We start from the raw sequence: 263,166 nt of genomic DNA on the forward strand, positions 1-263,166 counted from the left end.
ATCTGCAGTATTTTGCTTTAGAGTTAAGTCTCTGCTGTCCAGGAAATAAAGATAAACCAGAAGGCAGCGATCACCTTAAACAAGATGCCAAAACAAGTGCTTGAGATTTTTTTCTACCGTTAATTACACGGCAATCAGTAACTAGCAAACCCATCGTCTGGGAATCTAGACCCAAAGCATATGGATCCAACCACAGCCCAGATACCACATCAACCACATCAATAGACTCGGCGTTTGGTTGGTATGTTTAATCTTGTTCTTCAGGAATGGACCTTTCGCTATTGCAGATCGACAGTACTAGGATGAAACTGTATGTAAACATTTCCTGTGGAGAGAGGCAATGCATTGGTGTCATCGAGCCACACAGATTTGAAGAATATCACACGGGATTGCCCTGGGCAGAGACTAAATAGCTGATTGTTTACAAACTCTCACTCTCCAGATAGTTCACCTAATTGGATTCCTGAGAAATAAATCCTTCTGCAACATTGCAGAAACGGTCTCTCATCTTGGATGACCCATCAATTTCTTGTAAATTTCCTGTATCCAATTCCCCTTTTTATTCCCCTCCCAAAACTCGTCCCCAAAATCTGATCAGAGATGGTAGCATCATCTGATGATTCCATTCTGACCAGGCAAAACATGGCTGTACACTCATCAAGCAAAACATGGCCCCATACTGGATCTGGGTGCTGGATCACAGCTCTCCCCCACACGCAGTTGCTGTTGAAGCTGAGAGGTAAGGCACAACTCAACTCTACTCAAGAGTGTCCATTTGATGCTTTGACTCACGAGAGGGATATCTTGTTAGCAAAGATTTTACTCATCCTTAACAACGAGGAAAGCCTTCAGTCTCAAAGCTAACAATGGCGAGTGGAAAAGCCTTGGCCCTGAATTTCCTGGGGTTGCAGAGGGTGTAGGTCCCATTTCTGCCCAAATGGGTGGGGCCTAGATCCAGGGGGCAAGTCAGGCAGAGTTCTTCCCCTTATGCCTCCGATAGGCCTTAGCGAAACCCATGCCAATTGAGACCTGGCATGAGGCCCTTTGAGGCCTTCTGAATGTCCCGAATCTTTAGCAGAATAAAGTCATCAATCCTGGGAGGGATCCATTACTTGCTCTCGGCTTTCAAAAACACATTTTTTTCTTCTCCCATTTGGGCCTTGGGAGGACTCTGCTCTTCCTTAGAAGGCTGGATCAGGTACCTGCAGCCCACCCCAGATATCTAAATGATCCCATCTCCAGGATTTGGTATGGGGTCTCCAGCCTTGGGGTGAGGGAGGGCGAGCAGGAGGTCTGCTCTGTCACACTTATGTCGGTGGGGTAGGGCCCAGGAATTTCCTGGCTCTTGTCTTTTGGTTCCAGGGTAACTCATTGGGTTATTATTTTGCTCTATTTGAAATCCTTTCTTACATCAATGTCTTTCATTCGGTTCACTAACAGTTAATTCCAACTGCAACTTATCAAAGTCTTTTTGGATGAAACATTTTGGAAGAGCGCCTGATTGTATCTGGGTTTGTGGAATAGTAAACCTGTTATTTGTCCAACTAGTAGTTGACTGGCACATCTAAATTAATTATCTTTATATGATCTCAAGTTCTTTGCTTTGAAACCTGCAACACGTCCCAGTACCCCGCAGAAGTAAGCTTCTAACCCGAGTGACTGATACTTTATTATGTTTTACACTCAGATAACGCAGTCCTAAGACCACCTGCAAGAGTTTCCCTCCACCCAAAAAATTGATACTTTCTGAGCTTTGTTTGTCTCAAGAAATGATGGATTGATGTTTTACCCATCACTCTATTCTTCCTGTCCATGGAGGAAATATTATTCTGCTGATGTTGCTGGATCATTGGATTTCTACGTACGAAGGACCAAGGATATTTACTGGTCTGGACAATTATTTAAGAAGCAATGGCACGATGGAAATGAATGTGTATTCATGTTATAGTTCGGCTGGAATCCCCAGTAACTGCTTGTTCTATGGGCTCCATGGTTACCTCAGGGGTCAATGTGTAAAGGGTTTCTCTAAACTGTTTTAAGCAAGCTACAGAGTAACCTGCTTGCATTTACTAAACATTGCTGTTTACATCTGTCAATGGAACATGACAAGCACTTCAACATGGCTCATAAAATTTCTTTTCTATCTGCCTCGGTATCATTTGATTGTGGAGTTTGAACAAATTGTTCACCCGATGCAGGTAAAGCTCCTCCTTATTCCTCTGACTGGATGCTTTGGGCACAATCACTTTTAACACAAGTAATTGTCTTTTTATCTTTTTGCTCTAATCTGCTGTTCAAGCCGTTAAAGAGCTGGGAGGTAATTAACAGTAGGGGTTAGGCCCAGTGCAGGTCAGGAGAGGTCACATGGCTCACGAGGCCACTGTGAGGTGAATTGTCCTTCAAGGGCTGTGTCTCACTAAATTTACTCATTTGTATGTGAACTACATTCAAAGATGTGGAGATGATGGTGTCAAAGGTGGATACACTAACCTTTCTTTTCCCCCCAATCCAGGAGGCTTAATGATGTAGACAAGATACAATGGCTTGTTAATGACTTTATTTACACCTACACAGGAATGTCTGCTGTTACTCCAGCCCCAGAATGGCACATGGAGGGTAGTGCGGGTAATGTCATTTAGTCTGTGTTGACCTTTAATCTAACAGGAAGTGCCGATGGTGTCTAATTTGGCATGACTCCTAGTCCTAGCTGCCTATAATCCTGTTTGTAACATTTGTTTGTTAAATGATGCACTGATGCCTGAGGGGAGGGTGAAGATATATATTTCCTGAAACACAATGAATTTCTGGCAGATACTCTACAGCATGCCTCGGTACTGGACAGTTGTTGATTGATTGACAAAAATGTCAAATGTTGCCAAACGACTGGCCCGATATAGAGAGCTTCGACAGATATTTAGTGTGAATTCGGTTTTTAATACACCTTTGCTGTTTGGAGCAGCAATTTAGAGGGTACTTTTATTTTTGAGGATTTTAGTTTTGTCTGGGGCTGCCAGCTCTGGTTGGACGGACTCTTGGAGGATTCACCACATGACCTCACCACCCCCCCACCCCAAATCAGCCAAACCACCTTTTTTCCCATCTCCAATATTTTTATAAATAAAAAACTGAAATGAAAGAAAGACACACATGATTTTTCTCCTGGGTTACTCCCAGCAGTATCCAGGAGATTAAACATTAATCCCGGAGTTGGCTGGCACATCTAAATTGATGATTTTTATATGATCTCAGGTTCCTTGCTTTGGGGGTTGGCAATCCTAGTTTTGTCCCTGTTTTTTTTTCTCCCCTGTTGGGTTGATTGGAATCACACATCTTCCTTCAGATGGGAAGACGGGTCAGACTGGGTCATGACGTTTGTCATCGATGCTATCATTGGATTGCCGTAAAGACAATTTGAAAGCAGTGGGCCAGATGTCTTCCCTCACTCACTCCCAACATGGACTGTCTTGGGACTGGCCGTTGAGTATAAGCCCAGGACTCTATCTCAACCACCTCAGCTATCAGATCATCCTGAAGGGAAGTGCTATCAATGGTTTGCTGTATAAATGATCACAGAAAGATTTAAAAGTAATCTCACTAATGGCCTGAATAGGCACTCCGATGGCTGCTGCTCGATGTATGAGGAAATAGTTAGTGTTGTAATTTGAAAATGGATTGTGTAAAGAAATAGCAATGAAGTAACCAAGTAAAAGTGGTGGATAATAATAGTTGGAATTGATTTGGACTTGAGGGGAAACTCAGAGCCCAAATCAATCGTGTAGTGCATCATTTAGCTATAATCTAAATCTGATCATACACTAACATTTCCATATAGTGCCTTTAAACCATCCATTGGAATAAAACCCAGTGCAATGTGATACCCCATGAAGTGCTGAGGGAGAAGGAAGAGAAGCGTCTTTTCCTGTTAAAGATGAAATGTTTCGGTGACTTAATCATCCACCACACAAACCCTATCAGCTGAAGGTACAAGCCATATATGGTATAAGGATTGAAACTCCGACTCCTTGATCACATCTGGAGCAAGTGCTTATCGGCACTGCCTATAATTGGGGAAATTTAATTATGATGCAAATAAGGATTACACCTTCAACTGAAACTCTGATTAATGGCCTTTAGCCCTTGTTTGGTCTTCATAAGGACACAAGCTATCCATACTGGCAATACTTACACAAATATAGTTCAAGGCACTATATGAAAGAATTCACCAATTGCTTTAACAAAATTAACCCTTTCACCCACGGATAGTAGTTGGTGTTATTCCTGGATTGCAAATTCTGTTAAAGGGTTACCAGAATTAATCATTCAACCAAACATCCATTGATAACTAGAGTCGAATTTTGTAAGGAATTAATTGTTTTAATGAAAGCAAGGTTGATTATTTGTTTAAATAAGTGATGGGTGAGATTGTTAAATTTTAAATATGTGTTTGAGTTGGTATGAAAATTATTTGAAGTGTTCTATTAGCAAGTAGACCATTCTTCTGCTTTATCGGAGAATAGATTGCAATCCTTTCTCGTATTTGATCCTTTTCCAGTCCCAGAATGGAGCTAATAGGCTAATTGTTGAAAACGTCGTGCATAGAATGAGAGTTGCATCAAGAGTAATGGACCGAACCGGGGAGTAATTGCAAGTGTGCAATTAGATTGAAGGGTTCAGTTGATACACGCAGCAAGGATAAAGAGTCTGCGGTTATTAAAAGAACCCCGACAGTAAACTACAACCTTGACCTCAGTGTTTGATGTCTGTTATTTTGATAACCCACACAGTTTCCATTTGATGTGAGGGTTTTAGTCTGATTTGTATCTACTTTGGTGCCAGCAATGGCTGTCAGCATGGATCCAGTCCCATAGAACAGTCCTTGCCCTCAATACATAGGGCTCAATTTCAGGGGGCAATTGTGGGGGGCTCTGAAAATCACAGAAATCCCAGTCGGGTTCGGAAGCCGGCTCCAACCCGCCGACTTCCGAGTTTCCCAGGGACCCAAAATCGGAAGTCCCGCCAGCAATTAAAGCCAGCGGGATGACAGTTAAAGAGCCAAATGTACCTCATTGAGGTATTTAAGGCACTTTACCTGTAACTTACCTGGGCGGCTTGCTCACGGCTTCTGATTCACGCCAGACACGAAGGGCCAGATCAGGGAAAAAGAAACTAAATAAATTACATAAAACACCACAGAAGGAAGTTAAAACACAAAATGCACCTACCTTTGCACCCTGCTCCGATGTCCGATGCCTCCCTCTCCAATCTCCCCCTCGTCACCCCCCCCCCTCCGATGTCCTCCCGATCTTCACCTCTGCCCCCCCGATGACCCCCTCATCACCCCCAATCTCTTCTCCTCTCCCCTCCTGATCTTCTCCTTTCCCCCCTCACCAATCTTCCCCTCTCCACCCCCCCCCTCCCCCGGTCTTCCAGTCCAGCGCCGGATGACATCTTGCTCTCTCTCTTTCTCTTCCCCCCCCCCCCCCCCCATCTTGCGTTGCAGCTCCTGTCGGCAACCAGCCTGTCAATCAGGTTTGTTTGGTTCATGCGGGTTTGCCGCGCGCACCTTCACCCCCCACCCCGGCTGCCAACCCGCCACCATTGTAAAATCGACCCCATACAGTCTCACAGCGGATGGAGTCCTTCTGCTGTCATTGTTGCTGGTTGGTCATTATTTATATATATTTATATTATCATCTGATAACCGGGCTTCTTTTCTAAGAGGAATTGTTTTGCAACCTGTTAAATTAGAAAGTAAGGAACGAAAGGACTTGCATTTACAGAGAACATTTCACACCCTCAGGATGTCCCAAAGCGCTTTACAGCCAATGAAGTACTTTTCAAGTATAGTCACTGTTGTAATGTCAGTAAACGTGGCAGTCAATTTGTGCACAGCAAGATCCCACAAACAGCAATGTGATAATGACCTGATAACCTGCTTTTTAGTGATGTTGGTTAAGGGATAAATATTGGCCCAGGACATCGGGGAGAACTCCCCTGCTCTTTTTTGAATAGTCCCATCGTTTTTGTTTACGTCCACCTGATTGGACAGACAGGGCCTCGGTCTAACGTCTCATCCGAAAGACGGCACTTCTGACAGTGCGGCACTCCCTCAGTTCTGCATTGAAGTGTCAGCCTGCATTCTGCTGTGTGGAACTCGAACCCATGACCTTCTGACCTTTGGGGTTGATTTTAGCACCCGCAATTGGGTGCGTTCCTGGCGGGGGGGGCCACGAAAATCGGCGATTCCCGGGGCGGGTCAGGAGCCCGGCTCCAACCCGCCCACTTGCGGGTTTCCCACAGACGCGCTGACATGCGCGCGCAGCCCCCGCATGTGGGACTCCCGCAGGCAATTAAAGCTGGCGGGGTGCCACTTAAGGTATTTATTTTGGTATTTCAGGTCGTTTACAGACCTGATTAAGGAGATATTTTGGGAGGGGTGGGATTTTGCAAACAAATGGGACTGTTTCCCGTACTGGGGGAAACACTCCCAGTTGAAATGGACGTGTTGCAGCCATCAGCCTGTGGCAGCTGCAAAGGTCCATTTGACAGGTGGGGGGTGGAGAGACTCTCACTCATTGCAAGAGGCCACTCTGTCACTTTGGACAAAGTTTGGCCTCCACCACCCTCCTCCTAACAATAAAATTCACCAACTTGCACACTTACCCCGGGGTCCAGACACATGTACCTACCTTGCGGACCCCCTCAGATGTACATCTTCCAGATGGGGGCCGCCGTAGCTGCAGTCATGACCTCCTCGGAGGGCGAACAGCCTCGCCATCCACGCCGTCCACCTCTGACACGTGGAGCTCCACAACAGAGTGCTGTGACACATCCACCTGCACAGCAGGAGGGAGGGCAACCACAGAGAGAGATGCGTCGCAGAGGGCACTACCCTCGCCACAGGGTCCACAGACCGAGGCTCAGCTTCCTGGACCTCTCTGAGCAGCAGTGCACACGGAGGCTCAGAGTCACTCGACATGTAGTCGTGGACATCTGCAGCCTCCTTCATGCCGAGCTGCTCCCGGCTGGCCCGAGCACCATCTTCTTACCTGTCGCTGTCAAAGTCACCACTGCCCTCAACAACTTCTCCTCCGCATTCTTCCAGGGTGCCACCGGGGACATCGCCGATGTCTCTCAGTCGTCTGCACAAAAGAGTCCTGCAAATACACCTACACCCACTCTGCAGTGACACAATGGGTGGCATCAGTTGTGGGTCTTCATTGTGATCCTCAGGAAAGGGCATTATTGCACAAACCAGACAAGATTCGCAAAGACATGGCAGTAGTGGTGCCAATATAATATGTGATGTGAGTTGGTCAGAAATTAAATATAAGTAAAAACCATGACAAACCCTCAAACACCCTTGTGCATCCCCTTCATGCTCACAACACGTTTGCCTTACGCTGCCTACTGCACATATGTGATGCATGCCCTGTGGCTGCAGCACAGGTAGTGGCAGGTTGAGTGAGGCTGACTGTGAAAGAGATGCACGAGAGGGTGAGTACGAGATAGAGCCATGAGATTGTATGAGGATTGGGTTGAGTGGTAGTGGTGGGATGAGTACTGGCGAGGTGAGTAAGTGCAGGTACGATGAGGATGAGGTTTGAGTGGGTGTGAGGGGTGATGTGACAGAGTAGTATTGGCAGTGCAGAAGGAGATGTGGGGTGGGGGCGGTGATGTGGCAGACGGAGTGTAGGGGAATGAGTAAGTGTACTCACTTTGGCTGACCTGCTGAGGTCATTGAAGCGCCTCCTGCACTGTGTGCAGGTGGGCGATATGTTGGTGCTGCAGGTGACCCCCTCTGCCACCTCGAGCCAGGTCTTCCAGGTGGCAGAGGCGGGCCGCTTCCTCCCGCCCGCCGGGTGGAAGATCTCTGTCCTCCCCCTCCTCCTCACCCCATCCAGTAAGAGCTGGAGTGAGGCATCATTAAACCTGGGAGCAGCCTTCCCCCTGGGCTGCTCCATGCTGTAATTTTTCCTATTTGTTGCAGCATCAGTCAGTGGAGGACTGCCCCTTTAAATAGAGCTCCTCCAGCTGACAGATCTTACTGCGCATGCGCAGCCCGCCCGACGCGCAGCTCAGCAACGGGGAACCTGGAACAAGAAGTAAGTGGATCCAATCAGCCTGCGATTGCGTTCGGGGCAGACTGGTTTCACCGGGCGCGTTACCCACCGCCCTGGTAATATCGGGCCCTTTGTGTCCCATGATTAGGGTCGTTATTAACTCTCCATTCGAGGTGGGCTGGGTGGAGGGGGGTCGGTCGGAGGGAAGTTCCTGGCCACAGAGGTCTGAGCATGAGGCCCGGGACCATTTAACCGTCTCCCGCCCAAAACTGACAGGAGTGACGTCAGGGCCGGCAGGTGGGGACAGGAATCGGGTCAGGAGTCCGAGTACTCTGGGGACCCAAGGGAATAGGCATGAAGTTGGTGCTGGGGAGGGGGGCTTCCCAAGGATGCCGGCACTTGGAGTGGGGGGGGGGGCGAGGCCGGGGTCAGGGAGAGGGGGGCGAGGCCGGGGTCGGGGAGAGGGGGGGGGCGAGGCCGGGGTCGGGGAGAAGTGGGGGGCGAGGCCGGGGTCGGGGAGAAGGGGGGTCGAGGCCGGGGTCGGGGAGAAGGGGGGGGGGGCGAGGCCGGGGTCGGGGAGAAGGGGGGCGAGGTCGGGGAGAGGGGGGCGAGGCCGGGGTCGGGGAGAGGGGGGGCGAGGTCGGGGAGAGGGGGGCGAGGCCGGGGTCGGGGAGAGGGGGGCGAGGCCGGGGTCGGGGAGAGGGGGGCGAGGCCGGGGTCGGGGACAGAGGGGCGAGGCCAGGCTGGGGAAGCCCTAGGACTACTTGGGGGGCCCAGAGCGGCACTCCATTGTTTCATCGGCTTTGCTTATCTATTGAAACTGGTGCAGGGAATCTCAGAGCTGCAGGAATTTCATCAGTCGATCAAAACAAATTAAAGTTTTGATGTTAGGTCACGGCTGACGAATGTACAATGGGTGAGAGGTGAATGTTCATTTTATTTGCATGATTTTGTTATCGGCCTGTTACTGAAGTGTGGAAATGATTGCAAGGATCACTCTGTACTGGTGATCGTGTTGATAAGTCTGCACGTTGACCATTTGTGAACTGCAGCACATCTGGATTATTACAGCAGCTGCAGTGGATGTTTGCATTCTTCACATTTCAGCTGATGAAATAAAATAGTTTGGCAGGAATATCGTAACAAGGGATGCATCTCCTGGGAATAAAATCTAGATCTAGGTCAAAAGTTCAATTTCCCCGAAGAAAAGTTGAATTTCGGATCTTGTCAGGAAGAAAATAAATTGTATTAAAAGTGACAGAGTAAATGTTGGGACTAAAGCTGTGATCTCATTACTGATCCTAAAAGTGCTTCACTGTAGAGTTGCATCTCCTTATATGAAGCACCAAAGCTGATCACCCATTGGTGAGATACAACCCTAATGACGAGAGTTATGTTGACAGCTCTCAAAGTAATAACACAATACAGTAAAAAAATGAGGTTTCAACCCCGGCTTGTTTGAATTAACATGTTGCAAAAGAACGTAAAGATAAAACACGATGGAGAGGGAGGACACATTGTATCATAGTGGAGGCCATTCAGCCCATCGTGCCTGTGCCGGCTCTTTGAAGCAGCTATCCAATTAGTCCCACTCCCCTGCTCTTTCCCCATAGCCCTGTAAATTTCTTCCCTTCAAGTATTTATCCAATTCTCTTTTGAAAGTTACTATTTTTCTGCTTCCACCACCCTTTCAGGCAGTGCATTCCAGACCATTACAACTTGCTGTGTTTAAAAAAAATGTTTCCTCATGTCGTCTCTGGCTCTTTTGCCGATCACCTTAAATCGGTGTCCTCTGGTTACCGACCCTTCTGCCACTGGAAACGATTCCTCCTTATTTATCCTGTCAAAACTGTTCATGATTTTGAACACCTCTATCAAATCTCCCCTTAACCTTCTCTGTTCTAGGGAGTATAACCCCAGCTTCTCCAGTCTCTCCACATAGTCTTTCATCCCTGGCACCATTCTAGTAAATCTCCTCTGCACCCTCTCTAAGGCCTTGACATCTTTCCTAAAGTGTGGAGCCCAGAATTGAACACAATACTCCAACTGAGGCCTAACCAGTGATTTATAAAGGTTTAGCATAACCTCCTTACTTTTGTACTCTATGCCTTTATTAATAAATGTAAGGAATCTTACAACACCAGGTTATACTCCAACAGTTTTATTTGAAAATCACAAGCTTTCGGAGGCTTCCTCCTTCGTCAGGTGAGTGAGTTCCTCACCTGACGAGGGAGGAAAGCTCCGAAAGCTTGTGATTTTCAAATAAAACTGTTGGACTATAACCTGGTGTTGTAAGATTCCTTACATTTGTCCACCCCAGTCCATCATCGGCATCTCCACATCATGTTTATTAATAAAGCCCAGGATCTCATATGCTTTTTTAAATAGCCTTCTCAACTTGTCCTGCCACCTTCAAAGATTTGTATACATACACCTCCAGGTACCCCCTTTAAAATTGTACCATTTAGTTTAGATTGCCTCTATTCATTCTTCCTACCAAAATCCAACATTTCACACTTCTCTGCGTTAAATTTCATCTGCCGTGTGTCCCGAGTTTTGTGTCACCTGCAAACTTTGAAATTATTCCCTGTATACCCAAGTCCAGGTCATTAATATATATCAAATATATATAATGTAAGGATTAACCAGCAGTAATGAATTGAGTATTCAGCACTCATAAGGGGGTTTTAGTAGCATTATTTTTGTGAGCCAGAATGTATTATAGCGAGGGTTAGATCAGGTGGATTGCAAAGAATGTTGTAGCTTCTAATCTAACAGTTATTTGTCAAAGTTCTACCCGTGGCTGATTGAGAAATAAATCACTAAGTGAAAACCTGCATTGTATAAAGTGAGGCACTCTGTTACTGAGGCTTGATAGGTATGTAATTTTTAAATATTATTTCTTTGTACAGATTCTCCTGTGCAGTATGGAGCTTTCTTCCACAACGGAGGATACATCGTGTTACCGAAACAAATGTTCCCGAGGAGGTGAGCATGATGAGTGAGCGGGAAACCCGCACTCGATTCAGGTACCCGTGGGTTTCCAGTAATCAGCCAGGTATATTAAGGCCACTCACTGACAGCCAAACACGGCCAGTGATCCCAGCCGTAACAAAGAGTGAACGTTCAACCCTAGAATGTCTGGGGTGGGGCTTAAATTGAATTTTGGCCTTAAGGGATATCAATGGCGTCACTTTCCCTTTTTCGTAGATTTAAACCCTTCAGGGCTCATAAATCTGTGGGACTTTGACTTTGATCTCTGGCCAGGATTAGCTCAAAGACAACTGATCCCATCAGACTTTCTGGGGTCGGGGCAGGTTCTGTCATTGAAATAAATCTGACAGCCACCTACACCCCTAGGGGGCACATCATTGCCCTCTCTCCCCCTCCAGTCTGGGCAGGATGATCACTCCATGCGAATTGTAGGGGGGGTGGGTGAGTGTTGGACAAACCCCCCTCCCAAAATTAATAATCTTCAGATACCCCGGTGACCCCCCCACCCCCCCCCCTTATTCAGAATGTTCCCTTTCCTTCGAGGGGCCAGCCCATGACCCAGGATTGATCCCCATCAATGGGCCGCATTTGCGCCCTGTCAGAGGTCAGTCTGCCTCCTTTGACTGTCCCACCAGGCTGGGGATGAGAAACCCCCTCCCCCGGGCCGCACCCCTTTGCAGTGAGTAACCTTGTTTGGGTGGTGGAGGTTCCCCGAAAACTAGCGGAGAGGGCCTGGACTGGGCGTACCAGGTTCGGTCCTAACCCCCAGGCCTCCTGGCGCACTCCGGCTGACCCTACAGGAGCAGCGCCCCCCCAGAATGACCACGGATAATATGTGCCCTTTGAACCAGAGGCTTTCCTTCCCCATTGGGTGTGTTGGGAAGGTACTGCGACTATCAGGAGGAATTTAATTTCTTTCCATTTAAAAGTCCTGTGGTTGACTTTTTACAGTTCTCCAACTGCTCCTGAAACCATTGAAATGGAAGTTCGCACAACATCGCCCGATGGGCTCCTGCTCTGGCAGGGAGTGGTAAGTGTCTCAGATACATCCTTACAAATTGATGTGAACATCTGGAATTCTCGTTCCGTTCAAAATCATTGAAATTCTGCACTATGAGGGGAAATGATCCCCTCGGTCCATTCTGTGTAACTAAAGCACAAATGTGTTCTTTATATATTTTTTTTTTTAATTCATGGTTTTGTTACGCTCAGCACACAGAGGAAATCTTCCGCCATAGTGTCTGTGATGCAAGTGTCATTCTGTCTTAATACCCGTTTTAAACGAGAACCCTTCCAGACAGAGAATTCCACTTTAAGTAACATAAACACCAACCGATGGAGAACAGGTGGATGTAAAAGATCCCATGGCCACTATTTTGAAGAAGAGCAGGGGAGTTTTCCCGATGTCCAGGCCAATATTTATCCCTCAACCAACATCACTAATAACAGATTATCTGGTCATGTATCTCATTGCTGTTTGTGGGATCTTGCTGTGCGCAAATTGGCTGCTGCGTTTCCTACATTACAACAGAAAGAAAAGCTCGCAGCAGTGTCCAGAAGATTAATCTTGAATTCCTGGAGAGTCCAGGATAATCTGGGAGGATTGGCAACCCTAGCGTCCAATAAAGTGATTAAGGCTCAATGTAGAGGGAGAATATTTGGCTTTATATTAACACACAGAGAATTCGCAAACTGGTTATCTATAGCAGCATGTTCTCACTGGAAAAGAGAAGGTTGAGAGGTGATATGATTGCTGTTTTAAGGATCCTGAAGGGACCAGGTAATGTAGACCATGAGAAATTGTTTCACCTTATCCAGAACAGTAGAACCAGAGGACACGGCCTGCACTTGAAAGGGGAGGGGGGGTAAATTCAAAGTGAATCTGCGGAAACAATATTTCAGTGAACGAGTGGTCAACCTATGGAACAGGCTCTCTAGGGAGACGATCAAAGCAGTTAGTGTTGGTTCATTCAAATGCAAATTAAATCGATTTTATTTCAGAAAATATCATTTGGGGATATAGTATATGAGTAATTCGAGACATAACATGTGGTGAGTGTAACATGTTTGGGAGGAACAGATGACTTTGGACCTATGGCTCCCAAAGCTCTCCACCACTGGAGGCTTTCCTCGCCTCATGTCTGGGTCTGTTGTAGACTCATGACATGGAATTTAGAGCACAGAAACTGGCCATTCGGCCCAACAGGTCTCTGCCGGTGTTTATGCTCCACATGAGCCTCCTCCCACCCTGCTTCATCTAACCCTATCAGCATATCCTTCTATTCTTCTCTCCTTCATGTACTGATCTAGCTTCCCCTTAAATGCATCTATGCTAATCGCCTCAACTACTCCATATGGTAGCATGTTCCACATTCTAACCACTCTAATTGATAGAGATTGATTACTATGGTTAGTCAACAACTCCATTATCACTGTATCGTGCGACCACCAGGATGGTAGAACGCGAGCTAGACGGACCTTGGTCTTTTCTCGACTAGCACTTCCTATGTTCCGATGTAGCAGCAGCCATTCTCTGATTGTTTAGATCCACCTCCGTCTGAATGATTTGCTTGACTGAACTTTGCTTGATTATCCACAGGTCCCAAGTTTACTAGAACTGTTAGGGTTCCCGTTGAATGGGGAAACGTCCCAACCAGAAGCTAGCACAGCATCTGCCCTTCACAGAGAGCCCGTTTCAGACGGCTGTGGGTAAACTCTCCAGGAACATTGTGCCACCTCAGCACCATAAAGTTTAAATGCCCTCCTTCCATGCCGATCTGATCTAGCCCTGATGGCAGTCACAATATTCATAACACTGGATGCAAGACTCTACATGAGACCACTGGTTTCAGAACCTTCTTTCAAAATGGTCCCCCAGATACTCTACTGTCCCAGAATTCTACGGTCACACAAAACCTTAAGAAACAAATGCCCTATTCTGGTGCAGATTTAGTGGTTTTATTCTGGTTTATCTGCATTTTAACGGACAAATTTACAATGTAGTAAACAGTGAGGAGCACAGTAACAGACTGGTGAAATGGGCAGACACATGGCAGATGAAATTTAATGCAGAGAAGTGTGAAGTGATACATTTTGGTTGGAAGAATGAGGAGAGGCAATATAAACGAAATGGTACAATTTTAAAGAGGATGCAGGAACAGAGAGACCTGGGGGTGCACATACACAAATCTTTGCAAGTGGCAGGACAAGTTGAGAAGGTTGTTAAAAAGGCATACGGGATTTTTGGCTTTATAAATGGAGGCATAGAGTATAAAAGCAAGGAAGTTATGCTAAACCTTTATAAAACACTGGTTAGGTCTCAGCTGGAGTATTGTGGCCAGTTCTGGGCATCACACTTTAGGAATGATGTCAAGGCCTTAGTGAGGGTGCAGAGGAGATTTACGAGAATGGTACCAGGGATGAAAGACATCAATTATGTGGAGAGACTGGAGAATCTGGTGGTGTTCTCCTTCGAACAGAGAAGATTAAGGGGAGATTTGATAGAGGTGTTCAAAATCATGAAGGGTTTTGATAGAGTAAATAAGGAGAAACTGTTTCCAGTGGCAGAAGGATCGGTAACCAAAGGACACAGATTTAAGGTAATTGGCAAAAGATCCATAGGCAACAAGAGGAAAAAAATAATTCATGCAGTGAGTTGTTATGATCAGGAATGCACTGCCTGAAAGGGCGGTAGAATCAGATTCAATAATAACTTTCAAAAGGGAATTGGATAAATACTTGAATTGGAAAAATTTGCAGGTCTATAAGGAAAGAGCAGGGGAGTAAGACTAATTGGATCGCTTTTTCAAAGAGCGGCACAGGCATGATGGGCTGAATGGCCTCCCGTGCTGTATCATTCTATGATTCTATATGATTTAGCAACACTGATGTGATGACATTACATAAGAAATAGGAGCAGGAGTAGGCCACACGGCCCCTCGAGTGTTCTCCGCCATTCAATAAAACCATGGCTGATCTTCTACCTCAACTCCACTCTCCCACCCGATCCCCATATCCCTTGATTCCCCTAGAGTCCAAAAATCTATCGATCTCAGTCTTGAATATACTCAACGACTGAGCATTCACAGCACTCTGAGGTAGAGAATTCCAAATATTCATGACCCTCTGAGTGTAGAAATTCCTCCTCATCTCAGTCCTAAATGTCCGACCCCTTATCCTGAGACTGTGTCTCTAGTTCTGGACTCTCCAGCCAGAGGAAACACCCTCTCAGCATCTACACTGTCAAGCCCTCTTAGAATCTTGTATGTTTCAATGAGATCACCTCTCATTCTTCTAAACTCCAGAGAGTATAGGCCCATTCTACTCAACTTTTCCTCATAGGACAACCCTCTTATCCCAGGAATCTAGTGAACCTTCGTTGCACCCCCTCTAAGGCAAGTACATCCTTCCTTAGGTGAAGAGACCAAAACTTTTCACAGTACTCCAGGTGTGGTCTCACTAAAGCCCTGTACAGTTCCTTACTCTTGTACTCCAACCCCCTTGCAATGAAGGCCAACATACCATTTGCCTTCCTAATTGCTTGCTGTACCTGCATGTTAACTTTCTGTGTTTCGTGTACAAGGACCCCCAAATCCCTCTGAACACTGCATTATTAGTCATGTTATTGCGCTGTTTACAAACCTTCAGTCACTTCACCAGGATGACGATATCCTTTAAGGGGATCTCACTTTCATCGCATCACTTGTGGGTTTAGCATTAATCTTTGGTATTTAGGGCTGTAATTGACAGTTCTGCCACTAGGTGGTGCATGGTGTCCCTTTAGTCCCAGTTAAAATTATAGCTGGAAATCTCGGGGGGCAATTCCTGCCTGTTGATTTAAACCGACAGGCAGGTCCAACTTAGCCACAAACAAATGCAGGAATTTCACCCTATCTGCACCCAAACCAGCAGTGCCACCTTGTAATGATGATGTGGAGATGCCGGTGATGGACTGGGGTTGAACATTACCTTGTAATGACTGAGCGAATATCGTTCAGCTCCTCATTATAAATGAATGTTCCATCTTGCAACAGCGGGGAGAAGCTCTGCGTGCAGTGACCTTGTGGAATTTTTGATCGTGTATGTGGTGGCAGACTCCATCTTTAGCCCACATTGTATATGAATCCTCTTCCTCAGACAGATCTTCCTAACTCCTCCTGGCTGCGCACAGACATACACGTACACTGATTGTATTCTGTGCCTTTACAGTTTCAGATATTGTAGTTCTTTTGACCTCTTTGGAGTGAGCCTTGGCTAAGTGCCCCTCTGAGTCTGAAGTATGGGTTCGAGCCCCAATCCAGGCAGTCCCGGTGAGCGGAGATGAGAACTCCGGTCTCTGAATACTGGGTTGACTACCAGTGGGATTCTCGCATCCGATGGGAGTGGAGTGCGATCCCTCCCATCACAGTCCGCTGCTTCTCCCGGTCAGGGATTGTGAGTCAGTCCAGTATTCAGAATGGACTGGGTTCTGCTGGGATATTAAGGCCTTTTAAAGGACTGATCTGCTTCAATTCTCCCCATTGAGGGGACTACCTCTCTGAAAAGAAAATGATCAAGCAGTCAATCCCTGTTGATGGTTAAATGTTTTAGGATATATTTAGTCCAGTTGTTTTGGGCTTGAATTGAAGACAGGATCCAGGAATGCCTTATGCCCATCAATGGACTGACCAGGCCTAATTTCCTGAAATAAAGCAGGACCATTATGTTTCTTTTAATGTATCAGTGGCTGAAAAATCAATCCATATTTCTCTCTGCTGATCTTTGAGAGAATTTATAATCCTGATCTGAAGAAGAAGAATTGTGTTTCGAGGAGGGAGAGAGGAGACACAGCTTTAAGTATTTCTAAATTATAAAGAGTATTATAGAATCATAGAATCATAGAAGTTTACAACATGGAAACAGGCCCTTCGGCCCAACATGTCCATGTCGCCCAGTTTATACCACTAAGCTAGTCCCAATTGCCTGCACTTGGCCCATATCCCTCTATACCCATCTTACCCACGTAACTGTCCAAATGCTTTTTAAAAGACAAAATTGTACCCGCCTCTACTGCCTCTGGCAGCTCGTTCCAGACACTCACCACCCTTTGAGTGAAAAAATTGCCCCTCTGGACCCTTTTGTATCTCTCCCCTCTCACCTTAAATCTATGCCCCCTCATTATAGACTCCCCTACCTTTGGGAAAAGATTTTGACTATCTACCTTATCTATGCCCCTCATTATTTTATAGACTTCTATAAGATCACCCCTAAACCTCCTACTCTGCAGGGAAAAAAGTCTCAGTCTATCCAACCTCTCCCTATAAGTCAAACCATCAAGTCCCGGTAGCATCCTAGTAAATCTTTTCTGCACTCTTTCTAGTTTAATAATATCCTTTCTATAATAGGGTGACCAGAACTGTACACAGTATTCCAAGTGTGGCCTAACTAATGTCTTGTACAACTTCAACAAGACATCCCAACTCCTGTATTCAATGTTCTGTCCAATGAAACCAAGCATGCTGAATGCCTTCTTCACCACCCTATCCACCTGTGACTCCACTTTCAAGGAGCTATGAACCTGTACTCCTAGATCTCTTTGTTCTGTAACTCTCCCCAACGCCCTACCATTAACGGAGTAGGTCCTGGCCCAATTCGATCTACCAAAATGCATCACCTCACATTTATCTATTTTATATATGGATTTATTTAAGTATGTAATGATTACCCAGGGCTACTGCAGACACAGGCACACTATCAGACACACACACGAACATAAAATGATCAAAATAATTCATTTTAGACTGAATCGTGACTGGGGTCGATAATCAAAGAGCTTTCATTTTTTTAAAAATCATTTCAAAACCTCTCAGGTGATGGGAGGAGAGTAGGATTGGTTTGCTTGAAGAACGAGATCATCATGGGAGGCCAACCAAACATACCTTGTGGTCATGTGTTCTTAACCCACACTATGGACCCGAATAAGGTTGGGCTTGGCTTTGATGTCTACCATGATTACATAGAATGCTAACACTCACAATCCAGACTCACACTTGAGCAAGATCGATGAGCATGGGAGCTGAAGACTGTCCATGGAACCAGGCCCCAGCGTGAGCTCTCACTGAGCAGAGGAGAAAATTGGGACACATCTGTTCTTACAGGCCTTCCTCCTAATCTTTGCTCTAGAGCAGAAAGAAACAGATGTGCAACGTACTGGCGCAGTTGCTTTCTGAAATGTATGTTTTGACATATATACTCTGCTGTTTGGGTACTTCACTTTCCACAGATTAGACTTACACACACACACACACACGCACACGCACACGCACCGCAACCAAACTCACCTCAACATGACATTCAAGCACCAAAGTCATCGTATAAAATCTTGGCAACCATTTTGTCCTGCCCACATTCTATTACAAATCACAAGAGGGGCTTTATACTGTGTGCTTCACTGACCTCCTGTGGCAATTTATTCCATCACTCTATTAATCTTTTGGATCAAAAAATCTGCTCCATCTGGCATTTCTCCACAGTCTTAACTTCTATATTTTTTAAATTTAAATGGAAAAGTTAAATCCAGAATATTGAAATTAAATTAAATAGCGAGAGTAAGACAAAGGGATACAGGTGCAAATTAGTTAACGGTGCACTTAAGAAAGAAAGACTTGCATTTATATAGTGCCTTTCACGATCTCAGGACGTCCCAAAGCGCTTTACAGCCAATGAAGTACTTTTGAAGTGTAGTCACTGTTGTAATGTAGGGAAACACAGCAGACAATTTGTGCACAGCAAGATCCCACAAACAGCAATGTGATAATGACCAGGTAATGTTTTTTTTTAGTGGTGTTGATCAAGGGGTGAATATGGGCAAAATCCCTTCCTCTTCTTCAAAATAGTACCATGGGACCTTTTCACATCTGCCTGAGAGGCAGACAGGATCTCGGTCTAACATCTTATTCAAAAGGTGATATCTGCAACAGTGCAGCGCTCCCTCGGTGCCGCCCCTCCGACGGCGCAGCGCCCCCCCTCGGGGCCACCCCTCCGACGGCGCAGCGCCCCCCCCTCAGTGCCAGCCCTCCGACGGTGGTGTTGATCCTAGTGATCGACTCCAACAAAACTTAGCAGAACAGTCATGGTGAAAATACCATTCTATAAATAACAACAACAAAGAACAAATATTTACACATATTGGGGTGTAACGTGTTCTCCCCTAGAACAAAATGTGCTGCTCCCCCGCCACACACAAAAATGAAATACTAGTTGATCTCCCATGACATTGCACACGGCGAGTCGAAATCAAGTGTAGTCTTCAGGTGAAGCAGGATAACTGGACCAGGGTATGTTTATATAATTCAGTTCCCATTCAAACATCATACATCCTGTTTTTATTTTTATGTAATATTTTTATATTATACAGAGGCACTGGTGAAGGTGCAAAAAAGATTTACAAGGTTAATACCAGAACTGAGAGGTTATACCTAACAGGAAAGATTGAACAGGCTGGGGCTCTTTTCTGAAGAAAAGAGAAGACTGAGGGATGACCTGATAGAGGTCTTTAAAATTGGGTTTGATCGGATAGACACGGAAAGATGTTTCCACTTGTGGGGGAGTCCAAAACTAGGGATCATAAATATAAGATAGTCACTAATAAATCTAATAAGAAATTCAGGAGAAACTTCTTTACCCAGAGAGTGGTTAGAATGTGGAACTTGCTACCACAGGGAGTGTTTGAGGCGAATAGCATAGATGCATTTAAGGGGAAGCTCGATAAGCACATGAGAGAGAAAGGAATAGAAGGATATGCTGATAGAGTTAGGTGAAGTAGGGTGGGAGGAGGCTCGTGTGGAGCACAAACACCGGCATAGACCAGTTGGGCCGAACGGCCTGTTTCTGTGCTGTAAATTCTATGTAATACTTTGAATTAATATTATTATTTATAGTTAATTTGCCAAATTTTGGGAAGTAGAGTTGGTTGGAGCATAGGAGTTTCTCTGCAGTACAGGCTGAGGAGCTGGGAGGCACAAAACTAAGCCACTTCAGTGCCACTACTGGTGGGAGGGTATAATTACAATGTGACAAGTTTACATAGCAGTTGCCATTATAAATGTCAATGTAGGAATTTATAATAGAAAAAGGTGACAGAAAAGTGTGATCAAACTGTGACAACAAAAAGCATGAGCAGATATGTGAATTTTAATATAGATTTTTAGAAAATCAAATAGAGCCCAAGTTATAATCTAATCTCAGGGCTTAAACGTTTTCAAACTGCTCGAACTGTTGTTGTTTGACATTATCTGAATCCTCGTCACCGATCACAGCCTCTGGTATTTGTATTCTCTACATACACATCGGTGCTCAATAGGGGTCCCCTATTGCACGAGGAGAAGAAGGTTTGTTATTAGTGAGGGGAATAACAGATTTCTGAGTCCTGATGAAAAGTCTCACCTCAAACGTTAAGCTCTCTTTCTCTTTCACCTGCTGACTAACCCGCTGGGTAATTCCAGCTCGCTCGTTACTTTTCTTTTTTCAGTAACAGATTTTCTTGTGTTTGTAGAAACACGGGGAGAACGGAAAAGGAAAAGACTACGTTGCTCTCGGTCTACAAAATGGCCACGTACTCTTCAGGTAAGACGCGCCAGGTGTGATATTCGTGGGTGGGAAAAACTCATTCGTTCCTCCAGTGCCCAGAAAGCTCCTCCATTCTTGTTTTCATGTAACATTAGGACCATAATATAATTGTGCGAAGTACAGGTACTAATATATTCTCTGTTCTTCCTCTGTACCTGAAATAATCTGACCCGCTGCCGCTCCGGGCTGCCCTCTGCAATCGCGACGCCCCGCCACGGATTTACCTTGTCGGTTGTCAGATATTGAACGTGGCAAGCTGCACAGGACACCCGTTTGAGGAATTTTAGGCGGGCAGCTCGCCTGTTTATTTAAATGAGGCCCGGGCCTCAAAATGGGTCCACCTCTTCACTGCCAGAACCCGTGGGCTGCCGGAATGTTCCGCCAGTGGGCCACCCAAAAGTTAAATCCAACCCTAGGGACTTCTAGCAGGAAGGACTAGAACCATGGCCAATTTCCCCCTTTCTCATCTGGGATTCTGAGGTCGATAATAAGACTACAGCCATCTACCAAACTGAGATCAATGACCTCAGCATGGACTGGGGATTGACCTGGTCTGTATAGCTCAGAGACCCACTGTATAAACCCACTGAGGCATCAGGAGAACCCTTCTGTCCCATTCAAACTATTGAGTCTTGAATCTTTTCACTTCAAAGAAAAAGTTCAACATGCTCATGATGCCATACATAATTCAGGCAGTACAGGGTCAGTTTTAGAAAGAAAGAACTTGCAATTTTGAAGTGCCTTTCATGACCTCAGAGTATCCCAGAGTGCTTTACAGCCAATTAAGTACTTTTGAAGTGTAGTCACTGTTGTAGTGTCAGAAACGTGGCAGCCAATTTTGCACACAGCAAGGTCCCACAGCAATGAGATACATGACCAGATAATCTGCTTTAGGTGTTGATTGAGGGATAAATATTGGCCAGGACACCGGGGAGAACTCCCCTGCTATTCTTCGAATAGTGCCGTGGGGGCAGACAGGGCCTCAGTTTAACGTCTCATCTGAAAGACGGCATTTCCATGTCAAGTGATCAACATATGGAATAGACTCCTAGCTAGAGCAGTTCAGGTGATAACCCCAGAGTCATTTCAGAACCAATTGGAGGCTGCAATGGAGAGAACTGTAGGATATTTCTGGATGAATGAACTAAGATTGGGGGAATGGCCGCCTTCATCTGTAGTTATCTCTTAATCAAATGAGCCCATCTAAGATAATGGGTTGATCCCTCAATTAGAATAATGGAAAGATGAACTTGGGTAAGTGCTTTAGCATCTGTACAATGACATCATCGACAGTAACGTCTACCCTGTTCTGCTGTTGCATTATGGCCGATAATGATACGTTTTTGTGTTCTTATTTTCATTTGATCTGTGATCAAAATCATTTATAGAAACAGCTGTAATTGATGACAAAAGGTGTCATCACTCTGATCTGTAAATCAATGTAGTAAAATATCGGACAAAACACCTAACCAATGACAACATCCCTTTCGTGAAATTATGTTGTATTCCCTTGAGGTTAGATGGTTGAGAGGTGATTAATCGAGGTTTTTAAAATGATAAAGGGATTCGATAGAGAAACTATTTCCTCTGATGGAGAAATCAAGAACAAGGAGACATAATCTTCAAATTAGAGCCAGGCCATTTATGTGGGAAATCAGGAAGTACTTTTTCACACAATGGGTAGTGGAAATCTGGAACTCTGTCCCCCAAAAGGCTGTTGTTTTCTGGAACAATTGAAGCTTTCAAGACTGAGATCGATAGATTTTTGTTAGGTAAGGGCATCAAGAGACATGGAGCAAAGGCGGGAAATTGGAGTTGAGATACAGATCTGCCGTGATTGAAAAGAATGGCAGAAAAGGCTCGAGGGGCTGAATGGCCTGTTCCTGTTCCTATACATGTACAGCTATTCACAACATGCCTCAGAATTGTGACAAGGCAACGACAGATTCTTCTCTAACTCTTTCTTGATACAATCCTTTGCACATTTTATTTTTGTTCCTGCAGTTACCAGTTGGGAAGTGGTGAGGCCAATATCCTGTCAGATGATCCAATCAATGATGGAGAATGGCATAAAATAATTGCTGTGCGGTAAGTACATAGAAACCACTTCTATTAATAAGTTTAATATGTCCAATCAACAATATTTTATGCAGTGTATTAAGCAGCGCCCAAGTACTACTTAGGAGCATGCTGAGGACATGAAAGGCGCTATATAAATATAGCGTCTATAGATCCTATATAAAGGCTATAATAAAAATAGATCTTTCTATTTATATAGCGCCTTTCACCTCAGGAAGCTCTGAAGTATTCCACATCCAAAGAAGTAGTTCTGAAGTGTAGTCATTGTTGTTATGTAGACAAATATGGCAGCCAATTTGCAAAAAGCAAAGTCTCGCAAGCAGCAGCTCAGATAATTTACCAGTTTTAGTGGTGTTCGATGAGGGCACAACATGAGGAGAACTCCCCTGCTCTTCGAGTAGTGCCGTACGATCCTTTACGTCCACCTGAACAGGGCAGGCGGAGCTCAGGTTAGAAAATTGGGTACAGCCCGCCCTTCACGCTATGTGTACCTAGGATTCGGGTCAGAACAAGCCCATTTTTGCTAAGATTGGAAAATTGGGCCCAATAAACATGAATGCTGGAAATCACAAATAAAAGTGGGAGCAAGTTAGAAATTCCCAACAGGCCGATCTGCACCTGAAAGGGGAAGGTTAATGTTTCAGGTATGATGTTCATTCAGAACTCTCTCACTATTGTCCTACTTGTAATCTGAGCAATAAGTCTTTGAACTTTGTAGCAGTCATGCATATGTAGCCTATTTCAGAGTAAGGCTAAATGTTTGTCATGGTTCTAAAGCTTGATCTGGGTATTAGGGAAGTTGGTGTCCATACTGAATCAAAGACACTATTGGCCTTTTTTCTCCCGCAGAGAAGGGAAATCGGGCTATATCCAACTGGATGGTGACGAGATTGTGAGGGGAGAGTCCAAAGGAGACAAAGTCATGGTGAACACAAGCGGCAGTGTCTATCTGGGTGAGTCTGGAATTTCATTGGGCAGTCATCATCTGCACAGCTAATTTTATTTCAAAACATGAAATTGTGACTGGATCAGCAATGACTTCTGGTAGCTTCTTCATTGGAAATTGTTTCCCTTGTCCCATCAGTAGGTGTATTATAGACAGAAAGAGAAAGATAAAACTTGCATTTATATAGAGCTTTTCATGGCCTGAGGACGTCCCAAAGCACTTTACAGCCAATGAATTAATTTATTAAAAATGTGGTCACTGTTGTAGTTTAGGGAAATGCGGCAGCCCATTTGCACTCAGCATTGAGATAATCACCAGATGATCTGTTTTAGTGATATTAGTTGAGGGATGAATGTTGGCCAGGATACCAGGAGGACACCCCTGCTCTTCTTCAAATAATGCCATGGGACCTTTTACATCCACCTAAGAGGTCAGGGTTTGACGTCTCATCCGAAAGACGGTCCCTCTGACAGTGCAATACTGCACTGACGAGTCAGCCCAGAATATGTGCTCTTGTTCCTCGAGTGGGGCTTGAACCCACAACCTTCCAACTCACAGGCGCGAGTGCTACTAACTGAGCCAAGGGCTGACACTTCAACGCTCATTAGGATTAATCACTAATAAGAGGAGTCTACATTGTTGGTCCTTATGTATTGACTACTGTGAGTTATTGAATGACTTTATTGATCTACTTTAACCACAGGAGTAGAAATTCTGCTTGTGCACTCTTGGCATGCTGTGGGACCATATGATATAAAATTGAACCCTCCCATCCCACACGAAGGAGCCGCACAGCAGATCCTTTACCCCATTTTTCCGCCATGATTTAACATTTTCTTTTTGTCTTCAGGTGGTGCTCCAGACATGAAACTCTTTACAGGGGGAAAGTTCACCTCGGGAATTACTGGCTGCATCAGGAAAGTGGTCCTTGTAAATAAAAGACCGGAACAACATCAGGTTCAGCCTGTCGACCTGCGGGTTCACGCAGAGGGAGGGGTAAACGCCCGAGAGTGTCCATCATAGATATTCTGATTCACTGAAGGCAAAGTAGAGACTTCTGGGAAAAGGTGCTTTGCTGCTATTAAATTGGATTGTTTTGTGTTCGTTAATGCAGTCCTCTTTAACCAAAAAAAAAATCATCACAATGTCATCCAATTGTATTCTGTTGAATGAAGGGTTTCGGCAACTCGGATTGGTTTATTTTGTACCTACAACAGCCATACAAGAACACCAGCATTATCCTTTGAGGCTGAAGATCCTATGGATTTAGATTTCTCTAGCACTGAAGTTTGGAATGTTAGTGAACAAGAATAGCTAGGAATCACCCTGCTACCTTTGCCTCTGGGTTCTAGTACTGTGTTTTAAGGATCTCTGGCCTGGTTGGTCTCTACTTGAAATGATCTAGGCCCGGCTCAGACATCACTTGTTTAGAAAAAAAAAAGGTTCACAAGCTGCGTACCTGAAGGTTTAGTACTGAAGTATCGGAGGGCTGGCCACGGTGGGAGTTCTATAATTGTACAAAATATACAGAGATCTGAATTGGTACCAGTGAAGAAAAATAACAAGGGCTTCTAACAGTTATACTTCTGTCTACCTGACTGGCAGCCATTTTCTGTGCATGTTTACTGCTGGTTTACCAATTGTTCAACAAACACTGAAGTCCAGGGCTATGCTTAAACCTGACTCTTGGATGTACGGCCTGTGTAGTGGTATAAAAATATCACCTCTTAAAATGCTACAAAGGTGCAGAGGGCTCCTGGCTTCACACTCACAAGGATGGCCTTTGGGTTCTTAAGATACAACATTTGTGAAGGGTTAAGATCCTAGGGGAAGCTAGGCAGAAATCAGTACTATCACAACACATTAAGGGAAAGAAAAATAAATCACTAAAGGTTGTTCTGAAAGATCACTTTCCTAGTGGCCTCATGGTTATGGTAGTGGACTAGCAATCCAGAGGTTGTGAGTTCAAATCCCACCAGGGCAAGTTGGGAAGTTGAATTTATTAAATCCAGTTATTTGTGGCTGGCACCAGGTACAATAACCATAAAAGCTGCCGGATTGTCGTAAAACCCAAATGGTTCACTAATGTCCTTCAGGGAAGGGAATCTAGCACTCCTACTCAGTCTGGCCTACATGTGACTTCAGTCCCACACTATATGGTAGACTCTTACTGCCCTCAGGGCAACTAGAGATGGGTAATAAATGCTGGCCTTGCCAGCGATGCCCACATCCCGAGAATTGATTTTTTTGACTCAAAGACTTTCTGTTCAAGATAGTTGTGCCTTGAAATCAAGGAGTTCAGCAAATACCAAAGTTTAAATCAATGAACCATTAAAGGGATATTGTCTTCAGAAGAAGTATTTAGCTACCTTTTCAGTTGTTTACACACATGCATCAAAATTACATCACATTGTGAAAGGTATGACACGAAGCTATACTGACAGTGTCCCTCCCAAATACAAAAAGGTTACTGATGTTTCCATGAAGACAATGCCTCTTTGACAGAAGTCTTGCTCGTAACTTAATGTATGGATAGTTTTTAATATTAGTTCCTTTTATGGTGAAAATAGGATCTTTCGAGGGGGGAAGAAATTGACCGTAACGAAAATTAATCTTGTGAATATTTTTCTTTTTCCGTTGCTGTGTTGACCTATTGGTGTAAAGAGGGTTAATCCATCTCGAGGTGAAATTGCTTCCAGCTGTCGGAAGTGCTGTCCCCACCATTTGCTTTAAGGATTTGAGTGTTGCTGTTTATTAAACAGGGTAAAAGTCGAGGGGGTTTCGTTAGATTTGGTGATCAGGATTTGTATCCAATCTTCTGACTGGAGTGCTACCTTCAAACTATTGGTTACACGCTGCCCTGCATGTGGCATGGTGCTTAACTGAAATACTAAGGGAGCAGGCGCACAGTAAACAAACGGGTGAGAAGGGAATGAAGAAGTCAGTAAGACAAACACGTTGGCCTCTGCTACCAATGATGTCATCCCCACTCCTGTCCTGAAGCTGTAAATGCAGGTGCAAGTATATGTCCACACTTAGTGTTTAATGAAGGGCTGATATTTTATTTTGAAACTTAAAAAACTATTTGCAGTTCCAGTTCTTCCGAGTGTGATTCAGAATTGATTGAATAATTGACTATAGCCACCTTGTGAACCTTTTGGGAAAAATTTTTGCTGGACATATATCTAACACAAATACTTTTATTTAAAACAAAATCAGAGCACCCTTGCGTAGTTAATGCTTTATTAGAACTACTGACATCTCTCTCCGAGCATAGCCAGGGCAATCACACACAAAGCATATGTTAGTAATCTTAATAATTAACTCTTCATTTGATTATATGTACAACATCCTTGAACGTTATTGTAATATTTGATCATTTTCTGTGTTTTTTTTTGTTTAACCAAAGACATTTTCTTCAGTCAGTTGCAGTATTAATGAAACCTGATTCCTCAATTAGTGAGTCAGCATTTCAGCCTCCAATCCAGCAGTACATTACTATTAAACAGAGCAGGTTTGAGACATGCCTTAGATTTTTATTGTGTGTGTGTGTGTGTGTAAAGCCATAAAAAAATTACCAATGTTACTCTTATTTTGATGAATGGAATAATTTATAATGGCTTCATTTTTCTTCACACCATTCTTTGTTAGTGAGATGCTCAACATTAGAAAGTTGTAGTAATTAATTTACATTCTGATTTAGAAAGATATATGAAAAATGCCACTCTTATATACTTCATTTTCAATTAAGCATTAGTGCTGCGGACTACTAGAATAATTAGGAAACTAGATTCCCTCCCACGTTTTCTTTGAAATGCATCCTGGTGGTGATTGAATTCTACAAACTGTCTAGGATACAAGTTCTATACTTTTTTTCTAGTCAAGATGGTGGGGTGGTGGGTGGGATGGGGTTGGAGAAAGAGGGGGCAGAAGAATTGTTTTTTTAAAAAAAATACGTACCTGGGTCAAAGTCTTGCTTCAGAGATGAGTGGAAGGCTGAGATGAGAGGCAGTTACAGGTCTGCACATTGAACTGGCTGGTTCCAGAATGAAGACAGTATGATAATACGCAGCTGTTGGTCACAGTGCTTTCCTACGGTTCCATCACTGAGAAGGAGCCAGAGCATCCCAGTAATCTCCACACATTGTTACACGGATGTTCAGACTGCGTCCTCCAAACATTTTTATGCATTTTGTTTTAGCCATATTTTATTAATTTGATTTCCTAGTGCCAATGTGGTCAAATAAACAGAGTGAAGCAATTGGACAGCTGATTTGGGCTATGATGAGCAGCCTGTCTGTGATACAATAGAGTAGAGTGTCCTATACATGTGTTGAGAAATATTGAAATATCTCATTTACTTTCTGTGCCATTTCCACACTTGGTCCCTGTTGTATCTGATGCAATGACTTTGTATATTATACTGCAGCTGATATCCATGTAAAGTTGTAGGTGGACTTACTGCAATCATGAGACAATCCCTTGTGTGGTGGATGCAGTAAGTCTGTATAACTGTACATTGATGAAGGTAAAATGATCGAGTAGATATGGAATTGGGAACATTTGCTGCCAGTGGCCGCCCCTTCCCCAGCCCACCCAACAAACCATTCACCCGCGTATCTATTGAGAACTTCTAACAGTCCTACTAGCTGGGACATCCACATTCTGTGTGTTGTACTAAAACCCACTAAAGATTTCTGAAGGATATACAGTATTTTTATGTAAAAAAATCTTTTTTCTGATATTAACTTTTTACACAAAGAATGAAGGCCTTGCAGTGTAGATTGTTATACAAAACATGTCCATTTAGGGGTGAATCAGTGACTTGGGCAATGGCGAGTAAGGATATGACTGAATTATTAAGAGAAATATCTGGACGCTAATCGTTTTTTATATTTTCAATCTTCACCGAATTAAGCTCCGCGGTTCAAGATTTTTCAAACTTCAATCTGTGTGAATTTTAATAAATGGTAATCGTAGGGACATTGAAACCCCACCATCATATGGTAGTCCAATTGCAACATATATTTAAAACTTCATGGTTCATCTGAGGTAGGGACTATTGCACAGTCGTTGAGGGCAATCAATGGCACTTACTCAGAGGCCTGGATTCAAATCTATTCTTTAGCTCCATCCCCCTGGACACACAACATTCTCTGACTGAGAGGGATGCTTAAAAACCATCCCTTTTGTGTTGCTAGAAAGTGTCGGAAAGCATGTGGGTTGATTTGCCTTTCCATTTTCTGCTCTCTGCTGGAGGAAGCATTGTGATAACGGCCGTTGAGTTTAAGAGCTCAGGATGTGGGGCCACCTCATGTCCCACAGTTAAAAGGGACTTGGACACACAACCGAGTGAATGCTGGCACTACATTGAATGAGAGTCTTCCTGCTTTAAGCTTCATGCACTAAACACTGTAGGCCACTTAATGTAGAAATAACCTAGGAGTATAGTTAAGAGATTATTCAAAGGGAGTTTCTTGAAAATAGACTTATTAAAATTTGACACATTTAAATATACAGTATTTGTATATACCAGTAAAAAAAGCTGTACTAACATCCATCCCATAGTAACTCGCTCTGCAGGCCCAATTGGTCTCTCATCAGTTCCAAAAATGTTATTTGACATATTTCTTTCTCTATCATTTTCTCATGATCTCTCTCCAACCCGAACCTGCCCTGTGTCTTTGCTTCATCTTCCCTCTTTGCCTACCTCAATCCTTGTGATCATCTGCCGATTGTGCAGCTCACCAACACGTACGCTGGTGTCGTGGTTGTGGCATCACAGCAGCTGCTGGAGTTCCAACGTCACAGCCCAAAACTCTGTACAAATACGGCGAGCTTCGAGAATCAAAAATCACGACTGTCATCCAAACTTAATGCCAACATGTTACTTTGCGTTGTCCAGTATTTACACCCACCTCATCTACTTGGAGTGCTACACTTATAGATGGTGTTAAAGATGGGCAGCTCAGAAGCGAATGCTTTCGGGCCTCACTAAAGAAATCTCATTTAACTTTGTTCACCCAGGGCAAGTTCTGAGTTTCCTGATATTAGGTTTGGACAGGGAAATAATAGAACTTCATCCTTTTAAAAAGGGTTAATCATCTTTTACATTAAATGAGGTAAATCGATCCTTCCCATGGTTCTGTTCTGTTCAAGATGCCAACAGTGCGAGCAATTTTCCAGATCGTGCAAACAATCTTTAAACACAGGCACTGGATCATGAGAATTGTAGCCTTTAGCAATGGTGTCTCTCAATTTGGCCATGAGACTTGCTTCTCTCCTCTGCAAAATCCTGAGAGGCAGTTTCTCTTCTATTTTTTTGTCTCTTTATTGACATAAATTTGGTTTTTATGATGTACCTGTCACACCGTTAGATACAAGGCTCGTTCAGTCTTTATCCAGTTACTGCCCAAGTCACCTCCATTATTTTTGGACCATCACATACAAAACTCCTACCTCAGTCACTGTGACGACAGAACACAGAGTCTGTACAAGGTGCTAACGGACACAACTGGTCTTCACCTGGTGGCATTTAGTCCCAGGTGTCCCAAATTAGCATGTCTCAGTTACTTGTCAGTTTAAAACGGTTCAGAAATCATCACCTGCAGGGGATTTATATAAACCAAAGACCCTTGAAAGTGCTCATTGTGAGTGGAATTGGTTTGCTTTGGAGAAGGAATGAAAAAATATGATTGAGAAAACTTTGGCAGCCACAGAAAATGGTCATAAGCTATTTCATTTTTATACAGCATGGCATTTTTCTATTAAGTGAGGGAAAATGTAACAGCCATATAGCATAACACATCTGTACACAGGGAGATGTAACAGTCTGGGTGGCATGGCCTGGTGAGAAAATGTAACTGAAAATAGAATTCCAGTGGATATTGTGTTGTTTACCAAATCAGAACTGTTTTAAGATTTTTTTAAAAATAGTCCTGGCAACTATATATCAAAAATGCCACTTGTTTGGTGCTTAAGCAGGTTCCTTGGGATTTCCAAATGAACCTACTGTTGCTGTCTGTGTTCAATGCATTTTATTTAAACAATAAAAGCTTTTTAATTCACTGGAGCTGGTATTCTGTCATGTATGTTGATATTTTTAGTACATAGAATGTTATATGATGGGAACAGCCCATTACAGCCTACAGAAAGACCTGGATAACATCCTGACTTGGGCTGACAAGTGGCAGGTAATGACCATCTTGAACAAGAGAAAGCCCAGTCATCTCCCTCTGATCTTTAACAGGACCACCATCGTCGAATACCCCACCACCAACATCTTGGGAGTCAAAAGTGACCAGAAACTTATCTGGACCAGCCATATCAATGCTGGTGCTTCTTTTCCCAGAGAGTAGTGAGCCTCTGGTTTACATTGACGGCTGGTGTGGTGGGTGCTGACTCTCTGCCTTCAAGAGGGAGCTGGACCGATTCCTGACTGGGGCAGAGATCACATCACATAGAAGGTCAGTGTGATCTCCTGGACTGGTTTCGATCACCTGAGGGGGTCAGAGAGGCATTTTACAGAGAATTTTTTTCCCTTTTTGGCCCTGGGTTTATTCTGTTTTTTTGCCTCTTCCAGGAGATTACATGCTGCAGGGGGTGGGTGTGAGGGGCAGGTGGGAGGGGGGAGGGGAGGGGGTCAGGGGAGGGAAGAAGTGTTTCGCCATGATGGTCCAGCCATCGTGGTGTGGGACAGGCTTGATGGATTTTTCCTGCCCGTCAATTTCGTATGTTCGTGTGAAGAGAGAGGCAGAGGCAGAGGCATTAAATTTGAAAGTCTCTTAAATTCAATTTGAAAACACCTTCTTAACGTCTCATAATGAGGTAAATTGCTCCCATAAGTACCCGCCCGCCTGCACTAATAATGGAGCCGCCTACAGTGAGTAGATTCCTCACAAGTCTCCGTTAAACCCAGGTTGTGGTCGCGCTGGAAAAATCTATTATTTTAACTGCCCATCTGCCCCCAACCCACCCATTCTTGGGGGTTAAAATCCCCCCCCCAATGTGCTCACTTTGCACCGTCTCACTCAATTTCAACCCCACAGTATATAACTGGAATATATTCAGTAGGGTTTCAAACTTCTGAAAAATCATAGAGGAACTCACCTCTCGATCATTTGTGAATTTTATAAAATGATCCAATTAGTGGAAACACTAAGTATCATGCTGTTGTGTAACTTCTTGTGCTCATTTCTTAGAAGTTGCTCAGAGTACAAGGCTTAAATAACAAGTTTCACTTAAAAGTATTATCTCCAGCAGGGTATAAACTATCTTCCATTATCCCAAATACACACACTGTATAGTTAGGGAGTCCCAGTAAAACTGTCCACAAAAACTGCAAATGGAATTTTCCATTCATGACAAATAATACAATTTGGAATATGCATAAAGGACAGTAGTACAAGTTCCATAATTATATATTTCAGGTAAAGACTGAAATATCTTGAAGTTCAATTCCACAAACATTTCAACTAACATCAAAATCAGAAAATGCAGGGGGTTTGGATAATATGCATAAATCATGTGTCTAACACTGAAATTATTATATTCATAATGCATTTGAACCTCGTTACCTTCTGATAAACCACGTTGCTTTAAACAATGAGAAAAAACATCTTAGCATGTTTAAGCATGCTGTGTCTTCCAGTGATGGGGACAGCTGGTGGAGCAATTATTACAGCAGTACAGGCCAATTATATAGACACATAGGAGGAAAAATTCGATAAGGCCCATTTTGAGCTGCCTGCTACTTTCCATGATATCTTCGTGCAGCCAGCGCAACCGTGCTGAGAGGCTGCACAGAGAATGAGGAAGCTGGAAATGGGGCGTGCTCAGCGCACGTCAACAGCAGCCGGCACCTCTTAAAGGTGGAGGTGCACATTTTAAATGGGAGAGGCATAGTCCACTCGGAAGAGGGAAAGATGGCCGGAAGGATGACAGGACTGGTGCAAGAGAGGGCCCCACATTTCTCTGATGATGCACTGGAAGCCCTGGAAGAGGTGGATTCAATGCATGTGGTCGCACACCAGCTGCACGTTGAGGGAGTTGAAGCCCTTTTGGTTAACAAAGGTGGCCAAGTTCATATGCGGGTCACGCAGGGCAATATGTGTGCAGTCAATGGCACCCTGTTACCATGGGGAAGCCAGCAATGTGAATGAACCCCCTTGCTCGCTCGTTCTGATTGCCTCTGTTGAGAGGGAAGGTGATGAACCTGTTCCTCATCTGGTACAGTGCGTCTGTGACCTCCCTTATGCAGCAGTGCACTGCATACTGCGAGATGTTGCACATGTCGCCAGCAGAGGCCGGAAATGATCCTGAGCCGTAGAAATTCAGCACCACGGTGACCTTCACAGCCACAGGCAATGCTGTCCTCGCCCTGCTCTCTGAGGCTGCAGTGTGGCCGCACCAGTTGACAGATCTCTGTCACGGCTTCCTTGGTGAACCTCAGGCATCGGATGCAATCATCCTCGGTCATGTTGAGGTAAGAGAATTAGTCCCGGAAAGCCCTCATTGGATATGGACTCCTGCTCAGTGCCCGGTGCCTCCTCGTCCTCCCTCTCCTCGCAGCTTGACCTGCTGTGCGTGCCCTCTCTGCATGCTCCCAGTCGTGCTCAATGTGCAGCGGGAGCCCTAGCAGTCCAGCCATGGTTTCCAGAATGTTGTTCAACCATGGTTGTAACTTTCCGACCCATAAGGCAGTACCTGCCAAACCATTCTCAAATGTAGTCTGGGAACTCTCAGTAAGTATAGGGAGCTTCAAAAAACACTTCCTATTCCACCAGCAGCCAGAAGCAATAATCCAGCAACTCGCCTGCAACACCTGCATGGTCCCTTTAAATAGATGGGGGTCCTCCAGGCATTCTAAGACAGGTTTGGGTGTGCGTGGTTAAGACTGTGCATTGAGTTTAGCGTTAAGGTCCAAAATGGTGTCTCTCACTTTAAATCAGCGTTGCACCTTGTATGCATTTTCTCCCTACTTTTCATGCTGCTGGCGTTCGGTATTTGCGCATGCGCTAATACCTATACCAAGATGGGGTCCGACACCCAGCTCTACCTCACCACCACCTCTCTCGACCGCCTCTGATTTCTCAGGCTGCTTGTTCGACATCCGGCATTCCATGAGCAGAAATTTCCTCCAATTAAATAATGGGAAGACCAAAGCCATTGTCTTTGGTCCCCGCCACAAACTCCATTCCCTAGTCACCGACTCCACCCTTCTCCCCGGCCACTGTCTGAGGCTGAACCAGACCGTTCACAACCTTGTCGTCCTATTTGATCCTGAGCTGAGCTTCCAACCTCATATCCTCTCCATCACCAAGTTTGTAACATCGCCTGTCTCCGTCCTGCCTCAGCTCATCTGCTGCTGAAACCCTCACCCATGCTTTTGTTACTTTTATACTCGATTATTCCAATGCTCTCCTGGCTAGACTCCCACCTTTAACCCACCTTGAGCTCATCCAAAACTCTGCTGCCCGTATCCTAACTCGCACTGAGTCCCATTCACCATCATCCCTGTGCTCGGTGACCTACATTGTTTCCCGGTCTGACAATGCCTCAATTTTAAAATTCTGATGCTTGTTTTCAAATCCCTCCATGTTCTCGCCCCTCCCTATCTCTGTAACCTTCTCCAGCCCTACAACCCTCCGAGATCTCCGCACTCCTCCAATTCTGGCCTTTTGCGCATCCCCGATTTTCTCCATTCCACCACTGACGGCCATGCCTTCAGCTGCCTAGGCCCTAAGCTGTAGAATTTCCTCCCTAATCCCCTTTACCTCTCTCTCCTCCTTTAAGACACTCCTTAAACCCTACCTCTTTGACTAAGTTTTTGGTCACCTGTCCTAATATCTCCTTATGTGGCTCAGTGACAATTTTTGGCTGATAACACTCCTGTAAAACTCCTTGGGATGTTTTACTGCATTAAAGGCACTATATGAATGCAAGTTGTTCTTGTTGACTATTATCCATGGAGTCCCTGTCTTTGACATGCCCCTTTACCCCTAGTGATAACCATTTAAACCTGTACATTATTCATCTCATATAGAAATGTCTCCCACTATTAATCTACTGTTGGATATGCCATTTTGTCCAACTAATTAATCTGGGCATTTTTCTCCCAGTGAAATTATCTAACTTTCAGTCCAATACCTTTATCCTCTTTTTATTTGGCTATTTCCGTGGCTCAGTGGTAGCACTCTAGTCTCTGAGTCAGAGGTCGTGGGTTCAAGTCCCATTTCACTGGCCTGAGCTCAAAATCTAGGCTGACACTTATGTGCAGTACTGAAGGAGTGCTGCACTGTCGGAGGTGCCGTCTTTCGGATGAAACATTAAACCGTTTGCCCTCTCAGGTGGACGTAAAAAATCCCACGGCCTTATTTCGAAGAAGAGCAGGCAAGTTCCCCCCGCTGTCCTGGCCAATTTCTGTCCCTCAACCAACCCCTAAAAAAACAGATTATCTCATCATTATCACATTACTGTTTGTGGGACCTTGTGTGCAAATTGGCTGCCACATTTCCCACATTACAACAGTGACTACACTTCAAAAAGCACTTCAATGGCTGTAAACCACTTTGGGACATGCTGAAGAATGAAAGACGCTATATAAATACAAGTCTTTCTTTCCCCCTCCCCTGCCCCCTCCACCCTCACCTCCAACAAAAAGTGCGAGGAGCTCATGGACTTCTTTGTCACTAAGATTGAGACCATCGTTCAGCTGCCTCTGCCACTTCCCTCCCTTCCCCTAGCCCACCTAGCCAAACTTCCCCTAAGGCTCCCCCCGAAACTCACATCTTTCTCTAGTTTCTCTCCTATCTCACCTCATGCCCTCTCCGAGCTCACCTTGACCATGAGACCCACCTCCTGCTCCCTCGAACCTATTCCCACCAAACTGCTGACCACCCAACTTCCCTTCCTGGCTCCCACGTTAGCTGATATTGTAAGCGGTCCCCTCTCCTCAGATATGTGGGGTTCAAAATCCCTTTAATAAAAGACATTTGGAGGAAAGGGTTAACTATACCCCTTTTAAACAAAGACATTTGAAAACCTGCAAACAAAGCAATGTGTTCTCGCAAATCCTGTTTTTGCCTCACTGACGCTGACGGCATTGGAAAAGTATGAGTTTGGGGATCGAAGACATTGTACTGCGGATCGATATCTAGATTATTAAATACATAAACCAGATGGATAATATTGAGCCTAAAATGTTGTCAGGCTTTCAAAACACATCGGCTTTTGGAAGCACAAGCTTTTCAACACAGCAGGGGGTAATGTAAGAAAAGGCAACAAGGACATACATCAAAGGCTTCAGATCCGGAAGGCAATAATAGGTGTGAAAAAAGCAGGGGCCTCTCATTCCTATCTGGTAATCTGTTCAAAAGAACTGGGATTTGTAAAACATCAAGTAGTATTGCACCCAGCATATGGTCAAATGGTATAAGGAATGGATTTGAAACCACTGAAGCAATCAAAATTGGAGATGGAAGGACCATTATGAATGTCTGGGCGTAGAAATGTAAGGGGCTATCTCTACATGAAACCCATAAACAGAGACAGTAAAGGGGCCTTTAACAACCCATCGTTCGAGCACATGGTTTTATCTACATCAAAGGGTCTCCAGTCACATGATCAGAGCCTAAACAGTCAATCATTGAAGTATGTTAATGATTGAGATATTGCCACAGGGAACGATTGGACAAAAAGAATGACTTGCCCCAATCCTACATCCTGTTGATAAAAAAACATTTAAAAAGAAGACTTTGGGAGAAGAACAGCCTCTTCACCACCCGGCAGTCACAAGGAACGCACACTGCATTTGAACATCACGCAAGAAGAAGAAGAGGACCTCGAGTACTGAAGAGCTGATCAATCTTCAGGCCCGATGAGCAAAAGCCTTGGTTTAAAGGTTGTGTATGTATTAATGATTTGCCTGATGTGTATGAATTGTTAAGTGATTACATAATAATAACATTGCGAATTATTAAGTGTATAACGGGATTTTATAAACAAAAGTCATTTGAATGGTTCGATTTTGCTTCATGAATGTTCGTATGAATGATAAAATCATTAAATAATTATTTTTGATTAACGAAACTACCGTGAGTGAGGGTGACTTTCTTTGCTTGACTATTCGTCCAATGTCCAAGAATCACACAAAATAAGGAATTCTCAACAGGTACTGTCCCCCTCCCCTTCAAATCTGCCGTCATCATATCCCCTCCTCAAAAAACCACTCATGACCCTATGTTCTTGCAAACTACGCCCCATCTCCAACCTCCCTTTACTCTCCAAAGTCCTTGAACGTGTTGTCGCCTCCCAAATCCGTGCCCATCTTTCCCGCAACTCCATGTTTGAATCCCTCCATTCAGGTTTCTGCCCCTGCCACAGTACTGGAAAGGCCCTTATCAAAGTCACAAATGACATCCTATGTGACTGTGACAATGGTAAACTCACCCTCCTCATCCTTCTCGACCTGTCTGCAGCCTTTGACAGGGTTGACCACACTATCCTCCTCCAACGTCTCTCCTCTGTCGTCCAGCTGGGTGGGACTGCGCTCGCCTGGTTCCATTTTTATCTATCCAGTCGTAGCCACAGAATCACCTGCAATGGCTTCTCTTCCTGCTCCCGCACAATTACCTCTGGAGTCCCCCAAGGATCTGTCCTTCGCCCCCTCCCATTTCTCATCCACATGCTGCCCCTTGACGACATCATCCGAAAACATGTCAGATTCCATATGTACGCTGACGACACCCAGCTCTACCTCACAACCACCTCCCTCGACCCTTTCACTCTCTCTCCTTTGCCACATTGCTTGTCCGAAACAAAAATTTCCTCCAACTAAAGATCGAAGCCATTGTCTTCGGTTCCCGCTGCAAACTCCATTCCCTAACCACCGACTCCATCCCTCTCCCTGGCCACTGTTTGAGGCTGAACCAGACTGTTTGCAACATCGGCGTCCTATTTGACTCTGAGATGAACTTCCGACCACATATCCGCTCCATCACCAAGACCGCCTACTTCCACCTCCGTAACATCGCAAATCTCCGCCCCTGCCTCAGCTCATCTGCTGCTGAAACCCTCACCTTTATACTCAACTATTCCAAAGCTCTCTTGGATGGCCTCCCATCTTCCACCTTCCATAGACTTGAGCTCATTCAAAATTCTGCTGCCCGTATCCTAACTCGCACCAAGTCCCGTTCTCCCATCACCCCTGTGCTCACTAACCTACATTGGCTCCCAGTCCAGGAATGCCTTGATTTTAAAATTCTAATCCTTGTTTTCAAATTCCTCCGTGGCCTCACCCCTCCCTATCTCTGTAACCTCCTCCAGCCCTACAACCCTCCAAGATCTCTGCGCTCCTCCAATTCTGGCCTCTTGCACCTCCCCAATTTTAATTGCTCCATCATTAGGAATAAGGCAGGAAATTATAGGCCAGTTAGTTTTACCTCAGTTGTGGAGTCCATAATATGGGATGAAATTAATGAACACTGAGATAGGCATGGGTTAATCAGGGACAGCTGGCATGGATTTGCAAAGGTCTGGTCAAGGTTGACTAATTCAATTGATTTTATTTAAATTTATGCCCTCTAGTTACCAATTCATTGACCAATTGGAATAGATTTTCCCTTTACTTTATCAAAACCACTCATTGATTCTTCTTACTTTTCTCTGTTCTAGTGGAAACAGCCCCAGTTTCTCTAGTCTCTCCTCATAATTAAAGCCTCTCAGCCCTGGTACCATCTTATTGAATCTCTCCTGGACCCCCTCCATGACCTTTAACTTTCTAAATTAGAGTGGCGAAACTAGACACAATACAGAGACTTTCTGCTACTGCGCTCCCCAGCGCAAAGTTTTCTGCAGATGAAAATGAATGGGGATTCTAGGAGCAGGAAATCCCAGTCATTGTTCTAACTGCGGCCGAGCCGTTGATTTGTACAGCATCACCTCTTTGCTTTTGTATTAAGTGCCCCCATTTAAAAAACCAAGGAGCCCATAAACTTTGTTACAGCTTTATTAACTTGCTCTCCCATTCCTAAAGATTTATGCATCTAAACCCCTACAATTCTCTGCTTCTCTTTAAAGTTTTACCATTTAGGGTATATTTTTTCCTTATTCTACCACCCAAAATTTACCAACTCACATTCCTCTACATTTTTGCTCTGTTTTCTGTGCTGTACCTAACTTCCAATCCATGTTACCATATTCCCTTTAATAGCATGCACCTTAATTTTAACAACAAGCCTCACATATGGTACTTTATCAAATGCCTTTTGAAAATCCATTTACGCAACACCCACTGTATGTCCTTTATCAATGCACTCTGTTACTTCCTCAAAGAACTCTCTTAAATTTTTGGATATACCTTGTACTTTACAAATCTGTGCTGGCTGTCCTTAATTAACCCATATCTTTCTAAGTGGCTGACTCACCTTGTGTTATTCTAATGCAGCCAGTTACAAAATAGCATTAGTAGAGTTGATACAATAGTTCACTCTGGTGGCTGGAGACTCCTGCCTGGGATTGAGGGACCAAAATGTGAGGAAGAAAAATATATATTTTTTGAAGTTAACAGAAAATAATTTATGGAGATACATTTTTTGCTATATTCATTATCAGGGTGTGGGCATCACTAGTAAGGCCAGCATTCATTGCCTAATTGCCCTGAGAAGGTGGCAGTGGGCCTTCTTCTTGAACCACTGATAGTGGTTTCATACAACTGGGTGGCTTGCTAGGCCACTTCAGAGGACGATTAATAGTCAACTATATTGATGTGGGACTGCAGTCACCTATAGCTCAGACCAGGTAAGGATGGCAGGCTTCCTTCCCTAAAGGACATTAGTGAACCAGTTGGGTTTTTACGACAATCCGACAGCTTCATGGTCACTTTTGCTGATGCCAGCTTTTTATTTCCAAACTGAATTTGAATTCTCAATCTGCCATGATGGGGTTTATTATTATTAGTTCAGGCCTCTGGATTATTAGTCCAGTAACTTAACCACTACACTGCACTACTGTACCCAAGGGTAATGCAGGATTTAAAAATAAATACTGCCTTCAGAAAGTTACAAAGTACTCTCTAAAGGTTTAAAGGTATTTTGTCTATGGGGTGACTGGAATGTAAATGCTCACTACAACTATTGAAGTCAGCTCCAGGATCTCAATTTCACGATCGATGTCTTTATCCAAGGGGCTTTGTTAGATGAGTGCGTGTCCGCATTCTTCCTCTTCACTCCCTGATTGTCAGGGAGTGCCCAGTCGTCATTTGTGCATTTGAATGCTGACTGACTTTCAAAGCACTAAGTCATGTAATTTGTTGTCCCAAGTACAGGGAACTCCTGCTTAATCGGATAGGGCAGGGCTACAGGACACATTTATTAAGAAATGCGATGTTTGAACGAGTTACTAAATATTAAAAGATTACTTTCCCTTACCTCAGCCCTTTGAACAAATCTAAAACTGGACCTAACTTTGAATAAGGATAACGCATTAAGTAAAATTTTTATTCCCAAGGCTAAGAAAGAATTCAGAAATTCAAAGCGGAACAGTTTGTAGTCAGTATCACCGTATTCAGTGCTCTGTTACACCACTTCTTTGTGTTCCTTTTCAAAATAAATTTCTTTCCTTCCTTGGTTCCTCCTGGATCACACACGTCATTCCTCCTTCCCAGCAGAGCTTGTGTGAAACCTGCCCCCGACCTCAACCAGTCATAAAAGTCCTTCTCCCCTTTGCTTTCTCCTTCTGTGAGCAACCACAACCTCTTCAGAACCTGCTTACCCATACCCGAGATCGAGGCTTCACTCCATGGGGAATAGCAGCCATGAGTCTACATCCTACCCCTCTGTTGCACAGCTCGTCCCCTCTCCACTCCCAACTGTGGATTAGTCTGTTAGGAATCATATAGTCATTTACACGCGGTAAAATAGTCAATTGGGTAAGGAACAAGTGGCATTGGCACTATACCCTGGTACAAGTCTACATCATCCAACAAGGAGGGGGAAAGGATAGTGAAAAGCTAATGTAGTTATGAGGAAATGTTGGTTCCACTGAGCTTGAACTTTTTTATATAGCACTTTCCACAATCTCAGGGTGTCACAAGCACTTCACAGCCAATCAAATACTTCATTGAAGTGTAGTCACTGCTGTAAAGTAGGCAATCATAGCAGCCAATTTGTGCACAGCAAAGTCCCACAAACATTAATGAGATAAATGATCAGATAATCTGTTTTACTGATGTTGGTTGAGGGATAAATATTGGCCAGGACACTGGAAGAACTTCCCTGCACTTCTTCGAAATAGTACCCTAGGATGTATTGTATAATAAGAATAAAACCGGACGGACCACCCAGCATCGGACCACTAGGCATCGGACACGACAAAGGCAAACCAAGCCCAGTCGACCCTGCAAATTCCTCCTCACTAACATCTGGGGACTTGTGCCAAAATTGGGAGAGCTGTCCCACAAGCTAGTCAAGCAACAGCCTGACACAACCATACTCACAGAATCATACCTTTCAGCCAACGTCCCAGACTCTTCCATTACCATCCCTGGGTATGTCCTGTCCCACCGGCAGGACAGACACACCAGAAGTGGCGGTACAGTGATATACAGTCAGGAGGGAGTGGCCCTGGGAGCCCTCAACATTGACTCTGGATCTCATGAAATCTCATGACATCAGGTCAAACCTGGGCAAGGAAACCTCCTGCTGATTACCACCTACCGCCCTCCCTCAGCTGATGAATCAGTCCTCCTCCATGTTGAACACCACTTGGAGGAAGCACTGAAGGTAGCAAGGGCACAGAATGTACTCTGGGTAAGGGACTTCAATGTCCATCACCAAGAGTGGCTCAGTAGCACCACTACTAACCGAGCTGGCCGAGTCCTGAAAGACATAGCTGCCAGACTGGGCCTGCGGTAGGTGGTGAGTGAACCAACACGAGGGAAAAACCTACTTGACCTTGTCCTCACCAATCAACCTGTCGCAGATGCATCTGTCCATGACGGTATTGGTAGGAGTGACGACCGCACAGTCCTTGTGGAGGCGAAGTCCCATCTTCACACTGAGGACACCATTCAAAGTGTTGTGTGTCACTACCACCATGCTAAATGGGATAGATTCAGAACAGTAGGGTTGAGCACTGAAGTGAATTGAGAACCTGAAGACTTGAATTGGTAAATTCAATGAATGGCCGTTCCATCCGAGCATCAGTACAGAAACTTCTGCACAATGGGTATGGTGTGCCATTTGCCGGTAGGTGCCTGTGGCCATGTGGTTGGTGATGGGCCGGCAGCCAAAGCTGTCATAATGGCAATTTTATTTCACATTTGATGGTCTTGGACAAGAGGGTGGAGATCTGACCTGCGTTTAGTGCTGCTCTGATTCTGTTCCAGTCTACTAATGAGTGAATGTCTATATCAGCGTTGCTTCTGTTAGTCTGGATAGCTTAGGGGAGGGGGGAGAGAAACTACATATTCTCCCTGCCAGTTCTGTGGTCATTATGTATCCATGTTCCTTGATAGTATGGTGGGGGAGTGATGTGTCCATGTTCTGTGGGAGATCAGCATAACCAGTTTACAGTCACGAAGAAAAGACCTTAGTTTTCCAATACATTAAAAGGGCTTTGAAGTTGAAACCTTGAAAAGTCTGAATGTTCAATCCCTAGAGAGAAGTTACTTTTCTGTCATTTTAATGTTTTCTTTGTTTGAATTATTTGCTTATCAAGACCAGGGATGTCAGTGCTGAGGAATGGGACACTTTCCATTTTGTGTAGCCAGTGTTAGCGTCAAGCACTCCCAGATCAGGTACAGCACAGTGTGATGCAAAGTAAAGCTTCCTCTTCTCTGCCTTAACAACGTGCCTCAGTCCCAACTGCAGAAGAACACTTCTGCTGCGCCAATGTGACATTTTTCAGAGTTGTAAGAAAGAAAGACTTTCACTTATATCGTGCCTTTCACAAGCTCAGGACATCCCAAAGCACTTTACAGCCAATGAAGTACTTTTGAAGTGTAGTCACTGCTGTGATGTGGGAAACGTGGCAGCCACTTTGCGCACAGCAAGGTCCCACAAACAGCAACGAGACAATGACCAAATCATCTGTTTTAGGTGTTGGTTCAGGGATAAATGTTGGCCACTACACCGGGGGGATCTCCCCTGCTCTTCTTCTAAATAGTGTCACGGGATCTTTTACATCCACCTGAGAGGGCAGGCGGGGCTTCGATTTAATGTCTCATCCAAAAGACGGCACCTCTGATAGTGCCTCAGCACTGAACTGGAAGTGTCAGTCTAGATTTTGTGCTCAAGCCTCTGGAGTGGAGCACAATACAGGATGCACCACATGAAAGCTGAATGTCCATGCAATATAAGAAGGAAGAGATTAGTGAAAGTAAACATGGATCCCTTAGAGGCAGAGACAGGAGAAATTACAATAGGGAATAAGGAAATGGCAGAGACGTTAAACAAATATTTTGTATCTTTCTTCATAGTAGGAGACACAAAAAACATTGGAAATAGTGGGGAACCAAGGGTCTAATGAGATTGAGGAACTTAAAGTAATTAAGATTAATAAAGAAAAAGTACTGGAGAAATTAATGGGACTAAAAGCCAACAAATCCCCTGAACCTGATGACCTACATCCTAGGGTTCTAAAAGAGGTGGCTGCAGAGATAGTGGATGCATTGGTTTTGATCTTCCAGAATTCCCTAGATCCTAGAACGGTCCCCGTGGATTGGAAGGTAGCAAATGTATCCCCACTATTCAAGAAAGGAGGGAGAGAGAAAGCAGGGAACTATAGGCCAGTTAGCCTGACATCAGTAGTAGGGAAAATGCTGGAATCTATTATTAGGGACGTAGTAACAGGACACTTAGAAAATCATAATATGATTATGCAGAGTCAACATGGCTTTATAAGAACATAAGAACATAAGAAATTGGAGCAGGAGTAGGCCAATCGGCCCCTCGAGCCTGCTCCGCCATTCAATAAGATCATGGCTGATCTGATCCCAACCACAAATCTAAAGAACACAAGAAGTCGGAGCAGGACCCGGCCACATAGCCCCTGGGCCCTCTCCGCCACCCACAGGGCATTGACCGATCCGAACTCAGCTTCATGTCCAATTTCCTGCCCGCTCCCCATAACCCCTAATTCCCTTTACTTCTAGGAAACTGTCTATTTCTGTTTTAAATTTATCTAATGATGTAGCTTCCACAGCTTCCTGGGGCAGCAAATTCCACAGACCTACCACCCTCTGAGTGAAGAAGTTTCTCCTCATCTCAGTTTTGAAAGAGCTGCCCCTTATTCTAAGATTATGCCCCCTAGTTCTAGTTTCACCCATCTTTGGGAACATCCTTACTGCATCCACCCGATCAAGACCCTTCACAATCTTATATGTTTCAATAAGATGTTTGAAAGGGAAATCGTGATTGACAAATTTATTCGAGTTTTTTGAGGGTGTAACTAACAGAGTAGATAAAGGGGAACCAGTGAATATTTGGATTTTCAAAAGGCATTTTATAAGGTGCCACATAAGAGGTTGTTACACTAGATTAGGGCTCATGGGATTGGGGGTGATACATTAGAATGGATTGAGGATTGGTTAACAGACAGAAAACAGAGAGTTGGAATAAACGGATCATTTTCAGGTTGGCAGGTTGTAACTAGTGGGGTGCTGCAAGGATCAGTGCTTGGGCCTCAGCTGTTTATAATCTATCTCAATGATTTGGATGAAGGGACCGAGTGTAATGTATTCAAGTTTGTTGACGATGCAAAGCTAGGCGGGAAAGTAAGCTGTGAGGAGGACACAAAGAGGCTACAAAGGGATGTAGACAGGTTAAGTGAGTGGGTGAGAAGGTGGCAGATGGAGTACAATGTGGGGAAATGTGAAATTATCCACTTTGGTAGGAAGAATAGAAAAGCAGAATATTTTTTAAGAGGTGAGAGACTACGAAATATTGATATTTATTCAGAGGGATTTGGGTGTCCTTTTACCTGAATCACAGAAAGTTAACATGCAGGTACCGCAAGCAATTAGGAAGGCAAATAGTATTAGTCTTTATTGCAAAGGAGTTGGAGTATAAGAGTAAGGAGGTCCTGCTGCAATTGTACAGGACTCTGATGAGACCACAGCTGGAATACTGGAATTCAGTCGCAATACTTAAGAAGGTTATAACCAACTTCACTCGCAAAAACCATGTGCCACCTTAACTCAATCCAGTGTTTCCACAACTAACCAGTTGTCTCCAGGCAGATTTTTTTGAGGGGGGGGTGGGGGTGAGCCACTCTTGTCAAACACAAACAGGCTTTGTGACCTGTTTAAATATCTGCCTCGTTTTTAATTTTGCAAACAGTTATTTGAATTAACAAAGTACGAGTAATTGTTTTGAGGTGTCAGCATGGAATTTTCAAATCATTGAGTTTTAGCTGGAGCTCTCTCAGGCTGAAACTCCCGACCAGTTTCAGTAAAGTAAATGAGTCTTACAGTTAATGAGAAAAGGGACAAAGAATCACAATGTAAGAAGATTGACTCAGTTGTGAACTATTATTTTCTGCTATATTTAAAGCCTCAATAATGTACAACAACAACTTGCATTTATATAGCGCCTTTAACGTAGTAAATTTGGCCCAAGGTGCTTCGCAGAAGCGATTATCAAACAAAATTTGACACCGAGCCACATAAGGAGATATTAGGACAGGTGACCAAAAGCTTGGTCAAAGAGGTAGGTTTTAAGGAGTGTCTTAAAGGAGGAGAGAGAGCTGGAGAGGTTTAGGGACGGAATTCCAGAGCTTAGGGCCCAGGCAGCTGAAGGCACGGCCGCCAATGGTGGAGCGATTAAAATTGGGGATGCGCAAGGGGCAAGAACTGGAGGAGCGCAGAGATCTCGGAGGATTGTAGGGCTGGAGGAGGTTAAAATAGAGATAGGGAGGGGGCGAGGCCATGGAGGGATTTGAAAACAAGGATGAGAATTTTAAAATTTCGGCGTTCCTGGACCAGGAGCCAATGTAGGTCAGCGTGCAAAGGGGTGATAGGTGAAACAACATCGAAATTCACCTATGACACTAAGTTAGGGGCAAATTGTGACAAGGTTTATGACAAATATAAGCTGGTAGGATGTGTAGATATGTGAGTGTTGATGCTGCCTCAGAATCTCAAGGGTCCTGGAAGAAGATTTGGAAAACGTTCTATGATTTAAGGATATGTATGTAAGGATATGAACTGTATGCATATGTGACAGCTGAAGGTACACCAATCATATGCCTCAAATATCACTCAGGAGCCCACCTCCTAGAGGGGACAGTGTGTAACTACTGCAACCCTCGAGTAGCTGAAGATGGCAGCTAGCTTTTAAACATTTAAAATTTAGCATCCTGACCAAGTGAAATCAATCGCCCTGTGATCAATGCACTTGGTTTTCTGGCTATTTAAAGTTTGAATTCTCTCCCCCACAACATAATGGCATTCCTAACACCCAGTGCTTAATGAAGGAAAATATGTCAGATGATGTATTTCCTTCATTAACATCTGATTTGACTACACCAGCCCAAATAAGGGAGTTGTGGTCGGCATCTGCCATCCCTTATGGAAGAAAATCCCGGAAGTGGCAGAGCCAGCAGGGAATCAGCAGAATGCTTAAGACATAAGTAACTCTGTTTTTTCTCCCCAACGCCTCTTATTATTTGCATTATAATTTTTTTTTCACTGCTGTATCTCCCACAATAGATTTTTCAGTGTTTGATTCAGTTGTTTGTTCTCCCCTCCCCAAAACATTCTTCTTTCTCAGTTGTTTACATGAATACAAAAGATTTTTTTCCCCTTCCTTCTCACGGTGGATTTCTGGTTCTTGCGGGAGTTTTTGTTGGTTTGGCACAGGGACAGGAAGATTTCCCTCCCATTGAGACTTGAACAGATATCTTCTTCTCTGCCGCACCACCAGATTACAAGTGGCTGACCTCAGCATCAAAGTACCTCACCAATATCCCTCCCCCACAACCATTCACCTCCCTCCATAACACAGGCAAACCCTACTCCCAAGCAACACCTTCAGCTCAGACATTTTACTTAATGGCTTAAACTATATAAAACACTGAAAAGCATTAAATCTTTTGGCTTTTGATGTTTTTATTCTGTCGCTCGCACCTCACAGTTATTTGTAATTTTTCTGTCTGGTTGTCCTGCTACACTGATTGTCACAGTGCTCTCTGGCTATCATAGTTCTATCGTAGAGCAAGGTGGAAATGACAACTCCTTTAATGCATCTGCTCACATAATGGAGCCATAATCCCACCTCCCCCCCACCTTCCCCAGAGCAGTTGAAGGATCCTTTTTCTCCCCAGTTGTTATGTAATGCAGGTCGTGGTGCACACTAGGTGTGGTAGTGCCAGAGGAGCAGGGTGAAAGCTACAACTCCTAGGATGAATCATGAACACACACTATTAGTCGACAGCAGCACCCAAGGTCCAAATGTAATTTTCAACCCTAGGACTGAAACAGAACACAAACCCAAGGTCCAAGACCAAAGGCAGGCCTGTACAGCAAGAAACAAACTTCTGCTAAAATTAAACAGTTAATTTCAATGGGGAAATTTGGCACTTGTTTCAGAATTTTGTACACCTTTACGACTTTATGTTATAAATATTGGGCCAAAAAAAGTCAGTGATTATACGAAGATTGGATCCACTAACACCCTCCAGCACTGACCCCACAGATGCAGGGTTCGTGAGAGGGCACCTGACTTGATGGGGCTGACACACCTTGGACGTCTACCACACTGCTAGAAAGTCCAGCAACCTGCTGGCTCTCCAGGGGGTGGTGTCCACCTCAACTCCCTCAAAGAAACCTCTTCACTGCTTCCTTCAACCTCCTTCCCTCCAATCTCCTTCACTGGCCTGGATCTCACCGCCACAGGGGCCCATTTGCAGCCTTCTAGTGGCCGCTGTGTCACACCTGACTCGACGCACCAGGCTCCAGATATACACCGGGTCCCATATGGAGCGGAGAAGCGGGAACTCCCAGCATGGGAAGTCCCAACCTCTGGCCTCAGCCCCTCCACATCAGTGGCCTTGTAAGAGATGGACAGAACATCTGCCCCTTTCGAGGGTGAGCAGGAAATCTCAGTGCAGGTCGGTAAATGGTATGTTCAAGTCCGGCCTATTTTCGAGCCGTTTCACTGAACTCCCGCAGAGTTCACGGGGTGCGAGTCTATCGGGACGGTCAAGGAAATTCCATCCCATTGTTTTTAGCTGCACCCATGAACCTGAGTGAAGAAGGTGCCTGAAATTAGTGCAATGAAACTTTTTGAGTGACTTCTTGGTTCTGCTCCTCCTCCTTGTATTGTTTTATTGGTAGCTATTTGCTAATTCTTGATTGGTAGTTTTTGTACATGGTTATTACATGTTCATTGGTAGATTCCTGATCGAGGCAATCAGCAGTTTAGTTAACAAGGATTTGTTGATTTTGTAGCAATATGATATTTGAGCCAATCAGAAGGAAATGTGACATACATTTCGCACATATGACACCTTGGTATGAAACAGACACATGATAGGCACAAGACGTTTGGTGATATAAATATCAGTGTTTCTCACCAGTTTATTCATTATCCTATTTTGCATCATGAGAAAAACACACCCTTGATTCCAACACAGTGGGATTGGAAGAAATGTAGGATGGTGGATTTGTAGTTTTAAAGGAACAAAAGAGAAAAGTTCAGAGGAGCATTTATCATAGTAGTATCAGCAAAATAAAGTCAGGAAAGATTGCAATGGAGGGAGGGATTAGAGTCTAGAGGTAAGAGAGAGATTGGCAATCAGATGGCCAGTCTTTTCCTTTATCATCTGATTGAGTGCTGGAGACATGCTGGAAGAACCAGCCCAGATATGGAAATGGTATTCAAGTTTTGGAAGGACATGAGCTTTACAGAGAGTTAAGTTGCTGAGGGGGAAAGAAGTTTTTGATATGAAAGAGGAAACCAAGCTTCTTGAAGTTAGTTTTGACAATGTAAATGTGGGAGTTCCATTTGAGGTCAAAGGAGATAGTGTGGTCTATATATCAATATATGAGTAATTTGAGACATGACATGTGGTAAGTGTAGAATGCTTGGGAGGAAAACAGTGATTTTGAACCTATGGTTCCCAAAGCTTGTACCAGTGGGGTTTTCCCCATTTCATTTCTGGGTCTGTTGTAGACTAATTGATAGAGATTGATTGCTATGATAATTCAACATCTCCATTATCGTTGTATCATGCGACTACCAGGATAGTAGAAGGAGAACATAGAAAATAGGTGCAGGAGTAGGCCATTCGGCCCTTCGAGCCTGCTCCGCCATTCAATATGATCATGGCTGATCCTCTATCTCAACACCATATTCCCGCTCTCTCCCCATACCCCTTGATGCCTTTTGTGTCTAGAAATCTATCCAGCTCCATCTTAAATATATTCAGTGACTTGGCCTCCACAGCCTTCTGTGGTAGAGAATTCCACAGGTTCACCACCCTCTGAGTGAAGAAATTTCTCCTCATCTCAGTCCTAAATGTCCCACCTCATATCCTGAGACTGTGACCCCTCGTTCTGGACCCCCCAGCCAGGGGAAACAGCCTCCCTGCATCCAGTCTGTCTAGCCCTGTCAGAATTTTATATGTTTCAATGAGATCCCCTCACATTCTTCTAAACTCGAGTGAATACAGGCCGAGTCGACCCAATCTCTCCTCATACGACAGTCCTGCCATCCCAGGAATCAGTCTGGTGAACCTTCGCTGCACTCCCTCTATGGCAAGGTCATCCTTATTTAGGTAAGGAGATCAAAACTGCACACAATACTCCAGGTGTGGTCTCACCAAGGCCCTGTATAACTGCAGTAAGACATCCTTGCTCCTATACTCAAATCCTTTTGCAATAAAGGCCAACATACCATTTGCCTTCCTAACTGCTTGCTGCACCTGCATGTTTTCTTTCAGTGACTGGTGTACAAGGTCACCCAGGTCCCTTTGTACATCAACATTCCCCAATCTCTTACCATTTAAATAATACTCTGCCTTTCTGTTTTTCCTTCCAAAGTGGATAACTTCACATTTATCCACATTATACTGCACCTGCCATGTATTTGCCCACTCGCTCAACTTGTCTAAATCGCCTTGAAGCCTCTTTGCATCCTCCTCACAACTCATGATCTCACCTAGTTTTGTGTCATCAGCAAACTTGGAAATATTACATTTGGTTCCCTCATCCAAATCATTGATATATATTGTGAATAGCTGGGGCCCAAGCACTGATCCCTGCGGTACCCCACTAGTCACCGCCTGCCACCCCGAAAAAGACTCATTTATTCCTACTCTCTGTTTCCTGTCTCTTAACCAATTTTCAATCCATGCCAGTATATTACCCCCAATCCCATATGCTTTAATTTTGCACACTAACCTCTTATTTGGGACTTTATCAAAGGCCTTCTGAAAATCCAAATAAACCACATTCACTGGTTCTCCCTACATCCTCAAAAAACTCCAGTAGGTTTGTCAAACATGATTTCCCTTTCATAAATCCATGTTGACTTTGTCTAATCCTGTTGATATTTTCTAAATGCCCTGTTATCACATCCTTTATGATAGACTCGAGCATTTTCCCTACTACTGATGTTCGGCTAACTGGTCTGTAGTTCCCTGTTTTCTCTCTCCCTCATTTTTTAAATAGAGGGGTTACATTTGCCACCCTCCAATCTGCAGGAACTGTTCCATAATCTATAGAATTTTGGAAGATGACAACTAATGCATCCACTATTTCCATGGCTACCTCTTTTAGTACTCTGGGATGCAGATTATCAGGCCCTGGGGATTTATCGGCTTTCAGTCCCATTAATTTCTCCAGCACTATTTTTTTTACTAATACTAATTTCCTTTAATTCCTCCTTCTCACTAGACCCTTGGTTCCCTAGCATTTCTGGGAAGTTATTTGTGTCCTCTTCCGTGAAGGCAGAACCAAAGTATTTGTTTAATTGCTCTGCCATTTCCCTGTTCCCCATTATAAATTCTCCCATTTCTGACTGTAAGGGACCTACATTTGTCTTCACTAATCTTTTTCTTTTTACATACTTGTGGAAGCTTTTACAGTCCACTTTTATGTTCCTTGCAAGTTTACTCTCATACTCTATTTTTCCCCTCTTAATCAATCTCTTGGTCCTTTTTTGCTGAATTCTAAACTGCTCCCAATCCTCAGGCTTGCTATTTTTTTCTGGCAACTTTATATGACTCCTCTTTGGATCTAATACTATCCTTAATTTCTTTTGTTAGCCATGGTTGGGCCGTTTTTCCTTTTGTGTTTTTGCGCCAGAAAGGAATGTATAACGATTGCAATTCATGCATTCATTCCTTAAATGTTAACCATTGCCTATCCACCATCATGCCTTTTAATGAAGCTTCCCAATCTATCATAGCCAACTCTATGAACTAGATGGACCATGATCTTTTCTCATCCAGCAATTCCTATGTTCCTATTTATGATAGTTCCTAAATGCACCAATCAGGGCGCTGCCTTTTTCCACTATCAGGCCCATGGACTTCAAAAAGTCAAAACCCAACAATTGAAGAGAATGCAACAAGGAAAACGAGGCATCAGTAAGCGAGGCTTCATGAACTCAACATGGCTCACAGGCCATAGTTTGGAGACACCAGCTCTGAATTACAAATGTGAATGAGCTTAGTTGTTAACTGAAGTTGTATCAAAGTTCATTGCACCTATGACAGGCCATTCAAATTAAAACAGGAAAATGGGTCCCACTAACTATCAACATTGACTTATACAGGTGGGAAACAACAGAAACGGAGGTTTTTCTATGTCTTATTGAAAATACTCAGCGAGTATTCTCTCCACCGATGCTGACTGACCTGCTGGATTTCCCCAGACTTTTCTGTTGTTCTGAGATTTCCAGTACTTCACTTTTTACTCACCAACTAGTTTGTTCAAAGTTGAAATCGAAACAACAACACCTGAAACGTCTTAAAGTGCTTGTGTTGCGGCAAAAATGTAATAAAATATCTAAAGTTAGTAGAACCCCAGAGAATTGCGGGGGTGGAGTGTATCGGTCACCTACATCAAGTGAGAAAGCAGAAAGGATTGAGTTCGACAAACTAAGGACTCGCTCTGAGGGAGTTACAGTTGTTCTTTCTCATGGATTACGAACCAGTGCAACTTCTGACAACACTGTTGGATTTATGTTTTTTTAATAGTTCACACACTGCACAGTCAGCTATTACAATTACAGACATTAAATTGCAGTCACTACAATAATGAATATTAAAGCACACGCAAATGTTTTCATTCCTTAATCAGTTGCTTTTTTAGTTTTTCTAATTTTAATCTGTGCATTTTGTTTATACACTCAGTTCCTTTCATTATATTTATTGCAGTAATTTTAGAAAAAAGCACACAAATCAAACGCCCTTGGCATGAAATGTACTGTTTCAAATTAGAACCCTAAATTATATGGAACATATAATCTCTACAGTAGGAACTCATTTTTCAGGAGATGTTTTGCCTGCAATGAATATAGGTTGATTGCATTTTAAAAAGTATTGCATTGGCACAGAGATATTTCTCATGCACATTTGTGGCCTATTTACACAGAAATATATAGAGGTTATAACATGGAAACAGGCCATACGGCCCAACCAGTCCATGTTGGTGTTTACCTTTCACGTGGGCAATTAGTCCTAACCATATTTACCCCCCTGTTCCCACGTCCCTTCAACCCCTTTTCCTTCATCCACCATCCAGTCTAATCTTCAATGTTGACATAGTTTCTGCTTCAACCATTAACCCTGGAAGTGAATTCAACAACCTCACCTCTCTCTGTGTGAAGAAGTTTCTCCTGCCCTCTGTTCTAAATCCCTTACATTTAATCTTGAATCCATGGGCCCTTGTTCTAGACCCCTCAACTACTGGAAACAGTCTATTTCTATCTACCCTGATATAATCCATTCCTGAACCAATTATCAACACCAATTGCATTTATTTATTAAAACAAAATTAGCAATTTCCTGTTGCACAATTTCTTATGCACTTTAAATATAATGGAATATTTCCTGATGAGTAAACAATTACAATGTATTTTCTTTAACTTAGTAGGTTCCTGAAATTAATAGGAGTTAGCCATTGAACATTTGTGGTTAACAGGAGTAAGCAAAATGGTGGTAGAGGGGAAAATACTATTTTATTCACTTACAAAAAATATGCAGTTGTTATATATTCACTTAAAAGGTTTTAACTTGCTCTAAGTGCACTGCTCTTACATTAAAGGAACCGATTCCTACTTCCACCTCCGTGCCTCAGCTCGTCTGCTGCTGAAACCCTCATCTATGCCTTTGTTACCTCCAGACTTGACTATTCCAATGCTCTCCTGGCCGGCCTCCCATCTTCCAACCTTCATAAACTTGAGCTCATCCAAAATTCTGCTGCCCATATCCTAACTCACACCAAGTCCCGTTCTCCCATCACCTCTGTGCTCCCTGACCTACATTGGCTCCCGGTCCGGGAACACCTCAATTTTAAAATTCTCATCCTTGTTTTCAAATCCCTTCATGGCCTCATCCCTTCCTATCTCTGTAATCTCCTCCAGCCCTACAACCCTCCGAGATCTCTGCACTTCTCCAATTCTTGCCTCTTGTTGTGCATTCCCAATTTTAATCACTCCACCATTGGCGGCTGTGCCTTCAGCTGCCTAGGCCTTAAGCTCTGGAATTCCCTCCCTAAACCTCTCCGCCTCTCTACCTCTCTCTCCCCCTTTAAGGTGCTCCTTAAAACCTACCTCTTTGACCAAGCTTTTGGTTACCTGTCTTAATACCTCATGTGGCTCGGTATCAAATTTTCTTTCATAATGCTCCTGTGAAGCGCCTTGGGACGTTTTACTACGTTACAGGCGCTATATAAATGCAAGTTGTTGTTGTTGTTGATTCACTGACCCCATCTGACAAAACATTGGGATGACTGCCTCCTAGACAGTGACCTGCTGACCTCACCCAAATTAGTGAGGTCGGCTAATGAACATAACGGGCCGGAAATTGCTTTGAGCGACGATCGGACATCGCCCGCCGCTCGTAATAAACTTTTTGCTGGCTTCTGGGCGCCAACTTTCTTTCCAACTGCAAGAAGTGCAGCGATCGTTCCTGGGCTTCCCTGAGCTGCGAGAGGAGGAAAGGATCGCTACGTCCCCTCCACCAATCAGCTTGAAGCAAGCCCATGCTGCGAGAACCAGGAAGTGAAGCTCATTCACAAACCGTGCAAACTAACAACAGGAAGTGTCAGGTAAGATTAGTAAATGTACTATAAAATCAGATATAGAAAGTGAAATAAAGAGAGGGTAAGATTAAAAGATTGAGATAAAAGAGACAGAAAGAAAAAGTAAAAAAATAAAAATTATAAATTTTTAAACAATATTTTTTTAAATGTCCACAAACTATTAAAATTGGGAGTAATCATACTCCACATTTTTGAAAGTTAACTTTCAGTGCCAGAGAAGTTGTTTCGCAGTCATTAATATTTACCACGCCGTTAAAGTTAGTTTAGGCCTGATATAACTCAGCGTCCTTTTTTCTGGCGAGATTAGTTAGTTTCCAGCTGCGCAGGAGAGCAAGTTGGCGCTGGTCCATTGATTCCAGCCTGCGATATCTCTTTAATGTGAAGCTGTCAGATCAGCAGGGTATCAGGAAGAGCAAGTTCCAGATTTCCGCGTTTGACTGCGCATGTACGCTCACTGGAACTTGCTCTTCGATTTGCCCTGAAATAACAGTGAGCCCTGTTAGCCTCGCCATTATTTCTTGAGCAATTTCCGGGCCATTTAGAATCAGCTCCCTGTGTATTTTTCACAAGTACAGGCAGTGCCAGGGAAGGATGTGCAGAGAGTGGCAATGCTTTAAGAGAACAGTTTAGGCTGCAGCAAATCTGCAAAGGCTAGAAATGGAATGTGGGGCGGAACCGCCCCCTTTGATAAAGACATGTTGGATATTCTCCTTGAGGAGGTGCAGCAGAGCAGGGTAGCCATACCTGGGACGCAGGGAAGTCTTCCTCTGCACCTCAATGTGCAGTGAGAGCGGCAAGAGGTGGCTCGTAAAGTAATGTCATCTCCTGAATCCATAGATCGTGGGAGAAAATGAGAAGAAAAAGTTCTCTGGCCTGAGGAAGATCGTCAAGGTAGGCTGGCCAGAATTTGATCCTAGCCTGGCAACAGGAAACAAACAGGATTGGGCTGGATGTTGGTTTTACATCCTCCCGGATTTTACTCTCCATTGAAGGCAGTCCTTTGAGAATGCTCAGAGCACCCTTCATGGTATGTCCAGCAATGCCTGAGGGATTCAGAATCAGAAACATGGAGCAAATGGCAACTTCGTAGACATCTGCCAGGGAACGACCAAAGCACAGATTCTGTATCTCTCACAGATGCCGAGACTGCAGCTAATGAGGGCTGGGACTTAAAGGAGGCTCTCAGTTCAGGATTGGACAGGTTAGAGGATCGGATTGAGGGAGTTTTGATAAAGCAGACAACTATGCGTAGCCCCGATTTTAACTCCCGGTCGGGAGTCGTGTGGGTAGGGGGCCGAGATGGTGGTGGGGAAATCATCTGGCCCGCCTCATCTTTAACTCTTGGCCCTCATCTTCAATGGCTTCCCCACGCAAGCTCTGGTTAAAATTACAGCCAGGCCCCAGTGATGTCATAAGAGACTGATCTGCATATTTAAAGAAGGATCCCGCTGCCTTCCGACTGGCGACCCCCTCAGCTGCTCGGGGGAAGGCAGCGGAATCAGTGTGGGTAAGTTGCACTGGCCATTTTAACCACCTGCCCGCCCAGTCTCCATCAGGCGGTCAGTGTTAAAATCGGCCCTATGATTTCGGTGACCTTATCAGGGCTATAAAGCAGGATTCCCACCCCCTTGATCTGCCCAGACAACAGAATCTCTGCCTGAGAATTTCAATTGTATATTCCACCAGGATTCGGGTGGAACATGAGCTTCATTATCTGCGTTTTGTGTTTGCTCATGGGTTTCTCATAAGCGTCATTAGCCAGGGCTCCAGTGGATACCCTTGACTCACTGGAGTGTCGTGATTTGGGCATCTTAGAGCACTCTTTATTATTATTCATTCTTGGGATGTGGGCATTGCTGGCAAGGCCAGCATTTATTGTCCATCCCTAGTTGCCTTGAGAAGGTGGTAGTGAGCCGCCATTTTGAACCGCAGCAGTCCGTGTGGGGAAGGTCCCACAATGCTGTTGGGTAGGGAGTTCCAGGATTTTGACCCAGTGAGGATGAAGGAACGGCGATATATTTCCAAGTCAGGATGGTGTGTGACTTGGAGGGGAACGTGCAGGTGGTGTTGTTCCCATGCACCTGCTGCTCGTATCCTTCTAGGTAGTGGAGGTTGTGGGTTTGGAAGGTACTGTCGAAGGAATCTCGGTGACTGTATCTACAGTCGAGGGTGGAGGGAGTGGATGTTTAAGGTGGAGAATGGGTTGCCGATCAGTGGGCTGCTTTGTCCTGGATGGTGTCGAGCTTCTTGAATGTTGTTGCAGCTGCACTCATTCAGGCAAGTGGAGAATATTCATCACACTCCTGATTTGCACTTTGTAGATGGTGGAAAGGCTTTGGGGAGTCAGGAAGTAGGCCACTCACTGCAGAATACCCAACCTCTGACCTGCTCTTGTAGCCACAGTATTTACGTGGCTGCTCCAGTTGAGTTTCTGGTCAATGGTGACCCCCAGGATGTTGATGGTGGGGGATTCGGCGATGGTAATGCCGTTGAATGTCAAGGGGAGGTGGTTAGACTCTCTCTTGTTGGAGATGGTCATTGCCTGGCACTTGTCTGGCGCGAATGTTACTTGCCACTTATCAGCCCAAGCCTGGACGTTGTACAGATCTTGCTGCACGCGGGCACGGACTGCTTCATTATCTGAGTGGTTGAGAATGGAGCTGAACAATGTGCAATCATCAGTGAACGACCCTCTTCTGACCTTATGATGGAGGGAAGGTTATTGATGAAGCAGCTGAAGATGGTTGGGCCCAGGACGCTGTCCTGCCCTGCACCGATGTCCTGGGGCTGAGATGATTGGCTGAAAACCACAACTATCTTCCTTTGTGCTAGGTATGACTCAAGTCACTGGAGAGATTTCCCCCTGATTCCCATTGACTTCAATTTTACTAGGGCTGCTTGGTGCCACACTCGGTCAAATGCTGCCTTGATATCAAGCGCAGTCAGTCTCACCTCACCTCTGAAATTCAGCTCTTTTGTCCATGTTTGGATCAAGGCTGTAATGAGGTCTGGAGCTGAGCGGTCCTGGTGGAAACCAAACCGAGCATCGGTGAGCAGGTTATTGGTGAGTAAGTGCCGCTTGATAGCACTGTCGACGACACCTTCCATCACTTTGCTGATGATTGAGAGTAGACTGACGGGGCGGTAATTGGCAGAGTTAGATTTGTCCTGCTTTTTGCGGACAGGACATACCTGGGCACACTTTTCCACATTGTCAGGCAGATACCAATGTTGTAACTGTGCTGGAACAGCTTGGCTAAAGGTAGGGCTAGTTCTGAAATGCCTGATTGCACTTGTGGACTGTACCATCACAGAATCAGCCCTTAAAGGAGAGTCTAATTATTCTCCGTTTTTTGTGCGACCACAGGAACTCAAAGCTCTATTGGAAGTGGGTCCATAATGGAGCAGCCAATTAGAATGCATGTACAATAATGCTCCTGACTCACTCTGTCAATAGGCACATAATCCCTATGAGGAATGCGCAGTGGGTCAGTCTAGCTGAGGAATGAATGAATTTGAGCACTAATGGAAAAGGGAAGAAGATTGCTGAACACTGGCCTCGAAGATATGACGGCCGAGCAGGAGCAGCTCCGAGGACATTCACAGCCTCAGAGTGTCCCACAGGAGTGGGAAGTGATTGTCCGAGCGATAAATGCAATGGGGTAGAGAATGCACAATTGTTTTCACATAAACCTGGCAGAATTTAGGTGATGGGGGTTAGTTGAATATGGGGTGAGACGCAGACATATTAGAATCCCACCCTTCTTGCACTGGACAGAAAAGCCCACCAGAGAGGGGTGGGGGTTGGCAGCTGCTTCTTGTACCTGCACCCCCTCCTTCCCCTACATAGCAAAAGCAGTTTTGGGGGGGGGGTCTGGAAATGCACCTGAGAAACCCCAGGATTCCTGCTAAGTCGGTCCATGATTGGCCCAGCGGTACCTACGTCTGCTAAGATCAGATGTAGATTCCCTTCTGGGCTGAATATGGGCCACGAAGGTGCAGAGGCAAACAGCGGCAAATAGCATTGGAACCAGAGCCTAACCAGAGCTCCAACTTAAAAATGTCCTTCAACAGGTGCCACCATGCCAGGACTGGTGCCACCATGAAGATCATGGAGATAATTGAGTGATCTCCAGGCACGCCACTGATTGGAAGCTTGGGGGAGGGGAACTATTGTGTTACAGCAGGATTTAAAGGCGCAGTAACTTAAAGAGCAATCACCCAAATAAGTGGTGTGAGGCCAAAGCAGCAATAATGTAGGGGCACCGATGCAGCTGTAGAAGTGCTGATAGATGAAGGCTGCCACAGTGACTAGCATTTCAGGGAGAAGGCTCGTCACCACCTTCTCAGGGCAATTGTTTTAATATATTCCTTCAAAGGATGTGGATGTCGCTGCCCATCCTTAGTTGCCCTGAGAAGCAGCCGACACAACTGAGTGGCTTGTTAGGCCACTTCAGAGGGCAGTTAAGATAACATAGGAACATAGGAACAGGAGTAGGCCATTTAGCCCCTCGAGCCTGTTCTGCCAAGTTTCAACCATGTTGGTGCGGGACTGAAGTCATGTAGGTCAGACCGGGTAAGGGCGGCAGGTTACCTTCCTTAAAGGGCATTAGTGAACCAGTTGGGTTTTTACAACAATCCAATAGTTTCATGGTCACTTTTACTGATATCAGCTTTTTATTTATTTAGTGGGCTTTCCAATATCACCCACATCCTGAGAATAAATTTTTTAAAAGGCAGAAGAATGAGGAGAAGTGTGACTTGGCGGCAGTGAGTCCCAACACCGACACCCATGCCCGGCAGCTCAGTGCAAGAAAATATTTAATGACCTTACCAGGTCAGGCAAGATAAGCCAGCTACACTTCCAAAGAGTTCACTGTACTGAGCATGTCTACTACATACAAGGACCTCCCCTCTGGCTGTCATTGTACTTGAAATGACTGCCATCAATGTCCAAGACACAAAGTGCCCTTTACACTCCTAGCCTTCACCCAGAAGTGTTGCAACACTCTCAGCCTTCCGTTCAATCAGCCCACTAATAGCTTCACACGGAATCTACTTGTTTCTTACATGCACCCATCATCTCCCCGTTATTGGCTGCATACTGACACCCAGGTCATGGTAACTGAAGGTAATTCTTACCTTTTGCTTTCTTTCAAAGTGAAGACAGCCATTAACAGCAGAGCTAGAACTACAACATATGGTTCAGCTGCAAATCTCCACCCACCCACAAACCAGGAGGTGGAAGCTCTTCAAACCATGAGGAAGGAGACAATAGAGGGCATCAGAGATGGAGAAATAGGAAGCCAGGTGCCAGCTGCAGGTTTCTGATGATACCTGCTTCCTTTTCGTTTCATCCCACATTTCCTGTCAGCGTGCTATGTCATGAAACCCTCCTGTGGGAGTAAATTGAGAACAATGTTCCTCAGCAACCCATCCCAATGCTTCATCCTTTCCTTCTTTTGATGTACCAAGTCACCGAAATGACGCAGGACCAGGCTGCCCAAGACATGAGACGAGGGCCACTTCAGTCCCACAAGGCTCCTATTAGCCAGCCACCAGACACACCCCAGCCACTCAGATAGTACCTTGTAGACACACAAGGCTAATGCCTCACACACTGACACCGAGGAAGTATGGTGGTAAGAAGCACTGAGCACACACTCAGTATGGATTATGGTTGCACCAAGGTTGTTGTATATATCAACAGTGTTCTTGGAACAGTTTGGAAGTTGCTTTGAAAGAAAGAAAGACTTGCATTTATACAGTGCCTCTCACGGCCCTAGATCATCCCAAAGCGCTTTACAACTAATGAAGTACTTTTGAAGTGTAGTCACTGTTGTAATCTGGAAACGTGACAGCCAATCTGCACACAGCAAGATCACACAAACAGCAATGCAATAATGACCAGATAATCTGTTTTAGTGATGTTGGTTGAGGGATAAATATTGGCCAGGACACCGGAGAGAACTCCCTTGCTCTTCTTCGAATAGTGCCATGGGATCTTTTACAGCTACCTGAAAGGGCAGACAGGGCCACGATTTAACTTCTCATCTGAAAGACGGATCAGGTGTGATGAATGGGAACTGATATACACAAAGAAGGGGCTATAGATGATGATATATGGGAGTAGGAAGGGAGAAGATGTGCACAGGGCTGTTACTGTCTTAACCAGGTGTGGTGGTCAAGAGAAGGTATCAGTGTGGTATGAATGAGTCTTTCAGCCAGCAACAGATTCTCCTCCATATTCTGCTCCTCTTCCTGATCCTCTTGTTGCCCATGGGGGCCTTCATCCTGTGGAGTCTTCTTGAGGCGACCTCTTGTAGAAGACCACGATCATTGAGTTATGAATTGCAGCGTGCTCCTAGATTGATCTGGGTACCTGAAGTACACCTGCAACGTGCCCAATGATGACATTGGACCGTGTTATAGGGGCCATCCTGGGAAACCACTCAGACTGTCATTGGCCAGGGCTTTGATTTTCTAGGAGCCACTGAGAAACTTCCTTTCAGGGTCAGAAGATGGTGGTACTGAGGACTGCCTTCAAATGAAGCAGCTCCCAGGAAGCAGGTATTCATTTGCATCATGGTGTGCAGCCAATCACAAATGAGCTGCACACTGAGACCGTAGAATCCTTTCCTGTTTAGGCATTGAGCAAGGGAGTGTGTATGGCCACCTGGGACAAGCAATGACTGAGTTGGAGGTTGGCTGCAGGTCCACTTGCAGCACGCGGCATCGTTCAATGACGGCTTCCTTTGGAAAGCAAAGCCTCTGCAGGCAGTAGGTAAATGCATGTAGGACCGCCCCTGCCTGGTAGGAGGGGTGCCCGTGGCTGGGTGCCATGTGCAGCTCCGGTGCAGCCTCACCAGCCTGGCATCCCGCTGTTGCTCTTCCTCCCCTTCTTGCAAAGAAACAAAGATAGAAAGGAATTCCCAATAGGAAAGGCGTAGTGTCCTGAGGGGAATGGCAGTTCCTCAGCAAATGGCACAAAGGGAGATGGGAAAATAGTCGTCAGCTCAAAACAACGGAAATTAGGAAATTGGCTGTAAAATAAGCTTTTAACTACGGACATTGACAGTGGTTTATTGCAGTATTACACTTGCCTTGAAGGACCCGGTTGCAATTCAGAATTAGGTTGGAATTAACTCACTTACAAATGGCTAACCACCTCTCACAGGGACAAAGGAAATCTGTTTCTGCACATTTTCAAATGAAAAAACAAGTCTAGGGCAAATTAATACAATCTCATACTGTTTAGGCCACATGAAAGTAGTCTGAATACCTATAGTCTTTCCTTCCTGAAGAACAGGGAATCCATGGAATTAGTCAAACAAATATAGTGGCTCATATTGTAAGCATTAAATTAGTCCAAAGGCAGTTCCAACCCAATCCAGACATGTAGGAACGTAGCAATTAATATCGGGCTGGAGTATTACATAACTCTGGTCAGGCTATTAATAATATACACTTAGAGGGAGGGGGAAGTAACCTAGGCAATGGATATTACACCGGTACAGGGACTGTGATTTGCGGAGTGACTTTGGCCAGGCGACCGCTGTCTGTCCGACGACAGCTGTGGGTGCAGAGCTGACAGGCCGCGCAGAAGGAATTACAGCATGGGAGGAACCTGCAGACACTGAGTCTCCAAACCAACCAGCCCGGCGACCAGCAACACCAGAACAGCAGGACAACCCCAGCGATGACTCCCAGCACGATGTAGAGTGCGAGCAGCGAAACGTACGACTTGTTGTCTGAGAGGAAGAGAGAAAATCAGGTGTCATGTCAACGATCTGGCAGATTTAACGAGCAATTCTTTTATTTTTAATCAACTAAGAAACAAATTTGACTTTTGCTTTGTTGGCTGAGAGGCCTGCGAATTTGGGTTCGGGGCTGAACTCCAGCAATAACCCTGCTGGGGTTCATGAGGTCAGTGGGAGGGCTTCTCATTAGCATGGGGCTGGGAGGGGTTGGGGCACAAGCATGTTGTGTGCCCGCAGGAGCCTGCCCCACGATGCTGGAAATACTGGCCTTGTTCCGCCCTTGGGGGTGTAGCCCAGCCCCCACCTCAGTACTGGTCCGATCAGCCCGCTGAGCATGGGGGGGCCGATCTGGCTACATTCCAGACAAAAATAACTTGCAGCTCTTAAGGGGGGGTCCGAGCCACTTGCTTAGCCGGGACTCCACCGGTGGGACTCACATGTTCCTTGTGGAGGCCGGGATGCTCACCTCAATGGCCGCCACTGCAACACTGGGTTCAGGAATGGGAACTCCCACCTTAGGGTGTCCCTGCCGCTGGCCCCAATCCTGACCCATCATTCGAGGTGTGGATGGAGGAGAGTGGGGGTGGGTGGAGGAGGGCGGGAGTATGTGGAGGAGAGCGGGAGTACATGGAGGAGAGCGGGGGTACATGGAGGAGAGCGGGGGTACATGGAGGAGAGGGCGGGAGTACATGGAGGAGAGCGGGAGTACATGGAGGAGAGCGGGGGTACGTGGAGGAGAGGGCGGGAGTACATGGAAGAGGGGGAGTACATGGAAGAGGGCGGGAGTACATGGAGGAGAGCGGGAGTACGCGGAGGAGAGTGGGAGTACATGGAAGAGGGCGGGAGTACATGGAGGAGGGCGGGAGTACATGGAAGAGGATGGGAGTACATGGAGGAGGGCGGGAGTACATGGAAGAGGGCGGGAGTACATGGAAGAGGATGGGAGTACATGGAGGAGGGCGGGAGTACATGGAAGAGGGCGGGAGTACATGGAAGAGGGCGGGAGTACATGGAAGAGGATGGGAGTACATGGAGGAGGGCGGGAGTACATGGAAGAGGGCGGGAGTACATGGAGGAGGGCGGGAGTACATGGAAGAGGGCGGGAGTACATGGAAGAGGGCGGGAGTACATGGAAGAGGGCGGGAGTACATGGAAGAGGATGGGAGTACACGGAAGAGGACAGGAGTACACGGAAGAGGACGGGAGTACACGGAGGAGAGTGGGAGTACATGGAGGAAAGCAGGAGTACATGGAGGAGAGGGGGAGCAGTGAGACAGCACATCAGTTGTAGGGTATGAAAAGCTTATAAAGTATCTTGCAATATTGGCAAGTAACAGTATGAACATAAATTATGAAAGTTTGAAATGAAACAACTGAAATTCATCTGGCTAAAAGCACTATTGAAAAGTAACCTGAGATAGAGGCTGGAATTCCCCTCCCGGGCGCTGGCAGTGAAGGTGCCAGAATAGAGGGAGTGGAAAACCAGAGTCAGAGGCTTTGGCTCCGATTTTCAAATGAAATTGCGGGTGTGTTGGGGGCGGGAAGGCTGCGAAATTCGGGAAAATCCCGAGCAGGTGAGGAAGCCGGCCCCAACCTGTTGATTTCCGGGTTTCCCACAGATGTGTCTGTGTGAGCGTGCTTCCCGAGTACAGAAGTCCCGCCGGCAATTAAAGCTGGCGGAAGATAGTTAAAGAACCAAATGTACCTCATTGAGGTACTTAAGGTACTTTATTTCTGACATAGCAGATGGTTAAAACGATTTTAAACTTACCTGGTGAAACCGGGCCGGATCAAGCAACAATAAAGTAAATGAATTAAATAACAAACCATTGCACAAAGTTAAAAAACAAAATAAACCTACCTTTCCACTGTTGTCACCTGCACCCCCCCTGCTCCGATGTTCGATGTCCCCCTCTCTAATGTCCCTCTCTCCCCCCAATGTCTCCCTCTCCGGTGTCCTTCTCAGCCCCCGATGTCTCTCTCTCTCCAATCTCCCCCTCTCAGCCCCCGATCTCCCCCTCTCCCCTCCCCGATCTCCCCCTCTCCCCTCCCCGATCTCCCCCTCTCCCCTCCCCGATCTTCCCCCCCTCCCCCCAATCTTCAGTGCCCTCCAATCTCTGCTCCAGTGCCGGAAGACGTCTCTCTCTCTTTCTCTCTCTTTCTCTCCCCCGCCCCCCCCCTTCCCTCGGTGTTGCAGCTCCTGTTGGCAGCCTGCCTATCAATCAGGCTGGCTTCTGGGCTCCCGGAAACAACTTTAATCACCATCAATTACATCACGATCGTGTCGGAAAAGGTAAGTATTTTTATTTCGGGTTTGCCACGCACACCTTCACCCCCCCACCCCCACCCCCACCCCTCCCCTCTGCTGCCAACCTGCCACCATTTCAAAATTGAGCCCTTTGTGTCTGATTTGTGCTCACCCTGGGTTTTCCACTGGGGGAGCAGGAGGCTTGTGCAGGAGGCAGCAGGTCAGTTAGCGAGTTGTAGGGGATGCACATGGTGAAGCACAGAGAATTAAGGAGGAGAGTCACGTGCAGGCAGGATTGGGTGAACTGCACCTTGCTGGCCAAAGGTCAGCTCGAGGGCTCCAGCAGCTGCTGAGCTCTTGGATTCGGACCTCACAGGTCCTACCTACAGATGCAGTTTGGTGGCACAGCATCAGCAGTTCATGTAGTCATTTGAGAGTTTGGCCAGCAGCCCGTCCAGTTTAGCGATGTCTACAGAGCAGACCACAAACCTGCACATGTGCAGTGCTGCCTGACCAAACTGCAGCCCACCCCGGAGATCATGGTCACTCCAGTACCCTCTGCGGTGGAGCGCCCCCTGGTTGAGGTCGTAACTGGGTTGCCTATGCCATTCCAGCCCCTCCAATCATCAGGGTTATTTACCTCAGAGTCAGGATGAGTAAGGATGACATTTCCAATTGCAGGGCTGCCCGAGATCATCGAAGGCAGCTGGTGGAACCCTTATGGCTTGATCCATGATCATTCACCAGAAGCATGACCACAAAGTGATATGAACTTTGGTTCTACAATTCTAAAATTGTCAGTACATGGGCTGTGTGGGGGGCACCATTACTACATGCCCAGTTTAAGTGAAGACACATTAATGGTTGATGGAGCCAACAGGAAGGGCCCAGGCAGATTCAACTCACGTCATCCCTGTCCTCATAATGATTACACTAAGAGGAGCCCAGAGATATCCAAGGGTCGGTCAAGATAGCCAGGTCTCCCGTGCTACAGAGTTATGGCAGGAGACTGTCAGAACACCCAAGGAACTTCAGGGACATTATCTTTATTGCTACAATGTCAAACACCTCACTTACATAATAAATACTTAGACTCCATCATCTTTTCTGTAAAATTCAACAAAAATTATGCTGCATGATTTATACCACGTGCCGGTGTTGATGCGTTACATTGGTATGATTGTACTTCTTGTTAGAAATGGCCAGCTTCCACTCACCAAATCTCTCTGACGGATTGGCTGAGATCATGAACTCACCATGCAAGAAATCAAGGGCATCAACTGATTGCCGTGTTTCCGTATATAATGAGGTGCACTACCACACCGCCCTTTTTGCAAGTAATTTTTCTTAGTTTGTTCCTTTATAAATAAAGGCCCTGAAATTCCTCGGAGCTCTGCTAGTCTCCTGCTTTAACGCCAGTGGGAGACCAAGGGAACCCTCATGGAAATGGCAGAGACCTGATTACGTCGAATCTACGACATTTCTGGGAGTTTCCAGGTTACCTTGTAAGGGGCGGAACTTCAATCCACCTTTTGCAAGGCCATGACAGGCCAGGGATCGGGACATCGTAGGCTGGGAGTTCTTGGTTCTGGCTCTGGAAGGGGACCCAGTGTAGTAGTGGCAGTTAGTACCTCCAGTAACAGGAGGAGTACAGGCCTCCACAAAAGCCCATGTTGACCCCACCAGGGGCATCTACGCCTGGCAATCAGCCTCGACCCCCAAAGAGGAAACAATCTTTTTTTAAATATTTAATGGATGGGCCCCATTGATGGGGGCCAATTGGAGCAGTGTCGGGATTGGGTGCGGGGCCTGGGCAAACCCCCCCCATGGGCACACGGCCACGTTTCCCGGCACATAGAGTCATAGAGTTATACAGCACGGATAGAGGCCCTTCGGCCCAACGTGTCCGCGCCGGCCATCAAGCCCTGTCTACTCTAATCCCATATTCCAGCATTTGGTCCGTAGCCTTGTATAGAGTAGGTGGGTACAAATGAGGTGTCGTCCCACTGACAGTGCAATCTCTGGGCAGGGGTCAGTGCCAGAGGACAACATCGGGCACGATGCCGATATATCTGGCGGGATTGGAGCCCATGGAATTTTAGGGCCACATGCTTTAATGAGCTCTTCCAACTTGTACTAAAAATAAGGGGAAAAATTATTATGCTATAATTTAAACAAAGCACCTGTGACAGAGTTTGGGTAAGGAACGCTGTTTGGTAGCAGGTGATGATGCCTATTTGGTGTTTGGCAAAGAGTAGTGAGGTTGACAGGAGGCGACAGTGAATTGTTAGGCTCCAAGGTGCTTGTGCTGCCTTCATCGAGAGTTGCTGAGTTGGAGAAATTATCTGCAAAACAAGAAGATTATAATCAAAAGCAAAATACTGCGGATGCTGGAAATCTGAAATAAAAACAGAAAACGCTGGAGAAGCTGAGTAGGTCAGGCAGCATCTGTGGAGAATGAAACAGGGTTAACGTTTCAGGTCGATGACCTTTCGTCAGAACAGTCTTCAATCTGAAACATTAACTCTGTTTCTTTCTCCACAGACACTGCCTGAGCTTCTCCAGCATTTTCTGTTTTTATTATATAAGATAATAATGGGTGTTGACGACAAGTTAAAATAAACAGCTATGTAATTAAAACTCTTAACACCTGGAATTATGGTCACAGAGGTGTCACACCTCCACAGCTGTACACATCCACTGCAAAATATCGTGATTGGTAACTTAGACAAGTACTTATTTGAACCAATCAAATATCTTATTGGCTAATTGTAAATGACTTAAAATGTACCAATGAGGAATAAGTAACCAGCAGACAATCGTGCAATCAAATCTCCCAACTTTTTTCAAAGCTACCATCCATGGCCCAGCAAGTGCCACAAAACTGACCAATCAAATTGCTCAAAAAACTGTTGCCTTGACTCCCTTTCAGTGACCCTGTTGCTTTTTAAGCTTCTGAATATAATTTGAATAATTAAATTTAATACATAATAAACATATTAAAAAAATAAAAGAAAACAGGGATAAATAGTCTTTGTGATAATGAGGACATGGGGTCAGAGGCTCAGCTCAGAGTTGAATAGGACATTGAAGTTGTGAACACCCTGGTTCAGCCTGAGATAGTGACCAGAGAGGGTAAATGAGTCAATGGAGAGGGGATGGATTTTGTGGTGTGGGCCAAAGACGATGATATCAGTCTTCCCAACTGGAGGAAATTGTAGCTTATCTAAGTAATCTAGAGGATGTCGCCAATGACCAGCATGTGGATGAGGGAGTCAAGGACAGAGGGACGGTGCGGGGCCGGGGAGAGAAGCAATTGCTGGAGGTGCTCTGACTACGATTAGATAGGCAAGGATGTAACCATGCAATAGTCCCACTGAGCTGGACAACGGAGGAGAGGGTGACCTGGTCAGCCATGTCAAAGGCTGCAGAGAGGTGAAAGAGGACAAAGGGGGATAGTGCACCATGGACACAGTTACAGAGGATGTCATTCAAGACTTTGTTTAGGGCTGTTTCAATACTGTGGGAAGGGCAGAAACTTGATTGGAGAGATTCGAACAAGGACTTGCAGGAGAGATGGGCACAGATCTGGGAGACAACAACATATTCAAGGACTTTGGAGTACAAAAGGAGGTTGCAGATGGGATGGAAGTTTATATGGACAGATGGGTCAAAGGCAAGTTTTTGAGGGGGGGAGGGTGATGACTGCAGTTTTGAAAGGAAGAGGGAACAGTACCTGAGGAGTGGGGACCGTTTACAATATCAGTTAGCATGGGCGCCAGGAGGGAATTTTGATGGTCAGCAGTTTAATGAGAATGAGGTCAAGTGAGCAAGAGGTGGGTCTCATGGACAAGATGAGTTTGAAGATGGCGTGTGGAAAATGGGACTGAAACCAGGGAGAGATGGGGATTCAGAACTAGGTAATGGGACAGCCTGGAGTGAGAGGTGAGGGTGGTGGGGCAGGAGAGAGGAGGTTTAAGGAGACAGGTGGCAGAGAAGAAAATAAGCTGGGGGCTATAGTTGCTGCTCAGGATGATCCTGGAGTAGTGGAGAGTATTGTCAGAGGAGAATGAGGCCCAGTATAGCTTGAAATGGCCCAGCCAGATCAGGCAGTGGTGGAGGGGTTAGACATTGTGTCCAATGACAGGATCCCAGATCAAGTAGATTGCTTTGACCTGGATGGCACCCAATCAGTATTCAACCAATGAGTATTCTTGAATTGAGCCTTGTAGACGGTGGAGAGACTTTGAGGGGTCAAGAGGTGAGCCACTCATCACAGAGTATATGCTCCAGTGACACTGCATTGAACCAATAATACAACTAGTAGGTTGCCATGACGGTTCTCATATTATGTAATATGTTACCCTGTTGCAAAGGGGATTAAAAAGCTTGAGAGAAACGTACTTGGCGGCAGTGTTTTTCAGCCGGTTCCTGGAAAATTTGAGTCAATTAGGATTTTTATGACAGACATTTGCACATAGGACAAACACACTTGATGCGACACTATTTATTAATGATTATTCATGGATCTCCCATGATACTGTGCACAGGACATCAAAGAGAGAAGAAAGAACTTGTGCCTTTCATGACCTCAGGACATCCCAAATTGCTTTACAGCCAGTGAAGTAGTTTTGAAGTGTAGACACAAGGTGTAATATAGGAAACACGGCAGCCAATTTGCGAACAGCAAGGTCCCACAAACAGCGACGAGATAATGGCCAGATATTCTGTTTTAGTGATGTTGGCTGAAGGATAAATATTGGCCAGGACACCGAGGAGAACACCCCTGCTCTTCTTCGAAATAGTGCCATAGGACCTTATACATCCACCTGAGAGGGCAGACAGGGCCTCGGTTTAACGTCTCATCCAAAAGACGGCACCTCGGACAGTGTAGAGTTCCCTCAGTACTGCACTAAAATGTCACCCTGAATTATGTGCTCAAGTCTCTGCCGTGGGACTTGACCCACAACTTTCTGACCCAATATTATATATTATATGTTAATGTATATGTTAATGATTTAGACTTAAAAGTAGGGGGCATGATTAAGATGTTTGCAGATGATACAAAAATTGGCCGGGTGGTTAATAGTGAGGAGGAAAGCTGTAGACTGGAGGAAAATATCAATGGACTGGTCAGGTGGGCAGAAAAGTGGCAAATGGAATTCAATCCGGAGATGTGTGAGGTAATGCATTTGGGGAGGTCAGACAAGGCAAGGGAGTACACAATAAATGGGAGGATACTGAGAGAGGGACCTTGGAGTGCATGTCCACTGATCCCTGAATGTAGCAGGACAGGTAGACAAGATGGTTAGGAAGGCATATGGAATTCTTTCCTTTATTAGCCAAGGCATAGAATATAAGAGCAGGGAGGTTATGCTAGAACTGTATAAAACACTAGTTAGGCCACAGCTTGAGTACTGCGTACAGTTCTGGTCACCGCATTACAGGAAAGATGTGATTGCACTAGAGAGGGTACAGAGGAGATTTACGAAGATGTGGCCAGGACTGGAGAATTTTAGCTATAAGGAAAGGCTGGGGTTGTTTTCTTTGGAAACAGAGGAGGCTGAGGGGTGATTTAATTGAGATATATAAAATTATGAGGGGCCTAGGTAGAGTGGACAGGAAGGACATATTTCCCTTAGCAGAGAGGTCAATAACCAGGAGACACAGATTTAAAGTAATTGGTAGAAGGATTAGAAGGGAGTTAAGGAAAAAAATTTTCATCCATGGGGTGGTGGGGGTCTGGAACTCACTACCTTAAAGGGTGATAGAGGCAGAAACCCTCATCACATTTGAAAAGTACTTGGATATGCACTTGAAGTGCCGTAACCTACAGGGCTACGGACCAAGTGCTGGAAAGTGGGATTAGGCTGGGTAGCTCTATTTCGAGCAGCACAGACACGATGGGCTGAATGGCCTCTTTCTGTGCTGTTATGTTTCTATGTTTCCAAAGGCAAGAGTGCTACCACAGAGTCAAGACTGACTCCTTCAGGGGGTGCACTGGTTTAGGATCTGCTCCGCATACTACTTATAAAACAGTATGATTACATCATGGGTTGATAGAATAATCATCTGCAATCTCATTCTAAATATAATATGCTACTTTTAAACATAAAAAATATGCACACACATTGTCCACCAGCAAGCATTTTATATACATCGATAAATCTTTCACCAGCCCATCCCTCTCTTTCTTTAACCTTATATGGGAGTGACCAGCACCGTTGTACCCCACAGAATATCTAAGGCAGACCCTACCTTTGCAATGAAGACATTAAGGAAACAAAGGATGGTTGGGTAGTTAAGGCAGTGGGGGCCCAAGGAAAATGGGAGACATGGAAAACCTGGGGATCAGGTTTGAAATTAAAACACGTTTGAGGTCGAAACAGACAAGATGAATTTGACAAACAAAAAGCAGAAATTTTCTTCCTCAAAAACAAACTAATAACCTCCCCCAGAAAAGAGCTACTGGACACACTATTAAGCGTCCACACTCCTAAACATCTTTACGTACACAACAAGCATTGTCGGAGTTGGAGGAACATAGAGTTCTTGGAGGGTAATACTAAACAGCTTTTTTTAATAATTCATTCTTGGGATATGGGCGTTGCAAGCAAGACCAGCATTTTTTGGCCATCCCTAGTTGCCCTAGCTAAAATGAAGTAAATTAAAGTCAAAATACAATACAATTAAAAAGTAAAATCTCAGTACTTGCCACAATCACCCCTACTGAGGCTAATCTCTAGACTCAAACTCCACAGGGTCTCTCACTGCAAGACTGAACATTAACTGATCAATACTTTTCCTTTTTTGTTTTCATTCCCATTTCAGGCACTCAGGTAATTTTCCAAGTTTGTTTTCCCAGTGGGGCCCCTTGCTCACTGGAAGCACTTATTGAAAATTCGGGCAATTTCCATCTATTAATGGAAACTTGAGGGCGTTTGTGATATAAACTGTCAATGGGCGAGGCTCCCTGCCAGGATTGGAAACTCAGGAAATTCCTCACTTACAAGTCAGCATTAAACACTCCCAGCTCAAATATTATACAGTCAAATGAAGAGTCTTCTACCCCAACAATGCTCCTTGGGCCCAACCTCAGAAGAGCTTAAGTATGCACATTTCTATTCGCCACACCAGCCATCCTGAGCTGCTCAGAGTGAGAGTGTGCCAGACGAGTACGTTTGTACTGTGGGCCCAATCCAACTAGGAACTGGGTAAAGAAGCCACAGACTAATTTAATATATGACTCTTGCAGCCAACAGACAGACGACACCTTTATTCCGTCAATCCAGGTCAATGTTAACCCAGTGCACCATTTGCTCCCACACTTATTTCCAAAATTATAGCAAGAGCAGATTGCATGGAGTTAAGTAGGGACTGTTTGTGAATCCTGAAGTATTATAGATTCAATTCCAATTTATGCCACTGTGTGATTTCTGTTCAAGGCAAATTGGCTGGTCTTACCTTGGCATTTTGCTGGAAGAAGGCTAGACTCATCACTGCCATCTCCACAGTTATCAATACTTTCTGAATCACAGACCAGACTCATGGGAATGCATTTTCCATTTTGACATTGAAAGTATGGCTCCTCACTGCACTCTGAAGAGTTGAAACCTGTGATTAAGTATTCGAAAGCTTCAGATACTCTATTTCCAATGCAAAGCTATTAGAGTGAGCATATCGTTTTTAGTACCAATCATTTCTCCGTGACATTGCCCAAGATAAGTTGATGAATATACCTTTCTTTACATACAAGATGGTGACGCAGTTGGGAGAGAGACTTCAGAAACTCATTCCACAGCACCATCTACTGGCCAGTGCCCACAACCACATTATTACAGGCAACTGTTTCCTTACAGAGTTTTCATTCTAAATGTTTACATAGGCAGTTTCAATGTTAAGTGTTTACATAAAGGTGTGACCAAAAATCACAACAGAAAGTTACATAGAATTACATAGAATGTACAGCACAGAAACAGGCCATTCGGCCCAATTGGTCCATGCCAGTGTTTATGCTCCACACAAGCCTCCTCCCTCCCTACTTCATCTATTCCTATCAGCATAACATTCTACTCCTTTCTCCCTCATGTGTTTATCTAGCTTCCCCTTAAATGCATCTGTGCTAGTCACCTGAACTATTCCTTGTGGTACGAGTTCCACATTATAAGCACTCTCTGGGTAATGAAGTTTCCCCTGTTGATTTTATGAGTGACTATCTTTTATTTATGGCCTCTAGTTTTGGTCTCCTCCACAAGTGAAAACATCTTCTCTATGACTTCCCTATCAATCCCTTTAATATTCTTAATCATAATCAGGTCAGCCTTCTCTTTTCTAGAGAAAAGAGCCCCAGCCTGTTCAATCTTTCCTGGTAGGTATAACCTCTCAGTTCTGGTATCATACTTGTAAATCTTTTTTGCAACTTCTCCAGTGTCTTTATATCCTTTTTATAATATGGAGACCAGAACTGTTCACAGTACTCCAAGTGTGGTCTAACCAAGGTTCTATACAAATTAAACATAACGTCTCTGCTTTTCAATTCTATCCCTCTAGAAATGAACCCCAGTGCTTTGTTTGCTTTTTTTATGGCCTTCTTAACCTGTGTCACTACTTTTAATGATTTGTGAATTTGTACCCCTAGACCCATTTGCTCTTCTACCCCATTTAGACTCTTATTTTCAAAGGAATATGTGGCCTCCTTATTTTTCCTACCAAAATGCACCACCTCACACTTATCTATATTGAAATTCATTTGCCAATCACAACAACAACAACAAAAACAACAACAGCAGCAGCAACAAACAACAACAACATTTATATCACGCCTTTAACGTAGTGAAACATCCCAAGATGCTTCACAGGAGCGATTATCAAACAAAATTTGACACAAACCACATAAGGAGATATTAGGGCAGGTGGCCAAAAGCTCGGTCAAAGAGGTAGGTTTTAAAGAGCGTCTTAAAGGAGAAAAGAGAGGTAGAGAGGCATCCAATACGCATCACATAATACACATCCATCCAATACGCATCACATAATACACATCCATCCAATACGCATCACATAATACACATCCATTCAATACACATCACATAATACACATCCATCCAATACACATCCATCAGATACACATCTACCCAATACACATCCACCCAATACGCATTCACCCAATACGCATCCACCCAATACGCATCCACTCACCGTTAGGTCAGTGCATACGATACAGCAACTTCTGGCGACCGCATACACGCAGTCAAACGCAGAAATCCGGAAGTTGCTCTTCCATGAGATCAACATCTCATTGGCTGGCTCCCCGTTCAGATGAATGAAACGGCGTAAAGTTCCTGCACAGCCCTGATGGATACGAACTAATCTCGCCCAGAAAAGGTACGTCAAGTTATTTAAGTCTAACAGTGTGGTAAGTCTTAATGACTGTCAAACAACCTGTCTGGCACTGAAAATTAACTTTTACAAGTGTGGAGTCTCATTCCTTCAGATTTTAATTGTTGTTGGGCATTTAAAAAAAAAATTTTTTTGAGTTTTCTTTCTCTCTTTTAATTCAATATTTCTTACCCTCTTTTTAATTCACTTTCTGTACCTGATCTAACATTGAATTCTAACTTACACTTCCTGGTGCTGACTCCTCGTTGATCATCAGATGCTTTAATTTGATTGCATAAGGGGATAGACAGTTGCTCGCCCTGTTCATACAGGTCCCAGTTGCCCTGTAGAGGGGGCCGTGCCAGATTCAGCCCCAATGAGAGGAACTTGTCATGAAAAAAAACCAAGAAAAGTTTATAGGCAAGTTCAAGTCTAATGAGCAGCGGGCACCGTTCGTCCACCGCTCAGAGCAAAATCCAGCCCATCATAACAATGAATGGAAGAACTTTCTGACTCTTCAGATGCTGTAAGTTTTCTTGTATTTAATTAATTAATTATTTGTTCATTTTAAAAAATATTTTATTAATTGTTAATTATTTATTTGATCTTGCACATTATTTAATTAGTTATTATTCATGCATTTGTATTTATTTAATGAATGATCTACCTCTCTGATTCTTTAAATGCTGTAAGGTTTTTTTGTATTTATTTATAAATAAGAACCATCACAGCCATTTTCAATACCATGCAGTATTTATAAAATGAAACATAATATTTAAGCTTGACAACAGTCAGTTAGCTCAGTTGTTTGTAGTGGCTATGGTATTGGATTAGGAACTAAGACATTGAGCGTTCAAATCCCACAGTGTTAAATTGTGGAATTGAATTCAGTAAGTCTGGTCATTTCTGTTATTTGACTTGAGAAATGACCATGCAAGTTGTCAGGTTGTTGTAAAATCCCAACTGGTTCACTGATGTCCTTCAGGGGAGAAATCTGTGTTGTCTGGTTCTTAATGCCCTCTGAAACCTCCCAATAGACAAATGCTTAGCATATTTATGACATCCCTCTGTCTGCTATTTTTAGCAGAGGTTTATTTTAAATGGGTTAATGCTCCATTAAAATAACAGACTGAGAGATGTCATTAGAATGCGTTAAGTGTTCATCAGCTGATATTGCCAACAGTGATGGCTATGCTTGGCAGACTACTCAAAGTTTTTTTTGTGTGCAGAATGTTAGAGCTGGGAAATGAAGCACCCAGCAAGCAGTGTCAGCATTAAGAACTCCTGGTCTATAAATTCGGCTGCGCAGCGTCCGTTTTTCGGGTGCTAACTGGCCTATGAAGCCCCCAAGATGGCGAGCAAGAAGTGCGCACACATTTCCGGCTGGAACTGCACTGCCTACCATATTGGGAAAGGAGTTTGGAACAGGAGCGTACGCCGGTGACATTGAAAGTCAAGTATAATTTATGTAAATTACGATCCTGCGCTTTTTGCAGGCCACATTGGCGATTTTGATCACCCCAGTCCTTCACTCGTCACATGCCGAGTTCGCACTGCAAAACATGGTGCTAACCGGCAGGAAGGTCCCCCGTACTTACCTGAATCTGGAGCCGGGAGGTTGCTCCTCCCAACCCCACATTAAGAGATTAAGGGCCACCCCCCCTCCACCCGGCCACCGATCTCCACCTCGGCCCTCAGCCCAATCACCCCCACCCCTTGGCTCGGGGCCCGATTGACCCCTCCCCCGGCTCGGGGCCCGATCGACCCCTCTCCCCCTGGCTCGGGGCCCGATCGACCCCTCCCCCCCCCGGCTCGGGGCCCGATCGACCCCTCCCCCCGGCTCGGGGTCTGATCGACCCCACCCCCCCACCCCCGGCTCAGGGCCCGATCGACCCCTCCCCCCGGCTCGGGGCCCAATCGACCCCTCCCCCCCGGCTCGGGACCTGATCGACCCCTCCCCCCCGGCTCAGGGCCCGATAGCCCCTCCAACCCCTTGTTCGGGGCCCGACCGCCCACTCTTCCTCACTTACCTGAGGGTCGGAGCAATGCCAGCAATGGCCCGATCTTCACTGATGAAGCGCAACTCGCCAGCTTATTTGAAATGAGCCCCAATATCGAGAGTGCCTCGGGCCTCACTGTTCAGGCACAGGGATTGTATCCTGCACCCCTGTGTGCCCAAAATTGCCAGCGTCCACATTTCTACCCCTGAGCTAGATGTGAAATAGAGCTCCCTCTGTTCTGCCCAACAATGAGCCTCGGCACCAATCTCAGAGAGTTCCCCCTATTTCTCTATTTGTCACCTCAGCCACCTTGAGTTAGGTCTATCTGAGAGACATTGCTAATTAATGCTAAACTACAGGCAATTTTGTGCTGTAGGCCAATTCCCACTAAAAAATGGATTGAGACTGCCTAACTCATTTCACATTGGACCCCTCACAGCCAGCAGACAGAGGAGATTGTTCATCCCATCAGTCTGATGAACCCAGGCCCCAGAGATGAAGGGTGTCAATTTAACCTTAGCCGCCAGGCGGAAACTCTTTTGAGTGCAAGGGAGAGTAAAATCAGCCATGTGCAAAACTGGCAGATGTTTCCTGACTGGCAGGTTAGATTAAAATTACCCCTGAAAAGGTCAATGTCTGACCCAATGCATCATAAATTCTCGCCAGTAATTTTTAAGTTGGTGGAAATTTCTTGCCCTCCCTAGTAATTGTTTAACTTGGTGCTTTTTAGCTCTTAGTAGGTATATCTGTCACAGTGTTAAACCTGTATCAGAAAATGGAGGTGTATAAAATCTTCCTAAAAGTACTATCAGCACAAAGAGTGCAATTTTCTGCTTGTCAGTAATTGAACTGTAAATGTACTGACACTGCAAAGACTGGATTCCATCAAGCAGTTTCACATCCATGAATCTCAGTGTAAAATTAAGCTGGTTCTAATTTGGGTCAGACAGACATGATTAATCTATACATTAGGCATTCATCTTAAAACTGAAAGTGAAACTAAAAGTGAAATTTGTTTTAGGAGCTCCTAAGTATTCCTGAATCGTGAGGTTCTGCATTAGAATCATAGAATCATAGAAGTTTACAACACGGAAACAGGCCCTTCGGCCCAACATGTCCATGTCGCCCAGTTTATACCACTAAGCTAGTCCCAATTGCCTGCACTTGGCCCATATCCCTCTATACCCATCTTACCCATGTAACTGTCCAAATGCTTTTTAAAAGACAAAATTGTACCCGCCTCTACTACTGCCTCTGGCAGCTCGTTCCAGACACTCACCACCCTTTGAGTGAAAAAATTGCCCCTCTGGACCCTTTTGTATCTCTCTCCTCTCACCTTAAATCTATGCCCCCTCGTTATAGACTCCCCTACCTTTGGGAAAAGATTTTGACTATCGACCTTATCTATGCCCCTCATTATTTTATAGACTTCTATAAGATCACCCCTAAACCTCCGACTCTCCAGGGAAAAAAGTCTCAGTCTATCCAACCTCTCCCTATAAGTCAAACCATCCAGTCCCGGTAGCATCCTAGTAAATCTTTTCTGCACTCTTTCTAGATTATCACCTTTGAGGTTCTGCTTATTAATTTAGACCCTAGCTTCTCAAATTGTCTCAACAGAACCCCATTCTTAGTTCTACCTATGTCGTTGGTTCCTACGTGGACCCTTCACCTCATGGTCCAAGTTCTTTTCCAGCCGCAAGGAGATGTCCTTAACTCTGGTATCGGGCAGGCAACATAGTCTTCAGGACTCTTGGTCGCGGCTGCAGAGAACAGTGTCTATCCCCCTGACTATACTATCCCCCATCACTTCCCGATTCCTTTTTACTCCCCCCCCCCCCCCCCACTTGAATGGCTACCTTTACCATGTGCTGTGGTCAGTTTGCCCATCCTCCCCGCAGTCTTTGCTCTCACCCATACATGTAGCATATATCTTGTGCCTGTTGGACAATGTCAAGGGCTGAGGCTCCTCCATCACTAGATCCTGGGTACTCATATTTGCCTGACTCGCAGTCACAACCTTCTGTCCCTGATCACTAAACGAATCTAAACGTCTCCATATTATAAAAAGGATACAGAGGTGCAAAAAATATTTACAAGAACTGAGAACCTATCAGTAAATCTGTTTATAACCAACATCCTACACAAAACATTCCACAGCCAGCATAACAATTATTATGACTTGCTCATTTGGTGCACTTGTAAAACTTTGTGGTAAAATTCAGCATTATCTTTACAAGAAGGACATATTGCAGGGTAAAGGAAGATCAGCAGATCTGAGACCAATATTACTTTACACACCTTCTCAACTATTTTTGTTATTTTATAAGCCCCCATATGATGGACGACTGCCATGATCCTAGTAACATTTTACAGCCATTATCTATCTGGGTCATTCCCTGGTCACAGGTCATTTTGCTACAATACCTCTCCTGCTAAGACTAGAGAGTAAATCTACCAATCCTGCACTCCAACAGTGAGCAACGCTTGAAGAACATGCGCGTCTGAGAATCGATATTATGATGTTGTAAACCTAATCTCCGACCTGTGCTCTCTTTGAGTTAGCTGGGAGTGGGGGATTGGTGAATTTGCCAATATAACTCCAAGTTGAGCTGGTTTAATTCAGTGTTGCAGAATCTTCTCCACTTCAGGAGATACTTTTATCAGTATGGCTAAAAAAAAAGTGCTCTGGTACAGGAAAGTGATGGAAGTCCCAACTTTTAACTCTCTATAAAGCCCATGTTTATCCAAGACTTGAATCCTACTCCCATATCTGGAGAGACTCTTCTACAATTTATCCTCTGGTAAGTGATCGTTCTTTTGCCTTTAGCCTTGAATCTGTCTCCACTACAAACTTTTTTGTCACTTTTTTATCTTACTGATATGACTATGGACAGTCTCCTCTAAACATTCCTCTCTTGGGCCTCCCCCAACAATGCAGCACAGTGTGGATGCATAACAACAACAACAACTTTCACTTAATTAGCGCCTTTATTGTAGCAAAATGTCGCAAAGCGCCGATCCATACAAGGAGATATTAGGACAGGTAACCAACAGTTTGGTCAAAGAGGTAGGTTTTAAGGAGCATCTTAAAGGAGGAGAGAGAGATAGAGAGGTGGAGAGGTTTAGGAAGGGAATTCCGGAGCTTAGGGCCTAGGCAGCTGAAGGCATGGCCGCCAATGATGGAGTGAAGAAAATCGGGGATGCGCAGGACGCCATAATTGGAGGAGCACAGAGTTCTCGGAGGGTTATAGGGCTGGGGGAGGGGAGAGGCCATGGGGGGGATTTGAAAACAATTTTAAAATCAAGGCGTTGCCAGACCGGGAGCCAATGTAGGTCAGCGAGCACAGGGTTGATGGGTGAACGAAACTTGGTGCAAGTTAGGATATAGGCAGCAGAGTTTTGGATGAGCTCAAGTTTACAGAGGGTGCAAGATGGGAGGCCAGCCAGGAAACAATCGGAGCAAGTCGAGTCCAGCGGTATCAGAGGCATGGATGAGGGTTTCAGTAACGGATGCGCTGAGGCAGGGGCAGAGACGGACAATGTCATGAAGGTGGAAGTAGGCGGTCTTGGTGATGAAGCAGATATGGAGTCAGCAGCCCATCTCAGGGTCAAATAGGATGCCAAGGTTGTGAACGGTCTGGTTCAGCCTCAGACAGTGGCCAGGGAGAGGGATGGAGTCAGTGGGTGGGGACAGAGTTTGTGATGTGGACCGAAGACAATGTCTTCAGTCTTCCCAATATTTAATTGGAGAAAATTTCTGCTCATCATATTGGATGTCAGACAAGCAGCTTAACAAATCAGAGGCAGTGGAAGGGTCAAGGGAGGTGGTGGTGAGGTAGATCTGGGTGGCGTCAGCGTACATGTGAAACGTGACATTGCGTTTTTGGATGATGTCACGGGGGGGGGGGGCAGCAGCATGTAGATGATAAACAGGATGGGGCCAAGGATAGATCCTTGGGGGACTCTAGAGGTAACGGTGCAGGAGTGGGAAGAGAAGCCATTGCAGGTGATTCTCTGGCTATGGCTGAATAGATAAGAATGGAACCAGGCGAGTGCAGTCCCACCCAGCTAACGACGGGGGGGGGGGGGGGGGAGAGGCGTTGGAGGAGGATGGTGTAGTCAACCATGTCAAAAGCTGCAGACAGGTCGAGAAGGATGGGGAGGGATAGTTTACCATGGTTACAGTCACATAGGGTGTCATTTGTGACTTTGATAAGGGCCGTTTCAGTACTGTGGCAGGGGTAGAAACCTGATTGGAGAGGTTTAAACATGGCATTGTGGGGAAGTTGGGTACGGATTTTGGAGGTGACACCACATTCAAAGGCTTTGGAGAGTAAAGGGAGGTTGGAGATGGGGCGTAGTTTGCAAGGACAGAGGGGTTAAGGGTGGGTTTTTTGAGGAGGGGTTGATGACGGCAGATTTGAAGGGGAGGGGGACAGTACCTGAGGAAAAGGAAACTTTAACAGTATCAGCTAACATGGGGGCCAGGAAGGGAAGTTGGGTGGTCAGTAGTTTGGTGGTAATAGGGTTGAGGGGGCAGGATGTGGGTCTCATGGACAAAACGAGCTCGGAGAGGGCACGAGGGAAGATAAGAAAGAAACTAGAGAAAGATGCGAGTTCAGGACTAGAGCAGAGGGGAACTTTAGGTGAAGTTTGGCTTGTTGGGCTAGGGGAAGGGAGGGAAGCAACAGAGGCAGCTGGATGGATGGTCTCAATCTTAGTGACAAAGAAGTCCATGAGCTCCTCGCACTTGTTGTTGGAGGTGAGGGTGGAGGGGGCAGGGGAGAGGGGTTTAAGAAAACGGTTTGTAGTGGAGAAGGGAAGCCGGGGGTTATCTTTGCATTCCAGGATGATTCTGGAATAGTGAGCAGTTTTGGCAAAGAAGAGCAGGACCCAATAGTGCTTTATGTGCCAGATCTGGAGATCAATGGCTGGACCAGTTTTCTGCCATAAGCGTTCAAGTCTGTATCCCTTGGACTTAAGGGAGCGGAGATGGAGGCCATAAAAGAGAGAATGACCAGGGTGGGAGTTAGTAATAGTTTTAATGCCCAATTTTCCTTTCCAATTATATATTTCCTTTCCTGTTATATACCCCACCCAATTTGTAAATGATGCGTGTGTATAAAGGGCAGCCAATCTGCCACCATCCGTTTTGCAACCCCACCAAAGGTAAACTTTTCCCCCATAGTCTCAGTAACTGAAAGAATGTGGAAACTAATCAGACATTGGAAGTGGGAGCTGAGGAAATGTGTGCTGAGTTGGCAAAACTACAAAATGTGATAAATGATAGTTATAAGATGTATGGGGGGCTAGAAATTAAAGAATGTACAGTCTTCAAACACTAGAACTGAGGACATCAGAGACATGCACTATGCAACTTTCCTGGAAATCACGATGTAGCAGCAGGCACCTCCTTCAAACACCACAGCCGCATGTTAAGGGATTTAAAAGGAGATTAGACTCAATTTGAGTCTCTTTGTTGCCTGTGAACCTGACCAGAAAAAAGATTTCAATCCCAAACTGCAGTAAAAGGCCAGATTCTTTCTGTGTACACAGGTAGAATTAGATTGGAAGGGCATTGAGAGGTGCTGAGCCTGAGAATTTGTAAAAGTGGCTGTTAGGTGTCTCCCAATCAGGATTAAAAAAAAGTGCTGAACTCTGTCAAGCCCTGTCCACCCAGGCTCCAATGAGTTCTATAACCGAGGGTATAGTGCAGGTTAAATGAAGGTGTACAACATATACCCATTAAATTTTATCCCTTTCCCCTGCCATATTCATTTCAGCCTTGTACCATAGCTGCTGGAGGAAGTTACTGGGGGCAATTTTGACTTTGGACGATAGTGTAAAATGAGCGATATTGGATCAGACACCTGTTATATTCTCTCACGATTTTCATTTCCATCGAGCTCAATGGAATCAAAAGTTGGGTGGGGTGTATAACAGGAGGCCAATCCGATATCACCCAAAAATCAAAATTACTCCCATTGAGTCCAACTTACAGTGTAAGGCACCTGAATAAACAAGCACAGAGGATCCCAACTCATCCCTGGCCTTATGTCTGTATTTCTAATAATGTTCAATCAGGCCACTCATAGTTGGCCTCAGTAATTCCTTTAATACAGTCCACATGTTGATGACATCAGCACTTATATGAAATTAATAAAATGGACAGAACAAGCACACAAAAGATGTTATTAAAGGTGTTTTTTTAAAGGTGGTCCTGATAATAGCATAATATAAGGTGCCATCTCAACCCAATCATAATTTGAAATATGACCTTATTTTCTTTATCCAATTAACAAAAAGTGTCTCCTACCTGGTCTGAAGGATGTGAAATCTCCAACAAAGTCCACTCTGGGTTGTAGACCTCTGGTTACCAGTCTGAGAGAGAGATAGTTCCCAGTTGATAAAATTGGTCTGGGGATACTCTTCCCACATAAAAGGGAGCCAATAGGTGGTGAATTCCTGTCCTTCCCATCATAAAATTGTACATACGATCCATCATTGCACGTGTCAGTCATCTCCTCCCCTAGTGGCTGCACACCAGCTCCTTGCCCAGGTCTAGTGGCATTTAGTAGGAACAGAGGCCCTGTCACGTTGCGCTGCAGTAGTTGAGTTGCGGTGGTGGGCTGGAGGATAGAAGACTCTCTCAGCAGACTGTATACCAAGAAGAATCTAAACTGGAACTTAACTTTGTCCTTAGGTGATGTGGCCTGCATTGTAAACCCACAGTCCGCCCCGACTGTGACAAAATAGTACTTTTGAGATTCTTGGTGGGAGTTGATAATTATGCCATCAGCCCTGATGGTCTGTCCACAGAAATCCACCAGACTGACTTGGAGCAATAGAAAATACAGTTGTATTATTTATTGTATGAACTGGCTACTCAACATTTGAGCAAATCTGATGAGACAAAATTCTCTTTGAAAACATTTTATCCAGGTACATTTGACTCTTTCCATCCATCTACGATTAGCAGTGTAAAGCTAATGTAATGTGAGATAATGATATTTTATATGGTTTGTTTTTTTATTGAGCAAGTCATAAGAAATGTAAATGATGTAAGAGTTTATGGTATATCAGGAAGGGTGGTTTTTCTTCCTGAATTAAAACGTTGCACTTGTATGATGTTAGTTTAGGTACTGAGTTAATTTGCTTTGATCTGACCCATGTAATAGTTGTTATGGAACTGACATACAGTCTGTCCTGAGGCACAAAATTGGGAAATGATTTTATATCCCAGCACTGTGGTCCCTTACGTGATATTTGGTCCTTGTGAATATTTTAAATTATTGACCATTATGTAATCTCCCTTTATACATAATCATTCAACATTAACAAAGCGAAAACGCAAAAACAGAAAAATAAAGAGAAAAGTGGATTGTGATTGTAAGGAAATGGACGTCTGAGAACACTTTGGAATTCTCATAAATTATATAAATTTATAAGAGTCACTTTTATTGAAATTGCTATAAATTGAAGTTATTTTCTTTAACAATGAAAGCAATCTGCTGTAACTTGTATTCTATGGGGCATACAGTAGTAAAGTAATAAAATGGGACCTTTACTAGCGTCCTTTGGAGATCCTAATGAAAGAGTTGGCTGGGCTTAGATCTATCATTGTCCTCTCCCTCACACCACACAACCCAAGGAAGACATGAAGAACACAGAGATTTATTGTGCTTCTCAGCATTTATTAGTGGGGTTTCCAGGGGCTGAGGGAAGCCTGGTTAGGACATTCAGAAGAATGTTTAAAACTGATTTGATTTGTTCGTCCCGCAAGTCCATTGTTAGCGGTTTCTCTGAGCTGTTTGCATGGGACTTTGATAATTGCGATCCTGAAATAGTTATTTAAACAACGCCTTTGATACTAGCTGCCTTTATTTACCACACTAATTATGCCACATCCTCCATACAGCGTAGTCCGTGGGGGGCAAGTGCACGTGAATAATAAGGAGTGTACCGAAGTAAAAATTCTATAAGGTAGCAAACGGTCATGTGAAAAAGTTTGCTCCAAAGACCTCAGCTCCAATACCCTTACTCCAGATACGAGATAAACTAAGGCGGTAGTTATACTGCACTATCAGTCTGAAACTGGTCGCTGCAGGCAGTGATTTCTGGACGGTAGCACGGGGAGTTATACTGCAGACAGCCTATCGCTGCACATCCATATTCCCGGTGCCTGGAGAGAGCTCTGGGCATTCATGTAGCCACGCATTGATAGAGCCCCACTCACCGTCGGCAAATGTTTAAATGGTTTGAGAGTGGGGCTTTGAGCCCTCGCACTCTCAGAACACCGAGACTGACTTGGTTTCAGTCTATAAAGATCCCAAAGGATCCCTGGAGCCTATTTTGACACTGTACCGGAGCTATACCCAGTCCAGCATGCTGCTGCTCTCCAGAGGCAGATAGGGACCTGACAACTTATGTTCCACAAAAATGAAGAGTGAATTGGAAAGTGATAGTATAACTGCAGTCCAAGAACCCCCGCAGACCAGGTGGTGATAGTGGGGGAGATAAGATAGGGAAATATTTGGAATTTTTCATTCTGGTTGTGTACAACCCAGGAAGAAGTTTATACACTTTCTAATTCAGTAATCTACCCGCCTTTTATTATACACCAAAACAAAGTATATTGCACAAAATATACCTGAACGGCGTGTCAATCGGATCAAGGGGAGCATTTTTTAAACAAAATTTAACAACAGATCTTTGTAAAGACAATTGTTTCCAGTTACGTAAAGGGCGTGATGTATTTCAGATCAGGGACAAGGCGAAAAGAATGAGAGCAGTGAGAAAGAAGCAAATCTAGAAAAAAAGTGGGGCAAAGCCAGACGTTATATAAGTGATGGAAACGGGACTGGAATACGACATTAACGGATATTCCAACAAGATTAACACAAACAGATCCATCAAAGCGAACGTTGAAAGTGAAGAAAACAGGCAAGAAATGCAGGAGCGGAAATTCTTTCAACGGGTGAGATCTGGAATTACTGCATTACATAAAAAACTCAAACTAGTTCAGGAGGACAGGGAGGGACTTACCTGTTTGCATGGAATCCACACGCAACATGTTCAACAGAAGGAACAGAAAGGACTGCAGAAATCTTCTCAGGTCCCTCTCCATCTTCTCGCTCCTTTTAACGATTCTTCAATTTTCCTGCACTCCGAAGGGACGCAGGGAATGTTTTACTGGGTTTTCTAGCGCCTGTGTCTCTCTGCGATTACACAACTGCCCCGTTCAACCAACACACTCACCATTTCTTGGACAAACATTCAGAGAAAGCGGTTGCTGCTGTTAGTCCACGCAGGTCTAGATTGCTTTTTGGAGGGAAGTGATGGTGGGGGATCCCAACGGAGAAAGATGCTTGATGTACAAAGAGTCGGCAGTCTTTCTTTGTCCATTTTATTCCCCAATGTGTGGTTTGGGGGAAACCATGGAAACAATGCGAGTTTAATTGAGCAGGGAGACACCACGATGCAGTCCAGACAATGACACATCTTTCTCCCAATGTTATCTGCGTGACAATGCTGTGCTTTATAAATTGTAGAACTAACAGTTCAACCCATAGAGTGTTCACTGCATTGGGCAGTTCGAGCCTGGTGTCCGTACCCCCTTTATACTTTACTGGGCTCTGAGATAAACATTAATGACTTTAAGTTCCAACTCATTAAAAAAAATCTAGCGCCTTCACTCAACGAAAGAAGCTCGAGATCATTAACCTGCACACATTGAATTATTTGTTCTATAGTCATAAAAATTAGTGAAACCCAACATTCAAAAACCAGAAACACGAACGAACAATATTTACCTTTACTAATTATACAAACTTATATCAGCAGCTAACATTCAGAAATGTTTTACGAAGAATTCTATCAGGGGTTTTATGATGATGATGATTATTATTATTAATTATTTTTAACTGAAGTTAGAGAATCGAACTGCCTACAGCAGATTTATCCCAAACTTCTTGTTATTTGTACTCTTAAAGCGAGCACATAAACTTTCTCAACTGTTGCAAGGCTCTGACTTGTACTGGCCGTAAAAGTTTTTTTTACTGTAAACACTTTCTAGGGCGCTGCTGTTGTTTTAAATGCAGCAAAACCTTAAATATAAACGTGCTACTGTCTATTTTTTTTCTATTTCATGAGATGGATACATATACAGATTTCAAATCGACAATTAACCTCCGTTATATTTTCCATTTTATGAAAAGATGATAAAAACTTATGATCCAACATTTGGTATTCTTAAGGAATTAAATTGATCAACAGTTGATAGTTACACTGCTGCCCCTATCCTAGCTCTTATGTTCTTAACTCACTGTGCTCGCTGACCTACATTGGCTCCCGGTCTGGGGACGCCTGGATTTTAAAATTCTCATCCTCGTTGTCAAATCCCTCCACGGCCTCACCTCTCCCTATCTCTGTAACCTTCTCCAGCCCCTATAATCCTCCGCGATCTCTGTGCTCCTCCATTTCTTGCCTCTTGTGCATCCCCGATTTTAATTGCTCCACCAATGACAGCCATGCCTTCAGCTGCCTAGTCCCTACCTTCTGGAATTCACTCCCTAAATCTCTCCATCTCTCTCTTTTAGATGCTCCTTAAAACCTACTTCTTTGACCACCTGTCTAACTATCCCCTTATGTGGCTCAGTGTCAAATTTTGTTTGATAATCGCTCTTGTGAAGCACCTTGGGACATTTTACTGCATTAAAGGCGCTGTATAAATGCAAGTTGTTGTTACATTTGACGCTACATAGAGTAACTGCTACACACATTTTAATGACAATAGTTTATGTAGATGGCAAAATCCAGCCACAAGGATATAATTAATCGTCTCTCTCTAAATTTCTCTCCTCATTTGAAGGAGTGACTCATACTTTCTTTGCTTTTGTTGGTAGACTATTTAACTATGGGGGCCATCGCAGTTCAGCCCAATCCTGTCCTCATTAGCTACGGAATCACTAGATAGTGCTCAGGAGGAAAGCCCTATCTAATTTTTCCTTCCTAACTCAGGGAATGTTGCAGGCCAATGCTTACAACCCTACTCCTCTTCTGGCTGAGGTTAGTTAACACGGCAACAGACCAGGAATCAAACCAGGTTCCAATTCCCAACCGAGCCACTGGGAGCCTGCCTGATAGCTTTAAAAGTGGCTTGGTAAAGGGGTCTCACAATTTCTAAATCACTATCAGTTAGATCATTAAGATCTGCATTTTAATAATTGCTTTTCTTAGGAGTTTCTGTTGATGGGTTGTGAGCAGAGCTTCAAACTTTAGAAGATTTCTCGGTCAATGTATCTATTTGTTGTTTATTTACCGATATATCATCCCAGCAATAACATGTCCTGCTTCATGATAAAAAGGATGTGCAGCTCTTCCCCCTCTTCAAGCAAGTAAAGGTTTGCAAACTGTTTTTCTTGAAGACAGTGGTCCTTCAATAGGAAGAACTCTCCTTGTGCAGTCCATGTTATTGGGTGAAATTCGCAGAATCCCGCTCCCGGCGCAGAGGCTCCCTGTTTCGGGAGCAAACATCTCAGAACCAAAAGATTGGGCAAGCTGCATTTCCCGATTCAAAAATGTTGGCCCAGATTTTGCCATCAAAATAACCATAAGGCTGATGGAGCTCGGCGTTATTTATGCATAAATGGTACAGCAACTTCAGGTGAGGGACAGATCCACGGTTAAACTCAAATATCCAAAAGTTACTGTCCGAGTTGCTCCGCTGTTAGCTTCGTGAAAATGGCATCTCGCCGTCTGCCTCACCATTGACAGGCATTGAATGGCGTGAAGTTGCTGTATTTGCACGGTAGATACAAACTAAACCCGCGACAGAAAGTTAGGGCCAGTCTGAAGTGACCCAAGGAGCCTATCTTGGAGCCATCTAAGGTCCACGCATTTTGGATTCAAACAAAGGGAGCTTTTTAGCTGGTCAGAGATTCTTTTAACGATGTGCTAAGTGTTAATTATTGCCAATCAACCTTTCTGGCACTGAAAATTAACTAATGCAAATGTGGCACCGCATTCCTTCAGGTTTTAATTGTTGGAGATTTTAAAAATTAAAAATATTAATTTTAAATTTAAAATTTTTTTTCCTTTGTTTGTTTTTTCTCTCTCTCGTAATCCAATCTTTCTTTCCCTCTCTTTATTTCTCTTTCTGTACCTGATTTGACATTTGAATTCACCCACTCAAATTTACACTTCCTTCTCAGTCCTTAGGGTGTTTATTTCTCAATCCTTCAATCTGATTGGTTAAGGAGATATCCTGCTGCTTGCCTTGTTCACTCAGGTTCCCCGATGCCCTGTCTCCCTCACTGCCCCGTTATCAGCTCACACTTTCAGCAACTTGCCATGCAAAAAAATGTAAAAACCTAAACGGGCAAGGGCAAGTTTAACTAATGGCAGACACCATTAGATGCCCTGCCACAGCAAAATCTGGGCTATTTACATTTATTGAGACTGTGCTGCTGTCTTGTGTGAGCCTCCCTCTTCCTTTGAATCCCATTCACGTTGGCCCCACACCACATTTCATTATTTTTTTAACCAGGCCTCATCCCCCATAGTGCAACTCATTCATATACTGTCTGGACGGCCTTGCCTTTAAGAATTGGTACCTTGCATTATTAGCTTTGCTTACTTGGCAGCACTCTTGCATGTGAGTCGGAAGGTTGTGGGTTCATAAACCCATTTCTGGTCTCGAGCACATAATCTAGGCTGAAACTTTAATGAAGTACTGAGGGAGTGCTGCACTGTCGGAGGTGCTGGGCTGGATTTTCCTTTGGCTGGCAGGTTAGTGTGTGGCGAGACCTCCATTCGCCCAGGTGACTCCACCACTAACTGACCAGTTTTTCCTCCAGGTGCCCTTATTATATATGCAGGGCAGATTAGGAATGGGAATACCAACTCCTCATTGGTCTTTCCACGACCGGTGGGCACCTCAGGGACTGGAGTGCATCCTGAACAAGAATAATAAAATTATAATTTGAACTTGTTTTGGTTTTTCTTTGGGATTTTTGCACATAAACACACCCTAAACCCCCCCCCACCTTCTTATAAAAGGGGGTCCTAAAAACACACAAAAAAAGAAAAAAACGAAGAAAAAAAGTCGCTAAAACAAAAAGAGAAAAAAAAGAAAAAAAAACTCCTCATTGGTTTACCTCACTGGAAGGAACCTCCATTAAGTGGCTGCTGCAGCCTTTAAAACTCTGTAGCTACTTAAAGAGCACATATCTTTTTTTGAGAGCAGTTGCACAGGTGGAAGAATATCTGAGGGGTCAGCAGGGGGAGGGGTCAGCAGGGGAGGAGTCAGCAGGGGGAGGGGTCAGCAGAGGGAGGGATCAGCAGGGGAGGAGTTAGCAGGGGATAAGTATTCAACAAGAAGGGCCAGCAGAGGGAGGAGTTTTCAGAGGGAGTGTTCGGTGGGGGAGAGGTCTGCAGCAAGAATGGCTCCCAGATTCTCTGATATGTCTGCGGATGTTTTACAGCCTGAAGTCAGGGCACGAAGGGAGCAGCTCCTGGAGACTGAGAGTAGGAAGATTTATAAGAGAGTGGTTCTGGCCTAAGGAAGGAGGTTACTGAAGTAGATCTTTGCGACCTCTACCACTCCAAACACTGGCACACTGTGTAGGAAGACATTCAATAATATCACAAGACTGGCTAAGGTAAGTCAGGGCACATCCTATACCAATGACAGAGGCTTTACTTACCCCCTTACTTCTTGTTATTTCTGTACCACAGGTGTCAGTGAAACTGACTTATGTAGAGGGAAACTTCTGGATGCAGTGAAGCCCCATGTTAACTCACAACCACTTAGTCAACTCACATTGCCTGCCACAAGGGGTTCTGCTAGTCTTGAAGGACAGTCAATTAATTGGGACAATGTAGTTGCAGGCTTCATCATCATAGGATGCATGTCTGCATATGGAGGAAAAGAATTGTCCATGGCACTCACATCCCTTTCACATTGTGTTCCCTCCCTGTAGGATAAAAGTGAGCACAAGAACTAGGAATGGAAATGGACTTGCATTTATATAGCACCTTTCATGGCCTCAGGACATTCCAAAGCACTTTACAGCCAATTAAGCACTTTCTGAAGTGTAGTCACTGTTGTAATGTAGGAAACACGGCAGCCAATTTACACACAGCAAGGTCCCACAAACAGCAATGTGATAATGAACAGATAATCTGTTTTAGTGATATTGCTTGAGGGATAAACATTGGCCAGGACACTGAGGAGAACTCCCCTGCTCTTCTTCAAAATAATACCATGGGATCTTTTACATCCACTTGGGAAGGCAGATGAGGCCTCAGTTTAACATCTCACCTGAAAGACGGCACATCCGACAGTCAACAGTTCAGTATTCCCTCAGTACTGCAATGAAGTGTTAGCCTAGATTTGGTGCTGAAGTCTCTGGAGTGGGACTTGAACTCATAACCTTCAGAATCAGAGGCAAGAGTACTACCAACTGAGATGCTAACACCTAAGAAGGGGAGAGTGCCATTCCTCCAGTACGAAACCCACACAATTATTATTTGGGTAATAAAACAGAAAATGCTGGAGAAGCTCAGCAGGTTAGGCAGCATCTGTGGAGAAAGAAACAGAGTTAATGTTTCAGGTCGAAGACCTTTCGTCAGAACTGGAAGATGTCAAAAGAGTTAAAGTTTTTGAGCAAGTATAGAGCGAGGGAAAGGGGGGGAAAGGGAGGGGAGGGGAGGGGAGGGGAGGAAAGAGTAAAAAAGGGAAGCTCTGTGATAGGGTAGAGGGCAAGCGAGATTAAATGACAAAAGAGATGATGGTGCAAGGATGGTAATGAGACAGGTTAAGAAACAAAAGATTGATCAGGAGTAGCTGTAAATGGCAGCAGCAGAACCATTACCAGCACCTGCTGACCGAAAAAATGGGAGCAGTGGTTATGATCTGAAGTTATCGAAATCAATGTTGAGTCCGGAAGGTTGTAAAATGCCTGAACGCAAGATGAGGTGCTCTTCCTTTCCCTGTCTTTTTCCTGCTTAAAAACTTTAAATCTTTTAACATCTTCCAGTTCTGATGAAAGGTCTTCGACCTGAAACGTTAACTCTGTTTCTTTCTCCACAGATGCTGCCTGACTTGCTGAGCTTCTCCAGCATTTTCTGTTTTTATTTTAGATTTCCATCATCCGCAGTCTTTTGCTTATGGTTATTTAGGTGTTCGTCTTATATATCCTTTTAATATAGACCTCATTCATACTCTGAGGTTGCCACTTCCATATGAAGCTCTGAAATGAGTCAAGTCAGCTCTATATATTGATAATATCGAATGAAAGCTCAAGTGCTGGGGAGGTCGAAGGGATAAACATCTCTGAAGTGGGGCTGTTTCAAAGATGGTGATGATGTGGTCCAAAGCTTGCAGATAGTTATCATTGAGGAAAACATGGGTGAGAACTGCTGTGCGCTTACCTTGGCTTATAACTTGTTTACATCCAATATAATTTAGTACTTTTAATTTACATTAAAAAAACAAGCAATGCAAAAGTTCAAATGCAGAGTGGCACTTGTTGCACACTATCATGGCTATTCTTTCTCCACACTAAAGGTAATGAACTATTTATGTAATTCTGCATATATCTACCAGCCATGATGGGATTCCCACTTGTCTTTCAGATGGTGAGTTGATCACTCTGTAGATGTAAAGGCTGATAATGTGGTCCCAGGAGTGTCCATGGAGGAGTCCACAACCTGTATCAGTGCACTGCTGCATTACCACCCGACCAATTGGCAGTCTACCATGGAAAGTGTGGCCATCCATTGGCCGTGGCCATGGTCTCCTAGCAATTTCTTTCACTGGGGCTCTGGAGACCTTGGGCACCAAACTACATCCATCTGTCTTCTCTGCATTCATCAAGTTGTGGAACAAGATAAGGCCGGGCTTCAACAGCCTTATAGCTATCCAGTGGCCTGCTCCCACTCAGATTCCTGGCCTTGCTGAAGGAGTGCCCAACAGCAGGGAAATGACAGGAGCTGACCCATGTAATGCTGTTGTGTCTCAGAGCAAAGCCATATCAATAAAATCCAACTGCTGTGCTCAAATGTCTACAGCTTTGTCATGCAGCAAATCGGTCCAAGCAGTCACCACATTAACACCCATGATGTCTGGAGCATAAGAAGGTACAGACACGCACATCCCGCAACCTTCCAACTTACTTCCTCATCCCACTGGGGAAACGCTTAGAAGAGGATAGATCCGAGTATTTTTTAAATGGTGAAAAGCTAGGAACAGTGAATCTCCAAAGAGATTTGGGGGTCCATGTACGCAGATCACTAAAATGTAGTGGTCAGCTACAAAAAATAATCAAAAAGGCTAATGGAATGTTAGCCTTTATATCTAGAGGGCTAGACTATAAAGGGGAGGAAGTTTTGCTACAGCTGTACAAAGCCCTGTTTAGACCACATCTGGAGTACTGTGTACAGTTCTGGGCATCGCACCTTAGAAAGGATATATTGGCCTTGGAAGGAGTGCAGCGCAGATTCACCAGAATGTTACCAGGGCTTCAAGAGTTAAATTATGAGGAGAGATTACATAAACTAGGCTTGTATTCCCTAGAATATAAAGGGTTAAGGGATGATTTTATTGAGGTTTTTAGGATTTTGAAAGGAATTGACAGTGTAGATAGAGAGAAACTTTTTTCCGCTGGTGAGGGAGTCTAGGACAAGGGGACATAACCTTAAAATCAGAGCCAGGTCATTCAGGAGAGAAATTAGGAGACAACTCTTCATGCAGTAGATACTAGCTCAATTAATCATTTTAAATCTGAGATCCAAAAGTTTTTGCTAGCCAAGAGTATTAAGGGATATGGAGCCAAGGTGTGTGGATGGAGTTAGGATACAGATCAGCCATGATCTCATTGAATGGCAAAATAGGCTTGAGGGGCCGAATGGCCTACTCCTGTTCCTATGTTCCTAAGATATACACCATACATTTTCACTAAGGGGAAGCACTGGGGAAAAATCCTTATATGCACTGCACATTATAAAGGGTGAGCATTGCATCTTTTAAGGGAAATTGGATAAATATTTACAGCAGAGGGAGATACAGGGCTATGGGGAGATAGCAAGACAGTGGGGTTATTTTGGATTGATACATGGTTATAGGGAGAAAGTGAAACAGTGGGATTAGTTTTGGATTGATACAGGGCTATGGGGAGAGAGCGAGACAGTGGGATTAGTTTTGGATTGATACCGTGCAATGGGGAGAGAGCAGGGCAGTGGGATTGGTTTTTGGATAGATACAGTGCAATGGGGAGAGAGTGGGGCAGTGGGATTGGTTTTGGATTGATACCGTGCAATGGGGAGAGAGTGGGATGGTGGGATTAGTTTTTGGATTGATACAGTGCAATGGGGAGAGAGTGGGGCAGTGGGATTGGTTTTGGATTGATACAGTGCAATGGGGAGAGAGTGGGGCAGTGGGATCGGTTTTGGATTGATACAGTGCAATGGGGAGAGAGTGGGGCAGTGGGATTGGTTTTGGATTGCTTTAACAAAGTTGGCACAGATACAATAGGCCAAATGGCCACCATCTGTGCAGCAAACTTTTATGGTTCTGTGGAAAGAAGAACATACATACACGTACATAGACCTAGGATAGTAAGGGAAGAATGCGGAAATTAAGCAACTGCTAAATGAATCTTTAAATAAGGAGCAGACCAGAAGTAGAGTGCAAGCACAGTAGTAGCCATGTTAGCTGTCCCAACAAGATGCCTTCCTTTGGGAAGAGAGGCCCAATGCTGTGAAGACTAACTCAATAAGCAGAATGGCCAAAGAACTTTGTTATAGTGGAGAAATGCCACCACATAACTGGATCCTGATAAGTCATTTGGAATAAATGGAGGGAAATGAGCATATCTGTCAACTTGATGGCAAAGCCAAGTGGTTCAAAGGGAAGGAGAGGAACTGCAATAACTGAATGTGAACTGGATAGGTAACCAACAGCCAATGAATAAAAAAAAAATAAGGAGGCACATGTATTCTTCACATCCATATGGAATGGTGCAGCATTAAAGTCCCCTGAATGGGATTATCCATTGTCCAAAGCCCAAGAGGTGAAAATAGCTGAATTGCTTCCTCACAGTGGGGAAGAGCATCCGTGTAATTAGACCCTAATAAGTCATTTGGAAAACAAACAGAGAAAGAAGAAAATGTGTCAAACTGCACGTCTCCAACCATTTGCCAGCCTGACTGGGAGTGACCCAAACATTTGCCTGTCAGTTATGGCCATTGCTGTTTGACAGCCCGCGACTGAGGCCAGTAACCAATGGGACAGCTCTCCTTTATAGGACTGTGTCATGCTGAACAAGATCATTTGTCTGCAATGTATTTTATTTTCTGCTTGGAAAGAAGCAATGAATACAATAGAGTTCAGACTTTGACCTACATTTTCTGCGCAAGTTATCCTGCTCCCTGCCATGCTACAGACTCGCCCCAATTCCAGAAGAGTGAAATGTTTAGGCTTTTGTTTACACTGAATAGGAGTAATAAATATATCCAGCCTTCTGGAATCCTTCTTTTATGATTACAACAACCTGACCACTTTGCTCGCTGCAAGTAGCTGGAAGCAAGGCTCGTGTAGGTAAAAGAATAAAATAGCAGCAAAAAGTATTGCACCAGTGAGAATGCAGATAAAGCAATATAGGCCAAACCCACCCCCTTCAAACCAACTGTGAAGGAAGAAGGAATATGTATTTATATAGCATCTTATCACAACCTCAGGATGTCCCAAGGCACTTCATAGCCAATGAATTACTGTTGAAATGCAGCCAATCCACAGCCACTTTGTGCACAGCAAGATTCCACAATGAGAATGTGCTTTTGGTGGTGTTGGTTGAAAGAGAAAAGTTGGCTAGGACATGGGGACGACAGCCTGCTCTTCTTCAATTAGTGCCAGTGGCTGTTTAAAATTCTCTTGAACAGGCAGACAATTCAATTTAACATCTTATGCTAAAAACAGCGGAACGGATTTTCCCATTATTGAGCAATTTTGAGGAGCTTAAAAAGAGCAAAATGGGGAGGCAAGGCCTTATGTCTCAAATCTGCCCCCAGAAATTTGCTTCGAAATACTCCTAAAAAAATGCCATCTCCTTTAATGCCTATCAGGAGCTGATCCCACCCCATTTATAGGAGGGTGGGTGGACATATCCAATGTTCCTGCTCCATTCCCTCCAGCTTCCAGCCCAAACCCAACCCTAATTAAAACCACCACTAAATAAGTAGTGGAATGAGGAGCACAGTAGTATCCCAGAGGTGGTGGCCATTTTGTTTCCTGGAGCTGAAAGTTGGTGTTACTTCGTCTGAGCATTGATTTTAGCTGCTTAGTGCTCTGGAGGTTCTGTCGATACTTTCCTGCCATGTTTAGTCAGCTCTGCAGAAAGTACAGCTTCTGAACCATTGCTGACACTTATCCATATTCTCTTGAGACTTGAGCACAAAGCCTAAACTGAGACGTGCAATACTAAGAGAGTGCTGCACTGTCGGAGGTGTCGTATTTTGGATGAGACGTTAAACATACGAACATACGAACAATGACGGACAGGAAAAGACCCTCTGGTCCATTCAGCCTGTCCCGCACAATCGTGATACCTTGTGTATCACAATATATACACTCCCCACCCCACACCATGTGATCTCTTGGGAGAGGCAAAAAAACAGATAAAAACCCAGGCCAATTTGGGGGAAGATAGTCTGGGAAATTTCTCTCCGACCTCTTTAGCGATCGAAACTAGTCCAGGAGATCACTCTGGCCCTGATGATTCTATACATTACCTACCTCTTATACAGGGTGATCTCCGCCCCAGACAGAAACAGGTCCAGCTCTCGCTTGAAGGAATTCAACGAATTGCGTCCACCGCACGAGCCGGCAGCCTGTTCCAGAGGTCCACTATTTTCTGGGAAAAGAACCACCTCCTGACATCTAACCCAGATCTGGCCTGACACAACTTAAAATTGTGACCCCTGATCCTCCCTAACGTATTTAATTGGAAAAACAGTCAACTTAAACATAATCTATTCCTTTCATCATCTTATAAATCTCGATCAGATCACACCTACGTCTATGCTTCTCTAAAGTGTAGAGTCCCAGGTCTTTTAGCCTATCTTAATAACTAAGATGCTTTAAGCTGGGAATTATTCTAGTGGTCCTCCTCTGTACCCTTTCCAAAGCCTCAATATTACCCACCATATGAGGAGACCAAAACTGGACACAGTATTCCAAATGAGGCCTGACCAATGTCTTGGACAAGGACAAAATAGTTTGCTTTGTCTTACAGTCAATTGTCCTTTAAATGCACCCCAACACCCTATTTGCTATAGCTATTGCTTCACGGCATTGCTCATGAATCTTTAGAGGTCCATGCACTGGAACGCCCAGATCTCTTTTTTTCTCCACCTGCTTTAATGCTTTTCCCTGAAGGGTGTTTGTATGTTGAGCATTTGTCCTGCCCACATGCATAACACTGCACTTCTCCAAATTAAACATCATTTGCCAGTCACAAGCTCAGTCCCCCAACACATCAAGGTCCACCTGATGCAGTCAAGCATCATCTACAGTCCTGACCCTCGCACAGATTTTGGTAACATCTGCAAATTTGCAGATTGTACCCCCAATATCTACATCTAGATCATTAATAAAAATACTAAAGAGCAACGGTCCCAACATTGATCCCTGTGAGACACCACTGGTGACCGGTCTCCAAACAAATCCAGATCCATCTATAACTACTTTCTGTCTCTGGCCTTCCTGCCAGTTTTCAATCCAGCTCAAGGCTTCATTCTTGTAGAGGAGCCTCTTGTTTGGTACCTTGTTGAAAGCTTTCTGGAAATCTAAGTAGACAATGTCTACTGGGCTTCCCTCATCCACCATCTTGGTGACTTCAAAAAATATAATCAAATTTGTTAGACATGACCTCCTTTCTTTGAAGCCATGCTCGGTGTCCCCTGTACATCCTTCTCTATCCAAGTAATCATATATTACATCCCTAATGATTCCTTCAAGCATCTTTCATATTACTGATGTCAAACTGACATTTTAATAATAGGAAGCAGGATGGAACTCTGCTTCTCTGACGAGGGATGTGGTGAAAAGGTAGATAGGTGAGGTTAATCTCTGAAAAATGGATGGCCCTTTGGGCATTTTTCTGTTCCTAACCAGTCTGCCCTCTCAGGTGGACGTAAAAGATCCCATGGTACTTTTTGAAGAAGAGTGGAAGAATTCTCTTGGTGTCCTAGCCAATATTTATCCCTCAACCAACACCACTAAAATAGATTATGTGCTCACTTATCTCATCACTGCTTATGGGACCTTGCTGTGTGCAAATTGGCTGCTGCGTTTCCCTCTACTACAACAGTGACTACACTTCAAAAGTACTTAATTAACTGTAAAATGCTTTGGGACATCCCAAGGTCATGAAAAGTGCTCTAAAAACACTAATCCTTTCTTACAAATGCATTAATGTTCTTTAAAAAAAGTGCACAATATTTCAACCGTGGCCTCACCAATTATCTTTATGAGGTTTAAAAACTTATTTTGCCCTTAAATCAAATGCCTTTGGAAGGCCCTTCAACACCTGATCGGCCTTATTGACACCATCTTCATTTGACTGAATACTTTCAGGTAATAGGCAACCACATCCAAATCCTTTTCATTTTCCATCTCTGCCAATAAACATATTCATTTGTGTACAGTTGTTTCACTTTCCAATGTGGCCTGTCCTGCTTTCTAATACAAAATGTCTGCATTGCATCTTTTTCAATTAACAAACACGGAAAAGGGACTTGGGAAATTTTATTATTTTTGAGACAGTTTCCAGTAATGTGTAAGTCAAGCACAGTGTTGCCAATTATCTATCTTTTTGCTTGTGTGTAATTTAAAATCATGTTAATAAATTTTAGACTGAATGATACATTCTGACTGCTTGATGTTTTCTTCCTTTTAGTAGAGACAGGGCTGCAACATCTGAAGTGAAATATCTCAGTGAAAGTGTAACTGTTAATCCTTTGTCATGCTACTCTTATTCATGTCATGCATAAAGCTGTAAGTTTTGGATCATAGGAGCCGCGGGCATGTGGGGGGCGCAGGGGACAATCCCTGCACCTGAATGGTGAGGCCTGAAGTGCCCCCGATATTGGGCCTCACGCACCATTTGCATGAAGTGGGGAGCTGTGGAAAGTAAGTGGCAGCTCGCCTGGTGAAGTGTCACTGAAGATCGGGCAGCTGCAATGCTAGCAGTGGCCCTTAGGTAAGTGAGGAAGGAGGACATCCGGTAGGGTGGGGGTGGGGAGGTCGGTAGCTAGCGGTGGTGGCGGGGAGGGAGCGGTGGTGATCGGAGGGCTTGTGTTTTTTCATTGTGGGCTCCACATTCAGGTAAGTATTTTTTAAAGCCCTTACCTTGTTCGTTGTGGCCTAACAGGTGGTCCCCTTATGGACTGCCTGTTAGGCCGCATGTAGGCCTGGTATTCTTGAGTGCAGTAGGCTGCTTTTTTTGAGTGCAGTCTGGGCCTTAAACAGGCGTTAGGCCCCTTATTTGCACACGCAAAGGACCTAACTCCTACTTCAGCCGTGGGCACTGCTGGCCGATTTTTAGACCTTTACCAATATAGTGGGCGGCACACTTCCTGCCTGTTATATATTGTAGGCTATGGAGGTCGTTTAGCCCCAGAATTTCTAGGCCTTAATCTGACAATGGAAACTGTACTTTGAGTGAACATGAATGAGGGGGTTTGGGAGACAGCCCGAATTGTAACTGCGCTTAATCACTTCCCACTCCAGAAAAGCATTAATTTATACTGTTCACTTTTGTGACTACACCTTATTACTTATTTCACAATTCTTTTAACCTATGAGTGAAAAGTTCTGCCTGAATTCCCATCGCTCTCCAACTCTTGAATTTTTAATATCTGTCCCCTTGTGTTTGAACCTTTGCCAACAATTTACCTGAATTCTTTGAATGTTTTCAATTATCCTTTTACTTGTCTCCCAACTACATTTTATCAGCAAATTTTATATCACTTCCCTATCTCTGTAACCTCCTCCAGTCATACAATCACCTCTTGAACTCTTCGTTCCTCCGGTTCTGGTCTCTTGTGCATCCCCCCACCCATAGCGCCCCAGAATTGGTGGCTGTGCCTTCAGCCACCCAGGCCCCACATTCTGGAATTCCCTCCCTAAATCCCTCCGCTTCTCCACCTCCCCTGCCTCCTGTAAGGCTTTCCTTAAAGCCCACCTCGTTGACCAAGCACCCCTCCTATTATCTCTTTCTTTGACTCGGTGTCCATTTTTGTCTGAGTACACTCCTGTGAACAACCTTGGGACATTTTTCTATGTTAAAGGTGCTGTATAAAAGCAAGTTGTTGATAACTAGAAGCAACTTGTAGTTAGATTGTGAGGCATTGAGGTGGATCTGAAAATGCATGGGTGATGCAGGTGATGTGTACGCCATGTGATTGAAGGTTATGTAGTTCTGTGAATGCTGGTACTTCAAAGTTATAATTCCATGAGAAACATTTATTAGCTGCTTTGAATGCAGATTTAGGGATCCTCTGGATTTCTTGTTTGATTAATAAGAAGCACTCAGGCCCTGAATTTACTCAGGGGTTTTCCTGATCTCCACTGATATTTACTGTGCAAGCTCACACGTTCAGAATAGCCATTTGGGCAAGATACCAGAAGATGCTCCCAATCATAGAATTGCTCCCTAAGTCATCACTTTCAGGAGAGGGAAGTAAGGAGAAAAAATTTGAGGGAACACTAGAGAAGATATATTTTGGTTAGTGTGGTACTACACTAAAATTATTCCTGGACTAGCCCAGCTACTGGAGTCCTGATCAGTCAGTGACATTTAAAAATGTGCCACTCGTGCCAATTATTTTTTTCTGTTTTTGCAGCAATAATTGACTTCAATATCATGTAGTTTGTGAATTGCCAGTCTTTGTGTTAGGGTTCCTGCCCATCACTGAACTAAAAAGAGCATGAAGAGCAACTGCAAATGTTTTGAATACACACACTATGCGATATGACATTACTCTGAATCTTCATCACAAATAAATTACTTTAAAGCAGATCAAGGTCAGGGTTGCCACCTTTTGCCAAGTCCGAACGTGAACAGCACCAGGATAAAGGGAGGGTCATGGCCTGAATTTGGAAGTTCTTTTGTTGGTAATGCCACCAGATCAGAAGACACAGACATAAGTAGCTAAACAGATTTATACATAAATTGAAGTTACTACATGAAACAGGCCATTCGGCCCAACCAGTCCATGTCAGCGTTTACCCTCCATATGAGCACATAGTCCTAATTACATTTGCCCACCTTGTACCCATATTACGTCATCCCCTTTTCCTTCTATTATTAAAATAATTAACTTTTGTTGTTTGGTTCACATTTTATACATTTCTAAACAGCCCATTCAAAAAACTGGACTGTTTGGTTCAAAACCAAATGAATGGGAACTATAATGTGGCATACAAAACTGTTAATATTGGAGAAATCAAATATATTGCATACATATCTAAACATATGGAAGTTTGTTTTTTATTTACTGAAATACACTAGATATCATTTGCCAATACAAGTGTAACTCGAAATTAGTGAGACAACAGGCCTGGAAGTGAAAGATAGAATTTTCTTCACAGTTGAGTCACTGGGGAACTAGGTGGCAAAGTAAAATTGAACACCTTTGTCATCTTGGTTTGAATCCAGCCAAGACCGATGGAACATAAGCCTGTGATGTCTTTAGGGTCCTACATGAAATAAGTTTGGAGCGACCTGAACCCAGTTCCTAGATGGTGTAGCTACATGCCAAAAAACAGCCCAGAATTGTCATTAAGTTCTCAAAGAGGCTAGAAGAAGATGGCTGGTTTAAAAGATGGAAATTTCAGTGGTATGTTGGGGAGCGGCGGGGGGAGGGGGGCGGGAACAGGACCTTCTGACTTAAGCTTTAGTGAGCGTAACTGCGCTGTGCCTGAGGAACATTTTGTGAGGATGAAGGCTCAGCCTAGCCGAGTGGTGAAGTCACAAAATGTAAGAAAGAACTTGCATTTATATCGCGCTTTTCATGACCTCAGGTCGTCCCAAAGCGCTTTACAGCCAACAAAGTACTTTTGAAGTGTAGTCACTCTTGTAATGTAGGAAACACGGCAGCCAATTTGCACACAGCAAGATCCCACAAACAGCAGTGAGATAAATGACCAGATAATCTATTTTTTAGTGATATTGGTTGAAGGATAAATATTGGCCACAAGCAGCTGGCGCTGGAAGGAGAAGACATGCCTGGCCTCCCCGCAGCTGAGCGGGATCAGCTCAAATGTCGGATTTGAGCTGCCCCAATTAGCGAAGGAGAGGAAGGAGGAGGTCATTCAACACAAAAGGTGGCACATTGGATAATATAATCCTTTGTGCAACTGCCTCCAGAGGATCAACCGGGAGGAAGTGATCCCCCATGGTCAAGCCTGTGTTTAACGCCGTAAATACCGCCCGCTCGGTCCGCAGGAAGAAAACTTTCTTCCCATACATTTTTGAGGCTGTTACCACAGCCGAGGAGCCGACAATCTTGGCCATGGCCTTGATGCAGGCCTCGGTGATCATTGTAGAATGGGTGCCACACTTCACACCATTTTCTCAGGTCAACAGCTTGAAGGGCCCCGGGGTAGTAGAGGCGGCAGGAGCAACTGCCACCCTCCGGTACTCGCGATTCGGGCTCGGGACTGCCGTCTGTGTCGCTTCCATGGTGTGAATTACCACAGGCAAATTTGACTACAGGCTACAAAATGTTAGTTGGCCAATCAATGTTAAATGGCCAATCAACACAATTAGTTGATCGGCCAAGGGATGTTAAATGGCCAATCAATGCAGTTAGTCCTCAGGCCAAAGGATTTTAAATGGCCAGCTGATACTTATTAAAAGTGGGAGGAAAGATTGCTGGCCTCCAGCAAAGAGGGATTGTAGTTAGATGGCAAGGGTCTTGTTCACAAGTGAATGGATAGTCTGGAGAGATGCAGAGATTGTTGATCCATGAGTTCAGCGGTGGGAGAGGTGAATGGGACAGGAAGGAGGTTGCAAAGATTAGCCCCCAACTGTGTGCTGGACGGGAAGGTTGGTGGGAGAGTAACCTCATCTGAAAGACAGCACCAGTATTGCACTGAAGTGTTAACCTAGATTTTGTGCTCAAGTCTCTGGAGTGGGACTTGCACCCACAACCTTCTGACTCAAGCCAGAGTGTGGCCACTGCTGACAGTTAACTACCTTGTTTGGGGATTCAGAGGCTCCTTTAGATCCTGGGAAGCTTTTGGTAACAAAAAACCCTTCATTTATTTTGTTTGACACAAATTTATGATTGTTCAGAAGGGCAGGTGATTGGAAAATCTGCTCTCAATAACTAAAATGGGAAGTGGTTCATTCTATGATGAGCACAATAAAGCAGGAACTTTTTACCCAGATAAAAATGTGTATAGTTTGACCATCAAGGAGAGTCAGCATAGATTTGTTAAGGGAACTTGATTGAATTTTTTGAGGTGTTAACAAGGAGGGTTGATGAGGGTAACATGTTTGATGTACATGGATTTTAGCAAGGCTTTTGGCAAGGTCCCACATGGCAGACTGGTCAAAAAAGTAAAAGCCCATGGGATCCAAGGGAAAGTGGCTAGTTAGATCCAAAATTGGCTCAGTGGCAGGAAGCAAAGGGTAATGGTTGATGGGTGTTTTTGTGACTGACCAGTGGGGTCCTGCAAGGCTCAGTACTAGGTCCCTTGCTTTTTGTGGTATATATTAATGATTTGGGCTTAATCAAGAAGTTTGTAGATGATACAAAAATTGAATGTGTGGTTAATAGTGAGGAGGAAAGCTGTAGACTGCAGGAAGATAACAATGGACTGGTTAGGTGGGCAGAAAAGTGGCAAATGGAATTCAATCTGGAGAATTGAGAGATAATGCATTTGGGGAGGGCAAACAAGGCAAGGGAGTACACAATAAATGGGAGGATACTGAGAGGTGTAGTGGAACAAAGGGACCTTGGAGTGCCTGTCCCAGATCCCTGAAGTTAGCAGGACAGGTAGATAAGGTGGTTTAAAAAGGCATATGGGATACTTTCCTTTATTAGCTGAGGCATAGAATATAAGAGCAGGGAGGTTGTGCTAGAACTGTATAAAACATTGGTTAGGCCACAGCTTGAGTACTGTGTACAGTTCTGGTCACCACATTACAGGAAAGATGTGATTGCACTAGAGAAGGTACAGAGGTGATTTATGAGGATGTTGCCAGGGCTGGAGAATTTTAGCTATGAGGAAAGATGGAATAGGCTGGTTTTTTTTCTTTGGGACAAAGGAGGCTGAGGGGAGATTTAATTGAGGTATATAAAATTATGACAGGACTAGCTAGAGTGGATAGGGAGGACCTATTTGCCTTAGCAGAGGGGTCAGTGACCAGGGGACATAGATTTACAGTAATTGGTAGAAGGATTAGAGGAGCTGAGGAGCATTTTTTTCACCCAGAGGGTGGTGGGGGTCTGGAACTCACTGCCTGAAAGGGCGGTAGAGGCAGAAACACTCAACTCATTTAAAAAGTACTTGGATGAGCACTTGAAGTGCCGTAACCTACAGGGCTACGGACCAAGTGTTGGAAAATGGGATTAAGCTGGATGGCTTTTTGTCAGCCTGCATAGACACGATGGGCTGAATGGCCTCCTCCTATGCTGTAACTTTCTATGATTCACAAGGCAATGGAGAAACATTTATACTGATTTTTTTTTATGGATCTTCATGTAAAACCAAAGATTTTGTTGCCCCATTGTCAGAAACCCTTTTTTTTGGATAAGTTTTTATTTTTTATGATTTAGTTTTCTATTAGTTGTGCCCCAAAGGGCACTTTTGTTAGTTTATTTTAGTTTCACAAATTATTTGGGTTTTTTTTGTCTGTGTTTCAGGCCTCCCTTTTATAAGGGGGGGGTTAGGGTGTGTTTTTATTTACAACAAAAAAAACCGGAATAAATATCAAATAATAATTTTACTATAACGATCCGGGACGCACTCCAGCCCCTGCGGTGCCCACCGGTTGCGGAAAGCCTCGGCAGGCACCAACTGCTCCCTCCCCAGGGCCCGGGCCCAGAGCCACACTCGCACTGAGGAAAACCCAACTCACCGCTTCACTCCCTGCTTGCGTACTACGTCACAAGTTGCCGCGGTCTGTCAACGTCACCCTGTCCCTGTGTGTACTACGTCACGTTCGCGGTTGCTTGGCGGCGCAGAGCAGGCCCCGGAGTTTGGAGTGAAGGCCGCGGACACATACAGGCAGCCTCGCCTCGCCTCACCTAGCCCGTCCTCCCCTCCCTCACCCCGGTACCCCCGCGCCCACCTCCCCCCCCACCTCCTTCCCTCCCCTCCCCGCCGCCGATTCAAGGTTAGCGAGCGTATGGCCCCGAAGCAGCAGTTGGAGAAGGCGGCCTGGCAGTGGGCGGAGAGCGTCAGGCCGGAGGAGGTGAAGCAGGAGCACATCGAGCTGGCGTACCGCGTCCGGCTGGGCTCGTGCCGGAGGGACGCCCGCAGGTAACGGCGGGGCCGGGAGAGGGAGAGGGAGGGAAGCACGGCCGGTAACTGAGCTCCAGGCGGCGGGTTACACACTCGCCCCGTCACCGCTTCGGGCCCTTAGGGGCGGGAGCCGCAGCGGTGACGACTACCTCACACTGACTCCGGGTGGCCTCCCGGCCCGCTACCCGCCCAGGGGCGGGGGACTCGCCCCAAATTGCGGAGGAAAGGGAGGCATTACTTCTTATCGCTCTCTTTCCTTCCCCCTCCATTCCCCCCTTCGTTCCCATCCTTTCCTCCACCCCTCCTTCGCTTCCTTCCCACCTTCAGGCATTGTTGTTGCTGGGTGTATTGGCTTGGACTTGAAGCCACTATTCCTCCTTTATAATGTGATATGCTTCTTTGGTGATGCTCTTAATCTATCACTGTAAATTGCTGCTGCCAGCATGTAACAGCCCTGAAACCACTCGCAATTCACCCCAGTGTTATGTAGCTCAAAATATTCTCTCCCCACAACCCAAATTTGGAAGCCCAGATGTATAATTGTACTATTATATGTATTTCACAGTTCAAATGAATGTACTTGAAAATTTCACATGCCTACCATGCTGCTTTGGTGATATTTTACGTACAGCACTATAGCATAGGACAGGTCATGCTTGGCCACTGCATGCTGTGTAGCAGGTGGCTGTAAAGTGAATGGCAGTCATTTTCCTTCCTCGTTAGTCTGGGAAGTTTCTTTAGCCTATGCAGACTCGCATATAATTAGAGCGTTGTGATCACCAGCATTCAAAGCCTAAAGGCCACCAGATAGTTTAGTTAGTGGGCATGAACGATGAGGGACATGGTTAGTATTTATCCACAAGAAAATTTGCATTGTCACAGAGGCCCCATTGGTGAAGATTTGAAGTGCATTGTCCCTGTCCAGTTCGAAAACTGATGAGAAGTGCCGAACTTTGACGTGGTCAGTTGAATCCCGGTTGACGGTCTGTAAGGTCGGAGATAATGATTTATAAAAGCATCAGCTCTCCACTCTTCCTGCCAGCGAGGTGATGAGGAAAAGTCAAATGAATCAGGAAAGGTTGATCAAATTGGGTGTCTCCAAGAGCACTGCGCTGTTGGTGGATGGAACGAATCAAGAGTGAATTGGCATCATGATTTTGTCACTAAGCCTACTCACCAATTTTGCATCCGAACGATGAAGATGTGGAGGAGCTATGTTGAGTATCCCCATATGCATTGAGCGAACCCAAACGGAGTGCAATATTTCACAACTGAATAGCTGGGTGCGAGAGCAGATAAGCGTGAAGTGGAGGTATTTGCACCCCCCCCCCCCCCAGCCAGAGCTGGCAAGTTTTGCGATTAGGTTATTTTGGGTTTTGACTTTCTCAGCACTTTTCAGTGGATGTTTTTTGTAGATTAGTGACTGGTTGAAAGTGACTCCCAAGTCAACTGGGTGAGCATCATGTTGGAGGAGTTGCCCATTTAGGAATTTAGTGAGTTTACGAGAGGTACCAGAATTGTGCAAGTGTAAAAGGAGAGGACACAATCTTTGTGGTACTTGGTTGAAGACGTCATTTTAGGCAGTTCTCCGCCGTAGGTTTTATATCATTAGAGAGTGGCTTCTAGGGTGGAAAACTCACTAGCATGAGTAGCAAAGGCACTGTCATCAGCATAGATGAATTTTGGCAATCTGGTACCAGGCAGTTCGTTCATGTATAGATTAAAAAGGAATGGCGCTGGAACCGATCCCTGAGGGAGGCCATTGATTTGGTATCTCCACTCGCTGGTGTGGTTGGCCATGTGAACTCCGAAATAGCGACCTCGTAGCAGCATTTCAGCCTAGCAGGGTGACTTTTGACATTTTTAGCTGAAGACCAGCATGCCAGACAGTGTTGTGGGCTGCTGTTAGACTGATGAAGGCAACACCAGGTTTTTCTGAAAGCCAATTTTCAATGAAGGTGGTTAGGGCGAGTACTTGGGGCCGCAAGTTCTGCAGCCATGGTGGAAACCAGTTTGGTCTGAGCTCAGATCCGCAATGACTACTGGAGAACCAGTCGCTGAAGCATCTTGTAGTAAACCGTCAGGAGTGAGATTGGTTCAGTAGCTCGCCCAGAAGTGTGGGTCCTTGCCTGGCTTACCTAGGCCAATGATCTTAGCTCGGTGCCATACTGCTGGAATTCAGCTCTCAAGGGCAACACTAGTGATGGCCAATTACAAGCTTGTGGAATGGCATGTAGAGACGGTGGAGAAAAATATTTGGCCCTAAATTGTAATTTGATATGGTTCAGTCACACTTGAGCTTCATGCTACAAGGGAACCTTCTGTCTTAAGAATGCAAAGTTTGCAGCAATTGATCAGAATGCTCTTATATTTAAACAACTGTAAGAATCATCATCTGAGACAAAATAACAGCTCTTTGCTTTAGATATACTTAACTCAATTTCTGCTTGCAGACTGCCAGCTTTAAAGATAATGCAGTTACAATGATCATAACTCTTTCTGATTTTAGCTTACAGTCTCTGACCTTCATTCTGGAGTCTGGGAGCATGGAGGAATATCTCTGGGTGTGGTGCAGGGTGTTCTGTGGTGCAACATTGAGGTTTGCAGGTTCTGTAGCTGGCATTTTCAGGACAGAATGTGCAAAGTATTGATGAGGGTATGAAAAAGACCAACTGGTCCATCGATCCTGCCCCATACAGTCATGTTACAACTAAGTACACGACCCTCAGTCCTCCCCACCCACCAGCAGCCATGTAGACTCCTGGGAGAGGCCAAAAAAAATTCAGATTTTAAAAAACCTAGACCAAAAGAGTCACGGGAAATTCCTCTCCAACCGCCCCCCCCCCACCGAAAGTGATCAAAAATGAGTTCCAGGCGATAAATGACCATGAGGTACGCGCCCCCCCCCCAACATTCCACCTTTTGTACTCAGAGATATCAGCCTCCTCCAGGAACACATCCAGCTCCCTTTTGAACGTTTGCAGTGAATCTGCAGTCACAGCATGAGCTGGGAACTTATTCAGAAGGTGTATGCCCCTCTGCAAAAAGAAATAATCTCACATCTAACCTAGTTCTATACTCGTACACATGCCTCCTCGTTTTCTTTAACTAAGAGTCATGCACTATAACCCCAGGTCTCTTTCCCACTCAGCAGACTTTAATTCAGAACCCAGCACGGCATGCACATGGTTGCATTAGCCCTTCCAGTGCACATAACACTACATTTATCTACATTAAATGTCATACGCCAGAAATGGGCCCATGCCCTTATTGCATATAGATCTGATTGTAATCTTTTTTTCACATCCAGGGTCCTGCTACTGGCACAAATCTTCATATCATGCGTGAATTTGCAGACATGCCCCCCAATGCCTTCATTCAGATCATTAATGTAGGTAGTGGAGAGTTACAGTCCTAAAACAGATCCCTGCAGGACTGTACTTGTAATCGCCCCATGTGGAACCACTACCATTAATGGCAACCCTCCAGCCTAAAATGCAACCAATTTCCTATCCAGCTGAGGATTTGCCCTCCAATTCCACAGTATTCTATCTTGTATAGTAACTTATTTTGTAGCACGCTGTCATAAGCTTTTTGAAATTCCAAATATACTTTGTCCATCAACCCCGTAACCACCTCGAAACATTCAACCAGGTTGGTAAGACATGACCTTTTCCAGAAGCCATGTTGCGAATCTCGTATTCTTTTCTCTGTCAGGATGGTCATACAGGATATCCCTACTGATTCCCTTTAATAACTTTCCAATAACTGATGTCAAGCTAATGGGCCTATAATTTCTCAGTTTTGACTTGTTGCCCTTTTTGAATATTGGTACATGAGCCCCTCCCTCTTCTATAGGAAAAATCCCAGACTCCAGCAAGTTATTAAATATATAAACAAAGGGGCTCGCTTAACATAGCTCCCATTTCTTTCACCACCTTTGAGTATATGCCACCCGGTCCAGCAGCTCATTCTGATTTGAGGCACCTTATTCTTTCCAGAATTACATCTGCATCCACTTTGACATCAACAACTTTAGTGTCAACTACACATTGCGTTAATGGTAACTGAGCATAGTCTACAGAAGTGAAAACTGATGCAAAGCAGCCATTTAAAACCTTTACCATGTTCTGGGAGTGCATCTGAACTATACTGAGGAGTTTGTCAATGACCCTATGCCGTGCTTTATTATCCTCTAACATAACTAAAAATGATTTTACTATTACTGCAATTATCCACTACCTTTTCCGCCGACCTTTTTGCTGCTCTGATAGCAACTTTTGTTGCCTGAAGCTGAGCACAATGCCCATTCCTATTCTCCAGAGTTATTTTCTTTTAATCTAGAAGTATTTTTGCTTTAGTCATAGAATCATAGAAAATTTACGGCACATAAGGAGGCCATTCGGCCCAACGTGTCTGCGCCGGCTTTAGTCGGATTAGTCCTTGCACGTGACTCAAATTGGCCACTTTGGCTTTGTTCTATCATTCTTTCTTATTTTAACTTTAGGGATGGCTAACTTTTGCAATAGTATAGTTTTAAAAGTTTTTGTGTGTAGAGAGGAAATGTGGATGTCGTTTGCTTATGTGTGCAGTTTGGCACCTCCCATCGCCACAAATTTTGATCTTTCAAACGTGCAGAACAGCTAATACTTCAGAAATGCACCTCATTAACTGGAAAGATGTTTTTAAATAAATGATGACTGTTTCTTCCCACTTTTTGGTGCTGCACCATACCATTCTTTGGCAGAGTTGGTGGGCACGCAACCTGCTGCTCGGCTTTAGCCAATAGTGCTTTTGAGTTGGCCAAGAAGCAGTTCATAGTGTAGATAGGAGAACAGTTCCAGTGAACATGGTGCTCTTCCAGTACCTTGCTGAAGTAGCCATTCTTCATGTGACCCTGGACAGTTAATGACAGAGGGGGAACTGATGGCTACGGCAGCTATCGTAGCTGAGCCTGCCTGACCTAAGCCAATAGCTGCACTTTGTTCAAGGGTTTCTGAAAAGTGAGCAGGAATGAAGGCTGATCTCTCTCTACCCTCTGCCCATAACTTAGGAATTCTGAAGCCAATTTATCGCTGTAAAACGAACTCAACAAAATTCAGGGATCAAAGCTTGGGAGCTTGTTCTTGGTTCTGCAGCTTGTGGTACATTCTTCATTGATCTGTTGGCAAAGACCAGTTTTAATTTGTCTACAGCTTGTGAGGGAGAAGCTGGTGTCAATGGTTGGTCAAATTTGCAGATGATACCAAGCTAAGCAGGACAGCTAAGAGAAGTTTGCAAAAATATTACAAAATGAGTTGCACAAAATATGTAAGTCAGCAGAAAAATGGCAAGTGTAAGGAACTCCACATAGGAAGTAAAAATGAGCAACGTACGTACCCACGAATGGTGTTAAAATACCTAAGAATGGAAGTGAAAGACATTTAGGAGTCTTAGTAAGCTCAACACTCAACCTGTCCAACCAGTACAGAGCAGCAATGAACAAAACAAATGGAATATTGAACTATTTAGTCAGAACAGAAGAGTACAAGTCAGGAAGTCGCAATCAAACTCTTAGTGCTCTGGTCAGATTACACCTCGACTGTTCAATTTTAGTCACCCAGAGACAGGGGAGACATTCAAGCATTGGAGGCAGTGCAGAGAAGAGCCATAAGGCTGATCCTGTGTCAGAGGTCTGAGTTATGAGGAAAAATTGAATAAAGTTGGATTTTTCAGTCTTGAAAGGGGATGTCTAACAGGTGATCTTTTAAAGTATATGCCAATCGATAATATGGTAAAAGTAAGTGCAGAAAATTACTTTAAATTGTGTGAACAGGACAGTGGATGCAGGTTGCAACTAGTAAAAGGTAAATTTAGGACAATATTAGAAAGATCTTCACACAGGAATCAACACATGGAATGGACTTCCAGATGGAGCATTAGAGTTGGAAACCCTGCAATTATTGGATGCTGCAGGGGAGGACCGGAGGGTATTTCTAGATGAATTAACTGAGATGAGCCAAATGACCATCCTCATCTTAATTATCTTATGAACAACTCATGCTGCAAAGTAGCTTGAACGGTTTTCCTGTTTGCTTTATTCCGTGCTTTGGATGCCATGGGTGGGACATCCATGAGCAAATAAATGATGACTGTTTCTGTTGGTTTTTGTAAACTGTAAGAAAATGATTTTACTCTAATGTTGTATAACATTACCTTTCTATTAGCTTTTTTTGGGGGGGGTAAGGGGGATTGTGGACGACACTAGCAAGGCAGTTAATTGCCAATCCCTAGATACCTTGAGGACATCAAGACTCAACCACATAACGTGGGACTGGAGGCATGGGTAGGTCAGATGAGGTAGGGAAAGTTCTCGTGCCTGAACGACATTAGTGAATCAGTTGGGTTTTTATGCTAATTGTGCAGCTTTCATGGTCATTGTTTTTCCTTACTTATTGAGTTCAATTTCACAACTGGCCATTCAAGGACTTGAGCTCCTGGGTTATTGCTCCAGTATCACAACCACTACATTAGCAGCCTTTTTATTTCAGGGAGATTCCATATTGTGTGCAATTCTACCTTTCTGGTGTGAGGTGGCTCATTTAAGTTATGGAAGAAAGAATAAATAAAGTAAACTAATAAATTCAGTTAAAATACGTATGTGTCATGAAAGTAGATTTCTATACTGTCTCTACGTTTTGGTGTAATAAAATATCTGTCTGGCACGGCAGATCTGTAGAGTATGAAGCATGCTGATTGAGCCAATCAAAAACTACCTATAAAATAAAGTCACAAAGCAACCAATGAACAATGGTTATGGTAACTAGTAAATCCCACGCCTGAAAATAGTTTTTTTTGTGGCCATAGTGGTCTCTACCCAACCTAAAATATATCCCAAAAAATAGGACTTCTCGTTATAAATCAGCAATTCACAAGAAAATCACCAAACTGATTCCATCTTTCAGCCTGATGTACCCTTGATGAGTCTCGTCAACATCTCTGACCATAGGTATACTGGAGTTTTTTGAGGATGTAACTAGTAGAATAAATAGGGGAGAACCAATGGATGTGGTGTATTTGGATTTTCAGAAAGCTTTTGATAAGGTCCCACACAAGAGGTTAGTGTGCAAAATTAAAGCACATGGGATTGGTGGGAATATACTGGCATGGATTGAGAATTGGTTGACAGACAGGAAACAGAGAGTAGGAATAAATGGGTCTTTTTCCAGGTGGCAGGCAGTGACTAGTCGGGTACCTCAGGGATCAGTGCTTGGGCCCCAGCTAGTCACAATATATATCAATGATTTGGATGAGGGAACTAAATGTAACATTTCCAAGTTTGTAGATGACACAAAGCTGGGGTGGAATGAGCTGTGAGGAGGATGCAAAGAGGCTCCAATGTGATTTAGACAAGTTGGGTGAGTGGGCAAGAACATGGCAGATGCAGTATAACGTGGATAAATGTGAGGTTATCCACTTCGGTTGTAAAAACAGAAAGGTGAATTATTATCTGAATGGCGATAGATTGGGAAAAGGGGAGGTGTAACGAGACCTGGGTGTCCTTGTACACCAGTCACTGAAAGCGAGCATTCAGGTGCAGCAAGCAGTTGGGAAGGCGAATGGTATGTTGGCCTTCATTGCAAGAGGATTTGAGTACAGGAGCAGGGATGTCTTACTGCAGTTATACAGGGCCTTGGTGAGACCACATCTGGAGTATTGTGTGCAGTTTTGGTCTCCTTATCTGAGGAAGGATGTCCTTGCCATGGAGGGAGTGCAACAAAGGTTTACCAGACTGATTCCTGGGATGGCAGGACTGACATATGAGGAGAGACTGAGTCGACTAGGCCTATATTCGCCAGAGTTTAGAAGAATGAGAGGTGATCTCATTGAAACATATAAAATTCTAACAGGACTAGACAGACTAGATGCAGGGAGGATGTTCCCAATGGCTGGGGAGTCCAGAACCAGGGGCCACAGTCTCAGGATACAGGGTATGCCATTTAGAACCGAGATGAGGAGAAATTTCTTCACTCCGAGGGTGGTGAACCTGTGGAATTCTCTACCACAGAAGGCAGTGGAGGCCAAGTCATTAGATGTATTCAAGAAGGAGATAGATATATTTCTCAATGCTAAAGGGATCGAAGGATATGGGGAAAAAGCGGGAACAGGGTACTGAGTTAGACAATCAGCCATGATCTTTTTGAATGGCGGGGCAGGCCTGAGGGGCCGAATGGCCTACTCTTGCTCCTATTTTCTATGTTTCTATGTACTTTGTGCTCTGCTAGCACAGAACACCAGACCTCAAGTGCAGGCCAGCTAAGGAATCACTTGCTCAGACCCTACGTGAAGAATACAAGAGACCAAAGGCATGTGAATGTCCAAAGGAAAGACCCTACACACCTCAGCAACTCAGTTTCTGACTTCACCTTTTGCACCTGTTACTGACTTCTGAGCCCCTTACCTTAGTGCACTTTCTCTCACATCTGATAGCAGGCTCACACTCCACTCCCAGACTCTAGCCTCAGTTCTGGGCTTGCACACTTCACTCATTCCTGGACATCTGCTCTTTTGTATATTAATAGATTAGTTGAATATATATTTAGCAGCTTGGTAGTTCTGTCCAGTGAAAGTTATATTTATTTTTCAATCAAGTAAATCATTGTCAGATGCATTCAGAATCTTGCACTGGTTTAAATAATACAACATTTAAAGAGATCCAGATGAAATAGTAAATAGAGAATAATGAACTTTCATGTTAAAGACTGTAATTTTGGAGAGAAATTTTTTTGTAAATTAAAGATGTTCAGTACCTGGGAATGATCTTCACGTGGTTTAAGAGAAGACTACTCCATTTCCTTCCAAGGTTTTAATTCGACTTTCTCTGCTTATTGCAACTTATTTTTCTCAATTAGAAATGTTTGTTGTTCAGTCAAATGTAATAAGTTTAGTCTCAAATAAAAATGTTCTCACTGCTGGTATCTCATGGGGTTTGCAATCCCAGGACCCCGTGGATCCCGACAAACTTAACAGCCACTAAATCCCAGGATTCGCAGCCTAGGAATTGCGGACATAATGCGAAGAAAATTAATCGAACCAATAAGAAGAGCACTTGGAACATTGTCGAACTTCCTTACTGCATGTGCTTTTCTTATTGATCATGGCTTGCTTAGACTCCATGTTGAAAATTGGGCGACTGAGGAGGAGGTAAAAGTGTAGACAAGAATATTGATGGCTGTGAAGACTAGTTCAGATTCAAGAAGGCAGCTGCAAGAGTACAGTTGTGTGATGATAGAGCCAGAGGAAGTAAATTACCGATAGTTTGGATTATTGACTGCATCTGTTTCATTTGAAGAATACAAATTGGAAAAAAGAATATGGTAGTTTTTAAAAAAAATGGACATCTAGCTTTCTAGTTGTACCAACAAAGATCAACAGTTCTACCAAAGATTGCACACAACTGAAGGTAAAGTACAACATCAACTTAAGGAAAGGAACTAACCGACCACCGCTGACTGCACTAAACCAGATGATAACTACTCAGGATCCCGCCTAGCACTGCGACCTCAAAGGTGAAGCTGCAACCCATAACTGATTTTATTGGTGCGGTTGAAAATCGTCATCAAGCTGCCTTGCATACATGATTGCAGAAGATAGCTTGTCATTTTGGATATTCTGTTCCTCCCTTGGCCTTTGAGAGGCATTGTGAGGCAATGGGTTCACTTTGCCAGAGTCATGGAACACATGAACATTATTGTCCATGGAATTGATGCAAAGTTGAGGGTGTGTGCATGACAGCTGATGGCTGCAGTATGATGGAGACATCTGAAAGCTGAACAACTCTGCTATCAGCATGTTCTTCAACTTGCTTTGTTTGCCCTGTCTCCCATTCCCTACTTAAGTTCCCTGACACGTCCATCCCAGACGCAAAGAGCAAGTTGAATGTGGCAGCACAGAATAGGGATGGTAGCGAATGTGGTGGAAATCAGGATACTGGTGTCGCTGGCCCGTTTCTATAAGAGGCTTTCGGTGGCTGCAATAATTTCAGCAAAATTCGGGGTACTCTGCTTTCAGTGCAGCTTTTGCATTGCAGAAAATGAACAACCACGATTTGAATATCCCTTTTGTGTTTGGCTAAATCTTAGCCTTTTTATATAGACTGTTCAAGTTTGAAAGGTGAGGGATGAGGGTTATTACTGTGTGGATTTGTTTTTTTATTTACTGTTAAAGACACTGCTGGTGGCTTGGTTACAGTGCTGTGCAAGATGGACGGATGTGTAACTATTGTCAAAAGCCTCTCAATCCAAGAGATGCCAACTGCAGCTGAACGCAAGCTATGCAGAGCTCACCAGAGGAATTGATATCAGTGAAATATAATTTTAAATCTTAAGTATAGAATATACTAGTAAGTGTAACACTTTGTTCCTGTCACACCTTGTCAGCCTTCTGTCACTAATAAATTTGACTGATTAAGAATCAGCCCAAATTTATTCCAACATATCTAATTGAGTCATTCTTCCTCTATGATTGGCTCCCATCCCCAACTTCTATTTTTTCAGGAGTTTTGGCAGATAAAATAAAACAATTCAACTCATGCTGGATGTAAAAATAAGAGTTTTTATATGTTTTAAACAAAGATTCTCAATGTTTAGATAATATACACTTTTCACCTGCACTCGGCTCTCTATCTTACAGATGCAAAACAGTCTTAAAATGCTTTTGTTCCAGTTCCCCCTCAAATCGTTGAAGGTGGCAGGGCAGGTTGAGAAAGCGGTTAAAAAAGCATTCAGGATCCTGGGCATTATAAATAGAGACACAGAGTACAAAAGCAAAGAGGTTATGATGAACCTTTTATAAAACACTGGTTCGGCCACAACTGGAGTATTGTGTCCAGTTCTGGGCACTGCACTTTAGGAAAGATGTGAAGGCCTTAGAGAGGGTGCAGAAAAGATTTGCTAGAATGATTCCAGGGATGAGGGACTTTAGTGACGTGGATAGACTGGAGAAGCTGGAGTTGTTCTCCTTGGAACAGAGATGGTTGCGAGGAGATTTGATAGAGGTATTCAAAATCTTGAAGGGTCTAGACAGAGTAGATAGAGAAAAACTGTTACCATTGGCAGAAGGGTCAAGAACCAGTGGACATAGATTTAAGGTGATTAACATGACAAAGGTGACATGAGGAAAAACTTTTTTACGCAGCGAGTGGTTAGGATCTGGAATGCACTGCCTGAGGGGGTGGTGGAGACTGATTCAATCATGGCCTTCAAAAGGGAACTGGATAACTACTGGAAAGGAAAAAATTAGCAGGACTACGGGGATAGGGCAGGGGAGTGGGACTAGCTGGATTGCTTTTGCCTCGAGCTGGCGCGGACTCGATGGGCCGAATGGCCTCCTTCCGTGCTGAAAGAAAAAGAAAAGAAAGTACGTACTAATCTGCACTGCATCCAACTTGTTAATTGACCTGTCAAACAAACCAAGGGTCCTTGTCTGACTTAACCTGTAAGTGAGCATACCAGTCATTCAATGCAATTACACCTTCTAGCCTTAAAGGGACACACATCTACATTCTGGGAGACACATCTACATTCTATTTTACATGATATAATGTATCTGTACTTATTAAATGGTGCATCCTATGACATACTGTGAGTGATGCCATGGGAGGTTTGTTAATATTTTTATATATGTACAGTTTTTTTAAAAAAATGGTAGGAATGTTAATAAATACATTTTGATGGCTCTTAAAGACTTGTTTATTATGTCTGTTTTCCCCCAAGTTTTAGTTGGTCCCGGGCACAGTTCCTTATCAGATGGAAGAAAATACTGATCCTGACCCAAGGGTATGCAAAACCTTGGGATCACAGGAGTCATGTGGATTGCAAACCCTAGTGCATAGTACTTTTTCCATTGCTGTTTAATCTGATATCACAAACCGCCATTATCCCATGTCTAGTGAGTTGATGTGTTATCTCAACCACTAAGAAAATGTTTTAAAAGTACATTGGTAATCCGACCCTGTTTGAAATCATTCTCTACGAATGGACAACATCCTAATCCATTGACAAACCCCATGAATGACGGCCCTGCCAGAACCTGGGCTCACTCAATGTTTAATGCAGGTGCGCATTCAGCAGGAGTAGTTAGATCATGTAAGGGAACTGTGTCTAATGTTTCTTAACCGCGCTCTCTAGCCAAGGCCTTGAAGCCAAATTCTTACCTTAAAATAAGGCCCCATAGAAGAATAGTTCTGAACCTTGCCCAGTCCTAATGGAACAAAGTTTGCATTGTGTCGGGTGTATCCTTATTTACATACTGGAGCCGTTTTCATTATCTGTCGTGAGACTGCAGCCATAGTAGACATGTGCCTCGTCATGTAGTTCCTGACTTACTTCTGCTCCTTTTCCTTCCAGTATCCCCTGTGCTCCTTTCTGGACCCCTGCCCATTCTCTGGATGCCATTATGTCACTGTTATAATGGACATCATTAATATTGTGCTATATAGATACTCAGCAACATGGTATTACCTAATTGCTATTTCCTGATTTACCTCATCATCTCCTTTACTCTCAATTCTCCATTTCAGCCTTTCAATTTAAAAATTCAAAGCATGCCATGGATTTTTGAGTTAACTGCAGTTTTATCAGGGTTTTCAAAAGCAATCCACTGATATCTTGTGTGTAATTGTCACCTTTAGAAACTGGTTCAGTCTGTAACTGGGTTTGTGAGCTAATGCAGGTTTAAGCTTCACTTAAATTAATGCAATGATTGATGAGACTGGTTTCACTATGCCAGATACAAGAAGACAAACAAATTTGCAGAATGGGCATGTAAATAGCAAATGAATTTCAATGTGGATAAATGTGAGGTGGTGCATTTTGGTAGGAGGAATAAGGAGGAGGCCACCTACTCTTTGAAAAATAGTCTAAATGGGGTAGAGGTGCAAAGGGATCAAGGTGTACAGATTCACAAATCATTAATGTAGCAAGGCAGGTTAACAAAGCCATAAAAAGTGCAAACAATGCACTGGGGTTCATTTCTAGAGGAATAGAATGAAAAAACTGAGAAGTTATGTTAACTTATATAGAACCTCGGTTAGACCACACTTGGAGTACTATGCACGGTTCTGGTCTCAATATTACAAAAAGGATATCGAAGCACTGGAGAAAGTGCAAAAAAAGATTTACAAGGATGATACCAGAACTGAGAGGGTATAACCATCAGGAAAGACTGAACAGGCGGGGGCTCTTTTTTCTGGAAAAGAGACTGAGAGGTGATCTGATAGAGGCCTTTAAAATTATGAAAGGGATCGATAGGATAGACGTCGAGAAGATGTTTCCACTTGTGGGGGATTCCAAACCAAGGGGCCATAAATATAAGATAGTCACTAATGAATCCAATAAGGAACTCGGGAGAAACTTCTTTACTCAGTGGTAAGAATGTGGAACTCGCTACCACAAGGAGGGTTGAGACAAATAGCATAGCGGCATTTAATAAGAAGCTAGATAAATACATGATGGAGAATGGAATGGAAGGATATGTTGCTGGGTGAGATGAAGAGGGGTGGGAGGAGGTGTGCAGCATAGAACTGCTGGACTGAATGGCCTGTTTCTGTGCTATGTAATTCTATGTAAATAACACTTGAAAAATCATAAATTAAACCTCATTTTAATGAATTCTGTCAGTTATGAAGTCAGATAGTAATATGTGCAAATGTTTTATTTGTAAGAGAACATCTACCGATTAAATTTAGAGTTGGTGTGCCTCTTTTGTGAAAAGTAGTAACTTATGCCTGTGTTTGGTTCTGTGGGCTACTCTGCACAGTAGCCATTCTTTGTGTGAGCCTGGGCAATGAGTGTCAGCAGGCTCAGGCCATGGTCCAAAGGGAGCCTGCTCCTGACCTTGCCTGGTATTCACAGATGTACATTTTGCAGCGTGGGTCACTGGATAAGTGATCAGGAGTAGAAACTCTGGCTGCTTCTCCACCCTAGTTCCCCACACACCCCTCCTCCCTGGCCCTGATATGCGAACACCAATAGTGCTTCTCTACTGTTTTAGCAGTATTGGTTAACCCTGTAGCGATTGGAATCAAACAAAGATCTTCCTGCTCTGTTTGGCTCAATATTGTTTACCTCATGAGCATGCGTGAAGGCTTTTGGAGTGAGTTAGTAATAACAAAAATCATAAGCTAAAATGGTAAAATTAGATAATTGCAACAGTTTCTTGCCAGCAACAGTGTTTTAATAATTGTCTGCAAGATTCACTTAAGGTTTTCATATTAATGTTTGCTTCCCCCTCCAATGTAGACGCAACTGTAGAGGAAACCCAAACTGCTTAGTGGGTCTTGGTGAACACGTGTGGCTGGGAGAAATTGATGAAAATAGCTTCCACAACATTGATGATCCAAACTCTGAAAGGAGATGCAAGGTGAGTAAATGCAGTACATTTTGGGGATAGTGCTTTTAAAAATCCTATGTTTTGGACAAGTTTGACAAAAATTGTAACTTGGTTCTTCCATTGTGCAAAATGTAAGATCTGGATGTTTTTGATCATTTGTGATACACTTTGTAAATATGCAATAGGGGCTTAATCAGTGAAAGATCCAAAGGGTTTTGGAGGAACACCTGTCCCAGCAGATGTTTTGATGTTTAATGGAAGACTTGCAAGAGATTATAGGCTCCCCAGGAGAGAGTGATTTTCTACTTTTATAACTTGAGTAAAATTATACAGGAGTAAAATGTCGCTACATAATTTTTAGCCCTTCTGTACAGGGAGTAGTTTATCGATAAAACAGCGTTCAGTAGAAATTGCTGACTATACGTATTTTAGCCACATGCACTTTTTTTAGTAAGAAATAACCTGCATACATAAGAACATAAGAAATAGGAGCAGGAGTAGGCCAATCGGCCCCTCGAGCCTGCTCCGCTACACTCACACAATACAGATAAATTGTACGTCATGTGTATATTTACTTAACAAACATCTACCACTATTCATAAACCAAGGAAGTAATGCACTCATTAATCAAACAAGACCTGCACACTGCATTTACCAAAAATTGCACAAAAAGATTAAAGTAGACATGCATAGGCCGTGCAAATATGAGTATTGAGATCACGAGTCCAACGACTGTGTCCAATACACATTTTTTTATTTACTAATCAGAAGTACAATTGCCCAATATGTTAGCCACATATGGCTAGTGCTGCGATAAATTGTTAAATGTGTTCCTTCAGTACTGCATTCCGATTCCCTGTATACACGGTGCATCCTTGATTTTTCTCCTCCTGTCTGGGTCAGTTAGGCTGGTGTCTGTAGAAAGTTCCCCATATCTTCTATAAGCTCAGTGGAATCTGTCAATTTTAGAAACCTGAATTTTCACCTTGGCTTATAAAAGAATTCTTTCTCATAATTCAAGTTGTTTTTCTTTTTCTTAAGAATACCTTTGTGGGACTGACGAATCTTGGAGCTACTTGTTACGTCAACACCTTGCTGCAAGTTTGGTTCCACAACCTTGAGTTGCGACAAGCACTGTATCTCTGCCATGGCCCTCGAAAGGAGATGGGGACTGGAGAAGGGATTGAGGAAGATGCAGGTCAGTATGGGCAGTGGAATAGTCTTGAGGAAATTGAGAAAAACTGCGCTGACTTTGACCAAATTGAAATGAAGTAGCTTCTGATATTTTTTGTTGTATTATTAGACCAGTGAGTGTGACCTGGCTGACCATAAGTAGCTCATTAATTCAGATCCTCAACACAAACTTACCCAGAGTATGACATGATTGGGTCATCTTTGGGAATTGTCACAGGTGGTGTAAAAATAAGTTGGTGTGGAAAATGTCACAGCATATGGATGCACTAATGTGCTGTCATAGAACATGGATTCTGCACTATATGTTCCTTACCTGTTGAGTTCTTGATCTTAGCCAAGTTGTGTGGAGAGGAAATGAGTGAAAGTGAGCGAGAAAGTCTGCATTGACTTGCAGCAATTGCAACAGCAGGATTGGCAGTCCTGAGTTGAAATTCCTTTTTCACTCTCTCAGGGAATAGTGTATTCCCTCTTTGCATTACAGTGAAGGGTCAGTTTTGAGAATGTACCTTTGAGGTCAGGTCATAGATCTCTAATTTTCTTCCCTGGTTTCCTCTCTGTCATTGAATTAGACACTTGGTGTGAAAGCTCAGGGTTAACGTTTGAACCATTGGTTTTTGAAGTTGACCTCTGCTGTGAAAACTAGACATAAGGGGCAAGGAAAGAGCAATATACAAAAAGACGTGGTTTGGTAGTTATACTTTTTTACAACGGTAAAGCCTCATTTCACCCTTCTCTGAATTCTTTCCAAATGGTCATTGTCTTTTTGAAGCTAGGGTGCCCAAGAATGCATGAGTTATTTCGGGTGTGACCAAATTAGTGATCTGTACATTATTGGAGTAACTTGTAGTCAAATGCCCTTTAGACACATTCCTGTAAGTGAATGCCCTTTATCGGTAATAGATTCTCATTGACTTGGAGGCTTTCAGTGAATGTTCAGTAATGATCTTCAAACCTGTTTGTTTTCTAAGTTTGCAAATAAACATCCTTTCATTGAGAGTGCATGGAATTAGAGGCAACCTATTGGCTTGTGTAGGGAATTGGTTAGAGGGTAGGAGATGGAGAGTAGGGACAATGGGTATGTACTCAAATTGGCAGGATGTGACTAGTTATGTCCCCCAGGGATCTGTACTGGGGCCGCAGCTTTTCACTATATGAATGACTTGGATGAAGGAATAGAGAGCCATATATCTAAGTTTGCTGATGACACTAAGTTAGGTGACACAGTAAATAGTGTAGATGGAAGCAGAAAGTTGCAACGGGACATAGGTTAAGTGAGTGAACGCCATCTGCCACAATTTTTCCCAATGTGGGAAAATGTGAGATCATCCAGTTTGGTCCTAAGAAAGATAGAGCAGAGTATTTTCTAAATGGCAAGAAGCTAGAACTGTGGAAGAGCAGAGAGATTTAGGGATCCAAGTACAGAAATCACTAAAAGCTAATGGACAGGTACAAAAAATAATTTAAAAGGCTAATGGAATGTTGGCTTTTATCTCGAGAGCTGGAATACAAAGGGTGGAGGTTATGTTACAGCTGTACAGAGCTCTGGTGAGACCCTATCTGGAGTACTGCATTCAGTCCTGGGCGCATACCACAGGAGGGGGTACCAGACTTAGAGGGGGTGCAGCACAGATTCACCAGAATGATACCGGGATTATGAGGATAGGTTACATAGACTAGGCTTGTACTCCCTTAAATATAGAAGATTAAGGGGTGATCTAATTGAGGTGTTTAAGATGATTGAAGGATTTGATAGGGTAGATAGAGAGAAACTATTTCCTGTGGTGGGAGAGTCCAGAACAAGGGGCATAACCTTAAAATTAAAGCTAGGCCGTTCAGGGGTGATGTCAGAAAGCATTTCGTCACGCATAGTAGTGGAAATCTGGAACTCTTCTCCCCCCAAAAGCTGTTGGGGCTTGGTCAATTGAAAATGTCAAAACTGAAATTGATAGATTTTTGTTAGGCAAGGGTAACAGAAACAAGGCGGGTAGATGGAGTTGAGATACAGATCAATGATCTAATTGAATGGCAGAACAGGTTCGAGGGGCTGAATAGCCTACTCCTGTTCCTATGTATACATTTCCAGTATACATTATCTTTATCCATTGACATTAAGATCCATCCAGTTAATTGGTCCAGGCTTCATTTGAATGTTGCTCATTATCATCACATGGCCACACAGCTTTGGAGTCGTTGGCAAATTTAATAGTGCAAGAGGTACCTGTCACAGGCTTCAGGCTGCAAACATCCTAATGAGGGTCACTCTTTAGACTAAAAAATAGCATTTTGTTTGGAGTACGTTTATTTTTTTTAAAAAATCTTTTAAAGACTATTGTTTGAAGATGAATTTGTGGTACTTTCCTCTTGCCATCCTATAATGCTCTGTGGGGCAGCTCTCAGCCCAAAATCAATAGGACTGAGAGCTTTAAAGTGCCAGTAGGTGGCTTTGCTAAAAGGCTGGGCAGAGCTGACCAGTTTAAACAGCTGATTGATAAACTGTATAAGTACTGTTATAAGTACTGCTTAGGTTTTGCTCCCTTTCAGTGTACCTACAGCATATTATAGCGTTGAGACAAGTATTCTTTATGGGGAGTTCAGCCCAAACCCGATCAGTACAATGGAGATGTAGAGGTAGCGCAATCAATGGAAAACGTTCAGATTCAATACAGATGTGTTTTGGCAAGCAAGATTTGAGCATTTACATTCACGTTATAACAAGAAGTGATCACTAAAAGTGGATTCTGTCGTACGTTCTGCCCAATAGGATATATAACATGAAGATAAGGCATTCTAGAGCAATACAAGATTTATTTAAAAATATAATCAATTATTAACATTGTTTTTTCTACCTCAGAGTTTGAACCGCAGTCCATTTGTGAGCACCTTCAATACTTGTTTGCTTTGCTGCAAAGTAGCAATAGACGATATATTGATCCTTCTGGCTTCGTAAAAGCACTGGGCCTGGATACAGGACAGCAGCAGGTAAATGGATATGAATCCCAGCAACTAATTTGCCAAGAAATATTATGCATGGATTAGGCTATCTCTGACTTCCAAATTACAAATAAGCACCCAAGTTAATCACAATCCAATTTAAACAATAGAAAATGATTTCTTCCCAAGATTTTCTGTTGCTTCATGTTGACATTTGGTAGTTGGTTGGCTGTAACTTCCTGAGCATTAAATACCAAGTTAGAGGATTTTCATGCTTGTCTTGTGGTTTTGTATTGTATGTTGCGGGAACCCAAAGAATCATACTGGTGTAACAGTGGGCAAGAAAACCTACTGTATAATCCAACAGTCGTGGTTCAATTAATAAAAAGTGAACCCACAAATTCTGGAAAATTGCAAATACACTTGTATTGGTCAGCGTCTGAAAGGTAATTGACAATTTGGGTTGACCCATCATTAGAACTCCTTAAAGATGAAAAGTCGCCAAGAGTCCAGAGAGAGGGTTCAAGAGGAGTTGGAAGACCAGCGATAGGAAAAATGGTTGGAATCGTGAAGGGTGCCTCTGGCTAAGGGAGAAAGCATGAAGACAGAGGCAGCAGAAGTAGTAGTCAATAACATGTTGAGCTTTGAATTCATTGAGGGTGAGGGTGGAGGAAGATTAAGGTAATCTTGCTGAGGACATTATTCAGGGACAGAAAATGTAAATGTGGAATGGCTGGTGAAGATCTGACAGGTGCAGTTAAAAGTTGTCACAGCCATCAGTTGATTGCTTCTAAATTAGTGAGAATGCACAGAAATATCTTATCTGAATGCAGTAGTCTGCTGGGGTGGCATACCAGCATTTTTAGGATCATTAACTACAGTTTTACAGATCGTTTCTAGTGTTAGATTTTCAAGAGCTGCATTGAACTTTCTTTTAAGTGCCTTTGTGCAATTATTATGATAGTTTTAAAATGTTTACTCCTTTTTTGGCAAGGACAGAGTGCTAGAATAGAAGTTAAATTCACAGATCATTTGCAGTTGAGGGTGCAGTCTGGTTTTCATTGACACCTAACCTTAGCTGTAATGTGGTTAAAAGTTGGTAATCATGTCCAGTTGATTAAAACTCTATTAAACTGTGGTTGTTACTTAGGATTTTGAAGACTAAATTAGTAATCACATGGTTGTGTTTGGACTTGATGGAAGCATCCTGTTTTAGATTTTTCTGATTTTACAGCCATTTCTTAAAACCCTTAATTTATGCAGTGACTATATCCAGTAGTTAGGATCTTAATTGCTAAAAATGTTGATGTTTTGTAATTGTGTCCACAGGATGCTCAAGAATTCTCCAAGCTTTTTATGTCACTATTAGAGGACACGCTATCAAAACAGAACAATCCAGATGTACAGAATATTATCCAGCAGCAGTTTTGTGGACAGTATGCCTATGTCACAGTGTGAGTGTACTGGAATCTATTGCTGAACTTTTCATAGATCTACTTCAGAGTGGTAAACTTTAGAGTGAAAAATTATCAGTAAAGAAATTGCTGAGAACACCAAAAACTGGTAACTTGTGTTCCCTTTTTGTTGCTGGAAGTGTGTTTTCTTTCGTGACTAGTGAGCCTTGCTGATTTGATATTTTTCAATTCAGGAATGTGATTTTTAAAATGTATGTTATTGTTTCAGTGCTGCTCAATGTCTCCCTTGCATATCCATCTCCTTAGAACATTAACAAAAGTGCACCTTGTGATACAGTGATGTAATATTTATTTCTTCAGAGACCAACTGTATGGGGAGAAAGGGAGTCAGTTTGTACCATTTTAAATATACAGAATAGAGGATTTTTTGGATTCCATGCCATACATTTATTTGGGACATTCTATTACTGTAGCCGTAACTAGCACTCAACTGATTATTTTTGTTTGTTGCATCATTGCAATGTTTTTACTAAGGTGAAAAATTTACTTTCCTTCTGGTAAATGATGCATTTCTTGTGAACTGTTGATGTACATGCTAAAACTATCAAGTTGGAAAAGTTTAATGTAGAAGTTTAGTACTAACCAAGTTAGACCAATTTATCATGTTCAAATGCGCAACATTCAGTTGAAGCAAATTTGAGTAAGTTGGAATTCATTGAAGGTGTTGTTTTTGTGGTAAGTGTGTATGCATGTTAGGTCTGTTCATAATAGTAATACTCTTATTCAGTAAATTATAGTTCTCTATAAACCTACAGGTGTTCCTTTCAGCTTTTCCATAAAGTTTTATAGTGTAACTTCATATTCTATTCCCTGTAGTGCAGTGTAATTCTTGGGCTATATTCATCAAGGAGATGGTATATTTGGCTTGCCCATCTCGTCATTTATTTTGGATATGTACATTAACGAGGCATACCAAGGAACAGTCAGACGGTTGCATCCTGGGTTGGGGGGGGGGGCGGTGGTGGGGTAGAGTTTCCTTCAGTTATAAAGTAGTAAGATTTGAGAAAATAACAAGCAGGAAGCACTGTATGGGAGGGCTGTAGAGAGACAGTTTCTTTTTAACTAGAGTAGCTAGTAATTTGTCAGCAAAGATAGGAGATTCTCCTGAATCTTCATGTAACTGTTGTATCTTATGGACAGTCTTTTTTCTATGTTGTGAAACAAAAACAAAAAAAATGGTATTTAGAACTATCACTTCCAGACAGTAGAACATTTATTTCTTCATAGTTTGGTTCAGAGACTGACTATAAGGAGAAAAGGAGTCAGTTTGTACTATTTTGAATATGGAAATAGTCAGTGGTGTTTTAGGATTGTAGTCTAAGATGTGTAGAAATTAACCAAATATGTGTAAAAGCTTTATTATGAATCAAAGTTATTTAATTAAAGTCACTTAGAACAGCACTTCCAAATTTCCAACAGTCTAGCCTTTGGCCCTCCATTCATCATGATACTTCTGTAGCTGTCAATTTGTTCAATCACTCTCTCACCTTTGATGCCCTTGTCCCCAATAAACCCTTTACTCTCTCCCACCCAGGTCCTTGTTTCCACCATTATGGCCCCCATCTTCAATCCCTCAAGTCCAAGGCGCAGATGTGAGCATATCTACACACAGCTGGTTTAGCCGTCCATCACTAGATGTGGCTGGATCACATCAAGCATTATCAGGCCTTGCTGTCCCCTGCCAAAGCCACTCACTACTCCAGAGTCATCCTAGAAAGCAAAGATAACCCCCAGCTTCTTTTGCCCACTATCAACTACCTCCTTAAACCCGTCTCCCCTGTCCCTTCTGCCTTCAACTCCAACAACAAATATGGGGAGCTCAGGACTTCTTTGACACTAAGATTGAGTATCTGTTCAGCTGCTTCTACCGCATCCCCCCCTCCCCCTTGCCCACTAAGCCCAAGGTTTGCCCTGAACCAGCATCTTTCCTATTTCCCCTCATGTCCTTTCCAAGCTTATCTTGTCCATAAAACCCACCTCTTGCACTCTTGACCACATTACCATTAAACTATCGACCAGCCAACTTCCCTTCATGGCCCCCATGTTTCCTGACATTGTAAGTAGTTACCTCTCCACAGGTACTGTATCAGTAGGTTGTGGCTTCAAGCCCCACTCCAGAACTTAAGCATATATTCTAAGACAACATTTCAGTATGGTACTGCAAATATGCTGCATTGTCAGTGGTGCTGTCTTTTGGATGAGACATAAACCAAAGCCGCACCTGCCTGTTCAGAAGGATGTTCGACTCTGTGGCACCATCCAAAGAGGACCAGATTGTTCCTCTGGTGTCCTGAGCAGCACTCTTCCCTCAACTAACATTACTAAACACTTTAACTGGTCATTCATCTTATGTTGTTTGTGGAACCTTGCTGTATGCAAAATGTTTGGCTACTTAACAGCTACTGCAAAAAGTAATGCATTGCATGCGAAACATTTTGTGGCATCCCGAGGATGCTATAAGATACTTACAATGTATCGGGATTTTTACCTATTTGGTCTAGAAGATTTAATTTATATATGTTACTGATATATGGTCACAGTTCTCTGTAAAGTGAACAATTCCAGGGATACACAAGCTGTACGCTATGGACGATTAGGATGTAGGAACAGGCCATCCAACCCCTCAAGCCTGTTCCGCCATTCATTTAGATCATGACAGATCTGTACCTCAACTCCATTCACCCACCATTGCTCTATATCCCTTAATATCCGTACCTAACAGAAAACTATCTCCATTTTTAATTTTTTAATTGACCTAGCGTCAACAGCTGTTTGAGGGAGAAAGTTATAGATTTCCACTACCCTTGTGTGAAGTGCTTCTTGACATCACCCCTGAATGGCATAGCTTTAATTTTAAGGTTATGCCCCCTTGTTCTGGACTCCCCCACCAGGGGGAAATAGTTTCTCTCTATCTACCCTATCAATTTGTTTAATCATCTTAAATACCTCAATTAGATCACCCCTTAATCTTCTATATTCAAGGGAATATAATCCTGGTCTATGCAGCCTGTTCTCATAATTTAACCCTTTTAGCCCCGGTATCATTCTGATGAATCTGTGCTGCACTCCCTCAAAGGCCAATATATTCTTCCTGAGAACTGAACTCCATACTCCAGATGCGGTCTGACCAAAGCTTTATACAACTGTAGTTTAACTTCCACCCCTACATATTCCAGCCCCCTTGAGATAAAGGCTAACATTCCATTAGCCTTTTTAATTATTTCCTATACCTGCTCACTAGCTGTAAGTGATTTCTGTACATGGACCCCTAAATCTCTCTGCTCCTCCACAGTTCCTAGCTTCTTACCATTTAGAAAATTCTCTGATCTATCTTTCTTAGGTTCAAAGTGTATGACCTGACACTTCCCACATTGAACTCCACCTGCCACAGTTTTACCCACTCACTTAATCTATCAGTGTCTCTGCAACATTCTGCTCCCATCTACACTATTTACTGTGCCATTTAGACAAGTAGGTGGAATATCAGACATAAGAGTCATAAAAATGAGGACTCTTGCATGTCACACTAGTTTTGAGACAATGGGGAGTTATTGAGCACATGCTGTAGCAGTTTGCATCAAAGATTAGAAATGTTTTTCATTCAAATCACCTATCAGAGGGGCTTGGCTGAACAAACATTGTAGCTGCTGTGATATCAAATTGGGAGGGGGTTTATTCAAAATGATGGCAGTTCAGCAGACCAATCCTGGTCAGTTGAAGGAGGGATCAGAGGTCATCCTTTGTGTCTCTATCATTGGAGAACTAAGTCTGGAACACTATGCAATGATGGTGGCTGCGAGACCCCAGGCATGAACATTTACAGCCTGCAAGAGAAAGGGTTAGTCACGGTTAGTTCAGGGACTGCTAACACCTACAACAGGGGCAGAGTGGAATTTTTGTTGTTTTACGGTATGAGGAGCAGTAAGGAATTGATCAGATCTCAGTGGATATGTATTTTGATCAAATAGTTTACATTTGTTGGTTCACAATAAGGCTCTTCTCACTACAGGTGAGGTGTCAGCTGTGGCTCAGTGGGTAGCACTGTCGCCTCTGAGTCAGAAGGTTGTGGATTCACGTTCCACTCCTGAGATTTGAGCACAAAACCCTAGGCTGACATACCAGTACATCACTGAGGGAGTGCAGTCTTTTGGATGAGACGTTAACCGGAGGCCATGTCTTCCCCCTCAGAAGGACGTTAAAGATCCCATGGCACTATTTTGAAGAAGAGCAGGGGAATTATCCCCGGTGTCCTGGCCAATATTTATCCCTCAACCAGCATCGCTAAAACAGCTTATCTGGTCATTATTGTGTTGCTGTTTGTGGGACCTTGCTGTGATCATATTGGCTGCCTATGTTTCCTACATTATGACAATGAATACACCTCAAAAGTACTTCATTGGCTGTATAATATAAATGCAATTATTGTAAAATGCTTTGGGACGTCCTGAGGTCATAAAGGCGCTATATAAATGCAAGTCTTTTTAGTGATTTCCATTCCGCCTATTGTAAAGATAGCAGAATGCGCCTGGTGGACAAGTAAGATTACAGTATTCAGTTTATACAATGAGGCATCTGTTGTTACGATCCCAGATTACACTATCATTTAATTAGATAGTAGGCAATAAAGGTTCCCTCCAGATTATAGAGATGCAAGGTCTGTTTATGGGTGTGACCAGTGATACTGAACTCAAGTGAATACCTATATATAAATCCAAGTTCTGACTTTGTATATGCACCAGAACTCTCCAAACAGCTCTGCAGGTATTTTTTTTAGCATTATACTAGACAAGGATAATCTTCCACATTGCACAGTGTTCTGATTAAAAATAATCAGTTTCAACATTTCACTTAGCAACACAGTACCACAGTGCAGTTGGTCTACCCACATTCTGTTCTTACTACCACTAAGGATTGTTCCACTCACTAGTCCAAAGATCAGTTTTCAAATTATTAAAGCTCATCTGTCTGATATTTTGGAGGTTGACACTTTCTACGGCCTTTGACAGAGGTCAGGTGACAATGATTGGCCACTGTTTACAGGTACCCACCCTACTCTGTGTAAATTTAAACACCAAGGGTATAACACAGACCTTTCATCTCTGGAACTTTGGTTTGAAGCCAGACCAGACCTGATGGGATTAAAGTTTCTTTGGTCTATTGGTTGTAAAGGATCCAATCCAATTCCTAGTGGTTGGGCATGGGCCTGCAGCACAAAACCACCTTTGGTTTGACACAATTTGTACTAAATTGACAGTCTCCGCCAGGGAAGTCACAAAGCTAACTGTGCATAATAAAAATGTCACATTGGTGCATGACCTGTGCTGAAATACTCTGATCTATCTTTCTTAGGTCCAAAGTGGATGACCTCACAGTTCCCCACATTGAGCTCCATCTGCCACAGTTTTGCCCACTCACTTAATCTATCAATGTCCCTTTGCCACTTTCAGTTCCCATCTACACTATTTACTGTGCCACCTAACATAGTGTCGTCAGCAAGCTTAAAAATACGTCTCGCTATTCCTTCATCCAAGACATTTATAAATATAGTGAGAAGCTGAGGTTACCAGTGCAGATCCCTGGGGGGCACCACTAGTCACATCCTGCCAATTTGAGTACATATTTATTATCTCTACTCTCAGTCTCCTACCCTCTAACCAATTCCCTACCCATGTCAATAGGTTGCCTCCAATTCCATGCACTCTTATTTTTGTTAATGGTCTTTTACGTGGACCCTTATTGAATGCTTTCTGGAAGTCCATATAAATACCGTCCATCGACACTCCCTTATTTACCACGTTAGTTACCTCCTCAAAAAATTCAACTAGGTTCATTAGACATGACTTACCCTTTACAAATCCATGCTGGCTCGCTCTCATGTTCATGTTTGTCAAGTGCTCAGTCACTCTGTCCCTAATGACAGATTCCAGTAACTTCTCCACAACAGACGTTAGACTAATAGGCCTATAATTTCCTAGTTTATCCCTCCTACGCTTCTTACATAGTGGAGTGACATTGGCAATATTCCAATCCAAGGAGACATCTCCTGAATTGAGAGAGTTTTGGAAGATCATTACTAGAGCATCTACAATTTCCACACCTTTTTAATATCCTGGGGTGGAAACCATCGGGTGCTGGAGATTTGTCTTTGTCTCATTATTTTCTCCATTACCATTTTTTTTACTTGTATTAAATCTAGTAAGTTCCTCCCTTTTGATTTATTTTTAGTTTTCTTCATATCTTTGGTACTTTATCCTCATCCTCTGCTGTGAAGACCGATACAAAGTAAGTATTTAGCAAGTCTGACATTTCCTAATTTTCAATTACAGTATCACCTGCATCGGTCTTTAAGGGCCCCACATTACTCTTAAACACCCTCTTTCTCTTAATATACTTGTAAAAATCTTTACTGTTGTCCTTGATATTCCTGGCAAGTTTTTTTTCTCATATTCCCTTTTTGCAGCTCTTACTACTTTGTAACCCTTTGCTGATGTTTATATCTCTCCCAGTCTGTGAGATCTCTACTGTTCTTTGCATTCGTATGAGCCCTTTCTTTTACTTTTATACTGTCTCTCACTTCTCTTGTTGACCAAGGTTGTTTAATTACACAAGTAGGCCTCTTGCCCTTTAGGGGTATGTACAAGTCTTGTATTGTAGCAAATACTTCTTTGAACACCTCCCACTGTTCTTCTGTAGTTTTATCCATTAATAGTTTTGCCCAGTCTACTGTGGTCAATTTCTGCCTCATCCCTCCAAAGTTTGCCTTACCTTAATTTAAAACCCTAGTTCATGACTCACCCTTCTCCCTCTCAAATCTAATATCGAATTCAATCATGTTATGGCCACTATTAGCTAGATTGTTGACTAATTCAGGCTCATTACTCATCACTAAATCTTAAAATGGCCTGTTCTCTTGTTGATTCTCAGTAGTAGAGGCGGGTACAATTTTGTCTTTTAAAAAGCATTTGGACAGTTACACATGGGTAAGATGGGTATAGAGGGATATGGGCCAAGTGCAGGCAATTGGGACTAGCTTAGTGGTATAAACTGGGCGACATGGACATGTTGGGCCGAAGGGCCTGTTTCCATGTTGTAACTTCTATGATTCTATGATTCAAGAACATATTGTTCCAGAAAATTGTCCCAAATACAGTCCAGAAATTCTGTGCCTTTGGGTCTTGAACTGTTTTGCTTTTCAGTCTATGTGAAAATGAAAGTCTCCCATTATAACTACTCTTTGTTTTTGCAACAAGCTTCTCTGATCTGTGTTTATGCATTCCTCTACTTTATCACTGCTATCAGGAGGTTTGTAGACAACTCTTACCAAAGTCTCGTGTCTTTTTCTATTAAATTCTATTCAGAGTTTCAACTGCCTGCTCACCCTTACTGATATCCCTTTCTAATGCTGTAATAGTGTCCTTTATCAATATCGCTACTTTTCCTCCTTTTCCAATTTCCCTTTCTTTTCTAAAGACCATACAACCTGGAATATTTATCTCCCAGTCATGTCCAGTTTGTAGCCAGGCCTCAGTGATGGCCACTACGTCATACCCTTTAAACTGGATGAGTGTTTCTAATTCACTTGTTTTATTCCTTATGCTGCGTGTGTTGTGTCTTATTTGGGCTGCCAGCTCTACTCAACCCTTTTGCCCTGATATTTTTCTCCCACTTTTTGTTATCACTCCTGTTGTATTTTTATCAGTTATGTTGTTATTTCCTATATTTATTTCTGAACTTGAAGTATTTATATTACCTTTAATAGTATTTATGATCTGGACTTTGCTCTCATCCCTTTTTCTTTAGTGCCTTTGTTACTCAGGCTAATGACTTTTCCACCCTGGAAACTACACTCACATATGATATGAAACTTGTGGAGGGAAATTTATTGAAGTCTGTGGATAGAGGGAGAGCTAGAGAATATTCCTGAGTGTTACTGGTCCAGAAGCAGCAATATTTGTTTTTGTAAGATGAGGTTTACAATTTTGTTATTGGTCCCATTTCTTTGTCTTTCGCAAGAAGGGAACAAATGCTGGGCATTAGTTATACCAACAATCAGTATAGTATTAAATAGTATCCTAAGTAAGTTTCACTGTCCTTGATCCTTGTTTGTAGACAGTGAGGCCTGTTGGTTCAGTGCTTGTACTTTTCGCTGTATAAAATGTACAAAAGTAGGTTTTTCTAGGTCCAGGGCAATAGTCAGTTGGATTTGATTTGACTCGAGGTTCATGGCGATGGAGTTGTAAAATTTAATTGGAATTCACAATATGGATATTGGGTTCATGAGAATTTACTGCACTCTATGAAAAAATTGCCTTTATATACCAGGACCTCAGACGCAGCAAGTGAATAATTGCTTTCAACGTGGAATTTCAACAGGAGAATTCTGTATTTTACTAGAAATTGTACATGCTTAAAGTAGGGGAACTGTTATTTCAAACAGCTTTTCATTTAGGATTTCGAACTGAGTTCCATTTAGGTAGTCTGTGCCTGAAAAGTTCAATTTTAAATTATTGACCTTTCCAGTCAAGCAAAATTCTTAATTAACATTAAAACCACACAATTGGCATACTCTTATAGTGTTTGTAATTTATTCATTTCCCCCTAGCAATAGGAGTGCATTTACTTTAACGGTATCTTTTATAAAGTCATGCGTATACAAACTAATGGGCCAGATTTTGCTGTCAGAATAACGGTGAGGTTAATGGCACTTGCCGTTATTTATGCGCAAATGGTACAGCAGCTTCAGGTGAGGAGCAGATGCATGTTTAAATGCCAATATCTAAAAGTTGCTGTCTGAGTTGTGCTGCTCGGCTGTTAGTTTTGCGAAAATAGCATCTCGCTGTATGCCTCAGCATTGAAATACATAGAATGTCATGAAGTTGCTGTATTTGTGCGGTAGATACGAACTAAACTCGCAGCAGTTATTCATTTCAAGTGTCATTTCAAGTCTAAGTACCCTTTTAACGATGTGATAAGTGTTAATTACTGCCAGTCAACCCCTTGATCGTTAATAGACAATTGAGGTGGAGCTTTCCAGTGTAATATCTCGTCATGTAGTGGCCATTTCAGGCCAGTACAACTGCTAGGTGATTAGACGACAGTAGGTCGGGAATTAGTTTCAACAATACAGTGCTCACTTTAACTCTTGTGTTAAATGTGCTCTGTTCAATGTGGGGTGCTCTGACTCCTTCCAATTCTGTTTCTCAGTTCCCCCACTCTTTGGTCTCAGCCACTGGCCTGCTGCCTTACTCTCTGGCCTACACCCTGCTACCCCAACTCCAATCCCTGAGAAACAGAAAAGCAGATATATACAGAAAACAGCAATATGAATAAGAGCAATGCCATGGGAGATCCACTTCATCTAAATCAGAGTTGCTTCTTGCAACACTTTGCCTGTCACATTTACCCACCTCATTCTGTTGCTTTAAAACTTCTCCTTCTGACTTGATGAGCAGTGCCACAGATATTAAATACTGTGGCTTTGATTTCTACGGTGTCAGCCTCAGCTGAGTGGTAGAACTCTCACCTCTGAGTCAGTTGGTTGTGAGTTCAAGCCCCATTTGAGACTTCAGCACGTAATCTAGGCTGACACTTCAGTACAGTACTGAGGAAGCGCTCCACTGTTGGAGGCGCCGTCTTTCAGCTGAGACGTTAAACCCAGGCCCCCTGTTCCTGGGGAGTTTCCTGGTTTCTGAGCCAATATTTATCCCACATCCAACATCACTACATCAGATTATCTTAGTGCTGTTTTATGAGATCGTGCTGTGTGTAAATTGGCTGCTGTTTCCCCACTTTTCAACAGTGACTACACTTCAAAAGTACTTCATTGGCTGTGAAGCACTTTGGGACGTCCTACGGTCATGAAAGGTGGTATATAACTGCAAGTGATTTCTTTTTCTTCTATGTTCTGCCTGAGGATCTTTGTATAGTGAATTTGTTAGTTGCCTCTCATTGTAATGCTGACTTATCCAGGCTCCGTAGATGATTTCTCAGCCTTTGCAGGTACTATTTTGTAATCAGCTTCTAGGAGGCGCATAGAGTCAGCCTGAGTGACTTTGTTGCTGAAGTTTTTGCCCCTATCGGTGAGATACTTAATTTTCATGCTGGATTTTCCCATGACCACTGAGATTGGGAGATTTCTGTATAAACAATTAGCATGCGTTGGTATTCCCACATTCAGAGCATTTTCAACTGCAATAAAATTACAAATTTCAGTACAATATTTAATTTTTACACTTGATACAAAAGATTATTTATCTTTATCATAATCATTGGAAGTGCTTTGTAAAGTTTTTTTTTGGTCAGATTGTGAGTAAATCCTTTATCTTGTAAAGAAATGCATCAAGAGTATTCATTTTGAAGTTTTAGATTCAGCCATTTGAGCCATACACAAACTTTACAGTGGGGTGATGAGCTAAACTGATGGTTATTATAACTCAGGCGCTCTCCCAACACTTAATTGAGTCACAGTAAGAAGTCAGTTTCCATAAGCAAACTAGCGTCTTCTATGAACTGAAACGTGCACATCGTATACAGGATAAATAGGGATTTAAAAGTGCCTGTGTAAAATCCTAAACATGTGTAAATTTTATATCCATAATAGTCTACTGTTGTATCTCCTTTCTTTCTTTCTTCCCCTCACCCCCGCAAAACCTGGAATTCAGGAGAAATTCCTTTAACCAAAAAGTGGTTAGAACTCGCTACCACAAAGAGTAGTTGAGCATAGATGCATTTAAGGGGCAGCTAGATAAGCACAAAAGGGAGAAAGGAATAAAAGGGTATGCTGGTAGGGAGGGAGGGGCTCGTGTGGAGCATAAATACTGCCATGGCCTGTTTCTGTGCTGTAGTCTTGATGGAGCACTCTGACATGTGCCGTGAATGGGATAGCTTAGCACTGGACTAACCATTACCGTTATCGCAGGTTTAAGCAGCCAAAATTACTTGGGCTGCTCACCCGTGGGAAATAACACTGGCTGATTTGTTATCTTCAACTTAAAACTAATGGTCAAATTTGTTTACTGGTATAATTACACAGCAAGAAAGTAGCAATGAAATATTTGACTTAAATGAAGCATGAGCTATTTCAGTATTCAGTCTTTAGAAGTAGTTCCGTTCAATAACTTTTGAACTGAGTCATTGATAAACCCTTATGTTGGCAAAATTCCACAGAGCCCCTCCTCTTGGTTGCCTTGTATGAAAAGTGCAGTGAGTAGCAAGGGGCTGGAGGTATGTGGAAATCCTCAGCTCTTGTACAATTCTCTAGTGCTTCTAAAAAGCAGAGTTCCTCTGAAGATCAAAGACATTCTTAACAGTCAGGCAATCAGCATAGCCATTATTTCACGTAGATAAGTTATGAACAGTCTTTTGGTTGTCTGCCATGGAAACTCTGTTACGGCAGAAACTATTCGGAATGTCTGATATGAGTCTGCAAGCTCAAATTCGTTAACATTTCAAAAACGTGAGACTGGCTAAACAAACTTGCTGATTTAAATTCTGATTACAGGCAATGATACCACCACCCCCCACCCCACCCCTATGTTTGCCTATGCCCTCTCGAAACCAGTTGCTAATTATAGACAGTTTTGAGTCTTTCAGCCCACAAAGACAAAAGATTTTGTTTTAAGAATACAGTTCCTGAAACCAGTCTTTAAACTGCATTGGTCTATCGTATGGAAAAATATCCTGTTTGAGGCAAGACAAAGCTCTGCTTCTGTCACCATGGTAGAGTGCATTTTATCGTGAGCAAATTTTTAAGCTGCCTTCCCAGTAGTTTATAAGGAATTAGTTTTAGGCTAAATGGGATTCTACATAAGATGATGTGCGCATTTACAGAGCATCCATTGCCAAACCTGTACTCTTTCTGGTCCAAACTGTTGGAATAACCACGAAGAAACAACACAGTAGGTTAACTGATTCTTATCACCAAAATCAAACTTTGCGTAGTGAAACTAGATTAGAGACTGCTTTCAGAGAAATCTGTTCTCAAGGTAATTGATACTTTGGTGCTTGGCTCGAACTCCGACATCCAGTACTGAATGAGCAGAAATTTCCTCCAATTAAACATTAGGAAGACCAAAGCCATTGTCTTCGATCCCCGCCACAAACTCCGTTCCCTAGTCAGCGATCCCATCCCTGGCCACTGTCTCAGGCTGAACCAAGCTGTTCGCAACCTCACCGTTCTATTTGACCCCGAGCTGAGCTTCCAACCCCAGATCCCCTCCATCGTCAAGACCACTTACTTCCACCTCCATAATATCGCTTATCTCTGCTTCTGCCTGAGCCCAGATGCTACCGAAACCCTCATCTGGCCTCTTACGCACCTACGACTCCCTTTGCCCTACCTTTGGCAGCCGTGCCTTCAGCTGTCCAGGCCCTAAGCTCTGGCATTCACTCCCTAAACCTCTCCACCTCTCCATCTCTCTCTTTAAGATGCTTCTTAAAACCTACCTCTTTGTCCAAGTGATTGGTCATCTGTCCTATTGTCTCCCTCCCCCTTTGGCTTGGTGTTAATTTTTGTCTGATTATGCTCCTGCGAAGTGCCTTGGGACATTTTACTATGTTAAAGGCGCTATATAAATGGAAGTTGTTTTGTTGAAGGCGTTTTAATGCCGTTGTGTTTTCTGTGACTATTTTCTTACTTACAAATAACGAATATATGTACGAACATATGATTTAAGAGCAGGAGTAGGCCATTTGGCCCCTCAAGCCTGCTCTGCCATTTGATAATATCTTGGCTGATCTGAATGTGACCTCAACTCTACTTTCCCGTCTACCGACTATAACCTTTGACTTCCTTGTTAATCAGGAATCTATCTAACTCAGCCTTAAAAAAAATATTCAATGACCCTGCCTCCACCACTCTCTGGGGAAGGGTGTTCCGCAGACTCACGACCCTCTGAGAGAAAAAATTTCTCCTCATCTCCGTCTTAAATGGGACACCCCTTATTTTTAAATTGTGGCCTCTAGTTCTAGTCTCTCACACAAGGGGAAACGTCCCTTCAGGATCTTATGTTTCAATAAGATCACCTCTCATTCTTCTAAACTCCAGTGTATACAGGACCAACCTTTCCTCAGACAAGTGAACCTTCTCTGAACCGTCTCCAAAGCAATTATGTCCTTTCTTAAATAAGGAGACCAAAACGGCACACAGTATTCTAGATGTGGTCTCACCAATACCTTGTACAACAGTAGCAAAACCTCTCTACTTTTATATTCCATTCCCCTTGCAATAAATGACAACATTCCATTTGACTTCCTAATCACTTGCTGTATCTGCATACTAACTTTTTGTGATTCATGTACTAGGACATCCAGATCCCTCTGTACCTCAGAGTTCTGCAATCTCTCTCCATTTAAATAATATACTGCTTTTCTATCCTTCCTGCCAAAGTGGACAAGTTCACATTTTCCCACATTATACTCCATCTGCTAAATTTTTGCCCACTCATTTAACCTATCTATATCCCCTTGCAGACTCCTTATGTTTTTTTTTATTCGGTCACGGGATGTGGGCGTTGCTGGCGAGACTGGCATTTATTGCCCATCCCTAATTGCCCTTGAGAAGGTGGTGCTGAGCTGCCTTCTTGAACCGCTGCAGTCCGTGTGGTGAAGGTTCTCCCACAGTGCTGTTTGGAAGGGAGTTCCAGGATTTTGACCCAGCGACGATGAAGGAACGGCGATATATTTCCAAGTCGGGATGGTGTGTGACTTGGAGGGGAACATGCAGGTGGTGTTGTTCCCATGTGCCTGCTGCCCTTGTCCTTCTAGGTGGTAGAGGTCACGGGTTTGGGAAGTGCTGTCAAAGAAGCCTTGGCGAGTTGCTGCAGTGCATTCTGTGGATGGTACACACTGCAGCCACTGTGCGCCGGTGGTGAAGGGAGTGAATGTTTAGGGTGGTGGATGGGGTGCCAATCAAGCGGGCTGCTTTGTCCTGGATGGTGTCGAGCTTCTTGAGTGTTGTTGGAGCTGCACTCATCCAGGCAAGTGGAGAGTATTCCATCACACTCCTGACTTGTGCCTTGTAGATGGTGGAAAGGCTTTGGGGAGTCAGGAGGTGAGTCACTCGCCACAGAATACCCAGCCTCTGACCTGCTTTTGTAGCCACAGTATTTATGTGGCTGGTCCAGTTAAGTTTCTGGTCAATGGTGACCCCCAGGATGTTGATGGTGGGGAATTCGGCGATGGCAATGCCGTTGAATGTCCTCTTCACAACTTACTTTCCGACCTACCTTTGTGTCATCAGCAAATTTAGCAAATTTCGCGGTTCAAGAAGGCGGCTCACCACCACCTTCTCAAGGGCAATTAGGGATTGGCAATAAATGCTGGCCTCGCCAGCGACACCCACATTCCATGAACGAATAAAAACAAAATAAACCATACATTCGGTCCGTTCATCCAACATGATGTTGCCATTGAGCATCTGCATCTCGAATCCTATGTGCTAAGTGGTGCAAATGATCTATGGACATAATTATCTCTTCGCTGTTACATACATTGTACATCCACACAGCTGGCAGCTTAACAGTAGTTCCACAAACCAACTAACATATTTTTGTTAACATTCAGAGCATTCAAATTCAGTAGAACAAAGAAACACAACTTTTTAATCTAATAACTAACTTTTGAGGCAAATTGATTTTGTTAATCTGTGACCAAGCACAAATTGCGAAATGGCAATTGTTAGAAAGTGTGAGATTCCTTGACAGGAGGAGTATTCTGACCAAATGTTGAGCGCCTATTTGAAAGGAATGAAATACTTGGTGATCCAGTTGGATAGTTGCTTGATTCAACACCTTACATCCCAAGTACGTCTAATATAGAGGACAAGTTCCACTTATTGAACTATTTTATACTATGGTAGAGCAATTTACAAAACAGTCATTTGTTTAGTCTCTGCTTAATTAGGAATGTCTCTTTAATTTCAGATGTAATCAGTGCGGGCGGGAGTCTAAGCTGTTATCCCGTTTTTATGAACTGGAGTTAAATATCCAAGGACACAAGCAACTGACAGATTGCGTTGACGAATTTCTGAAGGTACCTTGATATCTAGTAATGGGGGGGGGGAAAGGTGCCATTACTCAGATTCTGCAGTAATATTTTTTCCACCCACCACAGAAATAATTATTGAGTCCACCTGAAAGTTACGGCCCGATGACATAATCAGCACCACGACTTAAGTTTAACAGAAAGAGATGGGAAGGCCCGAGCTATGGGATTCCCAGCAGCTGAACCGAGGTGGGAGCTGCCGGCTCCCCAAGGTAAGTGGCTCTTTCCTTGTGGGCCTGGAGAGCAGGAGTGCTCCCTTCCAGGCCCCTCAAGGCAGCCTTCAGCCTCCCCCCAGCCCCCCCTGATCACAGGCCCCCTGCCCCTCCCTCCTGATTGCCGACCTCCCCTTCCCGATTGGTGATGATCCCCTCCCCCCACCCCACCCCCTCCCCAACTTCCTGATTGCTGACTGCCCCCAAGTGTTCCCGACTGCTGCCTCCTGCTAGTGTTACTTCCCACCCGCCGGCTAGGCTGTCCTTTTGGCCAGCTGTCGGGCAGGAGGTTATGTTAATGAGACGGCAGGGCCTCCGTGTCCCTGGCCTTGCCAAGTGCTTCGGCCATTTTCGGCCTCCACTGCACCCACCCCGACTTCCGATTAATATCGCAAGCCCCTGTGTCTGATTCAGTTCAGTTTTCATATTCTTTGCTATCTACCCAATTTTTAGGAGCCTGATGTTTTTAGGGCTTAAGATCTTTTAAAATCTGCTTTGCACTATTGAAGCACAGTATGTAAACTTTTCCTAGAAGTGAATTTGAACAATTTTACTTAATTCCTGGAGGGTTTCTGCTACCACTTTATTAAGGATCTGAACCAAGAGCTCTAAGACCCTGAGCCCAGAATTAATAGAAATCCCGTAAAGGATTTGGTTGCTTCTGTGTTCAGCACAGTTTTAAATGCAAGAGTACACACATTCGAAAGCTTGTTCATACCTATAAAATGAAGTATAGCAAAGCCCATTTGCCCTTCAGGTAATTTGTAATGTTGTTACATTAATGTTATGTTAATCTTCATAAAATTTGACTTGTGCAAATCCTGTCTATGGAAATTCTTTCCCTCTGTATTAAACAAATCAGAATTTTCCAAAACACAACTTGCATTGTGTATTTAATATCTCATTTTGTATTTAAAAAATAACAGTGAATTCACATTCAAAAAATAAAGTTGCGTGTATGTTTATATTTGCATATAGATGAGCAGTCTGCTCATAAAAGTATGCAAGTATTTTGCTAGTAAAGGTGCATTGTATTTTAGTTCTGGAAAGCCTTAGTCAGGCCCCTTGCAGTGATAAGGAAAGGAGAAGGGGAGGGCAGACCCCTGTTTGGTGACCAATGCATACTTGATGTCCAAGCTGCTTTACAACTGATACCAAACATTCATGTAGGTCTTCTGCAGCCAGAAGTTTTAAACCAGTGCAGCTGGTAAGGTTATTTAATTTTGCAAAAAGATGCCCATTGATTCATGCGTTTTATTCCAGCTGAGTCAATGTTTGTTTTGTCACAGCTGTTATAAGCACTTCCAAGAATGTAACACTCTATGAATACATGTGAAAATAATTAAAGCTGTAATATCTACAACATTCCTTGATCCTAAATGTGCTCCCAATTTTTTCCTGAGAAATTTTGACCTTGTAGTCGGTTTTGATACTCATTTATGCAAATTAGAAACAATGGCCCCAATATTTAGTGGGGGGGGGGGTGTAGCAGGCGGGAAATACGGGTTTCCAGGAGATCCTGACGAATTTAACAGCAGGATCTCATTTAAATTTTTGGACTCCGTTTCCCGGCCACAGCCAGCCAAATTTGACGGGAAGGCCTGCAGCACCAGGCTGCAGCGGGGAGAGGAGGGAGGGATGGATCATGGGGGGACATGGGGGAGAAGACGGAGAGATCAGGGAGGTCCGATCATGGTTGTGGGGGGTCGACCGATCACAGGGGTCTGATCGGGGGGAGATTAACAGGTTAGCTTGGGGGACTGGGGGGAGCACTCTTGTTCCTCCTGGCCCACAAGCAATGCTGGAAAGGCACTTACCTGCTGGATCTAGCTGTTCTAGCCTCTCTTCAGCTGCCAGGTTTCCCGAGCCCTGGGAAGCCTGGCCCGCAGCCATTAAATTTAAAAGTGAGATAAGACCTGAGACACGCAGCCTCATTAAAATATTTAAATTACAGACCCACCTCTGGAGAACGGGTTTGTCGCCTGCCCTCCAACCCACCTCTGTTAAAACAGGAAGTGGGCACGTTTCCCATTTTTGCATTTTTAACCCCACTCCTGCCCATCCTGCGGGGTTAGAATTCTCCCCAATGTGGGCAAGCCCGGACCTCTTCTTGGCTTCTTTGAGAATGTTGAAGATAAAATGGAAAGTGGTATTCCTTATTTTGGTTTTTCAGAAAGCTTTTGATCAAGTTCCCTATGAAAGACTTCTAAATCACCTAAAAGCTACAGGAAAGGGTAGACAAAGGAACTAGATAAGATGGTTTAAAAATAAGAGTACTCGTGAAGAGATCTCCAGTCGCGACTGACCCAATGCGCTCCTGGCCAGCCTCCCATTCTCCAACCTGTGTCCTTCAGCGCATCCAAAATTCTGCTCACTCTATCCTGTCCCCTAACGCCTCAAATTTAAATTCAAAATTCTTATCCTTATATTTAAAACCCTTCATGGTCTCACTCCTCCCTATCTTTGTAACCTCTTCCACTCTTTCCCCCCCCACCCACCGCCCCCCTTTCATTTTTTACATACGCTAGGAGTTGCCATCCATATGTGACTGTTGCAGTGTCTCCCTGTGTATCAGTGGTGACACTCTTATGGAAGCCATCTTCAAGATACTTTTCCTCTTTGCGTATAGTCTACAGTGCGGCTAGTTGGTCTTCAAGCCTGACAGCTCATTTCTTGAGGAATCCAATTAATGACCACTTCGTTCGAGCGTACTCCATAAGATACTTCTCGGATCGAGGTTGGCCCACATCTTGCACGCCATGCAGTAAAAAGCTTATGGCCACCTGAATTCTGTGGTATTGCAAAAAGAGTTTGGTATTAAATTTTTTAGAATGCAAGAAGTCAACTTATTTTGAAAAGTTTAACCATAGAGTATCTCCCATAGCCTGGTAATGAAAATGATAACGTATCTAGCATTTGCTAGTTAAGGAAAACCAATTGATTCATGTAAAATTTGCTTTTCATATTTTTGCTCCCTTTCAAAGAGTCCTTGCACTAATCTTGAATTTTATTTCAGGAAGAAAAGCTGGAAGGGGATAACAGGTACTTTTGTGATGAATGTCAGGACAAACAGAATGCCACCAGAAAAATTAAGCTACTCAGCCTTCCGCGAACCCTCAATTTGCAGCTTTTGAGGTTTGTCTTTGACAGGTCAGTTGCATTTAATTTGCTGAAAGATCACCAGTAAGTACGTGTGCTTCTTTTCCTAGAATATATGTGTTTACTTTGGTATAATTGTCTATTCAATCAGTTTTGGAGCCATGACTTGCTGCAAAATTTAAAGGCCTGTGGTACAACATTTGCATCAAAATAAATATTGAGATCGTTGTTCTGGGAAAAAAACGTTTGTGTGGTTTATGATATGATTCTTATAATTTGTGATAGCAGCAGTTGAAACGTGGTATTCACTTTCACAGATGATTGATGCCGTTTGCAGGAGTATACATTCCTTCACACTTCTGTGTAGCTTTTGAATCAACTTGAGTGTGGGAATCGCATACATATAATTTGTGTTTGACACATCATGGTTTGGAGGGAGGATAGAAGAAGATATAACTTGCTCTCATAGAATAAGATCCCTGGGTATCATTCCACCTTGTTTGTCCGATTTTCTGCCCCCTCTTGCTGGAGTCCTGTTTATAGAATCATACAGCACATCGTGCCTATGCCTGCTCCTTGAAAGAGCTGTCCAATTTAGGAACATAGGAACAGGAGTAGGCCATTCAGCCCCTCGTGTCTGCTCTGCCATTTGATAAGATCATGGGTGATCTGTGATCCAACTCCATATACCTGCCTTTGGCCCATATCCCTTAATACCTTTGATTGCCAAAAAGCTATCTATCTCAGATTTAAATTTAGCAATTGAGCTAGTATCAATTGCCGTTTGCGGAAGAGAGTTCCAAACTTCTACCACCTTTTGTGTGTAGAAATGTTTTCTAACCTTACTCCTGAAAGATCTGGCTCTAATTTTTCGACTGTGCCTCCTACTCCCAGAATCCCCAACGAGGGGAAATAGTTTCTCTCTATCCACCCTATCCGTTCCCCTTAATATCATATAAACTTCGATCAGATCACCCCTTAACCTTCGAAACTCCAGAGAATACAACCCCAATTTGTGTAATCTCTCCTCGTAACTTAACCCTTGAGTAAATTCTAGTAAACCTATGCAGCACTCCCTCCAAGGCCAATATGTCCTTCCGAAGGTGCGATGCCCAGAACTGCTCACCGTACTCCAGATGTGGTCTAACCAGGGTTTTGTATAGCTGCAGCATAACTTCAGAATTGTACTCCCTATACCCAAGTCCAGGTCATTTAAATACAACAAGAAAAGCAATGGTCCTAATACCGGTCCCTGGGGGACCCCGCTTCATACTTCTCCAGTCAGAAACATATCCGTTCACCACTACTGTCTGCCTCCCATCCTTTAGCCAATTACGTACCCAAGTTACCATCGTCCCTTTAATCCCATGTGCTTCTATTTTCCGAATAAGTCTGTTATGTGGTATTTTATCAAATGTCTTTTGAAATTCCATATATACAACATCTACTGCACTACCTTCATCAACACTCTCTGAGTTCTTTGATGAAATATCAATCGGGTTAGTCAGACACGATTTGCCTTTAACAAATCTTTTGTCCTTGAAATTAGTCTCTAGTAGTTTTCCCATCACTGACGTTAGATTGATTGGCCTGTAGTTACCAGGTTTATCCCTCTCCCCTTTTTTGAATGGGGTGCAACATTTGCAATTCTCCAGTCCTCTGGCACCACTTGCATATCCAAGGATTGAAAAATTATGGTCTGAGCTTCTGCTATCTTCACCCTTGCTTCCCTCAGCAACTTAGGATGCATCCCTTATGGACCGGGTGACTTGTTAACTTTTGAGTGATGCCAACCTATTTAGCACCTCCTTTCTTTCTATTTTTATCCTATCCAATATCTCTACTCCCTCCTCTACTGCGACATTAACCTCATCGTCTCCTTTTGTGAAGACATATGCAAAGTACTCATTCAGTACCTCTTTCTCCACAAGATTTCCTTCTTTGTCCCTAATCAGCCCCACTTTAACTATCCTTTTACTTTTTATGTTTATAAAAGATTTTTGGGTTCCTTTTTTATGTTACCTGCTAATCTTTTCTCATATCCTCTCTTTGCCCTTCTTATATCCTTTTTGAATTTCCCCCTGGTTTTCTACTGTATTCTGTACCTGACATTTGTCATAAACCTCCTTTATCTGTTTTATTTTAACCTTTATTTTCTTTGTCATTCGGGGAGCTCTAGCATTAGATGCTCTATCTTTCCTTTTTATGGGAATATGCTTGGTTCGTACCTGAACTATCTCTGCCTTGAAGGCCTCCCATTGCTCATTTACTGTTTTCTTGGCCAGTCTTTGTTTCCAGTCCACCTGTGCTAGATCCCTTCTCAAATCACTGAAATTGGCTCTCTTCCAGTTGGGTATTTTCACCGTTGATTTTTCTGTGTGCCTCTCCGTAACCACTTTAAAGCTAATTATATTATGATCACGATTACCCAGGTGTTCTCCCCCTGAAACACATTCCACTTGCCCTACTTCATTTCCCAGAACTACATCCAGCATTGCTTCCTTCCTCATTGGGCTAGAAACACACTGATTAAGAAAGTCCTCCTCTATACATTTTTAGGAATTCTTCTCCCAATTTTAGAGGATGCTGTTTTCCCTCCTTTATTTTGCTAAGTGGCAATTCTTCATGTTAGCCCAGACAGTGGGCGGGCTATTCTACCACAGTGGGTATGGGAAATCGCAGTTGAGCCTGACCCTGCCATCGATGATGTCCAGGCATGAGGATTTATCACTAGAAGCCACCATGCAGGAGTAGGATGCCTGGCTATTTTTTTTATACCCACTAGCTTGCCAAGGAGCATTGAGGCCAATAGTAGTGCCCCTTTCAGATGCCCAGACTGAGATCAGCACAGAGCAGTAATTGAACATAGGCCCTCCTGGTCTATATAGCTTGGTTACATATTGCTTTTACCAAGTGATGCTTATTCCACTTAAAAGGGCAGTACTTAGCAGAATATCCTATAAGCAGCTGGGTAAGGGTTTTTTTAAACGGTCAGATTGGACGGTTGATGCTGAATGACCATTACTTTCCTGCGTTATTTCCCGTTTACAATACCAGAGTTTCACAAAAGCATTTATAGCATTTTACCATTTATTTGAAAAAAGGATCCAGAAGCACAGTACATATTTGCAATTGTTCAACAATCACATAAAAATGAACTAGCTATCATCCAAATTCCTGAATAACCACTGGAACACGGCTTTTTTAGGAATTTGGAGCCACCCCATAACCATGTGGTATTCCCCTAGATCCCATGGTTTTTTTAGTTATCACTGTTATGCCCAAGTTCTTTTGCTCTCATGGTTTGCAGCAGTTCATTTCGTTGATGCAGAGCACACAAAAGTTCAGCTCCATTTAAATTGATTTTTCTGTGTTTTGAGGAACTTGCTGAAGAATCATGGTGCTCAAAGTTTTATAAGTGTTCCATAATGATTTTCGTTACTCTACATAGCCATCAATATCGGCTTTGATTTGAGAACCTGGTTTATTTGTTGCATTATGTCCATGGTTGATGTTTAATGTCAGGGAGTGGGTTCGGCTTTGATTGAAGCACTTTCAAGCTTTGATCAATTCTCTCATCCAGATTGAAAAATTGTAGGTTCTGCCTACATTTTAGTGGCTGGTGTGTATAACCAGCACCTATGTTGCCTTCCAGCAGCCCACAGCTTTAAGCACTCAGCCTGCAGCAGGCTTGTTGTGACCGCTTATAGAATCTTTCAGCACAAAAGGAGGCTATTTGACCCATTGTGCCTATGCCTGCTCTTTGAAACAACTATCCAATTAGTCGCACTCCTCCGCTCTTTCCCCATGGCCCTGCAAATTTTTCCTTTTCAAGTATGTATCCGATTCCTTTTTGAAAGTTATTATTGAATCTGCTTCCACCACTCTTTCAGTTTGAAGCAGATGATTATGGCATCACCATTTATGAACTTTAAATTTAGTGGAATTAAGGTGTTAGTTTTTAGATTTTACATTAATATTGTAAAACAAATCCAATTTCTTGGATAACTATGTAACTTTTATCCTTTTTTTAAAATAAGACATTATAAAACATTAAAGCTTTACAGAGCCAGAGTTTGTCAATACTGAATTTCTTAAATTTAACTTTCGCAGGCAAACTGGTCACAAGAAAAAGCTAAACTCTTACATCAGCTTTCCTGAAGTTTTAGACCTAACTGCGTACCTCGAAAGGAAAGGTAATACATTTAAGGAGTAATTTCATATTCATTATTTCAGTAGTGATGTTGGATTTCAGTTATCTCTGGAATTGCTTTTCTCCCTTATTTTGTGAGGACCCAGTTCAAATTCATCTGTTATGTGGGAAATGGATGTTTGCTTCGACTGAGGGCCCATTAACATGCTTATTAGCTGGCACTTGGTTAATGAAAATATTTGCTCAAGCACTGATGTTTTACACTGTTTGCTGAAAGCAAGAGTGAATTTATTTCCAGATCATTTTAAAGGATATTGAAGGCAAAGATATCCTTATGAGAAAAGGTGAAACTTCATGAGATCTAGACCAAAATTGCTAAATGACTATCAGAAATTATCAAAAATATTTTAAAATTCTACGAAACAAGAAGTAATGAGCACTGGGAGTTATACTAAAGTCAGTTGAGATTAACTGAAAGCATGTTAGAAGAGGTTAATAGGTGATAGGCAGATTTCAGAAGACAAACTGGATTTTTTTTTTAGATACGCTTGTAATTGGTATGTTTAAGATAATTTTACACCCTTTAAGGGGCCTATTGGCAAGAGAATTTATGAAGGAAAAACAGTTGAACACAATTTGTCATATCTTTATTTATGACAAATAAAGATTTGTCGCATTACAGGCCATTTTGGCTCAGGAGTCATGTGCAAGTAGATAGAATAGATTATAGCATATGGTTTGAACAAACTCAAAAGAATTGAGTGTAGACAGGCACCTAGACCAGTTCAGATACACCTAGGATACTTAGGGAAATGAGGTTCTTGTAAATTATTTCTAGAAGCTCCGTAAACACTCGAGCTGAATCTGCGGATTGGAGGATAGCAAATATTATCCTGATAAATTCAAAAAAAGGAGTGAAACTAGAACCGGGGGGGAAAATGTACCCGTTACTCCAGCATTTCTAGAGAGGGAAAAACGCTAGAGCGTTATATGGACCGTTACCAGTGTTTAAAGAACCCAATCAATACTAACTGCTTCTACCATCATCTCCCTAGGGAGCCTGTTCCATAGATCGCTCACTGATACACTGTTTCCACAGAAAAGTTTTGAACTTAGCTCCCTTCAAGCGCAGGCCGTGTCCTGTAGGGATCTCACTTACACTAACTATAGCACTATCTTCTCCTTATCTGGGTTATGTCAATCAAGCTCTAATGACTTTAATGCTTCCTTTCCCATATGTGCTCAGCAAACGTCCTTTCACTGATATTGATGAATTCCTGTCGGGTGCCATAAGTAGTTCTCAGTATGGTTTTAAACCGATGGGTTATATCTCAGTACTCTGCTGGAATTTTTTAAGCAGGTAACTAAACGTCAAGATAGTTTGTGAGGGCTATTCAATAGCTTTTTTTTTATTCATTCCTGATTAAATGTATCCCAGGACGTTATGGGAGGTTAGGGAGGAAATTGCGGGTCCCCTAGCAGAGATATTTGAATCATCCACCGCTACAGGTGAGGTGCCTGAAGATTGGAGGGTAGCAAATGTTGTGCCTTTGTTTAAGAAGGGCAGCAGGGAAAAGCCTGGGAACTACAGACCGGTGAGCCTGACATCTGTAGTCATAGAATCATAGAAGTTACAACATGGAAACAGGCCCTTCGGCCCAACATGTCCATGTCGCCCAGTTTATACCACTAAGCTAGTCCCAATTGCCTGCACTTGGCCCATATCCCTCTATACCCATCTTACCCATGTAACTGTCCAAATGCTTTTTAAAAGACAAAATTGTACCCGCCTCCACTACTGCCTCTTTGAGTGAAAAAATTGCCCCTCTGGACCCTTTTGTATCTCTCCCCTCTCACCTTAAATCTATGTCCCCTCGTTATAGACTCCCCTACCTTTGGGAAAAGATTTTGACTATCTACCTTATCTATGCCCCTCATTATTTTATAGACGTCTATAAGATCACCCCTTAACCTCCTACTCTCCAGGGAAAAAAGTCCCAGTCTGTCTAACCTCTCCCTGTAAGTCAAACCATCAAGTCCCGGTAGCATCCTAGTAAATCTTTTCTGCACTATTTCTAGTTTAATAATATCCTTTCTATAATAGGGTGACCAGAACTGTACACAGTACTCCAAGTGTGGCCTCACCAATGCCCTGTACAACTTCAACAAGACATCCCAACTCCTGCATTCAATGTTCTGACCAATGAAACCAAGCATGCCGAATGCCTTCTTCACCACCCTATCCACCTGTGACTCCACTTTCAAGGAGCTATGAACCTGTACTCCTAGATCTCTTTGTTCTATAACTCTCCCCAACGCCCTACCATTAACGGAGTAGGTCCTGGCCCGATTCGATCTACCAAAATGCATCACCTCACATTTATCTAAATTAAACTCCATCTGCCATTCATCGGCCCACTGGCCCAATTTATCAAGATCCTGTTGCAATCCTAGATAGCCTTCTTCACTGTCCACAATGCCACCAATCTTGGTGTCATCTGCAAACTTACTAACCATGCCTCCTAAATTCTCATCCAAATCATTAATATAAATAACAAATAACAGCGGACCCAGCACCGATCCCTGAGGCAGACCGCTGGACACAGGCCTCCAGTTTGAAAAACAACCCTCCACAACCACCCTCTGTCTTCTGTCGTCAAGCCAATTTTGTATCCAATTGGCTACCTCACCTTGGATCCCATGAGATTTAACCTTATGTAACAACCTACCATGTGGTACCTTGTCAAATGATTTGCTGAAGTCCATGTAGACCACGTCTACTGCACAGCCCTCATCTATCTTCTTGGTTACCCCTTCAAAAAACTCAATCAAATTCGTGAGACATGATTTTCCTCTCACAAAACCATGCTGACTGTTCCTAATTAGTCCCTGCCTCTCCAAATGCCTGTAGATCCTGTCCCTCAGAATACCCTCTAACAACTTACCCACTACAGATGTCAGGCTCACCGGTCTGTAGTTCCCAGGCTTTTCCCTGCCGCCCTTCTTAAACAAAGGCACAACATTTGCTACCCTCCAATTTTCAGGCACCTCACCTGTAACGGTGGATGATTCAAATATCTCTGCTAGGGGACCCGCAATTTCCTCCCTAACCTCCCATAACGTCCTGGGATACATTTCATCAGGTCCTGGAGATTTATCTACCTTGATGCGCGTTAAGACTTCCAGCACCTCCCTCTCTGTAATATGTACACTCCTCAAGACATCACTCTTTATTTCCCCAAGTTCCCTAACATCCATGCCTTTCTCAACCGTAAATACCGAGGTGAAATATTCATTCAGGATCTCACCCATCTCTTGTGGTTCCGCACATAGATGACCTTGTTGATCCTTAAGAGGCCCTACTCTCTCCCTAGTTACCCTTTTGCCCTTTATGTATTTGTAGAAGCTCTTTGGATTCTCCTTTGCCTTATCTGCCAAAGCAATCTCATGTCCCCTTTTTGCCCTCCTGATTTCTGTCTTAACTCTACTCCGGCAATCTCTATACTCTTCAAGGGATCCACTTGATCCCAGCTGCCTATGCATGTCATATGCCTCCTTCTTCTTTTTGACTAGGGCCTCAATCTCCCGAGTCATCCAAGGTTCCCTACTTCTACCAGCCTTGCCCTTCACTTCATAAGGAATGTGCTTACCCTGAAACCTGGTTAACACACTTTTGAAAGCCTCCCACTTACCAGACGTCCCTTTGCCTGCCAACAGACTCTCCCAATCAACTTCTGAAAGTTCCTGTCTAATACCATCAAAATTGGCCTTTCCCCAATTTAGAATTTTAACTTTTGGGCCAGACCTATCCTTCTCCATAGCTATCTTAAAACTAATGGAATTATGATCACTGGTCCCAAAGTGATCCCTCACTAACACTTCTGTCACCTGCCCTTCCTTATTTCCCAAGAGGAGGTCAAGTTTTGCCCCCTCTCTAGTCGGGCCATCCACATACTGAATGAGAAATTCCTCCTGAATACACTCAACAAATTTCTCTCCATTCAAGCCCCTAATGCTATGGCTGTCCCAGTCAATGTTGGGAAAGTTAAAGTCCCCTACTATTACCACCCTATTTTTCTTGCAGCTGTCTGTAATCTCCTTACATATTTGCTCCTCAATTTCCCGTTGACTATTTGGGGGTCTGTAGTACAATCCTATCAACGTGATCTCTCCCTTCTTATTTTTCAGTTCTACCCATATCGACTCAGTGGGCGAACCCTCGGATATATCCCCTCTCACTACTGCCGTGATGTTCTCCCTAATCAAGAACGCAACTCCCCCTCCTCTCTTACCTCCTGCTCTATCTTTCCTATAGCATCTGTACCCTGGAACATTGAGCTGCCAGTCCTGCCCCTCCCTTAGCCATGTTTCAGTAATAGCTATAACATCCCAGTCCCATGTACCCATCCATGCCCTGAGTTCATCTGCCTTGCCCATCAGACTTCTTGCATTGAAATAAATGCAGTTTAATCTAGACTTCCCTTGGTCTTTGCCCTGCTTTCTCAGACCATCTGTCCGGTCATGTTCTGTACACTCTCCCTTACTGCCTTTTGTTTCTGTCACCACTTTATTTCCCACTGACTTCCTGCATCGGTTCCCATCCCCCTGCCACATTAGTTTAAACCCTCCCCAACAGCACTAGCAAACACTCCCCCTAGGACATTGGTTCCAGTCCTGCCCAGATGCAGACCGTCCAATTTGTACTGGTCCCACCTCCCCCAGAACCGGTTCCAATGGCCCAGGAATTTGAATCCCTCCCTCTTGCACCATCTCTCAAGCCACGTATTCATCTTAGCTATCCTGTCATTCCTACTCTGACTAGCCCGTGGCACTGGTAGCAACCTGAGATTACTACCTTTGAGGTCCTACTCTTTAGTTTAACTCCTAACTCCCTAAATTCAGCTTGTAGGACCTCATCCCGTTTTTTACCTATATCGTTGGTGCCTATATGCACCACGACAACTGGCTGTTCACCCTTCCCCTCCAGAATGTCCTGCAGCCGCTCCGAGACATCCTTGACCCTTGCACAAGGGAGGCAACATACCATCCTGGAGTCTCTGTTGCGTCCGCAGAAACGCCTGTCTATTCCCCTTACAATCGAGTCCCCTATCACTATAGTGGTAAGTTGTTAGAGGGTATTCTGAGGGACAGAATCTACAGGCATTTGGAGAGGCAGGGACTGATTAGGAACAGTCAGCATGGTTTTGTGAGAGGAAAATCATGTCTCACGAATTTGATTGAGTTTTTTGAAGGGGTAACCAAGAAGATAGATGAGGGCTATGCAGTAGACGTGGTCTACATGGACTTCAGCAAAGCATTTGACAAGGTACCGCATGGTAGGTTGTTACATAAGGTTAAATCTCACGGGATCCAAGGTGAGGTAGCCAATTGGATACAAAATTGGCTTGACAACAGAAGACAGAGGGTGGTTGTGGAGGGTTGTTTTTCAAACTGGAGGCCTGTGTCCAGCGGTGTGCCTCAGGGATCGGTGCTGGGTCCGCTGTTATTTGTTATTTATATTAATGATTTGGATGAGAATTTAGGAGGCATGGTTAGTAAGTTTGCAGATGACACCAAGATTGGTGGCATTGTGGACAGTGAAGAAGGTTATCTAGGATTGCAACGGGATCTTGATAAATTGGGCCAGTGGGCCGATGAATGGCAGATGGAGTTTAATTTAGATAAATGTGAGGTGATGCATTTTGGTAGATCAAATCGGGCCAGGACCTACTCCGTTAATGGTAGGGCGTTGGGGAGAGTTATAGAACAAAGATATCTAGGAGTACAGGTTCATAGCTCCTTGAAAGTGGAGTCACAGGTGGATAGGGTGGTGAAGAAGGCATTCGGCATGCTTGGTTTCATTGGTCAGAACATTGAATGCAGGAGTTGGGATGTCTTGTTGAAGTTGTACAAGACATTAGTTCGGCCACACTTGGAATACTGTGTGCAGTTCTGGTCACCCTATTATAGAAAGGATATTATTAAACTAGAAAGAGTGCAGAAAAGATTTACTAGGATGCTACCGGGACTTGATGGTTTGACTTACAGGGAGAGGTTAGACAGACTGGGACTTTTTTCCCTGGAGAGTAGGAGGTTAAGGGGTGATCTTATAGACGTCTATAAAATAATGAGGGGCATAGATAAGGTAGATAGTCAAAATCTTTTCCCAAAGGTAGGGGAGTCTATAACGAGGGGACATAGATTTAAGGTGAGAGGGGAGAGACACAAAAGGGTCCAGAGGGGCAATTTTTTCACTCAAAGGGTGGTGAGTGTCTGGAACGAGCTGCCAGAGGCAGTAGTAGAGGCGGGTACAATTTTGTCTTTTAAAAAGCATTTGGACAGTTACATGGGTAAGATGGGTATAGAGGGATATGGGCCAAGTGCAGGAAATTGGGACTAGCTTAGTGGTATAAACTAGGCGACATGGACATGTTGGGCCGAAGGGCCTGTTTCCATGTTGTAACTTCTATGATTCTATGAGATGTGGGCGTCACTGGCAAGGCCAGTATTTATTGCCCATCCCTATTTTCCCTTGAGAAGGTGGTGGTGAGCTGTCTTCTTGAACCGCTGCTGTCTGTGTGGTGAAGGTTCTTGAGAAGGTTTCAAGAAGGCATTTGATTCAGGTCTCCTAAATGAGGTTAAGACATATCAAATTAATTGCAGATCAGCTATCTGGATTGAAAAGTCTCTTGGCAGTAGGAAATTGAGGGTGGTAATGTACAGAGAAAACTTTGCCTGGTAGGGGATAGTGACTGGTGGAGTCCTGTGGGATTTTTTTTCTGTGCAACTATTTTTCACACTATTCATTAATTACTTGGAGGAGAGTATTAGAAAGTAAAATTTAATGATGCCAAGATATGTAACTAGTTGATACTGAACCAAAAGGAGATATTAGGTGGGTTGACTAAAGGCTTGGTCAAAGAGGTGGGTTTTAAGGAGAATCTTAAAGGAGGACAGGGAATTCCCACGCTTAGGGCCTAGACAGCTGAAGGCACGGCCACCGATAGTGGGACGAAAGGAGTGGGGTATATGCAAGAGGCCAGAGTTGTAGGAATGTAGAGTTCTCTGTAGATTGTAGGGCTGAAGAAGGTTAGAGATGGAGAAGGATGAGGGCATGAAGGGATTTAAACATGAGAATGAGAATTTTAAATTTGAGGTGTTGGGTGACCGGAAGCCAGTGTAGGTCAGCGTGCACAGTGGTGATGAGTCGGAGGGACTTGTTGCAGGATAGGTTATGGGGAGCAGAGTTTTAGATGAGCTGAAAATTATGGAGGGTGGAGGATGGGAGGCCGGGTCAAGAGAGCATTGGAATAGTTCATTCTGGAGGTGACAAGCATAGATGGAGTTTCAGCAACAGATGGGCTGCGGCAGGGAGTGAGACAGATGATATTACGGAGGTGGAAGTAGGTGGTCTTGCAGGATTATGGGGTCGGATGCTCAGCTTTGGGTCAGATAGGATTCTGAGGTCACATAAAGTCTGGTTCAGTCTGAAGCAGTGACTGGGGTGGGCGATGGAATCTGTGGAGTTTGTAACGGAGGCTGAAGGCGATGACTTCGGTCTTAATATTCTGGAGGAAATTGCGGCTCTTCCAGGACTGGATGTCGGACAAGCAGCCTGAAAACGGGCAGTGGAGGGGTTGAGACAGGTAATGGAGAGATCGAGCTGTGTGCTGTCAGCATAAATGTGAAATTTGACCCCATGTCTTCGGATGATGTTACCAAGGGGCAGGATGATGATGATGAGGAAGAGGAGGGGGCCAAGGATAGATCTTTTGAGGGACTGCAGAGGTAATGGTGTGGGGGTGAAAAAAGAAGCTTTTGTTCGAGATGCTCTGGCGATGATCGGAGAGATAAGAGTGGAACTAAGTGAGGGCAGTCCCACTGAGCTAAACGACGGAGGAGGATGGTGTGGTCGAAGGGGTCAAAGGCTGCTAAGAGATCAAGAAGGGCAAGGAAGCATAATGCACCACGGACACGGAGGATGTCTTTTGTGACTTTGCTTAGGGCCGTTTCAGTGCTGTGGTAAGGGTGGATACCTGATTGGAGACATTCAGATATGGAGTTGCAGAAAAGATAGGCACAGATTTGGGGCTGACAACATATTCATGGACTGTGGGGAGGAAAGGGAGATTGGAGATATAGAGGGAAAAGGATCTGGCTGTGATTATTGGTCATTAGCTAACTAAATATTTCCAGTCATTGTGAAGCCGTGGTCACAAATATCTGTCAAAAGGTAGGATCTAGCTTAAAGGCATTTAACTACAAATTCACAAGAAACTATTCTGTCCTTGTTTTAAGATTGCAGCCTCGACCACATTTGAAATGTATGCAATTTTAAGCACCCTACCTTGAAAAAGACATTCGTGCGCTTGATAGGGTTGAAAGACGAGCACCTGTGGCAATTCTGGAACCTGGGGCTTCCAGCTATGAGAACACATGCATCACTGAACTTGATTTCGCTGGAGAAAATAAGAATGTGCAGGGTTGATGAGCGCAGAAGTGCAGATGTAGTTAGACTGTTTGGTTTCTACCGTGTACACAGAATTAGATAACACGAGTTTAAGGTTGACCTGCCTTATTGCATCAACTTGGTTTCAGTGATGCCTCTTTTGAAAGAGATCTTGTGAAAGGCCGGACAAATCTTGTAGTACAGCAGAAATCTTTCTTTGGGGAGGAGCATTCATCTGGGCACTGTATCAGCCAAAATCCTTCAGCGTTCTCAGATCGCTATCATAGAAATGTAAAAGTTCTTCTCCTGAAAGGCCTAGCCTCTCTTCTCACACTTGGAATATTAACAACTTGTGTGGAAGGAACCCAAGAGCAGGCTTGTGATGCTCATCATGCTGCCCATGTGCCTGTTGCCCTTCTGGTGAGGGTTCACACCCACGCTGGTCAATAGTCAACTAGTGATTGTCCTCATTGCGGGAGGTAAGTAGATTCTCTTCAAGGCCAAGTTGGTTCTAAGGAAGCAAGATTAGAACTGAGTCAAACCTTCTTGATAATCAGGAATCTGATAACTGCATTACTTCAGGGAGCTGATGATTGACTAGGCAACCTGACTCACTATTCAGACCTGGAGGGGTAAACCTTATCACTGGGCGCTGGGATTCTTCCCACTTGGCTTTAGAGAACCTTGTACGCCAGTACTGTAATGAGTCCTAGTTGGAACTGCAGGGGGAGACTTAACAGTGCTCTCTGTTGGTAAACACTACGGTTTTAGTTGATTAAACTCACTTGGCTCTTGTTTGCCTGCACCATGCTCCTTGGTGGGGAATGTTCATGCAGGAGGGAAATTGCAGTTCACCCATCAAGCAATTGAAAATTCTGCCCATGTGAATTTCCCAGTAGCTTGATTTGGAGAATCTTGCACATGATTACAAATTTCTGCCCCTGTGAGACAACGGGTGACCAAAAGAAAGTTGCTTCGTTTATAATGTTCCTCAGTAATTATGCATATGCAAAGTCAAAAGCCTGAAGGGGCGGGCTGAGAGGTCAACTGCCTACAGCCAGAATCAGCATAGACCGTTTGGACCGAATGGCCTTTTTCTGTGCTGTAAATTCTATGTAAAATGGCAAACCTTTATTGCTGACCACAGAATTGAAACTATGTTCGATGAGTGGCTTTGTTATATCCGGCACTTCTGCACTGTGATTTGCACTACAGTGCACTTGCTGTCGGAGACACCCTTATAAGGGATACTGTTTCATTGTTCCCCTATTTTGGATGAAGAGCATTAAAAGAATGAGGAAGACCATACGGAAAGCAGGTAATGTAATGTTGTGACACTTTTGGCTTTAGTTTCCATAGCAATAAAATTGACTTTTTTCCAAATGGATTTTCACCAAAAGAGAGGGACTAATAAGAGTGACTCACGCTGTGTGTGATTGTCACATGTTTGAATGAACACCAAGTGAGAAAATGAAATATTTTGCTCATGCAAGCAAGCTGTTTCTGCACAATTTCCATAGTTAAACAGTGGAGTATAAAGGGGCGAGTCTGGCTAACTAATCAGACAGCTTACAATTATTCTTTTGGGTTATATTTTATCTGTGACTGAACTGATTTCCTACTGTTTCTACTGTGTGTGTGTGTGGCTAATGTAAATATTGTGACTGCACATAACGTATCAAAATCAGTTGCTACAAATTAATAGTTGTAGCTGTAACTTGCAGGTTTGGTACTTCACTAAATTAAATTTATATTGAGATGTCAGTGGTCTCAATGCCTGTCACACCAGGAAGCCTATAGCACATCAGCCAGGAGTCTTTCAAAGAGCCCCACAGTGCACTTTTGTCCGCGTGTGGGATAGAAAAGCACAGAAAACAGTAGAGTACTAAAAATAAAATATGAGATTGCTTTGCTGTACAAGTGCAGTAAAAGTAATTTATGTGTGTGTTGAGGTTTGATTAAAGCACACTAAATTCTGGCATCGTTTCCTTGGTAATTCGGGCCACTGGCGTCTGCGAGAATTTACTTAGAGAAGCAACAGAAATACGAGAACATGTTGTTATTTAACACTAGATTCACAGTGAGGTTGAAATACTAATGATGTCTATGTACTGACTGGATAACAAATAATCTTTCTTCTACTTTGCTCCACTGGAAGTGTTTTCTGAAAGCATTTTACCCCCTACCTGGAAATGCAAAACCATGGTTGACTTTATAGCAATGACAGGATGAGACGAGCCCATTCAGTAATATTTGTGGGATTGCATTATTTGGAGATTAGGTCATCATTCATTTTGCATCACCCTTTAAATGCTCAAGCAACAATATGACCTTGGGCTTCTCAATAGGTAGCCAATTTAAATCGCAGTTTTGCACAAAAGTTGCGCTATTTGTGAATAGGTTCTCCAATATAAAAGGTTGTCTGTGTACGTGCATATGACTGTTAACAGGCAGTTTTTAATGCTGAAACAGGGTAGGTCAGCTGTTGTAAAACTTTTTCTCTATTGTATAATGTAAACAAAAGTTTTATTTGCTTTATGTGGTTCATCGAACTGGATTTATTTATCTCCCACAAAACTCTCATCCCTTCAAATCCAAAAAGCAGTCGAAATGATTTAATTTAAAATAATATGCCACCAGTGAATGCAAATATTTTAGACCAGCAATTCACACTAATAATTCAAGTGACAGCACATATTTATAATCTAACATTTTCTATTGCCCCTCAGATATAGGCTGCTTAATTGAGACATTTACACTTTTGATAACATTGCATTGTAAATTATTTTTATTTTGTTTAAAATTATGTTCCTAAAGCCTGTCGATGGTACAACCAATTTGATTGTAAAAAAAAAACCCTGATAAATGCATCATATTAAGTTTAATATGACAATTCTGGCGATATGCTGTATATAAATGGAGGTTACCTGTCCAGCAGTCCATAAGGTTAAATGTTTTTCTCAAGGCAGCAAATAATTTCTATTTCTAAAAATTTCCACCTGTAAGTTTTACAAATGGAGAATGAGAATACGCTAAGTACCTCCATCACTTATAACAGCTTTGCCAAGGAGAACTAGTGATTAGGTAAATATAATAGAATCTCATTTGTGCACAGAGGTTTTATGCTGTCGTTTGCACGTGCTCATATGTACAAATGTTAGGACAGGCCCGTACCCTTAATCAAAAGATTTATGGCCAAGGTTTGAAGCAAGAATCACCATTCTCAAGAATACATGTGCCTGAGCCACTCCTTTGGGTTAATGTTGGTTTGTACAGGGTCATAAGGAGCTGAATATTGGACTACAATGAATGTGTCACTAAATCTCTGAAGGTCAGCAACTGTCAGCATTGGCCTACTCTACATTGAGATATATTATTGTACCCTCCCATTGGGTTAGATATGAGATTTCAGGGTGTTATCGAGCATCCCAAGATCCATCGAATTCTGTTTGTTTCCATTTGCTGGTTAGTCAAAGTTCACTGAAATTCAGTAATAAGATTTGAGATGTAGCGAGTAAGATCAGTCAGAGAGATCAGAGAATCTCAAGATTCACAGCCAGCCTCTTAGCTAGAATCCTAAGGTTGCAGTGGAACCAAGAAATGGGACAGTTGAAGGCTCAGTCCTTGGGAACCTGAATGAATGTTACTGTTGCTGCACTATGTACAGCAGCTTATCTGAATCAGAAATATAACTAGTTCATGAGCACGCTTCCATTTGTATCTGGGGTGTACTTCTCGAACTTATGTGAAAATGCATCAGGTTCTGTGACTTACCTGTTTGTAACATTTGTGTGGAATAATTGCTAACAACCCAAGGGGTGGATACAAGATCATCCACTCAGCCAGAAGTGTCGAGTGGATGATCCATCTCAGCCTCCTCCCGATATCCCCACCATCACGGAAGCCAGTCTTCGGCCAATTCGATTCACTCCACGTGATATCAAGAAACGGCTGAGTGCACTGGATACAGCAAAGGCTATGGGCCCCGACAACATCCCAGCTGTAGTGCTGAAGACTTGTGCTCCAGAACTAGCTGCGCCTCGAGCCAAGCTGTTCCAGTACAGCTACAACACTGGCATCTATCCGACAATGTGGAAAATTGCCCAGGTATGTCCTGTCCACAAAAAGCAGGACAAATCCAATCCGGCCAATTACCGCCCCATCAGTCTACTCTCAATCATCAGCAAAGTGATGGAAGGTGTCGTCGACAGTGCTATCAAGCAGCACTTACTCACCAATAACCTGCTCACCGATGCTCAGTTTGGGTTCCGCCAGGACCACTCGGCTCCAGACCTCATTACAGCCTTGGTCCAAACATGGACAAAAGAACTGAATTCCAGAGGTGAGGTGAGAGTGACTGCCCTTGACATCAAGGCAGCATTTGACTGAGTGTGGCACCAAGGAGCCCTAGTAAAATTGAAGTCAATGGGAATCAGGGGGAAAACTCTCCAGTGGCTGGAGTCATACCTAGCACAAAGGAAGATGGTAGTGGTTGTTGGAGGCCAATCATCTCAGCCCCAGGGCATTGCTGCAGGAGTTCCTCAGGGCAGTGTCCTCGGCCCAACCATCTTCAGCTGCTTCATCAATGACCTTCCCTCCATCATAAGGTCAGAAATGGGGATGTTCGCTGATGACTGCACAGTGTTCAATTCCATTCGCAACCCCTCAGATAATGAAGCAGTCCGAGCCTGCATGCAGCAAGACCTGGACAACATCCAGGCTTGGGCTCATAAGTGGCAAGTAACATTCGCGCCAGATAAGTGTCAGGCAATGACCATCTCCAACAAGAGAGAGTCTAACCACCTCCCCTTGACATTCAACGGCATTACCATCGCCGAATCCCCCACCATCAACATCCTGGGGGTCATCATTGACCAGAAACTTAACTGGACCAGCCATATAAATACTGTGGCTACGAGAGCAGGTCAGAGACTGGGTATTCTGCGGCGAGTGACTCACCTCCTGACTCCCCAAAGCCTTTCCACCATCTACAAGGCACAAGTCAGGAGTGTGATGGAATACTCTCCACTTGCCTGGATGAGTGCAGCTCCAACAACACTCAAGAAGCTCGACACCATCCAAGATAAAGCAGCCCGCTTGATTGGCACCCCATCCACCACCCTAAACATTCACTCCCTTCACCACCGGCGCACTGTGGCTGCAGTGTGCACCATCCACAGGATGCACTGCAGCAACTCGCCAAGGCTTCTTCGACAGCACCTCCCAAACCCGCGACCTCTACCACCTAGAAGGACAAGAGCAGCAGGCGCATGGGAACAACACCACCTGCACGTTCCCCTCCAAGTCACACACCATCCCGACTTGGAAATATATCGCCGTTCCTTCATCGTCGCTGGGTCAAAATCCTGGAACTCCCTTCCTAACAGCACTGTGGGAGAACCGTCACCACACGGACTGCAGCGGTTCAAGAAGGCGGCTCACCACCACCTTCTCGAGGGCAATTAGGGATGGGCAATAAATGCCGGCCTTGCCAGCGACGCCCACACCCCGTGAACGAATAAAAAAAAATGATTTTATTTCCTATGACAGTTTTGTATTTCAGCTATGTATAGTCTCATATGAAAAAATAACGGCAGAATCCTTTTTCCATCATGCATTGTTAAATATGATCTATATGCAAAAATGTGGAGTCTGCTGGTTAATATAATGGTGTTGTACATTGATTAAGTATTTTTTTCCCTTTCTGTGCTCTACTAGATGTTGGCTGTATTTATGAACTGAGTGCGGTGCTGATCCACAGAGGGGTGAGTGCATATTCCGGCCATTACATTGCACACGTACGAGATGACCGGACCGGCGACTGGTATAAATTTAATGATGAGGAGATTGAGAAAATGGAAGGGAAGAAGCTGCAGTTGGGGATAGAGGAAGATCTTGGTGAGCAATCAGTGGTTTGATGTTGGACCATGTTCAAAAGTTTTAAAGATCTGTTTGTATTTAGAGTGAGACTCCTCCTTAATGTATGTTTAGTCCTTGAGATTTTCTGTGCTGCACACTGCATTGGCTTGGTGGTAAGTCAGGCAATCTGTTTTGGGCCTCTGCCAATGCGGCTTTGAAACTGTCCACTGAAGTTCCCGGGGAGTAGCTCAGGCACATGTATTCTTGTCATGGCTGAGATGGGGAGCCCAGCATTTGGATCATGACAGCTAACCCATGTCATACCACTCCTAACAGCGTGTGCTGAATGCCTGTGCCCCTTTTTCAGATGTTAATTGAAGTGTTCATGAGATTGCACTTAACCGTAAAGTTACCATGTTTTCACAAACAAACATAATCTGTAATGTTCCTATGCAACTCGAGTTCAAACCTTGAACAAGTTGTATGCATGATTTATTTGCATATGTCTAGCCAGCTTCAATCTTTTATTCAATTGTCATTAAAAAGTAAGGACAGTTGGCATTTAACTGGTGTACTGGTTCACATATACCAGTGATAGATGAGCCTATGAGACAGAATAAGCCAGTTACTCACCTACTTTGTGTCAACAGCATACTTGTTCTGCACTGCTCAAATCAGGGGTGAGAAGCTAAGTGTACTGCTGCAAGCTCGGTAATTGAGAAGTGCTACAGGTATGAGAATTATGGGTTGAAATAAACGTATACTGCTGATAGCTGCTTTGGTGCAATATCAGTTAATTAACAAAAAATATTTTGAACTTTTTTCTGCCCCTTTTACCTTCATAGAGTCTCAAGTGTTATGCACCTTCCAAGCAGAGGGAATGGGCTGGTGACCTGTTCGTAGGCTTTTGCTAATGCTGCTGACTAATGATTCCACAATAGGGGGTGTGCGAGAGTGGCTTGGGATGGCTGACTGGCCTTTCCATTTTCCCTAGTTTCCAGCGGTGAAGCGTCTGGCCTCTGCCTGCTCCACCCCATGGTGGGATCATGTAAGAAATCATTTCCACAAATCTGCATCCTTACCCTCCATGTAGCGACATGAGTTCTATGCCAATGTGGTGCTGCAGTCTGATATTTTAATCTTAGTATTTGTTTTTATTTTAAACGATAAATCTGCTTGACTATTTTCTCCTGTTTGTTCCCTTTTATGATGAAACTGGGGTGTTGCTTTTGGCCAGAGTAACTAGTTGATATTTTAATGTGTGAATTCTCCTTCCTTCCCTCTTTCCCTGGCCACCTTCCTTTCCCCTTCCCTCTCCCCTTTCTCCCCCCACCCCCATTCAACTATGAGGATGGCATCAGAACGGTTCCCTGCTCTGTCCTCATCCATGAGCATACAGGGTTTTGCTGGATAACCATTGGGAACAGGAATCGTGACTGTTAACCCTCCTCCCTAACCCAAGGGTGCTGAGACCAGTTATAGTGTCTCATTAGCACATCTTCACTGTATAATCAAGCTTTTGCATTTGTGTTTGAAAAATTGTACAAGTTCTTAGAAGGTTTTGTGAGGGTTTTTTTCATTCTTAGAAGTCATCAGCATCTACCTCTAGTTTCAGAACACGATTGTCGTTTTTCATATTTTAATTTTGTCAAGTTAAATCTTCTATGAACTGTTGTTATTGTATTAATTGGAAACATCAGTTAATTTTTTTAGTACTAGTGCTTGAAATCTGCATCTACACTTCTTAGTTAGTTACTGACCTACAGAAAAAGTTGGCATTGTATAACTTCCACAGTGTGTAGCGCAACTAGTCGTAGTCTAAACATTTAATCGAGGGAATGGGATCTTGTCAGATAAGATTCACTGGATGCTCCGTGCATAGAGTTTGAAGTGTAGATCATTGAAGAAAAACATACCCAACTTCCCGATGGCTCAAGGAGTTTATCCAGTAAGATGAGCCATACAGAAAAGCAGGAACCCAGATTCAACAACAACTTGCATTTATATAGCACCTTTAACATAGTAAAATGCCCCAAAGCTCTTCACAGGAGCATAATCAGACAAATATTGACACCAAGCTGAAGAAGGAGACATTAGGACAGGTGACCAAAAGCTTGGTCAAAGAGGTAGGTTTTAAGGAGCTTCTTGAAAGAGGGCAGAACTCCAGACCTTGGGGTCTAAACGGCTGAAGGCATGGCAGCCAATGGCGGAGTGGGGCATGTACAAGAGGCCAGAGTTGGAAGAACGCAGAGTTTTTGGACGTTTGTAGGACTGGAGGAGGTTTCAGAAAGGGGGAGGAGCGAGGTTATGGAGGGATTTGAACACAATGAGAATTTTAAAATCGAGGCATTGCTGGACCAGGAGCCATTGTAGGTCAACGAGCACAGGGGGGATGGGTGAACGGGGGTTGGTGCGAGCTAGGATACAAGGCAGGAGAGTTTTGGATGAGCTTAATTTTAGGGAGGGTGCAAGATGGGAGGCCAGCCAGGAGATGATGGAATAGTCGAGTCTGGAGGTAAGAGAAGCATGGATGAGGTTTTCAGTAGCCAATGGGCTGAGGCAAGATCGGAGACTGGCAATATTACGGAGGTAGAAGGAGGCAGTCTTTGTGATGGAAAGGATATGGGGTCCGAAGCTTAGCTCGGTCAAATAGGATGCCATGGTTGTGAACAGTCTGGTTCAGCCTGAGACAGTAGCCAGGGAGGGAAATGGAATCGGTGGCTATGGAACAGAGTTTGTGGCAGGGACCGAAGACAATGGCTTCAGTCTTCCCGATGTTTAATTGGAGGAAATTTCTGCTCATCTGGACTGGATGTTGGACAAGCGATCTGATAACACGGTTGCAGGGGAGGGGTCGAGAGAGGTGGTGATGAGGTAGGGCTGGGTGTCATCAGCACACATGTGGAATCTGATGTGCTTTCGGATGATGTCGCCGAGGGGCAGCATATAGATGAGAAACAGAAATAGTTCAAGTCTGTGGTCACTTACCTGACCTCACACTTGCTTGTACTTGAAGAATGTGCATTTTGGTTGGTGTCTGTGGAACTGCACTTCAAGATGAATTGTTTTCAGGACAGGGAGAGAAAAATTTGATTTTTTTCAAATCAAACCGTGTTGGAGAGATGAATGTCCAGACTTTGTCATTTGGAACGCCTTGTTGAAATGTTTCACAGCACAGCATAATGCAAATATAACTGCTTATGTTGCAACAAAATTACAGAATCCTAATTACTGAAAATAGTAATCAAACCATCCTATTGAATTCTATCATAACCATTAATCTTATTCCTGGTATACTTAAAGATGTTCTCTTGTCCTTGCTTATGCAGTTCAATTCTGTTGACATTGTGGTTTCGTGTTGCACTTTTTTTAGCAGAGCCTTCGAAGTCACAGACACGAAAACCCAAATGTGTTAAAGGTGTTCACTGCTCAAGGAATGCTTATATGTTGGTGTACAGACGGAAAGTGGAAGGAGGCAAGGAAAAGGAAATAAGTGTTCAACTCCCATGTAAGAACCTATCTATCTATCCTCAATTCTTTATTTACAGTGCTTTTATCTGCATTATTTGATACATTTTAACGTTGGTGTTTTATCATGATGAAACAACAGTCCTGGTCTGACAGACGTTTTAAGCTTGTAAATTGCAATTAAGTATGTAGTGCTTGAAAATGTTAATATTCATTTGAAATCTGTTGGTATTACAATTTTCTGTTCACATTGCTAAATATTGGAAAGTAGTTTGGAATTAAAGCGATACCAACCTCCCATGGCAGGGCACGGTCTCTGTTCAACCAGTGCTGACCCTGGCACATTTCCCGAAGCCAGGTTGATTTATAAAATTAGGGCAGCTGCTCAGGCCATTTACAGCACCGCTGGAGCACCTACCTCAACTGGGGGAGGGAAATCCCTGCAGCACCTTGCTGCAACGTATTATGGCCAGCATTGCTGGCTGAGATCGTACTCGGCAAACTGGCCATGCAGTGCTGGGTGGCAGGAAAACCTTGGCCTTCCTGGTGCCTGATTTTGTAAGGGTGTAAACGGCATGTATGTTGTATGACATCATCCGGTTATCTGTGTCTTACAATCTATTGCGCATATTTGGGCAGATATATACTTGATACTTGCGGTGAAAAACTGTGGAAGTGGTTTGATTGGAGGGAAAGCCAGTGGAACATCTTCCCCGCCCAATTCTTCCTCTCTTTCCCCCCCTCCCCCCCACCTAAAACAAACTTCCCAGCCAGTGTTAATCAGAGCTAATATGGTGATGTTTTGCTGTTTTCAGAAAAGCTATTGGTTTACAGTGAACCAGTACATCTTAGTGCTGGAAGAATCATGATCCTCAGTCCAGGAGCCCAGAAAGTCTTGTCTATAGCACTACAGTGCAGACTAATTCCTAAATGTTAGATTTATAGTTGTTAACAGAATCCAATGCTTCAATATTAAAATAAAGTCAATGTTATATTATAGTTTAATTGAGAAAAGATTACTTGTAATATAATTATTGTTGATGAGCCTGTTCATGTCCTGAGCGTAGAAACCAATAAATTGGTATTGATGGATTGTGGGTTTGTAACTTGGGGAAAATTCTGTGCCTGTTGTATCTTGTGGAATTTTCTGGTTCGTTGGTTCTATAGATTATTAAGCCCATGGTATTTCCTAGTTCCTAAGGGACTTTCCTTTCCTTTTTGCAGCACATCTACAGAAAATGGTTGAACGTGACAACAAAAAATTTGAAGAGTGGTGTATGGAGATGGCCGAGATGCGGAAGCAGAGTGTGGACAAAGGCAAAGCCAAGCATGAGGAGGTGCAAGAGCTCTTTAACATGTTACCAGCTAAAGAAGGTCCGTAAATTTAACATGATGGAGTTCAGTTATTAAATGTGCACCTATGTGAAGAATTTTCTTTGAAGAAAGCCATTCAGCTTGTAATATTTGTACAGTAAACCTGTCAAATAATGCCATACAGGTGACATGGGTGGAGATATTGGTGGAAAGTTTCTTGATCCTGCGGGAATAGTTGAGTACTCAAGGTATTAGGCAGGATCTTATTTATTGGATTGATTCTTTGGCAAGAATAACAATTCAAAGTTAAATATAAATATTTCACTAGAGTAGTTATTTTACTTCAAAATTGCCCAGATTGTTCCCTGATGGTCTAGTGGACAAAAGGGACATACAAACCCAAAACTCCATTCCAGTCTGTGTGGAGTTAGCTGTCACATCTGTGGCAGTGCTACAGTTGGTCTCAGTGTCTCAGGGTTAGGGAGAGGAAAAACAGCCCACGTTCCTACTCCTGATTTGCTATCTAGTGACCCATATTGACGAATGCACGTGTGTAAAAGGGGGGAATTGGGATTGGCTAGGATGGCCTCCATGGTAGAATAGCCTGCCAACACTCACTGCGTAGACTCTTGCATGAGGAATGCCCACTTGGGCAAGATACCACAAGTCGGCCAGTCCTGGTGGAATTCTACCCCAGTGAGATTGTACGCGTTCAGGTGAAAAAGGGAAAATATGAGGAAAGAAATATAGCCAACCATAGCCAACCTTTTGAACTCAGTTCTGTTCAGTACTTGTGGCACATCGGATTTTGTTTTTTCATTTGAATGTAACAAAACCACTGTATATAGTACTAACTATAGAAAAATATCAATCATTGATTGCAAAACAGGATTCTTCCTTATGCCTTTTCATATATTTCTTTGCAATTAAACATAATCTCATGTCTCAAAGAGAAACAAAAATAAATCGCTCACCTTACACTCCATTCGCTAAGGTATCAAATTCCCAAAGCCGCATTGACATCGCCATGTCCTCTCCAGCTTTTTTTTTACCCATAGTCATCAGAGATCTGCTCACCTGAAGCTCAAATACTGCATTAGAGTATTTTATTTAACATAGACACAGGAATTAATTATAATGTATGTACCTTCTCCTGTGGTATTTAATAGGAACATCACAAATATTGTATCATGTCCTAGATTTCTACACATTAAAAGTTAGCCTTTCAACTCACTTGCTCTTAACCACAACTTTGGAAGTTCTGTCTGAGTTTCGAAGGAATATCAAAAGCCGACTTGAAAACTGAAAGAAATTATAAAATTCAAGTTGGCCGAGGTAGCCATAATTAATCCTGCTTCAGCCCCTAATATATTTGATCCCATTTTGCATAAAGTCTTCCTGGCACCAATCCTACACCTTCACAGCTTTGGAATCAGTATTGAGGTAACTAAAACATAGGATAGATTTTCTTCTTCACCGGCTGGGAGTAATCTGCCAAGGCAAATTGCACGCCCACGATAGGACCCGCCTGATTTTCATTCCATTGAGATCACCCCGCAAGATTACCACCCAGGGGTGAAGATGAAAATCTGTCCCCATGGGTTATAAATGACATTCGGAATTAAATGTCAGTAAAGCACCTGCACCAAATGATGTTCTTTTAAAGAAATGAGAGGACGTAACTAAGGCTCTGGTTTAAAAATTTATGAGGTTACTAGCCACGTTAGCCGTTGAAAGGCAATTTGTCCTTGACTTGCCCACAGGTAAAAGGAATGTTTCTTCTGCTCGTAGTACATAGGAACAGGAGTAGGCCATTCAGCCCCTCGTGCCTGCTCTGCCATTTGATAAGATCATGGCTGATCCGTGATCTAGCTCCATATACCTGCCTTTGGCCCTTATCCCTTAATACCTTTGGTTGCCAAAAAGCTATCTATCTCAGATTTAAATTCAGCAATTGAGCTAGTATCAGTTGCTGTTTGCGGAAGAGAGTTCCAAACTTCTACCACCCTTTATGTGTAGAAATGTTTTCTAATCTCACTCCTGAAAGGTCTGGCTCTAATTTTTAGACTGTGCCCCTTACTCTTAGAATCCCCAACCAGCGGAAATAGTTTCTCTCTATCCTATCTGTTCCCCTTAATATCTTATAAACTTCGATCAGATCACCCCTTAACCTTCGAAACTCTAGAGAATACAATCCCAATTTGTGTAATCTCTCCTCGTAACTTAACCCTTGAAGTCCGGGTATCATTCTAGTAAGCCTACGCTGCACTCCCTCCAAGGCCAATATGTCCTTCCGAAGGTGCGGTGCCCAGAATTGCTCACAGTACTCCAAGTGTGGTCTAACCAGGGTTTTGTAGAGCTGCAGCATAACTTCTACCCCCTTGTACTCTAGTCCTCTAGATATAAAGGCCAACATTCCATTAGCCTTCTTGATTATTTTCTGCACCTGTTCATGACACTTCAATGATCTATGTACCTGAACCCCTAAGTCCCTTTGGACATCCACTGTTTTTAACTTTTTACCATTTACAAAGTACCCTTTTTTGATCCAAAGTGGATGACCTCACATTGGTCTACATTGAATTCCATTTGCCACAGTTTTGCCCATTCACCTAATCTATCAATATCGCTTTGTAATTTTATGTTTTCATTTACACTGCTTACAATGCCACCAATCTTTGTGTCATCGGCAAACTTAGATATGAGACTTTCTATGCCTTCATCTAAGTCGTTAATAAATATTGTGAATAATTGAGGCCCCAAGACAGATCCCTGCGGGACTCCACTAGTCACATCCTGCCAATGTGAGTACTTACCCATTATCCCTACTTTCTGTCGCCTTTCGCTCAGCCAATTTCCTAACCAAGTCTGTACTTTTCCCTCGATTCCATGGGCTTTTATCTTAGCTAACAGTCTCTTATGTGGGACCTTATCAAATGCCTTCTGGAAGTCCATATAAACAACATCCATTGACATTCCCCTGTCCACTACTTTAGTCACCTCTTCAAATAATTCAATCAGGTTTGTCAGGCATGACCTACCTTTCATCCATGCTGGCTCTCTCTGATTAACTGAAAATTCTCGAGGTGTTCAGTCACCCTATCTTTAATTATCAACTCCAGCATTTTCCCCACAACAGATGTTAGGCTAACTGGTCTATAATTCCCCGGTTTCCCCCTCTTTCCTTTCGTAAAAAGCGGAGTGACATGTGCAATTTTCCAATCCAGAGGGACAGTTCCTGAATCTAGAGAACTTTGAAAGATTATCGTTAGGGCATCTGCAATCTGCTCACCTACTTCCTTTAAAACCCTGGGATGGAAACCATGTGGTCCTGGGGATTTGTCACTCTTTAGTGCTATTATTTTCTTCATTACTGTTGCTTTACTTATGTTAATTTTATCGAGTCCCTGTCCCCGATTCAATATTAGTTTTCTTGGGATTTCCGATTGATAGTATCACATAGAATTTATAGCACAGAAACTGGCCATTCGGCCCAACTGATTTATGCCGATGTTTATGCTCCACATGAGCCACCTCCCACCCTACTTCACCTAACCCTATCAGCGTGCCTTTCTATTCATTTCTCCCTCGTACTTATCTAGCTTCCCCTTAAATGCATCTCTGCTATTCGCCTCAGCTGCTCCATGTGGTAGCACGTTCCGCATTCTAACCATTAACTGGGTAAAGAAGTTTCTCCTGAATTCCTTATTGGATTTATTAGTGACTATCATGTTTATGACCCTTAGTTTTGGATGCCCCCACAAGTGGAAACATCTTCTCTACGTCTACCCCATCAAACCCCTTCATAACTTTAAAGACCTCTATTAGGTCACTCCTCAGCCTTCTCTTTTCTAGAGAAAAGAGCCCCAGGCTCTTCCCTCTTTCCTGATAGTTAAAACCTCTCAGTTTTGGTATCATCCTTGTAAATCTTTTTTGCACCTTCTCCAGTGCCTCGATATCCTTTTTATAATACTGAGACTAGAACTGTACACAGTGGTCTAAAGCAAGGTTCTATACAAGTTTAACATAACCTCTCTGCTTTTCAATGCTTTCCCTCTAGAAATGAACCCCAGTACTTTGTATTTTTTTATGGCCTTGTTAACCTGCGTTGCTAATTTTAATGATTTGTGAATCTGTAGCCCTAGATCCCTTTGCTCCTCTACCCATTCAGACTCTTATTTTCCAAGGAGCATGTGGCCGCCTTATTCCTAGGGAACAGGCTATTTTAGGTCTGGTATTGTGTAATGAGACAGGGTTAATTAGAATCTTATAGTTAAAGATCCTCTGGAGCAGAGTGATCATAATATGATAGAATTTCATATTGAGTTTGAGAATGATGTAGTTAAGTTTGAAACTATGACCTTAAATTTAAACAAAGTCAATTACATAGAGGCGAGTTGGCTAAGGTAGATTGAGCAATTAGATTAACAGATATGACGGTAGATAAGCAATGGCGAACATTTAAATAAATAATTCATAATTCTCAATGAATATACATTCCCTTGAGGAATAAAAACTCCATGGGAAAAGTGATCCAATCGTGACTGACTAGAGAAGTTAAAAGAAGAGGCTTACAATGTTGCCAAAAAGATAGTAAGCCTGAGGATTGGGAGAGTTTTAGAAATCAGCAAAGGATAACCAAGAAATTAATAAAGAGGGACAAAATTGAATGAGAGTAAACTAGCAAGAAATATGAAAACAGATTGTAAGAACTTCTACAAGTGTGTAAAAAGGAAGAGATTAGTGAAAGTAAACGTGGGTCCCTTAGAGGCAGAGACAGGAGAAATTATAATAAGGAATAAGGAAATGGCAGAGATGTTAAACAAATATTTTGTATCTGTCTTCACAGTAGAATACACAAAAAACACACTGGAAATAGTGGGGAACTAAGGGTCTAATGAGAGTGAGGAACTTAAAGTAATTAAGATTAATAAAGAAAAAGAACTTGAGAAATTAATGGGACTAAAAGCCGATGGCCCTGGATCTGATGGCCTACATTCTAGGGTTTTAAAAGAAGTGGCCGCAGAGATAGTGGATGCATTGGTTTTGATCTTCCAGAATTCCCTAGATTCTAGAACGGTCCCCATGGATTGGAAGGTAGCAAATGTAACCCTGCTAGTCAAGAAAGGAGGGAGACAGAAAACAAAGAACTATAGGCCAGTTAGCCTGACATCAGTAGCAGGGAAAATGCTAGAATCTATTATTAAGAACGTAGTAACAGGCACTTAGAAAAATCATATGATGATTAGGCCGAGTCAACACAGTTTTATGAAGGGGAAATCGTGTTTGACAAATGTATTAAGAGTTTTTTGAGGGTGTAACTAGCAGGGTAGATAAGGGGGAACCAGTGGATGTAGTATATTTGGATTTTCAAAAGGCATTCGATAAGGTGCTACATAAGAGGTTGTTACACAAGATTGGGGGTAATATATTAACGTGGATTGAGGCTTGGTTAACGGACAGAATACAGAGAGTTGGAATAAACAGGTCATTTTCGGGTTGACAGGTTGTAACTAGTGGGGTGCCGCAAGGATCAGTGCTTGGGCCTCAGGCATTCACAATATATATCAATGATTTCGATGAGGGGACAGAGTGTAATGTATCCAAGTTTGCTGACAATACAAAGCTAGGTGAGAAAGTAAGCTGTGAGGAGGACACAAAGAGGCTGCAAAGGGATAGAGACAGGTTAAGTGAGTGGGCAAGAGGATGGCAGGTGGAGTATAACATGTGAATTTACCCACTTTGGTAGGAAGAATAGAAAAGCAGAATATTAAAAGATGAGAGACTAAGAAATGTTGATATTCAGAGAGATTTTGGTGTCCTTTTTCACGAATCACAAAGTTAACATGCAGATACAGCAAGCAATTAGGAAGGCAAATGGTATGTTAGCCTTTATTGCAAAGGGGTTGGAGTATAAGAGTAAGGAGGTCTTGCTGCAATTATATAGGGCTCTGGTGAGACCACACCTAGAGTACTGTGTACAGTTTTGGTCTCCTTACCTAAGGACAGATGTACTTGCCTTAGAGGGGGTGCAACGCAGGTTCACTAGATTGATTCCTGGGATAAGAGGGTTGTCCTCTGAGGAGAGATAGAGTAAAATGGGCCTATATTCTCTTAGAAGAATGAGAGGTGATCTCATTGAAACATATAAGAGGGCTTGACAGGGTAGATGCCGAGAGGCTGTTTCCCATGGCTGGAGAATCTCAGGATAAGGGATCAGCCATTTAGGACCGAGATAAGGAAAAATTTCTTCACTCGGGGTTGTGAATTTTTGGAATTCTCTATCCCAGAGGGCTGTGGATGCTCAGTCGTTGAGTATATTCAGGATTGAGATCAATAGATTTTTGGACACTAAGGGAATCAAGGGATGTGGGGATTGGGCGGGAAAGTGGAGTTGAGGTCGAAGATCAGCCATGATCTTATTGAATGGCGGAGCAGACTCGAGGGGCCGCATGGCTTACTCCTGCTTCTATTTCTTTATATTCCTCCTACCAAAATGCACCACCTCACTTATCTATATTGAAATTCATTTGACATTCTGCAAGTTTATTAACATCGTCTTGCATTTTGTCGCAGTCTTCCTCAGTATTAACTATACCCCCAAATTTGGTGTCGTCCGCAAATTTTGAAATTGTACTTCTGATTTCCGAGTCCAAATTGTTTACGTAAATGGTGAACGGCAGTGATCCCAGCACCGATCCTTGTGGAACACCACTTCCCACTTTCCGCCAGTCTGAGTAAATACCATTAACCCCTATTCTGTTTTCTATTTTGAGACCAGCTTGCTATCCATTCTGCTACTTGTCCCCTGGCTCCACATGCTCTGACCTTAGTCATGAGCCTGCTATGCGGTACCTTATCAAAGGTCTACGCTGAATAAAATTGATAGCTTTGTTTTAAAGTGAGTGTGTGAAGTGACCATGAGTTATAAGCAGAGGATATAAGACACTACTGTCTAGAAAACATATCAACCCTGAACTCTGTCTTATCAGCTGAGAGAGGTTTGCTCACTTATACTGGACTCGGAAAAGAACGTCAGAGTGGTACGGAGTTATTTTAGATTACCCTCTTATAATCTGGAGAAACAATTCTGTTTTCATTTTGAGTGGCAAATGTGGAAATTGGTCTTGGGAATGTTGCACATTGTACAGAAAAGATTAGAAAATAATGAGATGACTCAGCATTCTTTTCAGGAGATAGGCATTATTAAAACTCAGCATTGGTAGCTGGTGCACATAGAACTTCATAGCAGTTTTGAAAGACCACTTTATAATACAAAGAAAGAGAATATAACATGGGAAAGACAGAGAGAATAAGTCCAGCTGGCTATTCTGGTCTCCACGGTATAAAAAGAACGTTGCAGCTATTGAAAGGATACAGAAGAGTGCAACCAAAATGATTGAGGGGATGGAGGGATTGGATTATGAGGAGCGATTATGTAAATTGGTCATGTTCTCACTAGAAAAGAGAAGGTTGAGAGGTGATATGAATGCTGTTTTTAGGATTCTGAAGGGACTAGATAAAGTAGGCCATGACAAGCTGTTTCATCTTGTCCACAACAGTAAAACCAGAGGACACTCTGCGTTTGAAGGGGGATAAATTCAAAATTAATCTGGAAACATTATTTCAGTGAGCGAGTGGTCAAACTATGGAACAGTCTCCCTGGGGAGATGATGAAAGCAGATAATATTGATTCATTCAAATGAAAATTAGATTTTTCAAAAAATAATATTTTGGGATACTGTATATGAGTGAGTAACTTGAGACAGGGCATGTGTGTGTAGCATGTTTGGAAGGAATGGGTGCCTTTTGACCTATAGTTCCCAAAGCTTTCCATCACTGGGGTTTTCCTTGCCTCATGTCTGGGCCAGTTGTAGACTAATTGATAGAGATTGATTGTTATGATTAGTCAACAACTCCATTATTGTTGTATCATGCGAGTACCAGGATGGCAGACGGTGAACTAGATGGACTTTGATCTTTTCTCTCTAGCAATTCATATGTTCCTGGTCCATTCAGCCGTGTTGCAATTAGGTGACGCACCCCATTGCTCCACACCCACCAGCAGGAAAGTTAATCTTTTAGGAGAGGCAAAAAAACAATTCCCTTACCTGTTGTCTCCTGAAAGCATAACTCATGGGAGGTGAAGTTCTAAATGTGCCAGTGATCCTCTAATAGTTCTTCCAAGTGGCTGTTTTTCATGTGTGAGCTTGGACAGTGAGTTTTGACAGTAATTGTAAACAATTTTACAACACCAAGTTATAGTCCAACGATTTTATTTTTAATCCCACAAGCTTTCGGGGGCTTTCCCCTTCCTCAGGCGGTGTGGAAGTGACCGCCTGAGGAAGGGGAAAGCCCCCGAAAGCTTGTGGGATTAAAAATAAAATCGTTGGACTATAACTTGGTGTTGTAAAATTGTTTACAATTGTTAACCCCAGTCCATCACCGGCATCTCCACATCATTTTGACAGTAAGCCCATCACAGATGCCTTCTGCTTTTTCTGTGCACAAGTGAAAACTACCTGTTCAGATACAAGGTGTTGGCTGAAGGTTTTCTCACAATCAGAATTACCTTATTTTATATACCATTTCAAAGTAACTTTGGCTAAATGTTTGCGAGTTAAAGATCACGGACTAAAACTTTTGCTTTTTTTGTTTTAGACGAGCACTATGAATTTCTACCAGTGGACTGGCTACGGAAGTGGCTGGATGACTCTGCGGTAACAAAGCCAATTGATAATTCTTACCACTTGTGTGCACATGGCAGACTTATTCCTGATAAAATCTGTGATGTTAAAAGGATTTCCCAGAAAGCAGCAGATATCTTCTATGCTAGATATGGAGGTGGTCCCAGACTGGATGGTAAGTAAAACAGTTTTGTAAACTTTTTTTTGAAGAGGTCTGCAGAGTTTCCTATGGCCAAATAAACTCAGGAACAGTTTTTAAAAATAATTTAGACATCTTTTGGTAAAAATACTGTTTTTTTTTAGTATACAAAATTGCTGTATGACCCGATGAATTTTCGCCTGTTTCTTTTACAGAAAGTTTTCTTCGTTGTCAGTTTTTTTTTCCAAAGCTTTTCTTAGTTTTGACCTGTCATTGCCACTTTCCAACCCACAGTTTCTTGGTTTTTAATTTTGCAGTATTGCTTGTTGGAGATCTGCTGCCTTGGCAAAACTTACTTTGTCAAGTTGTCTAGTGCTCTAATTGGTGCCACTCCTTGAGGCTGTATTAATGGAAGCAGCCTGGCAGTACCTTGGCTCATACTGCCTGGCTGGAATTCCAGTTGTGCCTAGAAGAGAGCTTTGCCGATGCAGTTGTAGATGATCTCTGTAATTAAAATTTCAATTTTGAGAGTGCAGTAGGGAGAATCCTCATGCTCATTATTTAAATCAATGCCTGGTAGGTTTAAAAAGTGCTCATGTGGTCCAGTGGATTGCCTGAACACTGGTAAACCAGGTTTACCATGAATTTTCACTCCATGATGTGAAATAGAAGTGATGTGGGACACTCTTCTCCAGAGATTCTCTCACCCCTTCTCTTGGAAATCAGTTGAACTCTATCTCTGGGTTTGCACTGCAAGTTTAGTATTGGTGCTAATCTGGAACCATTTTGCACAGTTGCTAAATTTGTAGTATAAATGCACCTCAAGATCATCCTAAATTCTATACCCCCTTTTCAGTGCACCTGATCTCTTGACACATGATTTCCAGACGTTTTGAAGTGTTTTCCAAACTCTGCAAGGTGTTCACTCTGAGCTCTTTAGGTGAGATTTGCTGCCCTTGATTATTAATATACTTGGTCTCCAGTTCACCTACTCCCATGCTAACTGACATTGTCAATAGTTTGTCCTTCTCCAGCATCGTCCCGCTTCCTGAAATCATGATAATTACCCCCACCCTCCCAAAAACCCCACGCTCAACCCTTCGCCAAAAACCGTCAGGTCTGTAGCCAAGTCCAGGTCAGAAAAGGAATGGTCCCTACTTCCATTCTCAGAAATGAAATGGAAAGGTATTATCAGCTAATAGCCACATTTGTATTGAGTTCAAAAGTACTGCAATCCTCTGCGATTTGCCATCCTCCACCAAACCCAGCTTTGCTTGATCCCTGAGCTCAGTTAAGCCTCTTTGCTGCACAAGTAACATGGAACAGATTCAGCTTCTATTCCCAATTGAAGTGAACAGAATCTAACTATAGATGAATTTGTAATCACTCAACTTAAGGAAGATTTCCCTTTGGACTACACCCAGCTGAATTTGGGAAATTTTCTATACAGGGAAAAGCCTCTTTTTCCCTTGGTCCCTGAAGAAGAGGTTGAATATAATTGAGTAAACATTTTTGGACTTCACAAGATACTCTTTAAATGAGATTGGCATGCTGTTAGCATTTTGGGCCTGTAAGTAATCTGCAGAGATTGGAACAGTAGCCCAAATCTCTGCAACTGTCAGAGTTGGTATTTCACAATCAAATAGGAAGCATGTTATAAAACTTCAGAGCAACAACAAAATATAAATGCTGTTCCAGAGATATTTCCAAAAATGGTATCACTCGTGACTTTACCAGGGGAAACCTAGCCCCTTGCATGATGTTTAGGCGCCTGAATGCGCCAACTAAGGAGGCAAACAAGGCACACCTTATTGTCATAGGGAAGACACGTTGGAGATTACCTAATCTTGTCAGATGCCCTCCCCCAAGATTCAAACTTTCTTGAAGAAGATTGCTCATTTAGCTTAGCAACTCCTTATTGGCTGTGGAAAATGTGTTTTGTAGAGGACGCAAGCCCACAGCATAAATTGGTATCAAACTAACAATTCATAAAGGTGACTGGTGTGGGGAATGGATAAACCACATTGATGCAGTGGGGCACTCTTCTGAGGTTGGGAGTGAGTCGGGTGAGTTTTGTTCTGCATCAGGGCTGTGCTATATTGGTCTTTTAATTGCTCAATGTTGACACAGGATGATAAAAGTAGAATAGTGTTCTCCGTTCTGACATCGATCCCAAAAAATTAACTAGTAAGTGACAGTGACCTTTTTTTCATTTTACGTTTATTAATTTTTTGTTGGCCAGAATTGGGAGTTTCTGCCATGGCTGCCAACATTTTGGAACCTTTGAGAATCCATTTGGGCATGCAGAACAAGGTACTGTTTTGATTAAGTGTGATTAATCAAAGCAGTCTCTCTTTATTTTACAAATGCTCTCTCTCACCACCTCCATCCTAACCTTGAACATCAAATGCAAGGAATTCATCTCCACGCTTGAGACCATCCGTCCAACTGCATCCTGCCTATCCCTTGTCGCCTCCCCCGGCCAGTCGCCCACCTGCTTTTGCTGTGAGTGGGCATCTTTCTGCAATATCTGCCACCCTACCCTCTACAAGCTCATCTCTTTATCGAGATCTGTTTCCTGCTCTCTCGATCCCCATCCCATTTAACTTCTGACCACCCAACTCTCTTTCCTAGCCTCCTTGCTAGTTGATGTTATCAGGAGTTCACTCTCCCCGGCACTGTCCCTCGCTCTTCAAAACCATTGTTATCAACTCTCTCCTCAAAAAAAAAACACCTTCCGTTCTTTCCAAAACCCACCCCGTCCCAATCTCCCTTTCCTTCCTGAGATTCTTGGACGTGTTGATGCCTCCCAGCTCCAAGCCCATCTCTGCCGCACCACCTGCTGAATTCCTCTAGTCTGGCTTCCACCCTTCTCTCAGCGACCTTGACCAAAATCATGAATGACGTCCTCTGTGACAGTGGTGCATTATCCCTCCTTGTCCTTTTTGATCTCTCTGCACCATTTAACATGATTGACTATGCTATCTTCTTCCAATGCTTCTCCTCCGTCATACAGCTTTATGGGACTACTCTGGCACAGTGTCTATTTTCCTTGCATCTATCTGAATTGCTGGACATTTTTTAGTTAAAAGTGCTATATAAATGGTTGGTATTGTCATCTAACAATACCCAACTCCACTTCTCCAATACCGCTCAGGTCCACGTGAGCCAGAACCACCCCAAATTGACAGTCAGGGATATCAAAACGATTGTATTCAGCTCTCATCCAAAGCTCCATACCCTTGCACCAACTCCAGCCTCCTCCTCAACTGCTCACTCAGCCTGAATCCAGCAGTGTATAACCTCGGTGTCTTGTTCAACCGTGAGCTGAACTTCAAGCCCTATATCATATCCATTGCCAACGTTAACAACATCTAACCTCTCCCTTACTGTTATTGAAATCCTTATCTCTCCTCTCATAACCGTCAGACTTGTCTTCTCCAACGCTCTCCTCCTTAGCCTGCTGTGTACCAACCTACACAAACTGCAACTTAACCTATTTTTGCAACCTCCCCCAGCCCTCTGTCCCAGCTTATATCCCTGTAGGTCTCCAGTTCTGGCTTACTGTGCATCCACCACCTGCTCCTCCTTGCTTCGCCATCAGTTGCAGAACCTATATATTGCTGCTACTCTCTCAAATTCCCTTCCTGATCCCTTTGCCTCAGATTTTTAAAATGTATCTTTTTGACCATTCTTTTAGTCATCTTTTTTAACTTTACTGCTCAGCATCAGTTCCTCCTCTCAAGCTCCTTAGAATGCTTTCCACATTAAAAGAAATAACTTGCGTTTATATTGCGCCTTTCATGACCTCGGGATGTCCCAAAGCACTTTAGAAGTACTTTTGAAGGGTAGTCACTGTGGTAATGCAGGAAATGCGGCAGCTGATCAGATCAAAGCTCTGCAGTCCTGCCACATCCAGTCGTGAATGGTGGTGGACAATTAAACAACTAATTGGAGAAGGAAGCTCTGTAAATATGCCCGTCCTCAATGATGGCAGAGTCTAGCACGTGAGTGCAAAAGGCAAGGCTGAAGCGTTTGCAACCATCATCAGCCAGAAGTGCCAAGTGGATGATCCATCTCGCCTCCTCCCGATATCCCGACCATCACAGAAGCCAGTCTTCAGCCAATTTGATTTGCTCCACATGATATGAAATGGCTGAGTGCACTGGATACAACAAAGGCTATGGGCCCCGACAACATCCCGGCTGTAGTGCTGAAGACTTGTGCTCCAGAACTATCCGCGCCTCTAGTCAAAATGTTCCAGTACAACTACAACACTGGCATCTACCCGACAATGTGGAAAATTGCTCAGGTATGTCCTGTCCACAAAAAGCAGGACAAATCCAATCTGGCCAATTACCGCCCCATCAGTCTACTCTCAATCATCAGCAAAGTGATGGAAGGTGTCGTTGACAGTGCTATCAAGTGGCACTCACTCACCAATAACCTGCTCACTGATGCTCAGTTTGGGTTCCGCCAGGACCACTCGGCTCCAGACCTCATTACAGCCTTGGTCCAAACATGGACAAAAGAGTTGAATTCCAGAGTTGAGGTGAGAGTGACTGCTCTTGACATCAAGGCAGCATTTGACTGAGTGTGGCACCAAGGAGCCCTAGTAAAATTGAAGTCAATGGGAATCAGGGGGAAAACTCTCCAGTGGCTGGAGTCATACCTAGCACAAGGAAGATGGTAGTGGTTGTTGGAGGCCAATCATCTCAACCCCAGGATATTGCTGCAGGAGTTCCTTATGGCAGTGTCCTTGGCCTAACCATCTTCAGCTGCTTCATCAATGACCTTCCCTCCATCAAAAAGTTAGAAATGGGGATGTTTGCTGATGATTGCACAGTGTTCAGTTCCATTCGCAACCCCTCAGATAATGAAGCAATCCATGCCCACATGCAGCAAGACCTGGACAACATCCAGGCTTGGGCTGCTAAGTGGCAAGTAACATTCTCGCCAGGTAATGACCATCTCCAACAAGAGAGAGTCTAACCACCTCCCCTTGACATTCAGCAACATTACCATCGCTGAATCCCCCACCATCAACATCCTGGGGGTCACCATTGAACCAGAAACTTAACTGGACCAGCCACATAAATACTGTGGCTACAAAAGCAGGTTAGAGGCTGGGTATTCTGCGGCGAGTGACTCACCTCCTGACTCCCCAAAGCCTTTCCATCATCTACGAGGCATAAGTCAGGAGTGTGATGGAATATTCTCCACTTGCCTGGTTGAGTGCAGCTCCAACAACACTCAAGAAGCTCGACACCATCCAGGACAAAGCAGCCCGCTTGATTGGCACCCCATCCACTACCCTAAACATTCACTCCCTTCACCACCAGCACACAGTGGCTGCAATGTGTACCATCTACAGGATGCACTGCAGCAACTCGCCAAGGCTTCTTCGATAGCACCTCCCAAACCCGTGACCTCTACCACCTAGAAGGACACGGGCAGCAGGCACACGGGAACAACACCACCTGCACGTTCCCCTCCAAGTCACACACCATCCCGACTTGGAAATATATCGCCATTCCTTCATCGTCGCTGGGTCAAAATCCTGGAACTCCCTTCCTAACAGCACTGTGGGAGAACCTTCACCCACGGACTGCAGCGGTTCAAGAAGGCGGCTCACCACCACCTTATCAAGGGCATTTAGGGATGGGCAATAAATGCTGGCCTTGCCAGCGATGCCCACATTCCATGAACGAATAAAATAAAAAAGCCAAAAGTGCCCACAGCAAGGTCCCATAAACCGCAAGCTGATAATGACCAGAGAACCTTTTTAATGGTGTTGGTTGAGGGATCAATATTGGCCAGGACACGGGAGATCTCCCCTGCTCTTCGAAATAGTGTCATCGGATCTTTAACATCCACCTGATAGGGCAGACAGAGCCTTGGTTTAACGTCTCATCCGAATTACTGCACCGCCTCCAAAAGCACTATCTAAATGCAGGGTGTTGCTCTTATTTCTGTTTCATCCACTTCTGTACCTGTTTACTGTAAATACCTGACATAGGAACCTAAACCCTATGAATTTAAAATCTGTTTACATCACATATTTTTGGCCCAGAATTTGCTGGGAAAATAATAGCGTTTTTGATGCGCATGCCGTTATTACTGCATTTTAAAAAAAATTTGTAGCGACGAGGAGATACCCCATGAATTGCGCATAGCCACAAATTGCTGGATGATTTTCTCCGCGCGGTCATTAGCCTTGCGAAAACAGGAGCTCGCTGTCAATCTCCCCGTGAGTTTCAAGAAATTGTGGGATTTGCGCCTTAAATACTGAATAAACTTGCTGCAGAAAGTTAGGGCTGGTGCTTGACGAGGACCCTTTTAATGTCGAGATTTATGATCTTACAATGCCACTCAACCTCAGGCCCAGAAAGGAAACTTGAAACACTGGAATATCGCTCCTGTAGGTAGTAAATTGTTCCTTAAGGTTTTTTAAATTTAAATTTTTTTTTCTTTTCCTTTGTCTCTTTTCTTTCTCTCTCAATGCACTTTCTTTCCCTCTCTTTATTTCTCTTTCTGTACCTGGTTTGACTCTAATTCACCCTATTTCCTTCTCCATCATTCCTCTGTTTCTTTCTCTATTCTTAAATTTCATTGATCAAGAACTGCTGGTCCCATCATTCACCAACATCCCAGATGCCCTGTTATCCTTGCACTTATCAGCTCACATGTCCAGCACTTTGCAGCGCAAAAATTTTTTCAAGCTGAAGGGTGAGGACAAAAGTCCAACTCACGGGGGGAAAGAAAGTGCATTGAGAGAGAAAGAAAAGAGACAAAGGAAAAGAAAAAAAATGCCCCACTTCAGTGAATTCTGGGCCTTTGTTTTTGAATAATTGAGCTGTATTTTCAAGCTTGAAGATTTGAAATTTAAGTAAAGTTCAGTTTGCTGAGTATTTTAGACCGTGACAGTAAGCAGGAGTCCTCTTACATTTATGCCCACCTAAAGACTATGTGGGGAAGTGTGAACCGCAGTCACGTGGATTAGGGATCTACCAATGCAGCATTTTTGCTTAATTTTGGCATCTATTTCAACTGAATTCCAAAAGATTACTGAATACACATTTTATCTGTGTCTATTTATGACAGTTACCTCTTTCTTCCCTTGTCACAAACAAACATCACAAGGGGATGAGATTGATGCAGTTTGTCGTAAAATAAGAGCAGAAACTACAGAACAAAAGATGTTCTTTTAAGTGTAGCAGAAGCTGTGTTCAGTTCTTACCGACCTGAGCAATCTTTGAGGTACTACACCTGATGGTTAAGAGTATAACGTGTGTATGTTTCATGTGGATCTCTTAGCTAAAAATTCTTGTTTTGATTCCTTCATCAATGAAATTAAGGTAGTTACTGTTATAATGACCGTAACAAATTGGAAATGGCGGTATTGTAAAATGTGACGGAAAGCAAATCTTGAATTGGTTTAATAAAGGGGCCTCAAGCTTACTCTCCAAAATAAGGCATTGATTAGTTTCTTCCACATAGAAAATGAGTTGTATAGTAAGCCATGAAGCAGCATGTACAGGGAAAATCTTAAGTTTTACGCCCACAAGAAGGCTGAGAAGCAGTTTAAAGTGCTCCTGGTAGTTGTAGGAGCAAGGGAAAAAGGGAAACCGTCTTACAGGCTGCCCTAGTATCATTTGACAACTTGTAACACAGCCAGCCCTGTATAACTTTTTTCTCTGCGCTAGTCTTGGGTGCTTTTCTTTCCCTTTGTCTTGTGCACAATATACTAAGTATTAAAAGCATATGCAATGAAACCCAATTCTGTGAAAAGTAGCCCATTTGTTAGTAATTTAAAATTGTATTTGTGTTGGCTTTAGTGAAAGAAAGAACAAACTTGCATATGTGTACCACCTTACATGTCCTCAGGATGTCCGAGAGTCAATAAAGTATTTTTGAAGATCAGTCACTGTTGTAAGCTGATTTAGTTGATTTTGTTGTTTTGACTTTATTTAGCAATTTGACTTGTTCTATTCGATTTAGACTTGATCAGTCTTATGGACAAAAGAGTCTGATAAAGCAAGCCTAGTATATCCCGAGCATGGTTTTTGTATAGCACATGGCATGCTCTACTGATTACTAAACATTTTTTTTTGCTCTGCTATTTTCAACACTCCCTCTGAACTTTGCAATGGTGGGCGGTGGGTGAAAGAAAGGAAGAGAGAGAGACAGGCCTGTTGCACTATGATGTTCCAATACCCATATTAACATTCTTCTTTTCCCCTTTCTCCTGCCTGTTTCATTTCTATAGTTCCACTGTTCCATCTTTACATCTGGGGTTGGATTGCACCTACTTAAAAGCTGTACTGCAGTGTGAGGGTAGCTCTTAGTATTTTGTGCATCTACTCCTGAGCTATAATTCTGTATCCTCATATGCATGCCTTTGCTTTACCTGCAAAATCCTATGTTCGTTAAACACCTGAAAGTACCTTTTGAGCTAAACATTAAACTCTAATATTAATCTGGGTATGACCATCAGTAGCAATCTTAGACTTGTAAGAAGCACAAATGCGGAGTATAAAAGTTGTAAGTAAGTATTGCTTACTAACGGCACATTTCTCTTATCCTTAGCTTCTGCTTTATGTAGAGATTGTGTGGTGGAGAAATGTAGGATCCTTAGATTGAAGAATCAGCTAAATGAAGATTACAAGATTATCTCCAACCTGACCAGGACTACATTACAAAGGTACTTTTTTGTTTTGAAACCATCCATTCTATTTAAGCGGACCAGAAAAATGTTGTTTTCTAATCGTCTGAAAGTTACTGTTTATTTCTCGTGGACTTTGGTATAGTTACGTTAGCACATAGGGTCAGCATATTATTTTGAAACTTGCACTGATGTATCTTGCGATATTGTGTTTACATGTTTTCATTCCTCATCTGGCCCCCTATTCTTTCCTGCTTCTGTGCAAGAAGGGATGATGTGAAAAAGCAAGCTACCCGTACAATGCTAGCCAATATGAAAGACCACCTTAGAACAGAAACTAGCATTTCTTGGATATTAAGTGTATGGACATTGATATTTGTTTTGAGCTTATGTTTATTTGTCAATCAGCTACAATTATGATGGTCTTGGGGCATCAGATCAGCGTCTATTGATTTTCATGTTGACGATCAGTCAGGGATATAGGATAGCAGAACAAGGAGACACAAGTGTAAGGTGAAAGATTCAGGCAGGACTTGAGAAAGCACTGAGAGGGTGGTCAGATTTTGGAATAGTTCACTCGGGGAGGTTATAGGTGCAAATAGCTTAGGTTGGACGAGTATCTTGAAAAATATATCATCGGTTACAACTACTAGGACAGCAGGAGGGCAGACTAGATGGACCTATGGTTTTGTCCAACCTTGAGATTTTCTTTGTTTCTTTGTTTCATTTGTATGCTGCTGAAAAACTGAGGCCCAGGATGATAATGAGTTGAATTATGGAAGTGCTGTCTTATAAGACGTTCTGAGCACTGGTAATAGTCCCATGCATTATTAAAGGCATTCTGCTGCTGAAAGATGTCACCGTTCTCTCTTGGCACTCACAGCTGTGTTCATCATCTCCTCGTCCTGAAGGAACAAGACGGTTCCTGGCTTGAATGCTATGCAAATTAGCAATGGGGTGTCTGTGTGTCTGCTTCCTGTCGAAGCACAATGTGGTCTCATTTAATGCTTAATTTACTCTTGCACAGTATCTCTGAAGGAATGTTTCATCAAGAGGGAAGGAAGCCTGATGGACATTGTCACTCAGGATAAGTCCCGGCAGCCTCAAGGTTCCTCCAGACCCATTTTTTCAGGTGATCTTTGTGGGGATTTAACTTATTTTTGAGTTAAAAATTAAACTTTAATACTTAGGGATAAAACACTTTTCCTGAGTCGTAACCATCAGCAGTTTATTACAGACTTTTAATTTTTTACAAAAAGCATTAAAGGTTGTAAATAAGTCTCATTTACTGGTGAAACATTTTTCTTAATCCATACCTTCTGCCTGTGGAGCCTGTTCTGACTTCTGTATTGCCTAGTACTGAATAGAGGTGATGTAAACTGCCCTCTGGTACAGGTCATTCTTCCTGTTAAATGCTGAAAAAGTATCAACTATTTGACAGTCTAAACCCAAGACAACAGAGTTGGTACCATCAAAAAAATCCAACCATGCCACAAGATTTCCAGTTAAAACCATAAAGTAAACATAATGGTTCTCTTTGTGATCACCTCTTGCTAATGCTTAGATAGTTTCATAATGACAGGTGGGGTAAACAGTCTACTCTCCATGATTTGAGTTTTTTTTAAAAAAACGCTATAGAAATTTGAATTTGGCAATCTGAATAACACAAAAGTCGGAATTTAGGGATAAGAAAAAATTGAATTGCTGTATTAGATAATTTGCACGAAGGAACTTTGAATTAAGAGAAGTAGACTAAGTTACTGGAGATGAAGAGTCTGGTTAGAATCCTTAACTGCTAAAGGCACTCCATTTTAATTGTTGCTCTGTGCCACGCGTCTCTGCCTTGGAATCTCAAAGATTCCTTTCTTCAGGCAGCATGCACCCTGCTGTCCAGCAGTTGGGATTTATCCTCACTCTGAATTTGATAGATTAGGTTGTGTGACTGCTATTGAGCCTCTTACTTGGCACAGGGTAAACAAACTGGCACTGATCACACCTCCTACAGTTACAGTTAACAAGTGCATCTTATAGTTTAGGCAGTTGTTTAGTTTGCTAACTCCCCTTACCAAGCACCATTTGACTAAATATATAGTAGACTGTTCTTGTCTTTTAGGTAATTGTGGCCCAACAAGATAAGCTGCACTATGGCCACATCACTAGCTAATATGCAAAGGGTTTCTGTTCACTTCACGTAAGACAACTTCATATAAAAAAAACCCAGACTTTCATAAAGCATATTGTCTTGATCTGGTGACTCAAGTGATGAGTTCTGATGGTTCAGGCTGGGCACAATATTAAATCAGTTTCCCAATCTTAATTTCTGAATGACATAATTCAATTGTACAAGCAAATTTTCCAAAACTTTGCTTGGTGAGTCGGCAGTTTTATAAAAATAGGGATGTTGTGTCAAGTAGTACCACCAAACACACTGACTTAACAGCATTGACGGCAACCCTAGGGCCAGGGAGTACTTGGAAGAGGGACCAGAGTCCGACGGTACTCTGATCAGGTCCCTGGGTCTAGCACTGTTTTTGGGGTGGGGGTCCCAGGGTCTGGTAGCACTGGGAGGAAGGTCCCAGAAATACTGAAGAGAGGCATTCTTGGAACTGTGAGACAGGTTGTGGGTTCACTAGGAGAGGGGAATTTGGTATAATTCTGGAATTGGGGAGTGCTGGGAATGCAGTTTGGAGTTCGTTGACTGCTGAAAGGGGATGCCAGGATCTGGGAGGGGGTGGGTGGGAATGTCTAGGAAGAGGACCATCGGGACTGGAGAGGGGCTTCAAAGCGTTGATGGGGTCAGTCTGGCAGTATTGGGGGTTGTTAGGTAGCAGTAATGGGGGATGGGTAGGAGCAGGCTCCAGCAACCTTATAAGGGAATAGACCCAAAACAATGGGACCCAAACTGTCTATGACCCCTTTGAATCATCTGGCCTAACCCTCACCCCATTCCTGATAGTCACTCTCCTCCCTGACTGATCCATTGCCCCTTTTTCTCCCTGGGGTACTGCCCCACCACTTTGTCCATCATTAGCCAGCTCCGGTCTTTACATTCCAGCTTTAAAACATATAATGGATGCGAAAGCAAGGACTGGGATGTGCAATTTCCAGATAAATTTATCCTTCAGTGCTCTATTAGTGACTTTGCCTAATTAATAGGCTTTAAAAAAACATAAATTTCCATAAACCATAAATGCTCAAACAGTCATCATTTTTGCAGTTTCCAAATTTTTATGTTTAAATTTTTTGGAGGCGAGATTTTTAACTGAATATATGTAGTCAAAATAAAGAGGCGATTGGCTTAAAAAGAATTTTCGATGAACTCTTTTCTAACCACCAACAAAGTAACCACAGTCACAGATGCTGCTAATCATAGTTGCCTTTTCGCTGAGCAGTTCATAACAGACAGCATTTCTTAATGAATGTCATCACTTATCTGAGATGAAGCTTTGGAAATTGAGTTTCTTTCAAAGTCCTTTGACAAAAGCAAAGAACAAACAAATACATTTGCATTTATATAGTATCTTTTACATCCTATGAATGGCAGAAGAGTACTTTGGGACAATGAATTACTCTTGAAGTGTAGTCACAGTTATGTAGGAAAACACAGCAAGGTTTCACAAACAGCAATGAGATAAGTGACCAGTTGACCTGTTTTAGTGGTGTCAACTGTGGCTCAGTTTGTAGTATTCTCGCCTCTTGAGTCAGAAGGATGTGGGTTCAAGTCCCACTCCAGAGTGGGACTGCAGAATGTAGGCTGACACTCCAATGCAGTACTGAGGGAGTGCCGCACTGTCAGAGGTGCCATCTTTCAGATGAGCTATTAAACCGAGGCCACGTCTGCTCTCCCAGATGGATGTAAAAAAATCCCACGGCACTAATTGAAGAAGAGCAGGAGAGTTCTCCCCGTGTCCAGGCCAATATTTATCCCTCAAGCAACATCAGTTTTATATATAAAAAATAATTATCTGGTCATTATAGGCAGAGTAATTATAGGCCAGTCAGTCTAACCTTGGTGGTGGGCAAATTATTGGAATCGATTCTGAGGGACAGCGTAAATCATCATTTAGAAAAGCATGGGTTAATCAAGGACAATCAGTGTGGATTTGTTAAGGGAAGGTCAGTGTCTGACTAACTTGATTGAATTTTTCGAGCAGGTAATAAGGAGGGTTGATCAGGGTAACGTGTTTGATGTAGTGTACATGGATTTTAGCAAGGCTTTTGACAAGGTCCCACATGGCAGACTGGTCAAAAAAGTAAAAGGCCGTGGGATCCAAGGGAAAGTGGTCAGTTGGATCCAAAATTGGCTCAGTGGCAGGAATCAAAGGGTAATGGTCGACGGGTGTTTTAGTGACGAAGGCTGTTTCCAGTGGGGTCCTGCAAGGCTCAGTACTAGGTCCCTTGCGTTTTGTGGTATATATTAATGATTTGGACTTGAATGTGGGGGGCTTGATCAAGAAGTTTGCAGCTGATACAAAAATTGGCCATGTGGTTGATAGGAGGAAAGCTGTAGACTGCAGGAAGATATCAGTGGACTGGTCATAGGGTTGTGGCCATTGTGCCTGAGGAAGCGGGAAGATACTCATTCGATTATTCCAAGTTTGGCAACACTGTAAAGTCCAACACCCCACTGTACGTTGTAAGAGAACTAGAGGTAAGGAGAGAAGTCAAAACCAAGAGAACAATGGCCCAAATCTTCAAGAGAGTTACTGTGCCTGAAGTACACATGAAATCATCTGTGCGTTTTCAGTCCATAGATTCTTCATCAGATTTATAATCGCATGAGGAAATAGTGTCATGGTCATTGCCCCATTGAATCTCCCTATCCTCTACCTCCTTAGTTTAAAAATATGCTGTTCCTCCTCCATGTGGCCTCACCATGTGAAATCAAGACTTATCGTTCCCTCTGCAACTCTAACACATTCTTTCCCAGGCCCTTAGGACTGTGAATCTCCTCACCTCCCTTAGTCTTCCCTTCCTCCTACAACCTACAGTAAGCTTGTCATTATCTGGCTACTACTTTCTGATTTAACTTGTCTTTGCTCCTACTCTTTCCAATCCGGGCCATATCCTGCACTATAGGCCGTGGCTCTTCACTTGAGTTTCTTATTTAAACAAAGACAGAGGAACTAGATGATGGAGTGGCTTAGATGGTGGCCATAACATTCCCCCCCATATTTATGCTATTTAGGCAGCGAGTTGTTATGATCTGGAATGCACTGCCTGAAAGGGTGGTGGAAGCAGATTCAATAATAACTTTCGAAAGGGAATTGGATATATACTTGAAAGGGAAAAAATTTACAGGGTTATGGGGAAAGAGCATGGGAATGGGACTGATTGGATAGCTCTTTCAAAGAGCCGGCACAGGCCCGATGGGCAGAATGGCCTCCTCCTGTGCTGTACCATGCTATGGTCAGGTGGGCAGAAAAGTGGCAAATAGAATTCAGTCCAGAGAAGTGTGAGGTAATGCATTTGGGGAGGGCAAACAAGGCAAGGGAGTACACAATAAATGGGAGGATACTGAGAGATGTAGAGGAACAAAGGGACCTTGGAGTGCATGTCCACAAATCTGAAGGTAGCAGGACAGGTAGATAAGATGGTTAAAAAGGCATACGGGATACTTTTCTTTATTAGCCAAGGCATAGAATATAAGAACAGAGTGGTTATGCTAGAACTGTATAAAACATTGGTTAGGCCACAGCTTGAGTACTGCGTACAGTTCTGGTCACCACATTACAGGAAAAATGTGACTGCACTCGAGAGAGTACAGACGAGATTTACGAAGATATTGCCAGGACTGGAGAATTTTAGCTGAGAAAAAATAGGATAGGCTGGGGTTGTTTTCTTTGGAACAAAGGAGGCTGAGGAGAAATTTAATTAAGGTATATAAAATTATGATGTGACTAGATAGCATGGAGGGAGGATCTATTTCCCTTAGCAGAGGGGTCAGTGACCAGGGGGCATAGATTTTAAGTAATTGGTAGAAGGATTAGATGGGAGCTGAGGAGAATTTTTTTTACCCAGATAGTGGTGGGGGAGTCTGGAACTCATTGCTTGAAAGGGTAGTAGAGGCAGAAACCCTCAACTCATTTAAAAATTACTTGGATGAGCACTTGAAGTGCTGTAACCTACAGGGCTGCGGACCAAGTGCTGGATAGCTGTTTTTCAGCCGGCATGGACACGATGGGCCGAATGGCTGCCTCCTGTGCCGTAACTTTCTATGATTCTGTTATTTAATTGCTGTTTGTGGGACCTTGCTGTGTGCGAATTAGCTGCCGCGTTTCCCGCATTACAACACTGACTACACTTCAGAAGTACTTAATTGGCTGTAAAGCGCTTTGGGATGTCCTGAGGTGAAAGGTGCTATATAAATGCAAATTCTTTTCTTCCTGTTCTTCCCTTTCTTTTCTTTCTTTTAGTTGAAGGTGAATGTTGGCCAGTGCACGTGGAGCACTCCCTTGCTCTTCCTCAAATAGCACCACAGAATCTTTTATATCCACCTGAGCAGGCAGATGGGACAACCGAAAGGCAGAACCCCCAACAATTCAGTAGCCCTTCAGCACTGCACTGAAGTGTCAACCTAGGTCCATGTCCAATAGAAATCGCTGGCTAGCCACAGGTGTGGCTAAGGTGACAACATTTTAGCCACATGCACTAATTTTAATAGAAAACTCCATGCATACAATACAGGTAAATGTACTTTACATGTATATTTACTTAACAAACATCTTGCACCATTCATTGCAAAACTTTTCAGTCTTGTTCACCAAAGGTGGCAGCTTCTAGATTTTTGTCCAGCATTACTTAGTGCTTGCTGAGAATGTTGACTCTCACAATGTGGCACACTAGACCCGCCCCTGCTCTCCATCCAGAACGTGGTTGGATGCTGCTTGCCCTTTGCTATGACGTATCCTGTTGGAGCTGTTTGTTATTGGTTGCACTTGCTTTCTTCTGGTCTGGAGCAGTTATTCCGATTGGTTGTGCTGACCATGATGGCAGCTCCCTTCGCCATAGAATGTTGCTGTTGTTTCCATGGTGCTGAAGTCTGGTGTTTTCACCTGTGTTGCATGACATTTTAGCAGACAACCAATAAACAGTAACAGGAAGTAAAACACACACAACAATCTCAAAATCTGCTTTTCGCCATACCATTTTACCATCAAATGCACAAAAAGATTAAAGTATACATTCATATGCCATGCAAATACGAGTATTGAGATCGCTAGCCCAATGATGGTGTCTAGTGCAATTGGTTACATCTGGATTCCCAATCAGCCACATGTGGCTGGTGGCTAAAGTATTGGACGACACTGGCCTAAATTATGTACTCAAGTCCTGGAGTAAGGCTTGCACCCATGACTACCTGACTGAGAGGCGTAGGTGCTACTACAGAGCAAGCTGATATTTTAAAACATTTAAATCCTTGCAGGATCAAGGGACAAACTTCTATTCTTCAACTTCTGTTGATGTATAGATTGCATGCTGGGAATTCTACAAACTGCACCTGCTTAGAATGTGTAGACGTGGTTGACAGCACGCTCTAACTGTTGTGGTAAAAATATCCAGCTGAAGCCCAAGAGTTTGAGACAGGCTGAAACCATGAATAAAAATTTTTAATAAAGGTTATTCAAAGCAATTTAGTGGATAAATTTAATCTTGTCATTATGAAATATATATATATATTTATTTTGTATAAAACCATATTTTGGACGTTAGAACTTTGTTACTGAGAAAAAAATGGTGGACGAAAATGTTTCTGAAAACACTAAGTGATTTGATTGGTTCATCAACAATTTGTGACTTCATAGTATTCACATCCTTAGAGTTTTCTCTTCATAAATGTTTAAATAGTGATTTCCATTGTTGAGTCAAAACAGTGATACAAAAGTCATGTTTGTGGGCAGGAAAAGCATGTCATAGGCAAGATTTTCAATACAATATAGATCTAGAGGTTAAATAAGTAACAAAATGAGAGACGATGATTCCAGGACTTCTGGCACTAGGCTATGAAAAAAAAGACTGGTTGAAGACCAGAGTGAGGAGGATGATCCAAGTCTTAAAAATGCTGAAACTCAAAAATAATTTAGCTGTAAGCAGGTTCTTTAACTTAGACTGTGCAATTTAATCCCATTAGAAAAAATCTGCATAAATACCTGGGTAGGAATGGGTTATGTATAGACATAAATATAAACCAAGATGATTTTAATTCCATGATACATGGTAGTTCCCATGCTGCTGTGAACATGGAAATGTAAACTGTGCAAAACAACCAACCAGAGATATGAATAATGGATATTTAAGGATGGTAGATAGCCCAGAGACCCACTCAGTTACCTTGTTGGAAATTTTGTTCAGGAGTTTGAATGAGGCTGAGCCGTTGCTAGAGCAGACTGTACACCATGGAAGAAAATTTTTGCCATCACCACATGGGTGGTAATCAGGCAGAGCTGATCACCCGCCCTTTATCAAACCAGCCCTATTTCATTCCAATGCTTTCCATGGAATGAAAATCAGGAGGGTTTGATAATGAGTAGGCGAACCATTCCGCCAGATTGCTTTGTGGAAGGAGTGGGTGTGATAGGCTAAATAATCTTTTTTCGTACTATGCTTTCTTAAATAAAGCTCTCTTCCTCCATCTTTGTTCTGTCAGAGTTAGAATTTACTGGTTTTGCAGGTTTCTCTTGTTGCATCAGCTTAATCTCTGTTGCTGCTGCTATCTTTCATAAGGGAAGTGCAACACTAGAGCAAAGCCTTGTGTGGAGCGGGACTATAGAAGATTGATGGGTGTGCATGGTTGCCAGCCCTTTCAGGTTGCCCGGGAGACTGGGGCACGGATTTCCCGGGCACTGGTGCTAGAAGCCGAAGAGAACTTCACCCTTTAAATTTCTCGCAGCAGCACCGACCCCCACGCTCCATGATGTCATCGACTGCCGCTGCAGAGAAGTCTCCGGCTTGGTGACATCACCTTTCTGCCACGGAGAGCCATCCCCGATTAGGGGTGACCAGATACCGGACTGGCTGGTGGAGAAACAATGCTGCCATCGTGATCATCGCTGTGTAACCCTGGAGTTATCCTGGATATTGCTTCTCATTCTGAGAATGAAGAGAAGCACTCTGGGCAGGTGGTCTCTAATTTTTTTTTTATTCGTTGATGGGATGTGGGCGTCACTGGCGTGGCCAGCATTTATTGCCCATCCCTAATTACCCTTGAGAAGGTGGTGGTGAGCCGCCTTCTCGAACCGCTGCAGTCCGTGTGGTGAAGGTTCTCCCACAGTGCTGTTAGGTAGGGAGTTCCAGGATTTTGACCCAACGACGATAAAGGAACGACGATATATCTCCAAGTCGGCATGGTGTGTGACTTGGAGGGGAATGTGCAGATGGTGTTGTTCCCATGTGCCTGCTGCCCTTGTCCTTCGAGGTGGTAGAGGTTGTGGGTTTGGTAGGTGCTGTCAAAGAAGCCTTGGTGTGTTGCTGCAGTGCATCCTGTGGACGTTACATACTGCAGCCACAGTGCGCCGGTGGTGAAGGGAGTGAATGTTTAGGGTGGTGGATGGGGTGCCAATCAAGCGGGCTGCTTTGTCCTGGATGGTGTCGAACTTCTTGAGTGTTGTTGGAGCTGCACTCATCCAGGCAAGTGGAGAGTATTCCATCACACTCCTGACTTGTGCCTTGTAGATGGTGAGTCACTCGCCGCAGAATACCCAGCCTCTGACCTGCTCTTGTAGCCACAGTATTTATATGGCTGGTCCAGTTAAGTTTCTAGCCAATGGTGACCCCCAGGATGTTGATGGTGGGGGATTCGGTGATGGTAATGCCGTTGAATGTCAAGGGGAGGTGGTTAGACTTTCTCTTGTTGGAGATGGTCATTGCCTGGCACTTGTCTGGCGCGAATGTTACTTGCTACTTATCAGCCCAAGCCTGGATGTTGTCCAGTTCTTGCCATTCTTCAGACTTAGTGACATACTTCGAGTCAGCAGATGCAGATTGTTAATAGCTCTTCTAAAGTAATTATGTTAGATAATGTGCTCGAGCCAGTAATCCTGTTGTGTAGCTACCCTTTTCTCTTACTGAGATTTACTAACGTACGAAATTGACAGGCAGGATAAGACCAGTTGGTCCATCAACTCGCCCCACACCACGGTGGCTGGATTATCATGGCTAAACACTTCTTCCCTTCCTCCACCCCCGCAGCATGTCCTCTGGGAGAGGCAAAAAAACCCAGAAAATCCAGGGCAAATAAGGGAAAAATTCTCATTCCTCTCCGATCCCTTCAAACAATCAAAACCAACCCAGGAGATCACAGAATCATAGAAATTTACGGCACAGAAGGAGGCCATTTGGCCTATCGTGTCTGTGCCGGCTGAAAAAGAGCTATCCAGCCTAATCCCACTTTCCAGCTCTTGGCCCATAGCCTTGTAGGTTGCGGCACTTCACCTGCATATCCAAGTACTTTTTAAATGAGTTGAGGGTTTCTGCCTCTACCACCTTTTCAGGCAGTGAGTTCCAGACCCCCACCACCCTCTGGGTGAAAAAATTTCTCCTCAACTCCCCTCTAATCCTTCTACCAATTACTTTAAATCCATGCCCCCCTGATTTTTTGACCTCTCTGCTAAGGGAAATAGGCCCTTGCTATCCACTCTATCTAGGCCATTATAATTTTGTACACCTCAACTAAATCTCCCCTCAGCCTCCTTTGTTCCATAGAAAACAACCCCAGCCTATCCAGTCTTCCGTCATAGCTAAAATTCTCCAGTCCTGGCAACATCGTAAATCTCCTCTGTACCCTTTCTAGTGCAATTGTATCTTTCCTGTAATGTGGTGACCAGAACTGTACCCAGTACTCTAGCTGTGATCTAACTAGTGCTTTATGCTGTTCTAGCATAACCTGCTTGCTCTTATTTCTCTGCCTTGGTTAATAAAGGAAAGTTTCCCGTATGCCTACTTAACCACCTTATCTACCTGTCCTGCTACCTTCAGAGATCTGTGAACATGCATTCCAAGGTCCCTCTGTTCCTTTACACTTCTCAGTATCCTACCATTTATTGTGTATTCCCTTGCTTTGTTTGCCCTCCCCAAATGCATTACCTCACACTTCTCTGGATTGAATTCTATTTGCCACTTTTCTGCCCACTTGACCAGTCCATTGATATCTTCCTGCAGTCTATAGCTTTCTTCCTCACTATCAACCACATGGCCAACTTTTGTATCATCTGCAAACACCATAATCATGCCCCCTACTTTTAAATCTAAATCGTTGATATATACTACAAAAAGCAATGGACCTAGTACTGAGCCCGGCAGAACCCCACTGGAAATAGCCTTCCAGTCACAAAAACAGCCATTGACCATTACCCTTTGCTTCCTGCCACAGAGCCAATTTTCAGTCCAACTTGCCACGTTCCCTTGGATCCCATGGGCTTTTACTTTTTTGACCAGTCTGCCATGTGGGCCCTTGTCAAAAAGCCTTGCTAAAATTCATGTAGAGTACATCAAACGCGCTACCCTCATCAACCCTCCTTGTTACCTCCAAAGAAATTCAATCAAGTTAGTCAGACACGACCTTCCCATAACAAATCCATGCTGACTGTCCTTGGTTAATCCGTGCCTTTCTAAATGATGATTAATACTGCCCCTCGGAATTTTTTCCAATAACTTGCCCACCCTTAGGCTGACTGGCCTGTAATTACTCGGTCTATCCCTTTCTCCCTTTTTTAACAACAGTACAGCGTTAGCAGTCCTCCGGCACCACATCTGTAGCCAGAGAGGATTGGAAAATGATGGTCAGAGCCTCTGCCATTTCTACCCTTGCTTCTCTTAACAGCCTGGGATACATTTCATCCAGGTCTGGCGATTTATCTACTTTCAAAGATGCCAAACCCCTTAATACTTCCTCTCTCGCTGTTTTATCCCATCCAATATTACACACTCCTTCTCCTTAACTGCAATGTTTGCATCGTCTCGCTCTTTTGTCTCGTCTCCTGACGCAAAGTATTCATTAAGAACCATACCCACGTCTTCCGCCTCCACTCACAGGTTACCTGTTTAGTCTCTAATCGGCCCTACTCTTTCCTTAGTTATCTTCTTGTTTTTTATGTATTTATAAAACATCTTTGGGTTTTCCTTGATTTTACTTGCCAATATTTTTTCATGCCCTCTCTTTGCTTTCCAAATTTCCTTTTTAATTTCACCCCTGCACTTTTTATACTCCTCTAGGCTTTTTGCAGTATTGAGCTCTCTGTATCTAACAGAAGCTTCTCTTTTTTGCCTTATACTACCCTGTATGCTCCTTGACTTCCAAGGTGCTCTAGATTTGGGAGTCCCACCCTTTTTTTCTGTGGGAACACATTTGCTCCGATCCTTCACTATCTCCTCCTCGAATGCCATGGACCAATTGTTATCTAAAGACACTTATGATCTAAATGATGTGATCTCTGCTCCCTCTTGAAGGCATCCAGAGAGTCAGCACCCACTACACTAAAATTCTCTCTCTCTCTCTCTCTCTCTCTCTCTCTCTGCCATTTTGAGTTTCTTTCTGCCTGCCTGTGTAAAAGACACAATGTATATCGAGTGTACTGGGACGTGCTGTTCTCCGTGACTGGCCTGTTTGAATAACAACGACACCTTTTGATTGGTGTGATGCTGTCCCAACATCGTATAAGATATGCGATTTGAGAACCTTTTCATTCATTCATCTGACGAAGGAGATAATCTCCGAAAGCTTGTGATTTTAAAATAAATTTGTTGGACTATAACCTGGTGTTGTAAGATTCCTTACATTTGTCCACCCCAGTCCATCACCGGCATCTCCACATCATCACTACACTAGCCATCAGTGTATTCCAGAGGCTCTCAATTCTCTGGGAAAAGAAGAACCGCCTAACATCCAGTCTATTCCTACTCTTCCATAGTTTAAACTCGTGTCCTGTGGTCCTCCCCAATCTGTTAAACTGGAATAATCTATCATTACTGCACAAGATCAGAGCTCATGGTGTTGGGGATAATATACTGGCATGGATAGAGAATTGGCTAACTAACAGAAAACAAAGAGTCGGGATAAAAGGGTCATTTTCAAAATGGCAATCAGTAACTAGTGGGGTGCCGCAGGGGTCAGTGCTGGGGCCTCAACTATTTACAATATGTCAGTGACTTGGATGAAGGAACAGAGTGTCTTGTGGCCATATTTGCTGATGATACAAAGATAGGTGGAAAAGCAAGTTGCGATGAGGACACAAAATGTCTGCAAAGGGATATTGACAGGTTACGTGAATGGACAAAAATTTGGCAGATGGAATATAATGTGGGAAAATGTGAAGTCATCCATTTTGGGAGGAAAAATAAAAAAGCAAAATATTATTTGAATGGAGAAATACTACAAAATGCTGCGGTACAGAGGGATCTGGGTGTCCTCGTACATGAAACACAAACGGTCAACATACAGGTGCAGCAGGCAATCCAGAAGGCAAACGGAATATTGGCCTTTATTTCCAGGGGGATGGAGTATAAAAGCAGGGAAGTCATGCTATAACTGTACAGGGTGCTGGTGAGACCACACCTGGAGTACTGCTTACAGTTCTGTTGCCTTTATTTAAGGAAGGACATACTTACATTGGAGGCAGTTCAGAGAAGGTTCACTAGATTGATTCTGGGTATGGAAGGGTTGTCTTATGAGGAAAGATTGAACAGGTTGGGTCTATACTCATTGGAGTTTAGACGAATGAGAGGAGATCTTATTGAAACATACAAGATTCTGAGGGGACTCGATAGAGTAGATGCTAAGAGGATGTTACCCCTCATAGGGGAATCTAAAACTAGGGGGCATAGTCTCAGAATAAGGGGTTGCCCGTTTAAGACAAATAAGGAGGAATTTCTTCTCCCAGAGGGTCGTGAATCTTTGGAATTCTTTACCCCAAAAAGCTGTGGAGGCTGAATCATTGAATACATTCAAGGCTGAGTTGGATAAATTTTTGATTAGCAACGGAGTCAAAGGATATGGGGAAAGTGGAGTTGAGGTAAAAATCAGATCAGCCATGATCTCATTGAATGGTGGAGCAGGCTCGAGGGGCCGAATGGCCTACTGCTGCTCCTATTTCTTATGGCCTTATGGTCTAGTAGGGAAGCTACCCAGCCCTTCAGTTATTTTATAGACCTCTATCAGGTCACCTTTAAGTCTACGCTACTCTAAAGTAAATAGACAAAGGAATTTGAGCCTATCTGAGTAGCTGAGGTTCTTAAAGCTGGGAATCATTCTTGTAGCTCTCCTCCGGACCTTTTCTAAGGCCACTATATCATCCACCAAGTGGTGGGGTGCCAAAACTGGGCACCCTACTCTAAATGCAGTCTGAACAGTGACCTGTATAGTGTCAAAATGGTGTCCTTTGATTTATACTGTGGTTCTGGTAATACAACCCAATACCTTGTTAGCTTTAGCTACAGTCTCTCTCTACATTGGTCTTGAACCTTTAGTGATATTTGCACAATGACATCATTTTCTTTCTCAACCACTTTCAGTATTGTTCCCTGTAAATGATAAGTGTATTCTGTGTTGGCCCTATCAACATGCATGACACTACATTTATCTAAATTAAGTGCCATTTGCTAACATGTGGCCCACTCCCCTAGCACATCTAAATCTTTTTGCATTTGATTGCATTCCTCTACCGTTTTAACCCTTGCACAGATTTCGGTGTCATCTGCAAACTTACTGACCATACTCCCAACACCACTGTCCAGGTCATTAATGAAGACCGTGAAAAGTAGCAGGCCTAGGACCGATCCCTGGGGGACACGACGAGAAACATTTCTCCAGGCTGAACCACATCCGTTAACTACAACTTTTTGGCTGTGGGATTGGAGCCAATTTCTAATCCAGCTTGTCAAATTTCTACTGATACCACAAGATTCTGTCTTGTGAGGTACCTTATCAAAGGCTTTCTGAAAGTGCAGGTAGACAATGTCTACCGGATTACCCTCATCCACTACCCTAGTGACTCCTCAAAAACTCTATCAAATTTGTTAGGTACGACCTATTTTTTCGGAAGCCATGTTGTGAATTTCTAATGACCCTTCCCTTTCCCAGTGATCATAAAGGAAATATAATTTCTAGCATCTTCCCAATAATGGATGTCAGGCTGATAGACCTGTAGTTCCCCAGCTCTGATTTGTCCACTTTTTTTTGAAAATAGGAACTAAGTAAGCTCGCTTCCAGGCTAGGGGAACTATCCCTGACTCTATTGAACGATTAAAGATACGGGCAAGGGGTTCACAGAGCACCTGTCGCATCTCTTTCATCACCCTTGGATGGATATTATCCGGACCTGGAGCCCTATCAACTTTGAGCTTTGCTAATCTACACAAGATGACATTACAATCTATAATAATACTGCTATTCAATACGAAGCACCCCTCATCCGGAACATAAGCATCATCTACAGGAGCATAGAGTGATACAAAATAGCCATTTAGCAGTTCTGCCATAACTTGAGCATCAGTTTGAATCTGCCCTACAGTAGCCTTTAGTGGCCCTAACTGGTCCTTTATGGTCTTCTGACTGCTTTCATGCAATACTTTTCCCTATTCTCCAAGTTAAATGCCTTTAATGTGTAGAATGCCTTCTGTTTCAGTCGAATTTGCCTCTGAGCATTCCTTGTCAACCATAATGGTTTTGTTTTACCATGTGCCCTTTTAACCATTGGGACATACATGGCTTCATTCGGTTTGAGAGGTTTTAAATAGAACCCATTTGTCCTCAGTACTTGATTGCCTATCAAGTAGGTTTGCCCAGTCAACTTTTGCCAGATCTTCAGCCATTTTTGTAAAGTTAGCCCTCTTAAAATCTGGGAACAACTTGAATCAGGTACAGTCCTGATACCCTCAACTCCAGATTTGTAAAGTTAATCTGCTTTTGTTGTATTGCTAGTTAGATACTGTTTCTTTTCTTTTAAAAACCTAACTAGTTCTCAACTCGTGTGACTTTTCTAGCCATGAAGGATACTGGGTGGGGAAAGCCTCACTTCGAAGCTGGCGTCAACTAGCACTAGACCAGCTGGATGGAAAGGAAGATGACCCAGATCATACTGATGGGAAAAGCAATGGAGAAGGTCCAAACAATCTGCATGCCAAAGGTATTTTTCCAAAAGCAGACAGTTAAGAGTGCAGCTATTTCATCATCCTAGCTAAGCAGTGGACAAGCAGGAATGCTGAGACAGGTGCTTCTGTAATACAAAGCCACTTTCCTTTGAGAAACTTGCAAATGGCTGATTTAACTACAGCACTGTTGTATGTTGGTCTTTTGCAATATGTTTTGCATCAACATGTGATGAAAATTTGTGGTGCTTCATTGTGTCATCCTTCAGATGCCGTAGGAATTTGTTCAGGCTTGATTTGGTTCTGGAGACACCACATGCTAATCACACTCGTAAAAAATTATCCTGACATGGTACTGTGGAGAGACTGGAGAAGCTGCGATTGTTCTCCTCGGAGCAGAGAAGGTTAAGGGGAGATTTAATAGAGGTGTTCAAAATTATAAGGGGTTTTGATTGAGTAAATAAGGAGAAACTGTTTCCACTGGCAGGGGGGGTCTGTAACCAGAGGACACTGATTTAAGGTAATTGGCAAAAGAATCAAAGGGGGGATGAGGATAATTTTTTTATGCAGTGAGTTATGATGATCTGGAATGCACTGCCTGAAAGGGTGGTGGAAGCTGATTCAATAGTAACTTTCAAAAGGGAATTGAATATATACTTGAAGGGAGAAAATTTGCAGGGCTATGGGGAAAAGAGCAGGGGAGTGAAACGAATTGGATAGCTCTTTCAAAGAGCCAGCACAGGCACAGTGGGCCAAATGGCCTACTTCTGTATTGCATGATGACAACACACGTGACCTCCTGCTCCCACCCTTATATAAAGCTTTAGGCTCTGTGCAACAGTGCCAGTTCAGTTTTCCTCATATTATGAAAGTTCCCTGCTCCCATCATTGCACTTTTCCAAGTTGAGATACTGCCTCCAGCTTTTAGCACTTTTAAGGAAATGCAGGGTTAGTTTTAGTGACGTTTACTAGGGCCTCTTAGCTGCTTTACTGTATTGTCAACCATGTTCCCTTTCACCTTTGGGATACTCTTGTGGAAACATGGGGCTCGATTTTACCGTCGGGTTTCCAGCGGGGGGGGCCCCCGAAAATCCCGATATCCAGTCACGTGACCGGATCGCGCCACGATCCCGACCACTTCCGGGTTCCCCGATGACGTGCGGGGCTGCGTGCGCGGCCCCCGCTGGTGGGAATCCCGCAGGCAATTAAAGCCAGCGGGGTTCCACTTGAGTGTACTTACCTTGCTTGTTGAGGTCATTAAATGAGCTGAATCAGCTGTCAAAACAGGAAGTGTGGGATTTTACCTTCAACGCAGAGTGTTTCACACACTGGGGGAAACAGTCTCCCTCCAACCAGGCGTGTTGCAGCCAGCAGCCTGTGGCAGCTGCCAAGGTGCACTCCACGGGGTGGGGGGGCGGGGGGGAGCCCTCACCCACGCAGGAGGCCACCGCGTCACATAGGGCAACCCCTGCCCCCCACCACCCCCGCCAAGCCAGAGGACAGACCGACGTGAAACCGCAGCCCCAGTCCGAGGAACCACCCACCTACCCTGCACAACCCCTCAGACCAACACCTGCCAGATGTGTGGTGCGTGGACACCCTCGGAGGACGAACAGCATGACCAGCCACAGCAGCCTCGCAGTCCACGCCGTCTGCCGCAGAGACGTGGAGCCCCCCAACACGGTGCTGTTGCACGCCCACCTGCACAGCAGGAGGGAGGGCAACCGCAGAGAGAGATGCGTCGCAGAGGGCACTACCCTCGCCACAGGGTCCACAGACCAAGGCGCACTCCCCGGACCTCTCCGAGCAGCAGTGCACACGGAGGCGCAGATTCACTCGACATGTAGTCGTGGAGATCTGCAAGCTCTTTCATGCCGCGCTGCTCCTGGCTGGCCCCAGCACCATCTGCTTACCTGTCGCTGCCAAAGTCACCACTGCCCTCCACAACTTCTCCTCCGCATCCTTCCAGGTTGCAGCCGGGTACACCGCCGATGTCTCTCAGTCGTCTGCACGGAAGAGCCCTGCAAATACACCTGCACCTACTCTGCAGTGACATAATGGGTGGCATCAGTGGTGGGTCCTCATAGTGATACCCAGGAGCGGGCATTATTGGACACAACAGACAGGATTCGCGGAGACATGGCAGTGGTGGTGCCAATATAATGTGTGATGTTTGTTGCTCTGAAATTCAATATAGGTAACACCCATGGCAAACCCTCAGACACCCTTGTGCATCCCCTTCATGCTCACGACACGTTTGCCTTACGCTGCCTACTGCACATATGTGATGCATGCCCTGTGGCTGCAGCACAGGTGGTGGCAGGTTGAGTGAGGCTGGCCGTGAGGGAGATGCACGAGAGGGTGAGTATGGGATAGAGCCATGAGATTGTATGAGGATTGGGTTGCGTGTTAGTGGCGGGGTGAGTACTGGCGGGGTGAGTACTGGCGAGGTGAGTAGGTGCAGGTAAGATGAGGATGGGGTTTGAGTGGGTATGAGGGGTGATGTGACAGAGTAGTGTTGGCGGTGCCGAAGGAGATGTGGGGTGGGGGCAGTGATGTGGCAGACGGAGTGTAGGGGAAAGACTACGTGTTCTCACTGTGGCTGACCTACTGCGGTCATTGGAGCGCCTCCTGCACTGTATGCAGGTGGGCGATATGTTGGTGGCGCAGGTGACCCCCTCTGCCACCTCGAGCCAGGCCTTCTTGGTGGCAGAGGCAGGCCGCTTCCTCCCGCCCGCCGGGTGGAAGATCTCTGTCCTTCCCCTCCTCCTCACCCCATCTGATGATACCTGGGGTGAGGCATCATTAAACTGGGAGCAGCCTTCCCCCTGGGCTGCTCCATGCTGTAATTTGTTCCATTGGTTGCAGCATCTGTCAGTGGAGGACTGCCTCTTTAACTAGAGAGCCTCCAGCTGACAGATCGTACTGCGCATGCGCAGCCCGCCCGACGCGCAGACCAGCAGCGCGGACCCCGGAGGAGCAGGTAAGTGGCTCCAATTAGTGGATTGCCTGCTACGATCGCGCGGGCAACCCACTAATTTCACCGGGCGCGGAGGCCACGCACCCGAAACCCAACCCGCAGGCCTGCTAAAATCAGGCCCCTGGTGTGAGCCGATTCATATCTGCTGTAGCAAAGAACTATTGTGACCCTCAGTCAAGGGAGAATCTGCCCTTTTCAAGGTGCATGACCATTTTATTCAAAAATCTAAGAAAATAGTGTTCAGACATTCCAGAAAGCAATAAGCACCTTCGGCACTAAGTTGAGTCACTGAAGCCCGTATTTTAACTCCCGGACGGGAAACCATGAGGCCCGAGAGATTTTGACACCTGGGCCTCATCTATATGTCCCAATGGGAAGTACTAGCTGGCCGGTAAGCAGGAGAAGAGTTTCAGGTGGGTGGGTACCCAAAGAAACTGTCCCCGGCAGTCAGGTAAGTGCTTAGAAGGGATTCGGGAGGGCATCGCGGTCGTGAGGGAGAGTGGAGGGAAGTCCAGGGTAGGGGAGGCCCAAGGTCTAATTGTGGGGCCCATTGGAACACTCCAGCTCCTCCCAGACCACAAGAAAAGAGAAAAAAATTAAAAATAACTTGCCTTCCTGGCCCCAGATCAGCTTGCTGCCAAGTTGGTCTGGTGGGGGAGGTCACGGTGCTTCCCTGTGCAGGCCTCGGTTTAAAATTGCAGTCAGGCTGCAATGACGTTATTTGGTGCCTGATCCACATATTTAAAGAAGGACCACACTGCCTTTTGCCAGTTGTCCTGTTCGCCTGCTCAAAAGAGCAGGTTAAAATTGCAACCCACAGGAATGCAGTGGGATCAATGGGGGTAATTCACTGCGGCCATTTTAACTGCCCACCTGCCCGCCCGGTTTCTGCTGGGAGGGTAAGGCTAAAATTGCCTGTAAGATTTTTGTGTACTTTTTTTTTAGTGAACTGGAGGTGGGTGATGATGACAGATTTGAACGGGAGGGGACAGGGACAGTACCTGAGGAGAAGGAACCATTAACCATATCCGCCAACATACAGGCGAGGAAGGGAGGTTGGGTGGTCTGCAATTTGGTGGGAATAGGCTCAAGGCAGGAGGAGGTTGATCTCATGGACAAGATGAGCTCTGAGAGAAAGATGCGAGTTCCAAGCTAGAGCGGGGGGGATCCTTGGGGGTTGTTTGGCTTGGTGGGTTAGGGGAAGGGAGGGAAGCGGCAGAAGCAGCTGAGCAGATGGTCTCAATCTTAGTGACAAAGATGTCCATGAGATCATCACACTTGTTGGAGGTGAGGGGGGAAGGGAGAGGGATTTGAGAAGACCGTTTGTAGCGGAGAAAAGAAGCCGGGGCTTATCTTTCCATTCCAGGATGATCCGGAATAGTGAGCAGTTTTGGCAGAGGAGAGCAGGACCCAATAGTGCTTCATGTGATCCAGCCAGACCTGGCGATGAATGGCTAAACCAGTTGTCTGCCATAAACGTTCAAGTCTGCGTCCCTTGGACTTAAGGGAGCGGAGATGAAGGTCGTACCGGGGGAACGACCAGGGTGAGAGAGAGTAATGGTTTTAATGGGGACAAAGGCATCAAAGGTGAAGGTGAGGGTGTGATTGAGCAGATCGGTAGCTGCAGAAATGCAATGGCAAATGGAGGGCTAAAGCCTAGACAGTTGGGAATTTGAAAGTGTTGTTGTAAGTGACTTGGAGTTTTTTCCAGGGGCAGACACAGAAGGAAGTGAGGTTGCGAGGGGGAAGAGGGATGTGAGTGGAGAGGGACACAAGGAAGTGATCAGAGGTGACCATATCTGTGATTGACACGATGGGGGTAGAGAGGCCACGAGATGGTAAGGTTGAGGAGGTGGCCTTGAATATGGGTAGGTGAGATTATATGGAGGGAGAGATTAAGGGTGGGTAGGAGGGCAGTGAACTCAGGAGAGACGGCATGATAATTGAGATGAAGGTTGAAATCACCAAGGATGAGAAGTCGTTCGGTGCCGAGCCACTTGGTGTATAGATAGTTTAGTCACCCAATGCTTTTGTAGGGTGATCTTTATTTTTAATAAGGTGCATCCTCCACACACCACAATCCCAGGGCTCCATTTGGGGATATAGTTTTGGGAACACTGATGTTGGCTTCAGTTCAAAGCGAGCTGGTGCAGGTCCTGGAGATCTTTCCAGTGTAAGAGACCATGTGCAGCATTGCATATCTGAAAGCTGGTGACATCTTCATGTATGAGTTCAGCAAGTAGCTTCCCAGGGCTAGTAGGTTGTACTCCTATGGTGTGCGCAGAATGTATAGCATTCCAAGAATGACAGCCCTAAGCAACAGGATGCCTGTGTGAAGGAGACCGTGGGCAGGATTTCTGCATGAACACCAGTCGATTCTCTGTTTCAGAAGAGCCTTGATATTTTTCAGTACAACGACAAGAGTTGAACAGAGTGCAGAAGGCCATTTGATTAAAATTACAGCACTTTGGCACAAATATTTTGAGACCTTGGGAAAGGTGCTTGCATTTATGTAGCACTTTGTCACATCAGTATCTCGGAACTCTTTCACACAAAGAATTTCTGTTGGAAGGCAGTGACTTATGTAAACATGAAGGGCACTGTTACTCCATTATTTAAGACTGGTGGGAGAGATACCAGGAAATTACAGCCCTATTAGTCTAATGTCTGAGGGGAAGTTACTAGAATCTGTTATTAGGGACAGAGTGAGTGAGCCTTTGGACAAATATGAGCTGATCAGAGAGAGCCAGCATGGATTTGTAAAGGGTAAGTCATGTCTGACAAACCTAGTTGAATTTTTTGAAGGTGTAACTTACGTGGTAGATAAGGGAGTGTTTGTGGATGTTATTTATATGGACTTCCAGCAGGCATTCAATAAGGTTCCACAGAAGAGACTTAACAAAAATAAAAGCGCATGGAATTGGGACAACCTATTGACATGGGTAGGCAATTAATTAGAAGGTAGGAGACAGAGAGTAGGGATAATGGGTAGGATGCGACTAGTGGTGCTTCTCAGAGATCTGTACTGGGGCTTCAGGGTTTTACTATATTTATAAATGACTTGGATGAATGAATAGGGAGCCGTATATCTACATTTGTTGATGACACTAAGTTAGGTGGCACAGTAAATACTGTAGATGGGAGCAGAAGGTTACAAAGGGACATTGATAGATTAAGTGAATCATTCTTGTATCTCTCCTCTGGACCTTTTCCAAGGTCACTACATTCCCACCATGTGGTGGTGGGGCGGGGTGCTGAGATTGATGGATTTTTGTTAGGCAAGGCTGTTAAGGGTTTCAGAACCATGGTGGGTATATGGAGTTAAGATACAGATCAGCCATGATCCAGTTGAATGGCGGAACAGGCTCGAGGGGCTGAATGGCCGACTCCATTAATCTGGTTTTTTTTGGTGGTATTGGTTGAGGAGGAATGGTGGGAAGGCACTGGGAGAACTCCCTGCTTTTCTTTGAATAGTGTCATGGGTTATTTATCATCCACCTGAACAGGCAGACAGAGCCTCTGAAGGACGGCACCTTTGACAGTGTAGCACTCCCTCAGTACTGTACTGGAGTGTCAGCCTAGATTATGTGCTAGTGTGGGGCTCAAACACCCAACCTCTAATGCTGAGGTAAGGTGCTCCCAACTGATCCAAGCTGACATGAATAAATGCTAGGTGACGTTTCTTCCCCATGGGAGGACTGCAATTCTTGTAAGTTGACATATGTAAGTTGAACTTCCTTCAAAGAATGAGAAAGAACATATTCCATGATAGGTAATCGATGTTCTTTTGAACTATGCCATGCTACATAATGGGCCGGATCTTGCTGTAAAAATAAAGGCGTGTTAACGACGCACGCCATTATTAATGCGCAAATTGACCAGCAAATTCAGGAATTAAGAGATGCTGTGAGTGGCGAATCTCCAGAACTTGCTGATCGATTTACGCTGCCCCGTCGTTTGCTTCGCACAAATGGCATCTCACCCTTAGCGTCCAAGTTATTTTTAAGAACTTGATGAATTTGCACATTAATTGCCCATTAAACTTGCTGCAGAAAGTTAGGGCTGGAACTTAACAGCGTAAGTACCTTTTTAATGACGTGATAATTGTTAATGCAAGGAGCTACACTGTTGGTCCCGGATGTCCCGTTGCCCTCATCGCACCCACCGTTATCAACTCGCAATTCCAGTAAGTCATGACGCAAAAAACTTTCAAGCTGAAGGTTGCAGGAAAAAGTCTAACCAATGGCAAGATGCCCCACTCCAGCAAGATTTGGCCCAGTAAATTAATACAGCTTGTATCCAAAAAAGACTTTCAATTGCCAATAAATATTTTGTTGAAAGTTCTAGTGTTTTCTCTTGGATCAAAAAAATTCAAAGAGGCAGCTATGTGATTGTCTTCAAGGATCTCTGTGACATGTACGATAAATATTGGTCTTATTAACAGAATATCAATGCACCAAAACTTGGTCCACTGATTTGGGAAGTGTCTATTTGAATTCTAAAGATAGCTTGTGTTGGCTCACTTGCAACTCATTTTAGATCTCTCTGGGTATGTTTTTACCCTCTATGTGTTGTACTGCTCAGTAAAAAGCTATCCCATTTAATGTATACCCATTGTGTATATTTAGCGTAATTTGACATTTATTTTTATTGTGAATGTTTTATGCTTTGGGGAAATTAATCCAACATTGTAATTTGTTGAAGGGGACGACGAGATAACAGGAGAAAAAGATGATGATGAAGACCTGAACTTCAATGAAGACCTTGTCTGTCCACATGGTAAGTATGAGATGTTTAATGATGTGAAATTCCTTCTGTTTTTCTCTTTAATTAACTAGCTAGTAAAAAAATAGTATTTTGAGAAATTGCACATTTACACAATTTCATTAGATCATAATTACATTATGTTGCTTTTCATTGAAAGATATTTTGGGCTCCAGTGGTGCAGTGCCACCTCCATGTTGATATGAACATGTTTCAGGTTGCTCACTGATTATGTTTCAGGGATCACTGAAGCCAAGTTGTGTGCAAGTCTCTTCAAGAGACCATCTTGCCTGACATTTGAGTATGAACTAAGCATAGTGTAGCTTCAGCTAGATGCAGAGCTGCATTTTAGAAGTGCCTAGGTGTCCCACTTAACCTGCTGAGGATGTCGCATACTTGCATTTCATGGTTCTTACTGTTGGAGCAGATGTACCTTACCACGCTCTTGTAACATTAAACTAGCCAGCTGGGGAACAGACTTGCACACACGCACAGTAATCCCTTGTCACTGACCTCTGTTACCTGCGGTGATGTGCAGTTGGCAATCTGCAAGCTGTTCAAGGCATTTGAGTGTAGACCAGTAGTTGCAGCTTAAGTGTCCTTTATTTTAAATTTTCCAGTGGCCGTGGAGTCGAAGCTTACACAAGTGAAAAGGGTTGAATTATTTAGGTTCATTATTATTATTTTGACACTTGGAAGACTAAATAAGATGTCTCACCTTTGTCATTGACTGACATTAGGTTGCACAAGTCCCTGCAAAAGATGTGTATTCTACTAAGGAAAACTATATAAACTGGACTGGAAGATAATTCTGTTACATTTGTGGGTTTATCACACAAGAGTATCACTTCACTTTTGTTTTCAAAATAAAGTTAATCTGGACCCCCTGAATTACAAAGTAAAAACATTCTGATGTAATTTTTGAAGTTAATAAAGGAGGTCACTATTAAAATAGGAAATTGGAGCGAGTTTTTTCTTTCACTTGTAAACAAAAGGTCATGCATGTTGTAGCATTGCCACTAGCCTCTGTTAATGTACTTGTATAATCGAATAGGATGAAATGTGATATTAGTAAACATATTCCTTAGTAAATGAGTAATTTAGTCTGTAATACTGGAAAAACACTAGGGGTAATTTTCTGACTTGGCACTCCCAGCAGTGAGCCTCGCCCATGTCTGTAACGCTGGCATGCTGCACACAATTTTTCGACTGTTAACTTAAATGCTTGGAACATCATGCGCTAGAATTTACATGATTTTCCAATCATTTAAATTAATGGCTGAATGTGTGTATGAATTTCCGATAAATATTTCAGTAAGTCAAAGCTCCCCGCTGGGAGTGCAAAGTTGGAATATTGCCCCTATTTGCCCCGACAATTGTAAGTTACTCCTCCATAAAGGCTAACGGGGTTTGGGATTTTCAATATTAAATATTCTACTCAACTAATAATTTCAAAAATATGACGTAACGACCCCTTACTTTTCAGGAGCTAATCAGATTGAATGCTCAATTTCCTTTCTGTGGCAACTTGCATTCGTTTTCAGTCACATGGCAAGTAGCTGCTTCGATGAATTAGATTACTGGTGTGCCTGACATGAGATGAAACCTGAAATGGCAGACGTCTGTGGGAAAGAAATTAATTAACTAATCTGCTGCTGTTTCCAGTGAGCAATCTTTGGAAATTTATACAGATGGTGCAGGGGCAGTATTTTATTCTGAAAGTACTCTATTGTGCACACCTGTTTAATGTTATATTGAGATGAAAGATTTAAGTTAAAACTGATCTTTAAATCGACCACACACATTGAAATACTTATTGCATTCTAACTCGGAAAGTCGAGTCTAAAATTGAAAGGTAGACAGAGTTGCACATTGAAGGTTTATGTATTGTTAACTATTTTAGAATTTAATTACTGGGTTTATTTCACCATATGGAAGTCCACTAAAAATGTGACGGCAAATTGTAAGAATCCATTATTAGGAATTGTACATTTCTCAGTCCGATTCAAAGTGCAAAATATGACGGATAAACATGCAAGTTAAAACTTCTATGCATCAGAGTAAGAATCTAAGAAATGTAAAATTTCCATTTTGTCCAAGGACAATTTTTTCACTCAAAGGGTGGTGAGTGTCTGGAACGAGCTGCCAGAGGCAGTAGTAGAGGCGGGTACAATTTTGTCTTTTAAAAAGCATTTGGACAGTTACATGGGTAAGATGGGTATAGAGGGATATGGGCCAAGTGCAGGCAATTGGGACTAGCTTAGTGGTATAAACTGGGCGACATGGACATGTTGGGCCGAAGGGCCTGTTTCCATGTTGTAACTTCTATGATTCTATGATTCTATGACCTGTAGGTGAAGCTCCTTTACCTGCTGCCCAGGGAACACCTGAAACTAGGGAGGACTTTGAGGATCAAAAATATGTCGCTGTGTTTGTAATTTAGCTGGATAAACTAAAAGATTTAACCATTCTCACATCTTTTCAACAGGGGACTTATGCACATCTGAAACGGAAAGAAGGCTCGTGTCTGATGAAACGTGGCATCGACTAAAGGCTTATTTCCCAAAATCACCTGAGTTCCCACATTATCACTCACCTTGTGTACAGTGTCAGGTAATAGCAATACTTGATTTAAAAAGAGAATAAACTTCAGTCTGAATATGATAAATGGTATTGCAAAATGATTTTAGTTTCTTGCGTACTTACTCGGAAGAGGACAACAAAATGAATCAACCATGTTCGACAGGAAGTGCTTTCACTTCATTTGCTTCATTCAGATTGCCATCCACAAGCAATCCTCTGCTTTGGGAATGCTCTGAACTGGATTTGCCAGTGTTCAGACAGCCCCAACAGGTAGATGAACCAGTACTGATATACATTCACTTGCTTTTTCTTGCATAGTGTAACAGATGTACACAGTTAGCACCTATAAGCTTACAGACATTGAAAATGGATACTTTCACTAATCGTGCACAGTAACAGGAGGAAGCCATTCTGCCTCTCGAGCCTGCTCTAATTTTGTTAGTCCTGGTAGCTCTAATTTTGTTAGTCCTGGTAGCTCTACCTCTAATCCCAATTTCTTGCCCCCCTCCATATCCTTTAATAACCTTACTTCTCACTAAGTATATCATAGTATGATACGGCACAAAAGGAGGCTATTCGGCGGTTGTGCTCTTTGAAAGAGCTATTCAATTAGTCCCACTCTCCTGCTTTTTCCCCATAGCCCAATAAATTTTTTCCCTTCAAGTATTTATCCAATTCCCTTTTGAAAGTTATTATTGAATCTGCTTCCACCACCCTTTCAGGCAGCACATTGCAGATCATTACAACTCGCTGCGTTAAAAAAAATGCTTCCTCATGTCCCCTCTGGCTCTTTTGCTGATCACCTTAAATCTGTGTCCTCTGGTTATCAACCCTTCTGCCACTGAAAACAGTTTCACTTTAGTTAATCTATCAAAACCGTTCATGATTTTCAACACCACCATCAAATCTCCTTTTAATCTCTGTTCTAAGGAGAACAACCCCAGCTTCTTCAGTCTCTCCACATAACTGAAGTCCCTCATCCCTGGTACCATTCTAGTAAATCTCTTCTGCACCCTTTCTAAGGCCTTGACATCCTTCCTAAAGTGTGGTGCCCAGAATTGAACACAGTACTCCAGCTGAGGCTTAACCAGTGTTTTATAAAGGTTTAGCATAACTTCCCTGCGTTTTGTGCTCTGTGCCTCTATTAATAAAGCCCAGGATGCATTTTTAACATCCTTCTCAACTTGTCCTGCCACCTTCAAAGATTTGTGTAATACACTCCCAGGTCTGTGTTCCTGCACCCCCTTTAAAATTGTACCATTTAGTTTATATTGCCTCTCCTCATTCTTCCTACCAAAAATGCACCACTTCACACTTCTCTGTGTTAAATTTCATCTGCTATGTGTCTGCCCATTTCACCAGCCTGTTTATGTCCTCCTGAAGTCTGTTACTATATTGCTGTTTATGGGAGCTTACTTTGCCCAAATTTGCTGCCGCGTTTCCTACATTACAACAGTGACTACAATTCAAAAGTATTTCATTGATTGCAAAGCGCTTTGGGACGTCCTGAGGTTGTGAAAGGTGCTATAGAAATGCAAGTCTTTCTTTACCCTTTCACTGGCCTTCAGGGACAGTGCATTCCACACCCTCTCAACCCTTTTGTGTGAAGAACTTTTTCCTGAATCTGCTTTTGACCAGTTTAGTTCTGTTAAGATTATTTTCCCTTGTTCTGGGTTACCCTACTAGAGGGAAGAATCTTTCCCAAGCTACCATGTCAATTTCCTTCATTATTTTTAAATACTTCCAACAATATAATACGAGTTTGCACAGTCTCTCATCATAATTAGCGTAGTTATACAATCATCCTATATTTAAATATTTTATATCTTTGGTGCCACTATGGTCACTTGTTCTTTGCTAATTGTATTTTTTGCAGTGAATAATGTATAATAAAATCTTACAGTTTTTAATCTTTTGGGATTAGTTGTGTGGCAGTGAGCTTCATATAGTTGCAGATCATACAATCATAAAATTATGCAGCACAGAAGGAGGCCATTTGGCCCATCATGCCTGTGCCAGCTTTTTGAACGAGCTATCCAATTAGACCCACTCCCCTGCTATTTCCCCATAGCCCTGCAATTTTTTTCCTTTTCGAGTATTTATCCAATTCCCCTTTTGAAAGTTACTATTGAATCTGCTTGCATTACCCTTTCAGGCAGTACATGCCAGATCATAACTTGCTGCATAAAAAAAAGTCTCCTTATCTCCCCCCTGGTTCTTTTGCCAATTATCTTAAATAAGTGTCCTCCGGTTACTGATCCTCCTGCCAATAGGAACAGTTTCTCTTTGTTTACTCTATCAAAACTCCTCATAATTTTGAACACTTTTATTAAATCTTCCTTTAGCCTTCTCTACTCTAAGGTGAACAATCCCAGCTTCTCTAGCTTCTCCACATAAATGGAGTCCCTCATCCCTGGTACCATTCTAGTAAATCTCCTCTGCATCCTCTCCAAGGCCTTGAAGTCCTTTCTAAAATGCTCAGAATTGGACACGTTACTGCAGCTGAGACCTAACCAGTGATTTATAAAGGTTTAGCTTAACTTCCTCTGTCTAACTGCAAGCTTTTTTTGTGGAGAAGGTATTAGAAAAGGAGGGCGAAGAAAACGAAACCCTGAGCAAGATGATGGCAAATGAGCAGAAATCAGCACTTCTATGTCTTTTTCAAGATAAAAACAGACCGCTGCTAATCAAATGGCCTGAGGTGAGAGGGCTTGACAAGCTGTTCCTGTTTGTTATTAATTATTCAATCGTGAAAACAAATGAAGATCATGCATATTTCTGTTTCTACTGTATCTGGCATGAGAAATATTAGGACAAATCTCAATTGTGCAACTACAGTTGGATGCCAGTGTGAGAAATAATTCATGTTAAATGGGTAATTTTTTTCTCCATGTAACAGAAGTACTCAACAGGGATTCTTGACTGTTGCAACCATGTAAAACACGGTCTAAAGGCGTATGAAAAGCTATTTTACATGTTAAATACTTGAATTTATATAGCACCGTATCACGTTAATCTCTAAGCACTTCACGGAATGAACTAGTTTTGAAGTGCAGTGAGTTGTGCTGTTTATTCGACTGCCTCTGCTATTTTACACTCGCAGTGTCCCACAAACAGCAGTGGGATGAATGACCAGTTTATCTGCTGCTTCATGGCATGGTTTGAGGCTGGAATGTTGGCCAGGCTACATGTTGAACTTCTCAATCTTCAAATAGTACTATGTTGACCTTTGACATTCACCTAAGCTTGGTTTACCATCATCCACAGGATGTCCCCTCTCACAATGCAGCATTCCATCAGCACTGCACTGGGGTGTTAGCCTAGAGTTGGGCTAGGTTGGGGAGGGAATTTCCTCACTGTTTTCAGCACACTCGTAATGTATAAGTGGCGCTTTGTTCTGGGCCGGAAAATTGGGTGGAAGTTGTTTCTGTCAATTTTCGCCATTAAAATGCTTCCCCGAGTTCCCTCACACACTTTTTGTACCTTCCCATGATCCGCCCGCAGATTCCTCACTGGCCTCGATTGCATCTGTCAGAGTGTGAACCAGTGGCGTAGCAGCTGACAGTTTCCTGGGTTTGTACTGCTGATACACTCTGGGTATGTTAGACTGAGATATGAGGTGCAGCACGTGTCAGGATCAGCTGATCAAGGTAGATGTGAGAAGTTTGTGTGCATGAAGCGTCTGGACAATTTGAACACTGATTTCTACCACTGGAGAACACGTTTTTTGGTGGGACTTTTGACTGCAAATACCTACACTTGCTTCTGACTGCTTCTCACAGGGTCAGCCCACAAGAAAATTTTCGGACCCCACAGTCCGCAGTCATGGCTTCTCAAGAGCTGGTATGGCATTCCCTATGAGCCATTATCGTGAAGGAGGAGAAACAACACAGGATGGAGCAAAAGAGTGTCTGGCACCATTCTCAACAAATAGGCAATAGGGCATCTCTGAAACCTGCCGCAGGAAGACCTCTGCCTGCACTACTCTCTGTCTCTCTGTGGCTATGACAGTGGCCACCACCCTCAACATCAGTGGCTCAGGGCCATTTCAGGCTGCTTTTGGGATCTATGTGATATGAGCCAGGGTGCATTATGTGCGTGCATTTGTCAGGTTACTGACTCCCTTTGTAGGAGAGGGACAATTCGTCACCTTTGTAATTACAGCAAGACAGCAGCGAGTTAGGGTCATAGTTTTATGAGTGACCATAAATGCAAGTTAGGGGCAGAGAAGCTCTACAACGGGGCACATGCTTCTACGAAACTGGTCATCGAGGGGTGTTAAAAGGACTCTTTCACTGCCTGACTGGTCAGGAGAACACTGCAGTATAATCTAGAATACTTATAGTCTGCTGTATCCTTAGTAACTTCGCAGTTCAGGAACTTTTTGGCGAGGAAGCTCTTGTTGCATTGGATGCAGAACTACATGGAGTAGGCGATCATGATGAGCACTCAAAGGAGTCCTCAGTGACTGCTGTAAGGGGCATCAGAACCCAGATCATCTCTGAACTCTTCTCATCTGAAGCACAGTCCACCTTTGACATCACAGTGTGACTTCCTTCTTCCCCACTTGCAAAGAAAGGGACATTCCCTCAAAACACTAGCCACATGAAAAAAATACCAACCCTCTGTACCTACATGACAGTGCCAGTAATCATCACCTGAGTGAATAAGTCAGCACCAAATGCATGCATCCTTTCCTGTATGACTGTAACATCCATGCATAACAAAGGGCCACACCAGTACACAATCTATTTTAATACAATAATTGCAAACTGCACACAATCACCCTCCTCTTTGCTAACATCGTGCTCTCCCTGGGTATCTACATGTGCCTTTCTATCACCTATTCTAATGCTCCTTCCAAGTGCGACCAGAGGGTCAGATTTGCAGGAGGTGATTGGTTACGCATGCTGTGCAGAAGAATCACGGGACTGAGGTGGTCCTGGTCACATATCAGCTTGCTCCTGGGCAGCTTGATCTTCTTCATTCTCTCAATCATAATCATCCTCATCTTCCTTCTCTGCTGCCCGTTGCTGTGATTTGCAGAAAAGGAGGGTGGAAGCTAAGAACAGGTGAGCATTGCCCCTTTGGGACTAAGGAGACAGAGAGGAGGGTGGAAGGTTGTGGCTGCGCGGTGCTTCACGGGGATGACAGGGCGATAGTGTAGGTGCTCAGTCAGTAACCTGGAGCCAGGAAGATGCCATTGACCTAGCCATCTCCTGTTGGCATGATTGATATTTCAGAGTGGCTTGGTGGCCCCCACACCCAGGAGTCTCTCTCACTTGCCTTCACTCGCTTCCAGGAGAGCTTGAAGGTCTGAATGAGTGAAGTTCTGGCAAGCGTTGAGTGCTTCCCCAAAGATTCTATGGCCTTCTCAAAAGGAGTGAGCTATTTAATGTTTGGGAAGCCCTGCCTGAGGTGGGCATTGTGCAATAATTTGTCCTGCAAGAATAAAGAGTAAATGAGGGTAAGGCTAGCAGTTGTGTGTGTGCCAAGTGCCATAGAGGAGCTCAATTAAGAGATGAGAGTATGAGGCTGTTAGTGGAGGAAGGGGTTTTAGGGTTGTGTGAGGGGAGCTTGGTTGGCCATAGTGCAAGATGACAAGTTAGAGCCCCTCTTAACCAGATAGAATTGTGAAGGATTAGTTTAGGTTTAAGAGGGTGGATTATGCTGGTGCCAAGGATAAGCAAGGAATCAATGGCAGAGGTGTCCAGTGTGTTACCTTACCTGCCCTGCGGAGGATGTGGAACCATTTGCAGCACTGTTCTGCAGCCCTGTGGGCAAGAGTTACCTCCCTCCTGTTGGCATGATTGATATTTCAGAGTGGCTTGGTGGCCCCCACACCCAGGAGTCTCTCTCACTTGCCTTCACTCGCTTCCAGGAGAGCTTGAAGGTCTGAATGAGTGAAGTTCTGCGTTCTTCTCTGGCTTGGTGCCATGCCTGTTGCCGTCTTGATGCTGGTTTTGCTGATGATGTCATACTTCTCAAAAATATTCAGAAGACAAATGGTGAAGTTGTCTTGAGAGTGAAATGAGAAAGCCCAGCACTGTGCTTAGCTGTTTGCTACCGAAGTGCGTAGGCTGAGCAGTGTTTTTAAACGCTCAAGGATAAAGGATATGAGTTTCCATGCAGTGTAGCTAATTACACCCATTTTAAACAGGTTTTATGCCACTGCCCACTATGCAAACGAGCAGACCCAGGAAACCTGTGTGTAGCTCCCTCTACAGGCCACTGGTGGGCACAACATTTTTTAAAAGGTGCAACAGTGGCGTAATTTACTTCAAGGAAATTCCCCCTCATTGCATTCAAACTGTGGTATGGGGCTCAAACCCTCCTCTTTTTAATCCAGAGGTGAGAGTGCTACCAAGTGAGCCTAACAGTTGCACCATTTTTCCTTAAAATGGAAAGGAAAACCTAGGAGTGTTTTATCTCCTGTCTTCCCCCCCCCCCCCCACCCCACCAACCAAAATCCTACTTGTGAAATATGTCTTTAAATATACTAACTTCGCTGCTTGGCTAACTCTATATTGGTGTGCAACCTGCCACCTAGTGTGACGTGCCAACTTCCACCTTAGTTAGTGGAGTTACTGCAGGATGTGCCCAAGACCTGTGTCATTGGACCAGCTTCTGGCGTGTGAAGAAACTCAATATGGGCCTCTGTGGGAGGAAAAACAATGCATAAAATTAACAATGCAGCAAATTTACACATTTATTTAGAGAGAGAATACTTCATACTGAAGATACCCTCCCCCAAGCTCATTACCTTTCCTTGAATGAGGAAGACTTCAAGCGAACGGTATATTAGAATGAAGGGTTACTTTGTGTATGTATATGAGCAGGTCTAGCAACCTATTCAATGGATGCACAGTAATCTGGGAAATGTTAGTCCTTTGCCAGATACTAGATGCTAGCAAATACAGGGTGTATAATTGGTTGAGGTAAAATAGAGCTCATCACCTGATAGGCTTGAAAAGATTTATGAAGAATGATAATGAAAGTTGAGTTGTTTCTCTTTGGAGAAGCAGGGATTACAAGGCGACTTGAATTTTACACGGTGATTTGAATTTTTGAAGATTACAAAGAGGATTGATGAAGTTGATCCAGTCAGGTTGCACGTTGTGATTTCGAACTCAAATATCAGGGAGCACAAGTTTAAAAATTAATTTGGAATAAGAGGAGTCTGGTAGCACTTTATTTGAACAAAGGATAATGTGACTAAATTACCAGAGCTGATTATTGAAGTGAATAAAATAAATGAGGTTGAGGCAACTAGATGTATATCTGGAGAGAGGGGGGAATAGGGCAATAAGTGAGAGGCAGGTAAGTAGCTGATATAGATGGAGAAAAGGACAAGTTTCTTCAGCTAGGTTGTCTCTTCCTGTTCCTAAAAGCTCTTAATATTTATGAATGTGCAAGATAGTTCCTTCAGTTTATTAATTGGTTATTTTTCTGAAATCATTCAAAATTAGCACATTTCTGGAATCTGTATTTCTCTAATGAAAAGAAAAAAAATGTGCTCACTCTATTTACTGAATGGGGGGGTGGAGCGCGGTATTCTATGATTTAGCAGCACTGTGAAGAGGAAGCCTCGGGTTTGACAAAAGTGGTGGGGGTGTGGGAGGGTGGAATGTGGGGTTTAGCTCACAGGTGGATTGCTATGAAAAAAACGTACAATAGCTGGTCCGTCAACGGTGAACAGGGTTGACAGAAAATTGCTTGTTCCTAGGCTACCTGATATTCTTGTATTGATAGTTTGGTGGAGCACAAGAGCATCCTGCAGGACATGGCTCTGACTTTTCCTCTTGCGAAGAAGCATTGGCCTCTGCTTGTCACCACCCACTATGGCACAGTGATTGAGTATCCATAATATGGAGAACTGACTTAACACTCTGCTCAACCAGGATAACAGCAGGCTTCCAAGGAACAATAGAAATATTGTCAATAACATTGGTTGCAGTATATTACCAAAGAAAATTAACAGTTTTGGTATTTAAATATTTAGGACTGCTATGACAGTACAAAAGTTTTTATTGAAATACAGCCTCATTTCTCATGCATTTCAGAATATACGGGAAACTGCTTTGAATGACTGACTGATTAATTCCATAATCATGTAGGTTTTTTTTTACAGTTCCTTAATATATGTTTTCCAGGAGACTGATGTTCTGTACGTTGTTTCCCAGTTTTTTGTTGAAGAATGGAAAAAGTTTATCAGGTGACTTTTTGTTTAATTTTTATATAATTTCTGCTGTATTGTTTAGTTATACTTTGGCTGTTCCAAAGAGATCAAGTAAAACTAAACTGTGTTGTGTGCATTTTTGGGAGGGGGGAAAAGAATCTTAGTTTTTGGCTTTGGTTATTGGTTGGGTATAATTTGTTCTTTGGTCTTACTGTGAAAATGGTTTTTCCATTCATCAGCTCCACATACAAACAGCATTTAGAGTCACAAAGGGGTAATAAGCACCACTTCACCCCGGCCCTTGCTGCATATTGGGCTTGTTCTAGCATTGCACCTCAGTACTTTTTCTCCTATTTTCAGCAACAGTGCATTCTCGTTTATTACACCAAGAAAAAGTTGTCCAACTCTTCTGTGGTTAAATTATGTTAATTGCCATTATTCTTTGGAAAACTTTTCAAAGATTGCAGTCTGTTCTAAGGTGTTCAAGTTTTACACAGTTATTGCTGCAGACTTCTGATTTTTGGAACACGTTTTATTTCTCAAGTTTTTTTGGTCAGTATACTTTCCCCAGTCAGCTTGTTGGCCTCCATTAATGCTGGCAAATTCCAGCCTTGTACGTGTTCCCATACGCTCTCTCTGATGACAACTGGTCCTCGCATTGTCTCCCAACACTGTTTGATTTCCAGAAGAGTGCAGTGTTGTTCAGGCTAAATCCCAACAAGTCTAATTAGGAATTGCTTAAAGTACCATTTAAAAATCCACAATGTGGAATCCAGCTCAGGATCCATATGTTACATAGAGTATGTCATCACCCATGTCTGTGATTCCGTCTAGACCTTCAGTCCCATTCTAAGCAAATATTTCTTCTACTCTTAACTAGTATAGCAGTTATGTGTTTGCTGGAAATCTGATCCACACAATCCACTAGACTGGATAAAATCTAAAATGTAATCTTTCCCAAGGCACTTCAATTTTGTATTTGGTTCTCCAGCTCTTAACTAACTGTGTCTATAATACCTGGTTACATTTACGTGCCTCTCAATCTTGCAAAAACTTGGATCCCTCCAAGGAAAACAAATTCAGTACTGTGCATCTCCCCTCACAACTAAGCCTTTTAATGCCCAGAATCATTATAGTCACTCTTCCATGAACCCTGTCCAGGTCAGATGAACCTTTTGAAGATAGAGGGGCCACATTTCCTCACCCATTCTGTTAAGCTCCTGCCGTAACTCTGGCCGGAGTCTGGCAGAACGGCGCTGAGCCCAGAATGGCTGAGTCCCTACCCAAGATGGGAAATATCGTTGGGCTTTGTAAGGGGCAGAGCCTCTGTCTCCTTACAAAGCCAACCATGTCAGAGGTGGCATGACCGGGGGCTTCCTAAACTGGGGATTGCTGTTTCCCCAGCAAGGAAAGTGGCCTGAAGCCCCAAAGATGGGGAATTTATGAAAGGGGCTGCAAATAGGATCTTTGGGGGGGTTTTAGGGGGTGGATAGCTGGTTGGCACTGGAATTTCTGACAGAATGAGGCAAGCAGATGCCCATTATGGTGTGGGCAGTTGCCGGCCCCATGCTAATGAGGTGTCCTCTCACTGATCCCACAAATTACAGCGGAGTCAATGCTGGAGGGCACTGCCGGGATTGCGGCCCAAGAGTGCCCCTAATTGCTCAGTGTTCTAAATCCGGTCTCAATGATCTACATTTAACCTTAAAATAAGTTGCTTCAACTTGACTTCAAATGACGCATCAGTCCTTAATCAGGTTTGTTGTTGTAGCTTAATGTTGATTGTTGACTATTTGGTGAACCTTAATTATTTTTCAAGAGCTTGAAGTGAAACTTAATTAAATGCCTTCTAAAAATTCAATTCTATCAATTGTTGACCCTACCCACGAATTTAATTACCTAATCCAAGAATTCCACTAATTTGTGGGGCATGGCCAATTGCTTCTAAACTCATGTTGACTAATACTTAGAGCCTCTGAAATCTATTGATTAAACAGCAGTATTCATAAAATACTAGTGCTTTTTCCCTACTTTGGACGTTCGGCTGATTGACCTGTAATTCCCAGGATTATGTCATTCCATCTTTGAACATGGGTATAACTTTTACTATTTTCTAGTCTTGCATCTCCTGTCTTTAATGAAGCTCCTAAAAATAGGAACTAGAGCATTGCTTGCTTCCTTGAAGATTTTTAGCTGTCAAAGCATGTATTTTATTGACCTTTACATACATTATATAGGTTCCCGTAACAAAATGAAGCAAACTGAAATTTGTTAAGTCTTCATTATTGTACAATGGTGTGAATACATAGACTATTTCCTGACCCTTTATTACATTTCTACTCAAGAGTTATCGAATTTTCAAAACCACTTCATCGTCTACTGAAACATAGTACAATGCATGTGGTTGTGTTCTTTCGCTGGTTGGATCAACCAAGGAAGATTTAAGCTCCCTCATACTCACAGAGAGGCAACATCATGCATACCTTACTTCCAGGATAGCTATACGGACTAATCTGTGTGCTTACACAAAGATCTGACAGTTTGAGGTGATAGTGTTCCTGTGCCCCATGCTGGATTCCAAATTAAATCCCAGACCATCTTGACTCCATTTTATGTGGGGCTTTAGTATAACTTATTTGTATGTGGAGTTAGAATGAAAGGCATATTATTAAAATTATATGCAATAGGTATATTGTCTCTTTTTTTTGACGGTAGTTCACTTCCACATACAAAGCTTCCTCATTTGCCTCTGTGTAACTCGGTACACTGGAAAGTTTCCTGTTTTTGTGTTCAATTCCTCACTACATCAATTAGGTTTCCTTGCTGCCGCTTCTTTTGAAAAGAACTATATTACAGTTCCAGAACATGCCCCTATATGCAGCAGGGGTGGAGAAGGACTGTGTGACCAGTATGGCACCAAAACGTTAATGGGACAGTGTTGCTGTGCTTTTACCTCCATTTGGATGATGGACAATTCATTTGTATGTGGAGGTTGAGCTACCTTCAAAGAATGAGGAAGACAATATTTATGGTAAGCAGTCTTAACACTTTGGATAACTTAATATACATAGTTAATTAATATGCAAGTACATTTGCAACCAAAGTCAGTTGACCACTGTAGCACTGAGAAGCGTTAATTGGTAACCAAGTCCTATCACCTAGTATTTCCACAGTCTTTTCACTTCGTAAATTTCATTAGGGCCGGTGTACATTGTTTTATGGTGGAACCGTCAGTAAATAATTAGTCCAATACATCAATGAAAATGTACATTCAACACTCATTAGATTGCTGCAGTTAAATGCTGCATGTGGATTTATATAATGGTAGTAATTGATTATTCCAGTGTAACATTTAGTAGGCCAACATTTTTTTTGCTTCTCCCACTCCCCCATTAATGACCCAGTATGTTATAGAGAATGGTTAATCTGTGCATTTTATAAAATTCTGTCTAAAATGAATTCATATGTTACAACATGAGTTAGATTGGAAAAATACTAGTCTTAAGCTCAAGAGGTAATGGTGTTTAGCATTAAGCAGAGATGCCAACATGAAAATGTCAAATGCTAAGATTGTCATTTCCACCTGCCACCCCAAGAAGCAGGGGGTGGGGGTTACAGGAGGGGTAGAGGGACAAACACCACATTGGAGTAGTTCATGGGAACTGAGAAATGTCATGCAAATAAACAATTGTTTTGTGCACTGTTGGCTTTGTTTGCTTTGATCTAAGTCTGGCATGATAGATTAGTTGAAATTTTTGACGGGTGACTGCTTGGTTGTGGGGTGGGAAGGCCAACTCCAGGTCGAACAGAATGTCGTGGTTGAATACCATCGAGCTTAACCTGAGGCAACAGCGGGGGAATGTTGATGGAGTTTGTGCCAGAGATACATTGCTGTTAGTGAGAGCTGAACAGAATGGCTTCAGTTTTGCCAGTGTTGAGTCGTAATGAAGTTATGGCTCAGCTAGACTGGCAAGTGGATAGTGCAGCAACAGCCCTGGCATCAGTGGTGATGCTACATAGAATGGGGGGTTATCAACAAAGCCATATCAATGCACAAAAACGCAAAGCAATGTCTTTGACAATAAGGTGCATGCCCTAAGGCAGATCAAATCACTTAGGGGTGCAGTCTGAACGTAAGCCTTGAAGTAATGTCTCAAGTTTAAGAATCTTTTAATTGAGGGGAAATGATCTCACTCTGAAAGCAGAAAGTTGTACTACAATGTAGAATGTGTTACATTGTTATAAATCCCTCCCCTGTGCTTTCATTTGGTTCTGTTTGCTGAAGGAAGCCAACGAAATGCAGTCCTGTATCATCTGTGGGCAACAATGCACTTCTCTGTCCGCACGGAGGTCTCATGTTTACAGCAGAATCGATGACCAAAGAGGATTCGAAACAGTGAGTCTTATTCCATCGTTTTTATAACATGTGCCTGCAGAGGTACAAACATTTAATTCCTTTTGGGAAGCTCATTAAGTTATGATTCCAATCTATTTAAGTATTATTTTCTTCGTAAATATGTGTTTCATTGAAAACTGATAAATTAGGACAATGAGCAGTATCTCCTCACTTGTTCAATCTCCATGCCATCACATGGAGGAGAATCTCAAGCAGGCTGGAATACAAAGGGGAGAAAGTTATGCTTCAGTTGTATAGAACCTCGGTCAGACCCCATCTGGAGTACTGCATTCAGTTTTGGGCACTACACCTCAGGAAGGATATATTGGCCTTGGAGGGGGTGCAATGCAGATTCACCAGAATGATACCAGGACTTAGAGGGTTAATTTAGGACAGGTTGCATAAACTTGGCTTGTAATTCCTTGAGTTTAGAAGATTATGGGGTGCTCTGATTGAGATGTTTAAAATGTTAAAAGGATGTGATAGGGTAGATACAGAGAAATAATTTCCTCTGGTGGAGGAATCAAGAACAGGGGAGCTAATCTTAAAATTAGAGCTAGGCCATTCAGGAGCAAAATCAGGAAGCACTTTTTCTCACAAAAGGTAGTAGAAATCTGGAATTCTCTCCCGCAAAAGGCTGTGGATGCTGGGTCACTTGGAGCTTTCAAGACTGAGATAGATAGATTTTTGTTGGCTAAGGGTATCAAGGGATATGGAGCAAAGGCTGGTAAATGGAGTTGAGGTGCAGATCAGCCATGATCTAATTGAATGGCGGAGCAGGCTCAAAGAGCTGAATGGCCTGCTCCTGTTCCTCTGTTCTGGGGATCTTCATCCACTCCAGGCTTTGTCCTGAGCTGCAGTTAGTTCTTTTTTCCTCCTTGGCAGGAATCCTAGATATTCATACTTCCCTTCCACTATAAGTCAATAATTTAATCATAAGCAGGTCCAACAGTTGTTGTGCCCAGTCTTTTCTGAAAGATATATGTAATTTTAAGTTTTCATAATCAGCTTCATTGTCCTCAGCTAATACATACCATACCTCCGAATCGACCCACTCCCTTAACATGATCAATTCAGTTCCAGTTGACTTGTCTTCATTCTCTGATCAATGTAAGTCCCAGTTTTGAAGTTTCTTGTGAATGGCACAGATCCCCCTGAATTACTGATTCCAATGACACCTCCTTGTATTGTCCTGCATTGTTAAATCCTTTTAGCTGATTCCAGATGGGTAGCACAAGCAGCCCTACAATTGGTCCTAAAGCCACAGGGTTAGGGTGGGTTCCTGCTTTCAATCACTATCCAGTAACCTTTGGTGGATATGTGTGTATGTGAGCAATGGATGAAGATGGGATCTGGCTTGACTGATGCCCATGTCAAATAGTGTGAGCATGCATTGTCAAGGCTTGCACATGAATAACAGCCACTATAATGAAGAATCAGAGAGACTCGTGGACTTGTACTGTAGCAGAGTTGAGACTCGAGTGTTATATATTACAGGTCAGCACAAAATATTCTCTTAGGTTCAGGGTCACCAATCTTGCCCCTAACCACGTCTCCAACAATCAGAAATATACCTTTACTGTCCAGAATCTAGTCATGATAACATGACCAGAGGACCGTAACATTGAGAGCCCTCGTTGTGTACAGCATACGGTATTCTCACACGTTCCTGTGTGGCTTTCTTCTGTTTTCTTGGAAGGCAGGTTGAGAAGCCCTCTAACGAAATGAGGCTAATTCTAAACCAAGGGACTGCTTTGTTTTCCATGCAATATACAAACGAACAGAAAAAGTTTTCAGTGAAATTCAAGTCCAATTCATGTTGCTCCTTTTAACATCAAAAATAATAAATTAGGTGACCTTGGCCTCTAATACAAGCCATCTTCACTTTTACAGGTCAATACTCACTGAACAGACTGGGTCCAACCTTGGGTAGAGATCTTTCCCTCTGACTGTTTCCACTCCAAACCTCTGCTCACTATCTGTTCAAGCTAGACAGAAAAAGAAAGACTTGACCTCTGACCTCCCTCAGCTCTGTTGGGGATTGGCTAGTTGAGCTGCCAATCAGAACTACAACTACTGTCCTGCCCTGGCAGCCACCACCTGGGCTCAAATGAATACGGCCTTTCCAACATTATTATATGTGTGATTGTTACTAGAATATATTAACAAACCTCACCGTCTCAAGTTGGTATGGTATGTGAGAAACACAATTCTACCAGCCACTTCAACTAGTTCTGGGCCAAATATGCTTTCCCAGCTAGCTCGTATGTTGTGTGGATTTAATCTCTTATGTGCTGAATTTAGCAACATCTTGATATAAAAATTCCTCTTAGACCAAATGTCAAAAATCTTGGGATGACGGGAAAAAGTGTTATCAAAAGAGGAAAAAGAACAAATTGTTTCAGGATTTAGGACAGTAACCTTCAACAGCCTCATGATTTCCTAGAAGGGAAAGGTTCTGTGTGTGTCTCATCCCACCCCCATCCACTTCCCCTAGTAACAAGGATCCTTCACTGGGCTCCTTGTGGCAGCAGCCTGCAACAGTGATTATTTCTTATCTGTACAATTTCCACAGCTGAGACATTATCCTATGGACAAAGTATTCCCGTCTAGGTGACCGTCCTCCATATCGCTGTATCAGAGCCTCAAGCTAAGGCCTTGAGGTATCTTTCTCTTGTCTCAGGCAGTAGGTGCATTCAGTTTTCTCCTAGAGCTGGGAATATTTCTACAGTGTTTACTAGTCTCGGCCCACATGCAGAGAGTTCCTCTGTACCTCGAGTATTTTATGTGTTTTTGACCAAATTTTCTTTCTTGACGGAATTGTTGTGCTCCAAACAATTCTGGAGGTGTAGATCCTTAGAGACACACACTTGTGTTTCTCTACTATTTTAGTATATTTCCTTGTATGTCGAGGTTGAACTAATGATGATGGATGTTACTTCCTGTAGTTGGCCTTCCTCAGCTTTTGTAAAGTTCAATCTGTACATGCAAAGTTACATCCCAGTCCATCCCTTGTTTTCTCTCTCTGACTTGACATGTCTTAGAGCTGTGTTTTGTTTCATTTAAGGTTAGTGGTTTTTCATACCAATTTAATGATCAAAATGTTTAAGTGCTCTTGCAAAGAACTGGAGGCCTGCCTCAGATTGAGGCCATGATGCCATGGACCTTCAACTTATTGTGCATATTTTTAAAGGGATAGTGAATCTGGTGATGTTCACCATGCAGTGATGGCAGTTCTAATTTGTATGTGGCAGCTGTACTTCTTTCAAAGAATGAGAAACATTCCACCTACAGCAAGCAATCCATTACTTTGCCTGCTTTGTTATTTTAATAATGTATCCGGTGCACTAATTTCTTTTGGGAGGAGATAACCTCCCAAAAGAAATTCATAATATTGTGGGGAAAAGTGACATACATATTCAAGGAGTAAGATTGGAGAAGACTGAACAAATAGATCTGGACAGATCAAATTACTTCTGTCCATCCATGTGACCTGGTTTCCACAATCTATCAGGATAAGGAGGAATTAGCACCTTCATGTGAATAGCTGTTTTATCTAGTGTTCTGCTATTTTGGCTCAAAAGTCTCATAGTATTTTAGCAATTTTAGGAGTGGCAAACGCGCAGCATTTTTCCTGCACCCCTCTTAGATTTTGGGTATTTGTACGAAATTTTGAGGTGAATCCTGTCTAATGCCTGATTTTCAGTTTTGTTCTTTTGGATAAACATTCTTTCAAAATTCAATAACCTGTATCTTCCTTTGCACAGTGTAGCTCTTATATGGCCAAATGAATGGGAAATCATCCACAAATTATTTGTTGTTGATAACACAATTAAAGTTATTCAACTGCTGAACACTGGAGAGACCGGCACTGTACATGTGGAATATAGCACCAGTCCTGGTAAGAAGATTTTCCTGCAGGAGTGTGGGCAAGAAAAAGTCTTTTTAGTGTGTCTAATTAACGTTAATTGCGGAAAAATTACATTCTAACTTCAGAGGTCTGTGCTTTCTCTAGTCCCTATTTTTGTAAAGAATTTTCAACGCTAGTCACAAACATGCTGTTAATCTGAACATATCCCTCATCATTGCACTTGTTGTAGCCACACTGATGCAACCCGTGTTTAAAACCTGTGGTGCAAGTGATGTAACGTTTGAAGTTTTGCTCATGTTCCAATAGCGTACAGCAGAGTGTCTGTCTACACAGCAAGTCAATAGGTGGTATGCTGTCTGTTCTTGTACACAGTCAGAGAGCCATCTTCAACTGTGCTATCTGCAGAGTAATGCATAAATCAAAAAAAATCTGCCTTTCTCACACTTACAGGTACAATCTCGATTAGCCACACCCTGTTAACTATATAGAAGTTGAAACTGGCTAATATTCTGCAAGGAAAAAAACATGTTAATTTTTCACAATGCAGCTATGCATATTTTCATAGTGATATTCCCACATGCTAGGTTCATTAAATTGTAGCACATAAAAAAAATTGATGAGATTCCTTGTTGTTCATCTTACCAAAGCAGCAAAGTAATTCATCCTTGGTTACATGCCAAATGGAATTTTGCCACTGTTATTAAACAAGCTACATGAAACTCAGCTACTGCTGTAAATTATCTTTTGTTGCCACTATATTTTAAATAACTCATTTTTGTTTCTGGCCTTCTATTACAAGAATTTTAAAATAATACCAAGTGGAGTCAAATTGAGGCATGCTCTCGAACATTAATTATAAGTCAACCTAATCTTGCAAATAATGGCCTAGAAGTTTTGGCTGCACAGCGCCCATTTTTAGGCCCTAGTAAGGCGGGCAGGAAGCGCATGCAAGTTACTTGTCGGAAGTGCGCCGCCCGCCATATTGGGAAAGGACAAAAAAATCAGTCTGCCGTGCCCGTGCAAATAAGGGGCCTAACGCCTGTTTGAGGCCCAGTCTGCAAGATTGCTTTGCCCTGGGGCAGCCGGCGCCAGTACTAGCTGCACTCAGTAAAGCCAGTCCTTGGGATCATCTGTTACTAACAAGGTGAATTGAAATGTACTTAGCTGAATGTGGAGCCGGGAGGAACTCTTCTCCCGATCCCATATATAAAGAATAAGGGCCTTGGTCTCCCAGCCGGCTATATCTTGTTTTGGTTTTGCTGAAAATGCATAACCATTGAAAAAGCTGTAAACCAAGGATTGGGTGTGTGCGAATGGTAGGATCAGCCAAAGGGACAGGACCAAAAATGACCTCTGGAGCCCATGAAACTTCGGATCACCCCTGCTCTTGATATCGATGAAAGCCAAAATGTATTTTTCAAAGTGAAAAGTCACAAACTTTTCATTTGCTTTTTAACGTGTAGATCTTTGTGGCGAGTGTCGAGAGGGCTTGCTCTGTCAACAGCAGCGGGATTTAAGAGAGTATACACAGGCCACTATCTATATCCGCAAAGTGGTGGAGAATATAAAGGTAAGAATTTTTTCTAAATTGTATTCCTGAGAGGCCGTCTTGTAATTTAATTAATGGAGTCTAACTAAAAGCAGCTTTGTCAAAATTGTATCCTGTGTAAGATTTCCATTCATCATTCTAGCTAATCCTATACTGCTCAAAATTTCAAACATTATCATTTAATAAAATATAATTTCTAGCTGCTTTAATATAGTATATTGTTAAATCACAATATCTTTGTAAATTGCAGTGCGTGCATGCATGTTTGTATTGCTACTATGCAGAAATTAATAAATTCATACTGATATTGCACTAAGGGTTTATTTTAACAAAGCTAAATTGTGCACTGCCAAAACAATAAATACATTAAATAAGTATGTATATATCTATACATATATATATATCTATAATCTATATATAATATGTGTGTGTGTGTACATTGAACCTAAGCCCATGTAACATAGAAGCAACGAAGTTGTGCACATATTTGCCAAATTGGGTCTATAAATTATATTAAGGAGCATATAAAGACAATTTCATACAAGGGCCTGTTTATACAATGGAATTGATCGGAAATGTCAGGACTTAATTCTAAATTAGAGTTTTGGGAGTATTTTTTAAATAAAAGTATTTGTGTACATAGTTGCTTCTAGAGAGACAGGCTGCTGCACGTCAGAATTTAGTACTGTGGCCTAACATGCCATTGCTGAAGATTTATTGTGACAGAGCTAGGCACCTGTCAGAGAGATGCTTGAGCTGTAGAAATTAGAATGATATTTCTGAATGCTGCCATTTTGTTGCAGAAATAGGATTTAGGAATCTGTTGAATATTCTGTCTCATCTGCATCTAATTGATACTGCAGCATCTAGACTGAGTTAGCAGATATATATGCCTGAGTGTGTATGAAATAGGTGGTGCTGTGTTGGGGAAAACATTCCTTGACAATTAGATATAATGAGTGATGACTATTGCTTTCAGATTTTAATTAAAGGAGAAGGCAGTTTAATTTTTTTCTTAAAAAAAATGTTTTCAAATCTGACCATTACTGCTGTGTACGTGATCAATACAATTGCAAAAGTTCACTTCCATAGGCAAGCCCTGATTCCCCATGAATCAGAATGTCAGCTTGTACACAAATTATTGTGGGATAGCTACTATTGCCAGATCACCCTAATCTTTTTGACTGATGCACAGGCTAAAACTACTTTATAAAGAAATTCAGTTAACAGAAATAAGATTTAAAAAGCAGATTTCAATTAGAGTACAATGCGTCACCTAATTCAATTTTTCAACAGATGTAAGCCCTTTTTATGTAGAATGGAGTGTTTAGAAGTGATAGCACCTTTTGTTAGAGAATAGGAGTGTAACTAAAAGATGGAAGCCTGTTAGTAATTTAAATTGGGTGCTGATTTAAATTCAGATAAAGCATTGAACTGGGCACACCAAACTATAAATATAAATATTTAATATGCTGTCACCATGAATATTGGCAATTTGTAATCATGTTTTTTGTTCTATTGCAAACAATTTTTGCTTTTGTTCTTTCCCCTCCTTCCCTCCCTCCCCCCCACCACCCCCCCCCAAAAAAAACTCATTTGTCACCAATGGGCCTGCCAGCTGCCCCCATCTGAGACCTTGGGCAGGTGACTTGTTCCCAAGCCCACTTGAGCTACTTATTCAGCATTGCTGTGCAAGATTGATGTACTCTGTGCTGTGAACCTTTCCGAAATAGATTGTCAAAGCACAATGTCAGGATTGCGAAGGATAGTTTCTGTATCCTAGTCAGTGGCATGGGTGGTCAGTGTCCTTAAATCCTCTGCCACCAGTTTTAATTGGAGGTTGCTTTTGAATTTTATAAGATTTATTGTGTAACTTCACATTGTACTTTCTAAAAACTCATCTGAGGATGCACGTTTCCTGTCTATAGTGAGTTGTAATGCAGTAAAAAAGCTTTGTTTTTTTTTTAAAAAAGCTGTCTAATAACCTGGGCTTCCAATTTCCACTTATTATGGTACAAAATTGATGCTCCTAGACTGGATGAGAAATATAGATGATGGAATTGATAAAAATAAAGACTATAAATTAATTAATGGGAATTGCTGACTTTATCGACCATTGTTCCACAACTTAAATAGTTTAAGAACATCAGAATCCTACACTTGAAAAGACATATCCTCTGCAGTTTGAGGTTTTTAAAAATGGAACTGATCACTAATACATAGTATAATACTGAAGTGCATTGAACAATTTGAGGGAATGTTAAAATTCTAGTGAGCAATGTCAAGATGACGTTCACAGAATGATAGAACTACCAGTTGTGACGTATTTAAAGCAGAATAACTGCATTGTGTGATTGACAGAAAAGTATAAGGGTTTATCTTGAAGTAATTTAGTTATATAATTAGTTCATATTACATGATCATTGCGTTATTTCTCAGGTGATGAAAGAAGGTGCACCAGAGCTAAATCTGAGTGGTTCTGAGGCTGAGGAAGAGAGAGAGGAATGCAAGGTAGAAGGAGAGAAGGATCCCGACTTTAACCAGGTAGTATGACCTTTGATTCCGTTTAAAGTGGTACCTTACAAAAGAGTGGTCGCAAGGCATCTCATTGAGTTTAGCATAGCTTATATTTTGAACTTAGATAATTGGCCTCATCTGGGACTTACAGCTGCAAGTCTTAGATTTTTGAAATAAATTTCTTTTAAATTCGCACGATAGGACTCCATATGGTTTGCGTAACAATTGACTAATACACTCGGGGCTAACATCAGGGCTCGAGGGCATTGCAAACCCATTTACTGTATCACTGTAAATTGCACAGAGGACAGTCAAAAATAGGAAGTTTCTGTTTTTATTTAAGTAATTCAAAATTCAAGTACAAAGAGATGGAATTATTCCTCCCCATATTCCATGCGCAGTAATAGGATGGCACTAACTGGTTATAATGCATAAGGTCATTTTCTAAATGTCAAATTAGTACATCACACATTTGCAACTATGTAAATTATTTTGAATTTGTATTCCCAAGTAGCATGGATAAGGTAAATCATTCAACTGGAACATCAGAGGGACACTTTTTTTAAGAGAATTGTTTGACTGCAGTATGTGATCATCCTTTACTACATCTTAGATCACCTCGTCAGGGTCACCTTGAGATTATTTTCTCACTGACCGCCAGTTACACTAGGTTGTACTACTGCAAAGGATTAAATTTGCTAAGAATCTTTTGTGTTTTTGTTTACCAGGTGTTAGCTTAGAGTTTGGCTTCTCTGCCACTGATAATTTGCACGTGGTTCTCGTGCACCCTCCATATATTCTTGAGCAAACTGGTTCTCTCCTAACAAGGTGGGCACATGACTGTTAAAAGAATTGTGTGTTTCCCTCCATCTCATGGCTGGCTCTGGGAGACAATCCCTCAATGTACTGGGTTTCCAAGTGAACATGCAGTCACAGCCTTTTCACGACATCTCCTTCATAGGAACCTGGTTCCAGGTCGTACTGGGCAAACTCTACCTGCCACAGGGCAGTTTACATGATTCAGTCTTGCTGGTGATCAGGTTAATTAGCAAGATCACAGCCAAAAACCAAGCTCTGTGTGGTCCCATGATGCGCTTGACAATCCAGATCTCCAAAGACACTTTGCCTCTTTCTCTGACTGTTAATGTCTCCCTTTCAGGCTAGGGTGAGACAGGTGGCCACGAGGCCTATAAATAAAAAGCTGCAGATGCTGGAAATCTGGAATAAAAACAGAAAATGCTGGTAACTACTCAGCATATCAATCAGCGACTGTGGCGAGAACAGACACGTTAATGTTTCAAGTACAATTTTTCATCAGAGCTGCAAAAAAATTATAGATGAACAGCCTTTAAAAAGGAACAGAACAAAGGAAAGAGGAAGGGAGGAAAAAGCACACAGACAGAGGGGTCCTTGGGATTCAGAGTAAGCTAGACCATAGCTGACAACTGAACAACTCGTGGTTTAGCCTTTACATTGAATTAAGTAGTGATGTCATCTGCAGACTATGTCCTTGAAATGTTATACTCCGTGTTCTATACTGATTGGACTTGCATAGAAATGAATGGGTAAAGTTTTGGGTTTTTTCCACAACAGTTGACATCAAACCTTCTGCTTTCAGAGTAACGGAGCGAAGCGGCGGAAGCTGACGCACCCTTGTATTGGCGGTGGTAACAGCAGTGCGTACTATAAACAAGGAATTCGACGGAGTACACGGCATCGAGTTCGTGGAGAAAAGGAGCTTATCGTGTCAGCCAATCAAACTCTCAAAGAGTTGAAAATACAGGTAAAACATGAAATTATAAAAGAGTTGCCTGCTTTTAAACCCCTGTGTGCATCAGCTTTCTGCGATCGGATATATGCTAGCTGATCTCCTGTGGCATATGGTAAACCATGTGGTAGGAAATTTTATAAGGACAGGCGTTATACAGTGTGCCCACGTATTATTCTGCTGATAACATTGAGCTTTGTGTAGCACAGAGTGTGCTCTTATAGGTAGAAGGATATAATTCTGTAAAGTTTAATCAAGTATTTTCAAAAGTTTTTTTGGAAAATTAGAGATACTGATTCTAAGTGGAGGAGAGATACAGCTTCTGTTATGTAACTAGATGATTTGCAACTGAATTTATTTATGGAATAAGTTACCAGGAAAGCCATTGAAATGAACCATTATAAATGATTTCAAAAGGCAATTGGACGTATATCTGGAGAAAGAAGGTATTCAGGAATATTGCAAGAAAGCAGATTTTACAGACTTCAGATCTGCCAAAAAGTAATGGGCTTGTTGGCTGTTATCATTTATTTCATGTTCTGAAAAATTCTATGTTCTTGTGTATTCTGCTGTGATTTTTTTCACTGCATGTTTTGGGCAAGAGCATGTTATAAAAGTACCTTTAACAGAGTACATGTTATGAGGCCATAATCCTATTGAGGGGTTCAATTAACAGTCCACTGGAGCAAAACTCAAACTGTTTGGCTATTATCTGAGTCCTACAGAAGCAAGTGGTTTTGGTGGGAGCAGTTTCATTCTGGTTGCACTTAAGGATTAAGGATGGTGACAGAACCACTGAAAGCTATTCAAATGGTTAGAAACAGTTTACCAAGTGGCAATACAATTAATATAATATAAACAAAAAAATACAGATAATGCAGGGCCAGAATTTAAGCTGATGAATATGTTGTACAGGATGAAATGGAATTCCTGCACACACATTGAGACCTTCAGTGTACAGCGAGGAATACCAAAGGAGGCACCAACAGTATACGCTTCCTGGTAAAATAATTGCTGGAAGATATTGTTTCCTGAACCAGGAGGTGTCATATAAAGTATGATCTGTATTAAGAATGTACTTTTTGGAGACGTTCAAAAGTATTGTTGAAGATATGCCCCTCTGTTTTCCTTCATTAGTTGTAATGAATAAATAATGAAGCCTTTGTAGATACATTTATGGATTTGTATAAACTAACCTATAAGGGGAAGTATTGGGAACTGTCCCCCAGATGGTGCTGATCAGGTAGATTGTTTACATCCGGAATTCCTGATATCCAGCTGCCTTCAAAACTTTCATCTCTTTCTGTAGATCATGCACGCCTTTTCTGTTGCGCCATTTGATCAGAATTTGTCACTGGAAGGACGGATGCTAACTGATGATACTGCAACACTGGGAAATCTGGGAGTCATCCCAGAATCAATCATTCTGTTAAAGGTACTTTTATTCAACCATTGGTGATTCTGTTACTGGTAACATTTTTGTTTGTTAAAGCCACGATTTAGTGGTAATACATTGATAGTAATGTCGTCAAGGTATTTTATTTTCCTCTTTGCTAACTGGCAGCATTTCCACCTCCAACTGGGTTGCAAATACCTTCCCATGATTTATCCAACAGAGTGTGTTAAACTTGTATTCTGTTATATTCGGGTGGCATTCCAGACTTCTGGTCATCCTCTTGCTTTCAGCTTTTGTTTAGAAATGCTTGCGGCAAATTGATGAAACCGCCTCCATTGCTCAGGTGGTTTAATACTGCAGTAACCAGGTGTATCCTTAAAAAAAAAATTAATTGAAGGCAACATGGTTAAACCTACTGTTCTGTACTGCCTTTGACCCTGAAAAACTGCTTTGGATTGAAACCACAATCAAGGCTGCAAAAATTTAACATCATACAAACATGGAATTTACAGCATAACAGAAAGCCATTAGCCCTGTTGTGCTAGCTCTTCCACTGTCCACTGCAATCCCATTTCCCTGTCTTTCCCCCATATCTATATTCATCCTTTTTAGATGCATATCCAGTTCCCTTTTTAATTTATGTTATAGTCCCTGCCTCAATACCTTTAACACTTATGGTAAATATTCCATGGTAGCATAGTGGTTATGTTAATCCAGAGGCCTGGACTAATAATCCAGAGTCATGAGTTCAAATCCCGCCACGGCAGCTGGAGAGTTTAAATTAAATAAAATCTGGAATATAAAAAAAACTATCAGTAACGGTGGCCATGAAACTATCGTGTTGTTGTAAAAAACCCATCTGGTTCACTAATGTCTTTTAGGGAAGGAAACCTGCTGTCCTTACCCGGTTTGGCCTATATGTGACTCCAGACCCATAGCAATGTGGTTGATTCTTAATCGTCCTCTGAAATGGCCAGCAAGCCACTCAGTTGTACAATCTCGCTACAGAAAGTCACAATAAGAATAAAACCAGGCGGACCACTTGGCATCAGACCACTAGGCACTGGACACGACAAAGGCAAACCAAGCCCAGTCGACCCTGCAAAGTTCTCCTCACTAACATCTGGGGACTTGTGCCAAAATTGGGAGAGCTGTCCCACAGACTCGTCAAGCAACAGCCTGACATAGCCATACTCACAGAATCATACCTTTCAGCCAACGTCCCAGACTCTTCCATCACCATCCCTGGGTATGTCCTGTCCCACCGGCAAGACAAACCCACCAGAGGTGCCGGTACAGTGATATACAGTCAGGAGGGAGTGGCCCTGGGAGTCCTCAACATTGACTCCAGACCCCATGAAATCTCATGGTATCAGATCAAACATGGGCAAGGAAACCTCCTGCTGATTACCACCTACTGCCCTCCCTCAGCTGATGAATCAGTCCTCCTCCATGATGAACACCACTTGGAGGAAGCACTGAAGGTAGCAAGGGCACAGAATGTACTCTGGGTGGGGGACTTCAATGTCCATCACCAAGAGTGGCTCGGTAGCACCACTACTGACCGAGCTGGCCGAGTCCTGAAGGACATAGCTGCGAGACTGGGCCTGCGGCAGGTGGTGAGTGAACCAACACGAGGGAAAAACCGACTTGACCTCGTCCTCACCAATCTACCTGTCGTAGATACATTTGTCCATGACGGTATTGGTAGGAGTGACCACCACACAGTCCTTGTGAGATGAAGTCCCGTCTTCACACTGAGGACACTATCCACCGTGTTGTGTGGCACTACCACCGTGCTAAATGGGATGGATTCAGAACAGATGTAGCAGCTCAAAACTGGGCATCTATGAGGCGCTGTGGGCCATCAGCAGCAGCTCCCAAACCCGCGACCTCTACAAGGGCAGCAGGCACATGGGAACAACACCACCTGTACGTTCCCCTCCAAGTCACACGCCAACCCGACTTGGAAATATATCGCCGTTCCTTCATCGTCACTGGGTCAAAATCCTGGAACTCCCTACCTAACAGCACTGTGGGAGAACTTTCACCACATGGACTGGAGCGGTTCAAGAAGGCAGCTCACCACCACCTCCTCAAGGGCAATTAGGGATGGGCAATAAATGCTGGCCTTGCCAGCGGCGCCCACATTCCATGAACGAATAAAAAAATATTGTATTCCAGCACAATCTGGAACCTCATGGCCTGCCATATTCCCCACTCTACCATTACCAACAAGCCAGGGGATCAACCCTGGTTCAATGAGGAGTGTCAAAGAGCATGCCAGGAACAGCACCAGGCGTACCTAAAAATGAGGTGCCAACCTGGTGAAGCTACAACACAAGACTACATGCATGCTTAACAGCAGAAGCAACATGTATAGACAGAGCTAAGCAATTCCACAACCAACGGATCAGATCAAAGCTCTGCAGTCCTGCCACATCCAGTCGTGAATGGTGGTGGACAATTAAACAACTAATGGGAGGAGGCTCCGTGAACATCCCCATCCTTAATGATGGCAGAGTCCAGCACGTGATTGCAAAAGACAAGGCTGAAGCGTTTGCAACCATCTTCAGCCAGAAGTGCTGAATGGATGATACATGTCGGCCTCCTCCCGATATCCCCACCATCATAGAAGCCAGTCTTCAGCCAATTCGATTCACTCCACGTGATATCAAGAAACGGCTGAGTGCACTGGATACTGAGTGCAAAGGCAATTGGCCCGGATAACATCCCGGCTGTAGTGCTGAAGACTTGTGCTCCAGGACTAGCCATGCCTCTAGGCAAACTGTTCGAGTACAGCTCCAACACTGGCATCTACCCGACAATGTAGAAAATTGCCCAGGTATGTCCTGTCCACAAAAAGCAAGACAAATCCAATCCGGCCAATTACCGCTCCATCAGTCTACTCTCAATCATCAGCAAAATGATGGAAGGTGTCGTCGACAGTGCTATCAAGTGGCACTTACTTACCAATAACATGCTCACTGCTGCTCAGTTTGGGTTCAGCCAGGACCACTCGGCTCCAGACCTCATTACAGCCTTGGTCCAAACATGGACCAAGAGAGCTGAATTTCAGAGGTGAGGTGAGAGCGACTGCCCTTGACATCAAGGCAGCATTTGACCGAGTGTGACACCAAGGAGCCCTAGTAAAATTGAAGTCAATGAGAATCAGGGGGAAAAACTTTCCAGTGTCTGGAGTCATACCTAGCGCAAAGGAAGATGGTAGTGGTTGTTGGAGGCCAATCATCTCAGCCCCAGGACATTGCTGCAGGAGTTCCTCAGGGCAGTGTCCTAGGCCCAACCATATTCAGCTGCTTCATCAATGACCTTCCCTCCATCATAAGGTCAGAAAGGGGGATGTTCGCTGATTGCACATTGTTCAGTTCCATTCGCAACCCCTCAGATAATGAAGCAGTCCGTGCCCACATGCAGCAAGACCTGGACAATATCCAGGCTTGGGCTGATAAGTGGCAAGTAACATTTGCGCCAGGCAATTACCATCTCCAACAACAGAGAGTCTAACCACCTCCTCTTGACGTTCAATGGCATTACCTTTGCCGAATCTCCCTCCATCAACATCCTGGGTGTCACCATTGACCAGAAACTTAACTGGACCAGCCACATAAATACTGTGGCTACAAGAGCAGGTCAGAGGCTGGGTATTCTGTGGCGAGTGACTCACCTGACTCCCCAAAGCCTTTCCACCATTTACAAGGCACAAGTCAGGAGTGTGATGGAATACTCGACACCATCCAGGACGAAGCAGCCCGTTTGAATGGCACCCCATCCACCACCCTGAACATTCACTCCCTTCACCAGCGGCGCACAGTGGCTGCAGTGTGTACTATCCACAGGGTACACTGCAGCAACTCGCCAAGGCTTCTTCGACAGCACCTCCCAAACCCGCGACCTCTACCACCTAGAAGGACAAGGGCAGCAGGTACATGGGAACAACACCACCTGCACGTTCCCCTCCAAGTCACACACCATCCCGACTTGGAAATACATCGCCGTTCCTTCGTTGTCACTGGATCAAAATCCTGGAACTCCCTTCCTAACAGCACCGTGGGAGAACCTTCACCACACGGACTGCAGCGGTTCAAGAAAACGGGTCACCACCACCTTCTCGAGGGCAATTAGGGATGGGCAATAAATGCTGGCCTTGCCAGCGACACCCACATCCCAAGAACGAATAAAAAAATAAGTTCCAGTAATCCTCCTTGTGAAATAGTTCTTCTGATTTCCCCCTTTATTCTGAGTTTATATCCCCCTTGTTACTGATTTGCCAACCAGTGGAAAGAGTCTATCTCTAATCCTTTCAAAACCTTTGATTAATGTGAAAAATGTTATTGGACTCCACTTTAACCTTCTCCGTTCTAGTGAAAAAGATCCAATTTTTCATGCCTATCTTAATAACTATAACCCCTCATTCTAGTATCATTCCAGTGAATCTATACACGGTTCATATAATATTCACATAATGAAGTGCCCAGCGATGTACCAAATGTACAAAGCCCAGACTCCCGTCTGCTTTTTTTAGTGGCCTTTTCCCCCTCACCCCCACCTTTTAAAAAAAATCTGTGTCTGCACCATTACATCTCTGTTCCTCAACTTTATTAAGGGTTGAATTAATTTCACTTTTTCCTAAAGTGTATTACTTCACATTTCTCTGTATTCAACCGCATCTGCCCCTTTTCTGCCCACTCTGCTAATCCATACACTCCTTTTTATCCTAACGTACAGTTGCTTTAATTTGGTGTGGCCATCAAGCTTTTATATTATTCATTTAATTTCTATCAAAATGTTTTACATAAGTAGAAGACAAAGAGGTTCCAGCACAGATCCCTGGAGTACACCATTACCGCCAATCTGGAAATCATCCATTTACCCCCATTTTTTGCTTTCTCTTCCCGAGCCATCCATCCGTTGATGCGGCTACATTCAGTGACTTCTGATTTCTATTTCTGCGGCAAAAAAAAAATTCTTAAGGAGAATTAGATTGCTTTACTATCCTAAATATTGTAAAGAGATATCTGAACTGTTACTGGTGTCTCTCAGCTGTTCTTGTTACCCTACTTTATAGTTTAGATTTGCTGGTTAGATTGTGCCTTAATTTTTGTAACAAGCCTCTTATCTTACCTAACCTGTTACCTTTTTAAAAAAAAACTATATAAACATCCATCTCATTCCCTTTATCTATAAACTTTGATTTCTGCAAAAAAAAAATCCTAACCCTAACCTTTACAAATCCATGCGACCTGTTTCTGATTTTCCCAATCCTTTCTAAGTGTTCACTAATTTCATCCTGTATTATAGACTCTAGGAGTTTACCCACAAGCCAGGTAAGACTAACTGGCCTATAATTTCCCATTCTATACCAGCAGTACAAAAGCAGAAAATTCTTCCTCATATGTTTTCTGCACATTAAATCGTTCTTAAAAATGTTTAAAATTCTTGTGAAAATCGCAGAAAATACTGGTGCAGATTTGATGTTAAGACTTTTGACAGATTATTAAATGTATCTTGTGTTAATGTGCAAGTTTATGGCAATTAATCTAAATTCCTTTTCATTACTGTACTTAAGGCTGATGAACCAATTGCTGATTATACAGCAATGGATGATATAATGCAAGGTAGGAGATTTGGGATGTTGTTTACTTGTTAGAATTTGTAAATTTACCTTAATTTAAAATAAATTACAACTGGACAGTATATAACTTGATTTTTATATCTAAGGTAGTCAATAGTCATTTCAATACGGATTATTTATAACTAAAATACCAATAGAATTCCTAAACATTTAATGAGGTGAAGAATACAAATAATTGTGTTTTATAGTTGGTAAATTTTGATCTTTAAAATGTACATGATTTCTGTGCAGAATTTTACAATGTGAAGTTTTTTTTATTTACGGCTATTAATTAACTTTTCTCTTTCTTTCCAGTATGTATGCCTGAAGAGGGTTTTAAAGGTGAGTTTTTTAAAAAAAACACTAAAAAGGAGTTTGTGGCTCAAAACTGTATTTCAATCTGTTTTGCAGCCTACCTGCTGGTTTGTGTGGGTGCTTTATTGCGCCAGGTGTTGGTACCAATATGCTAGATGTTGGTAGACCAGGTATTGGTATCAGTACGTCAGTTATTGGTATCAGTATGCCAGATATCGGTACACTAGGTTATTGATATCAATATGCCAGGTGTCAGTATTGGTACCCCAGGTATCGGTATGCCAGATATTGGTTGTCTGATCTGGTAACTGATTTGATAAGAGATAGAGGACAGACAGGTGGCCATTAATGCTCTTTAAGCTTAATCACTGGGCTGTTACTGACCTATTCCTACAGCCTGTGACTGTCGGGGCTTTGAAACCTATTTCTGACTTGACACAATCAATCAATTGTGAAGGTACCTATTTTTACCTTATTGTATGAGCTTGACTTCAAAGACAGGAGAAGGTACATAATCAGGCTGACAGTCTGGGTTTCCAGTCCCATTCTCTACTGCTATGGGGACAGAGGAGATAAGAACTCTGAAGTGTCTCTCTCATTATAAAAGCTTTTCGTGATATTTGCGTTCCAAATAATGAAAGTAACTGCCAGGCTTTGGGACTTCTATTGTTTTAAAGAAATTGAGTTTTCTATTAATATGCTTTTTGCCAATTGATCCATTTATTTCTGCCTGTAATAAAAACAAATTAATTTTCAGCCTGAATAATGTGGTCTGTTATTTTCTGCTTGTTTCAGAGATCAAGACTTACAAGGATAACCTATGTTTCTGGTCTCTATACTAACAGAAAAGGGTTAATTGTTTTTAGTTTTTATTATAGTCCTTGAGGTGGTGGAGATTGCACTGACGTCTTCTGCCACCTCTATCCATACAGCCGGCATTGAGTCCCCCGCCTCATGGTTGACTCTTAATGGCCCCCAGGATAGCCAGGGTGGACAATAATTGCTGCCATGCCGGTGTCACCCACGTCTCAAGAACAAATATTTTAAAAAGTTTACCTAGGGGTTACCTTGTATAGCGGCCAAGGAAAACACACAGGAATGCGAACTAAACAGACAGCGAAGAAACAACACAGGACACAGAACTATAGAGCAGTGATAATGGAGGACTTCAACTATCCTAATATAGACTGGGATAGTAATAGTGTAAAGGGCAAAGAGGGGGAGGAATTTCTGAAGTGTGTTCAGGAGAACTTTCTTGATCAGTATGTTTCCAGCCCAACAAGGAAGGAGGCATTGCTGGATCTGGGGAATGAGGTGGGTCAAGTGGAGCAAGTGTCAGTGGGGGAATATTTAGGGAACAGTGATCACAGTATCATAAGGTTTAGAATAGTTATGGAAAAGGACAAGGAGCAATCTAGAGTATAAATACTTAATTGGAGGAGGGCCAATTTCAGTGGGTTGAGAACGGATCTGGCCTGGGTAAATTGGAATCAAAGATTGGAAGACGTTTGATAAAGTGACACATAATAGGTTCATCAGCAAGTAGTGGTGAACAGTTGTTTTTCGGACTGGAGGAAGGTATACAGTGGTGTTCCCCAGAGGTCAGTACTAGGCCCACTGCTTTTTTTGATATATATTAATGACTTGGACTTAGGTGCAGATGACACAAAACTTGGAAGTGTAGTGAACAGTGAGGACGATAGTAATAGACTTCAAGAGGATTTTGACAGGCTGGTAGAATGGGCAGACACGTGGCAGATGAAATTTATCGTAGAGAAGCATGATGTGATACATTTTGGCAGGAAGAACGAGGAGAGGCAATATAAACTAAATGGTATAATTCTAAAGGAGGTGCAGGAACAGAGAGATCTGGGTTCATAAATGCACAAATCTTTGAAGGTGGCAGGACAGGTTGAGAAAGCCATTAAAAAAGCATATGGGATCCTGGGCTTTATAAACAGAGACATACAGTACAAAAGCAAGGAAGTTATGTTGAACCTTTATAAAACACTGGTTCGGCCACAGCTGGAGTACTGTGTCCAATTCTGGGCACCGCACCTTAGGAAGGATATGAAGGCCTTAGAGATGGTGCAGAAAAGATTTACTAGAATGGCTCCAGGGATGAGGGACTTCAGTTACATAGATAGACTGAAGAAGCTGGGGTTGTTCTTCTTGGAGCAGAGAAGGTTGAGAGGAGATTTGATAGAAGTGTTCAAAATCATGAAGGATTTAGATAAAGTAAATAAAGAGAAACTGTTCCCATTGGTGAAACGGTCGAGAACCAGAGGACACAGATTTAAGGTGATTGGCAAAAGAACCAAAGGCGGCATGAGGAAACACTTTTTATGCAGAGAGTAGTTATGATCTGGAATGCACTGCCTGAAAAGGTGGTGGAAGTAGATTCAATTGTGGCTTTCAAAAAGGAATTGGATAAATACTTGAAGGGAAAAAGTTTGCAGGGCTACGGGGAAAAAGTGGGGGAATGGGACTAACTGGATTGCTCTTACAAAGAGCCGGCATGGACTCGATGGGCCGAATGGCCTCCTTCTGTGCTGTAACCATTCTATGACATAGGAACATACAGGACTGGAAAAGACCATTGCAGTCATAAATGAGTAATCCACTGTTTGGTTCTTGTTGCAGGTACTGGTTTATTGGGCCACTGAAGTGATGAAACTTGCTGGAGACAGCTACTTGGAAGTTGTGCAGTAAGGAAGGACGGAGGTGGAGTCACTCAAACATTGCACCAGGCATACAGGGGTGCACATTGTCTTGGTTTATACTTTTAAAAAGAAAGGACCAGTCTTAAAGTTTGCTTGCATCTCCTGCCTTTTTATGCAAAAGCGCACAGTGTCTTGAATTCAGTTCATGGAGCAATAGAGGAAAAGAAATCCCTTTCGATGCTGCCTTGACATATGATGGTGACCAGATAATTGACTGATGTTGAGGACAAAAATTCCCCTCAATTCACTGTGTCTAAAAACGTGTTTGAAGCAAAAGTGGTGTCTTGATGGCTATTCTGTCCAAGCAATTTGATGTAAAGTTTCCTCCTTGGGCACTCATAACTGTTGTTGGCAAGTTCCTATTGGCCACTAGGCCAATAATTAACTTTCCTGTGTGTGATCCACCACATGCCTAAAGTTGATTTCTGCTTAGAATGACACCAAATTGACCTTAAAATTGTGTAATACTGGGTTACATAAATTGTTTAACACGTCAGATTAACAAGTCACTACTGCATTTCAAAATGTATAATATGCAAGAACAAGATGAACAGATTTAATGTTCCACGAGTATGAAACTGAGCTGCTTAAGCCAGGTTGTTCCTTGCAACATATAAGCTGTGTACACAGTGAAATAGTTGCCTGCATTATTACATTAGTAATGTTTCCTGATATGTTCAAGTAATATTGTACTAGGACCACTGAAGTGCTGTAAATAAATGCAATGCTTCTTGATTTAATACATTTTACTGTTTTGTTTTTTGATACGGCCTTTTGCTTGGAAAAGAATTGAAAGTGTGCTGAAATAGGTTTTTCCAAATCCTGTTAAAAGGGTTGTGCAAATTGCGTTTGTTGTAGAAATGCTGTGGTAAGAATGCTATCTTGATAAATCCACTAGAATTGTTATATTGCTTATCTTTACTGTACCAAATAAAAGAACAGACGGTTATAGAAAATAAGATGTGATTTTTTTTTAAGGTGAGGCCTGAAGGTGCTCACTGCTCCACTGCACAGGTCTACCTGAGTGCATGTCTCGCATATCCAAATATCATCTGTGATGGGTAAATAACTAATTGTTAGATGATTATAAAACTGCTAACTATGACATGGTTCCATCCCAAATTGTAAAATGCCATTGAGATTCGTTCGTTATACTATCAGTGCAGCCAGCATGCGCAGACTTGCCTGTCTGCTACCTGCAGTCTGTTTCACCTCTGCATACAGAACATGAGACCACAAAAAACATTTCCCTGTGTACCCCCTCTTTCCTAAGTCCCAAAATTTTTAACTTTTATCGACTGATATCCAAGTAGCATGAACAGAACTCAAAACTCTGACACTTCACTTGGCAAGTGAGTGATTGGCAACAATGAGCTGGCGATCCTAATTGGAAATCAGTTCCAAATGATTCACGTCAAATGACATAATTTAGTGACACTCAGGACCTGCTCAACGAATGAATTATATACAGTGTTACGCTCAATTAAAGAACTAGAACTGTATATACTATTACTGTATAACTACTCATGTTTACGCTAGTCAAGCAATGAGCTCTGTCAAACCTCATGTACAAGACACTACACATGGGTCATGGAAATAAACAGAAGCTTCATTTTTACAGCAATCCTCACCCACAAAACTACCCCTTCCTGCGCTTTACAGAAAGGGGACACCCACAAGACCTGGGCAAAATTGAGGCATGAACAAGTCTCCTCCACAACCAGAAAACAGACTGTACACATTCTTCCTGTGCAGTCTCGTTATACAAGGGACCATAGGGGTCGCTGTACGACAAAAGACCAGGATCCATCTAGTTCTCCTTCTACCATCCTGGTATTCACATGATACAACACGAATGGAATTGTTGACTAATTATGGCAATCAATCTCTTAATTAGTTTACAACAGACCCAGAAATGACACAAGGAAACCCCCAGTGGTAGAAGCTTTGGGAACCATAGGTCTGAAGTCACTGTGTTCCTCCCCAGCATTCTACACTTACCACATGTGCCTCAAATGACTCATATACTGTATTCCAAAATGTTATTTTCTGAAGTGTTCCAGTCTCCTATTACTTTGTTAATTTAAAACAAACAAAACCTCTCTCATATTCTGGATTTTAATCAGGGATGTCGTACTTTTCTCTTGGAAGTTGCTCTGGTTAAAGCTGGTGCTGGCTGGAACTGAACGTGGCACACAGCTGGCACCCATCAGATGGTACACATCACTAAGCCTTGAGAGCCACACAGAGCAATACTTGTGAAGGAGGGGGAAAGGTTCTTGGTTTGCATATACTCTAAATCAACTTCAATAGCAATCAATGCCATTTGATTTTATATTCATAAATGTTCCCAGCTATCATTGGCTCGGTTGAAAAATGTTAATTTTAGAACAACAGTAATAAGCTGAAAGGAGCTAATGTAACACAGAATTTTTTGCAAACTTTATTTTTCAATGACAGAACACTGTTGGGTACACAGAGGGAAGATATAGATAGGTCAGAGCTCGAAACAGCCTGCCACTGGGGCAAACCTAAGGGGGGATATAGATAAAAGATGGAATACTCCCAATGTATTCATTTAGACCAGTATGTCGCAGGGAGTCCTCTGCATCTCAGTGCACCAAATAGCACCAACACCTCAAACAGAGGGAGTAAAACACTCCCAGAAAAACCTCCTTTCTCAACATTTCATTACTGGTTTCATGCAATCTTACAATCAAATCTAGGCAAGATTCTGACAAGTTAACTCTTGAGGGGGTGTTTCATGCAGGATGTTTGTGGGCACTTGTTACTAGTTGGCAGCCTTAGATAAACCAAACTGAAGAGAGTTAAACATCCTAGCAGGGGGAAGCAAAGAATTTTAAAGTAAGTTTTGCAATGACATTTTTCTAAACTTTGTAACAGCAGCCCAGATTCTTTCAGCTCACTGTGCCCCTCCCCAGACCCCACATGTGTTGCTATCTCCTTGGAGACCCAGATTTGCTGTTGCCTCCTCAGAGCCACTGAGCCATGCAGGGACTCCTCAATGTATAATTTAATGCCTTACAATCACCACCTGGTTTAGTGTTCAACACAAAGTGCCATGGAACAATTAAACTCTAGTCTTCCCGCAGGACTTAACACATGGTGAGTTCCCAATCCCAACAACAGTTTCAGGGCTAATCACCTATTAGAGGCCAAATAGTTGTACCTCAAACAAGTTTAAAAAAAACTGATCAGCTCAGGGCTCATATAGCAGTGTGCAGGTGGAGTGATGTAGAACTGCTCAAAAACAAGAGAAGTAGGAGGGCTTTGGTAGGAGTTTGAAGAGCTAATTGGGTGATGTGCAGTTGGTAACAGGACTAAGGGCAAGAAATGTTACTCCAAATCTTTTCATTGATTGTTGTATGTCTTGGGAATTGTTGGGTTGGTTTGGTATCTAGTGGGAAAAGTACTGGAGTTTGTAATAAAAGGGTCAAAACAACAGCAAGAAATCCTCTCTCCTCATCCTGTTCCGGCAACATTTCTATTGGCTTTTTGTCCCCAATTGGTCCAGCTTGCCACAGAAGAAAAGGGTTAGTGATGATGCTTGGCCCTTTAATCTGTTGCAGCCATTTAAATCCTGCAGCAGTAGCTCACTATCTCCCGCCTTGTTACTGATCGGAGGTAGGAATATCGCCAGGAAGCCCACCTTTATTATTCAAGTTAAGGTGACTCTGGGATGTTTGGTTGGGGCAGTCAGAAGGAAAAAACCTAGCTGTTAAAACACGAGGAAGAGATAGCGACTGGGACTCATTGGTTCACCATTTCTGAGTCTGGGTGTGGTCTAATTTCTGGCCAGTTGCTTTTTCTATGATTGATGTGGTCAATGTATAATAAATATTATGAACATTATACATTCATCATAGCAGTGGTAAGAACTCCACCTGAGCACAGTCTGAGGGGGGCTGGGTTTAGCTCTTCATTGACTTGACTTCCTCGTTTGATGCCTTCACTTGGGAGGTTTTTCTATGTTTCCAAGGCAAATTCGGTGATAACATGAGTAAAACAACGTGGAAAACGATCTGAGCAGCACTGTCTGGAACCATCGCTCGCCTGTCCTCTGGAGAACTCAACGCCGCAGCTCTTGCCGTACTGAAGCAAAATTTTGCCTCCAATTAATGCACTAAAACCCCTCCAAGAACCACAGTTGTATTTTTGCACCAAATAATAACCAGTTTGTACTTGTTTAGCTCAATTATTGAAGATAGTCAGCTAAAGAATGGTCCAAATGTGCTCAGTTTAGTAATTCTTGAGGTGGGATGCTAGATTCAGTTTAGTTCAGACTTGAATTGAGTTGCACTTAGATGAAGAGTCCCTGTGAGCAATGGTCTGTACCTATATATAGCACTAGTCACTGCAATAACTGGCTGCACTCCAGAGACAGGTTTTATTTGCAACATTCGAGCCTTTAACTTCTTGAAGATATAAAGAACCGTAGAGGTGAACAGGGGTCTGAATGATTCCGCAGAAACTCAAAAAAAAGGCTGAAAAAGTGAAACATTTGACAAGGTCCCACATGGCAGACTGGTCAGAAAGGTAAAAGTCCTTGGGATACAGGGAAATGTGGCGAATTAGGTCCAAAATTGGCTCAGTAACAGGAAACAAAGAGTAAAAGTCGATGGATGTCTTTGCGAATGGAAATCCATTTCAGTAGTGTGCCACAGGGCTCAGTGTTGGGTCCCTTGCTGTTTGTGGTATATATTAATGATTTGGACTTGAATGTAGGGGGCATAATTGGCAAATTTGCAGACGACACAAAAATTGGCCGTGTAGTTGATAGTGAAGAGGATAGCTGTAGACTCCAAGAAGATATCAATGGGTTGGTGGAGTGGACGGAAAAGTGGCAAATGGAGTTCAACCCGGAGAAATGTGAGGTAATGCACTTAGGGAGGGCAAACAGTAAAAGAGAATACGCAGTAAACGGGAATATATTGAGAGGGGTAGAGGAAGTGAGAGACCTTGGAGTGCATATGCACAGGTCCCTGAAGGTGGCAGTACAGGTTGATAAGGTTGTGAAGAAGGCATACAGAATGCTGTCTGTTATTAGCCGAGGTATAGAATACAAAAGCAGGCATGTAATGATGGAACTGTATAAAATGCTGGTAAGGCCACGGCTGGAGTATTGTGCACAGTTCTGGTCACCAAATTAAGGAAGGACATAATTGCTTTGGAGAGAGTGCAGAGAAGATTTACAAGAATGTTGCCAGGGCTTGAAAATTGCAGCTACGAGGAGAGATTGGATAGGCTGGGGTTGTTTTCCTTGGAGCAGTGGAGGCTGAGGAGAGACTTGATTGAGGTGTACAAAATTATGAGGGGCCCAGATAGAGTAGACAGGAAGTACCTGTTTCCCCTAGTGGAGAGTTCAAGAACTAGAAGACATAGATTTAAGCTGATTGGCAGAAGGATTAGAGGGGACATGAGAAAAAACTTTTTTACCCAGAGGGTGGTGGGTGTATGGAATTCATTGCCCAAGGCAAGGACCCTCAACTCTTTCAAAAAGTACCTGGACCTGCACCTAAAGTGCTGTAAACTGCAGGGCTACGGACCGGGTGCTGGAAGGTGGGATTAGAATGGGCACCTGGTTGTTCTTCGAGCTGGCGCGGAAACGATGGGCCGAATGGCCCCCTTCTGTGCTGTATCTTTTCTGTGGTTCTATGGGTCTATGTTGATTCATCTGCCTAGAAATTACTTATTGCAATAAAAAGCCGGCTCAAGGTGGAACTTTATAAGCTGAAGATAACTGTTCCGGTAACCAAGTGCAGTAATTGTCGTTAAGCCTGGGAAGCTGAGAATCCCAGTTTGATACAGCAGTTGTGAATTATTTACTTTCAACTACTCAAGATTCCAACTAAGCACAACAGCTATTGTAAAATTATAGACCTCCCCAACCCCGCACAGCCTGCTTCTACCTCCTTCCCATGATCCACAAACAGGACTGCCCAGGGAGACCCATTGTTTCAGCCTGTTCTTGCCCCACTGAACTTATATCTCAACACTTTTTTCGCCCCTTGTCCAGTCTCTACCGACCTACATCCGCGACTCTTCCGACGCCCTCCGCCACTTTAACAGTTTCCAGTTCCCCGGCCCTAACCGTCTCCTTTTCACCATAGAAGTCCAGTCCCTCTACACCTCCATCCCCCACCAGGACAGCCTGCGGGTTCTCCGCTTCTTCCTTGAACAGGCTCAACCAGTTCCCGTCCACCACCACCACCACCCTCCTCTGCCTGGGCTGAACTTGTTCCTACATTTAACAATTTCTCCGATGACTCCACTCACTTACTCCAAATAAAAGGTGTCGCTATGGGAACACATATGGGTCCTAGATATGCCTGCTTTTTTGTGGGATAGGTGGCACATTCTTTGTTCCAGTCCTACTTAGGTCCCCTCCCTCACCTCTTTTTGCAGTACATTGATGAATGTATCGATGCCGTTTCCTGCTCTGGCCCCGAACTGGAAAATTTAATCAACTATGCTTCCAATTTCCACCCTTCCCTCGCCTTCACATAGTCCATCTCCGACTCTTCCCTTACTCGACGACTTTATCTCCAATTCTGGGGATAAGCTGTCAACCAATATCTATTATAAGCCCATTGACTCCCACAGCTACCTTGATTACACTTCCTCCCACTCCACTGCCTGTAAGGACTCCATTCCCTTCTCCCAGTTTCTCCATCTCTGTCACTTCTGTCCTGACGATGCCACTTTCCACACCAATGCTTCCGATATGTCTTCCTTTTTCTTCAACCAAGGATTCCCCTCCATTGTAGTTGACAGGGCCCTCGACCGTGTCCGTCCTATTTCCCACACTTCTGCCCTCACCCCTTCCCCTACCTCCCAGAACCATGATAGGATTCCCCCCTTGTCCTCACCTTCCTCCCCACCAGCCTCTACATTCAACGGATCATCCTCTGCCATTTCCGTCAGCTTCAGCATGATGCCACCACCAAACGTGTCTTCCCCTCCCCTCCTCTTTCAGCATTCCGAAGGGACCGCTCCTTCCGTGACACCCTGGTTCCAATTTTCCATCACCCCCGACACCTGCGCTCCTTCCCACAGCTCCTTCCCATGTGAGCGCAGGAGATGCAACACCTGCCCTTTTACCTCCTCCCTTCCCACCATTGGACAAATCCAATCCAGCCAATTACCGCCCCATCAGTCCACTCTCAATCATCAACAAAGTGATGGAAGGTGTCGTCGACAGTGCTATCAAGCAGCACTTACTCACCAATAACCTGCTCACCGATGCTCAGTTTGGGTTCCGCCAGGACCACTCGGCTCCAGACCTCATTACAGCCTTGGTCCAAACATGGACAAAAGAACTGAATTCCAGAGGTGAGGTGAGACTGACTGCCCTTGACATCAAGGCAGCATTTGACCGAGTGTGGCACCAAGGAGCCCTAGTAAAATTGAAGTCAATGGGAATCAGGGGGAAAACTCTCCAGTGGCTGAAGTCATACCTAGCACAAAGGAAGATGGTAGTGGTTGTTGGAGGCCAATCATCTCAGCCCCAGGTCAGTGATGCAGGAGTTCCTCAGGGCAGTGTCCTCGGCCCAACCATCTTCAGCTGCTTCATCAATGACCTTCCCTCCATCATAAGGTCAGAAATGGGGATGTTCGCTGATGATTGCACAGTGTTCAGTTCCATTCACAACCCCTCAGATAATGGAGCAGTCCATGCCCACATGCAGCAAGACCTGGACAACAACCAGGCTTGGGCTGATAAGTGGCAAGTAACACTTGCGCCAGACAAGTGCCAGGCAATGACCATCTCCAATAAGAGGGAGTCTAACCACCTCCCCTTGACATTCAACGGCATTACCATCGCCGAATCCCCCACCATCAACATCCTGGGGGTCACTATTGACCAGAAACTTAACTGGACCAGCCATATAAATACTGTGGCTGCAAGAGCAGGTCAGAGGCTGGGTATTCTGTGGCGAGTGACTCACCTCCTGACTCCCCGAAGCCTTTCCACCATCTACAAGGCACAAGTCAGGAGTGTGATGGAATACTCTCCACTGGCCTGGATGAGTGCAGCTCCAACAACACTCAAGAAGCTGGACACCATCCAGGACAAAGCAGCCCGCTTGATTGGCACCCCATCCACCACCCTAAACATTCGCTCCCTTCACCACCGGCGCACTGTGGCTGCAGTGTGTACCATCCACAGGATGCACTGCAGCAACTCGCCAAGGCTTCTTCGACAGCACCTCCCAAACCCACGACCTCTACCACCTAGAAGGACAAGGGCAGCAGGCACATGGGAACAACACCACCTGCACGTTCCCCTCCAAGTCACACATCATCCCAACTTGGAAATATATCGCCGTTCCTTCATCGTCACTGGGTCAAAATCCTGGAACTCCCTGTGGGAGAACCTTCACCACACTGACTGCAGCGGTTCAAGAAGGCGGCTCACCACCACCTTCTCAAGGGCAATTAGGGATGGGCAATAAATGCCGGCCTTACCAGCGACGCTCACATCCCATGAACGAATATAAAAAAAACATTCAGGGCCGCAAATACTCCTTCAGGGTGAAACAGCGATTTACTTGTACTTCTTTCAATTTAGTATATTGTATCTGCTGAACACAATGCGGTCTCTTCTACACTGGAGAGACCAAACGCAGATTGGGTGATCGCTTTGCTGAACACCTCCATTCCGTCCGCAAGCTTCCGGCCGCTTGCCATTTTAACTCTCCATCCCATTCTCACTCTGACCTCTCTGTCTTCAGTCTCTTACACTGTTCCAATGAAGCTCAATGGAAGCTTGAGGAACAGCATCTCACCTTTCGGTTAGGCACTTTACAACTTTCTGGACTCAATATTGATTTCAATAACTTCAGATCATTACCACTGTTCCCATTTTTTTGGACAGCAAGTGCTGGTAATGATTCTGATGTTGCCATTTACAGCTCCTCTAGACCCATCTTTTGTTTTTTAACCTGTCCCATTACCACCCTCCTTGCCTTGTATCATCATCCCTCTTGTCATTTAATCACTCGTGCCCTCCACCCTAGCACAGACCTTCCCTTTTGTTCTCTCCTCTCCTCTCCTCCCCTCCCTTCTAACGAAAGGTCATCGGCCTGAAACGTTAACTCTGTTTCTTTCTCCACAGATGCTGCCTCACTTGCCGAGTATTTCCAGCATTTTCTGTTTTTATATTGTAAAACTATATGTTGTTAGTACTGCCATTTGCTTGTTCTTTTACTGTTTAATAATTAGCCGAGATTGGAACCATGGTATAAGGAAAAGTCATTACCCCATGACTGTCACTGAAGATTTTTCCAGATTTAAACTGCAAAAGTATTATTTTGTGTACAAAAATTGAATTTGGCTTTTGACCCTAGATGATAAGAGTCCCTTTAATACTCTTATTATAGGCAACTGAGGGATTGCCTTTAGTTAACAGATAAGGAGGTAGGTTCTTGTAACTTTGAATGGGAAGAAACTTAATGCTGAGGCTAAACACACATATTAAACAATAAAACAACAAGAGTATCGTAACAGTAACTAACTCCTTGTGTAGCAGAAATTAAAAAAGGTCACAACTGCTGTGCTAAACAATTATATAAATAATAACGGTTCTATTCCTTTTCTTACCAACTACAAAAGGAGAGGAGACTGGTCAGATGGACCAAGATGGACTTTGTCAGTCCTTTACATTATGGTGTAACAATAGGATGTGGCACCCTTAACCTGGACTAGGACTTTTTTTGAAACAATTGTGGTGTGTGTATATACAGCATGCCTATGTGTGAATTTGTATATCTGTTTTATTACTGATGTGGATTTGCCGGTGATGGGCTGGGGTGGACAAATGTAAGGAGTCTTACAACACCAGGTTATAGTCCAACAGCTTTATTTGAAATCACAAGCTTTCGGAGGCTTCCTCCTTCGTCACCGGACAAAGGAAGAAGCCTCCGAAAGCTTGTGATTTCAAATAAAGCTGTTGGACTATAACCTGGTGTTGTGCGGCTCCTTACATTTGTTTTATTCCTCACACCTCTGAAACACACTGGGTGTATTATGACTCTTTCCCCTTCAATGAAGCTCTGTAACACCTGACGGTAAATAACACTGCGGAAAGTGGTGCTTTATCTTTTTCATGACTTCAGCCGCCTGAGCAGAACATCCTGAACAACAATTAGCAACCCTGGGGAAATCTCAGCTCAGTGCTGTGGAAACTCCTCTTTAGACTTGTTTCAGCAAACAGTAAATTGAACCCGTTTCTCTCGTCACACTTGTTGGAGCCTGCCCTTGTTTTTCAATTAACTGTGCACTTATAAAACAAAGCTGTGATGTATGTTAGAGGAGACATGGCTAATATTTACAGTGAAATATTACATTATAACGCACGGTAAGTGTCATATGTTTGTGTTGAACGATCAAAAAGACCATTCTAGTTAATGTGATGCCTCAGATCCCAGATCACACTATTACCCTTTAACCTGCACTTTTCAAAACAACTTGCAACTCACAGAAGATCAACACAATCTGTAAACAACTTAAACCTAAGCTACCTCTAATTGGTTACAAATTATTTTAAGTACTTGTCTATAAAGGCAATAATTAAATCCCTGTTCCAATGAATTTATAAATCACGAAAGGAAAGGTCTTGCTGTGTCAACTGAACTCCTCAATTAGATTACTAGCAGCCACACTGCATCCTGTTAATTGTGTTGGAGTCACTGCACGTTTCTAGAGAAACAGAGCTAGATTCTCCTCAGCGATGGATTTATCACGAGAAGTGTAAAAGCGCACAACCAGCCCAATTGTTCACGGTGCACCTTCATTAAATACTCATGGTGGGCTCCCAGCATTATTAGCACCCTCTGTAGGGAGTCCATCTCTCTTTGGTTGGTGGGCAGAATCCAGTGCTGCTGCAGCAGCTGATGGGGTAATGTGCAGATTCACCAGAATGATACAGGGGCTTAAAGAGTTAAATTATGAGGCCAGGTTGCATAAACTTGGCTTGTATTCCCTTGAGGTTGGAGGGTTGAGGGGTGAGCTAATCATGGTGTTTAAAATTATAAAAGGATTCAATAGGATGGATACTGAGAAACTATTTCCTCTGGTGGGGGAATCCAGAACAAGGGGGCATAACCTTAAAATTAGAGCTAGGCCACTTAGGAATGAAATTAAGAAGCATTTTCACACAATGGGTAGTGGAAATCTGGAACTCTCTCCCCCAAAAGGCTGTGGATGCTGGGGCAATTGGAGCTTTCAAGACTGAGGTCGATAGATTTTTGTTAGGTAAGGGTATCAAGAGATATGGAACATAAGCGGGTAGAAGGAGGAGGTACAGATCAGCCATGATCTAGGAACTTAGGAACCAGAATAAACAATTCAGCCACTTGAGCCTGTTCCGCCATTCAGTTAGATCATGGCTGATCAACTCCTAATCTTGGATCCAAGTGAACAGGCTCGAGGAGCTGAATGGCCTACTCCTTTTCCTATGGCAACCATTTTGTGTCTGTGGTAACAGTGTGACTCACTGCTGCATTGAGGCTTGTGCTTCTTCAGAGCCACGAACCCACAGATTTAAAGGGCCTTTAGTTGAGGTGTTACTGTCTGTGGCCCAGCAAAGAAGGGTCCAGCTTTTGGCCACATAGGAAGTCCACAAAAGGCATTGTCTAGGCCTGTGGAAGGAGGTGGGTGTGGCACTAAGTGCCACGTCCAGCAAAACTCACACAACTACTCAATGCTGGAAGTTAATTGACCTCTCCAGGGCAGCCAACGTAGCAGGAGGCAATCGTAACCTGCAATAATGCAACAATCATCTTTCCCAGTTGTAATCACCTTGATCTCATATCATTGAACACCTTCTATCTCTTACCACCTATATGCAGGAGGTACCACAATGTCCTTCACACCCCCTTCCTTCTCCTACAAGTGTTCCTTTACTCACAACTGAACAGGTGGGGAAGCAGTGGAAGACTCATCGTTGCCAGCACCTGTTCTTAGTCCCAGTAAGAATGCATTCAGAAACCTGGGATCCATCCACATGATGTCACACAGAGGGCGCTCACTCTCCACTTCTTAAAGAGGAAACACACAACCAAAACAAGGAGGTACCATCTCAAACCCTCAAGACTCCAGCGGCAAATCATCAGCCTGAGAACCTCCTTCCGCTGTAGGGGACATAGGAAATGAGGATTGAAAGCACACTTGGTAGGCACAAGCAGAGCTGCAGTGACCTTAAACTGAAGGAAGGTTTTCAGTGAGATACTTCAGGTCACAGACGGAATATGTGCAGAATGATTTGGGGCAAGGTGAGGAATACCTGTGCAAAGGAGTAACAGAATGATCTCCAAATGGGACCCTTGGTAGCTGTAGAGGAGTGTGACATTAGTGCTCCAGAACGAGTCGTGCCTCTAGCCCAAACTGTTCCAGTACAGCTACAACACTGGCATCTACCCGACAATGTGGAAAATTGCCCAGGTATGTCCTGTCCACAAAAAGCAGGACAAATCCAATCCGGCCAATTACCGCCCCGTCAGTCTACTCTCAATCATCAGCAAAGTGATGGAAGGTGTCGTCGACAGTGCTATCAAGCGGCACTTACTCACCAATAACCTGCTCACCGATGCTTGGTTTGGGTTCCGCCAGGACCACTCAGCTCCAGACCTCATTACAGCCTTGGTCCAAACATGGACAAAAGAGCTGAATTTCAGAGGTGAGGTGAGACTGACTGCCCTTGACATCAAGGCAGCATTTGACCGAGTGTGGCACCAAGGAGCCCTAGTAAAATTGAAGTCAATGGGAATCAGGGGGAAAACTCTCCAGTGGCTGGAGTCATACCTAGCAAAAAGGAAGATGGTAGTGGTTGTTGGAGGCCAATCATCTCAGCCCCAGGACATTGCTGCAGGAGTTCCTCAGGGCAGTGTCCTAGGCCCAACCATCTTCAGCTGCTTCATCAATGACCTTCCCTCCATCATAAGGTCAGAAATGGGGATGTTCGCTGATGATTGCACAGTGTTCAGTTCCAATCGCAACCCCTCAGATAATGAAGCTGTCCCTGCCCGCATGCAGCAAGACCTGGACAACATCCAGGCTTGGGCTCATAAGTGGCAAGTAACATTTGCGCCAGACAAGTGCCAGGCAATGACCATCTCCAACAAGAGAGAGTTTAACCACCTCCCCTTGACATTCAACGGCATTACCATCGCCGAATTCCCCACCATCAACATCCTGGGGGTCACCATTGACCAGAAACTTAACTGGACCAGCCATATAAATACTGTGGCTGCAAGAGCAGGTCAGGGGCTGGGTATTCTGTGGTGAGTGACTCACCTCCTGACTCCCCAAAGCCTTTCCACCATCTACAAAGCACAAGTCAGGAGTGTGATGGAATACTCTCCACTTGCCTGGATGAGTGCAGCTCCAACACTCAAGAAGCTGGACACCATCCAGGACAAAGCAGCCCGCTTGAATGGCACCCCATCCACCACCCTAAACATTAACTCCCTTCACCACCGGCGCACTGTGGCTGCAGTGTGTACCATCCACAGGATGTGCTACATCAACTCGCCAAGGCTTCTTCAACAGCACCTCCCAAACCCGCGACCTCTACCACCTAGAAGGACAAGGGCAGCAGGCACATGGGAACAACACCACCTGCACGTTCCCCTTCAAATCACACACCATCCCGACTTGGAAATATATCACCGTTCCTTCATCGTCGCTGGGTCAAAATCCTGGAACTCCCTTCCTAACAGCACTGTGGGAGAACATTCACCACACGGACTGCAACGGTTCAAGAAGGCGGCTCACCACCACCTTCTCAAGGGCAATTAGGGATGGGCAATAAATGCCGGCCTCACCAGCAACGCCCACATCCCATGAACAAATAAAAAAAAGAGACTGAGTTCAGTTTGTTGCCAAAGGTGGCCATGATGGTAGGACTCATTTGGCAGTGGGCTTGATCTTAGTCAGTTGTAGGTCTCCTTTACGAGCTGTGCCCAGCATCTTAGGAACTGCTCCATGAGGGAAGCACAGCTTCTGAAGGTTGGCTAAAGAGTCAAGAAGAAGTAGATCTGCAGACACTGACCTCTGGGCACCGGTGAGTGGAGGTCAGAGGTCACCCTCGATGCCTGTTCAGCCTGGCATCTCTGCAGTGATCTTCTTGATCCTCCTGTACCCTCTCAAAGAAGAGAACCAGGGAAGCCCCACTGATTCTCAAGGCCTAGTCTGCAACCATAAAACTTTTTTTAAAAATCAAAAAGACTTTAAAAATAATGTTAATTTTTTTTAAAGCATCAGCCTTGGCTTAAGTATTAGCCTTTTGGGATAGACATACCACTTCTCCGAGCTTCTGTTGCCTCACTTTACTCGATGACCTTGAACAGATCCCAACAACTAGCTTCTTCCTCTTAATAGTCCTCATCTCAATCCAAATATCTCCACCCTGTCCATTCTAAATTCATGTTTAATCATTTCCTATGTCTTCATATCTTCTTTTACATAAAAAGCAACACGCCGAGTGGATTATCATCTGTATCCTTACACGTTAATCTCTATTCTTTGAGATATACACCCCACTCTGCTTCCTTATTTAGCATTACTCTGGAATACTTATAATACCATAATGCTTGTCACCAACATAGAGCTCTGGATCACCTACTTTATTCCTAATGCTCCTTGTATTTGTGTACATTATTTTAAGATACTTACCTTCATTCCTTGATGTAGTCTTCCCCTACATTCCCATTCTTCCTGATTTCTTGTCCTTCCTTAATCTACACTCATTCTTAACCTCTTTAAATTCTGTACTTTACGTGTACTTGTTTTTTTTTCAAAAAATATACTTTATTCATAAAACTTGCAACAATACATACAATACAGTTATCATATCACATTCCAAACATACATAATACAGATTATACAATTTGCAGGTTACATCAAGTAAAGTTCAATGAACAGATTGTACATAATTACAGTTCACAATACTCTAGGGTGCCTCATTGCATTACACTCAATACAGGTTATTGATTACAGATTCATTACAGGTACATTACATCAATTTGAATTTTACATTCTGCCCGAGGGGGTTTTTCCCTGATTGCAGCCCCTCGGTATACAGTGGCGGGAAGGCTCTAAACGGTTGCCTTTCCCCACAGAGCCTTTGCGGCGGCCGCACTCAGCTTCAGTGCGTCCCTGAGCACGTAATCCTGGACCTTGGAATGTGCCAGTCTGCAACACTCGGTCGAGGACAGCTCCTTGCACTAGAAGACCAGCAAGTTTCGGGCAGACCAACGAGTTGATGGTCTTCCAGCAGCAGTTGATGTCCGTCTCAGTGTACGTCCCCGGGAACAGCCCATAGAGCACAGAGTCCTGTGTTACGGAACTGCTCGGGGCGAACCTGGACAGATACCACTGCATCTCTCTCCAGACCTTCTTTGCAAAAGCATGTTCCAGAAGGAGATGGGTGATGGTCTCGTCCGCACTGCAGCTTCCTCGGGGACAGCGCGCAGTGGTGCTGAGACTCCGGGAGTGCATGAAGGATCTGACGGGAAGGGCCCTTCTCACCACCAGCCAAGCTAGGTCTTGGTGCTTGTTTGAAAGCTCTGGCGATGAGATGTTCTGCTAAATGACATTGACAGTCTGCTCGGGGAACCAACCGACAGGATCCACCATCTCCTTTTCCCGCAGGGTCTCGAGGACGTTACGTGCGGACCACTTGCTGATCGCTTTGTGGTCAAAGGTGTTTTTTTGCACAAACTTTTCGATGAAGGACAGGTGGGGCGGAACGGTCCAACTGGATGGAGCGTTCCGTGGCAGCGTGGCCAGGCCCATCCTTCTCAACACCGGGGACAGGTAGAACCTCAGCACGTAGTGACACTTTGGGCCCGATTTTAGCAGGGGTGCGGGTTCTCGGCGGATGGGCTAGCGGGCGCGTGGGTAACGCGCCCGGTGAAATTAGTGGGTTTCCCGTGCGATCGCAGCAGGCAATCCACTAATTGGAGCCACTTACCTGCTCCTCCGGGTTCCCCGCTGCTGATCTGCGCGTCGGGCGGGCTGCGCATGCGCAGTAAGATCTGTCAGCTGGAGGCGCCCTATTTAAAGGGGCAGTCCTCCACTGACAGATGCTGCAACAAATAGAAAAAATTACAGCATGGAGCAGCCCAGGGGGACGGCTGCTCCCAGTTTAATGATGCCTCACCCCAGGTATCAATACATGGGGTGAGGAGGAGGACAGAGATCTTCCACCCGGCGGGCGGGAGGAAGCAGCCTGCCTCTGCCACCAGGAAGGCCTGGCTCGAGGTGGCAGAGGAGGTCACCAGCACCACCAACATATCGCCCACCTGCACACAGTGCAGGAGGCGCTCCAATGACCTCAGTAGGTCAGCCACAGTGAGTACACGTAGTCTTTCCCCTACACTCCGTCTGCCACATCACTGCCCCCACCCCACATCTCCTTCGGCACTGCCAACACTACTCTGTCACATCACCCCTCATACCCACTCAAACCCCATCCTCATCTTACCTGCACCTACTCACCTCGCCAGTACTCATCCCACCACGACCACTCAACCCAATCCTCAAACAATCTCATGGCTCTATCCCATACTCACCCTCTCGTGCATCTCTCTCACGGCCAGCCTCACTCAACCTGCCACCACCTGTGCTGCAGCCACAGGGCATGCATCACATATGTGCAGTAGGCAGCGTAAGCCAAACATGTCGTGAGCATGAAGGGGATGCACAAGGGTGTTTGAGGGTTTGTCATGGTTGTTACTTATATTGAATTTCAGAACAACTCACATCACACATTATATTGGCACCACTACTGCCATGTCTTCGCGAATCCTGTCCGGTTTGTGCAATAATGCCCGCTCCTGGGTATCACTATGAGGACCCACCACTGATGCCACCCATTGTGTCACTGCATAGTGGGTGTAGGTGTATTTGCAGGGCTCTTCTGCGCAGACGACTGAGAGACATCGGCGATGTCCCTGGTTGCACCCTGGAAGGCTGCGGAGGAGAACATAAGAACATAAGAACATAAGAAATTGGAGCAGGAGTAGGCCAATCGGCCCCTCGAGCCTGCTCCGCCATTCAATAAGATCATGGCTGATCTGATCCCAACCACAAATCTAAAGAACACAAGAAGTCGGAGCAGGACCCGGCCACATAGCCCCTGGGCCCTCTCCGCCACCCACAGGGCATTGACCGATCCGAACTCAGCTTCATGTCCAATTTCCTGCCCGCTCCCCATAACCCCTAATTCCCTTTACTTCTAGGAAACTGTCAATTTCTGTTTTAAATTTATCTAATGATGTAGCTTCCACAGCTTCCTGGGGCAGCAAATTCCACAGACCTACCACCCTCTGAGTGAAGAAGTTTCTCCTCATCTCAGTTTTGAAAGAGCAGCCCCTTATTCTAAGATTATGCCCCCTAGTTCTAGTTTCACCCATCTTTGGGAACATCCTTACTGCATCCACCCGATCAAGACCCTTCACAATCTTATATGTTTCAATAAGATCGCCTCTCATTCTTCTGAACTCCAATGAGTAGAATCCCAATCTACTCAACCTCTCCTCATATGTCCGCCCCCTCATCCCCGGGATTAACCGAGTGAACCTTCTTTGTACTGCCTCGAGAGCAAGTATGTCTTTTCTTAAGTATGGAGACCAAAACTGTATGCAGTATTCCAGGTGCGGTCTCACCAATACCTTATATAACTGCAGCAATACGGGAGGGCAGTGGTGACTGTGACAGCGACAGGTAAGAAGATGGTGCTCGGGCCAGCCAGGAGCAGCTCGGCATGAAAGAGGCTGCAGATGTCCACGACTACATGTCGAGTGACTCTGAGCCTCCGTGTGCACTGCTGCTCAGAGAGGTCCAGGAGGCTGAGCCTCGGTCTGTGGACCCTGTGGCGAGGGTAGTGCCCTCTGCGACGCATCTCTCTCTGCGGTAGCCCTCCCTCCTGCTGTACAGGTGGATGTGTCACAGCACTCTGTTGTGGAGCTCCACGTGTCAGAGGTGGACGGCGTGGATGGCGAGGCTGGTGAGACTCCAAGGAGGTCATGACTGCAGCTACGGCGGCCCCCATCCGCAAGATGTACATCTGAGGGGGTCCGCAAGGTAGGTACATGTCTCCGGACCCCGGGGTAAGTGTGCAGGTTGGTGACTTTGACCGTCAGGAGGAGGGTGGTGGAGGCCACACTTTGTCCCAAGTGACAGAGCGGCCTCCTGCAATGGCTGAGGGTCTCCCCCCCCAACCTGTCAAATGGACCTTTGCAGCTGCCACAGGCTGACAGCTGCAACACGTCCATTCGATCTGGGAGTGTTTCCCCCAGTGTGGGAAACAGTCCCATGTTGATCCAAAATCACACACAGTCCCTTAATCAGGTCAGTTAATGACCTGAAATAGCTAAATAAATCTCTCAAGTGGCATCCCGCTGGCTTTAATTGCCTGCGGGATTCCCACCAGCGGGGGCTGCGCGCGCACGCCGGCGCGTCAGCGGGGAACCCGGAAGTGGGCGGGATCGAGGCGGGATCCGGTCGGGATCCTGCATTTCACGATTTTCGAGGCCCCCCCGCCGAGAACGCACCCGATAGCGGGTGCTAAAATCGGGCCCTTTGTGTTTGCGTACCAAGGGTCTACGCACAGCTTGATGCAGCCGCACACGAAGGTGGCCATCCCCCCTTTCTCTGGAGATTTGTACATCGTGTCCCTGCGGACACGGTCCATTTTTGATCTCCAGATAAAGCGGAAGGTGGCTCGGGTGACTGTCGTGGCACAGGAGTGAGGTATGGGCCAGACCTGCACTATGTACAGCAACACCGAGAACACCTCGCACCTGATGACCAGGTCCTTGCCCACGATCGAGAGGGATCGAGAGGGATCGTCGGTCCCACAGTCCCAGTTTCTGCTTGACCTTGTTTCTATACCCTTCCACTGTTTCAGAATTCACGTCAATAGCCCAAAAATCCAAGTCGTTCCTCCCAGCCCATGTTTGATAAGTGATGGAAAACTTACATCAATGGCTGCTGGTGTGGACAAATGTAGAGTAGGAACCTGAAACAGTAACCAGCTCAGGGCTAGAATTAATCAAGGCTGAACACTGCAAAAAGTTGTCAAAGAAAGGGTGCAATGTTCCATAGGTAATTTACAAATGGGTAATTAACAAAATCTACTAGCATTGAGTAAAGAGTAAGATAAAGACTAATTGCATGAGTCAAACACAAGCCCAACCTCCAGCTGAGTTGCACGACATAGAATGAGGAAACAGGCCAATTAAAGAAAATGACATTGTTTATAATTAGACCATTAGAGGAACGACACAAACATGCTCAATTGATTTAAAATATATAGTTCAAGGAATTATGCAAAAATCAGAATCAACTGAAAAGGAAGACATACTAAAATGAACAATACAAACTAATTAAAAGGATTCCTGGAGCAGGAAAGGTTAAGTGATGTGAAAATAGAAATATGTAAGAAGTTTATAGAGATGACCGTAAGGCTACAAGTTGCTGAAGAGCTTGCACAGAATGGCTATTGGGAGAGTCATAACACTAGAAATCTATACTGCCTGAAAAACTGCTGAGCCTCAAAATACAGTTGACAGCAAGAAGAGAGAATGCTTTAGAATTTACACGAGAAAAGAAACATCAAAGTCTGACTCAATTGTATGTAGATTAATACAAATTTGATTTTACCAAATTCTGACTTCCAGCAAAAAGTGTTCCTAGCACACTTTATATAACTAATCCTAAAATTGAGAAATGTGGGAAAACTGGGGTCGAATAATCGACTGATAACAAAAATACTGAAAACAACCAAGGGAATGAGGAAATCAGTGGTCAATTGGAGAGGCAAACAGGAGGAGGAAACGGGGAGAACATTTTAATTGAGCAGTTAGTTAAGAAAAGGTGCAACTAACAACAACGTGCATTGATATAGTACCTTTAATGTCATAGAAGTCCCAAGGTCCTTCACAGGAGCATAATCAGGCAAAATTGGACATCAAGACAAAGAAGGAGACGTTAAGACAGGTGACCAAAAGCTTGATCAAAGTGGTAGGTTCTAAGGAGGGTCTCTAAAGGGGGGGGGGGGAAGGAGAGGAAAAAGGGTTTAGTGAGGGAATTCTGGAGCTTAAGGCCTAGATGGCCGATGGCATAGCCGCCAATAGTGGGGCGAAGGGATTTTGGGATGCAGAAGAAGCCAGAATTGGAGGAACGCAGAGTTCTTGGAGGTTACAGAGATAGGGAGAGGCGAGGCCATGTAGGGATTCGAACACTAGAATGAAAATTTTAAATTTGAGCCAATGTAGGTCAGCAAGTATAGGGGTGATGGGTGAACGGGACTTGGTGCGAGTTAGGAGACAGGCAGCAGAGTTTTGTATGAGCTGAAGTTTATAGATGATGGGAGACTGGTCAGGAGAGCATTGGAATAGTCCAGTCTAGAGGTGACAAAGGCATGGATGAGGTTTCTGGCAGCAGATGGGCTGAGGTGGGGCGGAGACGGACAATGTTATGGAGAATGGAAAGTGACAGTATTTGTTATGGAGAGGATATAGAGTCGAACCTCAGCTCAGGGTCAAATAGGATGCCGAGGTTGCAAATAGCCTGAGGCAGTATCAGGGAGGGAGATGGAATCCGAGGTGAATGTATGGAGTTTGATCTTCCTAATGTTTAATTGGAGGAAATTGTGGCTCATCCTGGACTGGATACCGTACAAGCAGTCCAACAACAGTCAGTGGAGGGGTGGAGAGAGGTGATGGAGATATAGAGCTGGTGTCGTCAGCGTACAAGTGATAGCTGACCCCATGTACGCGGATGATTTTGCTAAAGTCTTTTGTTAACTAGTTATTGAAAATTCTGTACTGAATTGATGGAGTTGACATTTGCTTATTTTACCGTGTTATCCAAACTGAGGAAATTTGCTCAAGATCTTGTTTAAAAAGGGTCCATGTGAAAAAATTACAATGTAGTTTGTTAAATAAAATGTCCTTCAGTGATGAACTTTAATGAATGCTCTTCGCAGTCTTCAAAAAACAATCCCAAAACAGGGAGTACAAACAGATGACTATCTATCCTGGATTCTAACTTATCTTCAAAAAACAATCCCAAACTGAAAAGCAAGAATAACGATGAATAACCTTCCCTGTGCTGCATTTAAACTGCAGCAATCTGCTTCAGCCTTTACACCTCCTGGCTGAATCTCCTGGAAGCTCACTTTGAAGCAATTAAAATGTAAATGTGTAGAGAGCACGGGTGGTGTTGGTTGCACTCCACAAACATTTTAAGTTAACAGAAAGTAGGTTTAAAAAGCAGCCAAAATGCAACAGCAACCCCTGGAGACTTTTGTTTGAACCTGATTTGATACTGCACATGAGCCAGGACTGCTCCAGGATACACCACTTTTCCCTGGAGTCAGGTCGAGCCCGGCTCCAGATTTATGCTGCAACTTGCAATGTAAATGCATCCTATGCACTT

The 263,166-nt window shown here is 43.4% G+C and overlaps 3 protein-coding genes across 11 annotated transcripts in view; 2 read left to right on the forward strand and 1 right to left on the reverse strand.

The window, feature by feature from the left end:
- The window catches only part of hspg2 (heparan sulfate proteoglycan 2), a 473,886-nt gene extending 443,126 nt beyond the window's left edge, over positions 1–30,760 (forward strand). The window contains 7 exon segments of the mRNA XM_067970061.1: positions 2,575–2,625; positions 10,976–11,051; positions 12,009–12,087; positions 20,590–20,660; positions 22,668–22,751; positions 23,592–23,695; positions 24,539–30,760. Of these exon segments, the coding sequence (XP_067826162.1) occupies positions 2,575–2,625; positions 10,976–11,051; positions 12,009–12,087; positions 20,590–20,660; positions 22,668–22,751; positions 23,592–23,695; positions 24,539–24,711 (638 nt within the window). The 3' untranslated portion in view covers positions 24,712–30,760.
- Positions 30,761–61,008: 30,248 nt separating this feature from the next.
- ldlrad2 (low density lipoprotein receptor class A domain containing 2) lies at positions 61,009–82,152 on the reverse strand. Of its 2 annotated transcripts, XM_067970121.1 has the most exons (4): positions 81,662–82,152; positions 71,432–71,581; positions 66,151–66,312; positions 61,009–61,710 (listed from the first exon to the last, which is right to left on the reverse strand). In XM_067970121.1, the coding sequence occupies exons 1-4, from the start codon at positions 82,062–82,064 to the stop codon at positions 61,463–61,465; spliced, it is 963 nt and encodes a 320-aa protein (XP_067826222.1). In that variant the 5' UTR covers positions 82,065–82,152; the 3' UTR covers positions 61,009–61,462. The 2 variants fall into 2 exon arrangements, with proteins under 2 accessions (XP_067826222.1, XP_067826223.1); XM_067970122.1 differs by lacking the exon at positions 71,432–71,581.
- Positions 82,153–103,591: 21,439 nt separating this feature from the next.
- On the forward strand, positions 103,592–242,654 carry usp48 (ubiquitin specific peptidase 48). Of its 8 annotated transcripts, XM_067970683.1 has the most exons (27): positions 103,592–103,903; positions 118,165–118,285; positions 119,297–119,453; positions 122,301–122,428; positions 123,710–123,834; positions 138,777–138,885; positions 142,126–142,259; positions 146,322–146,404; positions 160,529–160,708; positions 164,043–164,177; positions 165,362–165,511; positions 174,113–174,313; positions 182,867–182,981; positions 198,918–199,060; positions 206,707–206,781; positions 209,255–209,379; positions 211,928–212,050; positions 217,503–217,564; positions 221,814–221,924; positions 225,692–225,825; positions 227,259–227,365; positions 229,784–229,888; positions 231,480–231,644; positions 232,939–233,064; positions 238,613–238,661; positions 238,973–238,999; positions 241,616–242,654. In XM_067970683.1, the coding sequence occupies exons 1-27, from the start codon at positions 103,770–103,772 to the stop codon at positions 241,636–241,638; spliced, it is 3,147 nt and encodes a 1,048-aa protein (XP_067826784.1). In that variant the 5' UTR covers positions 103,592–103,769; the 3' UTR covers positions 241,639–242,654. The 8 variants fall into 8 exon arrangements, 6 of the variants coding, with proteins under 6 accessions (XP_067826784.1, XP_067826785.1, XP_067826787.1 ...); XR_010958245.1 differs by lacking the exons at positions 225,692–225,825; positions 227,259–227,365; positions 229,784–229,888; ... (3 more) ...; positions 238,973–238,999; positions 241,616–242,654 and adding an exon at positions 220,385–220,559 and having other exon boundaries at positions 221,814–221,900; XR_010958246.1 differs by lacking the exons at positions 225,692–225,825; positions 227,259–227,365; positions 229,784–229,888; ... (3 more) ...; positions 238,973–238,999; positions 241,616–242,654 and adding an exon at positions 220,385–220,559 and having other exon boundaries at positions 221,818–221,897.
- The last annotated feature ends 20,512 nt before the right edge of the window (positions 242,655–263,166 follow it).

This window comes from Heptranchias perlo, chromosome 32 (genome assembly GCF_035084215.1).
Source record: "Heptranchias perlo isolate sHepPer1 chromosome 32, sHepPer1.hap1, whole genome shotgun sequence".
NCBI lineage: Eukaryota > Metazoa > Chordata > Chondrichthyes > Hexanchiformes > Hexanchidae > Heptranchias > Heptranchias perlo.

Bases quoted from the DNA above. Each gene is read 5' to 3' on its own strand.
- ldlrad2 (XM_067970121.1), bottom strand. From the start codon at position 82,064: ATGCAGGCCACATCACCTAAGGACAAAGTTAAGTTCCAGTTTAGATTC. The intron at 66,313-71,431 runs GTAAGACCAGCC...CTTGTTTTGCAG, and splicing joins TCTTCCAGCAAAATGCCAAG to ATAATTTCTCCAACTCAGCA. The intron at 61,711-66,150 runs GTGCTTTGTTTA...TCTTCCTCTCAG, and splicing joins TTACCCAAACTCTGTCACAG to ACAACAAGTCGTACGTTTCG.
- usp48 (XM_067970683.1), top strand. From the start codon at position 103,770: ATGGCCCCGAAGCAGCAGTTGGAGAAGGCGGCCTGGCAGTGGGCGGAG. The intron at 160,709-164,042 runs GTGAGCAATCAG...CACTTTTTTTAG, and splicing joins GGGGATAGAGGAAGATCTTG to CAGAGCCTTCGAAGTCACAG. The intron at 206,782-209,254 runs GTAAGTATGAGA...TCTTTTCAACAG, and splicing joins AGACCTTGTCTGTCCACATG to GGGACTTATGCACATCTGAA.